Source organism: Odontesthes bonariensis, chromosome 3, assembly GCF_027942865.1.
Source record: "Odontesthes bonariensis isolate fOdoBon6 chromosome 3, fOdoBon6.hap1, whole genome shotgun sequence".
NCBI classification, from domain to species: Eukaryota; Metazoa; Chordata; class Actinopteri; order Atheriniformes; family Atherinopsidae; genus Odontesthes; species Odontesthes bonariensis.
Genome location: NC_134508.1, coordinates 27067715 through 27296034, shown reverse-complemented (window position 1 = coordinate 27296034; position 228320 = coordinate 27067715). Strand labels below are relative to the sequence as shown.

The 228320-nt window shown below is 41.2% G+C and overlaps 7 protein-coding genes across 14 annotated transcripts; 3 read left to right on the top strand and 4 right to left on the bottom strand.

Moving 5' to 3' along the window:
• The first annotated feature begins 3866 nt into the window (after nt 1-3866).
• On the top strand, nt 3867-12071 carry terf2ip (telomeric repeat binding factor 2, interacting protein). 2 transcript variants are annotated; one of them, XM_075462196.1, is made up of 9 exons: nt 3867-3929; nt 5933-6170; nt 7189-7334; nt 8225-8460; nt 9347-9442; nt 9565-10180; nt 10306-10406; nt 10828-11268; nt 11455-12071. In XM_075462196.1, exons 2-9 carry the CDS (start codon nt 5944-5946, stop codon nt 11674-11676), a joined length of 2085 nt encoding a protein of 694 aa, XP_075318311.1. In that variant the 5' UTR covers nt 3867-3929; nt 5933-5943; the 3' UTR covers nt 11677-12071. The 2 variants fall into 2 exon arrangements, with proteins under 2 accessions (XP_075318311.1, XP_075318312.1); XM_075462197.1 differs by lacking the exon at nt 3867-3929 and adding an exon at nt 3953-4295.
• Nucleotides 12072-13303: 1232 nt separating this feature from the next.
• On the bottom strand, nt 13304-40892 carry iffo2b (intermediate filament family orphan 2b). 2 transcript variants are annotated; one of them, XM_075461363.1, is made up of 8 exons: nt 39852-40892; nt 21984-22044; nt 20777-20872; nt 19182-19352; nt 18294-18442; nt 17804-18005; nt 17573-17671; nt 13304-16536 (listed from the first exon to the last, which is right to left on the bottom strand). In XM_075461363.1, exons 1-8 carry the CDS (start codon nt 40325-40327, stop codon nt 16303-16305), a joined length of 1488 nt encoding a protein of 495 aa, XP_075317478.1. In that variant the 5' UTR covers nt 40328-40892; the 3' UTR covers nt 13304-16302. The 2 variants fall into 2 exon arrangements, with proteins under 2 accessions (XP_075317478.1, XP_075317479.1); XM_075461364.1 differs by having other exon boundaries at nt 17804-17975; nt 39852-40890.
• Nucleotides 40893-42276: 1384 nt separating this feature from the next.
• On the top strand, nt 42277-44938 carry mrto4 (MRT4 homolog, ribosome maturation factor). The gene is made up of 8 exons (XM_075461362.1): nt 42277-42349; nt 42576-42634; nt 42718-42821; nt 43435-43516; nt 43615-43682; nt 43772-43923; nt 44281-44357; nt 44458-44938. The coding sequence occupies exons 1-8, from the start codon at nt 42322-42324 to the stop codon at nt 44602-44604; spliced, it is 717 nt and encodes a 238-aa protein (XP_075317477.1). The 5' UTR covers nt 42277-42321; the 3' UTR covers nt 44605-44938.
• Nucleotides 44939-44981: 43 nt separating this feature from the next.
• Nucleotides 44982-50732, bottom strand: akr7a3 (aldo-keto reductase family 7, member A3 (aflatoxin aldehyde reductase)). The gene is made up of 7 exons (XM_075461361.1): nt 50325-50732; nt 49108-49295; nt 48860-48964; nt 47852-47948; nt 47151-47250; nt 46926-47055; nt 44982-45390 (listed from the first exon to the last, which is right to left on the bottom strand). The coding sequence occupies exons 1-7, from the start codon at nt 50614-50616 to the stop codon at nt 45229-45231; spliced, it is 1074 nt and encodes a 357-aa protein (XP_075317476.1). The 5' UTR covers nt 50617-50732; the 3' UTR covers nt 44982-45228.
• A 1699-nt stretch (nt 50733-52431) lies between these two features.
• On the top strand, nt 52432-108398 carry megf6b (multiple EGF-like-domains 6b). Its single transcript, XM_075461353.1, has 38 exons — nt 52432-52885; nt 54199-54333; nt 55164-55273; nt 63056-63160; nt 81958-82080; nt 88640-88762; nt 90663-90788; nt 91494-91616; nt 91987-92109; nt 92230-92367; nt 93613-93735; nt 93877-93999; nt 95190-95360; nt 95792-95923; nt 96048-96176; nt 96291-96419; nt 96566-96700; nt 97493-97627; nt 97716-97841; nt 97971-98102; nt 98493-98621; nt 98727-98858; nt 99883-100011; nt 100101-100229; nt 100530-100658; nt 100748-100876; nt 102228-102356; nt 102481-102609; nt 103467-103595; nt 103744-103875; nt 103961-104089; nt 104180-104308; nt 104530-104658; nt 104757-104885; nt 105557-105685; nt 105771-105899; nt 106755-106883; nt 107171-108398. Exons 1-38 carry the CDS (start codon nt 52782-52784, stop codon nt 107233-107235), a joined length of 4809 nt encoding a protein of 1602 aa, XP_075317468.1. The 5' UTR covers nt 52432-52781; the 3' UTR covers nt 107236-108398.
• On the bottom strand, nt 108043-197438 carry kcnab2a (potassium voltage-gated channel subfamily A regulatory beta subunit 2a). 6 transcript variants are annotated; one of them, XM_075461356.1, is made up of 16 exons: nt 197355-197438; nt 157579-157746; nt 155036-155077; nt 126107-126150; nt 125836-125873; nt 125474-125553; nt 120840-120884; nt 120314-120358; nt 120053-120096; nt 119733-119819; nt 118211-118296; nt 117918-118038; nt 116997-117091; nt 115754-115874; nt 113691-113779; nt 108043-112426 (listed from the first exon to the last, which is right to left on the bottom strand). In XM_075461356.1, exons 2-16 carry the CDS (start codon nt 157653-157655, stop codon nt 112337-112339), a joined length of 1104 nt encoding a protein of 367 aa, XP_075317471.1. In that variant the 5' UTR covers nt 157656-157746; nt 197355-197438; the 3' UTR covers nt 108043-112336. The 6 variants fall into 6 exon arrangements, with proteins under 6 accessions (XP_075317471.1, XP_075317473.1, XP_075317472.1 ...); XM_075461358.1 differs by lacking the exon at nt 197355-197438 and adding an exon at nt 197227-197306; XM_075461357.1 differs by lacking the exon at nt 197355-197438 and adding an exon at nt 189444-189721.
• A 408-nt stretch (nt 197439-197846) lies between these two features.
• park7 (parkinson protein 7) lies at nt 197847-204302 on the bottom strand. The gene is made up of 6 exons (XM_075461352.1): nt 204107-204302; nt 203625-203726; nt 203335-203394; nt 201429-201498; nt 198472-198558; nt 197847-198146 (listed from the first exon to the last, which is right to left on the bottom strand). Exons 1-6 carry the CDS (start codon nt 204194-204196, stop codon nt 197986-197988), a joined length of 570 nt encoding a protein of 189 aa, XP_075317467.1. The 5' UTR covers nt 204197-204302; the 3' UTR covers nt 197847-197985.
• Nucleotides 204303-228320: the final 24018 nt, after the last annotated feature.

Below are 228320 nucleotides of genomic sequence, written 5' to 3'. Positions count from 1 at the left end.
AACTCATTCTGTAAGAAAAACACAAGGCATACGAATACGAATTGTACTCTACAGTACAGTAATACAGAGTTGTCCTTTGGATTCTATATCTAGGATTGCACGACAACCTCGCATGGGTGGCAGAGGAAAACTTCTCAGTGATCAACAAGAACAAGAGATCTGTAACATGGTGTTGGCAAATAATGCCATCATATTGAGACAGATCAGCACTGCCATTATTGAAGACAATGCCATATTCCACAATATCAACTCCACAAGCATCTCCACAATAGACCGGACATTGAAGAAGCATCACATGACCATGAAACAAATTTACAGGGTACCCTTTGAGAGGAACTCTGATAGAGTGAAAGAGCTACGGTACCAGTATGTAGAAGTAAGTCAGTTAGTGCTTGTCTATCATCATAACCTTAACTGTAAATACTGTAAGTAATGGTTCCTAAACTTTTTGGGCTTCTGTTCCCCCTTTACCTGATTTCAGATTTCCAAGTATTTACTTTACTGTATCTGACATCAACATTTTGGCTAAAAACTGCAGCAGAAAACTACAGTTTACTGTATGATACAATTATCATTATAATCCTTTTATTGAAAGGGTTCAAGGAGCTGCAATTACTGTAATGTCTCCCAAGTACAGTAGCCTACTGTAATACATACAACATTTCAGTACAGTAAATCTTCAGTATTTCCCTCTCCTTTCTGTCAAATACCCCCTGCAGTACCTCTGTGTAGGTCTATCCCTAGATACATATAGGATAGTCAAGGCAAGGCAAAATGTATTTACAGTATATAGCACATTTCATGCTTAGAAGCAGTTCACTGTGCTTTACAGAGTAAAAGAAGTAAATAAAAACAGTGTGTGAAAACAGCTAAAAAGCACATGATGGGTAGCCTGATTAACATAGACTTTCAAATCTCTTCGAGATTCTGGTCTGACCAAGACCATAACGAATATGATTCGAAATGGCCTGGTCAACCCGCCTCCCTCGGGTTGCTACTGGTTGTGGCCAGAAAAGGCTGTGCCTAAGCTTAAGCCAATCACACCCCTCTTTCCTCTGACGTATGATTTAGCTACCAGCGGGGCTAACTGGTAGATTAAACTCTTACCAAAGCCAGTATCAAGGCGAAACGTCTTTCCTGTCAAGAAATGATTCAAGGGCTGTTCTTTGCTCGATTTTTAACGAGAATCTCCCGTCGAACACTTTCATTACAGCATCTACAGCAGTGTCAAAAGCTTGACGCTGCTCCATGTTGATATTGAATGAAGCGCTTCCGTGGACAATCCATGGGTTGAGTGGCAGTTCAACCACGTCACTACCTTGAACACGCCTCTACCCTGGGCCGTTGGCGCTGCTCAAAGTTGATTGCTTCCCGACAAAGTGGGTGGAGTTCCCATTTTTTCGGGAACTCGAATCCACCTGAATGAGCAGTTTGCCTGAGTAAGTGTAGCAGAGCCGAAGGTGTTGCGTCACTGCGAGGGCGGAGCCTGGGTACATGATGGGTACATGTAATTTTTTTACTCTAACTATTGCAGAGAATAATGGGATTGGAAGCAAATGAGATCCCTCACATCCTCGTGTTTGTAGATGAAGCCGGCTTCAACCTGGCCAAGGGGCGAAGACGTGGCAGCAAAATTATTGGCCACCGTGCCATGGTGGGTGTTCCAGGCCAGCGAGGGGGCAATATAACTATGTGTGCTGCCATTTCTGAGAATGGTGTGGCCACTCACATCCCCACCCTTGGCCCATACAACACACAGAAGCTCCTCTTCTTCTTGGACCACCTTTATACTAATTTGGTCCCTGAATATGAGCGAGGTCTTCTTGAGTCTCACCTACCACGCTACGTGATTGTGTGGGACAATGTCAACTTCCATCGTGGTCCACTCATCAGGGCTTGGTTCACTATGCATCCAAGAATGATGATGGAGTTGCTCCCACCTTATTCCCCTTTCCTTAATCCTATTGAGGAGTTTTTCTCTGCTTGGAGGTGGAGAGTGTATGAGCATCCTGCTCAAGACCAAAGATCCCTGCTCCATGCAATGGACGCTGCATGTTTAGACATTACAGGAGATCAGTGTAGGGGATGGTTGCGGCATGCACGGCGTTTCTTCCCGCGTTGCATTGCAAGGGAAAATATACGTTGTGATGTTGATGAGAATCTGTGGCCAGACAGACAGCAACGTCTGGACGGCCAGGAGGGTGAGGACAGTGGTCATGAGGGAGGGGCGGGGGAGGGTGAGGGTGAGCGGGAGGGGGACGACAGCAACCAGTAAAGTGTTGCTATAGTGTTTTCTGTAAGCTGCAGATTTATTTACAGTACTGTAGGCCACATAATTTTGCTTGTTTTTTGTTTGTGTTTATATTACAGTATATGTGTGCTATGTATATTTTTCTTTTCCTTCTACAATACTATACTGTATGGAGGTTACGTACTTCACAGTATTTGTGTGAATAAAAATGGTTAGTATGAGTGTATTGTGTGTGCTTTGAGGCTACTCTTACTGTGAAACTTTTTTCCTTCAGTTTTATACACTATTGTATTCTGTTAGGTAGTCCTATGCCATAGTGACAAAACATCTAAACATTTTGACTTGTAGTGCTCACACAATGCCAAAAGGACAATGCTTTTTGGGGGCACTGACTATTTGAATGAGAAAGAAACTTCATTGTGACACATGGGTGAACTGTTTAGGGGGAGATATGAGCTTTTGCTGGTGAACCATGGTGTTTTGCTGAACCATTCAGTTTAGTTTTGCAAAAAGTACTAAAGAGTGTTGAAAACGTCCGGTCTGTTTCAAGAAATAAGCCTAGGCAATTGAGAAAGATCTTTGCAATTTGGGTGGCACTGACTCTTTACATGGGAAAGAAATCAGGTCTGAAGCATGGGTGAACAGTTTTGGGAGAGTTATGTGCTTTTGCAGGTTAGCTATGGTGTTGTGCTGAACTTTAAGAGTGTTATGCCAAATGATCTTAGAGTTTTGAGAATGTAATTTCTGTTTCAAGAAATGAGCCAAACGAATAGAGAAAAACTGTAATAAGATTAACACTCTCATTTGAGAAAAAAAATACATACCCAAACGCAATATTTTCAAAGGGTTTTTGGACTGGAATCAGAGTTACTCTTATTGATAACCAGATGGCCAAGTGATGAATTCAGAGCACTCTTCAAGTCAGGCTCTGTGGGAGAGCTACTGGTGTAAGCTGTTATCTGAGTAAGCTGAGGATGAGCTAGTTGGACCTTTCTGGGTTGAAGATGGCCAAAGAAAATCAACTCACAAATCTGCTGCCAGTTTCTGGAAGCTCTTCATGCAACAGGAAGATGGGCATGATCTTCATCAGCAGGACAATGCTGCATCACATTCATCTTAGTATTTAGCTGCATGACAAGCAGTGACGATATGTGTTTGATATCTAACATTTTGTGTTCCTCATTGTTACACTATCACCAAAGTTGGGAAAAACTAATGAAGATTTTTAAATTTAGAAGAAATTAAATATGTATAATGAGTTTTTTTCTAGGTGTAATGCAATGTTATGTGTTTCGTTTTCATCTATAGTGTCCATTTTTACTGATAACCACTGTTAAAAGCAAATTGATATTAATCCAATTATTTATTTAAAACACTATAAACGTCTTTTTTTTTTATAAGCTTATTTCTATTATTTTTATTTGTAATTGAGTCTTGACTCAGTGTAACCCCATTGCTGCTAAAGTAAAGTATATTTTATACTATGCTTATGCGTATTCTAATTAAATTTTATTTTTATTTTTTATTTTATTTTAATAATATAGATACACAACGTGGGGGCGGTATTGCGTCTCTAGCTGGAAAAAAAATCCCCAAGGAAGAAAATAATCCGGAAGTGAGCTTTGTTTTGGTTTTAACAGGGCGGGAAAGCTCGGCTGGGAAGTCTATATTCTATATAGTAAGTTTTCTGTCAAATTTATTGCAGAAGTTGTGTTTTAATGTAATGTCAACTAAGTCTAATTAGCCGGTAATCGTCTCCACAATCTGTTATTAATCGGACAACTCTGAACACAAAGACGTTACAGGGTTTGGTGACGTTGTTGCTAGCAACGGAAAGCGGTGCAAAAACTAGCAAACTGCTCTCTTTAGCTTCTTCTGTCAATCAACCACACTCGAAGCGATCCGACTTTGTTCCTCCCCTGATGAGAAGCACGGACAAGGCCAATTTGAGTTTTCTCAACCATATCCCTTTCATGTAAAAACAGACCAAAACACAACGAACTACATCATACGAAGCGATCGTTTAATGACGTTTTCAACTAAGGTTGGTATCAAACTGTGTTATAGTCGGGTAATGAAAAAGGAACTGAGCGATTTAAAATTGGTACGTTTGCTGATTTATTTTGTTTAGAAATACGACAACATCATTCTGTTGAACCCAAACCCAATGATGGCTAAATCAGTTCCAGGTCATTTTTCTCTTCATACTCTGACTGATTTTAGTGATATTTGTCACTGTCATCTGTTCTCATAGAGGGTTTCACCTCTGAGTATGTAGATTGCTGCTGCAAACACAAATGCTCTCGTTGATGCCAAAATTACAGCCATCTGATGGGAATCTGTTGTGTCCTATATATGCAAAATTCACTTTGTGTCAAATTTACAACACATCTATCTTCCTTGAACAAAAAGACTCACTTTATATATATATATATATATATATATATATATATATATGTGTATGTATATATATACTGTATAGGGTTTCTTATTACATATGTTTACAGTTTAATTATTACTTGACATAATTATAGTTAAAAAATACATTTTAAATACCTTGAAATTAAAATATACTAGTTCTTCCTAAAATATCTTTTTAAGTTCAAGTTTCAAACAGTCATGATTTTTTTTACAATAATGTATGGATTGTAATGTAGTGTACACATATCTTTACCTTGGCCTGATCTAAAGCTCATTACAGATAGACTGAGTTAGACTTTAGACTCGGCTTGATTATGTTGCAGGCATCTATAGTTCAGCATCAGAAACTACAGCATGAGGAGGCAAGAGGAACGATTTGGTATTCAAGCATGCTGTGGGACTGAAACAGAAAATACATGCATTTATTCATTCAATTTTTGTCACACCAGCTTATCCCAGCTACAATCGGGTGGCAGGGTATGGCCAGGACACATTGTCAGTCCATCACAGAAACTAAAAACTCTGCTTTGATTTACTAGAAGTGTTCCAGGGTTGATTTTATAAGGTGATGCAAATTTCTGCTAGATTCATTCCAAACTTTTGCAGAAGTGTTCCATTGACCTCCATAGTAAAATCTCTAGAAGATTTCCAAGTGAATGTGAATGTTGCAGTTGATCTTCAAAATTTACTGTGGACGATTGTGCGTGCTGGGATAAGTAGCTGGTTTTGACTCCTTCCTGTTGACCAGTACATTCGATTGCACTCTTCAGCAGTATCATAGATAGTTCACATACATGCAGCACTGATATCATGACAAAATAGTCATCAAGCAGCCTCATTTTGCATTCTCTGAACTCTACTTTGACACCGGTCCCTCACATTTGCATTTGAGAATAATTCTCCACCGCAGACTCTTCTGTTGTAAAGTGTATGCACGAACAGCCAGACTGTGGTGAAAGTCTGGACTGCGCTGTATTTACACTCTCAAGAGCAACATGGCAATGGCAGGACAATTGCCCTCCCAGTCAGTGCAACCTGAGTCTGAAGTTTGAGTTTGATGGGGTTTTAAAGCTCCAGCATGTATACAACAGGAGCTTCATGCAAGAAAAGTGGAGAAGCTCTTTCTGAGTGTCTTATCCACAACAACTGCTTCCCCTACCGTTACACTATGAGTGTTTTTTTTTTTTTTATCAGCTGCTGCTGCTTCAGGGCTTTTTGAAATTTGAATATGTTTTCCTGTAATTAAATGTCATCTTCCAGGTATCTTGACCATGCCATCGAAACGGCAAGATGTGTCCCAGTCAGTTTCCCCAGTCCTCTTCATGACTGTGGATGGTGAACCCATGTCTTTCTTCCTGCGCCCGGGTCCTGTCAAACGCAAGCTCCAGCCGCTCATCACAGCTGGAGGGGGATTGTTGTGCAACGTCCAGCAGCCAGGAGCAATACTGCTGATCGATCCTAAAGAAAGGAACTCTGTTCTTGGATCTTCCGTTCACTGGTAGGAGCCTCAGAAAGGACTTCTATGCTTGGCTACTTCTTTAAAGGGGAACTCCGGGGCATTTGAAGCGTGTTTCCATTGCTAGAGGTTGTCAAATAATGATAGTATGACACAGAGAGGTGCGTATCTGCGCTCCCTGTGTGAAGATCGCTCTGTCCGCACAGCATGTCATGCGAGGCTAATACGTGGTGGCTAAGGGGCAAGCGCTAACCCTTCCACGTAAAACAACAACTTGCACACTGCAGAAACGTCACACCACTTTATAACCCATCCGACAATAAAGTCACAAGCCTTACCATCAAAACCATATGCATGGTTCTCACATTACTGGCATGGGGACGTTACAAAACAACTTTATAAACAGCATGTCACTCACCGGCTGGTTGTAGGCTCGCGCATGTGAAAGCCCAGAAGAGTCGATGGAGAATAATCCCATATACAAAACAATTATCTTCTCTAGAAAAACTGCGTTCAAGTATTTAAAACATTACAAGAATATTACTGGGCAAGTATTGTTGTAATGTTTTAAATACTTGAACGCAGTTTTTCTAGAGAAGATAATTGTTTTGTATATGGGATTATTCTCCATCGACTCTTCTGGGCTTTCACATGCGCGAGCCTACAACCAGCCGGTGAGTGACATGCTGTTTATAAAGTTGTTTTGTAACGTCCCCATGCCAGTAATGTGAGAACCATGCATATGGTTTTGATGGTAAGGCTTGTGACTTTATTGTCGGATGGGTTATAAAGTGGTGTGACGTTTCTGCAGTGTGCAAGTTGTTGTTTTACGTGGAAGGGTTAGCGCTTGCCCCTTAGCCACCACGTATTAGCCTCGCATGACATGCTGTGCGGACAGAGCGATCTTCACACAGGGAGCGCAGATACGCACCTCTCTGTGTCATACTATCATTATTTGACAACCTCTAGCAATGGAAACACGCTTCAAATGCCCCGGAGTTCCCCTTTAAAGCCCGCTAACATTTACGAGTCAACATTTTTTTTTTTTTGTATTTTTTAGGTATGTGTCCACCCAGTATATTCATGACTGTATTGAGAAGGAGGAACAGCTGAATATAGAGGACTACAGGTTAAATCCCGAAGTGGCTCAGAGACACTCGCCTCGACCCAACAGCAGCAGAGACGGCTCTTCTGCGTTATCAGGAGGTACGATGTAAACAACAACAGCAGTGAACTTTGTAAGGAGCTTATTCTGGGTCATCAGATGTCACCTTCTGGGGTAAAGTTGCCGATAGCGTGTTTCTTTTGAGCCACACTCACCTCCCCTCTGCATTCTGCGTGTTGCTATTTTCAGTCCTCTTATCTCATTTTCCAATTTGCACATCCTCGACTCTTTTCCTCATGTCTAACCCTTCCCATCATTCACACATGCAAAGGAGACTAGGACAGAAATGAGGAGTTGAGATTGAAGGTACAGATCAAATTTAGACGGTCTTGCTTTGGAGCAACGTCGAAGCAAGACGTCAGTCAGACATGACGCGACACAGCTGTATAATCTAACCTTCTAGTTTTTTCACCCTCATCCATTAATGTTAAAACTTTGCAGCCAAACCATTTTCCAGCTCTGACAAAACTCTGTGATGTTAAGTCTGTCTGACAATAAAAGGACTGTGGCCTCACAACTTCATGTGTTGCCATAGCTACCACTGGGTGGCGCCAGTTTAAAGAAATATTACTACTCAAAGTATATCCATTTTTTTCAAGCATTATCATAAACATGAACACAAATGAAATGTAGTACTATACTGATGTAGAAATTCAGCTCTGTAATGTCTTCCCGGTGCACCCATAACAGTCACTAACAGCTTCCCATATGTCTGCTTTTAGCTGCTTTTGTAATTTTTGTAATTCTGTCTTAAACTAACTTGGGCAGTATTCGAACAAACTTTGATGCTGTCTAAATGTAGTTAAATTACAAACTGTTGACCACATTTTTTATTCTTGAGTTTGTTCTCAAATTAGGAAATTGTATAAATGTGGTAAAAGCTTGAATTTGGTCATGTATTTATATTTAGTCTTTCCTTAATTGTCATCAGGCAGGATTCCCTACACCCCTGAAGACGATGCTGCCATTTTGGAATATGTCAGGAAACGGAAGACAGAGACTGGGGGGAACCGTCTGTGGCAAGAGATGGAGAAGGGGCGTGTGACCGGGCACAGCTGGCAGTCGATGAAGTACCGTTACAAAGAACGATTGGCTAACAGAGGGTCAGGGGCTGTGGAGGTGGAAACCGCAGAAGATGACAGTAAAGCAGCAGAGGAGACGTCAGAGGTAACTAACTACCTGGAAGATATACAAAGGTTTTCTTTCAGGTACACTGGTTCAGCTCACGTATTTCCTTTTAGAAGAACGCAGGTTTTCAAGCTCAGTGCAGTGCAGTGCAGTGCACTTTAATGTAGTTTTCTACATCCAATTTCTTTGTTAGAATTTTCCAACGCCAGCTCGCTTTACAATAAATCCGTCCGCTGGGTATACCTGCGTTGTCTGGTGTGACTGAAGCATCACAGAGCTAACACAGTGAGACAACCTTGCACACACCCAAGGTCAATCTAGAGTCAACAGTTTATATGACGTGCATGTTTTTGGCTTATGGGAGGAAACGGAGCACAGGTACAGGGAGATGATGCAAACGCCACACAGACTGGCCCAAATCAACCAGCAGCTTCTAACAAAACCTTCTTGCTGTGAAGTGACGGTGACCCACTTTCCTTTCCGAACAATTGTTAAATGAACATATGATGTACCAAATGATCTTTTTATTAGTTGGTACACAGAGCTAACATTAAGCAACATTTATATGTTCCTATTTTGATGTTTCCTGGTGGCAGACAGAACTGTCAACCTCTTACTCTGTGGGGAGCAGATTAACTCTAAGCTCTGGAACCAAGCAACATTTTAAGGACATTGTTCTACAATTTATCAGAAGATACCTTTCTTTTTATTATACCTTTTTCACATGTGTTGCCATAGCTACCACTGGGTGGCGCCAGTTTAAATAGATATTACTACTCAAGGTATATCCATTTTTTTCAAGCATTATCATAAACATGAACACAAATGAAATGCAGTACTATACTGATGTATAAATTCAGCTCTGTAATGTCTTCCCGGTGCACCCATAACAGTCACTAACAGCTTCCCATATGTCTGCTTTTAGGTTGAAGCAAATCAGCAGCTGGATGCTCGAAAACCCTCAAGTGAAGGGAGTGACGCTCATCCTCACACACATGCAGCAGAGTCCGACTTAACACAGGTACTGCAGCGTCCAGAACTCACATGTTTCATGTATGGCTACGACAGCTGATGATGTGAAGATTTATGACGTTTGTGCTATTTCGTAATTAAGTTGACAGAAGTGGTTCGATGTCTTCACAGATCGATATCCAGTTCATACCGGCGGAAAATGTCGACACGCACACTTCCATCCCTTTGAAAGAAAAAGAGCAGCCTGTGAACCAACAGACAGCTGAAGAAAATGAAAGCACACAACCAGAAACTGAAAAGGCTCCCTCCCCCCAAACTGAAGCGTGCTGTGCAGACCTACAGACCGATACCCAACCCAGTACAGCTGACACCTCAGAACCAGACAGAGATGGACCTCAAACAGCTGCACAGAAACGAAGTTTGCCAGAAGACTCTCCTTCAGCCCAGCTCGAGTCGTCCCCCAAAGATACTTCTTCTAAAAAACAAAAGGAGAAGCAAAAGGCCTCTGACAGTCTGGAGCAACCAATGCGTCGAATAACACGCCGGCAGCTTGAGCTTGAGGCTCTGTCATCCCCTGAGCCTTACGGGAAAAAACTCAGATCGTCCTCAAGCAGTGGCACATCATCTCCCCAGTCCTTGAAAAAGAATAAATCAGCAGTGAAGTTTTCTCTTCAGAAAGACACGACGACCAACCAACCGCCTCGCAAGAGAGCAAGAGAAAAGATCGCGGCAGCCGAGGCAGAGAGTCAGCCGGAGCAGAGTGGGCAGGATGCTGCCTCTAAAACAGGTGTGTCACATGTGGTAGTGCGGGCAATATTGCAAACAACATGGATAGTGTTGTATTTTTTGACAAACTTTACACTACAGAGATTCAGGTAAGTGATGGCAGGCCTTCTCTTCTGTTTTTCCAAGATGAATCTAATTCAGCGCAGCAGAAAGCAGTGAAGAAAAAAGAGAAGAGACAGCTGGGGATTCTTGAACTGGCAACAAAGGAGTTTGAAGATGAATCCGAGGTAGGATTTTTGATACAGTCATCCCGATCAGTGCCTTGTTAACATTAAAGGTAACCTGTGTCGTATTTAACTACTAGCATAAAAAGCTCTATCATGGAAAGTCAAAAAGTAAGTATATCCCCATCTTAAAAATGCTTTGATCATCTTTGGTACAGTCCCTATAGATACTGGTGATATACTTAATGCCAGTCCTGACGTTAGCTTGATTTTGCAAACTGCACGATGTTTGAGGGTTTTCTTACATGACCGGCTGGTTTCAGATCCAAGCGTTACATTTTACTGGGATAACAGACTAAGCTAAATGCTGTACTGCGGATATTAAGTTTTCACTTCTCTTCAATACAAGTGCTTCTCACCTCCTCTGGTTAGAGGAAAGAAACTTTCATTTTATAGTGAACGATGTTGTATCTTTATGTCGTAGTCTGATGAAGATGAAGCTCCAGATCTCCAAAACAACGCTGAAACCGTAGTCACGCCGTCAGGACCCACCCCCCCTGATCCAGACACCGCTGCAGATCCCACCTCTACGCAGTCCAAACCTGAGACTGGACCCAGCCCGCAGGAGAATGTGCAGAAGTCTCAGGCCTGGAGGGACAACTGTGTGCCAGACACAGGCTCCCCCGATCCTGCAGCTGCTGAGCCGGCCGTCTCTGAGCCTGTCGGTGCAACCTCAAAGGCCCACCTGTTCATATTTGACAACGATTCTCAGGAAGAAGACTCTCAGTCTGTTATTGGCGAATGTTCAGCAGCTCCATCCAACCAACAGCCCAAAGTAAACAAAGACGCTGCACTTTCTCTGACTCAGTTGCAGTTAGAGGAGGACAAGCAGCGAGTCAGAGAGCTGATGAACCAAACAGGACAGGTGAGTCCGTAGCTTTTCATTTCAGGTTTACAGTGCAACTCATTTCAATGCACAATAGTACATCTATTGCGGTATTTCCTTATTGGATATTTTTCTTTATCAGACAGAAAAGAAGTAATGACACAAATCACATCACTGATAAGGTTGTACTTTCCCTCTGTTTCTTTCCTACTGTTTTCCCTGTAGGACTTGGTCAGCGTCACCAAAGCTTTGTTAAAGACCAGTGGAGACTTCTCTGCTGCACTGGACTTGCTTTTGAATCCCTCCACTGTTTCTTTAACTTTTTGGAATTGCCGTGACGACAGTCTGCTGAAGTCAGCTGATCCCGTTGGCCGTCAGCAACTGCAGGAGAAATATGGTGAGGAGAATGTGGCCAAGAGAATTGTGTTTCTTGAGGTGGAGGGATAAAAGTGGTACACAGTATTTTCACCCAAGACATCAACTTCCAAGAGAGGAATCTAAAAGCTCGCTGCTGATCATTAAAATTACAATTTCCACATGTTTTTATCTGTGGCCATCTCAACATTTTAGCAACAAGTTTCCTTTTCCTTCTTGACTACTCTTACCGACAAAATTTGAAGAAATGACGATAATTGGAACTGAAGAAACAGATGAACTCTTTTTATATAAATTATGGAGGCAATACTGGATCTGATGTATATTTTTGTTTGGTTACAGAATCGTTTGTGCATTTTAGCATGAAAATACCTAATTGTATGTGTTTTTTAATGTCTTTTATTTGTTTTCATTAAATTTCATAATAAATATGTGAATACTATTTAGTAAGTTGTTTTTTCTACATGCTGTATTAACAGGTAATATAGGGGATTAAGAAAATGTGCACTTTTCTCCAGTGGTTTTCCAGATTTAATTGTATTTGAGAAAATGTAAGACAAAATAAACTTAATTACTTTATTTGATTTGAAACCAGAGTCATTGTAAAAATAGTCGTGGTGTGGCAGAAATGCCCTCCTGTAATGTTCTTTGTTGCAGTGGAGCTGAAGAAGCCTCTGCCTGAACACACTTCCCTGTTTGATCACTAGTGTGTGTAGAGGGTGAGCAGTATTGTCCATTATTGTTGAGAAGCTTTTGCAGCATAATCAGGGGCTCCAGAGCAGTCTATAGCTCAGGCCCGGCCCTTCTTGATCAGTTTAGTTTCTTTGAATCTGGCTCTGATGCTGCTGATCCAACAGATGGAGTATTTTTGGAGATGATGGGACTATGAGTAGAACTGGAAAGTCTGAGGTGTAAAGAGCTAATAAAAACGGTGACCACCGTCTCAGACACACAACCCTTTGAGTCTGGTTTGCCAAATATATCTAAGTTTATATTAAAAGGTCTGATTTAAGTCCATGGGCCTAAACTGTGCAGTTAATGAATAACTTCATTAGCACTCTGAACAAAACCTGACATACATGCAAATGCAAATTACTACAGCCTGAAGCAAGTTTGAATAAAGTCCGTAACCAAAAAGGTTATTTGATATGTTCACCAAAAACTGACAAAGTAATAGTTGAAGCATAGTTAGTCACATTCACAGATATAACTGTTTAAACTATTTAAATTGATTGCACCTCAGTTTTGTAATTATGAATAAACTGAAAATTAGATACAAGTTATCCTGTTAGAAACCTAAAATGAACATATCCTTTACACAGGTTTTTAATATTCTTTAATACTTAAACTTAAGATTACTCTGCATAATCTGCATCACAGATATTGATAGATATGTTCCCTCTTCGTCAGGTTAGTGCTATCTAAGGCTTCAGCAGGATACCTTGTTACTCCCAGATTGACAGTTGTTCTCTTTAAGGTCTGTTAAATTAAGTTGATCTTTATGATCCCTCCCATCCACACATTTTCTGTACCTGCTTTCATTAGAAGCACCAAACTCCGAACAGGAAGGCCACAGCAGGCTCCTAAATACAAATACATATATATACATATATATATATATATATATATATATATATATATGTTTATATTTGAAAGAGGATGTACAAGGGAGACAAAACAGTTTTTTGAATGACTCCAGATAGCAATTTTTTTTTAACCAATCCACCACTTTATTTACTTTTACCCCAATATCAACTGAGTACATTCATAATTTTGAAACTATGTCTGCCCTACACCCACATGAATACATTGTATGAATAGTTTGAACCAAATATAATAAACTCACTAATCTAAGAAAGAAAATGTTTAAATAAATCAGCCAGTAAAATCAACCTGATGCTACCTGCAGGGGCAAACACACAGACCAGTCTCTAACACAGTTCAGCAGCTTTTACCCAAATATTGCTGCGACTTTTGCACCCCAGCATGTTTTCTGAAATTAAAAGTGACACTGACGTTAACAGTAGACGTGTATGCAGGTGAACATGTAAAACTGTATGTTGACACAACAGTTAACACAACCATATAATCCCAGTGCTTCACACATATAAACCGCTCATATAAAACCTAATTTGACTATGAAACATTCACATCCACCAGGACCTAGTTTACATACATGTCGATCACACACTCTAACTTGGTCAGGTTGAGAAATTATTTCGTAAAGCCAAACATACCAAGGTTTCCAATAGGTAACAGAACACCGTGTATCCCTGGGTTTTTAACAGTTTTCGCTCAGCTTTTACTTGGAAAGGTCTTCAGAGGAAGACTCCAGTCAGGCTGCACTGAACAGAGTTGCTACAGTATTTTCAACTAATATAAGTGGAACCTGCTTCAAGAGATGGGTGAGTGAAGATAATACACTTGACTTCAAATGATTGCTTTCGGAAAACGGCGACATTGTTCCAAATAATATAGAAGTCTGCAAACTAACACCTGTGTGGTAGGCATGTACACTGAGACTGAGAGTGCAAAACTCTAGAGTTAGCAGGATTCATAGCTTGATTTACATTTTTGTCACGTTACTGTACATGTTTGCTTTGGTCGGCTGGTTAGTGTGATGGTCAGAGTTGCGTGAAATGCAGCGCTTTGCTGCTCATGGATGTTGCAGCCACACAGTCATTAATTGTCACCCCGCTGCAAAGTGCAGTATCAATAAAAGAATGGCTCTTTGTGACTTATCAAGCTGGTTGTCAACTCAGATAAAAATTTGACATGTCCTCTTCGAGCGAGGCGCCTCCTACCTCTTGTCTGATTTTTTTGTTAGTTTTATTATGGCGGGTGATCTGTTAAGAGTCGATAAAATGACCAAATTAATAAAAGCTGAATATGGCGCCACAGTTTTTGGTTAACAGACTGACTACAAACAGTGAAAAATATGCTTTCTGCCACAAGTACAGTTATAGAATGATTAGAATAGACACTGTTTTGATTAAAAAGCATATCACACAGTCTGTATTGCAGCTTTTTAGTTCAAAATATAACCTTGGAAAAAAAAGAACAAATAAAAAAAAAAATGGTTGACCTCCACACAACATGCTTAAACAAAAGGCCGGTATTTTAATATTCTGCCTCTGAGAAACTTCAAGATTGAAGTAGCACTTAATCTTTGTTCCAGCAAACCGTACATACGTTATAATACAAAGACGTGATTAAAAAGATCTCCTCTGTCACCATGCGTCGATCAGTTTCTGCGCTGAACAGCAAAAGTGTTGGACGTCTCAATCTGTCACAAAAAGACAAATACAAACACAAAAGGCCTCTGGGGTATATACGATCGCATGCCTACAGCCCTCTATGTACAGTCTGACATTTCTAGACCCATTCGGAAGAAACAAAGCAGGAAGTGCAACCTGTCTGGAACAGAGTCCCCCTGCAGGACAGTCTACAATCAGATATATAGCCTTCCATACTAAAATCACACTTCAGAAAGCAAGTCATTACTTAAAATGAGTAAAAATGATAATATGTACGGTAAATGTGAAAGAGAAGCTTTATAAAATGTGTCCCTTTGGTTTTGTTTAAAAGGTTTAAGGGAGTTGTTTTGCTTTGATTACATTTAACATTCAGTTGATTCAGGTTATTTTAATGCAACTCCTGGACCTTATCCTTTTATATTGATATGAGCTGATGTGCAAAAATAAACTGTACAAGACAAGAGTAATTCATTGGAATCAGGGCAATGCACCGTCTTCTTCAATAGCAAGTAACACCTGCCAAACACTTAGGGTTACTGTCATAAATTAATAGATTATATTAGGGGGGCGCTGTTCCAGTCGACATTGAAGAAGAGTAGTCCCCAAACAAAAATTAATGTAAGACTATTAAACGTGTTAAAAAACAACAACAACAAAAATCTGCTTTGCTTGAAAGGCTGATGAAAAAAAAAAAGAAGGGACAGCCAGTCCAAAAAATACGGCCAGCTGAATTGCATAGAACTTCAGTAGTGCACCGATGCATTAAAAGGCTGTGCTGCTTTCCTCTGTCAACTTTGGCAAGTCTGCAGAGTTCCCTCAGAAACCAGCAGAACTCTCACACTATTTGTTTCCACTTTTTGTCTCACTGGCAGAAGACACTTAAACCCCATCAGTTTAATTTGGACTGTAAATACCCCACTTGGACTCATATAGCTCAAAAACAACACAGTGTGCCAATCAAGGGGAGACAATGTTTTGCTATCTTAAATTAATATGATCAAATTAAAAAGATGGATGTGTTTTATTAAGGTAAATAGAAGAGTACAATATGTACTGTATTCAATTCCTTTAGAAAAAAAGGACCATAACAGGGTAGAAAATACTTTTCAGCCAGTTAACAGAATTTTTTTTCTCCTCCTCACGACAATGACGTGAAGACCTGGACAAAGATCCAGCAAGGCAGCAGGAGGAGGAGAGCACAGCTTGGTTTCTGTATTCCCTCTTTTTTTTCGTTTTGAAGCAAAGACACCCCCATCACCACTTTCTAAACAACAGAAATAGTATAAAAGCACCAGTTCCGGGCCTGTGCCAGAACTCTAGTCAAACAGGCCCAGATTTAGGTTGTTCCACCTTCATTCAGGTGGAGCTCTATATGCATTTAAACCCCATGATTAAAAGGAGCAGTCAGGAGGTGATGGGACAGCATCCGGCTGTACAGCTATCAACTAACGGGGACTTCAGCCTCCGCGTCCTTGTCTGAGATCTCGTCCTGGATCTCGTCTGTGTTCCCTGAGTCGCTGCTGCCCACAGAGCTGAAAGAAGGAGAGTTCCTGCCACCTTTAATCATCCGCCGACAGGTCTCCATCTGCACGTCGAGGCCTCTCTTCATGCTGCACATCTCCATGTACTCGTGCAGATGTCGATTCATGTCACTCTTTGCTGTGGCCAGTTCCATCTGAAGAGATAAGTAAGGATTTAAAGGGCAGATGTTAAAATCATTACAAAGAGTCTACAGCAGCTCTGAGACACTTATAAGAAACTATCATGTTCGACCTGTTATATATACAGTATGAAATAGTATATGAATATATCCAAAATTCCAGTAAAACTGCTCTCATTTGGATATTTTTCTATTTCTTTAGTGAGCTGGCTAAATACGTCAGAATGTAATTGAAAATCAGACCATTAAGACTGCGTGTCAACTCTGCTCTGTTAAAATCCAGATTTAGTAACTGCAGAGTCATCAGACATAATCACCATTAATGTAACTCTTGACACTGATGATCTCCCACTAAGAAAGTTAGAAAAGGCAGAATGTCTTGAACATTTTCTCACACATTCCACAGCGTCGCTGCATCAGACATACTTTAGTCAAAGCTTCGCCTCCTGTGCATGTGTACTGGAACAAATTAGATTAATCCAATTAACTTGCACAGTCTAGCTGTAATCATGGCTCAACTTGACTGTGCGTGTGAAGGTACCGAATGTCTGGGGCTTCAAGTGAAGCAAGTAAATATCGGCATAAATTATATTCTAGCCAAGCCTTCATATGAATGCTGACATATTTGAAAAAAAGCTTATAAAAAGCTCAACTGTGAAACATTCTCAGTGATTTCATTTCTGTGTTTTTAAGGTGTTGCACCTTTTTTGCTCTCCAGGTGTTTACTTGCATGCAACCAAAAAAAACCATTGTGACTGGTCAATGCTACAGACCACAAATGAAAACCAGAAAGCTTCTAAAACTGCGATCTTTTCCCTTACCTACAAATTCAGTACCTTGAATTTGTGCAGACAAAAAAGTGTTGCAATCAAACAGATAGCTGCCACAAAACTTTGATCTGGACTGACAGACCAACTGTTCATTAACAAACAGTAATCAGCAAGCTGGCGTATTCCCTTGACTCTGTGTTTTGTTTTCATGCACTTTTGGTCTTCCAGTGTGCAAGCAGAATGTTTTCTTTCACTTCAAATTCACACACAGATCAGTCTACCTCGATCTGACCGATGGTCTCCTGGTACTCCTGCTCTCTGGTCTTAAATAGGGACTCTGTCTCATCAATGAGGCTGCCAAGACTTCCATCCTGGGAATCCTTAGAGAGCACAGACATAGGTCTCATTCATCATGCATGAGATGATGTCTTACACAGCGTTCACAGAAATGATATACACTCCGACTTGTATAAGTTTGAAAACCCTGTGCTACCGATGCTGACGGCACTCACAGGATCAGCAGCTTCAGCGCTGCTTTCGCAATGACCGGCGGTTGTGCAGGTTGCCGCGGTGATGGCGCACGGCACGTTGTAGTTCGTGAAGTCTTCCCACAGCAACAGAGTCTCCTCGTTTTCCTCCCACGTCAGGCTGTCGCAGTCATCGTCGATTTCAAATGTCTCGCGCCTGGCAACAAAGGAGTTATCTGAACAATGTCTGTGCGGGACAGAGGCAGAGAATGGAAAGGGACAAGAGAGAGAAAAAGGAAGGAAAGCAAGTATAACAGCCACCAGATTCAGCACAGGTCACATCCAAAGAGAAAGATGCACATATAAAGATGCTAGAAAAGGAAAGAAATGTAGAAAAGAGCAGGAAGGAAAAAGAGGGAACAGACAAAACTAAAAACTAGCTGTACTGGTATGCAGAGCACATTCAGCTTCATTCAGAGCACAGAGGACTTATTCCTGGTTGAAGTGCACAACTGGTGCATGAGAAGTCACTTACAGCTGGTTGAGCATGCGTTTCATCTCGTCTGTTATGTTGAGCGATCCGGGAACCTCCTCCTCCGAAGTGCTCGGCTCAGCATCCATCTCCGAACTCTCCTCATCAGACACAACTTTACGCTCTTTTCTCCTGCAACACGCCATGGCACCCTGCAAACACAGCCGAAGGCATACACTCACACTTTGCTCGAGTATCATCTGAGAACCTAAAGAACCTTGCAGCGAAACACAATTTTAGTTGCTCTGTTTCTCGGTTCATCCGCATCTCTGTTCAATTACACTAGAACAGGACAAACTGAATAAAGCTAAAGGGAAACTGCACCTTCAATGTAAAAACAACACAAAAGACAAAGCAGACTATAGTTCAGTGCACTGTGGTATGTGTGTGTCTGTGTGTATACATACACATCCTACTGTGACTTATATAGCCTGCTTCATAAATAGATCTAGATAGAGCTAAATGTAACAACAAATTACATGGGGTAGTTTCATTCACAGAGGATTCGTATACCTGGGCTTCAGCCAGTAATGTCGGCTCAATGTGATAACCTTGCGTGCAGCAAAAAGATGCCAAATCAGCATTTGACTTTTGTGTGTGTGTGTGTGCATAAGTAAGCTTTTGTACTGTTAGTGTCTTGCTCTACTATCTATTTATATGTTGGTGAGTATATTAGCGAACATGCACTCCTGCAGCTTCAGAGGGGTCACTAGGTGCACAATCAGCTGGGAATGAAAGTATCAGTCGCCACACAGTGAGTGACTGGTGGCTCTGATTTCATTTGCGCTGAATGTTTCCTCTAAAGAAGAATTAATATTTCGGCTGCATTGCTGTCAGTTTTTCTGCTAAACAGCAAAACGCCTTTAGGAGCCACAGTGGATATAAACTCGCCTTCTCTGGGAGAGACCTGGCGGGGCTGACGGTGAACATTTTAGACATGTCCTCTGAGTTGCGTTGCTGAGCCACATCACACAGCTTGGCCGTGATGTCGATCCGCCTGCAGATGTCCATGTCCACCCGCCTGGCTTTCTCCTGGATCTTCGAGTCCAGGTCAGACATTTGCTGCAAATGGATGGAGAGCTGTTAGATGAAATGAGCAATAATTTCCAGCATTGTTTATTAGATATTTCATAATGAATTCTACCTCCGATACGAGATGCGGTATTAAGAAGCACTCTGAGAATTCATAGGTTGGCTTACTGTACGACTTTTTCGTTTCGTTTAGTTTATTCCAAGCAAAAATAATATACAGAACAAGCGGCTAAGTACATTACAATTTTATTTTTTTTGTGCCTTTTTTGCCTTTTAAATGTTGCTTTGCCTGAAACTAATAACCCTGAAACTTCACATTTACACCTGAAACCATGTGTTACCAAACTTTATCTGAACTATCACATTACATTTTCCCTCATGAGTTCATTAAGTTTATAGAAGTGATGTAATAAAAATACTGACTACCCCTCAGAAGATGTCCAGAATTGATTCTTAAATGCAATTTTGATCAATTCTGGCAGTATTCTTATTGTACTTTTGTTTCACTGTGGTTTTAAAATCAGCGGAAATTTGTTTTTTTGCCGATTTTAGCTGTAAGCCTGTAATTCACTGTTGCTGCTTATTATGGCCAAACTTTCTCAGGCAATGAAACATCCACTTATGTGCTGTTCTAAAATTGTACTTGTGTATTCTTATTTTGTCCATATAACTTTGCAAAACACTGAATTCTGGTGAGGTTTGCGGGGGCAGATATGGAGCATTCAATTATGTCCCTTATACAGAGTTGGCTGTAACTGGAGGACCACAAGTATCCCTGTGTAATGACGTGAGGGTCACCACATCCAAAGACACATCCACCGCCACAATACACAAATCGGCTAACTTCTACAAGGCAATAAGCAATCTATGCCTCCTAAGCTATCCTCTAATTGTGTATCACTTACCAGTCTCTGTATTCACACATCGGTGATGAAATAAAGTAAAGAAAATAACATGAAAAATTGACAATGAACAGATGCCAGACTCGAGATAAGCAGGATAAACAACCGGGGTATCCAAAACAACGTCTGACTATATTTATCCATGAGCAAGCACCAGCTGTGACTGGGCCCACTGCAGTATATTACAGCTGTATATCACTCCAGAGCACCCCTGCCAAGGAACAATACAGGGTTGCACAGAACAGGAAGTGCTCTTGATCTATATGCTATATGAGCTATTTTCAATGAATGCTTGTCTTGGAGGCTTTATGGCATTGCATATTTTCATGAACCCGAATAAGGAAGAGAGGACGGGTGTGTATTACTATTTAGACCAATACAAATGACAGTGTTTATCCTGATAATTCTAAGGAAAACAGTCTGGTTGCTGTTGGAACGTATGCACAAACTGCTTTGAGTATGGGAATTAAACTCAAGACTTTTTGAAAGGAAAGCTTTGTCAGACTTAAGGAAAAGACGATAACATCAGCCTCGGGACGAAAAAAAACTTACGTCACTCATCAGGCTCTTGAAGACCACGAGTTCAGCCTTCAGTCTGTCCACCTTCTCGCTCAGCTCATCCTGGACCTCTGATGACTCCTGAGCGCTCTGAGTGGTGAAGGGATCAAACGAGACACAAAAGAAGTCAACAACATACTTTTAAGCACAGTGGTCGCTGCTATGAAATTCATTTGCATAATAAAGTTTGGTAACCATTCACATTGTTGAACATATTTATAGCAAACATTTGGGGAGGAATTTGAGGAGGAAAAAGTAAAGCTTTCATTCACCAAGGATGTCACATTCTGACTAGTGAGTGTACTGTTATGTTTATTGTCCAGTTTGGTGTACCTTTAGTTTACTGTTTAGTTCTCTAATTCAAAATTTTATTTTGTCTTTATTACATATTTTCTTAGGAGCTTAAAAGAATACACTTTTCCCATAATTTCTAACCAAAGAGAAGTTAAATAAACATGTAGTTTAAAGGTAAAATTATACATTAGGTAAAATAAGGAATAACACTGTTTAATTTCTCCCTAGAGGGCCCAGGTTATTCTCCTGTACATAGTATTAGTCTTCTGGCTCTGGTCCCTGGACAATAAATGGCTGCTTGCGCTGAATTTACTATCTTTGAGCAGATTTCTGCCTCTTCCACACACAGCTGCATCTGCCTGTGCGCTCAACAAGGTTAAAGCCCTCCGGGGGATGGCACTCCACCTCTCTATCTGGCGTTTTGCTGACCCAGAATCCAAGACAAACACACATGCTATCGCCAATCGATTTGTGCAAAAGCAGAAAAAGGGGAAGAATGCCAACTAGATGAGGTACTAGAACCAGCTGGTATAGCACTTTGCGAAGCGGTTATGGTATAGCCTTAAGGTGTGACACTTTAAATTGATTTTCCCTCTACATCTATTTCCTTTTTTCTGCTCTGAGCAGAAACACAATGCTAGACCGCTGTTGATAGTTGATGCTCATATCTATATCTAGGCCAGCAGGCTCCTCTTGATGGGTTTGTAATGTGGTTTTTCTGATCTGACACATGCTCCTGGCTGTTTCCAGTCCATGTTCATCAATGTTTTCAAAATGTATGTGAACATACTTTCCCTTGTGTTCTGTTTGTGCTCATCGTTTACACATAGTGAGAGGTCCTTAGCAAAATGTTTATTTGTGCATGTGTATGTTAGCAGGACATAATTAATTGTTTTTGTTCCCCAACCTGCTGCATGGATTCCACCGTTGACTCCAGCTGCTGTCTTTTGGCCACCTCCTCCTCCCATCTGCAACACAGGGCACAGAGGTGAGTTAGTTATTGCTCAACCCAGTCCCCCAGGGGCCCACCATACGGGGTAATGGTATCGTCTTTGATTACAAAACCGCCCTTTAAAGTATGGGTCACACCCACTACCACCCTCCTTTTTCACTCTTTTGTCTCCTTCCTCCTTTGTCGTCTTTGCAACCCCACTGTCTCAATAAAAACTACAAAGAAGAATGGAGCACTAGCCTTTTACAAACACAACAAAGATTGCTCATGAATAGTCTTTGAACCTTTGAGCTACTGCAGGGGGAGTGTCTCTGCTGTAGCCTGAATTCCTTCATGCAAGCACGCTCCGATGCTTACGAGTTTCAGGAGAGGGAAATCTGTTTCTAATATGGAAGACTTAAAAAAAAATTTAAAGTTTGACAGAGATAAAACCAAGCAACCAAAACTGCAAAGAAATGAAGTGAAGAAATCCCAATATTTATTGATAATAAAGTAGGCTGAATTATTAATTACATTACCAATTCTGCAGATAAGACACACCGAAACAAGCAGCGACATTACTGGCTATTCAGATTTAGAAGAATACAAAATTATACAAGGGTAGCGATGCTATAGTATCTGTGAGGCTACTTTTATCCTTTAAGGGAAACGGTAATCATCAGCGTGCTATTAAGATCCCTGAAAATGCTAACATGCTGTTTAGCTGTAAACAATTTAACAATGATAAGTTCTTTTCTCTTTTATGCAAGGAAGTAAATGACTAAGTCAAGTTCCAAGTCCTAAACTCAGTGCTTCCAGTAATACAAATGTTCAGTTTTTCTACACATAAAAACACATTTTAAAAAAGCTGATTTGTTTGACTTGAATATGTCAATTTTTCTCCAACCATGGATGTTATTATGGATGAGGAATTTGTTGTGAATTTGCAAAAAACAAAAATTTCTTGTGGCAGACAATTTTAATACACTACATTTAAATTTTGGCCTCGGCATTAGGTGTCAAGTATCTTTGAAGTCAAAGGCTCAAGCCTACCAAAGTCCCTCACAGTGGGTGTTAAAATACAAACTGAGCTGCAAAACCTTTTTTTGACTTAGTTAAAGTTGTCAAATTTATGAATTGAACTATAGAGACAACACATTATGTAATAACAATGTATTATACAATAACTTGATGGTTAATTTACTCTTCCATAAGAGTAGTTACATTTTATTATAAACAAGCCCAATGAAATGGATCATAAATTCCACTGCATTTTGTCATTTTGCTTGGGGGTTATTTTATTTAGGCCCTGCGATGCACTGCTGACCTGTCCAGTGTGTACTCTGCCTTTTGCTAAATAGCAGCTGGAATAGGCTCCTGTATCCCTGAATTGGATTACACAGGTTTAGAAAATGGATGAAAGGATGGCGTTTTGTTTAGCATCTTTGTGTAACTTGTTAGCATGCTAGCATGTGTAAACAATCACTTAATCACATCTCAATGGTGAAAAAACACCATCGTTAGCATTGTTTAGCTGCATTGTTTAATGCTAGCTGAAAATATATGGGAAACCACTAAAGTAAATACATTTTATTCTGAGGTTTATATAAATATGTGTAGCAAATTCAATCCAGCAACAAGTTTACATTTAATTTAAATGTCAACCTTATGGTTATAGGATTCCTCAGCTGTGGAACGTTAATATCTGTACAGTAGCTCATGACAGTCAGTAGATGGTTTACCCATAATCCTACTGACATTTGACATTCATAGTCACATCACTGGCATTACTAAAAATAAAGAGCAAGACCCTCCTATTTGCTGCAAGCTATGATTAGAGAGACAGTTCTTGTTTCCATCTCTCTTTCCCTCTCGTCATATGATTCTTTTGCACCACAGCAGTTATGTATAAACAAAATTAGGAGACGATTTAATTGTCTTGCTGCATGTGTTGCACACAAAGCCCAGAGGGATCAGTTTTCTGCATCAGTCCTGCTCCCAATATACACTTATCTTGTGGGAGAAAGCAGCCGTGCTGAGTCACAGATGCTTCCCAAAAGAGAGTTTGAAGTTCAGAATGAAGAAGAGAGTCATTCAGAAGTATGCAGTAACCACGCTGTAGCACACACCCATGGGACAATGAGCCACTGAGAGCCACATGGAGAGTAGAAAAACAAAAGTTGGTTTCTGTGTGTGTGAAAGCTGGAGGAAATCTGGCGAGCTGTGGGAGGATTTGTGTGCACCGGTGCAAGTAGCGCATGCCAGACCATTTATGTTGACTAGAAGAGAGAAAGTTGACATGTGAAGACCACTGGTGAATTTTGGGTTGTTAGCTTAACCATAGCCTTTTCCATGGAGAACCACAAATCTTAACTTTCACAACAAAACTTAGCCTTGTTTCCATTCAGAGCCTACTGAATATACACTGTCAAATTAGAGAGAAGTATTCCTTGGTGGGGCTTGGCAGCTCGCTCTGCGATTGAATACTTGTTCTAAAAATGCTGGCACTGGTACTTAACTGTGTCCACAACACTCAGCCTGTCTGCCGCAGGATTCTGGCTGAGGTCATGGGAGTTCACAACTGCACCACATCCTCTGCAGACGCACACTTGTCACGGCATCTGCATCACTAGCCTGATGCACAGGCCTTTCCTTTCAGACTGTGGGTGATAACTGGACAACACAATTAAATGCCCACGAGGTGAAAGCCTCTTATCAACAATATGTCAGAGCTAGCTATGTCATCTGTCAAAAAGGTAATGTAGTCACTTAAGTAGTAAGTACTTCCACTTTAGAAATCAGTAATCCATAAAAGTCAGAGCAAAAAAAACACCAAATATTCATCAGCAACCAGATGAAAACGGTTGATCTAAACGAAGGTGAGATTACAGCATAGCAAAGTTTTTCCATCCGGCCTCTGGCTTAGCAGTAGTTCTGGTCATCCTGTACTTTCGGCGTGACTGAGTCAAAACGAACACGCTGTGAGTCTCCTTACAAGGACAAAGGCAGCAGGAGGGTTGGAGCCTGTGTCACCTCATAGTCATTTGTTTGCTGCCAAACATATCCTCTGAAGTCTATCTCAAATAAATCAAAACTGTGATATTGAAGATGTGCTCCTTCAGCCTACAAAAACACCTAAAACTGCAACAAGAATTAAAGCTGTTTTTTTTTCACTTTTGGGGGTGTGAATGAAAATGTATTTCCCCAATTAGATAGTTTAAAGCCAACTTGTGTATTCTGTAGTCACTGTGCACTACTATGCTCCATCTAATCCAACATTGTAACTGAAACTTTAGGTAATAAGTTACTAGATGCTAGTTGCAACACTGGAATTGAATGTGATCATTTCTCATACATTTTTTTGTCTGTTTAACAATAACATACCTGCAACAGTTGCCAACAAACACTCCCTTCTTTGTTCAGTGTATATGGAAGTTATATTTGCATGCGAGCCGCCAGACAGTTTTCCCATTACCGTGCCTGAGGACACAGCACAGTCTCAAAACATCATACATGGATCAAGATGTGAAAAACTAATGATCTGGAACTTGATTCTATTTTGTGACCTGCCTCATGTAATCTTCTTCTAGCACTCATAGTGATTTAGACTGATGCTTGGATTTTCTGTGCCAGAACCAAAGGATTGGAGATGACAATCAAATCACTGAATATCACTTTAACCATCACACATTTGTGTGCTGTTCAGCTTGCACAGTTCCTGTGTGTGCGTCTGAATAATAATCTTATACAACAGGCAGTAAATACCAAAAGGAGTATTGGGAAAACTAGGTGTGGTGCGTATAATACCACAAAGCCTCTGTAGCTCATCGAGAATTAAATTCTTAACCATACAACACCCTGTTGAAACTATACTGTGCTGGAAAGAGTGAGTTCGAGGAAGATTTCAGTCACAAGGCATCAAATTTAAAGCTCAACCACAGATCCTATGTGTAAGACCAGATTGAGTCCCTTCTATTCCTGAAGCCATTTATCTGAAATTACTTTATGATGTCAAAACAATACCTTTGTTGTGATTTAGGATTTATTGTTTAACTTTTGGTATAGTTTAGAGTCATCTTAGTTTCATAATGATTTGTTGTAAGATCTGTGATGGATAGTGAAACCTTTGCACTTGTTTACCTTTGAGATCATTATTTCCCTATCTTTTTATAGTTTAAGTAGGCTTGATCAACTTCTATGCATATGTACAAAAACGGATCCATATTTTGTCCATCTATCAGATTAATGTCAGGTAGACTGAGACTTCACAGAGGTCAAAACAAAACATCAAAATCATTTATTTTCAGGGATATTCTAATGGTAATAAAAACATACGCAGTTTGAGTTTTGTGGAGGTTCATAATTCACTTTCCAGGTTGTTTGTTCATATAATATGCCTTAATGGTAAAAAAAAAAACAACAACATGTGAATAACATGTCAACAGGATGCTCCAAGAACTTTATTTTTTTATGTTTAGATTTATGTTCTGAAAGTCTATTCTATTCAAAGTAATTCTTGAAACTAATGTTCTCAAAGCAAGAAATCAATAGTAGCACTACAATGTCATATCTATTCATTTGAAATTATACCCTACTTACCCATATTGTCTCTTTTCAGAGTTAGAAGGTAAGTAATGACTTCTTAAAGGGGAAATATTGCTGTATTAAATTATAAAGTTTGTACAGTCTAGAAAGTTAAGTTTCTCTGCTGCATTAAGATACATATGCAGTCATATTTACTACACAATGACAGTAAAAATGTTATCATACAGAGTAAGGCTGAAAGTAGCCACAAATATTTGATTTGTAAAATAATATTAATGCACTTTACATCTTTGTTAGTAAAGACCTAATTCATTTTAAGTAGCAAACATATGTAAAGGCACAAATCATCATGTGCTTTTTCTGAAATGAGACACAAAGAGAATCTTACATTAATGACAATTAATCCTTATGAGAACAGGCATTAAAAAAGCAGGAAGGGCCGGATGATAACATTAGAAGGGATCGATACATCTGGCTACGGACAGCACAAACACTTCATGGAGCTAGGCAGCATGTATGCAATGAGGCAACTGACAGCAATGATAAATCACATCCGAGGGTCCAGAGCATACGTAATTTCTCCCATGGCTCTCTGTAGGTGTGTCTGAGCTGTCTTCTCCATGACAGCAGCATTCCCCATTAAATGTTACACAGAATATAAAAAATATTTTCTGCATATTTTTCCAGTGATCTTATCTTTTAAGGAGGGTACTGTGAATACATATCTGTTGTACAGAGACATGAAAAGAGGCAGCGACACATGTGTTACCTGACTACAACTTTAGTAGGTCATTGATTGAATGTCGGCATGCTCTGTAATCTATAGCCTCCCTAGACCCCACAGAGACACATATATGGCTGACCAATGAATCAGTTGTGTGAAATGGATCAGACTGGTACGTGGAGCAGCTCAGGATCCAACCATTTGGCTGCACGAGGATCTCTGCTGAGGACACAGTAACCCAAGGTCAAGACTCATTTCAATTCTCTGATTAAAATCCCTCTTTGACCTCAATGAATAACTATAACTACACCCACACACACAAACACATACATTTTGTAACCACATCTTCTTCCCATGGAAATCAGCATCTGATATGTATGCAGATGAATTCCTGGTCCACTCAGAAATGTAAGCTGTGCACACAGAAGATTAGATTTTACTGACAAACAATTCTTATGCTTTATGCTCCACAAGGATCAGCAGTCTTAAATATAACCCTCTTACCCCAGACAGGACACAGACACCAACAAGAGGCCTGTTGGTGTTGCTAAGTGACCATGGACTGAAGAGCTCTTACATGTCATCTGAAACATGTTGGCACTCCTACTTTGAAGGATATTGGTTCAAATATGGGCTTCAAGTATATTGCAATATATCCTGAAGATGCTGCAGCTGCACATTTAGATGATTTTATTACCTCATTTACATCAGCGCACAGTGTGGAGACTTTACCTTACAGGGACCAATACGTTTTTCTTCTGAAATAAAAACCACATAAATAACCAGTCTTCTTTTCCCACTTCCATATCTCTACGATTTATATAACTCACTTTAATCTAAGGCCTAGTAGCTGTGAGAGGTACTGTACTGAGAATTTTACCTTTGAGTGACATTTTATCCAGGAAGAAAATACCAACAAATACGATTCAAATCTAAGAGGTTCAAAGAGAAGTACATTGCACAAGGTTTTTCAAGTTCTAAATGACACTTAGTTTTATCTTTCATCTGTATTTTTTATTTGTATCTTATATGTGTCATATTTTTATGTAAATTTGCACTTATGGTATGTTGCTTTCAGACAGATATGACCAAAATATCATCCAGTCAGTCTGTGAACAAATGAAGACACAGAAATACACTCGAGATCATTAAAAACCAGAAGAACATCAGAAAGTCCTCAAGGATATCTGAAACAACATTCCTCATAAGTATGTCAGACAAGTGGAAAAGCTGCATGCAAGCGCAGCAATGAAAACTCATTCAACTGATTTATTAGATGTTTCAAGCTATCCATATGTGCTTAACACATCAACATGGACATGCAGATGGTCACATAACTGCACAACAGTGGGTGATCATGCGCAGAGATCAATATTTAGTAAATGCAGCAAATCAACCCCCACTTATTTGTAACTTTCTAATATTAATTTCTTTTTTATTTTGCACATTTCTTATGTGATTATAGCAGACAGAGTTGGATTTCTTTTTAATTGGAACGTAATTGAATTAGCCCCAGCTCATTTAATATCATTCAGAAAAAAAGCCACAGTATGTTGGGCTTTTATGCCTTTAATGGACAGGACAGTTCAAGAGAGACAGGAAGCAGAGAGAGAGGGGGAAAGACATGCAGCAAAGGGCCGTCCGATGCAGGACTCGAACTGGGGCCAGCTGCAGCGAGGAGTTTAGCCTCGGTACATGGGGCGCCTGCTTAACCCACTATGCCACCGACCACCCCATGTTGTTTTTTTTAACCACTTTCACCATGTGTTCAAAGGGACCTGAAGTGGTTTCTCACTATGAAAAATGCTCAATTGTCACTGCATGATGACTGTAACATGTTTACATCTAATAATTGGAAAGTGCAATGTCTTGAGGCAATAAAAACTTTGCACAGTATTATGTCATCTTGCAGTTGTTTGCATGAATGCAATTGTAGCAGCATTTGATTAAATTTAAAAAGGGGAATGCAAACTAGGGATATACTCTGTGTAGGGAAATTACCAATGGATACAGTATATACTGTATGTACAAATGCATGTGTGGTCTCTGAATATGATGGATGTTTTCTGTCTAAATGTTTAAGCAACAACAATATGTATGTGCAGAACAACGCCATGGGCTAGTTGTGGCACGACAGGGCAACATTAAGAAATCAAATGAATGACGGAATGATGTTCCTAATCTTCCGTGGAACAAAGCAAAGCCATAATAAAGTACTCATTGCTGATCCAAAGGTTTGGCTCAACACCTACAGATCCTCCCGGCATGATGACCTGGCAGCGTTAATGTTTCAACATGTCTGACCCCACAAAACTGACTTTCCCCAAAAACAAAGGTGTGTGAGCTTGACTTGTTTGCACAGAGAACCTGAATGATCTAATTGTCCTACCACCCTTTTCTTTGGCCTCAGGGCAGAAAGGTGTTCCCAAGTAATTACTAGCTGTTTGAAAGAAACAGGTCTGACTTTAGAATGCTCTGAAAAAAAAGAGGAGGATAATAACTTATTTAACTGATAGTGCTGGCAACAATTATTTTATCTGAAGGAACTTGCAAATGTGGTTACGCTGTGAACACACCCAAAGATAATACTTTTTCTGGCTTTGATAGCATGACAGCTGGCAGTTACATGTCTTTGTGGAAAGAACTGGCTGAGATGTAAATGATTTTGTGCCAACAAGAGTTTGATAATGATACCTGAAAGTGAGATTCTGTTTTGTACGCTCTGTTCTTGATAAAGTCACGTGAAAAAGTGCAACTTCTAATGACCAACAATAGATGGCATATTATAGCGTATCATTAATTATCTAACAAAAACTAAGCTAATTGCAGAAGCAGTGTGTGAAAAACTAAGTACACCCCATGACTCAAGAGTTTGTGGAAGCACCTTCAGCAGCTACGACTTGAAGTAATCATTTTCTGTGACACATCTGTCTCTCACATCAATGTGGAGGGGTTCTGGTTCACTTTACAGTGTAGCTTCAGTTCATTGATGTCTGTGGGTATCTGTTCATGTGTTTATTAAGAAACCTTTTGATCAGGTTAAGGACTGGGCCTTTTCAACACCTTGATTCTTTTCTTTTTCAGCCATTCTGTTGCAGATTTGCTGCGGTGCTTCATAATGTCCTTTTGTATGAGTCCAAAGGACATCATTCCAGAAGTCTCTTGATGTGCTCGGATATAACTTTGCAAATCATGAGTTGTGCTGTCATGTTCTTTTGTCAACTACTTTCTCGGTACGAAACAGATAATTTTTTAGTATGTCCTGAAACCATCGAATTAAAATAGTTTACATTGCTGTGTTCTCTCCCAGAATTGTTAAAAACAACTCATTACAAGGATCAATGTTTCTGTGCATCCCATTTGTGCCCTATGCAGGAGTAACAGAGCACTGTGACAGAAAATTAGCTTTCCCTGCAGATTTCACATCCCTCGCTGCAACCTCACCCAACCCTTCACCAACAGATCACACTACTATACTGATAAGCTGTGACATTCCCCTTGATTTAATTTACTCCTGCCCATGAAACAGCATGATCATAACAGCTCTAGGCTCTTGGGTACTGACTTAACATGTACAAAGATGTTTAATTGGACTGAAAAGAATAAAAAAAAAAAAACACTTCGCTGAAGGGGACAAACAACACTAGTGTGTTTAAAATCTGATAATGGGCTATGAGTTGGATGCTCTGTTTGACAAATGGCACAGATTTGCACGATTTCTTCTAAGTGCAAAAGAAAAAGCACACAAAGAAAAGTCTGCAAGCCTGGGCAACGATTGGGTGGAGCTGCACTGGGAGTGACGTCCCATTGAAAAAGAAAAGAGGATGAAGATGTTCTCTTCTGGCACAAAGCCTCACTGGTCAGGGTGTGTACGGCGAAGTTATGTGACACATAAAGGAGCTAGGAGACATCCCAACCAGAGCACACTAATGTCCTTTGTGCTTCCAGGTAAACACACCTGGTTCTTGATGTTTCAATTGATCATGTACAACTGACTGTAAAAGGTACTAAGGGTCAAATCCAGCCCATAAGATGGTTTCGTCATGTTGTTTAGGGATGATTTTGTGAATTTTGACACGTGAAAGATGGAGAGAATGCAGAGGATGGACCCAAATTGGTGTGATATGCATTTAAATTTTTCATTTGTTTTCGCCATATTAGTAACCATCGTTAAGTTGTTAGCGCCAAATTGTGCTCAGATGCTGGGAAAATGCCTGTTAGCCAACAGCTACAAGCTAACTAACAGTCATCTAAGGCGTTTGGCTGTTGTTTTGGGGGGACAAAGTAAGTGATGCTGTGACTTAGACACACTTGTTTCGACTGTCCCATTATGTGGTTTCAGAAAGCAAGAAAGGAGTTTTTCTTCGATGAAAAAATTATGTGACTTGGAATTATCCGTTCTAACAAAGAAGCATTCTTGACTTTGAGAAGCACCTCTCAGCAAACCTCAACAGTGTAGGGCAAAACAAACCCGAGCGCTTTCTGCAAAAGTACCATTCTAAATTGGCCTCCTTTCCTTAGCTATGACCAGGTCCACATTCTTCTCATTTTCCTCTTAGAAATCGTTTCCACATATAGCTCTGATACATAAATAGCACTACAACAAGGGCTTGTTTAGTTCTTGTTTTTATTGTTCATAACTGAACAGTGAAGCAAGATGGATAGCCCAGCCTAGTGACATGTGACACATGCTCGACTCAACTCACAGTCAACGGTCAATCAGCAGGTAATGTCATCCCACAGTATGCCTATATAAACCATTGTACAGTGTACAAAGAGAAGGAAACCTGTTGATTATTTTTTTACACAAGTCAAATGTGCAGAAATTAGACTTCTCTCGAAAAAACTTTTTTTTCCATTTTTTTCTCCCTACACAGAGTGTGAAAATGGAAAAAATAAAAAAGCCATGTAAATGTAATGGTCATAAAAAAAGTTCTGAGTTCAGTCCTTAGTTAGCTTCTCTAGGATCTGGCTTGACGATAACAATTGTTGGGACGCACATTTCAAAGCTCAAACCTTATCCCTTAAAGTAAAATAACTGATGCAGACAAAGCAGCAATTTATAAGAAAAGAGCAGAGCATAATTAGGTAGCTGTTTCTTCATTTTTCATTATTTCATAAAGAAGTGGCAGTTAACAGGAATCTTGAGGGTTCTCATCGCATCTTAACCACATTAATTATTAGAAGTTTACAAGTGAACACATAAAAACAGCCTGAGGCCTTATGGAAACCAGTTCTGAAGTTTTAACCACAGTGAGTTTTGAGACTGTTTGGGGACAAAATGGTGCAGAATTTCACGAAAGAAAACGCCCTTCCAACCCCACAAAAGATCCGTAAGACTCTTAGTGGCACAAAGTAGAGGTTAATAGGAGCTGAACATGCACTTTACTCTTTATCATTTTGAAACTAAAATAGATGACAAACCACTTTGACACCCTTTAACAAGGGTCTCCCAAAGTTTTGTATTCCACTGTATCTTTAGAGCAAAACAAACAAAAAATATCTCAATCGTATAATAAGATAAACAGATTCAATATTTCAAATGTTATTTTAGCTGGTTATGAATATAAATACATAACTAATCTAAATAAATCTCAGCAGAACCAGAAAAACATTACAGAATTACTCTCAGGCTCTTTTATTCATAAGGATTGGTTAACATTTAGCACCTTTAACAGATACTTCTAGTTTCTGTAAAAGCTTTAAATGAAATGCTGCCAAGGACAGATAAAGCATTTTATCTCTCAATACATTAGGATAAGACCGAAGAGCCCAGAGGAAAGACACATGTGGTCGGCTGTATTTTAAGGTCAAGTGTGTAGAAGACAGATTTAACACTGCTGTCAAGACTCTCGCACACCATCTTCCTATCACATGTGCAACGTTATATACTACCCAAAGACATGCATGTGACTTTATGTGCTTTTTCACTAAGGTGCCTGGCAAGCAAGCCTTTCCTCTGGATTAACAAGCTTTTGAAAGATAGAGGCAAATGAGTCTGCATACTGTATCACCATTCCATCTTTTGAAAAGGAGTAAGCTGTTAAAACTGATCAGGTCTGAACAAGAATGTGAGACATTTGGTAAATAATTAGGCTTAAGTAAGTGTTTGTACAGATCATTACGGACCTAACAAACTTTGCTTGCAAATGCTGCAAGACTTATCTGTGCTTGTCCAAAACAACTCCCAACTAAATTGCTTTACAGTCAGGTTTATCTCCCTCTGTGAGAGGTGCATACCTGCTCACTTAAATATGGCACTGCACCACTGTTCTCAGCTGCATCGATACCGATGAATAATCAAGCACAGATGCACAGAGGAGAGCTCCAGACACATGCACAGAGTGAACCAAAGCATCAGTTGCCATACTGTAGTCTTTTCCTTGTACTAATTATCATTTGAGTCCCTAAAAACTACTCTCCTTTCTCTTTGTGTAAACGTGTCCAATGAAAAGGCCGTATTCCATCATGTGATGGAAATGTTGGTAGCCATGTTGGTAGCTCTATAGTCTGCTGGAGATGCAGTCTTTGCTATTAAAGGCGGGGTAGGGGATCTTTTTCTGGCACATTTTTTTACATATTGCTTGAAATACTCTTCACACCCTCATTGCAACCAATTAATTAAAAGTTTTGACACAAATATGAAAAGTTTTAGTGGCCTCTAGAACGTACAATCTAGGAAAAACAGTATCCAATCATTGTGAACGGACCGTTCACAATGATTGGATACTGATGCCGTCTATCAAACTGCAATCTGCTCCTCCCTCCCCCTCCCCCTCCCCCTCCTTCCCCCTGTGCCCGTACCCTGCTCCGTGAACGAAGCTTGGCAGGAAGCTAAACAAGAGCCAGCTTGGCTAGCACCTAGCATTATTAAACGTATAGTTAGCATATACTAAATACTAAATACGGCAACGATCGATGCTTGCTGTCAGAACAGCGCTCATGCACCTTCGTGCTCGTGCGCGTTCATGTACTCTAGAGGCGTGCCTTCGGGGGGAAAGTGAAGAAAAGGGTTGGGACTTTTTACCTGTGTATTTTCAAAATGCAGCTTCGCAGGACTCAAAATCCAGGATCTCCTACCCTACCTTTAATGCTCTGTTTTCCACCCAAATTTAATAATGCTCTGCGCAGTTTTTAAAAAAAATTACTCAAGCAATGTACGTGGGGTGTTCTTTGGGGTCTGATTGACTTTTTTAAAGCAAAACACTTAAGATGCTCGCAATCCCACATCTCAAGCAGCATATGCGCAGACACACAGTATGTGTATAAGCTGTAAGTGGTTGACCCAGAAAAACTGGTCATTCTCAGATAGTTCTCAAGTGAAAAAAGATTTGGTTTATGAGTTCAAGTTTGCATTGAAGAAAAGTGCTTATTTTCTTTCCATCTAATGTTGTGCCATCTTAGAGCCTTTAATTAAACATAAACTTGTCTTAATGAAGACTTTGTCACTCCGTTCAAGCGTGGCTCATCAGCTTATTTTTAGATGACAATGGTGTATGGTTCAAGAGAGTTAGGCTTATCAACAACTTTGCCTTTTCAGTGGTTCCTCTAAGGGTACCCATATGATAATAATTCATTGAAATGATGAAGAATACCTATAATCTCACACACAGCTGTTTGCCTTGAAAATACAAAAACAAGTTGTGAGCTCAATAGAACGTAGCCCGCAGACAGGAAGAGAGAAACAATATAGACTCCTATCTGGAGCTCATTGTTGAAAGCTGAGCTCTGTCTCTCTCCGTCTCGCTGTATCTCAGCAGCAGGAAGTCTTCCACTTCAAGAGGCCCCAGTGCAGCGCAGCGGCTGCGTGCCAGGACACAGCGCAGGGCTGGTTGGGTGTTGTAGCCTCGATGCTAGGTGACGGCTTAGAGAAAATCCCTCTCCTGAATAGACGGCCTGGATTATCAGCAGGGCAGGTCAGCACCAGAGACACACAGACAGAAAGGCTGAAGTGCAGCACGATGCTCTTCATGAATAAATATGATATTTGAAACACAATGCTGCCTTAAACTTTGGAACCGCAGTCGACCTCAACTTATAATTAGTTCTTGTTCTTCAGGAAGGCAAGCTTGAATCCTGCCCTCAAAAGAGAGACTAAATTTTGCCTCTCAACCCTCAAAAACCAGGAACCAAGATCAAAGCCTCGGAAAAAGTGTCTCCACTGAAATCTCAATGCATTGATCCACACACAAGCTAAATTCAGCTGCATGTGAATTATTCATGTAGGAAGAACAGGCCCAGGAGGCTCAGAAACTGGTCTGGTTCACTGTATGTTCTGTATCACATACACACTGTGATCCAGCAAGACAGCTGTTTGGCCTCTAATCTGATGGAATAAACATCCAATTAGGGTTGGCCAGAGTAATCAAGGGGGATCTCCGGCTCAAATCCTAACTAGACCGCAGCTTTTCTCTGACGTGTCCTTTTACACAGATATAAAGTAGATCTAAAACACAGCAATTTTAGGCGCCTAAAGTAGGTTTTAATACTGTTAATTATTCTGCACCATGGCTTTCTCTTGCCTCAAAAGCTGCAGCCCACTCTTGCTCAGTTCAAGAAAAAGTCATGTGAACTACAGTAACATCAACTGTATAAAGTGCCCTTATATTCTTTATTATTTGTAAATTAACAAGGCAAGACTTATCTGTATTCACACCAGTATTTGAAACGTTTTAGCATACGTTTTTATCTATAATATAAAGCTGTCTGCAATAACATGCAAATTCTAAACAAATGTGCAATTTGCCTTTCTGGTCACATAAAGACAACTGTCAGCGACTGCTGGACTTACTATCTGTGTTCAGTCAACCTGCAGTGTGTTATCAGCTGTAAGATATGCTCATCAATGTCAGCTACTGTTTTCATGGACTTTAAACACTATTGCATGTTGATGATAATTACTCTTGGAGCCTCAATGATGATAAAGTGGGATAAAACAAGTGCGGATGAGGAAAACTGGCACTGACTGTACCCATCCTGCTTTGCTAGTCGTTTATCAGTGTGGGAAGAAGGTAACCCCAGTGTCCACTGTCACATAAGCTGGTGGTCTGATTTACGAAGATGGTGGTGGGACAATAGTGTACGTGAGCATATGTGAAAGACAAAAGGAAGCACTGTGTGAACACTAGTGAGCAGGAACACTTCTGCAGATGAGAGCTAATGTCAATGCTGTATTTTTCAATTTTCATGAAAGTGATCCCAGTATGACCTGAAATTCACTGTTTTCCTCTTTTGTCTATATTTCAGTTCTCGAGTAAGTTTTACAAAAATTGGATTAGCAGTTAATGCGTAAAATTGCTGACCAACCGACAAATCGCCACAATCACATAACCCCCGTTCGGCTCTTGCCTTAGAGCAGGAATAAGAGACGCGAATAAAAAGGAACAATGTTCTAAAAATGAAAAAGCCGAGTAATCCACAAATACATGCTGTAATTTTAAGAGAACAATAGAGTTCTGTGATCAGAAATTGAATTCAGGTCAGATCTTTTAAGAGCATTGAACTTTAAACAGTTGATCTCTGCTAAAAGTTTAAGAACTAATATGGAACCAGGCACCATAAAAGATCTGTAATTCTACGATTTAGTAAAGGTATGACTCATGACATAGCTCCGTCTAAAACTGCAGGTGTTATAGGATAAGGCTGTAGCTCTATGAAAAGTATTTCTACAAGATAAAGAGGGAAAAATTAAGTCAACTATATTCAGAAGCGTCTTTAAATCCTAACTTTCTTAAAACATTAAATAAATCCAAGCAAAAACTATTTACAATCAAGAAAATGTCAGATTAGAGATATATACAATTTCTTACTGAACTCATTCGATTTTTTTCAAATTTTCCTCATTTTCATTTCATTGTATATGTCATTTTGTATTAATATCTTCAGCAATTTTCAAAAAGCTTATTTTTCTGTCTCAGACTGTTGAAGATGAGCATTCAACACTGCTGATAGATTATAAAGCACTGTACTAACTTTCTAAACTATACATTCTATTTATGACAGATTTTGCAGCTACTAATTGGAGTGAATCATGTCTGCAAACAGCTTTGTGGTTGTTCACACCATTTCGACACCACCATAACAATGTATAGGGGTTCAATTCAAGTTGAAATAAGGTTAAAGAATTCCTCCAATGTAGAAAAGTGAAAATCGTGCCCTTTTTACTGTTCTTTGATCCATCTTCTCACCATTATCCTGGCACTTGCGTTTCCATAAAGCAGCCCCCCAGCTAAATTCAAAGTGCAACTTCCTAAGCATCTGTGTAATAAATTGTGCACTGTTTTGCCTCGGGTTTAGAAAAATAGTCTCTCAATCAGAGCGAGGCATACTACAAAATGACAGAAAATAAATATCTGAGTACTTCATGATACGAGCACAAGAGGTTGAATCAGAATCAGTCCAACTAGCCATCAATCTTCTTGTGTGTGTCCACACTTGTAATACTTTAATAAATCAACAGGGCTGTGTGGTTGCTCTGGGAGGGGGGCCCTCCAGGAGCAAGGACGCCTTACAAAGCAGTCCGTATGTGACAGAGAGAGAAGCAGAGGGGTGGGGGGCCTGTAGGAGGGTGGAGTGAAGGAATGGCTGAACACAAAGAGTACATAACAGAAAAGGCACAACAAGATGGGGCTCGGGGATTGAATGCTGAAACGTGACTGTAGTAAAGGGGATTTAGAAAGAAAGCAACTAGGCAGTGAACGCAGCGATGCAATTCCTGAGCTCAGAGCAAGGAGGGAAAAGAGAGGCAGGGAAACCGGAGAAAAGACCAGAGGAAAGGAGAAAAGAGCAAAAGAATGTGTCTTTGTCCTCTCTTTTCCACTTGGAAAAATAATTCAATAGTTTTATTGCAGAATTGTCACAATGATAGAAAACCACCTCACAGCAACTTAACAGCTACAATTTTGAGGAAATGTACGTTCAAGAAGTGGAACAATAACATATTTGAAATTCATTAGAACAGTCTGTTTGGATGATTTAGAAAGTCAAAAGCTTCTAGTTTTGCCTACAGATATCCAGACATGGAATTTTAGCTGTAGGAGGTTTCAATATGGCAGCTATCCCAGCCACTGCTGTTCATCTTGTCCGGCAGGAATGCACAAAAAAGGATATGCTGGGGTTATAGGGGATGACTGGACAGGATATTCAGTTTCCCAAAGGAGTGGGAGAGCACACACATTCTGTGTGGACTGACTCAGTGCTCTCACAGGGAAGTCAGTGGTCGTCATAGGCGACTTCGCCAAGCAGACAGAGGCCTGTTAAAATGCCTCTCTGCTTAAGTCATGACGGCGAACAGAAGCAGGCGGTTTGCTTGGCACATCTCCCTCCAGTAGTGAGCTAAGCCGGCCAGTAGTGACGTAGGGCAGGCTGGGACGCTGCGGTCAGTCCTCAAGGAAGCCTGATTAATATGATTCAGAGAAGAACAATTGGTGGGGACTGAGCCATGCAAAGGAATTTCCTCAGAAGCATGAGAGAAGCAGGACCAGCTCAACTCAAAATGCTGAGCAGCCCCTCACCTCTGACATCCTTCATGGGAAATAGCTCCAAGTGTAACTCTATCGCTGTGATGTCTGTCATTTTTCCACTGCACTGTCAGATGAGCCATGATGGCCATTAACGTTCAGACGGGAAGAAAAAAAAAGTCCCTGATAAGTGAGAAGTCATAAAGTGAGAGGTCGATTCATGCAGTTTCTTTAACTCATTACTATTCTCTGTCATAAAACTGCATTTTCATCCCTAATGATCCAATGATCTATTTCTATCAGAACGATTTGCTGTTTTGCAACAAAAATGTCTAAAAAAGCTAAAACAGATAAAAGTATTGCACACTCGCACAGGGAGATGTTATTTTAGAATGTCTCAAAATGAATTCAAAATAGTTTCTTAGTAAATTCCAGTGAACTTGTCATTTGAGCTTTAATGTGATCCACCTAACATGTGCAAAATGAGTCTATATTCAAAAAGCAATAGAGAATATAATCCCAGATGCATGTGCCACCACAGCAGAACAAGTCCGTGTGTTGCAAACAGACAGGTCGAAACGAAATGACTCAAACTTTGCGCATGAAGCAGTTGAACGACTGCAGTGTGGAATCAGTTTAATGAGAAATGACTAACGGCGCTGTAAATGACAGTATCTGGGGTGACTTTTTCTCCTTTTATTCAGACACAGACAGCAGATGTATTTGGGCCTAATCTGGGCCACTTCTGGCAATTAAATCTTTATGGCACATGACAGGTGTTGTAAGGGTCAGACATGGCCCAGAGGTCAGCAGGCTTATGTCTGGTAGACGTGTGGTTGAGTTAGGGTAGCCACAATGAGTCAATGCAGGCCATGAGAGAACTGCAGATGTGAAGGCTGTGATGGTAGCTTAAGGGCCCACAGACTTGTGAGTTGGATAGTGGTCTATTTAAAAAGAGACATGCCCCACTGTAACAAGCTGCTCCCCTGCAGATGACACATTCTAGATGTGGTCACATCCTGGCCTTGCAAATCAGGAAACCAGCTCTAAATGGACCGTTTGATGAAGAAATTATAACTGATTTAATCATTTTAAAATTATGCTCATTTTACTCACTTTCTCTTGTACTCATCCCTCTCTCTCTTGACTTTAGCCAGCACGTTATACAGTGCCCTCACTTCTGGGGTGATGGTGTCAATCTGGACCCCAACTCCGTCCGGGTGCGTCCACGTCACCCCGGGTCCGCGTAGGGTCTCCAAACGCTCCCCTTGCCTCCGGACGTGGGTGAAGCTCCAGATGGTGCCCGGCAGTTTGGACTCGGGACCGTCGGTCTGCACGGCGACCTCACGGGTAAAAGTGTGGCGGTATGGCGGTCTCTGCAGGGCTTGCTGCAGCTGGCTCTCCAGGAGTTTGTTTCTCCTCTCCAGCTCGTGAACTTTGGCAAGGAAGCAGCGGAATCGCAGGTTGAGGGTTTTCAGCACATGGATATTGGAGCCCAGGTCGTTTCGCAGGGCGCTGGTCACCGCGCCCGACCCGGTGGGGACGCTGCAGACCGGACCGGGCAGAGAGTCGGAGAAAAACAGCGAACTCATGTTGGCACACAAAAACAAACTAAGAAAAATAAGAAAAAAAACAACAAAGGTTCTGTCTTGTTTAATGACAACAACTTAACCTGTTGTTTTTTTTCCCTTTCAATGCATTTTCCTTCAAATTCCCACTCCCACAGGACGTCTCTCCTCAAAATGCAGATGCTGAAGATGGGGAAACCATTACTGTCCCTGCTTGATGGTTACCCCCGTGACACTAACATGGACCCCTGCAGCGTGGGTAGCAAACAACAACAACCCCAAAAAAGTCCTTTAAAAGGCACAGAGGGCATCATCTCCTGAAGGAACGGGAGTTTTGACGCAGACCGCAATAAGCACCAGCAGCCCTTCCCGTCACCCTCATGTCTCAGTGTGCCTCTGCTTCGTCAGGAGCTGCTGATGCTGTGCGGATTCATAAAGCCAGCCGACTGAGAAAAAAGATGGTCCACCTTCTTTCCTTTATCATTCCCCGCTTTACTGTGGCTCTATCCGGTCTCCATGTGGCGCGATGCAGCACCGCAGAGCCCGGCCTCTCCGTGGATCATGTTGCAAAGTGCTAAACTAGGCACTATCACCTATATCAACCCCTCCCACATCCCTCCCCCTGCCTCTCCCTGTTTCACACTCAGAAGAAAGGCATCACAAAAGTACCCTATAGCCAGACTGAAGCCATGCAGAGGGATTCGCAACATTTTAAAAGCTATTTTGATATATGTCAGTCTTTTACACGATTACTGGTTTGATAAGTACCATAATTTCCCTCTGAGTTCTGTGTGGAAGTTAATTCTGATACATTCCCGTCGTCATAATCTGTGTTTTAAATGCTAGAATATAGCCTAATTATACAGGATAGATCTGTAACAATATCTAATTTTCTCTACACACTTATGTGAGCCTTGTCAAAATAATTCGCAATATCATTTCAAAATCTACTGAAGTTTTGTTTGATATCTTTCTATTTTTATTAGACAAACCAATCTTTAACTTAAAAAAATACTTTTGTCTCTGCCTCAAAACAAAGATTGTTAGATAGTAAACAGTTTGCAACTATAACTGTACAAAAATGTGCAAAACAACATATATAGAATGGCAAATAGCTGCATTGTCTACAATAGGCTACCTACATCTGATAACATTACAATGTCAAGTCTGGAATAAAGACAATATCAAATAAAAAAATGTGTTTACTGTTATCACAATATCATCATTGAATTTTTTTCAGTATCAGGGTTACCATCAAACCCTGAAGACGTCTGTATTTGTGTCATTTTGTTCAGAAATATTCTTTCCCACTTTAAATCAAAATAAATCCTTATTCTAGAAATCTGAAAGTGACATAACGCGTATCATGCCTGCAGTACAAAGACATAACTGTGTCTACATTTTGTCATGTCCTGACCCAAAAAAGATTTTAAAAAATCCTGTGCCATGAAGATTAAAAAAGAATAAATTAAAGATGACCACAGATACAGCAAAAAGATGTCTCACCTTAAAAAAAGACTTAAAATTCAACAAACAGTTGAGTTATTTATTGGTGTCTTTACTGGTATAATCATAGACATAATATACTATATTATGTCTACGGGTATAATGCACCAGCATGCTGTTGTGTTGGCCCAGTTGCAGGTTACCGTTAATTCGTTCATTGCCTCAGACAGCCTCTGTTTTTCTGTCATGTTACACATACCGTTGAGGCAAAACATAAAAATATGAAAGAGGGTTGAAAAAGATCACTCAAAAAATTCCTCTGCTAACGTTTACACACTTTAAACGTGTCACATAAGTGACATAATCATAGATATCGGATTTCACGATTGAACCCTCTCATGAGTGTGTCTAAAAGGTCAATGCAGTTTGTACATTTTGAAATGAAGGTATTTTAGAAGTCGTGTTTTGATATTTTTTAATCAGGCACGACATGGCCAGCTTCAGCAAACAGAAACACTTGGGGTCCTTTTACTTCACGTGTGCGCCCACTGCTCTGCCATCGCGAGGTAACCATGCCGAAATCAAAGAGGGACAAGAAAAGTAAGTAAAAATAAGTTGAAATTGAGATATATACAACATAACAGATTTTTTTTTTAGCTTTTTAACAGGTTTTAGATTAGTTAGATTTGTTTTTGGCGGATGGACGGGAACACAGTGTGGGTTATAAGCAAAACTGTCTTCCGTATATCTGTAATTCAGCTGCTTCACCTCTGTCTAACTCAGGGGTATAAAACTAACCACTCTTTGCATGATTTCCCCCCTTCAGTTTCGTTAACGAAAACCACCAAGAAGGGTCTGCAGTCTAAGCAGAAGTTAATCGAAGAGGTGAGTGTTTTCTGTTGTCCACTGTCACCACACAACCCTCAGCTATGCCTGTGTGAAAATCTCCTCCTGACTTTCCTTCACAGTTACGAAAATGTGTGGACACCTACAGGCACTTGTTCATATTTTCTGTGGCGAATATGAGAAATAACAAGCTGAAAGACATCAGGACCGCATGGAAACACAGCAGGTAATGACACCTTTACGTGCAGATAACACTGGTCGCACGGAGTTGCCATCACCATAGTTAATCAGGTGCCCGTGTGAGTGTGGCGAATTTAATCACAGTGCTCATGTGCCTGGTAAGACTACAAGCTTGTGGGGTATAAGAAGAGGTCATTGGGACAGACTCTGGTCACTCCATGATCGGATGATTTATTAGAACCACAGTGTTGCAGGAACAGTCAGGTGACAGTATTTATAGATAAATTAATTAATTTAGGGACAAAGAAGAGAAAGTGAACTGATAAAGACATTAAGTTTACTTGGTGTTACCCCAAAAATGAGTAGGCTTGATTTACTTTTATAATATTATGAATATTACTCAAAAGACATAGCAGGACTAGGCATGATGATATTTTCCTTTTTATTTTTTTTGTGTTTTTACACAGTCAGTGTTGATTAACATCAGACTTATGTAAGAGAGCTCATTTTGTCTCGACACCCAACACAAACTTGCCAAAGTACACACTGAAGTTCTCGGGACCACTGAGTGTAGACATTACGACATCCCTTCAGTTTATTCCAATTTTTTTAACTCCTCTATGACGACGGTGTGACAAGTTTTAGCCTCTGCTCTACAGATTCTTCTTTGGCAAAAATAAAGTCATGACTGTTGCTTTGGGGAAAAGAGATACAGACGAATATAAAGATAATTTGCACAAGGTAAGCAATGTTTTGACAGCTCTGCCACACATGAAAATACAATAATAACCCCCCTGACCAATGACCAGACACTTATTCTTTATACTTTTGATGTCCAGGTCAGCAAGTATCTGCGAGGGGAAGTGGGTGTGCTGTTCACAAATAAAACAAAAGACGAAGTACAAGAGTGAGTAAGGTTTTGCTAAATTCACTGGTGTTTGGCTGATTCTCCAAATATTGTTCAGCAACAGACTAATTGTTGGGCTTTACCTGCAGATATTTCAATCATTTCAAAGAGATGGACTATGCTCGCGCAGGCAACCCAGCACAGATGGACCTAACGCTGGATGAGGGACCTCTTGAACAGTTCCCTCACTCGATGGAACCTCAGCTGAGGCAGTTGGGACTCCCCACTGCTCTAAAGAAAGGTATTAGAATAAAGGACAGGTCTGTGGATGCATATTATTTTCCAAGATGGGAAGAAAACCCTTGGGGAAAAAAAAAACAACAAAAAAAACAGAACAGCCCATTAGTTCTTACTGAAATTCCTCTAAGCTGCAGAAGATAGAGGAAAAAGGGGTCATTGCCATGTTCTACACAAAATTAGTTGTTTCAAAAGTAAGTTAATCTTTGTGCATTAAACACACATTTAAAAGCACATAAGAGCACTTTCCTTCTCCTTTAGCTACAAAAGATTAACTTGGCCTGTTTCTGTCTTGTACATGTCCCATTCCTTTTTAATCACCATTTGAATATGAAACACGTGTTTTTATCCTTTATTGTAGGAGTGGTAACGCTGCTCAAAGACCATGAAGTCTGTAAGGAGGGAGACTTGCTGACTCCTGAGCAGGCTCGGATTCTGGTGAGTTGTTGATCGTTTTACTTGATTTGAAAAAGGTTGACTTGCTGGTTCCGTTTTTCATTCGACTGGTGGCTGATATCGTTTCCCCTTTTCTCCACAGAAACTGTTTGCCGTCGAGATGGCAGAATTCAAAGTGCAGATTAAATGTATGTGGAACTCCGAAACAGGCGAGATTGAGAACGTGGCTGGTGAGGAAGAGCCTATGCAGGATAACGAAGATGACGAAGAAGATGACGATGCAGAGTGAAACTTCTGCGAGGGCAAGAGATTGCAAACACTCAGTTTTAAAGTCATTTTTACTTTTAACACCAGAGGAACATTTATTTGGAACCTTTCCTCCCGACTGCACGTACAGTGCTATCCTGCATCGTGTCCATATATATATTTTTTTTACCCTCTGAAACACAAGCTTCTGACCTTCATCTTTAATTTAATGTATGGACAAAGTGGTTATTCAGTAAACAGTTGGAACTGGAGTCAAAGGAAACAACCTTGTACGTGTCAACATGCCGATGCCATCTGTTTTTCAATATTTGTCTACATGAATGATTTCCATTAAAGGCAAATGCTTTTCCAAACAACCGACACCATTCATGTGTAAAACTAGCAATCTCATGGACAATGTTCATGTTAGAAAAATCATTTTATTAACGCGAGAATGTGTTTTTGTTGAAAATATTACATAATTTCTACATTTATACAATTAAGTGCTTTCACACGTCGACAGAAATCTCTGCAGCTGATTCACTCGAAATAGAATTAATCTTCTGTGTTATTTAAAGAAATAATTGCAAGAAGGCAGTTAAGAGAATCTGAGCTCAAGCAGATGTATATTTTGTCTCATGATGTTATTCGAATGGACAGGGATGAATCATCTGAAGTAGTTTGGACACTCGTGGGCTACGAGGTTCCAGGCATCCTTGAAGGCTTCGACCACTCTCTGATCCAGAGGACCTTCCTTTGCAGCAGCCAGGTTTTGCTGAAGCTGCTCCATGCTTGACATGCCGATGATGACTCCGTCTCCAAGATCACCCTGGAGACAGATGTTGGAGAAAACAAATGGTTCTGATTTAAAAAGGAGAAAAAAGGCTGCCTCGCGACCAGCAACAATTCCTAAACTGAGGATTTCAGGAGCAATGTAAGATTTAGTGATGACTAGTGGTGGAAATGAAAATTGCACACAGTTAAAAATGCCTGCCTCACCTCACCTCCAGTTACAGCAGTGAGGACACTAAAGAGGCCTCTACAAATGTAGAAGGACCTGTGTAGAGCCCAGGGATTGTTTCTTTTTAGCTCTGAGCCACTATCCACAGATAAAGCCACATCTTTTAAAGTCTTTACTTCTAGAAGACTTGGATGAACTTTAATTTGTTTTGTCGGTATACATGTAAATACAACTAAGGAAAAAAACCTGACTAACGTCATCACTGATAGTTTACAGTATTAAGTCTTATCTGAACACGAAATGTCGCATTTGGGATTTCTGTAAGAGCCCCCAAACAAATGACAGTAGCCTTTAAGATGATACCCGTCTATATATTATGTAATTAAACAAAGATTGTCCCTGCTCATGTTCTGATTTTTGAACTAATCTTTGCTCAGTAAATATTTGAAGTAATATACAAGGGTTAGACAATGAAACTGAAACACCTGTCATTTTAATGTGGGAGGTTTCATGGCTAAATTGGACCAGCCTGGTGGCCAATCTTCATTAATTGCACCAGTAAAAGCAGAGTGTGAAGGTTCAATTAGCAGGGTAAGAGCACAGTTTTGCTCAAAATATTGCAATGCACACAACATTATGGGTGACATACCAGAGTTCAAAAGAGGACAAATTGTTGGTGCACGTCTTGCTGGCGCATCTGTGACCAAGACAGCAAGTCTGTAATGTATCAAGAGCCACGGTATCCAGGGTAATGTCAGCATACCACCCAGACTGTTGCATGCCCAGAGTGAAGCATGGGGGTGGATCAGTGATGGTTTGGGCTGCCATATCATGGCATTCCCTTGGCCCAATACTTGTGCTAGATGGGCGCGTCACTGCCAAGGACTACCGAACCATTCTGGAGGACCATGTGCATCCAATGGTTCAAACATTGTATCCTGAAGGCGGTGCCGTGTATCAGGATGACAATGCACCAATACACACAGCAAGACTGGTGAAAGATTAGTTTGATTAACATGAAAGTGAAGTTGAACATCTCCAATGACCTGCACAGTCACCAGATCTAAATATTATTGAGCCACTTTGGGGTGTTTTGGAGGAGCGAGCCAGGAAACGTTTTCCTTCACCAGCATCACGAAGTGACCTGGCCACTATCCTGCAAGAAGAATGGCTTAAAATTCCTCTGACCACTGTGGAGGACTTGTATATGTCATTCCAAAGACGAATTGACGCTGTATTGGCCGCAAAAGGAGGCCCTACACCATACTAATAAATCATTTTGTGGTCTAAAACCAGGTGTTTCAGTTCCATTGTCTAACCCCTTTAAGTATGTATATTTTGTATTCCGTCTTTTCTTAAGTATATAATATGATAACTGTTTGCTATACAAGCACTTTGGGTACCTTAAGTTGGGAGTGGTGGTACATCCAACGCATGGCAGCTGAAGTCAAAGAGGGTTTCTCTGAGCCATACACCGTCTCTAAGGTCTTTAGGATCCCATCTATAGCCTGGAAATGACTCTGCTTCCAGTATCTTACAAAGAACAGGATAACAGTCATGGTCACTTTTGGTGTTGTAACATGGTGGCAAACAGACAAGTGGTAAAAAGCAAGCTGCTGCTCATTCACCTGTCCCTGTATGCGGCAGCCCAGCTGTTGCCAAAGAATCGTCCTTCGGGCTGAGAGCCCTCTTTGTCTTCATAGTGGTACTTTCCTGTCAGAAGGCCACCTGGGAGAGGAGGAGCCACGTCAGAGCTCAGGGTTGTCGGGAGTATGCATGCACGTATGTTACTAAGTGTTATGACTCAATACACAGTCTGACGCAGTACTTTTAATGCCAGAACTAGGATATGAAAACCCTAAGAAATGTTAGATGGCACACTGATAAGTAGCAGTTCACGTTTACCACAGTCGCTATAAATTTTGTGCTTCAGCATGCAAACATTTACTCTATAAAACACTATATGATGTACAATTGAGGCTGATGGAAATGTCATTGGTTTTCTATGTTGCTCCCATAAACCAAAATATCAGACAAATGAAAACTCAGAAGATGCCTCAAGATAAAAAAGGGATCACCAAAGTATACGACTGATGCTAAAAGGGGGCATCAATCCATATGTGGAACAAATTTGAACTGATAACACTCAATATCTGAGTGTACTGCGTGTTTCTTCAACACAGAGAAATCGTCCTCATAGTAAATCTGTAATCTGTAAATATGCAGCACTACTCCTCCACAGGAAGTGACTTATTCGTCACAATCGTGTCAACTTTTGAATGAATCATTTACAAACTGCAGAGTGCACCCCAGAAGACCGACACAGTACCTGCTAGAGGGTTGTAAGCATAGAATCTCATCCCATAGCATCTCAGACATGGCAGCAACTCTGTTTCCACCTGTCTCGTGGTGGCATTGTACATTCCCTGTGAAAAGTTGAGACTCTTAAGTTCCAATGCAAACAGTAGTGAAACAGGCCAAATCCAACGTGGAGTACATGAAGTAGAAACTTCTTGCATTTTCTGCATCAGTTGAGGATGAAAATGTCAAATGTAATTGCCAAAGTCAGGCTGTAGGTGGTAATTGTCGGCTCAAGGGCATCTTTTTATGAAAGATTAATTCATTCATTTCTTCCGTTGAACTAATTATGACCCGCAACACGGGTGTTGTTTTACTGTTTAAACCTAAAGCAAAGCACACATTGCGTCAACATATTCAAGACTTACAATTTAATCTTTGAAAAATGCCGATTAACTCGAGGGTTGGCAACGTAGAATAAAAACTGAAAGTCAAATCTGGGTTTGCTTTCATGTTGCTCCATGCTCTCCAGTAAGCGCTCAGCTTTTTAAAGAGCCGTTTTAAATAAAGCTTTAGACATGGAGTTGGGTAATATCACCACTAAATAAATGATCATGTTTTAATTTTATTCTCCTCTTTTTAGTGTTTTGTTTGGGGGAGTTACCTCTTAATATGTGCATGTGTCGCCTCTACATATTAATGAAACGGTCATTCACAAATCCCTGGACTGGAAGAGCTCATACTGTAGCACATATCTAACTTCTGCTCAAAACCTTCTGCGCATTCTAAACAGAACAGACTTATAAGTGTTTTGGGATAATTTTACAGACTTGTGTACATCTCAGCTATGTTATATAACCCAAAGTGCCTTAACATCATATTAAATTCACCCCTTTTCAACATAACCTCTCCAACTATAAGCATTATATAACCATTTAAGACTAAAAATGAACCCATAGGTGACATCATTCTTTTCCCTTCTTTTTTCCCCAACTACAGACGGATCATATTCCTTTTATCATAAGAAGGAAAATATTACCTGATACACCGTGGGAACAATCCAGTTGTTATGTCTGCAGATGCACACAATTTCTGCCACTTCCCACGAGGCATAGTTCGACAACCCAAGCTCCTTGAATTTTCCCTGAGGGTGTTATTTTAACATCAAATCAGACAGGAACGTGACAAGCAGAACATACGTCGGCATGGCTTTTAACGGAGACGTTTCATCAGTTTAGTCATTTACACACTTTTTTCTTCAAAATAAAGCGGATACTGTCAGCTCACCTCTTTGTGGAGCTCATTGCAAGCCATCAGAGTATCATGGATGGGGTTTTGGTGATCGGGGGCATGGAGGTAGAAGAGGTCTACGCAGCCAGTCTGCAGCCTCTTTAGGGAGGTTTCTAGCTGGGAGCGCACACTCTCTGGCTTCAGCGTCTTTCCATCCCACGGGTTGGCTTTGGTAGCTATGCTTACTGTGAATGAATATAAATTGTCACTAGCAGGTTGAGTTACAATTTCATTACAGCTCAGACTCTCTATGAGGTTGTGCTCAACGTGACTGTTACGTTATAATATCGAATTATAACAAATCATGTTTGATGGAAAAAGCAAAGCTTTACTGTTGTGGGTGGAGCTCATTTTGAACAGTTTTTCTAAAGTTGGAAGAGAATGCAAAGCTTTTAAAATAACTATGTTGAACTGGAAATTTATCAAAGACAACAAAATAAACAGACACTCAAAAATTTGATTGTTTTTTTGTAAAAAAAAACAATCAAATCAAATGCTCTACTAACATGGTGCATACTGTAGACAGACAGACTATGTTTTATTCAACGTCAGTGGCATCTTCATAGATGATCATATCACACATGCCATGTGCCATAATGCACCCCCAAACCACCACAGATGCTAAACCTTTTGTGGATGACAAGCTGAATGGTTTTTAACTTGCGTTTATAAACGCAGCAATAAACTTTGTTCACCAACAATGATTTTTAAAAAGGCTCCCTGGACCATGCATTGATTTCAACCACAGAGTCGAGCTGTTTTTAATGCTGTGCCACCCGAGTGCCTGGAAATCACGGCCAATCAGTACCGATTTTCCATGCCTTGATTGCAGGGATTTCTCTGGCTGCTGTAAATCTATTAGGAACGGTAGAAACATCAATGATATTTCATTGACAGACTCTCCCTAACATAAGAGGTTGAAAACGTTCCAGCTGCATTTTGTTGTCCCAGTTCCAACTTGTTACAAAACAATCAGACAAAAACTTTAATATTGTGACGTTTGAACGTATGAAATTATGCTCATTGCAGAATCTGCAAGTGGCATGAAAGACAGTAAAGAAAATGTACGTCAAAATCCAAATCTTTGCACGAGTAAATGTGTTGGGTCCCATGAACTGATCCCAGCTGACTGCTTGCAACAGTCAACTTAGGAACACATTTAGGTTACTTTGACATTTCAAGTATCAGTTTGTATTGGGAGCTGCTAATATTACCTGTATTCGGCAGAGTCATGTCTCCTATGATCGTCTCAGACTTTCCGTCCACGTACATGAACGCCGTGTCCAGGTGTTTGTGCCCACTGTCCAGGAAAGCCTTCACCATCACCCGACTCTGCTCGGCGTCAGCTCGCCCCCCAAACGCCATGGTTCCCAGTAAGGACACCGGCCGTTTAGCCTGGGACGACATGTTTCTACCAGCCACGAACTTTGGCAAGTGTACGAGCACGTCTTTAATTCTGTGAGCCTGTCGGAGTGTGCAGAGTCCGCCTGTCATTACCCACAGCATGCTACAGTACAGTTGCTAGCTTGTTACAAAGGTCAAAGGTCGATAATTAGGGAGCGTCGCGAAACTACTCAACCGATTTAAAACGGAAAGTGTTCAAGGTTATATTAGATAAACTATTCTGCTGCTTTGCAATGTTGTCTTTGAAACAGTTGCAAAGTGCGAAGTTCATTTTCTTTGTGACCACTTCCTGTTGTTTTAGACACATGTTAATATTTGTTCATGACTCCGTTGCATCACATTCAGGATGAGTGTGTGTAGTTATCATTTTTGACCACAAGGTGTCAGCAACTTACCATTTTACCAAAGAGGTTCACAACACTACTGCCTCAGCGCTCACTGTCCGATGTTGGGATTCATTTAACATCATTTTATCCCCTCCTTCCCACCCACACAAGCAAAGTCTGTTAATGAAATAAGATACAAATGAGTTATTTTAACATAAACACTATAATAATATAGTGCAGCAGTCGCAGAACAGGTGGGCTGCATATGGCAAATATATATATATATTTTTTTGCATAATACAACATATTCAATTACAGACTCAATACTGATCATCATAAACGAACATGTATTACTAATATGATGTATTTTTATGATTTGTTTTACTGAATTGGTTCTATGCTGCACAGAATGAGCTCAGTACCAACTTAATGTCCACAAGAAAAGAAAAAGGTTCCAATGCTGTTTAAAAGCATTTATCAGCAAATTAGCATCTCCCTTGTTTCTGTGAGCTAATGAACATTTGAAAACATAAAGCAACTTGGTGTCAATAAAGCTGCTTGTGTTGCAACAGTGTATATTCATTTTTTTTTTTTTTTTCATTTTTAGTATCTTAAGACTGGATTAGTTTAAATGCATTAGATATCGTGGGCTCTGGCAGGGGATGCAAGTTCAACATGTAATTTCTTTCCATCTGCTCATCAGCTTGATTAAAAAGCACCACCACCGTAATTCTTTCTGACAGGAGCTGGTCACATTTATGTGGTCGTCGTGGGTCACCATGGTTTGTGCGCTTATTTGTGAGATGGCCTCCTAACGGGTTTATCCGCTCGTCCACGTGTGTGGATGTAGCAGAGCAAAGAAACAAAGCAAATTCACCTGACGGTCAGCGGGCTAATTTAGGTGGTGGAGGTGAAAGAACAAGGCTTGTTGCTCTGCGGTCACTATTGGGAGCAGATGATCTGAGATGAGCTGTGATATGTCTGGGAGCTAATTAAAACAACATGCAGTGTGGCCGGTAGCCTCGGAGGCTGCACGGACATCACTGACCCGGGACTCTTTCGGGTCATGAACACACATGAGGGTAATGAAAGCTTTGTTTAGCCAGTAGCAGCGGTCACTTGTGGCTCCTGACCTTTGACCCTTCCCATCAGCTGTTTTGCCCCGCAGAGTGACCGCTGGCTGCTTCAGGCACCCCCCCTCCACCCCTACCCAAACCTCCAGATATCCACTGCTGGTGTATCACTCAGCTTACCTTCATATTCACCAGTGAGTTTCACATTCCCTCGTGCGAAAACTGGCAGCTCGCGCAGTATGCTGGCACAATCCTCGGCTGCGTCTCCACGCGTCAGGTGAAATAAATAAATCTGCGCAGATTAAAAGCGTCAAAGTCACAGGCTGAAACACGGAGAGCTTCCAGGATTTCTCACGACTGAGACGAGGTGAAAACTTCCTAATTCGGACTCTTTGCCGGCTGCGGGGCGTCTATCAGATGCTGCAGCAGCTTTGAATAATAGATGGATCCCTTTGCAGCCCCCACCCACCCCACCCCGCCCCGCTCCTACCCACCCCAAACCCCTGCCATCATTACCAAGTCAATGGACGCGCAGCACAGCCTCTTGGAGTTGTTGCCCGTCACTCCAACATCTGCCGTGACGACTCGTAGGTGAGCTGCGCTTTTCAGTCGGAGTCTCACCGCCTGGCAGAGTGGGAGCGACACGCGTGGGATGGCTGTGTCCTTCTCGGACAGTAATGGTCTTGTCCGCACCGAAGATATATTTCCACGCGTTTAAAGCTTCTTCCAAATTTGCCTCTCGGATTTTTTCTTTTTTTAAACATCAATTTGGCGCTTCAGATATGCCGGGAAGCAACGACACACACTCATGAATGAGTTTGTGAATGGTTCATGTTTATTTTTATTTTTTTAAACTAATGGTTAATCTATGAAGATGAGGATGGAGAGTGTTCTTTTTTCGTTTTTCCTAATATTTATTAAAGAGGCTCACGCTTTCACTTACAACATTGCCGGCAATCTCCAGCCCTATATGTAAGTAAAGTTTTGTTCTGTTCAAACAGTCTCTTTTACTTGTATTTAGTTGCACAGATTCTTTGAGGATGATACTCTTCATCTTCAGCTTCACATTGTCTTTGAAGTTTGAGGGTTCACCTGTTCATCCACAAACTTGTGGCCAAACTCAGAAGAAATCACAGGCGGGAAGGAGTATGAGTCAGATGTGTTTTGCTGCTGTGCTCTCTCATCATTTAGCCTTTAATGGCTGCATGGTGTCTCTGTAATTCACATGATTATGAAGCTGTATTGGCTCCTTATGGACGATCTGCATATAGTTATGAACTTTGTCGAAATCTGTTTGTTTTAAGCTCCTTAAATAAAGAGTCAGTTGGTTATAGCAGGCATCTTAAAATTCAAAATAATTGACAAAGAGTTTGAATTCTGCCAGAAGAGATCCCTTAACAATAAGGTCTTTCATCATGCAATTATGTGTACAGCTGGAGGTGATAGTGATTACTGTTCTTCATGAGACGAGCAGCTGGATGTTTCCTAAGGATTCCTGCTGATCTCCACACGTGGAGCTTTCCTGTCCCTCTTTGGAGAGTTTCCAAGAGTAAATGTTTCAAAGATCATGTTGCACTTTTCTCAACTGGACTCCTCTGTGCAGCGCAGGGAATGTTGTGAAGACGGATCTGATGGTTAACCCAGACAGACTCTGTGCACCGAGGACCTAACATCAGATTAGAGGGCTCACCATATTTTACCTGAGGGAGAAAATGTTACCAATCTTTTCTTTCTGCTGACGCTCAGCCTCATACCGACAAGTAAAAACATGAATGTTTGGGAAATGTTGGCTTTTTTTAAAAAAATTACTTATTACACTTTCCCTTTTTATGTGAAAAATCTGGCTCACATCTTTTTTGACGTCTTTATAATTTGAGGTTTTTTTTTCTTACTGTCAGAGTGGAAAGTTCTTGTCACTTTTATACTTATGCCCCCTGTTTACTGTCAGGTAACACATTTCAGATTCATTCTGAGTATATTCTGAAGAGTGGGTCTTGTATCCTCTGATTTGGCCCTCAGCATTCTGCAAGGTGATGTACTATATGAGGAATTCCCCTTGAGTCTTTAAAGAAATACCAAAAACCCAGACTCAGCACACGTAATGATCTAACGGGCATCATGTTGTTGACAACTGGAAAAATGGCTGACAGACGCTTCATCCATCTATCTTTGCCACGACGCTTCTTGAAGCCCTCATAAGTTGCCTCGCTGCCATCCGTACGTCTGTAAAAACACGGGAGAAGATTTTGACGTGTTAAGTATTTTCACTGCTGTTTTCCTTCCAGGCCCAACGTGTGTGTGGAGAAGGAGGTGACGCTGGTCGCCCAGAGGCAGCCGTGTGTGCAGGCCTTCACACGCATGGTTAAAGTGTGGAAGCAAGGCTGTGTGGGGCAGTCGTGGTGCATGGCCTATGAGAGGAGGTGAGTAACATACCTCATTTGTTGTCTGTCTGCTCCTCCCTTTCTGCTCTCAAAGCCTTTGAGTCTGTTCCTAAACAAACACTCCCAACCTCACCTGCAGGGGATGCAGTGTTTTGCTGATGAAGCTCTTTAAAGAGCCAAGAAACTATTGATGTTTTTTTTTTCTCTGTAGTCTCAATGACTCGTGCGAACCAAATAATTTATCCAAAAAGCCATGATCCATTATTGAACTCCCATCTTCAGATAGGTAGCTTCCTGATCACCTTCTTCCTCTTCATCGCTCACTTGTTTTGAAGCTGTTCTGCAGCTTTTAACCTGTCGCACAGTGCAGTCGTACAAGCCGTTTAACACGCAGCCACCTCTGCAGCCAACATTCCTTTGAGGGAGAGTCCTAATGTGAACCTTTTTCTTCCGTCTCACGGAGAATGTTACAGGAGTTCCTCACTTTGTTGCTCACGCTCCATTTCTTCACATTATTTACCGTGTCACAAAGTCAAAGGCTGCTTTGATGGCAACCAAGGCCACAATTACTTGCTTTAAACTCAATGCGTTTCCACGGTGTAATGAGAGCAGAGCAATGAGAGGGGTGCCAAAGTACAGGGACAGGCTTCCGATAGTGTCACTCTTTCACATCTCGGGAGCCTGGGAAATTTAGCTTAACTTCAAATGACATCTACTTCAAAGACTCTGAGCTGTTTGATCCAGTGCTACATGAAAAAAATAAAGATTGTAAAAAGTAAGCTACTCCTTAGCATGTATGTTTTCTCACATTCTACTGCTTTAACAGGTTTAATGAAAAGTTTTTAACTGGGTGTTTATCATATTAACAGGACGGCGTACTACACAGCGTACAGACAAGTATACCGACAGGATTATCAAAGTGTGTACAAGTGCTGCCAAGGATGGTCTCAACTAAATGGAGAGGCGGGTTGTTTGTATCGTGAGTATCTTCAGCTTTTATCCTCTGTGCTTAAAGGTTTTGATTTGATTGCATCCTTATTGTTCAAAGCAGAGCAAATTCAGGTCTTTTCCGGACTCAGCGAGAGGATGGTTGTCAAACATCACCTCACCATCGGCAGAGACCTCTGAGTGAAAATGTTTCAGAGAAAGGTCTAACAGGGTCAAGAGTCACTTTGCCCGTCCAGACTCCTAAACAGATGTTATCAGTTAGTGCCATGTCCAAAGCACTTGTGTTGTTGCAACACTCTTAACTAGATGCAGATGTGGATGCTGGGGAAAATCCTAATTATTGACAGAGTCAAAGTGTTGACATTTGGTTTCCAATTGGATTTGCATTGTTGTGTCTAGTTCTATACTTACTTCTATAAAAGAAAAAAACAAAACGTAAACAATCTGAGTGCTGACAGGGCTCTGCAGCGCTCTGTCTGGTGCTCAGCTACTGCTTGGCTGAATATGTTGTACAGTGTACAGACAAGTTGCTAATGGTCTAACGGCTAAATCTTTGTTCACATCCACGTAGCCATGTCCTTTTTTTCCTGCAGAGGTGTGACATGGCAGCACAGGTTGGATGATTGCATGCTGGATGGGAAAAATGGCCCCACGCAGTCACAGTTACTGCTTCCCAAAATGAAATTTGAATCTCCCCACTGGTTCCATGTATGGAGAAGTGGTTCTGCTGGTCACACTGAAGCTGCCAGCAGCTCATCTCTTTATGGATAAGCTTAGCTTCACACTGCCGAGACCAAGAAGCCTCCTTTGATGGGATTTTACAGCCAGTGATGCAGATCGCATAGCCTGCATACCATGGACCGACCCTTGGCAAAGCTTTTCCTGTAAACAGTTTGTACTTTGGCTGGTAGACTTGCAAGAAAGTTCACGCTTTGATGTCGAGCTCCCATCAAACGCTTAAGATTTTCGGTTCTTCTCTTATTGTTTTTTCAAAGTGGGGTTGTGTTGAAGTAGGCTACTTACGAATATTCAGTGAATTAGACAGCAGTCAGAGCCCTCTCAGTTTGTAGAGGCAGGGGGGGGTCTAATGGATAAGCCAAGTTCACAGCTGCTCACACAGAGGACAGGACAGGTGTGAATTTTCACCATCTAAAACAACTCAAACCTCATAAACGTCTAACAGTTTCATGGATTTTCACTCCACTTCACTTTGTCCTTAGACAAATTTTGAGATCGGCAGTATTTTTTTTTTTACGCCAGAGCATCCATGTTGTGTCGGTAGTGCACAGCTACTGTATAAGCAGTCATAGGCAGTGCAATACCTGTGCTACACTGATGATCCTTAGTTGACAAAATATAGTGCCAAAGAAAACAATCTGATGCAAAAGTGGAAAAAAAATCCACAATCTTGGCATCCGCTTGAACTCTGATGACAGTTTTGAGGTTGTTTCAAGAAGGTCAAAATTCCTCCTTAATTCTGCAAACTGAGAGCAATCCGACTGTTGTCCACTGCAGGTGAGACATTGACTGCTCATAAGTACTTCACACAATCCTATTTAAAAAAACAAACAAAAAAAAAAACCAGCCATGCCCAGCTGTCATACAAAGAACATCACCAGTTCAGGGGAATCACTTTTTGGGATCACCCTTTAATGGGGAGCGAGAGAAGATCTCCTGGATGCTCCTGTCATCACGGGTCTTATTATTGCCTCTATGCACTCTTCAAAGAGCTCTTTGTTTCTAAAGGGAAGATTACAGTATTAAATTATACAGCGAAGCAATACACTATCTGCACTCCAATGAGTCTGGTTTGTTTTAAAACACTCAAAAAGAAATCCTTTAAAGTGAGATTCCTCTGCGCTGCTCATTGCCTGCACTTAAGTTAGTCTGTTTGGCGCAACAATGGCTTCTCTCTTCAACATGAGGCACGGCTTTTATCCCTGTAACCAAAGACGTGGCAGCACTTTGAGATGGGACAAACTAATCACCCCTTTCTCTGAGCCATTGAACCTGGATAAAAGAAAGCTCACACCACAATCCTCCCACTCCTGCGCAGTTTGCTATGTGCTATCTGTACTGTACTTCAGTCAGCACAATGCAATCTGTGTGGTGTTTTCAACAGGACCCCCCAACATCCAAAAGAGAAAATCTGCTATACAAAACATACAGCTTTAGCAAATCCTTCGAAAACCTCAGAATGGGAAGAAGATGGGAATGCTTTGTATTGAGATAGTGATTTAGTGTCTTGTACATTTGAGATCCCTTTATGTGCCCTTTTCTCTTTCATTCCTGTTGTTCTCATTCTGTGTGCGTGTTCTTCACATGAAGCTGGTGTAAAGTAATTAGGGCAATGACCCCTATTCAGCTGAACAGAATTGAGGATGTAATGGTGTACGGGACCTGCTAGTTGAGTAGTTTGCTGGTCACTTCCCACTCAGCCCTGCTCTTTCTAAATGTATTTTTTAATGTAACGTCTCCTCCTAGATCCATAAGTCTTCTCACAGAATTGCAGTCTGTGGTTTCAGTTGTTGTCAGCTTTAGCAATCTTTGCAAGATATAATTAATCACATCTTTGGAGAGGCTTTACCACAACACAGCAAATGTCTGGTTATTTTCTGGTTTCAATCTGCTAACCCCCCCCCCCCCCTCTCTTGTTTTTCATATTTTTCTATTTCAGAATTCTATTTAATTATGAAGGTTTGTACATTTTCCGTTCTCACACCATGATTCATAATATTTGAGCAGTTTGCAAATATCTGAGATCTGGATTTTTTACTTTTTTCCCCCTAAATTTTGATATTTTCAAGCCTTATTGGACAACACTTTCACAAAGGGGAGAAAGTGCACAACTGAAACTCCTTTGAAAATATTTAATTATCATTATTATGTTTTTTTTTTTCCAAGCATTGTATTGCTCCTTTTCTGCATAAAGTCAGCCAGGTGGAGTGAGGAGTCAGAATGCTGTGTTGAACAGCAAAACAGTGGCGCCCTTTGTGTGTTTTGAAAATTCTTCAATTTGCTCAGTCACTTTCTCGTTCTAATACAAGCGAAGTGCTCTTAACTTTGTCATGGCGACTTCCTCCACTTATGCCTTTGGAGGGCCACTCAATCAGCGAGTTAAACCTTTTACTTTGCAAGCAGCCGAGGGATGGGTGACGATGGCCAGGGTGAGCCGGGATGTGGAAATGAGCAGTTATGTTGACTGAATGCAACAATAAGCTTTGTGACAGGGGCTGAGGGGCAGGGACAATAGCTTCTGCAGTTTGTCGTCCTCGTTAACTGCTCAATAGGAACTGGCCTCCTTTTGTGGTGGGACTGGAGAAGGTAGCTCCATGTGAAATGGACGCAGTAGCCAGAAGGGAGGAAATGGTCCCCTGTCTATCCATGGGTGGTCTTTTTTTGAGTGGATCATGGGGCAGTGGAACAATTACAGTATGTCAGTGGTGTATAGCTAAACATAAATAGACACAAACCCAAGACACATACAGTAAAATAGACTGCAAACAAGCAAGGCAAAACAGTGGTGTGGTTTAGATAGTTTGATACATTGAAATACTGTGCGTGGCTACACCGACATTCCCAGTGTTGTATTGAGTCATTTGCTGCAGAAACATTTTTTAAAGCCTGTGGAACTGCTCTCAAATACGAGGCTTGGAGCATCTTGAGGCCTGCTCAAAGTCGTCTTTGCCAGCTGGAAGAACTTGTCACAGGGGCACTTAATTGAATTACATTTAATCTTGTGTGCATCTGGTGAGCAAATACCAAGGCCTGAGACAAGAAGTAGACCGGAACCTGAACCATCACATGACATTGCTTGCCAGCTGTTGGTAAACATGGCTATGTGGAAGTTCGCCAAGCTATCGCTGGAGGTGGAACAGGATGCAAAAAAGATAAATAAATCAAGCTGCAGAATTTTGTTTACAGAATATCGAGAACTGAGGACAAAACTACCTTTGTATCCATGATCATTTTTTCTAATCTTGATATCTATACTATATATATATACTATACGTTTGAATGTATCTGCAATGAGTAGAAAGTAGAAATATGCAGACGAGCAGAGTAAAGTATAACACTTTCTGGACTTTGCTTGTGGGGTAAACAGGACAAAAGTCCTGCTTGTTTGGTACAGTTACATTATATGTGTTCTGAAACGCAGCCACTTGAAAATATGTTCAAACATTTCTGGGCTTCAGTGCATGTGTGAAAATTCAGGGTCTTCCATACAAAATGTTTTTTTTTTGCTTAACCATATTGTGCTGCTTTGTCAAGCCGACCTGATGTCTTGAACAAATAGTATTTAGTCTTTCAAAGAGGTATTCTTGCATAGCTGGCCTTGGTTTTCACAAGACCTATTTGAAGTGACACATTCCTCAGCGGAGCAAAACATGATTTGTTGCCTCAAAATACAGTGCTTGGCTCTGCACGTACCAATTATGGCACCACACCGAGACCCGAGTGCAGGCCTTTGTGTCTGTGAAGTGCCCCAAATGTGGTCTCCCAGCGGGTCTCACTCGGGGGGTTAAACAGATCTGCAGAGCCTAAGCAAACAGAGGGGTGCTTCTGTGTTGATGTGGTCATCCCTTTCAGAAGCTGTAAGGGTGACAGCAACTCCTCTGTTTTCAGGTTCTCTCCGCGAATCACTGACCCCTGCTCTGTCGGTCTGTTCTGTCAGTGGAGGCTGCTAATCCTCTCAGAAAAGGTGTCTGCAACAGAGCGGAGGCATTCACAGCAACAGATGAGAATGAGTTTTATGCCATGCTGTATGCCACATTATGGATTTATTTCAGTGGAGATTAAGCAGCGTAAGGGGCTCAGGAACAGGGGAGGCCCAAAAATGCCCTGGTTAGCTGCCAACAGTCTTGTGAGTCTCGCATCTCTGAGGAGGGAATGTACATTTCCTGTGTTGTCGCTTAGTCATGCTGCCCTGAAGTTACTCTGAGAGACACCTGACCTTTTACTGTGCCGCTGCTGATTTAGTTGATTAAAAACTTTTTAGGAATCTCTCATAAGTTTGATCTTTCACAGCTGGAGCCATTTGGATCTAGTTGTAACTGTGCAAGTAAACCTGAGCACTGGCTTTCGCCACATTAAAATTCCTTCACATTATGTAATCATAGAAGTAGGGAAAGATATGTTACCGTGTCATGGCCTCAGAAGCCACATAATCTTGAGGAGCAGGAAGTCATCGAGGAGTGATGAGCGGTGGCGACTTTTTGCAGTGGGATTTTAGCAGCTTCACGAGTGGAGCAAAATGCTACATTATGAGATATTAAGCATTACATAGTGTTTATTGAGATTCTGATGTCTGCTGGTGTGTTTACATAATGCACAGAAGACATAAAGAGATAAAGGTCGCTTCTTTTGGGGTTGTATGCAATATAGACTGTTGTGCATATACATCCGTGTATGTCTGCCGCTCTAAAGGATCCAACTGTTAAGCAGGTGTCTGAGGCCGGGGCCAGATGACAGGCGGATGTTTAGGCTACGGGTTGATCTCCGCAGAGCTGTCTGAATAAGCTGAGAGACATGCATGAAATTACTCTGGCTCATCTGTAATTATTAGAGAAGCCTTCTCTTCACATTCGCCTCCTTTGTCCGGAGATGTTATGCAATTCTACATGGTACAGCTTAAGCCTGATGGGAGATACACTTAAGTCATCTGAAACTTTCCCAGCCTGAAGCATCCTCTTGTTTCCTAACTAATCAGCAGTGTATTTTTAATTGTTCAAACCATCTGGGAATGTAAGGGGGTGAAACTAATACTTGTTTTCCTTGTCGGTTAATTAGTCATCAATTTTAAACTAAATCAGTTCATACCTAAAATGCTGGAATCGCCATCTTCCAGAATGAAAGGCTCTTTACAGCAAATCATTTCAACATCTTAGAGGAAGACCTCTAAGACCAAGAAAAATACTTTTTCTGACATGGAGATCAACGTGCTTACGGACCAGGACATTTTTGTGGTCCCTCGACGCTCATTCTCTCCTAATTCTTCCATCCATGCAGTCCTTTACAAGCACAAGGGAATCCATCAGGCAGCATTACGTGCAAGTATCAAGGCAGTGATCGGATGTAATGCTTCACAACAATCAGCGTCTCAAATACCTTATGTATCAAAGTCATAACTAGGATATGTAGTGTAACAATTGAGTCAGATTTGCCATTTGCTTTATATCTAGACTTTGTGCCAGTTTACACAGTCTCAATGTTAGGAAGCCACTGCAGTGTTTCCAGAGCACAAACTTCTGTCCATTCACTTTTCCCCTGATTTTACACATCTTACAATCTTACTTTACAATACATTCAGTTTCCAAAAATATCATTGGAAACCGTCAAAGCTCTGTTCTGCGATTCTTTGATGCTTTTCGGTTGTTATGTTGAATTTCTGCAACAACAGTGATAAGAATTTCTTTAGATAGCATGATTAAGTATTTATGGTAAACTGACTTCGGCATATTCACAGAGTTGAGAATGACGAGCCAGACTTTTCTCAGTCTTCTCACTGGTCACGTCCTAACATCCTTCGGCATTTCGGAAGCTGCTCATTACACGTTTGAAGATGAGTGTTAGTTACAACTTAAAGGCACTTGGGTAAAAGCTATGTCTCACTAGTGGCAGCACAAATAAATCTGTTGTTTTGAATGTTTATCATTAAGTGTATCTGTAATGTGTGATATAAACTGAAATAAATGTTTGAAAGGCTCTCACATGGAGTTTCTGCAGTGCAGTCTCAGTTCACCACCTCTCCTACCACTTTTTCCAAAATGTCTGCACAAATATGTGAGCGTTACACGTTCACCTGTCAGGTTTGTTTTAGTAGATTACAGCTTTTGTGGAAGAAATATGCCTTTTTTTTATGTATGCAATAGTTGTAAAGGTGGTTATTTAGGTCTTCAACGATAGGACATCAATTCTCTAGACTTGTCAGCAGTAAGCACTTCACTCTGCTCAGGAGAATGAAAAGTACAGGCTTGACTTAAACAGCTGTACCATACTTCACAGTTACTTCCCATGGATAATGGCCTTAACACAGATCAGATATACATACAGGCAGGGAGGCTCAGGCTTAATAAACACACAGCGTCGGCTGTCGTGAATAATGTGAGTGCTGTGCGGGTTCATGGAATGTGATGGTATACCTCTTAGATGAATTCACATGTTTTGAGCTACCTAATTGCCCTCACTGTTCGTGTGTCCTGGATTCTTTGAATGTCACGTTTTAACTAGTGAACAATTTGAGGTATGGGGATTTATGGACACGGGTTTTGGATGGTTTCAAGAGATGGATCAGCCACGCCCACCCCGTGGCAGCATGATTTTACGCTGCAACTCATCCAGACACATCTGAATTATCCCAGTTTGTGATAGTGATCAAGCGTTCGCTTAATCAATCTCTGTCATTCTCAGACAATGTTTTTTTTACTTTGTGTGGAGAAGAGGGAAGCTTCCTTTCAAACAGCCCTACAAAAACTAGTCTTACAAGCTGTTGCTGTCAATCCAATCACTACTCTGATTCTGTGAAAACAAGTTAGCAAATTTCTGTCAGTCTGCCAAAAGCATGCTTTTATTCTCCAAGCCAAGTGGTGGATTCCTCTTACATTGGTTAGTGTGAATAGAGCGGAGTCGGTGTCCATCTTTAGACAGGAGTTAACTGGCTGATGATAAATCTCTGATAGAAAGAGGTCAGTGTTTGAAACCACAGATGTTGTCATCTTATGAAAACAGCCAGGTGTCCCTACTTCACTCACACGCATTTGTTCCGTCTTTCCTTTTTTACCTTCTTGTCTGTCCACATCTGTGCAACATGCAGCCGTGTGTAGCTATGGAGTTTGCTTCAATGGGGGCCAGTGTCGGGAAGGATCCACACAGCTTTGTGACTGTCCTGCAGGTTTCAATGGACCCAGCTGCCAATATGGTAAGTAGAAACATCCTTGCAGTGCTTCATATTTGCATCCTCATCTTTTCCTCTCTTTTTGTGCTCCACATTATATTTTTTATCTACAACAGTTTTCATTTTTCAGAGTAAAAAAAATGTGGACATGTTTTATTTTGTGTCGTTAACAAATGTAATTGCAGGGACAGAAAATGTCACCATCAAGAGTTAAATGAAGCTGGTCTTAGCATTCCACTCGTCCAGTTTTCTTTGGATGTAGTATGCATTTTTAAAAGCTAAACTAAACTCTCTACAGACAGATTAAGACTGATCAGCTGCTTTCCTTTCAGTGAAAACCTTTCAGGCTACAGTCCTTATTCATTGCAGTAACTGACCTCAGTTTGAGTGCTAATGAGAATCTCCCCACATCAGCAGTTGGCTTACCCCCCAGAAGCCCAAGTATTTTATCAGCTACTCCATTGTTGAATTTGAGCTGTTGAAGTAAAACAGTGGAAGACTCTATTGTTTTTCAGATAACACCACACGACAGGAAATTCTTTTTAGTGTCAACTTTTTACCACAATGATCCAACTCACACTCAAGTTAGGCCCTTCTAGACACTACAGTCTTTATTGCACAAGTTCAAAGTGAGGAAACTGAATATTAAAGTCTCTTGTTAAGTTGCTCTCACATAATCATTCATTCTCTGGCTAACCGACGGGAGCTTTTACATTCATCTTTAAATTACCAACTTCATTATCGGCTGTCTCAAAAGTTCTCTGGTACAACTTACAGTATGTAGTTTCATGAGACCTCTTAGTACTTCTTCCATGGCTCTACACAGCTGACTTTCTTCATGTCTGATTTCTTTCCGCTTGAATGACATACTTAGTGGTTAGGAGAGATGATCCGTGAACACACTCTGTGATCTACTCAGCATAAGTTCATTAGGCAGTCTTATCCCAGCAGCGCTCCATTTTTCTCTAACATATAATGTAGACATTTTTTGGTCTGAATTACTTTCCTCCTCTTCTGTTGTTTTGATAAAAAAATTGAAATGAAAAAGTAATCTTGGGCTAGCGCAGAGACAAATGCGAAACACAAATGCTCACACCCACTCTGAGGGCATATTTAGAATCAACAATTGACCTAACAATCATGTTTTTGGATGGTGGGAGGAAGCCAGAGAGAACCCACACATACATGGAACATGCAGCCTCCACACAAAAAGGGCCCCAGCTGAGATTTGAACCAGGAACTCTTAGTGCAGATCAAAGAGATGTGATCCTTATTTTTTTCATCCTTTGGGAATCAGGTCCTCTTTTTATCTCTTCTCTATTCACACGAACAAAAACTATTCCAAAACTTTTGCATTACATTGGAACATATTGTTAGAGCTGCTGCATAGTATTTCTCTGTCTGTATCCAAATTGTGATACCAGGATGTTTACAAAACATTTTTGGAATAAACCGAGTATTGATTCCAAAATGAATATTTGAATTTAATCTAATGAAAACACTTCTCTGCACCTTTTGGCTTTAGAAAATTTTATGTGCGGTTTGGTTCACACTGCTCCCCTCTTGAAAACTGCTCTATATGTTGTTTTCTCATGCAGTACAAAATGACCTATAGTCACATTGATAGATTATGTGAACATTAGTGTTTGTAAGAACAAATTCATATGAAGTGTAAAAATAACATCCATGAGGGTGACCATGGTTGTTTTCTTTCTAAGTAGTTTGGATTTCTAATCGTAACCAAGTGATGTCATTGCCAAAATCCAACCAGGAAGGGACAAAGGTTTTTAGTAAGGTGCTGTTTTATTAATTGGACATTACTCGACTCAAATTGAATGAAAGTGCTGTATTTAACTGGGGTAATAATACAAGAGCTTGAATTAGGGCAACTGGACTTCTTCTTTTCCAGTTGCCCTTATTCGAGCTCTTAGAATTACCATGACCTGAATGACTGAGAATTTACACCAACATAACTGAGGGAATAAAGTATCTTAATAAAACCCTCTTTGCAAGTTGTGATGATGCCTGTCATGTTTTTATCTTGTTTGCTTCTGAGGTTGTTTTTTTAATACAAGAGCAGCCTTCACTACTCCTTGCATTTCCACGCATTAAGATCTAATGTTATTGTTCTGCTTTGTGGAGGGAAGTTATCAGCAATGGGTAACTTAGAGGCCCTTGCTGTTAGAGCAAAGTCACCTCTACTCCCTGATCCTCCTTCTACTGGAGCCTATTTGTATGTAAACACTGTGACAGTTGTATTGCCCTGTGACTGGACCTAAAAAAAGGCTGCTATATGATTGCGTGGGGCTGTCACCATACCAGAGGCAACACATGTGATGATTGAAGTCCAACACTGGCTGAACTAAACTCACAGCTGTGGTGTGGTCCCAAATGTGCCAAGTAAAGGTCACGTTAGAGTCCTGAGGACAAAGTGAATAACTGCTTGCAGAGTACAAAGTGGCCCACGGGAAAAAGAGCAGTGACATCACTTTAACTAATGACTGTTATTGAGTGACAGCTTAATATATTGCTCAGCCATTATGAGGATCTCTCCGGTGGTCAAACGCATACCATTTTTCTGTTTTTTATTGTCATATTCTAGAGCTTTGCGGTTCAATTACTTTAGCAGTTGCATAGCTTTTAGCACATTGCTCATACGCTGACGTTCTATTGGAGTTACCACTGTGGTCTGCATGTTTTACACAACTGCCAACTGTTGTCATCCGACATGTTTATGCTAAACCTGAAGCCACAGCAGAGGCTGAGCTTCAGTCCACTCAAAGATTCACTCATCTTTTTATCACTTCAGACTGTCCTCAGCAGCATTCCTCTGCAGTCGCATGTGGTGATATCCCCCCAAAACCCTTTTGATGTGGTTTGTCCTTGTTTGTGTATGTCAGCTGGGGTGTGTTTATGTCATTTAAAGGGGCCAATTAGTCTCCTACTCACAATAGTTCGCTGAAGTGCTCATCTGTTTTGCTATTTAGTAGCATTGTGTCTCAGTGATGTGTAAGACAATAATTACTATTTTGTTTTTGTGTTTAAACTATGTAGTAAAGTAAGAAATGCTGGCCAGCGGCATTAAATCTCATGTGACTGCTGAAGGCTTTTATGGATCAGATACTGTACTTTTGAAGATCATCATCATCTTCAGTAATGGGGTCATTGAGCACAGCATTATCTGAACGAAACAATAACTTGTATTGTTCTGCAAGAACGATTTTCTTTATCAGATTTTTGCAGGCTTTTAGCAGTAGTTGGAGGTGGTTTAGCTCAAAAGAGCTAATGCTAGATAATTTCATACCTCAGTCAGAATTTCTCTACATTTTAATCAAAATGTGACTATTTTCTAAGGAATGCTAGGAGTGCAACTAAAAAAAAAAAGAATGAATCGGGAAATAAAGAGAGAAATAGGATTTCATTGAAGACTCTTTCCTTTAGTTATTGGAGGTTATTCATTCAAAATTATAGGAGTGAAGGTATTATAGCTACACCTTTTGTAATAAACTGTCCAGGTTTATTTGTTAATGATTAATCAATTAAGTAGGTAAAAGATATTGGGTGCGTTGGCAGTGATGCATTTCCATCACTGTTGAAGCCGTTTCTGTAAACCTGTAACAAATAGGAGCTCTCACCACACATGAAACAAAGCATCCATTGGCTGCACACAACTGAATCCATGCAACACAAAAGATAACAAAGAGAAATGATTGGACAGATGAGGAAAAATTAGCTGTTGGAAGACTTGATACAATTTGTGATCCGAAACTAAACAATTTGATCCGTAAAAGTGTGATGGGAGTGTGAAAGCATGGGCACTTATTTAACATGTTTTACCGAGCAGCCAGCGTATTCATAAGAAGGTCTCTTCTTATGATAAAAAACAACTAAAGTCAGCTGCTGCAAAGGCCAGATGAACCATCAGACAAGGAGAAACCTGTGATTTTGTGCCCGTTGAGGCCATCGTTAGTGTAATAATTACTATATAATTACTATAACATAGACACGGACAACCTTCACATTACTTCCATATTCATTAAAGAACTCTATGTTGCTCAGAAAATGAATAATCTTGTTACTTCAGCTTAGCATTTTTTTTCTTATTAGTTTCTTATTTCATCAAAATATATATTTTTTTTACTTTTGTATCGAAGTGGCAGCCCTCTGAGCATGATGTTTTGTCTGCTTTATGCTGCAGTCCCTTTTAACATTCTTGCCTATATCCGATAGGATTTAGTAACTTGGTGCCTGATGTACTTTGTATCCAGCCTGTCATCAGCGGACAAGTGCTATCCTCTGAGATCAGCACCTTCCAGGCTTTCAGGCCACTGGCAGGGCAGATGTCTTCATACCAGCTGACATCTGGGCTCAACAGCAGACAAACAGAGTGGATGACCGAGAGTCTTTGTAACACAAAACTTTTCCTCTTAGTTTAAGAGTCTATAAATGTCTCGTCTCCTACGTTGTGTTTTTAGGTCAAACGTGAAACAAGACTTGAATCAGACGTTAGTTAAATCTTTAAAATTAGAGTGAAATATTTTTCAAACTGATTTTTCAAACAAAAAATACAGAAATGCTGCGCTGAAAAAGCTTTTTCTCTGACAGCAACTTCATCCTTTTTTTTTTTTTTTATTACTTCTAAACGATCAGCTCATACCTTGGGTCAGTTTTTGGTCACTGCAATGCCAGGAAGATAAGCTTGTTCTGGGCATGACTCATGACAGATCTAGTGCTCATGACTATGATTATTATTATAAAGATGTATCTGTCTCAACCTTGTTTTCTCATCCACAACCATGCATGTTGAACTTTTAGTTACTGCAAATGCTGCCATATCATTCAAAGTTGGTTACGTTCATCAATCAGAGTGAAGCTGAATAAAACAATTCTATTAAAATCTTTTTTTTTGTACTTTATTTTAATGCTTCAAGACTCTTATCAATAACTAAATATTTCCCAATACAGAGCACCTCTGTTTAAAACATGCCCTCTGAGTTTTAGGAAAGCATATTAACAGTTGAATGAAGCGATTGTTTTCATCGATGTTGATTAAGATGTCTGATGCCAGATTTTATGAGCCACAATTGAATCAGGAAAAAATGTACTATGTACCTATGTACTTAGGTACAACTTTAATGCTTTGGCTCTGAAATTTTTATAAACTTTCGGTATCACCTATTCATGTTACTACATCTACATGATTGTATTTAAGAGGAAATGTTTTCAGACAGATTTCTTCTCCAATAAACTGATAAAATAGTTTAAATCTGCTATATTTTTACTTAAAGGCTTGGATTTACAATATTTTGAGTGTTGGTATGACAACAAATGTATGAAGGCGGTATGGTGGTATTACAAGAGAGAATGTTCCCTTTCCCTCTGTGTGTGTTGTTGCCCAAACTTTCCATTCTATGTTGTGGCAGCGTATTTGGCAACATGTGCACAATAGTTTATGTGAATCCGCCCCTGGCTGTCCCAAACAGGCAAACATAAACCACATTCTTTGGCTAAAAATGCTTACTAATAGAGGGGGATAAGACCAGTGTCAATGTAGCTCAGAGTTTCACAGGTAAGCATATAAATGAACTGTGTAAATATAAGAGCTGTTGTAGGGCTTCAGACTCAAATCTGATGCTCTTTGAGTTTGGTATTGAGATTTATTCCTTCTTCTATGCTGATTAATCTGGTTGTGGCTACTTTGCAAAGTTGGATGCTTGTCTGGATGGTTTCAAGGCTAGGGCAGAAACCCTGGTGCTATTGTGGGAATTCATTGTCCCGTTAAAGGTCTCTTGCTGAGTTGCACACAGCCTTTTATGTACACAGACATAAACGAGGGTCATCTGGTCAAGGGACTAAATGTCTTGCTGTAATGTGACAGAAATAAAGAGCTGTATGAAATAATATGTCAACAAAACTGTAATAAAAACTTTTATTGGTGGTTTATAGTTGATATTAGTTTGATAGTTGCTTAAACTGTATTTTGACAGTTTTTCTTTGTGCATCCGTCTTGATCACTTGCATCTTCTGATTGATGCTCACCATATTCGTTGAGGTGAACAACTCTCGATAAAGGCACGTGTATTTGGATGTTATGTGCTTCCATTTATCTTCAAAGTTTGTGCGCATAACTGTTGTCAGCTGAGTGATTTCAGATGCTGCTCTTTGAGGTATCTTTTGTTCCTCCTTAAAAGCCGTCTTACTCTGCAATTACTTAAGGTCCAGCAGTGTTCTTTCCTGAGACTAATAGACCATCAGCCTGTTGTAACCTGCCTTTTTGACACTTCCCTCATACCTTTTAACAGTGTAGGCACCTTAAAAAAAAACCTTAAAGCAAGTCAAACGACTGACCAATACTGTTTGTTCTCATCTTTGACACACAGAAGCTTTATGTCTGTTTAGTTGTAGTAACCAGTTTAGCAAAAATACGGTCGAGTGTAACCAGAGATGTACTGGATCTATGCCAAATTCCAGTTAACACAAAAGTAGCAAATTACAATGTTGGACCACTTATAATTCAGTAATAATGTTTATACATTAAGGGTAAGAAGGTTTTCTATTAATGGTTGTTGGATTGTTATTTAAACAGCGACTTTTACTCGCTCCCTCTGTGATGAAAATTTCAAGGCAGCAGAGATGTCAAAGGTCAAGTCTCTGCCTTTTTAGCACAGGAGGAAGTTCTTAGCTGTAGTCACTTCTAATGAAGAGCAAAAATGCCACATGGCCTCTCACCATATTTGAAAATGCAGGGTCGTTGCTAGTTTGTTTTGCTCATCAAGCTGTTTGGAGACTGACGGTGATATGAGCGAGCAGCAGTGACACAGATGGCACCAGGTGGCCATCTTTTTGCAGATGCAGGGTCACATGGGTCATGTAAGACAGAGAACATCTCTTTACCTTATGGTAAAAGCTTTTCACACGGGATTCTTACCCACGCTAGGGTTCGAGGTTTTTCGGTGGAATGTGTTTTATCTATATAATCATGTTTTTCTGTACGTATATAGTACACGTGTTTTCTTTACGTGCAGAACCAATATGAAATGTGATGAGAAATCTGCTTTTGGTATGTCGACGCTCTGATCCTCCACATTGGAAAAATAAATCCTTCAACTCTAAGACCCGTTAAATGTTTTTTTACATGGCATAAAGAAAAACATTTGCACAGCCTTCATGCTGAGTTAGCTAAGCACTTAAGCAAGGAATAGCCCCAAGATTAAACTCATGTGCGCCCTGTGGTCTGTGGATAGGATAGCTTCATTGCTTGTGCACTGTTGCTGCCGAGTCGTTTGAGTTTGCCACTTAGCCTTCATTTAGCAACAACAGAGGGTTTAGGTACGTTTTTGAGTCTGTAAATCCACTGAAGGAGGAAGAGGTGGAAGACACCCAAATATGGTGATGATAGTGTTAGAAGATTTTAAGTTTTACAATAACTTTGAGATGCCTGATGACTTTTTAGATGCCTGAGCAACCAACTTTGATGAGACAGTTACTTCGATTATTAAAGAATATAGCAGTTTCACCATGAAATGGACTTCTGAACTGAGTGTGGATCAGAACTGGGAACAGTAAGTTGGGCTGAAAGGCTTTAACGCGGCCCCATAACTCACACGATTAACTGTCATTTTGTTCAATGTAAGCATGAAGGATTTTAAAGGCGTGAGATTGTGAAGGTGTGAGATGCCCAGCTGCGTCAGTTTGTCTCATGACTGGTATGTCCATCCTTCACTGAGATGATTTTTAACACTGGGGCTTTAAATCTACAGCATTTGATCTAAATATTCATCTAGCCCTGTGAAAGTGAATCATGGCACTGTAAATGTCTCCCAAATCACAGTCTGATGGGTTTAAGAGGCTACAGCTGAAGTTAGTGTGGAGAAAATTGATGTATTTTGTTCTAACCTTAAAAACACAAACCTAAGGAAAAATCATTTTGTTGTGGTCTGTGTTAGTAATAAGTTCATCGAATGGACTAATCATGCTCTTGATAACTTGTATTACAATGACATTATTCCTCTCAACATTAAATTTGAGTGTCAATGGTCCTTTCAGAGTCACTGGTATGTTTTGAAGGTTTAATCCTGTTCTTTCAGTATTGTTGGCAGCCAGAATAGTGAGAAGTTGAAATGAGGGAGACCCTGGTGATGCAACTACTGCGGAGCGCAGCAGAGACTGCTGGCTGAAGTTTTCTCACGCATTCTTCACCTCTTTGTCCTGAACTCCTTTGTCTCAGTCCCTTTTATTTCTTTACACCCTTCTCATTCCCCCTTTCTAACATTCATACTTCAGTCTCACAAACTAAACAACACAGATTGGTCTTAATGTTGGAGAGTCATCTTTTCTGTCCAAGGAAGCATTTGGTAGTTTGTTTTTTCAGTGCCCATAGATATGTTGATGATGTTGAGAGGGACGGATCGATCATGTGTTCTATAAATGGTCCCATCGCTATTTCTTAACCTTATTGAAACATTTTTTCATTTTAAATTGAATCAAAGAATCAAAGGTAAAAGAAGCCAATCCTAACACAAAAGCAACGGGGAACCATAAAATGTTTGGTATTTTTGTTTTAGAAATAACCAAAGTTTACTCCGGATCTCTTTTGATTGTCATCAAAGGAAAGAAAAAACTTTCCTGTTTTGTTGATGCACATGTTGACAGACATAATCAACACTGTCCTCTAAACTGGTTTCAGCTGGTTACTAATAGAGACGCAGTTATGTACCATCAAAGCCTTTGTTAGAGTAAACAAGGATTGTAAACAATATTCAGTGTAAAACAGTATTTTAGAAATAATTTATCTTTACAGACACTTTTTAAAGAACAAAATGCAATCAAGAGGTTTCTCAAGTCTCAGATCCAAAATATATTTTGGTGAGTACTGACAAACAGATAGCAAATGTTTTTTCTCTCTTTTAGACAAAAGTACAGGCCTGTTAAGTTACCGTGAGATATTTACATTGAGCCATAAGAGAGCAGCCATGCGCCTGTGAAGTCAGGAAAGGCGTCTCTAATTAGAGGGAGTGCGTTGCAGTCAAAGGGTGAGGCCCATCCTTGCCCATCTACCTGCCACTGCATCCTGCGCTGCAGCCTAATCTCTTGTAATTGTTCTGAGTCTGGGCTCCCACCCTGTCTCATTAGGCTCTTTACAGCATTCCTGATGAAAGGTCACTCCTGGTCACAGTTGGGTAAAGGCCACTGAGTCTGCGTAAATCAGATGTGACAAGTTTGTAAAATACAGTTGCAGGACTAATGATCCTTTTCATCAGCCAGTGTTGCACTGATTCTCCTGATATATGTTACATATTATACAAGTGAAATTTCCTTATCTTCCTCTATTTTTGTCCCGTTTGTTCTTCTTATCAGACCTCTCGGTAGTCAACTGCTTCTGCTCTGTATTTTGACTGTATTCCACTGTTGTGTATATTTTCCATATGGGAGCCACTTAACTGCAGAACATTTTGTCAGGAATGTTTTCTTTTCAAAGTGCTTTTACTGATGCTACTTTGGGTGTAAAAAGCAAATGCTGATTTGTGCAAAGATTGAATGAGACAGGATCAGTGGCCTTTCACAGACAAAGGCAATTTCTTGAAATCAGACTATTCTTTTAATCTTGCTCTGTTCCTTATCTTATCTCAGGAAAGACTAATTTACTGACATTCCTTCTATATAGTCGAGTTAAATGTCCTCTTTAGTGAGATAAACTGCGCAAAATTTTGCATTTGTAGTCAGATATGCAGTTGATCTTGGCACAGGGCTCTGCTTTTTGAGGGACTGTCAGCGATTCTGTAGGTAGGTCACTCTGCAATAAACACATGCTTGAACATAGATTCTGTCACCAAAACCAGATTGTAACATACAGGGGCAGGAACACGATAGACAGGGAAAACCATGAGTACAATGACAGAGGATCTAACCAAGAATGAAGAGAACTGGGAGTATAAATACTGTGGGGAGAGTGATTAGTGAGAAGGTACAGCTGAGGATAATTAACAGAGGTGAAGGAGTGGAGCCGACGACTGGCAGGAGGGAACTGAGGAAGGGTGAGGAAATGGCAAGGCTAAACGAACTGGAAACTAGAGACTAAACAGAAAAAAATACACAGATCGTGACAAATTCATGTTCATGCAGTGTATGTCAGTAAGGAAAAGCCCATGAGCAAGTCTGTCGCAAATGATATTGGTATCAGTGTATCATCATAGTAGTTTAGTGGTAAAAGAGAGTGTAAAAGTATCAATCAAACTATCACTGTATGTGAAAATGTGATGTTGCCTGTCAGCTATTAGTCAGGCTCTGATAAATGAGGCATTGATGAGTCAGATAACAGATTTAGCTAATGCTATGCTTTGTTTTATTGACCTAAATAGAGGAGGTCACAAGAAGACTCTGAAAGGTCATAAAATGATCAACAAGAGAAAAAAAAATTAAGAGTTCTCAATGATGATTATGCTTGGATTTTTTTTATTGTCATTTGTAAAATGAATGCTAATGGGCTACATTATACAAATGAAGCCATTTCTGCTTGGCATCTAGTTGTGTTTTGTGGTAGAAACTGCTGTCTGCTTCCAGCTGGAACTGGATATGAATTAAACCTGAGCATGATGTTAGAACCTCGTCAACCCCGTGTTTGACAGATGTTTCTCAACATGTTAGTTTGCACGGTGGCAAAATATCACGGATGTTAGAATTATTGGTTGTGTTGACATTAAATCATGACTTTTTGCTGTTGTTGGGTTTTTTTGGTTCCCATAATATTCTATGTTACTCTGGTATTATCATAAAATGTTTTGAAGACGCTGGATTTTTCAGTAGTATACGGCAATCAAAAATCTTACAAAAATATCCATGTTATTCTGTTGTCAGTCTTCTATTCAACCTAACATTGCCCGAACACTGAATCTTAGTAAGGTCAGCATGAAGTTCCCATTAAGTTGTGACTCTCCTCCCACCTTTTTTACTTTAGGCATAAAAATCACAAAAGACACTGGCAAAGCTTATTTCATAGTTGGGCAAATATCTGCTTTCATTGTTTTCTCAAGCTATTCTAGGAATATAGTTTATTGCTTTTCAACTACACATACCCCGGGGTTATGTGTTTTAGTGTTGTTCCTTTCAACTTTTACAGCAGTTCAAACATGTAATGTCACACTTGAGCAGGTGAAGCAATAATCAGGGGCCTTAACATTGATTCTCGTGGTATACCTTGAGTGTGACAGTCTGTCACGTGTCTCTCACCTTTTGCCTCGTAGGTAAACGGCTTTAGTGACGTTCTATCTGCTCAAGTCCTACACATACCTGTGTTGCATTTGGCATAAATGCGCCCGAGAAGGAGACAGGCTGGTATCACAACAAGTAATTTTTGGATTCCCGCAGGCTTCATGTCACGTTCCAGGCGTTCAAAACTCCTGGGTCAAAGCTAGAGAAGACGGGTCGCAACAGGAGGCGCACTGATGGAGCACACGCTAAGGGTCAGAAGGGCAAACGCCCTTAGGTCCATGAGATATTTGTTCCTCCTGTTCAGCTGGTTAGACCATAAAAAGTTGTCCTGGAGACACGAGTCGGTTCGTACAGCGTATGTAGTTTTTTCAGACTCTTTCTTTGATTTGTAAAACTTTGTAACCAATTGTGAAAATGATCGACAGAAGTCAGGAACTGTCTCGCTTGTTTTTTAAGGTAGAAAGTCAAGGTAAGGTTTTCTTAGCATTTTGCCCTTTCGGCTTCCATTGTACATCAAAACAGAGCTATGAAAGAACGTTGTGTTGTTCTTACTCAACTGGCAACTTTTATATTTCCAGTTTGAGGTGACTGGCCATTGGAGAAGCTTTTTGAGTCTCCCCAATGTGATTTGAGCTGTTTGTGTCGGGGAATGAAGGAGTCGTGATAGTGCGCTCAGCCTTTATCACAGAAAAGAAGTAAACTTGTGCAGTAAGAGGCAGCTGGCTCCAAAGAATGAGGTATCCTTTAACTCATAAACATACAGTACATGAGCACACATGTACACAAGAAACCTTTAAGCTTGCCTTGCAGCGCAGTGAAATGGATCATCAAAACAGGGATTAGTGGAGTTTAGGACTCAGCAGAGCAGAATGTTCACTAAACAAACTTAAACACTGGATTTTACTGTCTTTGATATCACATAGAATTCCTGTGTGGTCAAACATGAACAAGTAATACATCTGGAGGCTCAGTGATCAGTGAGGTGCACATACACTAATCAGTGGTTTAATTAAGTTTTGTATTTATATCCCAAAGTCATACTACGTTGTAGTGCCTCTGACAGCGGAACAGCTGCTTGTCGCTGGTGTCTTGTCAACACATTCCTTAGAAAGAAGAGCGCGATAAAAACAAAATACAAAAACTGAAATAGGACTTGCAGTTGAAGGGAAACAACAGAGCTCACTTTAATTAGACTGTCAAGAAGGCAAAAAAACCTTAGGACATAAAATAATTCTTTAAATATGTTATGTTTCCTTAATGTAGACCATATTTTTGAAGATATAGATCCAAAGTTTTGACTGAAGATGATTAATAATTGATTATGTAGTCATTTATATTTGGAGAAGAATGCTCACTTCACCATACCAGATTCTGCTTTTTGTTTATTTTCCAATAAAATTACGAATAAACTCATTATAACAGCTCCACAGAAGACCCTACATAATATGAGTAGGGTTTTGAATACAAATCATGATTATTAATTATTTGTTTATAAGGTCTTTTCTATAAATTCTAATGCCACTTTAATAAGTATAAGCCACCTAATAGTCACTCACTCAGTGAGTCAACTTTCATTATTATTATTATTATTATTATTATTATTATTATATAAGTATTATTATTCTGGAGTCCGAAGTCATTGTGTATTCCTAAAAAGACAAAAAGTGAACCTCACACAGGTGGCACTGATGTGTTTATTTATGATTTAGTTTAGTTGTGGTCACATGACAGAAACATTGCTGCTTATTGGTCTAAGGAATGTGTCTACCTTATGCCTCGGTTCCTTTTTAATTTTAACTGGTATAGACTGAATTTCTATTAAAAAGGTTGAAATATCTATTTTATGATATTTGGAGATGATGATGATTCTGCAGCCATGAACATGATTATCTGAAATTATTATGATAACACAATTAGTTATTGATTGTGACAGGCCTGCTTATGATGATTTAAAATTTCAACAGTTTAAGTTTTGTTTTGTTGGTGTTTTGTTGACCACAGTAGATAGTTATTCCAAAATATTCAAAACTATTCCAACACTTCCCCCAAATTGGAGACAGATTGTTAATTACCTCATGGAAGCGTGCTATTACGCGTCTTAAACGTCAATAAATATACATCACAGAGGTCTGTGTGTGGTTAGTCTTTTGTCATTACAGGGACATTTTTAACCTCATTGGTTCCTGGGGAAACCACATCACTTCCAGTTATACTGTCACTTAACAACTCTACTGCCATGTTGGCCACAATTACAGGCCCTCAGGAAGAAACTCTTGCTCAAAACTGGCACCAAGAATGCATCAAATGGTACTAATGATGGTAATTAAAGGCTACAACGTACGCAGCTCTCTGGTATAAGTCAGTTTGTTAAAACCAAAGTGAAAAATGTTTTACCAGAACAGAGACTTTGACAAGTGTGGTCCACTTTGATGGTGAAATATTATAGTGTGGCAGCTGTGTTTTAGTTACATGATGAATAAGAGCGGAGCAGAATCACATAATGTAAACTTTATAAACATTCAGCAGCACATCTGGGCTATTATTGAGGAGGTAGAGATTTAACAGCAGGGGGCAATGTTGAACTCGGACTGAGGGTTTCCAGGATGATTATGTTTTAATATTAAATAACCATCTGTCAAGTTGTTGTCTTTTGTAGTTTCAATAGTTTTTTTTAAGTATTGATCAGTTGTGGGTCATCATGGTCTTACTTGGAACTCATTTAAAGATCTGAGGCACCAGTTTCAGTCATCGGTATCATAATAAACACACTTGCTTTCTGAGGTAGTGGAAGCCGTTTACAAAACATGTCATAAAGTTTGCATTTCTGTGCATCTACATTTTTTTTCACTGAAACAAAGAACTTAACATCAAGTCGCTGACTCAGCAAATTATACATGTGAAAAGTGAGCCAGCTTTAGTTGATCTCTGCTTTGTTTCCATGTTGTCTGTCTTTAAATATTGCATCAGCAGTCAGTCAGTCAAGCCTTACATTGAAACCTATGTAAGTATGCAGTTGGGACACTTTTCACCTGAACTGCAGAGCGAACACTGGAATAAAACCTTGTAAATGGATTTAATTGTTTCTCATGATATCTGATTTCACTTAGAATTCTGTGGAAACACAGTTACAGGGCTCATAAGGAAACTTTTTTTTTTTTCATATTTATGAGCTTAAATGAGCGTATTTCTCCAGTTGTTGTCTGATCTATTTGAGAATCTAAGAGTCAGGTTTATGCTGCTGTCTGTCCAACGGGTAACAGATCATGGCTTTACAATAAACATTTTTAACAATCAGTTATACGACAGGTCAAAGGTGAGGATGAGTTTTTTGTGAAAAGGTGTGAAGTAAATTGTCAGTTCCAGTTCATAGATGATTAGTTTGTTGGTTGAACATGTTTCTAGATCATGTTTCGCTAGTTGCCACATGTGCAGGTCAGCAGCAAAGACATGCTCCTCTGACTCAGATATGTCTAACGGAACCCACAGGCAGTCCCCATCTTTATAGCACCTGGTAAATGAAACCAGCTGTGTGGACTGCAGGGAATGCAAGCAGGAATGAACATTAGAAAAGCACAATACTACACCAGAAGGCTTCTAGATCAGGGCACTAAAAGAAAACAGGTTGGAGCTGTGCACAGCATCCCAGCTCATGATCCTTGAATGAATGCTGTAATTCTCTGGCCCGTGCCCCCCCCCATGAGATAATATCAGTAATCTTGCAGTTTTCTTTGGCCCAGTAAAGCCCCTCATGGTCAGTCGAGACATCAGCTTCGTCGCCCTGGGAGCGGTGGTGGTCATCCTTATCAAAGGAAGTCACACAATACAGCAGAGGAATGTAAACCCAAAGATCTGCTGCAGCTGAACTTGCAGAAACATCGTCATAAGTTGTTGTGAAGATTTGATTATTTTTCATTCTTTTCCAGGTTACTTGGGAACAGAGCCCCATAGATTAGCATGTTTTTACCAAATTCTCCACATTTGTTTTACATTTATTTCACCAGAGGACATAACAACATAATTTGGCTCTCACAACACATCTTTATACGTACAGTATGTGTTGGTAACAGGATTTGGAAAACTCCAAGACATAGTTTAACTGGCTTTGGGACCCTTTAAGGTCCTTAGAATTTTGTCATCTTGTCATCAGTTTAGTAGAATTCAGTAAATTAAGGCTTAAACAACAGTCACACAGTAAATAAGTTGTGTTTGTTATGTAAAAATGCTCTCTTCTACACAAACTTTAAATGTTTTCATGTTATTCGATCTTTTCATTAGCCGAAGTTGTCTTGATTTCAGATAAGGCTGCCCACCTCTGCTGTAAATGTAACATAAAACCTTAAACTTTGCAATAAAATACAAATGATGCAGCAGTTCTTTGATAGAAAAATAAACCACTGCGTAAATCAAATAAATATTGCTTTCTGAATTGACATTTGCCTAAAACAGTTTACTGAAAGCTGTCACACTCAGAACTTTTTTTACTACTTGATTTTCTTGCATTTATGAAGGAAACAGCTCAACATTCTCTGAGCAAACTTGTCCATCTCAGGATACTTTATGAAGTAAAGTCAGACAAGGTAACTAATAGAAACCCCTCTCGTGAGTTTGATACTACTTTTATGTTGTTTGTTTACCAATTGATAGACTCGGGTCAACTTTTTTTTTCTATTCATTTCCATGCTCTATGCTACACTAAGCTAACTGATCATCTCATCTAAGTGCCAAATGTTAGCTCATTCTTTTTTAATACATCACCATGATTACTGACTAATCGGATTTGTCAGTCGCAGTCATATACTTAGATAGTACGTTTGACTGCTCAGATATTCCTAGTAAAAATTTCTCTCTGTGTATGATGTCTTGTTAAAAATATTTTCATAAAGTAATCCTCTGATTTTTGGATGGTGCAAATCCCTTAATGCTGCGAATGACCTGTGGTTGATTTTTCTCTTGCCAAATGGATACACGTGCCATATAATTTATATCTGAACATCTGCCGCATCTGCCTTGTGTGATTCTTCCTGAATGGGTTCAACTTGAGCGTTGCTCTTTGACTCTGACCAAGGACATAAATTGGACTGCAGACAGACCGCGATGCTCCAGGCATCTGACCTCTTTCTGGAGAACGTGCACTGAAACACCCCTCCATGGTGATTTAACGTTCATGGGAAGGAACTGATGTTTAAACACTTTTCTTCTGTAAAGTAGGTTACAAGTCTTGTTTCGCACCCGTAGATACGTCTGCTGGAGGTTCAACCAGGCGATAGATTGATGGATGGGTGGGAGCGAAATACTATCGACTGGAAAAAAGGACGTAGCATTTAAAGAGAATGTTGCCTCTGTTTCAGCCACCAGAGCCACCTCTGAGAATTGTATTTTTCGATAATTTTTTTTCCTTTTTTGTGCGTGTGTGTGTGTGTGTCTTATGCCATGTTTTTTTGGGGAGATATATTTCACATGTTTCAAATTTGCTCGTCACTTGCAAGTTTTTCAATGCTGTTTTTGACTTACAATCTAAAAGGTGTAAATAAGAAAAAGTGAATGGAAAAGGTAAAAACTGTCTGGGGAATGGAAACACAAATCGCATCTGACCTGGCAAAGATTTTGGGAAAAGAAAATGATCGTCTTCCCAGATATATTATCACAAATGAAAATATTTCCTGAGGAGGAACTCTCAATTTTCCTCTTGTAAATTACCACAGCAGTTTTTTTTCCCCGTCCTCGCTGTTTGTTACTACATAAAACAAGAACACCCACACAGCCAGGTTGGTTCAGTAACTGTTAAAGAAAACAAACAAAATAAATACATTGCAGTATTGGATATTTTTACAGCATGCCTTCTCAACATCATCTTGGTCTTACGAAACTGCTGACATGGTGTCAAAAATAAATACTCTGTCCGGTATTTAAAAGAATGAAGGTACCCAATTTGACATAGATATTCAGTTTTCCCCTGTTGCTTTGTGTCTTCTCCTGACCTGCAGCAGTTAAACATTCCTGCTCTCTTATTGGGCAGAAAGATGTTGAGAACGATGAGCATGACACTGACCCTGATCAGACCTCTGCTTAAGCTGCTACACAGGTGTGGGACCTCAGGGGGTAGAGGATGGCGGCGGGTGGGGTGTCATGCACACGCAACCCAAACACAGTTGTGGTCTAGCCGCAGGATCCTGTAAGGACTTTAAGTCCCATTCAGCTCTGTTACCAATGTATTTTCTTCAAATCTGCCATCGCAATGCTTATTTTACAACCTAAATAAACCGCACTAATGGGCGGGCAATCAGGACACAGACTCGTTAAATCGAACTCCTGTGATGAAGTGGTAAAATGAAAAATTAGTGAGCATCCAATTTTGAATTTTTGTAACCCACAAATTGTCTCATACTTCTAAGGAGTGGTGTAATAAATGACTTATATTGTTTGATTTATTGTCCAAAAAAAATGTGATCTTGATGTTGAACATGACACCTCCTTGATTATTGTGCTTCTTTCAGGGTTTTGCAGTTTTCAACCCTGTGACAATAGTAAGAGTGCAGTATTTTTCATGTGAGCATTTCCAGATGTTTTAAACGAAGAGGGAAATCGCTTAATTGGCCGGTAAAACACTGGTATTGCAATGTACCACCATTTGCTAGAAGGGGGAAAATGTTCCGTGGGGCTGTTTTTTTGCATTTCTTCTCTTCTATCCGCACAATAACTCATCTCTTTAATGAGCATTGAGAGATTATACAAGCTGATTTTGCCAATTTAATGTTCCTCCTTGATTTTCTTCACCACTTTCACCTCCAAAGATTATATCTGCTGGCATACTAAATAAAACAGCCAAATGTCATTAAGTATAAACTTTTCGGTGAGCATAATCTCTCCTGACAAAGCCCCATATGGGCAACATGAAATGTCAGTGAAGGGAATGTGTGTCTGTGTTCTGACAGTGCAACGCAAAACAGGATAAACCACCACACGTTCTTCCTTTCATTCTCAATTTTAATATCTCCTTATTCTTCAGAATCTCTGCAGCTCCAATTATGGTAGACAGAGCTGTCAGCACCTGTATATGACCCTGGTCATTATGTGTAGTTTGGGAACTGGAGGGAAACATTTTATCTGGTTTAGTTGATGACAGGTTTGGCAGCATATTTAACTAATGGAAATGAAATGGAAAGCTGCAACTTCGTGAAGATAGGTTTTGAATTTTCGGTATGATTAATGAAAACGAGTCTTGGTTCGTGTTGGATTAAGTTTAAAGGCAATCGGGTGAAAATGTCCCTGCTCCCCATGACCTTTTGTCCCACTTAATTTATCACTGGATACATTTTTATTCCATTTTGGCTGCATTGTAAATTTTTCACTTTTATTGAAGTTGCTACTCGGAGACCGATTAAAGGATGGAAACAGTATTCAGTGTCCCACAGCAATACTTGCAAACGTCACATTGAAATTTGAGACATTCAAGAATAAACATAGTAAAGATTTTCTTTTATTTCGGTTGTTCAGAAAAGCCAAAAAACAACACAGTTTTAGTAAACCCTTGAAAACACAGTTTCTTTGTTTTTCCTAATTTTTGTAGTTTTAACATCTGGATGACTAACTTTGTCATATTTTTTCCTCAACAGATGTGAATGAATGTGAAGAAACCAATGGAGGCTGTGAGGCTCTCTGCTGTAACACCATTGGAAGTTTCTACTGCAGGTGTCCTCCCGGGCAGAAACTAAATGAAGATGGAAAAACATGTCAAGGTTTGTTTTTTTTTTGTTGTTGTTTGGTTTCAGGTTGAAGGAGCACTCCACAAATGTTACACAGTTTATTACACTCATGTTAAGGGATATTCTTAAGTTTATTCAAGTTTTCTTGGTTATCTCTATGCTACAATTTGGGGTTTTAAAGACTTGGCTATTAACCAGTCAGAGAGAATCTTTAGAAACTCACAACAGGTTTGTTTATGGAAAGTCGAGGAATAAAGTCGATCAAAAATCTGGATATTCTGGCCTGAATTGCTTTGACAATTACTTTTTTTTTTTCTTTAACTTTCCTGAGTGCCTATGTGGGACATCAGTTGGCTTCTGACCTGAAACCTATTAATATGATTTCTGGATCAGTGGGATACATCTGAAATGGAAAAGTGAAATAGCAGTGCATGCTTTTCGCCCATTACCCATACTGAGTTGTCTTTGAGCAAGGCCTTTGTATGCTTTTTTGAGGGTAAACCGCGTAAGGTTCCAGTTATCATTATTGTTTATTCGTGATGGGAAAATAGGCTCGTATGAGGTACTGATCCTCACATGCAGTCGGTTTGTCACAGTTTGCATGTCTCATTTGAGAGGAGCACCAGAATAAGGTCACAACAGCAAAATGAGTCAACTAAAGCAGTTCTCACTCAAAAAAAATGAATTTACAAGGTTATTTCAAATCCAAATGGTTTATTTAAACCCTAAAATCTCAAAATAACACTAACAAACACAGAGATTGAGGCAGTGGGAGACAAACTAGTTCGGTATTTCAGGGAGTAAAGTGTATTGTTATTAGTATATTGTTTTTAAGTTTATTGTATTTAGAATGTATATTCTAAAAACAGCCAAAATGTGTCACTTAACCAGCCACAGTTGTCCTTTTTTAGATATGCCACACACCATAGACTGCATAATCACATGGAATAGCTTTACAAACCCTCTTTCAGCAATCCAAATCAACCCTTTAATATTAAGGTTTTCACATAAAAAAAAAATAAAATAAAATAAAATATATATATATATATATATATATATATATCTTGGCAAAAAACAAACAAACAAACAACAATTTAGTATTTTTTTTAGTCTTTTGTCAGAGTGGCCGAGAGCAATTTAGGAGAATCTTGTATTGCTTTCAAAAATCTCACCCCACTCTTAATATCTTTACTTTGATCAACTTCTGCAACACTACCCTTTATTTTGTATTTATTTTCTTATGTTTATGTGGCCCCTTCACTCAATTTTCACTCACATAATTTTGACTCAAATGTGCCTCAGCATCAGATGCTTTTAACTCTTCATACTGGAATTATTTTGGCTGCAGCTATTTCATGACTCAAGTATCTGTGGATGAAAGTATATCTATGTGTCTACTGTCAATCTCCGCTCACCAAAACAGAGCTTTTTCCCAGCATTTTCCCATGAGATTTTCTTTTGCTCCATCATAGTTTGATGTTTGTAATTGGGGAATCTCCGTGACTGGTTGGTTTAATCAGAGTAATGATTCCTCTGTGCAGAAGCCAAGTCTGGAGGAAAGATTGTAGCTGTCTGCGGGAGGAACCCAGTGAGAGATCTGATCCAGGTCATGGTTGTTAGGAGAGCTGATGTGAACGTTGCCACAGCTGGCTTTCATAGCTCCCTGCCCTTTGCCATTGGTGTGGTTGTTGGAGGAAACGGCTACCCGCGGTATTAATGCCCTAATTGTCTGTAATTGGCAGGAATATTAACAGTGGTAAAAGAAGCTGGCTGGAAGTTTTTGACGTTGTGGATGTTTAAGTTAGATGTGCATGTGTGGTGCTGTGTCTGCAGAAAGTGATCTGCTTTCTGCTTTTACATAGAGGGGTACAGAGCAGAGCTCTTTAGTGTAGTTGGGAGACAACTTCAATGCAGTTAGCTCAAAAGATAAATAAGTCTTAGTTGGACTCTACATAGGCACATTATGCACTATACTATGGGGAACCCTGTCCTTGGGGCTGTGTATATTTTTCCAATGTGGAACTTCAATGTGGGATGTTAGTATTTGGCAGGGAACAAATTGAACAAAAACAACTTTTGTTTTGTGCAAATAGAAAATATTTCAGATTTTACAATTTAATTCCCCGTGCTGACTTCCTCTGGGGCTCCCGGCAAAAATTCTTTTTAGTTATGGCTTTTGTTGGACTCATTTGAAGCATTGACACGAATGACGTCAGTCAAAACAGAAGAGGCCAACAGTAACAGCTGTCAAGCTGAGGGCAGTGTAGCAGTGTGAACATTTGCCGTCGTGTCAAACAGACTTTACAGCTCAGGCCATTACAAGCATGAAGCTCTGCCAGTGCCTGGCACGTGTCACGATAATGAGGAACCAAAATCAACAGGTATTTGTTTCTTCTTCACCCCTGAAAGGCAGACTGTGTGTGCGTGCAGGGCTGTAAATGCGCTCGTATGTGCTGTCACAAAAACTATTATTTTTGCTGCTGGTCTGAGTCTGAGCTTGAGTACGCCTGTGTGCTACGGAGGCTTTAAGAAAGAAAGAAAAGTCATAAATGTTGAGCTTTCGGTCATTGAATCTTGCAGAGGTCTCCGTGGGACATTTATCTACAGGCCATTTCTCTTCAGATGTTGAGCATGCATTTTACAGTTTTATAAGTTCAGTAAAGTGCTGCTGTAGTCCTGCTGCTGAGTTGAGTGTTGGCAACAGATGAGAGAGCATAGTGCTAAGCTCCTGAATAGATTATTTCACTGTAAAGCTCATTCCTTTCTCAGATGTTTGGATTAAAATATAGAATTTGTCTTCTGGCACTTATCAAATTTGGCATTCCTTTAGTGGCATTTTCTTTTTCTTTTTTTATTCATGTCAATATCAAAAGAAGAATATAGACAGCACATCCTTTAGTCTTTGTTCTTTAGCACCTTAGGTATGTGCCCTCATAAATCCTTACTTTGAATCCCATGATATTCTTTGAAGAAACAGTCAAATACAGTGGCCCAGTAAGGAAAATACATCTATTTGTAGTTCATACAGCACTTGACACTTCTTTTTTGTGAAAAAGAGAGTAAAGGCTGGCAGTGAGAGGGAAGTGTGAGGACAACCGGGAAAAAGAGAGACGAAAGAGGAGGATCTTTATATGTGAGGTACATTGGTGGATGGGAGGGTGAAACAGAAAAGGAGATGGAGGGAAGGAAGCACAGCAAATAAGAAGAACTCAACACTTTATTCCAGACCAGGAATCTTTACTGGAGAAGTGTTCATTGTTTTGTGTTTGAGTCGTACTTCGGCCATGGCTCTGGGATCATTATGGTGGATTTTCTCTCTCGTGGTCATTGAAGCATGTCTGGCTGCAAACTACCCACATATTTACTATAGAAGGATTTGCTATAGACCTCACTGTTACCATGGAAACCATGGCTACAATCTCGGCTACCTGGCACCAGGTAAGTGATGATATCACAGCCCAAAATGCTGCAGGATCAACAGCTGAGTCATAAGAGTTTATTAACGGTCATAATTTCACGCTGTGACTTTGACTCAAAGTTAATTCCTTCTGGGGACAAAGTAGGAACGAGTGTCTGCGTTGCGGTGTTCACTGTCGCTGCTCAGGTAACTATGTCAGGTTAGAGGAGGGGAGATTATCATTATTATTATTATGTTTGCACTATGAATCATGAAAGATGCTGTGCAATGCTAAACCCAAACAGGGCTTCATGCCAGATACTATCTCAGCCCATTATGTCAGTATTCTTACAACTGAATATTTATTTTCACATTTGGCAGGACTAAAGTTCTCAGGGATAAATGCGCATTATGAAACACATTTTACATTTTTTATTACCATATTGCTGACATTCCCCCTGGTCGTTTTTTTTTTTCTTTTTTGGAGATGGGGCAAGACTTTTCTGAAATGATTTATCTCCTGTGCACAATAAACAAATTGACTATTGTAAGCTGACATGAAATAGTTTTCCATGTAGACGAAGAGTGTGCTGTGGGCAGCAAATTAATGTACTCGCCACAAAAGCCAGCAGCTTCTGAGGCCTTGGCTCAAGTTTGCCAGGGATCATGTTCTGGATGTGGAAAGCAAGCTGGAGGGGATCCGCTGACTGTGAGCTGCAGTCAACAGAGCAACATCAGCTCAGCAGCGCTGGTCTCGTTAGATGAAAAACCAAACCAAGAGACGGCGTGCTGCATTGATGGAAAAATGAATGGATGGCTCCAGCCAGCTTTTCTGGATGAAGTGAAGCTTAAATTTGGCAGCAAGGAGACGAAGAGAAGGAAAGTTTAGAAGCTTGTTTCTGCTCCAAAGACTAAATCTGAAGATGCTGTGGGATAATACTGTGAGAAGATAGGTTTAGCCAAAGGTTTTACAGGAACCGTTATGCATGAAAATGTGCGTCTTTATTCTCATGCCCTGCATTTTTGTCCTCATCCTAATCCTGTCCTTTATTTTATTATAAAGTGCAGAATCTGTTTTTAATGTACCACATGAACTGCTAAGCTCTCATGCTTTACAACCCTACTTTTCCTCCATCATGTGCTATAATGTCAGGGGTGAGAGACTTTGGGCCTTGTAAAGACCTGATTTATCTGTAGATTGCAGGTCACATACTGTAGCCACATGAATGGACATGGATGTGATGATTTTTATTGTGCACAGTGGGGTTCAGATCCAGAAATAAGCCTCATCCCACAAAACGTGATACAGCCTCTTCGGGCGCCAAGATTCTTTCTTGAGGTTATACAGAGTCACAGATTCATTCTATTTCTCTTTAGACACCACAAAAAGTAATACTTGAGCTGCCATAATCAATATTTTCACTCTGTGAAATACATTTCGCTGTGGGAAATGTGAAAGGGGTCAGGTGTCGGGGTGAATCAGAACTTTTATAGCTGGCCTCTGCCACTTTTCTCAGGTCTTCAGGGTGTTACATTGTTTCGCAGCAAAAATAGAAAAGAGTGAATAGTAGACTCACTTTCACCTCATGACCAGTCACGTCAGTGTTACCGTTGTGCTCAGAGTACATTTTAGCCACTAAATGTCTAAGTATGTTACCAAGTTTGGTTTTAAATAAATTGGGTAAAAAAAGGACACTAAACTTGGCTTGTTTCTGATTTTCAAAGAAATTGATATTTATTTCAATATATATTTTCAAATCTCTGCATCACTCGTTGGAGTTTTTGTCTTCACCAGCAGGATACACAACTTTTAACTCGTAGCATTACCTTTTCATGAACATTTCACTTCAACTTTTCACGTTATATAACGCTATTGTGTTTGTCTACATTGCTAGAGACGAACAAGTAAGACTGTCAGTGACCAGAGTCGGTTAGCTTCAGCTCACTCTGTAGGGCGATTGTCCCCAAGGCTCATGCTTTAATTCCCTGTTGTCTCATCCAAATAATAAAATTGCCTTTGTCATGTTAAATCTAACATATTTAATAAAATCCAGCCTTCTTGTGTTCATCCATTGCTTAGTTTCCACACTCGCTGTCTCAGGATTCACACGGATGCAACGCTTGATGATGGGCAGTCGTAAGCGTTTATGATGAGACATTTGGTGTGGTAAAGATTTATCCTAATCATCACTGAGTGAATCATCAGTGAAAATAAATGATGAAATACAAGTTTTTTTTTTCTCTGTAGTTATGATGGCAATCAGGTTATTTATTGAGCAGGAATTTCAGTGAATTCTTGGAATAGTTTCTTGCAGAAAATAGCTGCCTGGGGTCAGGACTATACTCTGAACAACACATGTCTCAGTGAGGCAGTTAACTTGGGACTGACTAATAGTATTTTATGAAGTGTAAGCTATTTTTACAGAAATCTGCCCGCAGCCAAAACATTTTCACTCTCACCTTTATAATGCGTCACATCTCTTTCATTCAGTTACATTTCCACAAACTCCATTGTGATCATTTTAACATTGTTGAAACAAATTGGCGACTTGTTATCAGCGTGGAGGTGAGGTGGTTTGACTTAATGTCCTAATTATCTTGAATCACAGCAGACAGGCTGTTAGCAGGAGTCTAAACAGAGGCAGGCTTCATAAATCAGCTCAGATCTCACAGGGGGTCTGCTGTGAAACCCTCAAAACAATTTATTAGTCTTTGACCCTGAAATAAGCAGTGTCTCGGAACATGATTTGTTTCATTAGAAATCTGCCTTCAGTGAGGCGTCGTGTTTCACTCACCGCAACGTTTCTCAGATAAAGAACCCGCTTCTTTATTTGTTTACAGTGGACACACTCGGCTGAGTGGAATGTGTTTGGCATCCTCTGATTTAACTTTCCATATGTTTGCTCACCCAGGGGACTTTGACAAGGGGTGGAGGAAGTTAAATTGGGTTTTAAATGTTCAGTAGTTGTTACCACATGGGATATATTTTTTTTTGAGCTGTGATATACTTACTGTGTAATACTCTTTTCCCCTTCTCATCCATCATTTCCGCTTTTCTTTATCCTAAAGATTGCATAGTTTAATGACCCTTGCAGCTTGGTAGCTCTTGTACTAACGGTTCAGTTCGAGAGGAGTTTGTGAAATTGCACCAATTTTTTTTCCCCATTGTTTTTCTTTCTGCCTCCTTCCCCTCAGATATTGATGAATGCCAGGTCCATAATGGAGGCTGCCAGCACAAATGTGTTAACACCAGGGGCTCCAACTACTGTGAATGCCACCCTGGCTCTCGCCTTCATGTGGACGGCCGCACCTGCCTTGGTGAGTAAAGTGATAGTGATGTGGCAGGGCTCATTCTGCAGGAGCTGAAAAAAAAAAAAAAACATGCACTTATACACAAAATGTGTGTGTGTGTGTGTGTGTGTGTGTGTGTGTGGGGGGGGGGGGGGTGTGTGTTCATGGCACAGAGTTTGTAAAAATGGAATATTTGCTTGTTAATCAAAAGTGTGTGTGACAATAAAATGCATAAAAAAACTTACCAGCTGCTGTTTTACAGGAAAGGTATAGATTTGTTGAAGCATAAGGCACTCAATAAGCAGCTTCATTGGGGAAGAAGTACATATGGATGCATGTCTGATGTTTTGTGTACAAGATCTCCGCCTTCATGTTGTTATTTAATTGTATTGTATTTGGCATCAATCCCTTTTTGCTACAGGATTTGGCCAGATAAAAATAGGTTATCCATGAATATCTACAAATTGAGTGAATTATTATGTCTAAAGATCTAAAGATTTGATGAAAAAAAACACAGAAGGAACAGAAACTTACACTGACCCAAGTGGCTGCTGTTAATCTCCTATGTTACATTACGAACTCTAAAGTGCTTTTTGAAAGTCCACGACTCAGCAAAACTCTTCCGATGATATTTGACTGCTGTGATTGATTGCACCAGAACACAGAGTTAGAACTGGAGAGTGTTTTGTCCAGAGCACCTCAATCCAAATAGCATGTTTATTTTGCCGAGTTGTCATTTATAGCAAAGTACCCAATATTAGCAATTATAAAGTACAAAACTATAGTCTTTAAAAATAAATAGAGCCATCATCACATACTGCTCATGTGCTGAATCTCACATAAGCAAATGTAAGTGGTGTCCCATCACGTGAACTCTACAGCATTCACTCATTGCCTGTATGTAATTCCCGTCACAGCAGATGCATTTGCTTTGGGTTTATCACAAATGGCTGATTGAAGAAAAAGAGTTTAAAGCTGGCTCTGGTTTCTACGGACAGGAATGGATACAGAGAGTCCTGTCTGACACTGACAGTGTAAATCATCATGCTTGTCTTGGCTTCATAAAGAAAAGTTGTTCCATGTCTTCTAGAGTAGATATATTAGCAGGGACCCATCTGTCCCTGAGAGGCTTTTGCTTGACAGCTGTTGCATGAAGAATTGACTGATAAATATAACACTGTGCATGTAGACTCAGTCCAGGTGAAGCTCATGTTGATGCTAAATATGTGAATGCAGGAATCTTGCTTCTCCTATTTTTAACTAAAATGAGATTTTGTAGTTTGCTCTATGTTGCAACAGCTTGAATACATAAAGGACAACACACCAAGAAGCACAGAGTTGGATGTCCTCGTCTCAATTCTGTCTCAAATTTGCATATCTTATCCAGCTCGATCTGCCAGTTGAGGTCAGATGTATCCCACACACTTAGCATGAAGCTGCATAATATTTGAGCTTGAAAGTCCATTGTGGTTTGACATGCACTTGAGATGAATGGATCTTGATTCCAGTCTCTGAGAATGAATAACACCATCTTTGAGAGCACCAGGCTGTTTGGCCTCTACCTGTTATTTTCTCTGAAGAGATTCAAATCCATCTGTTGCTTCAAAGAGGAGAAACACTGGCTGGAAAGACTGCTGAGCTCAACTTCACTCAACCTCATCAGCACATGAGTGTATGTCCACCACAGGCACCCTGTCATTCAAGGCTCTCTGTGATTTTTGGCCATTTTATTGTGATGGATCTCTCAAGGCTCACAGCATAGCAATCCTCTGAGGTAGTCGGTGCGTCTGCAGGAATGTTAATATATCAGATATGGCCTCTCTAGATTTCTGTAGATGGGATATTTCAGTCTGTCACTTGATTTGTTCAGATGCCTTATTTTTCTCTTAGTGACCCTGTATCTCGTTAACTTTGTCCTTTTTTTCAGCTGTCCATACTTGTGCCATCAGCAATGGGGGATGTGAACACTATTGTGTGCAGCAGTCTGCTGCTCATTTCCGCTGCCGCTGCAAGCCAGATTATACGCTGGCAGAGGATGGCAAGCATTGTAAATGTGAGTATCCATGTTTCCAAATACACAAGAGCATGTAACAGAAGACAAAAAGGAGGAATAATTTGTGGATATCTTGCTGAGGAAAGGGCGCCTAGAAAGCTGAGAGCTCTGTGAGATGACAAAGGTGTGATTCTGAAGATTAGATCATACCATTAAAAACACATTTGCTGCATCTGCTGCCAAATGTAATTATCTTACAGGATGTCTGAGCTGGAATGTGATTAACTGTCATTCATCGGATAAAACATCAAGCTGAAATGAGTCACAGCCGTCCTCATTGTGTTTTTTTTCTTAATTTGTGTTTTGATGTCCTTGCTTCTTTTAATCTCTTCAAATCTCTGAGGCTGTGCAGTCAAGTACGGTTCTCCAGAGGTAGGGAATTATACATATATGTATTTTAAATTACTGTCTTGCAGAAGCTTTTACTTTGTAATTGTTGGCTGTGAACAGCCTCCTCTAATTTTTTTGCAGAGCTAAAGGTTCTCATCCCAGATGCCAGACAGGCTTACACAAGTTAAACACACACATACCTGTGCAGAGAGAGCGGTAAAGATGAGGTGGAGGTGAAGGGGAAGGGTGGATTTACAGCTCTCCACATGCTGTATATTAGGATGTTGAGCAGTCAAGTTTTACAGTTTACTGTTGTGCCTCAAGCACTCTTCGCCGTGTGGATTTGTTTTAAGTGTGTACTGTTTTGTGTTACAGTGCAGAATCCGTGTGCAGATCAGAATGGAGGCTGCATGCATGAGTGTCGAGTTGATGGTGGCAAGGCTCACTGCGACTGTAAGGTTGGCTACACGCTTGTTGAAGATGGGAAAACCTGTGAAGGTAAATTCATCAGTGATCAAACTTTAAATATTATTAGTGATATCAATGCATCTTGAAGTAAAACTAGGAGAAAACAGGAGAACACAAGTGTCAGTGGTTGAAAAAGACCATCTGAGGCTGTGAAAAGCTTCAGAACAGCCGCGCAATGGACCCAATGGACCCTGTTGTAACACGGTTCTGTCAACGCAAAGAAAATTGTAAATGCTTAATCCTCAGGATCAGCTATTTTTGTGAAAATAATAGATTTTTGGCACTGAAAGTGACTTGTTTAGTGAGAAACACATTACAAATGTCATTGAACCTGAACAGGCCAGATGCATGTCTTCCCACAGTTCAGTATTTATTCTTTTTGAAATACTTTGTTCCCCAGATATCGATGAGTGTGAGACTGAAGAGGCCAACTGTGCTCACGGCTGCCACAACACTCTGGGCTCTTACACTTGTGTTTGCAATGCAGCCTATGAGCTGGGAGCTGATGGAAAAAAGTGTTACAGTCAGTTTAAGTCCTCACCTCAGTATTGTTACTTGTTTAAAACCTCAAGCTGAGCTTATAAAATATACAGTATGTTAATGCTTATGCTGATACACATTTTGATCTCACTGTAAACTGAAGGAATTGAAATGGAGATAGTGAACAGCTGTGAGAACAACAACGGTGGATGTTCACATCACTGCCAGCATTCAACCAGCGGGCCTGTTTGCACCTGTAACCATGGTTACAGGCTAGATGATGACCTAAAAACCTGTGTTGGTAAGAGACTGATGCATCCACACTGACATAACGACACATTACTTTTTCACGCAGATTCTCCATAAACTACAGTACTAAATCAATTTTTAGTCAGTTTTCAGGGTTTTATGAAATAGTGCTTTGGCAAACTGGTGCTTGTTAACCAGCTTGTTTTCTATTTACAGTTTCAGCTTCTAAACTTGTAAAGCATCCATATGTTCTAAACTTCAAACAAGAGTTCAGTAAAAAACTGAAATAATTCTGATTGATGAACTTCATGCGTTCACCGTTAAAGTGTCTGGTTTTGGTTTGGTGCTCACAGCAGTGAAAAGTTTTATAATGTTTTATAGTTTTATGAACTAGAGAGTTATTTATAGCTTCTATTACATAAATGGTTTGGAGCCAAACTAGCACACCCTCACCAGTAACCAGTTTATTTGTAACAGCTGGATAAAACCAGACTGTTCGTCGGGGAGATGGCTCATTCAAGAATAATTTCCTGTGTTGTTATTTTCCAATGACTCGCCCCTTATGGAAGCCAGCAGCAGATTCTGTGTCTTAATGGATACAACTTAATTTGCTTCATTGTCTTTGATTGATTTTCTAAGTTGTTATCTCGATATCAAGTCTTGATAGATAATAGCTTAATTTATATCATTATCTCAAGAAATCAACCTTTTTCTTCATTAGAATGAGGTAAAATAACAGATCAACTTTGCAGAAGATAGGACGCTACACAGTGTCACAACTTTTTTGAGACTTGTTGTGGCCATCAAATTCAAAATGAGCTTACATTTTTCATGAAATCGCTTTCAACACTTTGTATATTTTCTATGTTCTTTTGATATATTGGTTTATGACATTTTCATTATTACAGCTGTAGTTGTGAAACTGCAGCTGTAATAATGCATGGTTCCTGAAGTACATAAAAAGGGTTTTAAGAGATGCTCACAAAAATCCTTTAGCACTTAAGGGATTTGTAGTGCTTAAGCTAAAATGTTTTTATGGTCAGGAGTCGAAGGATAATTGCTGAAGTTTATGTTGTCAGAAAACAAGTGAACATTTAAAGATTTAAGTCACTGTTTATTGGGGGAAGAGTAGAAGTTCAGCTCTACAGTATTGTTCTTTATATGTAACTTAACCTTAATTGGCTGTTAAATCAGCACAGTTTACATCATCTCAGAAAAAGTTTCAGTCAGTGAACCGTGAAGCGTATCGCTGCAGTTGGATCATAGTTTTTGTCGTCCTGCTTGTTGTGTTTGGCAGATGTTGATGAGTGTGGAGAACAGAGCTCCTGCTGTGAGCAGGACTGCACCAACTACCCCGGGGGTTATGAATGCTACTGCTTAGCAGGATACAGGCTCAACTCAGATGGTTGTAGCTGTGACGGTATGTTTAACCTTCATTTAAAACATATAAACAGTGTAGTGTTTGTTTTGTCGAGCACCATGTGGTTGTATTGACTTTTCTCAACTTCACCGCTTGATGTTGCAGAAGCCTGTGACTCAGGGTTGTGTTTGTGTTGTTTAGATGTGGATGAGTGTCTGGCAGCCAACGGTGGCTGTGATCACACCTGCCAGAACAATGCAGGCTCTTTCCAGTGTTTCTGCCGCCGAGGTTTTCGGCTGGACGAGGACCGGCAATCCTGCATCTGTGAGTGTCAGCAATCATGTTGAAAAATGTGTGCGATGGGAATTTACAGCAGAAATCTGGCAAATGTGTGCCAAAAAGTACAGCCAGCCAGCATCAAATTTATTTTTACACTGGAGAAAGAAGGTGGGTCAGGAGTAAGAAACGTAAGAGAATGTAGTTTCTCATGTGCACGCAGGGGATTGACAACTAATCAAAAGGTCGTTGTTCCCTGACTCCTCCAGTCTGCATGTTCAAGTGTCTTTTGGCAAGTTACTCAATCCTGATTGCTTCTGATGTGCTCATCTTTGTGTGAATGTGTATGTAAAATAAGCCCCTTTCCCACATGCACTGCTGATTCAGCACCGCCAACTGAAAAAGTGCATGTATGTTATCTAAAGAGTGCTACATGAATGTGTTTTGTAACTGTAAGTGAACAGGGATAATAAATAACACTTTAAAAACACATTTGCCAGTATTCCCTCTTTAAGGTTTCAGTGACCGATGACCAAAAATCAAACTAAAGGGTGACATTTTTTTCATCTGAGGAATTAAATATTATAATGATATTAGTAAAGCTAAAAGCCAAATGCTTATGTGACCCATCTTTACTATTTTGAAAAAGCTCTCAGAAGAAATGTTAGAATAGTAAACAGTATATTCGAAATTTAGTTTCAAAGCTTCCTGTTGAGTTTTGGTGTAAGCTCACCCCATACTGCTCTGTTGTGGTCTAAAACGATTTGTTGAATTAATTTCCTTTGTCAGAAAAAAATACTTCAAGTGCTGATTTTTCAAATAAGTTTGTCACCTCTATTGTGTTCGTCTTTGAATCCAAACGGGTGCGTTACTACGTCTCTTGAATATATCTTGATGCCAAGGTCAGTTTGATAATCTCCATGAATTGGAGTGATTGTGCGTCTTTGTGCTCATAAATAAGAAACACATATTGAGCATCCACTCATGTGAATTTAAATTTAAATTTGAATTTATTATGTCCATACAGTCAAACTTGTGGGCTGACTTTTTGCCAGTCAACATGTACACAGTTCACAGTCTTGCCTTCATCCAGAGTTGAAAAATGTATGAATTTGATTATTGAAGACATTTTTTTCACTTGTTTTGAAGAAAAAATTTGGAAATGTGTATCTGTGCAACAAATGATACATATACAGTCTGGGTAATATGTGACGTTTATATCTTTTCTCCCACTGCAGCACTTGAAGGTGCCATTGAGGCCCTCTCCAGCGGAGGGACCATTGAGCTGCCTCTTTCCCGCCCTCAGCTCACCTTGCTGCAGGACTATGGCCAGCCACTGGAGCGCTTTGATGACTACGAAGATGATGAGGGGGAGCTGAGGGCTGAGAGCAACCTGGCAGAGAAATTTGGTGGGTTCCCTCACAGCCATTAATGACTCATTATCATTAACAGGAAACCTGTATCTGATTACCTGTCTCCAGTGAAGCAGTCTGACAGACTCATTTAGTGAAAGCAGAAGCAGACCACACGTTGGGGGTTAATCACTTTGCTTCATGCTCCCAGACTGTTCGTACATACCAATAAACCACAACAGTTTTTCTGGCACGCTGAGGCTTATGTGGCCTGGCAAATGGTTTGAGTCTGAAGCAGGGAGTCAAGGCTCTGCTTTGTGGTACTCAAACTTGATGGAAGCACTTGTTGAACATGCAAAATATTATGTCTGTGAGAGTTAAATGTCACAGTAAGGACAACTATAAGAAAATCTAAGCTTAAATTTGACTAGTTATGAATGTGATTGTAGTCAGTTACTTGAGCCATGTGATTATTCTTTTGTCTTCAGTGTGTTTGGATGACACTTTTGGCAGCGACTGCAGCCTGACGTGCGACGACTGCACCAATGGGGGAAAATGCAATATTTGGAAAAGTGGCTGTGATTGCCCTGATGGATGGACAGGCTTCATCTGCAACCAGAGTGAGGAGTGACCGAGCACACACTCCTTACACACAAATACCAGCCTACACCTGTGTGTTACTTTCATTCCAGGTTCTCTTCAGAGTTACATGTGTTAACTGTGATTTATTTTTCTATCTTACAGCGTGCCCTGAGGGTTATTTTGGTAAAAACTGCTCCCTCCCCTGTAAGTGTAAAAACGGTGCCAGCTGTGATACCGTAAATGGAAGCTGCCGCTGCCCTCCTGGTGTGAGTGGAGACATGTGCCAGGATGGTGAGAAGCCTCCCTTTTTACAGACAGCGGTTCAATAATTTTCATTGAAAGTATCTAAGATACGACTGAGTCATTGCAGGGTTGAAGCGGTTATTATGTTTTCTCTTTGTCCAGGTTGTCCTAAAGGCTTTTATGGGAAACAGTGCAACAAGAAGTGCATCTGTGCCAATAACGGCCGCTGCCACCGGACCTACGGAGCCTGTCTGTGTGATCCTGGACTCTATGGACGCTTCTGTCACCTCCGTGAGTACATTAGTAGCTTCTCAACTCTCATGTCAGACGCTACAAATTATAAGAACAATTTTAACTTGATGATGTCATATCAGATGGTTTCTCTGCACCATGACATGAAATCTTCCACATCTCATCCTCTTCTTTTCCATCTTCAGCATGTCCGAAGTGGACTTTCGGACCCGGCTGCTCCAAGGAATGTCAGTGTGACCAGAAAAACACTCAGGAATGTCACCGTCGTCATGGCACCTGTGTCTGTAAACCTGGTTATCGGGGCAACACCTGCAACGAAGGTGAGAACATGTACCTTTCATTCTGCTTTGAGATAGTATTTAGTTTTCAACTTTCAAAGATTATGTAAAATATCATCCTGAAAACAGACTAAATCTGGTGACACCTGACACATGCATAAGGTTATGCATCCACAGGCAAAAGAAAAAAAGCTAAAATATCAAATAGTTTTTAATGCTCTTTTAATGTCCATGGGCACTGCAATGCAAATATCTACATAAATGGCACTTGAAAAAAGTCAAATGTGTGTAATGAATAAATAATACAAGAAAATTGAACAAACATTTGAAAACATTCAAAACAAACACATGCAACAGTACAAAGGGTTGGATGCTTGATCCCACTTTATGGAGGGGTGCATTTTCAGCCTCTCCTGGGTGGCATTCAGGCTGTTGCTACGTTAACATGAGAAGTGTCAGAAATAGTGTTAAGAATGTAAAAAAAAAAAAAAGTGACATTCAAATGTTCTCCTCCACACACCTTGGCAATCGTGGTGTGAAGTGGGTGTAGAAGTTGGAGAAGTTGAAGGAACAGACAAACACATACTTCACAAATGTGACAATGGAAAATCTGGGCCTTCCACAGCAATTTGGCCACCCAAAATACGGTTATACGGAGAATAACGTCCCCTGAAATCGCAGCCATTTTCACATATTTACAAAGTGGGTAAGACGGATTGATACAGTGTTTTTGTCTATTTTGTTTCTAACAAGGGTAAGGAGGAGAGTTTTGTGCCCAGGCTCTCATGACACTATTCTATAGGTGGTAATTGGAGTGCTCCGTTCTGTCTCTAGAATGCAGACCTGGTAATTATGGAGCCGGCTGTGAGAAGAAGTGTGCCTGTCCACCAGGGGTGTCCTGTGATCATGTGAGCGGACAGTGCCAAAGAAAATGCTCTCCTGGTCGTCATGGCGAGAACTGTGACCAAGGTAGATGAGTGGATAGGTGGGCTTATTTGTGTTCCCTCATTGGCATCCTGTGTTGATGAATATTTGCCCTGGGTGTGTCCTCTGTCAGAGTGTCCAGAAGGAAGGTTTGGAGAAGGCTGCGTCCAGCCTTGTAACTGCACCGGTGCCCCATGTGACAAAGTGACAGGACAGTGCCGTTGTCCGGCTGGCACTTTTGGACAAAACTGTGAGAACGGTGAGTGCAGACATATATATATATATATATATATATATATATATATATATATATATATATATATTTTTTTTAAGCTTTTACATGATAGTTTTACATGATAACAGCTGTAAAGAATTATCAATCTTTCAGTGTGTCCCGAGGGCTTCTGGGGTCCCGGCTGCACAGCAACCTGCCCGGCTTGTGAGAATGGCGGCGTGTGTGATAAACACAACGGATCGTGTAAATGTCCTCCAGGATTCATGGGAAGACTCTGTCAAAACTGTGAGTAAAAGGAGTGGGCAATTTTTTTTACAAGGTTTCCATAGCAACATGCATTAAACAGTCCACCAGATGAGAAGGATGTCAGCACTGTGGAATATTGAGGTGATGCAGTTTGGATGTGAAATGAAGCAGCATGTTGGAAGACAGAGGAGAAGTTTTTCTCAGAGGTAATTAATTAAAATCCTTCAGCTGCCTCCAATGTTAATTTTTTTCATTTAATTGGAAAAGAAGCTCTTATTCCATATCACCCGAATGCTCTTCAAGGCTTTACTCGACGGATGAATCACAGAGCAGAAACTGTCATGGGAAATTGTTGTGCTTCACATGCAGTCTGGTGGAGTTTGTCACGATAGATTAATTTTGATGTTTGTGGGTTTTTTTCGTTTATAGCGTGCCCGATTGGACGTTTTGGTCAAAGATGCCAGATGAAATGTGTTTGTGAGAACAATGCTCGCTGTGACCCAGTGAGCGGGCGGTGTAGCTGTGCTCCTGGCTGGACTGGTCACAGCTGCAGGAAAGGTAAAAAAAATGCTGCAAACAGGAGTCACCCCTGCAGATGTAAACATGTGCAGTTACAGCTGATTTTCTTTGATGTGTCTGATACTTGCACACTTCGTGTTGCAGCCTGTGATGCAGGACACTGGGGAGCTGACTGTGCAGAAACCTGCAACTGCAGAAATGGAGACAGCAGCTGTGACCCTGTGACGGGCCTGTGCAACTGTGAGGCTGGTTTCACTGGGCCGCACTGCCATCAGAGTATGTTATGTGTTGGTGATATGGCATTGAACACCAGCAGGACTCATTCTGCTGTGATGTTAAGATCTTGAAAAATGGATCACATCATAACTTAACTTCTGTTCATATTCATTGACAGTTGTGGCAATTCAATTCTGTGACTGTAAAATAATCATATAAGGTTATACTCTATCAGACTCACTTTAATAACACTGTTTAGCTCAGAGATGAAGGTCTGTGGACTATAATGCCATTAAAGAATACAAGTCTTAAGGATCAAGAAATAGCTCTAAATGTACAGTTTAGAGTATTTCCCCGAAATTTGAAACTTTAAATGTTTCCTGTAACAGGGAATTAATGCCGATCATGTCAACGCATTCTTTCACATGTATTTTTGGTAAACCCCTTGAACTAAATCTGAAAGTTTACACTGCAATCACATCTTTATTACAGTCTAATTTCAAATCCATTGTGGTGGCATACCGAAGCCAAATTACACAATATTTATCCCCGTCCAAGTACTTCTAGATCTGACTCTATATTGACTTTACAGAGTCACCTGGCTGCTCTGCCCCCCTTCTCCTAGTGACCTTTACTCACTTCTTAGTTGGGCCATAGTTATTTTTTAATTAAAAACGTTATTGCATCTTGCACAGTTGTGATGCTGTCCTGTTGACAAAATGTGAACACAGGCATTCAAGGAGATAGTGAAAGTTCTCATTGCAGTGCAAGTCTCTAGTGTCTATATTTTTCTACTGATGACAAATTGACTGACTGAAAAGGGGAAAACCGAACCAGCGACGTGTTTGCTTTCCACCAAAAATTGGTGGAAAGCGAATGTTTTTTTCTTTCAGCTCCTCCTGTCATTGTGTGCCGCTGATATTCTAAAATCTGCCACCAGAGGGCACCACAAATATTCAAATGCCCCACAGAATGTTTTTGCTGTTCAGCTTAATATTTGTTGTTGCAAAATGTTGGAATTTTTCACTTTTTCACTTTGATTATTTTTATCAACTGTGTTCTGATGTGTGTGATATTCCCTCAGAGTGCCCAGCAGGTAGGTTTGGTCTCGGTTGTCGCCATCAGTGTCAGTGTGAAAACAAAGCGTTGTGTGACCATGTGAGTGGAGCTTGTACGTGCCAGCTGGGATGGACAGGCACCTTCTGTGAAAAACGTAAGAGAAGCTGCTTGATTTTTATGCCAAAATTCACTGAACGTACAGTAAAACATGGAGCTTCTCATGTGTGTGCGCGTGTGTTTCAGCGTGTCCTCAAGGTTTCCACGGTTTAGACTGCCAGGACAAATGTTTGTGTCAGAACGGTGGGAGCTGCGATCACGTCAGCGGTGCTTGCGCCTGTCCTGCCGGCTGGATCGGCCCATTCTGCAACCTGAGTGAGTGACACGTGTTGAAAGAAGGTGTCATTAGGGGCTCAGATGGTTTGTATCAGGACGTTTCTGTAGCAGCTTCACATCAGAGAGAGCATCTGTCAAAGTCTCACTCAAAGTAGAACAAAATAAAGGTTCTAGGTTTCAGGATTATTTGGGAAAGCCCAAACCAGTCACACATGAGAAAGTACCAACTAGATGTTCCCCATGCTGCGGCCTGTATTACTTACCAAACACTGGAATTCCCACTTTTGATCAGCAGAGTTCATCAGGAGGTAATGATATTGTTTGTCTGTCTCCTGGCAGCATGCCCAGCTGATTTCTACGGGGGGGGATGTAACCAAACCTGTAGTTGCCGTAACAGCGGCATCTGCCACCCGGCCAGCGGGCAGTGTGTGTGCACGCCAGGTTGGACCGGGCCCAACTGCACAGAGGGTGAGTTTACACCACAGAGACAAGTGATCGCCTATGCTACAGGTAAAGAGGAGGTCACAAAAAGGGGTTTGTCTGTGTTTTTCTCCCAGAATGCCCTGCTGGGTTTTATGGTGCAGACTGTCGGCAGCGCTGCTTGTGCCAGAATGGAGCCACCTGTAACAAGACTGATGGGAAATGTACATGCGTCAGCGGATGGACGGGCACAGGCTGCGAACAGGGTAGGAATCAGAGTCTTATATACAAAAAAGGTCCTATTTTAGTACTTGGCTGTCATTTATAATAACGTTGAACTCTGGATACTAATCTAAACTAAATCTGGAAAATGCTGACCAAAACATGAAGCTCAATGAGGTTCAACCACTTCATGTAAACCATTTATTGTGACGGTAAAATGAATGTAGCCAAAATGCTGCAAATAATTTGTCATGGAACAGGAAACAGTGCACATGCCCAAAAACGAATGTCTGCAGCTGCAGATGGTTGCTTTGTTTTCCCTCAGAGACCGTTAACTGAACTGGGACACCTTTTAAAAACTATCACTATCCTACTATATGTGCTCTTTTTTTGTGTTTTTTGTTAGCTCTATTTTCCTATTCTCAGCTGGAATTGGCTCCAGCTGCCGCCGACCCTGAATTGGACTAAGCGGGTATAGAAAATGGATGGACGTCATATTTGCAGACAGATCTAATTTTCTTTGTTCCAATGAGAATAAAGAGCAGAACTACAGTAATCAGACCCAGTTTGTGTGAAGCTTTAAACAAGATTCAACATTAGGAATTAATATTTTAGTAAGTTTCTTTAAACTGACACAAGCTACAACCACTGCAGGCATCTAACCAGAAGATAAACCAACCAATCAATCAGCCAGCACACCCATATCTTGAATGGGAAACACTGTAATTTGAATTAAATTCAGTCATGCTGAATTAATCCTCATCTCCTTCAAAACCATCCTGTAAAACACAAAGACGTCTCATTTTGTGATGCCATGATGATGGTGGTTTTTTTGGAGACAAGAGCAGAGAAACAGCATCACCTGAACCCAGAAGTCAACTTTTAAAGCAGCAGCCTGTGGTTTATTTTCCCTGTACTCTGGAAAAAAATCAGTCTGAGTTTAATTTGCAGCCTGAGCTCATTTGTTTTTGCCTCAAGTCTGGTTATTTTCTGGAAGTGCGTGCGTTTCTGCACCACAACAGTCTGCTCAGCAAAAGTCGACAGGCATTGACATTTCAGCTTCTTCTCACACTATCCTCCCTCTGTGCCTGTAACAACATTTCCCCCTTGAGCTCTGTCCGGCCCCGCCCCCTTCCATTCTCAGGAAACCTCTAATTTCGTCACAGGAATATCTTTACTACCAAACGCTGTGGCTCCTAACCCTAATTTTCAGTCTGGTTCTTGGCTTGATTATAAAGTATTTGGAAAAAGAAAGATATGCTGCGCACCTCAGCAGAACAGTGATGGAGCAAGTTTCCCTGTTGTCCGGGGGCCACATCATCATGTTCCTGTGTTCTTTCTCTCCTCTCATACTGTCATGTGTGCGTTTGTGTATGCTGCTGCATGTTTCCACAGAGTGTGTCGTGGGTCGATTCGGGGCGGACTGCCAGCAGCAGTGCGAATGTGAAAACGGCGGCCAGTGTGAAAGAAAGACGGGACGCTGCAGCTGCAGTACCGGCTGGATCGGACAGCGCTGCGAGAGAGGTGAGCCGCTGAGTCTGAATGATGACCTTGTGTGAACTGCTGCACTGTGGAAACGAAGCTGCCGCGATGGCAGTTCTGTGTTTTTGTCAACCATAAATTTTAATGTCCACCTTCCTGCGAGCAGCTTGTCAAGCAGGCCTGTTTGGTGTCGGCTGCGAGGAGCGATGTCGGTGTGTGCACGGGGCTTCGTGTCATCATGTGACCGGAGAGTGTCAGTGTCCGCCAGGATGGAGAGGGAAACTCTGTGACAAAGGTACCAACCTGCTGTTGAGGAGGACTTTAGATTTTCACACCAAAGAACGTTATTTTCTCAGCTGTCAGACTGCAGCAAACGCTTTGTCAGAGTTAAGCAGGTGGATTTGTTGCTAAAATGGCAAAATGATGTTGTGATGTATTTTTATTTAATAATTATAATTCCATTGTGATGTTATGATGTTAAACTGTAATTACGATACAATACACACAGAACTTGTATCTAACTAACTCCATTAAAAACACAATAAAAGCTTGGCACACCTGAGTCCTTTTCAGATTATTAACTAATGAAGGAAAATCTAAAATGATTATTTTGGAACTGTAACTTGCTAACCAAACAGATGTAAACCACACGGAGAAAGTCACTTCTGCTAAAGGCAGCCATATCGTACTTCTGTGCACAAAGTAATAATGTCATTTAGAGATAAAATAAGCACATTATTGTATTGAACAGAAAGAGACAGGGAGCCAAAAGAGAACATTTGAGGGAAAAGCATGGAAACGATGTAATTTTGTCCAGTTATTTTAATAATGACTGTTTTATTTACAAAAACCCACATGCATGTGCAGGATTAAAAGAAAACCATAAAATTTTTATACAGATTTTTGACTTATTACCTATCAACCTTACAAGATGTTGTAATTATTTTCCCACAAAATTGTACCCGTTGCCATCTGTAGTACAATAGGGAAGCATGAATTTCATATCTGGCCTGGATGAGTGATCCCTCCTTTGTTGGTCCTCTTTAGGATCTATGAGAAAAGGTTTGACTGCAGTCAATGTCAGATTAAAGGTGAGAATAATTCATTAACTCATTGACTTGTATCTGGCATTGTTCTGCCTCTATCCTCCAGCATGTTTGCCGGGTACATATGGAGAGGGCTGCATGCAGCGCTGCAGCTGCGCACAGGGAACGTCCTGCCACCACATCTCTGGAGAGTGCGGCTGTCGTCCTGGATTCACCGGTGGCAGCTGTGAACAGAGTGAGTCCGCTGCCTCATTCAGCTCTCAATAAGAAGCAGCTTTTATTAGTATCACCAGCTCATTTAAGTGTCAATAAAATACAAACTCTTGAGTCAGAAAAGAAAAACACCTCCAGCGCACTGCTAAGGCTGAACCTCTCTCTGTCAGCTTGTCTCCCAGGAACATTTGGACAGAACTGTAACCAGGTCTGCCAGTGCTCGGAGACTAACCAGCTCTGCCACCCGGTGTCTGGATCATGTTACTGCGCTCCTGGTTTCCACGGCCCCAAATGTGACCAAGGTGAGCCCAAACAGCCGTGTCATACACAAACAAGACAACAAGGGAGTGAGTTAGAGCAACGGGAATTTTCTGACTCTGTTTTCAGTTTGTGAGGAGGGTCGTTATGGTCCCAACTGTGAACGAGAGTGTCAGTGTGACAACGGAGGGAAGTGCGTTCCTTCAACCGGAGCCTGCGAATGTCCAGCAGGATTTATCGGGCCGTGCTGCAACATCAGTGGGTCCATCTCAGACTTTGATGAATAAATGATTTGACTGTTACGGCATTAGGTGAGAGCTGTGTGTGTGTGTGTTTCTGTGGTGTCAGCGTGTCCAGCCGGGCGTTATGGCGTGGACTGTGTCCAGATGTCGCTGTGTGGAGACGGAGCACAGAATGACCCGGTCACAGGTCGGTGTGGGTGCTTTCCGGGACGCACAGGAGAGGACTGTAGAAAAGGTGAGCTCTCGTTACCGTGGCGTCTTTAGAGCTCTGAACTCCTGAACAGGACACAACAACTGTGTGAGTTATGGTGACCTGTTCACTTGCAAATTTGTTAGTGAACTTGTGATATTATAAGACCTTTTTTTTTGTCTTTTACCTTTTCAACTATCATGCACCTTTTACTTCTGTGGAAGTTTTCCTCGGTTTAGTTTGAGTGTGTGCGTGTTCCACCTCAGGCTGCCCGGCAGGCTGGTTCGGGGCAGATTGCGCCCGACGCTGTAACTGCAGTAATGGAGGAGTGTGTGACTCTGAGACCGGAAACTGCACCTGTGCTCTGGGCTGGACTGGTGAACACTGCAACACAGGTGACGACATTTTATTACTGGGATCTGCTGTGGAGTGTTGAGTCTAAATATGGGACGTCATGAGGTTGATATTTTTGTCTTCCTGTCTTGTATGTCAGAGTGTCCTGCGGGTGGATTTGGTGCCAACTGTCAGCTGAGATGTAACTGTCAAAATAACGGCTCTTGTGACAGAGTGATGGGAACGTGTCGCTGCGGTCCGGGCTTCTACGGACATCTGTGTGAACACGGTGAGAAGTGAACAGACAAGCACACAAACAGCGATTTGATATCATGTCTGAGCAAACATACCCTGCTGCCATGCGCTCCTGTGTGCCGCAGGCCTCCACTTTTGTACACATCAGTGAGTCAGAAATTGAACTGGCTGACGCGTTCTTTGATTATGATGAACATGGACCCTACAGCAACATCCTGTCGCTGCAAATACTTTTCATGCTCCTCTGTTGTTGTGTCGCCACAGCTACATGACTCAGCTTTGCATAAAGTAAAGTTAGCTCAAGAAAACCCGAAAGATGTCGTGGAATGTACAAGACACCAAAAAGCACCAGAAGCACGAGCAGACAACACACCACCACCCCCACAGTCTCACCATACGTTACCACACACACACACATCTGTAGTTCCAGTGGACACTTCTGGCCCTCAGAGATCTGATTCAACTTTTGGAAATGAAAGTTTTCCTCTCATCATGATTGATGTTAGATAAAATGTGTGAAATCAGACATCTGAGCAGACATCAAAAACGTATCGAGGCTCAGTATCCAGTTATGTTCCACGTGTCCCCGTCTGAACAGGAGAGAACTCTTTTCGAGGAGTCACAGTTAAACTCTCGGGTTATAGCCGTTTACTAATTGAGCTTTTTACAAGCTTAAAGGTCAACTTTAAATCTCCTCCCTACCAGCTTGCCCTCCTGGACTGTACGGCCCGCTGTGTCAGCTGCAGTGCGACTGTATGAATGGCGCCTCGTGTCACCCCGTGTCGGGCCAGTGCATCTGTCCGCCAGGATATCATGGAGCCCGCTGCCACAGAGGTTAGTCAAATCTGTTTAACCCCCCACAATATAATGGCAGAATACCGGGATTACTGACGTTTTTTTTTCCTCCTCTGCCTCTCAGTATGTGAACAGGGCAGCTACGGTCAAGGCTGCGCCGAGGTGTGCGACTGCGAAGAAGACGCTGCGTGTGATCCTGTGACGGGAAAATGCCTCTGCCCCTCAGGGAAGACCGGAGCCAGATGTGACACTGGTAGTTCTCTATCCTTTTTACTGCACACTGCAGTCACTGAATTTAAAAAGGGAAGAAAAGAACTACTGGATATGATTTCCAAAAGGTTTTCCTGTCAGTTATCGGACATCAGTGGTGTATGCCAGCATGCAGAAACAGCAGCTTAACAACTGAGTAAATATGAAAATGTCAGATAGCCAACAGAGAGTGCCTCATGTCTTAAGCTGTAATGTCTGCTGTTAGGTTTTATCTGAGCGGCTGCCAGCTGAAGCAGATGTGGGAGCCGTTCTTCTGTGCTGGTTACAAGATGTTTTCTGTTCTAATGACTAAAGCAAACATAGATGACACATTAATACCTTATAAATCCTCCCCATCATCCTTTTACTGTCATCTTGAGATGTGATCAAATGAACAAAGACACAAATTTTCAGATTATCCTGATGTATCCCATGATTTCAAGAAAAAATCTGCACCGTCATCTCAACAACAATCTGTTATTTTTCTGACTACGAAATAATCAAGCCGTGAACTTGGGATAACTCACAGATAAGTCACAGCTTTTCTTGGCTTAATTTGATTTTTTTTTTTTTATAAATTTGCATTTAAGTGCTGTTTCTCAAGCGGTGTGTCTATTCGAATGTGCATCAGAAATGAAAGGGTGTGGTTTGTATTTAAACTCTGAATCTGTAATGCAATCTGTAAGGACAGCAGTAATATGTAAGTAATATGTTATCATTATCGAGTCAATGCACTTTGTTACTGCCATCATATTCAGTCACATGACTAATCAGTGGCGTGTTTACAAAGAAGCTAGAAAAAGGTAAAGATCAAACTGTGTATTTGTATTAAACTGTGTACTTGTGTGTTTGGTGTCAGACTGCAGAGCCGGTCGTTTCGGTCCTGACTGCACAGAGACCTGCGAGTGTGAGAACGGGGCGCAGTGCGACCGGCGCAGCGGCCGCTGTCGCTGCCTCCACAGCTGGATGGGACTGTCCTGTCAGGAAGGTAAAGAGGAGCCCACACAAACACACACACACACACTGTGGCAACACTCACCTCATGACTCCATCCACGCTAATGGCAGGTGACCTCCTTTGGTCCCTCGAGTCAGAAGCAAGCAGGCGTTCATGCTGACTTGGTGAAATGAGAGTAAGTGCTGACAGTGTTGGGTTACCGTCTGGGTGGGGCAGAACTGCAGCTGCTGCGCTTCTTTATCGCTGCGACTTTTGTTCTGCTCAAATATGAGTGTTGTGTTTTTGCTGAGCTGGACTCACAGCTCGGTTTCTCTTCAGGTGGACCTCCACGTTACGTCTCTGGGAGCAGCAGAGGGGACTCGCAACACGACAACTCTTTGTAGCAGCTCTGTGTAGCTGGAAAACTCAAACTGGGACGGGACGATTTTCACTAAAGTGACTCATGCGAGAGAACACTGCTGACATGAAGCTGCAGCAGCTGGAAGATCCAGGGACACAGACTCTGATGAGAACCGCAGCTCCAAATGAATGTCCGAGCAGGATTTTAAATGAGTATATAGATAGGTGTGCCAGAGAGTTTGAGCTGGTGCCATCAGCCTCGTGGGAACATGAAATCTTCAGGATAAGAATGTCGACATTTCCTCATCCAGAGTGCAGCATCAACAGACCGTGGTTGTTTTTACTGCACTTTTACTACTTGATTAAATACTTTTGTCCTCAAAATACCTTTTTGTAGGTACTGTATATAAATATATATATATAAAAAAATCCAACAGTTTTATGCAGTTGGTAAAATTAATCCAACTGACACTGAAGCCGTTTTGAGAATGACATTTTTTCACTTTGAATTTATTTTTCCGTCGACAAAATGAAGTTTTACCTTCAAATTAATGGTGCCCTCCTCTCAGATTATCATAGCTGTTTGTTCCTCTTGTCAAAAGAAAATATGTAAAGCTCGAATTTTCTTACAAGTCGCCTGCATTCATGTGCACATTCTGGCACCGTCGTTTTTTTTTCTTTTTCTAGATTTTCTGTATAAATTGCTTCGTATTTATATTTCGCATGGTTGTTTATGTTTGAACGTACCCTGAGTTTGAGCTTAACTGTTTTTCCACTGATAAACCCACTAAAAATAATAATAATAATAATAATAAAAAAAAAAATCCCAAATAAAGACAGACACATCCAGGTTTGGTTTACCATTCTTATTTTTATCATTATTTCATTGAAGATCGAAGCTGTACATCCTGTCTAAAGTTCTGATTCAAGCACAGTGCAGATAGCAACGCCTGCAAAAGAAAAATCAAATGAAAAGAAAAAAAAAGGCAGAGGTGATAACAACTAGAAATATGTACAAAGGACAGTATGTACAGGCTCTCACTAAGTCATCTTCAGAGTGAATTCAGTACACTGCTGCATTCGAGCATTCCTCATAATGCATACACAGCACAAAAAAATTGCTTCTTTTTGTCAGTCTTAAAGTTGATACCATACTGACAGGATAATGCAGCATGATGGAAAAAAAAATAACAGTTCTTTTAACTCTCTACAGCATTAAAGGCTAAAACATAAAAATATATTCTCTGTATCACCGAATCTCTGTCTGTGGGTCTGTTCCATGTCATCAGAATGTCACAGGAGCAAACATCATGAAACCAGGACCTCTTAAAGCATTAATTATACCTGCACAGGTAAGGGCAACACACACACACACACACACACACACACACACACACACACACACAGGCCTCCAACGTGAAGGTTTTCCTAAAGAGTGAGAATCTTTGTGGAGCAGGACAGCACGGTGATGAATAACACTGACGGCCTCACAGCGTAACAGTTCAAAGAAAGAGAGTCGGTTTAGGACTTTTTTGTTTTTTGTTTTTTTTTTGTTTAAATCAAATTTCTTGCCAGATGAGAGGTTTGATAGCACTATCATGCCCGGCTGCTAAGTATGACGTTACACTCAGAAGTCTGCTGGATTAGATAAGCATAAAGACTGGAACCATGCAGCAAAAAGAACCACAACCTGTCAAACAGCTCACTTTGAAATGCATCCCGGGAGTTTATGAACAGGTCACGTTGTCGGGAGCGAGAGAAACTGTAGAGATGAAATATTTAAAAAAAAAAGGCAATTATGATGATTTTCACATCATAAGCACAGATGAACAGAAATTCACAGAACAATTTAGTTTTTTTTTCCATATTTTACAAGGCGATAGAGTGAGAAAATGAGCAGGAAGCTGTGGGATTTGTTTGCTACCAGTGTGTCATCACTGTTCAGGTTCAGGCCATGTTTAGCTGTGGCAGCATTTGAGTTGCTGCCGATGAGACGTTGGTTCATTATCGCCACTCGAAAGGTACAGCCCCATTTACTCATATCGCTTTAGATCGAGGCTTGATCCAAAGTTTATCTCAGATTTTTTTAAACCACTCACCCTTCTGTGGTGTTTGAAACACCAGCTCTGATCCGAGCTAATGTGTTAAAACACTGAAGCAACTCCCAAGTTGCTAAAGGTCAGCTGTTTTTGTGAAAGGACTCTATAGGTCAAAGGCTGTCTGAAAGATTTTTTTTGCTTTAATGACTTCAGTCACATTGTTTTATTGCTTTGTATCAGTTTAATCGTCTGCTTTATTCAGAATACCTTTAACTTGGACCTTCTTACTCTCTCCTGAGGTTCCAGTTATGGCAGCTGACCTCAGAGTAAAAACAGCACATTCTGAAATCTTTCATCTGTTACCTATGAGAGCGGCTTGAGGAGAGAAGTGTGAGGTGCAGCTGCTGGACTCAGCACAGCTCATTATTACTTGGAATCATTCTTATATAATTTTTTATTTTTGAGTAGAGCATTTTTAAGGAGACAAATCTCAAACCTCTGGTTGCATAGTGATAATTACATTAATCTTAAATAACACTTCAAATGTCAAACTGCAAATGATCGATTTTTACACTTTCTTTATGTATGACTAAACAAGATCTGACGCGTTAATTAGTGAGCTTTAGAGATGCTGACAGGTGGATTTAGTTGCTGTTGGACAGCGTCAGAGCAGCTGTTTCCAGTGTTTCCAGCTGAGCTACATTAGGCTCATCATTAGCAGACAGATATGAACGTGATATCAGACTCCCTTTAAGTTTCAGCAAGAAAGAAAACAACCGTTTTTGTTTTTTTTCCCCCAATATGTTATGTTTCTTTTAAGTCTCAGACTTCTTCTCCGCTTCCTGCAGGGGAAAACATCAAGAACACGCAAACTCTACAGACAAATTAACTAAATGTTCTTTGCACATTTTTTTCTTCTCCTCTTCTGAGAAAACAGCATCTGCTTGTGCCGGTTTTGTTCACTCAAGACTTTACACAAGAGGTCAAATCAAACTCAAACAGGGATCAACTAACACGACAGACTAAAGCGTGGGATTAGTTTAGTTGTCCCCAGTATCCACAACACGCACACAACGACACACACAAGATCAACAGCAGACACCTTAAATGACTTTAAAAATAACCTACGAGCAGAAGCAGACTGTTAACCTCATCCACACAAATCACTTTGATTATCCCCTCCACTTTAGCTGAGAAACTCCTACATCTCAGTCATTTGCACTCGACAGTTTGCTCAATCTGCACTTGTTTTTTTCAGCTAAGAATCCACAGTTTATCAGCTGTTAGTAAAGACTTATTATCTACACGTGTTAGTAAGCTGAGAAGCTGCACCTCTCTTGTCCTTTAGGTACCGTAGGCTGGGTGAAGAAGGTCCATGCTGAGAGGATGTGTCACATGCTATCCACTTGTGCTTTGATCACAGTAAGAGAGCACCCAAAAGGACAAAGAATGATACAGGGCGGCGTCATTATGTCTGTAATAATACTTCTGATACGTGTCAGGCCGTGTGCTGCCTGAAACAAACCTTACCAATACTAAAGCACTTAGTCGTACTATGCATTCTGTATATGAGGGACATATTTGCTAACTAGTATAACAGCTTGGTCAGGTATAAAGATATATACTGTATGGCGTACAGTCCATACCATAAATAGATAACAAGCTGCACATGCTTCAAGATGACTTCTATAATCTTGCGGAAAGTGAGAGTGAAACACTGGAGTGTGTCGGCTAACGGAGAAGATGATGAAGAAGATCTTTGGCTCAAGCCACGCTAAAAAGTCACTGGTCCTCCCCAGTGTCCACGCATCAAAGAGACAAAAGACGACAAAATACAACCTGACCGCAAACACACCTGAAACCATCTGCTCCGTTCCCTGAGCTGCTGCCACCGGCTAATTTAACTGACACACAACTCCTCCGTCCAACAAACACCTCCACCAGTCAGCGTTCACTGGGGACATGTGACCAGCTGGCCAAAGAAGCAGCTGTCGAGCTGCTCACCTAAGCACAGTTTGACAAAACTGCAAATAAGGCAAAGTACACCAATGAAACTTGATTGAGGAGCGGTTTCTGTGAGATATGATCACTCCCCGTGCAGCTGAGCCTCAGCCTCAAGGCCGAGGACGGCGGCAGGGGAACACAGTGAAGCATGGGGGCGACGACTGCAGCTCCTTGTTAGGGAGGAAAGAACAGCTCATCTGTTCAGCGGCAGACAAGCTGACCGAACACATCAGCCTACGCTCCTTTCACTGGTCAGGATGGAGAGGTTTCTCCTGCAGAGGGCAGTCGTTTCTGTTGAGTTCTGGACTTCAGGCTGGACAAACACACTGCCAGTGAAGACACAGAGGGAGGACGAAAGAGAGGGAATTTTCAAGAGGCGACGCAATTCTATAGTGCAATGGCTGTGAGATAAGACTATGTTAATACCCATCCTCTCCCTTGCTTAAAACTACCCTCCAACACCTTTACAGATAGTACTAAAGTGCTGATTGTTGAAGCCCACGAAAGGGCCGGTAATGTCGAACACACAAACTTTCCTTCAGAGAAACCTCGACAGACTTTTACAGTACACAAGTGTTTGTAAACAGAACGTCTCGGGAACAAATGCATGGCTATGGTACATGTGCAACAGCAGTTCTCATATATTCATACAGTATGAACTTCATCTACCTTTTAATTGCATTCAGTTTTAGAAAAAAAGAGCAAAAGAAAAAAAAAGAAAAGAAATTAGAAATCTGGCTGCCAAGCAAGCGTGTGCTTTATTTTTTTAAAAAGATATTTTTGTAATTTTTCTCTACGGTTTTAAAATGCATTGAGCTGAATTGATGTATAACTGATTTTTACGTATGAGCACATATCCCACTTCTGTCTTTGTTAATCTCATCCTGTACTGTAGAGGTGACTCCCCCCTCCCCCCCTCTTTTCTTATCTTATCCCTGTAACTCTAAATGAGGTGCCCTGCGTGGCCTTGGTGTGGCCAGACTCATGCGTCAGGGTCTCACTCAGTAAAAGCTCAAGCAAACAGAGGATCAGGCAAAGGTGGGGCCGCTGCAGCAGCAGGCCGGGTGCAGCCCTGCCGGGCGGGGCCGCTCCACACCACGCGTTAGGAGCGGTAGTCTTTTTTACTGTACGGCTTGTTCCCCAGGATGCTGTCCACTTCATGTGTGATTGACGACGACAACTTTGGAAGAACCTGTGAACACACAAGATGAACATACAGTTTGTGTTTATAGTCACTGTTTCGCCAGGATAAAAATCATTACAAATCATCAGTCAAAAATGCATTTAGGTGATTTTAACCCGAACTTTCTTTTATTTTCTTCAGAGTGGCAAAAAAAATACCATATACAACTTCAATTGGCATTTCAAGTAATATTAACATAAAATGATGTGAATTATTTTTATTAAAACTTCTTATCATGTAGCAGGAAGCTCCGAGTGTGTTATGTTTCTATATAAAAGATTCTGATTCTCTTCTTTACTATTTGGTGATTCACTCTATAGCCACACATCGCACTTTACAAGCTGTTAAGCTTTTCTACGACGGATGAGTATAAAGTAAGCAAGTTTCAAGTTGGATTATTTAGTATATTTCTGTTTATAAAGAACAATTATCACATGTGCATAAACTTTATATGTTTGTTTTAATGTCACATCGAGGTATCAGGACCAATGACTCACATCTACCTCATATTTGATCATTTTCCTACTAGCTTTACCTTTAGCTTTATACCGTATTTTTATTGTGTGTTTAACGTAAATGGCTGCTCCAACAATCTAATTTCCCTCTGGGGATCAATAAAATCGATCTATGACTGCAAAAAGCCATTTCGTCAGTACAATATAGACAATAAAACAACAAATGAATGCTGAATCAAAAATGAACTCAATGTCTTTGGACTTCCTGAGAAAAAAAAAACAAAACTAATTTGCATCAGAGACTGTGGTCTATTTCAGGGTGTGTGATTCAAATTTTGGCATAAGGAAAACTGCAGAGCCCTTGGGAAATGTGAGCATAACATTTGGAAACTGAAATATCACATGTACAGAAGGAGAGGAGCCTTATAGAGCACACACACACACAAAGCATCAGAATGCAGGAGAGGTGGATGCTCTTTACTGCAGGTTACACATGGTGTGAAGAGGGGACGTAAGCCCCTGCCAGTCTGAGAACCCCATTAAAGAGTGCATCTTATCAGCAGTGGCCACGAGCTCGCCTCCAATCCCCCGTGGCAACTGATACTTCGCTGACCTTATTAACACGATACAGTAAAGCAGCCGAGTGTGCGGCGGCAAACTGCCCAAAAGGCCGAGCTGTACTCACGAGTAGAAGCGGCTGTTACGCGCCGGAAGGCACGAACAGGGGCCCGATTAAACGGGCCCGGTCACATTTTTCACAAATGAAGTTTCTCATTTGAACGCACACACAAACACGCGGTCACATTCTGTGGCCTCACCTGAATCGCTCCTATGTTCTCCATCAGCTGGTCGGTGCTGGACGCCCCTAAAAGGACAGAGCTCACCCCCTCGTTCCGAAGGCACCACGCTGCAGGAGATCAGTAAACAGCGATGACACCCCCACCACGGCTTAACACACACACATTCACGCTGGCAACATCCACGATTCAAACAGAAATATAGGCTGCACAACATGCCACACAATAAGCTGTTTTTTTTTTTTTTTAAACATGAAGAACAATTATCCCTTCAAGACTAAACCACCCTCATAAAACAAATTCATAGATGAAATATGACATCATATCCGGCTAAAAACCTCATCACACACAGTGCTGCTCATTTACGTTTCAAAATGCATGAACTCCTGAATTCAATTTCACTCAAGCACAGAAATACATTACCCCTCAGAGTGCAGCAGAATATCTGTTTGCTTTGCATTGTAGTGCAACTTAGGAATATTCTGAAAGCAGCAGCATTTAATGTTCAGTGGATTTAAAACCACAACGTAATCGATAGGTTTCTGTGGAATATTTCCTTAAAGGTTAAGACGTAACTTGAGCTGTGAGACTAGCATCATAATCAAATCAAATCAACTCCCTGCATGGAGTTCATTGGATACACGTTTCCTGTAGGTAATGGGAGGCAGGAGCGTTGCTGGGTCTCACCTGGACTGAATAAACGTAACCAAGAGAAGAACGATCATTTCAACGTAATGTTAGCGAACAAACGTTTGGTCTTGATTTGCTCCTTATCAGAGTGATGCTTGTTCGATACGTGCAGTGAAGGAGCAGCAGAAATTGGAACAGAGGATGAAAGATACTTCAGAGTAAGTACCTCAAAACTATCCCACAAACAAAAGCTGCGGAAACGTACGTTGTTGGGTTCCAGCGCTGCACTCTGCTGAGGACATGAAGGAAACCTGCCTTTCTGTAAACACTCTGAACAAACTGACACAAAAATAACACATCCCTGCTCGATGTGCTATTATATTTGTGGGCTGTATTATGCAATACAACAGCTTGCTCTTGCAATTGAGGAAGATACCACTTCTAAGAAGATTACAGTATAAAGGGAATGATAATATTGCTGTAAAAATAGCGGGATTATGATTCTACACAAATCTTTCACCAAATGAGAAAAATGAAGAAAAAAAATGGGACACTTGAAGGTTTCCTGGATTTGACACAGCAGTAAACTGTCCCTCATGTCACTGACACCCACACCATCTATTAACTCTGTTCTCCGGCCACAGCCACAGTCTGAATCCTGGATTTAACACCAGCTCCTGCAGCACCAGCCTCGAGCAAAAGCCAGGAAGGAGTCCGTCATTGTTATCTACCTCTTATTCAATATTGGAGTGCCACCGTGATTTAGAGGACTGCACGGTACACATAAATCTCCCGCGCTGCCTTCAGGAGCACTGAAAGGATTTATGGAAATTGGGATAGTTGAGGCTGTCCACTAATGGGCCGTGAAACCTAATCCGTGACAGTATATTACTGTGAGGATGAAAAATCTGCTGTGATCTGCACTGAGATCTGAGCCCGAGCTCCAGATTTATTCTCTACGTCCCTCATGTCAGTCGCTTTAACAGCACTCACAGAACTGCGCATCTTTGGGGATTGCACATTCTCACTTGGCTGCCTGGCAGTGAATCGATATCCGTCACCCACGACATTTATATGTGGGATGCTATTCTAATGCCAACACCTTAAACTGTCAAATACATGTAAACACCAAGGAGAGCCTCACACCTGCATCTACAAAGCGTGTTTGCATTCCATGTGTTGATATTTTGTAGGAATGAGTCAGATACGAGCTTGGAGCCGTTCCTGTATTTATGTCCCTTTCTTGCACACCGTTTGCCTTTTGCATTTTCTTTATTTATTTTTTTACAACCAAGTCTTTGACAATGCACCGACTGCAACACAGACACACACACGTGACAGCACGACAGTCGAACCAGACGGCTGTGATGAGCGCCGCTGACCCCGGCCCGTCCGAGGCAGAGGGACGAACAGACAGACAGAAAGAGAGAGAGCGGCAGAGTGTATCTGCGTACCGATGGCAAGTTGGGGCAGAGTGCAGCCCAGCCGCTCCGCGATTGCCTGCAGCTCTTTCAACTTCGCCTGCTGACGCCGGCCCTCCTCGCTCAAGATCTTGTCCTTCAACCACTGGTAGCCCTGTTGAAAACACAGCACACCTGCTCAAAAACACAGCCCTGCTCACACCGCTGCGCTGCAGCTCCTGTGTCACCAGGGCCTGTTTTTAAACATGTGACTCTGTCTCCTGCTGTCAACGCCTCAGCCAAGATGGTTATGTCATAACTGCAAATTTACAAATATTACAGAAATTCTGTATGAAAACAGACGACCGCTAAACTGAAAGCGTACAGGAAGCAATGTGTATTCTAACAGGAATGTAGAGCGTGAAGGATGCTATTAGTAACACATTAGGACCAGTGAGAATAATCAGTTAGTTAAAGAGCCAAAACCACAAACATCCACAGGCAACACTGAGCCAAACAGGTACAACACCAACACAAGGAGCAAGCAAGTTTCATGAACCAGAGAGGGTCTGACCGACAGTCACTGACACACAATCCACAGAAACACAACATGCCACTTCACCACAGTGGGACACAACACTGCATGAAGTCAGGTGGTAGCTTATAGTTTATAGCTGAAGCTTAATTCAACAACACAATACAGCAGCAATGTATGATCTGTCTCTCTACAGCAGAATATTTCACGGAGTTTCTGAATGTTTACTCATTTAAATCCTGACAACTGCTTCCTCTCTTCATTCATGTTCAGTTAAAACTGGCTTTTTGTTTCCTCACTTTGAAATCAAAGCAAGTTTCTCGCATACGAGTCGCCTGAAATAACAGAACAAGGTGGGTTCATGATTCAGTTTGCTCATTTAGTTTCAGCTAATGCTCGCATCGTTGCGTTAAATTAAAGCAATTTGTAAGTGTGCACACATGCTGTGCTGCTGTCGTTCTGTGTGTTCGGGTTGGATCGTGTGCGCTTTAGTGCGTGCGCTAAAAACGCATTAAGCCGACACCAGCTGACAAACAGGGTCGAACAGCACTGCTTGTGAAGAGGTGCCCAGTGCATGGCGTCAGCATGGCACTGTAAACACACAGGTACACAGTATGTGGTGCGCTGTTACAGAACCTGAAAGACACAAAGGCACAATGAAACAAACAACCAGCAACCAGAGGGAGAAACACAAAACAGTGAGAGCGCCACCGATGATCGGAGTGGGGTGAAGGCGGGAAACAGCGCGCGGCGTTTGTCTACCTTCAGAGATGCTCGAGAGTAGGGAGGCACCCTGCCGTCGTATTTCCCTGAGATGATCCCGCAGGCCAGCGGAGACCACGTCATGGCCCCGACACCTGAGAACAGAGACGAGTGGTCGCGGATCATTGACTGAATTATGCCGGATGCTGCAGGACTGAACTGTGTAGGAAAACATTCTGTCGCCTGTAAGCAGGTACAGTCGAACTGCACAGATGTCTTTAGGTTACTTAAATGGTGATTTATTTTTTTTGACAATGCGGTTATAAAAATCTGGATTTTATTAGAGCAGAGCGACAGTCTAAATGCTTTAATGCTTAATGGGACGGCTTTCACTCACAAAAGATGCACACTATGCCTTGTGGTTATTCTCTGTCGTGAATATATAACTATATTCACTTGCATTTTAGTCTGACGAACACAATGTTTCTTTGCTACACTTATATGGTCATATTGTACCGATAAGGAACTCCCAACTTGTGATGTGATGTGATAAATGTGATGGTGCGCTGACGACAAGAAGGAAATATTCAATTCGTGTTTCTCGTAGGCTGAACTGTAGGTTTGTTCATGAGTCAAAAATCTTCCCACAGAATTCTTGAGGATGAGTTTGAAAAACTTTGTTACTACTTTGCTTGGAGGCAGCCGTGGCTCAGATCAGAAGGTCTGAGGTTTGATCCACAACTCCTCCATCTGTTAAGTGATGCTAAACCCTGCACTGCTCTTGAGTTTCTCATCACTGTGTGTGTGTGTGTGTGTGTCCACAATAGGAAAAGAGAGCAGCGCACTTACAGAAATAGAAACACTGTATGAATGAGTAACACATTGTAAAGCTCTTTGAAGAACCCACCCAAGGTTTAAAGGCGCTGTATGAGTGAGGCACATATACCATTTGGAGGGATCGATTCTTGCATCGCAGCTTACCAATCTTATGGAAGAGTTCGGGCAGCTGCACCTCCACTTTCTCCCTCTGAAACATGTGATACTCAGCCTGCTCACAGATGGGAGGAATCTGGTTGAACTGTCGTGCAACCGAGTACGCTTCCTGAAGGAAAACGGATTATTAACACGGTCAGGCTTTTGATATGATACATATGAGGACTGAGGGGAATTGTGCAGCACAAAACACCCCCACACAGCGTTACTGCTACAACTCTGCCTTGTGAATAACTGATTTTATGATATACAGTCGTCTACACGGGCACAATTTGTCTCACCATTATTTCCATCGGGCTCCAGCGGGATGTTCCCCAGTACATGGCCATGCCTTGATTTATCACATGGGTCATTGCTCGAACCGTTTCTGTAAATAAACATATGCAAAAACGCTAAAAACACCACCAGCGCTGGCAGGATCTTGCGTTTTCTTCAGTGTATGTTGCAATAAATGCCCTCTGAGACTACTGTATGTGTATCCGTTTGTTCTTTAATCCTTAAAAAAAAAAAAAAAAAAAGAGAAATATGTTATCATTTGCAATCCAAATTGCCTGGGCCATTCAGGATGGAGGTGGAAAAGCTGATTATGTTAATCAGAAAGCTGAGCGTACTGATGAGGATGACATCTTTTCTTAAAAAAGGCACACTTGAATGACATTCATGTTCAAAATTCACAAGAATCCGCCTATTTTTTTGGTTTTGTTTTCTGATCTTCAACATGCTGCATAAAGAAGCAACCCGGTGAAATAAATAAGAGATGACAGCCATATGTACACCAGTTCAAATCTTTAATCACACACAAAGTGGGTTGACACACTGAATGACAGCTTATGTATTTTAAGCACTGAGGGCTGAAAATATGTTGAGATGATTTTTTTTTTTTTCCCACTTTAGTATACAGGGTGAATGTTAAAGAGACTTATCTCACGGCATTGTGTTTACACGTAACTATCATTTAAAGGTGTGGATTTCATTTAACAGCCACATCTGACCTGCGTGTGCAACGGCAGAACAAAACACGTTAGAGAACGTTCGGGATGAGAGTGTAATAAAACGAGGTTGCATCCACTCTTTGCAATCTTTCATCCATTTATTAACTTTACTGATGCCTCTCTGCTTCTAACACATCAACCCTCTACATCATAGAGCGGGCGCTTGGCTTCAGAGTTTTTCATAATTGACAAAGAAGCAGTTTGCCACCTTTTTCACCGTGCTTACCCCTTTAGCTGCAGCCAAGACTAAATACACCAGATGGCTTAACCACCGAAGATTCGCAGAGGCATTCCCAAAGCTGTCTATGTGAGCTGCGTGCAGTCGCTAAAGGGCAGATGGGCAAAAGAATCGCCTCGACTTCTCCATCAAACACCATCAGCTACTTCTGCCAAAAGAGACACTGAAGTATTGTGAAAGAGCCCAAGCCAATGGAGCATCACAACGGAGGCAGCAGAAAGACGACCTCTGATTCAACTCTAACCTGAGGAGGAACTCTACTACTGCAGCAGGTGGATACTGTGCGACCAGCTGAGCCCACACACGGTTAGCGCTCTGCCATTTAAAGGTCTCCAGCATCAGTAGCTATCATCATTCGGACTGTGGAGGTGGAAGCAACCCGGACAACATGCAGCTTTTTAAAAATAGATGTTTCAGTTACAAAGGGTTTGTAAATCCCAGTCTTCTCACAGCAGTAGTCATAGAGACGAAAAAGGGTGTTTATAAAAATGACAAAACACAGCAAAAACGTGAAAGAACAGAGAAAGATTTCTTTATTTTATTTTTGTTTAAATAAAGAGACTTTACAGTTACCTTCCATGGGTGTGTTGGGGTCCGGTCTGTTCGCAAAAACCACATCGACGTAGTCTAATTGCAGTCTTTCTAAGGAGGCTTTTAAACCTAAAAACAAGCACCACACATTAAAATGCGTGACCAAAAATGAATGCAGAAGATTCCCAGCTTAACTGGGTTATGGTTCCCAAAAGTTTTCTTTGCAACTGCAATAACCTCGAGAGGAATTTGTCTAATAAGATGCAGCTTTGATTCCCTCGACCCCAAAGCAACTAATTAGGAAGTCATTTGTTGTTGCAGCAGCAACCTTTAATCCATTAACACGTTGTGCTGCTACCTACCTTCTATAATGTGCTTTCGGGATAAACCTCTTTCGGTCTCCGCTCTACGAAAGAAACAAAACACAGACCTTGCGTTATGGACAACGTTTAAAGTCCCTCACTGCTGGCATACCATCATCGTTGTGAAATGTCTGAGATTTTCTATCAGAGTGTTTCTGGAAGAACCTGACAACACATCCCATGATCAAAGATATCAGAAACACACAACTCAGGGGATTCACACAGGATAGTCTTTCATTTGGCCACCGGATGAATACTTACTTCCCACCCCAGAAGATCTTTGTCGTTATCACCAGACTTGAACGTCTAAAAATGGAGAAGCACTTCTGTAAGAAGACCTGCCAAACAGATCCACTCAATAACAGCAAAAAAAGTCTGAAGTATTAAAGTCGGTGATCTCAGCAGCCCACTTTAGACACGGGGTTTATATTCTAATAAACACTGTCACCCACATCCTGCAATAAGTGTGACTGCCATTGACTGAGCATTGTGAATGAGTGTATAACCTGGTCTCATATAACACACAAAGGCCACTCCAGGAGTGATAAGATAGAAGACAAGGCACTAGAAGTTAATCCATTATTCAGCATCTTTGAGGAGGGACACTCGACTGAGGGCACAGCACGGCTGCCCACATTAATATCGCGTGTTGTGAACTGGAACAGTAAGTTTCCAGCTCACAACACACAGCTTCCTGATATGAGCAAGATGATACAAGACTAAGCAGGCTGGCAGGGACAGACGGAAATGAAAAAAACACCAAGCTCAATCAAAGGGTGGCCCGTACCTCCAACCTTTCTTCTTTATGATGTTTCCGAGCACCACCTCTGCCCTGCGGAGCAGACGGAGAGAAAGATCAAATAGCACAGGAATGAAACCAGCATTCACACGAGACTGACCGGTGACTGATTTCTAAATTAAAGGAAGTGGTCAGACTCGGCACACGCGCTGTATAATGCAACAGGGGAGCTTTTAGGAGAAAGAGCACCTGTTTAGGCGATGGTGGGTGTGAATGAGCTGCCAGGACAGAGTCAGCTGTGTTGTCCACCAACCCCTACGTGGCTCATTAACAGTCGAAGGGGTGCTAATGAGCGACATTACGTTCAACATGGGGCTCATTAGGGCTGGACAGACAGCTGTCAGTAGGATATCTCTGTGGTCCTCTCACTGACAAATAATGTGACGCCCCCTGCAGCCCAGTTTATTTTTTTTATTTTTTTGTGAAAAGCTTTAAGATACTAAAGAAAAAGGAAAAAAAGGAAACAACCAAGACATGTTTGGTATTTATTTCAGGTGCAATGATGAATAAAGCTACGTTTTGCTGGCAAGTATCAAAACTGTGATGACAGCAGCATGGACCACTGAGTAATGCACCTCACCTACAACGCAGTGCACTCCTGCTCCAGGCAGTGTGTGTGTGTGTGTGTGTGTGTGTGAGCGATGAGGCAGCCCGACATGTTATAATCAGTCAAGATGTTCAGTGCCGTGCAAAACTTTACATGCATAGATTCTTATTGATCACAAGCTAACTTCAGGGTGGTGTTCGATCGATCATCTGCAAATTTACTCTGCAGGAGGACGAAGATTCTAAACATGAAGCTAAAGTCACAGAGAAATTTGTTCAGTCACAAGAAGAATAAGGAGTCCTGATTAATGCACCTTTTGACTTCCCGTGTCACAGGAGGAGGCAGTGAGAGGAAAGTCTCCCTCCTCTTACTGTGAGGGTATCTCTGGACCCGGAGCTGCGTGTTTCTGATCTGTGCTTTCTAGCCGAACATCCTGTCCAGCGTTTATTCACTGTGTTGTCGTTTCTCGGTCTTACTCTCCACTCACCCGCACTGGGTGAGACAGACGGCTGCCCTGCCTCAGTCTGTATCTGATGGAGCTTTTTTTGTTGTTTCTTTTTCCTGTCCTCAGTGTGCCAAGTGTATCAGAGAGAAGGTCTTTTGGTTATACAAAGATGTTGTGAGGTGTTGCTACATACTGATAACACTGAGTTAAGAACTGTTCAACGCACATTTATTACTTGGAGGTTAATTGGGAAAAAAGCTACAGCTTGCCAGGGAGCATAAAGACTGGACTCGAGACAAAGGTTATGTTGTCTGATAAGTCCAGATTTACCTTGATCCAGAGTGATGGGTGCATCAGGGTAAGAAGAGTTGCAGATGAAGTGCTGCATCCATCATTCTTAGTGTCTACTGTACAAGCCTGTGGGGCAGAGTTATGATTTGGAGGTTGCTTCACTTGGTCAGGTCTAGTGCCCAAAAAAAACGCCTGACCGCCTAGTGACTGACATCAGTGGATTCTTCCTCTTCCCTAATGGCATATTTCAAGAAGATGACAAAGCCAGGATTCATCACACTCAAACTGTGACACAGCGGTTCAGGGAGACATCGGATTCACACATGGATTTGGCACCACTGAGTTCTGACCTTAACCAAATTCATTATCTTTGGGATGTGCTGATGAAGACCTTATGCAATGGTCCAATCACCGATACAAGATCTTGGTGAAAAATGAATGCAAAATATGACAGTGAGGGACTTTTTGTTGTGTTTATACAACTTGTGTGACAAAGACAACACAGCAGATTCTTATATATCAATACATGCGTTATTACGTTAGCTAGGAAGCTAAAATGTGAAACATTTGATGGCTGATATTACTTTCTCATCGAGAGGACCTCTGTGATAAACTAATAATTCTCAATATTGTTTCTTTTCAGTTTCTCTGGTTTTTGTTTCCATCAAACGCTCCTGCATAAGAGATTTTAATTATTTGTAGAATTTCATCTTGTTTCTTATACAATTCAATTAAATATTTATACACCAGCCCGATAAAAACCCACTGACTCGTGTGTTCATGCCTGGTACGCCCTGCAGATCCACACTGTACAGCAGTTGCTTCTCTGCGACCAGCAAATGCAGATCCTGCCAGCTGGACGCACATATTTTAGAACAACAAGCGCTGAAGCGCTCCCCTGAGAGCAAAAACATGTTTGTGAGCTCACAGTAGCGACATGCGCGTGTCCTCTTCAAAGACCCACAAAGAGCAGGAGTGTTGACCTTCTGAAATAATTCGAGTGCCCAAACGGAAGGTTCGGGGTGCCTTGGGCAGGCCGATTTTCTTCATCCACTCATTAATTAGGTCTATATGCTGCAGAGTTGACGCTATGACTTGTGGCAGAAGCTGTGATGTAACGGTACATTATTCATGCATTAATAAGACTGTATTGCTTTCATATTTCTCAGTAATTGTGCTGCTGGTTTCACATGATGTCAGAGCATTGAGAGTAAAATGCAGAATGATACTCTGTTTCATATTCCAGTTTCTTGCTGATAACTGCGGCTTCTTGGCATGGGAGGAGCAGGGCATGTTTATTTGTGCGTATTTATTCATACTTCTGAGAAATGGTGGCCTGCACATTGGTACGGAAATGCTAGACAACCAATGTTTAATTATTCTTGTGTGTTGATTTTTTCTTTTTTTTTTCTCTGTGACTGCTTTCTATGGCGAAGCTACAACAAACAGCTTAAACATCTTGTTTATCTGTCCACGCTCACCAAGCAAAATCAACATTACAGCAGCTGCCTGCACAGCGACCCACATCGTGACGCATTCTCGGAGGCTGGCTGATTAAAGAAACAAAAGCCCGACCAAGGATTTCACGTGAAAGTGCGTGTGTATGCAAGAAATATCAGCTCCTTGGTGGCTGTCAGGCTTAACACCTGTGCAGCTCTGTGACGTGCTGCCACACAAACACTCACACTGGGTAGATTTGCCTGTTTAGCTGGGGTTTGTTTTAAATAAGCTGGTCAAAGACTGTGGTGTTTATACTTCTGTGTCAAAGATTGAACTTTACTGGCTTCCGACATAAAACAAGAGCAGTGACGTATGCAGTTATGACGTGTCAGACAGCATCTGCAGAGGCATGAGAGGAAGATAACCATCGAGACCTACAGCTTATGTCCTCGTTGTTTTCTACCGAGACACTCTAATGCATCTCTAAAAACATAATGACAAAAGTAGAATATTCCCGGGAGGATTTAAAAAGGACCCGCTGCAGTTAATCAGATATACTGTTTGCAAAAATAATCCCTTAGATTATTTTGAAGCACCCAAATTGCTACCAAGCCAGATTAATCCACAAAGGAATTAAAACCATCATTACATCCGGATGTAAGGCAGCACGCACGGGGCTGCTTTCTGAGGTTAGAATATCATCCATAAACATCCACCAAATTAACCACAATTGGATCTTCGTGGACACAAATCTATTGAAGTGTCAGTTTTATGCAAGTAGACCTGATTAAAAAACTGTCAAACCTCAAATCAACTAAAAACAGAGTTTATTTATGTAGGTGTCGGAGTTTCATGTGCCAGAATTTTTCATCTCTCCACTGAAGGTTAAATTTATTGGATATGCAAGTCCCATGCTGTGTGCCCATCCAAATTCCTTTAACAAATCTGTTTTCAGTGCACTCTGAAATTGAATTGATGAATTTCTCCACCTTTTTCCCCGAAAAATTTCCAGCATTTCTACTTCTATTAGTTGGAATAAATTGAAGAAGCGCTTAAAAAGAGGCAATAAAATCCTAAACAGGGCTCGCTTACATTGAGCTTTAGCATGTGTTTTAATGAACGCGTGTTCATTATGGCTGATCATATTCAGAGGTGGTCGAGCATATGGCGATATTCTTTCAGCAGTGTGAACACGTCCTCCGACACACCGAAACACCATCTACTCAAGTCACGTGCCTCGAGCCAATAAAGGGACAACGACACATTTGGCAGCGTCGTGTCAGGTACCAGCAGCTATTTTTAGTCATTCCTTTTGAAAAAAAGCGAAAAAGGTGTTGGCCAGTTTTCTCACGTAAATATAAAACATTTGAAAATGAGTGACACTTGACTTGAGAGACAGATGTTTGCATCTGTACATCTGCTCTTTTTAAACTGAAAAATTTTAAACATTTATTTATAGATATAAGGCAAAAAAGGGTCTTTACATCTTTACTGGCTGCTTCAAGTGCATGTGAAGATGCTTTCTAATAGCAGCTGCAAACTGGCAGCTGTCTGCTTGTGATAGGCTCACTCGGGACAGGTGTTAAAGCCAGGAGAGAGCAGGTGATATTTTTACTGCTTTGAGCTGCTTCAAAGAAAATTCCATCCAACCTCAACATACTAAGATTGTTGTGGAGGTTTTCGAAGCTTCTGCACATTTATCAGAAAAAAACAAAAACAAACATGTGATTATACTGACTTTACGTGTATCAACAGTGGGCTTACCACGAGTATGCCAATAGTTTGATTTCCTGGATTTAGGAATGTAGAATTTACACCCATAGTGCCAGTAAATATTCGATCAGATATTTCGTAATGCTTGTAGTTATTGTTGGCCGATTAAAAGAGCAGGGTACTCACTTCCCAGCAGCGTAGACCTCTGCTGTGTCAAATAGATTGATGCCATTTTCATAGGCCAGAGTCATCAGCTGTTCTGCCATCTGTTGAGAGAACGGGGGGTAAGGAACAAGGAGAAGGCGGGGGTGAGAGCACTGATGTGAGGTGTTAGGTCTTTTCAATTATTTATCTGCCCTCGCAGGACCAAAGAAGGCCACAGTAGCTTCCTATACAGTTCATTCTGACTGTTGGCTCTCTCCTGCACTGTGTTTTCAACTACAGGTAAATATAGGCGTCTGAGAAACTTCCGATATGCCAGATCATACGGAGGGTTTCCATTCCCGTGCTTTGATTGATGGAGGATGACAAAATCCACCTGCTCTCACCTCATCCGTTATTTGTCCACCGAACGTCACCCATGTTCCTACAGAAGATGACAGGGAGGCTGGGTCAGGGTACAAGTACACACGCTATGTTCACGCAGATTAGCAGCTGAGCAGTGATGCCATGTGTTGGGCACAAGTGGCACAAGCATGTCATCTACAAGAAACCAGATCTGGCTTTAAAAGAAAAAAAAAAAAAAGAAGGCATTTTACACTTTCTGCTGACTCAGTTTTCCGGATGCAGCAAAGTTCTCAGTTTGTCTCATGTTCTTACCTAATCCAAGGCAGGACACCCGCAGGCCAGACTTCCCGAGGTTTCTGTCAAAACAGAGAAACACATTTACATTAATGCAGCACTGAGTTGGCAGTGATTTGTGGTGCTTTAGCTGAAACAAGCAGGCCACCACCGCAAGCCTCATTTTTTTTTGTTATTTTACAATGACAAATGAAAATAGTAACATTAGCCTCTCTGTTCATCAGGTTGCTCTTTTATTTATTTATTTTTCCTTCCTTCCGCAGTGGAGGCTTTACAGTCATAGAAGCTGAGAAGAAAGAACAGGGCTTTGTGTGGATTTGGAGTCAGCACTGACACATGTAGAGTGGATTGGTGAGGAAAAGACAGGAACGCATGAGCTGATGATGAGAATGTGTGTGTACGTGTGCGCAGTAAAATGTCAGGGAAAATCACAGACAGGACGTGGGTCTTAAGCAAGCCCACCATGACATCCACTGAAATTTCTCACAGCACACCAGGATCCCTCCGCCTCCCTCTGACTAAAATCCCCTGCAGCAATGCGGGAGCTTGACTACTCACAACAACTTGCTTCTAAAGCTGGCGTCTCAGAGCCAATCGCAGGCCAGACCTCCTCCTTACGGCTTTGCTCTGCTCTTTGATTTGTGCAAACTTTTAAATATTCCTACAAAGCCTGTGGTTCTTTGTTAAAACGCAGTGTCTTAGCAGAGTTGTTGAGCACTGAAATAACCCTTCTGTTAAAAATTGTTTCAAAAGGGACTCAAACCCTGTCGTCACATCTGCAAAAAACTTCAAATGTCTGCGATTAAATGTGCAAAATTAAGTGTGCTACTTCTCGTCAACTTTCCTCATGAGATAATCTGGCTGTGTATTAAACATAAAATGTGCCATCAGTGGTGATGTAACATGTGCAGAGTCAAAGTGTGCATGTGGGAGGAAATCTAATATATTTTTACAAGACCTGGTTGTATAGAACAGTTCAAATGAAAAGGAGTAGAGAAGGAGACAGAAGTGCGTGCAGATGTGTGTGTGTGTGTGTGTGTGTGTGTGCTATGTGACGGCATGTTTGAGTGGGACTGTGTGCGTTTATGAGCGTGGGTGAGTTAGGAAGCCGTGAAAACGTTGCTGAGTTACCGCAGCGACAAGCTAAACACATTCAATGTAACATTGTAGACCATTTCACATCTCAACAGCATCTCTCTGGACGGGCTGCATATATAAGAATAAACAAACAACAAAAATAAAAACAGAAAAACAACAACAACAAAAAAGGTGTTGTTTGTTTTTTTGTGCCCATGTGCAACGATCACCGTGTTGTCCAACATTAACAATTCCACAACACTTGCCTAAACCAACAACAATGCTTCTCGTTCCCTCCATTCACTTTTATTCTTTGTTTTCGAACGCGAGCAGCATATGAAAACAAAAATGTACCGGTGTCTGATTTACGGGAAATAAAACAATATCGAACAATCAGTTTGTAGAAATAAGCTGAACGCAAAGAGTTTACTGACAAAATGCACAAAGAGCCTCATTAAAAAGATCTTTTTTTTTTTGGTCAGTGATGTTCGTAATCGTGTTACAACGGAGCAGATCAACAATTAACTGCCTCTTAATTGCATGAGTGAAACAGCCCCTCGGGGTGCTGGCTGCTGTACAGCTTCACAGACATCACTGAAACCAAAGGCAGCTTTCTGGCCAAAACTGTTAGTGGAGCATTTTTGCTCAAGTGTTTTAATGATGGACCAAGACATCTGTCAAATGTTCAAGCAAAGTTTCTCAGATTCTGCTTTCTTTAAATAGGTTGTAATCTCCAGATTCTTCCAAAACTCTGCTGCGTGGTAGAGCAGAATCTTTGTCAGAGATGGGATTCTTCTAGTCCCGTTTTAAAACATGGTAACGGCACACAAGCATGGTGAAAAACTGAGATGTGCAGTAAAAACCTGGCTGTTACTGGGGGTGCAGCATTTTCATCAGCGTGTATTAAGGCTCATGAAAGTGACACAAAGCAAACTCACTGCACAGCATTTGAAAAAGCAGGCTTTAACCGTGAAAACTGCCATGGATGTCCAACAACGATATCAGAACACACAGCTCTGCCCTTGCCATTGCTCCCATTGTAAGGATGTCCCATTGTCAGCACATTGTTCTCTTCAATATTTTACTAGCCTGGCCTTGGATGCTGCTTTGTGCTTTGCTGCAGCGACCCTCTGCCAGGGGCTGTGAGCAGGCAGGCTCGGGTTGCAGCTGAGCCTCAGCAGACATGAAGCCCCACAGTAAAGTCATCCCTCTCACACCCTGCTCAATAATGAAGGAGAGGGTACGGTACAGCACAGTGACCCACTGCAGCTGCACGGACAAAGGGAGCATCCTGTTAACAGCACACGCAGAGACCATAGCACACGTTTTCTCTAAAAGACTCAATCTGCTAACGTCAACTCTCCTATCCAAACGGCGCAAAGCCCAACAGAAATGCAGCGTGTTTATTCTTAATATTGTCATCAGTTAATCACTTAATTCTCACTTATTCTGCAGCCAGACAACGACCCCGGCGCACGGGCAAGGAATCAAACAACTTTCCTCAACAAAAACCTGAGGGTCATAAATACTTTATATTTTCTTCCACAGGTATTTCTATCTGCACTCGCGACACATTTTCTGAGTCTACCAGCTTCATAAGTAAGTTGATACAACACTCACGACTGTCCTGAGATACTGAGCAGGACACACAGCCGGCCTGTGATGGTTCTAATGATAATAAATATGCTAACATTACATCACTGATGATCTATTAGTGCCCCTAGGAGTCCTACCTTACAAAGGGTATCGACAAAATGCCCAATCCACCGTAAAAATGGGCTTTAGAGTTATTGTTGAGTGCATTGAGTGGGACTGATATCTTAATTAATCACAGATTAAACTGCTCTGCATGAGAGCGCGTGCACCGGTTGGAAGGCATGAAGGCTGAGTGGCAGGAGGCCGTGCTGTCAGCGAACAGGACAGGACAGGATGATGAACGAGGGAACAAGGTCACAGACCTGGAACGTGTTGAGAGATATGTTCACCGAGCAGAACTATTAATACAACCTCACCCGTGGCTTTAACTGCAGAAAAACACACATAGCGAATGCCACTTGCACCTGGTTTCCTCCTCCATTCAGGTTTACGTAACATCGGCTCCACTTGGAGGGACGGCGGAATGGACTTGAGACACCGTTTTAAAATTGTATAGTTATAGTGATCAGATAGAGGACAGGAAGAGTCCAGCAAAATATTCACATTCCACCATCATTTGCTCTTTTTTGTATTAAAAAGCATACAGCTCGCTAGCCCCAATTATCCAGTAACCTCACCGGTATGAAACATGAATCACTGATCTCTCTGTTGTTCACAGCCTACAGATTTCCTTCTTGAAGTTTTATTAATTTTCCGCCAGCTGGATGACCTTCTTTTATAACTCCGGACAAAAAGCCTCTGTTCTTCTTCAGATGAAAGCCACGGACGGATTTGTGAGGACACAGTTATGAGGAGGGGTGAGCGAATAAAGAGATTTTTCTGGAGTTGAATTGAGAGGAATAATTTGACATTTTTGGGTATATGCTCATCCGTCTTTGTGTTCAGTGTTAGATTGATACCCATCTCATGTTTGTATGCAGAGTATGAAGCTACAGAGAGGACACAATAAGCTTCACTTGACAAAAAGTCTGACAGGAAGGCAAAACAGCTCGTCTGGTTCTGCCAAAGATATCTACAACTCATTATATAATACAGTAGACCACGCATATTTAACCCATCTAAAGTGAAAAAAATTAGAAGCTGGGATTTTCCCAATTTTACACTTTAAAATCAACAACAGCAGCAGCATCTGTCTCAACTAACTTTCAGCAAGAAATGAAGGACATGTTAAGGACAAATGTCGAACAGCTAATTATAAATGTTTTTCTTCCATGAGGCAAATGCATTTTTTTGTTGTTTTATCATAAAATATATAAACATCATATCCAGTAAGCATGTTAATGTGACAGAACAAAGAAAAAGAAGAAACAATTCTGTTAATCAGATAAAAATCGGTCTTTTAAAATGCATGCAAAGATGCTGATCTGACAAAAATCATACTCAATCCTCAGAACCAGGACGAACAAACTCAGAATGTGGTTGGGATTTGAATCCCTCCTGTATGTTATAGGCTACACTAGACTGAAACGGGCAGAGGTGCTGCACACAGGCTCCAAAGTTTGGTCCTCACACATCTTTCTTTTACAAAAGCGTAACTGAATATTAATGCAGCTGAATTTCCAATAAAGCTGCTCTCAGCCACAATTTTCTTTTCTGCCACTTTTGTCAGACGACTAAAACACATCAAAAACTGTTGCGGATGCTGCCATTTTGTTAACATGGAAGCCAAAATAAAAGATCATCACGTTCTGCACATGTCGCTCTTCCAGTGCGAAGCAGGCGTGACGTGGACGATGATCTCTCACAGAAAGTCAGAAGTGGTCCAGCTGGAACTAACCATAGCTCATCTCAGCTGTGATAATGCTCAACATGCTTCCACACAATCTCCTCAGACCTCAAGATTCTCACGAACAACTTTAAAGACTTTTAAAAACAGCCACTCCTGTTTTATTGAAGAGTTTCTTTCAGCTAAATCATTTTATGTTATGCATTTAGAACCGACTTTTTTGTTTGTTTTCTTTTGCAGAATTGAAGTTTTCAGATATTATATCATTAAAGACTGCAACACACTGCGTTTTGCTATTTGCTTACAGTGCCAGCTCTGCCAGCCTGAGAAAATGTCAGATGTGATTTAATTTTCTGAATGGAAACAGCTTCAAAAGCCAGATACATAGATAGAGCCACAGGCATTAAAGCATTTCAAGACAGCTGTCAATGGCAGTTTATTCTATTTTTTTCTTTTTCTTTTTATGCTCTGGCATTAACAGATTGCAGACTCAGAGGTTTTTCCTCAGGCTGAATTTGTTTTTCATCAAACTCATGCATTTCCAAAGGCACTTGTTAGGGAATAAATCTGCCAGTGCCCACAGAGACGGAAAATCATTTGCTATATGGTGCAGAGGAGAAAGCTGGGGACTTCCAAGTCTATACGATGGTTTTTATACTCTCTTTAATGCGACATTTGACTGTGCTCTAACGTGATATCAAATCACAGCCAAACAATACTGATGTTTTGTTCATGGACAATGTATTCAATGATCCTAATTTATTAGAAAAATGGATTAAACGTCTCTAAAAAGGTGCCAAACTATCCGGTCTATCCATCCATCTGAACAATCTTGGCTCTTTTCCCTTGAATGTGGGTGTAAATCATGGATTCACACACAGCCGGTAAACATATGCCGGTATGCTTATTACGTTGCAGCTGCAGTGTTTGCCTGATCTAAATGTGCATTTACGTCAAAGCACTAAGTAAACATGCTTTGCAAACCTCTATCCTCGGAGGAGTGAAGATGGGACTCGTTGTGCTGTTTGTACACTGCGCCTTGCAAAACACGGTTTTTGCAGTAAACATTTTGATGAGGTTGACTAAGAACAGCCCAATGAGAGAAGAAATCTCTTATCGGAGCATTTTTTCCTGAATAAAAATGCTCCTCCAAGAGCAGAGAAGCCTTCTGAGGAGCCAGAGGAGGTCATTTTAGTAGCTCAAGTTCACTCCCCTCTGGCTGTTACTCTCCCCCTCCTCATGCATTGTTTTCGGCTCTTCTTCTGTATAATCCAACTTAAATAAATATAGGGCAGAAAATCTGATTCAAACCTCACCTTGACCAAATAGTTGAAAATCAGCTAAATATATGAGCCACTAAATCTGCGTCTGGGGCTGTGATGGCACGAGCAAAAGTTTAGGCCTGATTAGAACTGATGTCTTAAGAAAATCATCACATTAGACGATGCCCCCCTGCACAAATAACACAGGCTCTGAGGGGGATGACGCAGCTGTGACCACGAGATGAAAAGCAGAACAAAAACTCTTTTCTCTGTAGGCATCCTGTCCAAAGCATTGTCAGACACTATCCAAATCTGGTACAGATGCAAATGCAATTAAGTTGGGTTTGCGTCGGGGTTAAAGGAAAAAAATGGAAACGAATTTAAATATGGTTGCAAATGAAATATCTCATCAAGAACACAACCGTGGGAGTTGTCCTGGGATGAGAGGCACTTCGATGGATCCTTTTTCATCGTTGTCTCTTAGTATTTTAGAAAGCAAACAATCAATCAAGAAAAGCAAAAAAGAAATATGATTAAATAGAAATGAAAATTCATAGAAGCCCTAATCACACATCTTTATAAATTATTCGCTGATAAAAAAATGACACTGGGTACTGCCAGTGTAGAGATTTGCCTACATATATATAAATAAAAGGTTTATGTTCGTGCATTTGGCAGATCCAAAGCGACCCCAACATTTGGGGTTGAGTATTCACAATGCACATGACTAAGCACGATGTCGTGTCGGCCTGCTGATACAGTACAGCCTCACGCCAGTGTGTGCTGCATTTCTTCTTCAGTCACTGGCTTACACATTATGTGACGAGCACTTTAAAGGTCTGTCATGCAGAAAATAAAGCTAAAGCTTTTACACCGAAACACAAATCAGCATTAGCAGAATAACAGTCAAGTGCCACAGTTTTTTAGAAGCTTGTAACAAAGCCTGTACATATATACAGTGATATATAGAAATCACACTTTATTCGTCATCCTCTCCTCGTGTAACAGTGAGACTAATCTGAATAATTCACCACACAAATGGAAGACATTTGCGTTTTGATATAAAGCATTTATGTAAAAAAACAAAGAAAAAAAAAAAAAAAAAAAAAAAAAAAAAAACATTTGGCTATATATATATATATATATATATATTGTTTTGATTGAATCTGTATAACAGTATAATGAAGGGAAATATGACTCGGACACAGATTTGACATGAAACAAGAACGTTCTTCGTCTTGGGAGTGTACAACAAAATTAATAAATCCAAGCCAATTCTGGAGTATTAATGAAAGAAACATGCAGAGAATTCGCTGGTGTAACACACACACACACACACACACACACACAGAGGCTCTAATTAAACCTTATCAGTGAGGCGAAAAAAGAACAGCTGTCTTGTTTTTTGTTCTTCAACACAACACAAGTGTGTCTTACACGCAGACAAGCTTATGAATGCATACGCAACATATTCGACAAAGACGAGACCTTTTCTTGTGTTCAGTGCAACACACTCGGCAAGACTGACCATTCCACTGTTTGGCAGGGTCTCCCAACATGCCCAGAGCAAAAAGATGCCAAATGCGTGCGCGCTAAAGTTGGTACCAAAGTGGCTCCTGTGGCCTGAAATCCCAGCAGCGGCTGAGTCTTATTGAGTCGTATTGCCTTCAGAGAGGCTGGAGTGTATTGCAGTATGTGTGTTCTGTGCAGCTATCACTGCCTATTTATGATTCATATTTCAAGAGGGAGTGCAGGCAGTGGAAAGTTGGCTCCCTGATGATGAGAGCCCTCAGAATGCAGGAAAACGTCCCAGCGTGCACCCACACTCATGACGCCCCAAATCTCACACCCACAGCTTTTAGTCACTTGAGCCAGAGCGATGGCAAGGTTTTCCATTGGTGCAACAAAACAGCGATTGTTAGCTATTCTTAAGAATTCCTTGAAGCTAAAGGCGTTCCAGTAATTGAGCTCCATCACTTCAGCTTTCGCAGCCAATAACATTAAGGCCATACAGTGATAATTGATCTGAATGTGTCAAAGTTTGCAAGAATATGCAAATGTTGCCACTCTCACATTTATGCAATCTTTTTGTTTTTTTCTACCATCTGTTTGTACATGTGACTTCAAGGTGTGCTTTAGACAGCCATTGCGGGACAGGATTTGAGAAATTGTTGCGATAATGATACAGGACAACTTGCCAAAACGCAATGGTGGGATTTCAATGCTGTACGCTTATACATGCTGCCAGTGGCCATCCACTGAGTGAACTTCCAGACATGAGAGGAATGCTAAGGCAAGTTACTTGTAGATTTACACCTGGGGGGGGGGTGGGGGTGGTCGTGAGTCAGCTCTGACTTGCTTGGCCTTTGCAATAAACAACACTGAGTGCAACACAGCAGATGTGCGTTGCAACTGATGCGCACTGTGCTGAAGATACTTTGCTTTCAAGTGCATTTAAGTACAATTGTTAAATGCTGCAGTTTCGGGGGAATTCTTACGTTTTTGTCAGCACAAAGCACATAAGTGGTGGTCCAAATGAAAAGTGATCCTGAGGCTCCACTACATCAGCAGTACTTTACATATTTGCTAAACCTTAGAGAATAAAACTCTCAATCAGCAGGGTTTGGCTGACTGAAAGAGGAGCTAATACCAGAATAAACTGCAGGGGACCGGTGCCTCACCTGTGCTGCTCGCCCAAACTCACAGACATTCTTCCATTCTCTGAGAAAGACTACTTTACATAACCACAAGCCGTTTAGTGTGCATCATTAATTCAGTCTCGACTGAAAGCACTTAATCACTCCTTGGAAGAGGTGCGGGCTCAAAGTCAGGCTTGATGATTTCAACCAGTCGTATCAGTCAGAGGCAGAGTCCCATTAAAGGACAGGCAGCCCAATAAAGCTGCTGCAATCTCTCCGTTCTTTGAAAGACTTTCACTTTGATGGTTTCCGCGGCCTTGTGGAGAGAGAGGTCACTCCCTACCTCACCCGCATCCTTGCTCATGGATGCAGACAGACTTGATTCAAGTCTCACATTCAAGGATGCGGTGAGTACCACATGCAAATGAGCCTGATCTGAATTTCACACGGCGACTCCGCAGTGCGGAGAATCGAGGGGAAGTTTTGTTTGGTGGATGAGAAGGTGTTTAGCTCGATTCATTCGGGGCAGTTATAAAACCATGAACCTCTTTAGCTGTCAAAATGTCAAAATGAAAAATTCTCTCCATCTTTAGCGGAGAGAAAAAAAAAAATGCTCATGGATGAAAAGAGAAAGGGACAGCCATGCTAAAGAGTTTCCCAGCCTCAGCTCCAAGAGGCATGTTTGAGAAATCCACAGTGACATGAGGACAGATCACTCCAGCCCAGTGTACTTCCTCTTGGGCATAGTGCATGCACCGGTATTAACCTTAGTTATTCTCCTTCCTTTCTTCCGCTCTCTTCTTCCTTCCCTTTCATTCCCCTCTCTTCAAAGCAAAACCACAAACAATATGTGATGCCCTTAGCGCATGAATTTCTGAGCTTTACGCTGCAACAAAGCGTGCATTACCTTCGGTTTGCATCACAAACAAGCCTAGCTAACAAACACACATCCCGTTATGTACTTTACGCAACACTGCAAGAGCAAAGAACACAAACAGCCGCTGGCCCCTTGAGATGAAAATGATTTTTTTTCTCAATCAATATCATTAGCCTCAATAATGACAGAGTGCCAACATGATGAAGCTGCCGCTAGCAAATCAGACACAAAGGATTGTGATGCGACTTCAGACAACAGCACTGAGGACGGGTAATGTTGTTCCTCTAATCACGTCTCAGATCAACAGATGAACACAAGTACAGCAGGACAATCGTTTGGAGGGATTGTACAAATATAGAAAATAAAATCTTCTAATTGCATGTGCTGAAAGACTACATAAATTACAGAGAGATTAAAAAAAAAAAAATTAACACATTTTGATTGAGTTCATTTGTCGACTTCTATATTCTGAGCTTTTGGGTGCAGATTTAATACCAGTGCAGTAACAAATACCTGGCATTTCATATCTGACCTCACACATGTGTGATGATTGTAATCTTCACTAATAACAGCAAGAAACACCTTTTAGCAGATAAACAGTTCTTTGGTATCATTTAACTACTGATAGCAAGGCCAGAGACGTGAAATAATAGAACAATATCAGTCAATATTTTCATATATCAGACATTATTGGCCTGCTGTGTAGAGAGTGGCTGAAAACATAATGAAATACTCGTACTGTTCTGCTGTTTTTGATTTTCATTTGAATAAGTGCTTCGTATCAAACCATCAGACGGCATCAGGGTCACATGCGGGAAAAATATACACTGGGAAATAAAACGACAGCACTACATCAGGGGTGATGCAAAGCAGAAACGCCGCAGCATTACTGGCCAGCTTGCTGCAGATCATAATGTACGGTACCTGACTGTGCTGATTCTGCACTGACTTTTAGATCTGTGCCACTGCTCAATCTGCCACTCACTCCCCAAGCCTCAGTGCTGTATTCAAGGTAAAGGAGTGTCAAAAGATATCACACTTTATTCGTCTTCCACTCCTCGTGTAACAGTGAGACTAATCTGAATAATTCACCACACAAATGGAAGACATTTGCGTTTTGATATAAAGCATTTATGTAAAATAAATAAAAAATAAAAACATTTGGTTAAATGCTTTAAAAAAAAAAGGGGGGGGGGGGGTGAGATGGATAAAACTCAGGCTTTATGTCCCCCAGAGGTTACTGCAGACAAAACAGCTTAGTCATTTCTCATGAATAAAATAAGAAGCTATTTAACCACCAGATCAGAATGAAAGCAACTGAACTGTAAATACTACAACTACTGACTGAAAGGTAGGATAAAAATTCTGTGTTACATCATACTCTGCATACAAGCTCCTGCTGTATTTCCATGACACTCATTACGCAATGTTTGTTTTCAATTACATGCCGAGGATAATCTTTAACGCCGAGGATAACACCAAAAATATGTCATGTTGCGTAGCTTTTGACTGAACAAGTGGGAGAGAAACCTAATCATTTAAAGGATGTATCTAAACTAACAATTTAGAGGAAAAAAAATAAAAAATAAATAAATAAATAAAATAAAAAATCACAGGACAAGAAATTTAAATTTAAGCAGTGCGAGGTGTAAAAAAAAAAAAAAGGTAGATAATAAATAAATTGTAAAGTATTCTTGAACTAAGCAGAGCAATCTATGAAAATAGTAATTGGTTCCCCTTTAAATCTGAACAAAAGCAGCTTACTGAGCTTTCTTCGCAGGGTTTGTCACTATAACATAGAGCAGATTAGACACCAATGAACTGAATGAACTGCCAACTGAACTGGAATTACATGCCAAACACTTAAATGGCAACTTATGCATAAATAAAATGTGATCGAATTAAAGGTCAGCTATTTCCTCATCACAGATGTTTAGGGGAAGTTAGAATATCTGGATTCTGTTGTTAGGAGGAACTGGTGGGCTGGTTTTTGCAGATTTGACAAAAAAAGGAACAAGGCTGACAAACTAGTAGTGCACAGTGGTAATACACATCATTCTCTGTCCTTTAATATAGCCTCAACCAAAGGCAGTTTTAATGCTGAATGTCTTAAAGCTGTGGAGCCAGATTTCAAGGCAGCCAGTTAACATTTCAGACGTGCCCTACCTATACTTCATGCCCGTCTTGATACTTTGCTCACTGGACAAAGGCACACTTTGAACAGAGAGTTGCCCAAGACTGCGAGCCACCATTGCCACTGCTCTGAACTTGCTGCGGGTGCCTGTGTTGGGGCTGTTTGCATTCTGTCGGTTTAGCCGGTCCTCCGTGGTGCGGCTCACCCCCCCACGATGGTCCGTGCACACTAATGACACCTGCATACTGGCTTCTGGGCGACAGTCCCAGTTAGGGGATCTTTTTATTTAGGTTCTCCTCTGGATAAATCAGACAGAGAAAACTCCGCGAGGTGGGAAGTCTGAGGATCTTCTCAAAAGTCTGCGGCAGTTTAGTCCGAAGGATGCGGCTGCTCCGAATCGAACCTCACACTGTTAGAAATCACTGCCCAGTCTCTAAAAGTGACTAACAAGCTCAGAGATGTTCATTTAAAAAAAACAGAGGAAGGGTAACAGGGGTGTGAGAGCAGATGAGAATGTGTGCAAAGAGTGATGGTGAGGTGAAAGTCTCGTTAAAGGAGGTCCAAATCCAGGAGCTACATTATAGCCTTCTCTTCCTCAGCTGGTGTGAGAAATAAATCTGTAATCACTGCAGCCTTCAAAGACATAAAAAGTCCAAAAATCCAAAACAGGTTGTGTGAATTTCCCTCCAAGTTTTTCCTCGATTCATTTGCTCGTCCTCTTGCTTTTTCCACCTTATCAGAGGCTGACGGGCAGATTCACGTCCTGCAGTTTCCTTTGAAAATTGAGCTCAGAATGCCGGAGATAACACCTCTCACAGCCAAGCTTTAAGAGTGGCAACGAATAGATCCACACAAAGAGATGGAGAGAATAAAACACGGCACACAGTTCCAGTAGGTTTTCATCTCCTCCTCCAAGTCCGCCTTGACAGTTGCACCGACTGCTGCACGTTATGCAGACTACTGCTGCACGTTAGTAAAAGAGCAACCTCATATTCACTTCCCAGCTTTGACCGTTGCCTGGATTAAACTTACATCTGCATGCCTTGTGCTCAGCATAAAACAGAACTGAGCACACAGGCGAGAGATGGGAGGAGAGAGGGGGAGAGAGGGAGGGAGGGAATGTGGTGGGAGGGATATGAAGAGAAGCTATGAGGAGGAATATTCAAAGAGCCAAAGCAGCGTGAGAGCAAGGCACAGAAATCTGCTGTGTTTACAGCACCTCTGTAAGGAAAGAGTAGAGCATTTTTATGCAAATCTTTGTCCATTTGCTGCCCTGCAGTGGGGTTTAATTTAGCTCATTCTGTCTGGAGAAAATACAGAGGCTGAGTGCTCCGTGGTCAGGACTTTGCAACAGTCTATGACCCCAGAGAAGGGGACGCTCACGTGGGTTTGTTCAACTGCCCATGAAATATTCATTATGTAACTTTATCTGTTACAATATAAGTCACATAAATAAAATCAGCTGTATCGTATTATAATGATCAATTAGAAATGATTGCATTATGAATAATAGCTAATCCTTGTTGAACATGATACTCACAGTTAAGAGTGAACTGAAAAAAAGAAAAATGTAAAAGTATCTATGAAAGCAAACACACGGAGGCTGGATTCAATGCAACACTGACTGCAGATTGATGAGACAATAGATGAGGCACTCACAGTAATATAATACTGAAGCTTATCTGAGTGGACCAGCTTGTGTGCTTAAGAGATAATTAAAAGAGATGCCATCAGGAGCAGACATGTATGGTGTAGTAAACCAGTCAAAGAAGTGACCTGCATCAACGGAATACAGCAAAAGGGCTGCTGCTAACTGACAGGCCTATTCTTGGAGCAACAACCTTTTGGTCTCCTGGCCTTAAATAGAACCCTGAGGGGAAAGGTGGTTTAATTGAACTGGGACTCTGATTTCTGTCTGACAGTGAGTGCAAACAGTGGACAATCCAAACTCTAAAACTACCATGTGAATGATCCTTCCTGAGACAAAAACAGAGAAAAGAGTTTAAAGCCTAATGCTGTGCAGGTTGATGGTTTGGGTTTTGTTGCTCATTTTGACAGAACAACTGAGAATGAAAGCAGAAATCGGAACGGCCGTCTCTTTAACAAAGGATATGCCACATGCGCTTGCATGCCACAGTTCATCCTGCTCTGCTGCAGGGCCCCCAGGACTTGTGACATGGGGGGAATACTTAGAAGTGGGAGAGGCCAGTGACAGGAGCTCAGGCCATTCAGATACAGTGACAGCCTTGTGATCTATGCAACCTCCATACATATGCAAGGCAGAGTAAAATAAAAAACAGCAGCTAGCAATGGGAATATATTACCAACATCCAGCTTTAACATGCGTTTAAGTCCTACAGCATATCTCTGTCACAAATGTGCGTTTACAGACGCCATAATTTTTTTATCAGTACCACACCATCAAAGGTCTCTGTTGACCCTCGATCCACCCACATCTGAAATCTGCACATTTATTGACTGCTGTGCAATGCAAGGTACTGCAATCAATATAAGCCTGCATCATCTGACTGGAAAGTGATCCATCAACTAAATGACTCAACAGAGCTTCTATCTTTTTTTTTTTATAGCAGCTTGCTTCTTCTGGCATTTTCTAAAGCTGACCCACTCCCTCCGTCAAATGCAAACTGTATTGCAACAGTTCACTTTAATGGTCCTGGAAAAAGTCTAAAAAATGACAAGACACCACATGCGCCAATGCCCTGCAATTAACAAATACAACAGGAGCTATTAACTGCCACAAAAACATGCCAACACTGTGAGCAAAAAATATGCTCAATCCAATAAGCCTGCCTGTCACACTTACTATGATTTAATAATTCCCAACTGGCACATCTGCCAGCTCAGCCTGACAGCATGTGTTTCTTTCCTTTTTCACTACATCTAGAAAACAAAAAATGAACCAAAAGAGCAGATACACAGAAGAGACGATCATTAAACATGATTGACACCTCATCACCGCACGATGACACGTGCGGCTCTCTGGAGGAAATCACAGTGTTAGCGGGCCTCACTGTGAGCAAGTCGGACAGACGAAAAGGTCCACACCAACAGCTGTCAAGTGAAACGATGAGCAGTAAAAACCTATGCCTTTGTTTTAAGGAATCAACGTATAACACTCGAGAGCCTGCTGAAAGGGATTAGCTTCATCCAAGTGCTAACCCATTAACATCTGTGTGTTTGATGATTTCTTAAGCTTTCAATTTGAGGACACATCAGATTAGTCCGCACAAGGTAAGCCAGAATCAAAGTCAATTTGGAAAAATACTTACACTTTAATGATCCTCTTCCGTCATCCAATGAAAACATTAATGGATAATTCTTTTCCTGACACCGTTATCGAGTGAATGCTGGTCTGAGCTATGATCTGCTCTGTGGTCATTCATCAAAGCGCACCAGAGAGCACACAGGATTAATTTCTACTCATTGTTTGTCACAAGAAAGAAATCGGATGCTGAAGTGGAAATAACCACTGTAGGTGCCACTGTTAAACTGCTCGTTTGCAACTTTGCGGTTAAGGTGTATGAATAGGGCAACTCAGATTGATCTAAAGCCAATCGTCAACTGCTCTTTGACGAGAACGTTTATCTTTGTATTAATGTAGACGAAAACAACTGAACAATACCTGGAAACCAAATCCTATTAGTTTCCATTGTTGGACTCAGAAGATGGTTGTTAGATAGCAGAGCTGAACAAATCCCCACCCACTCCACTTATTACGACAATGTCCTCCCATGTGTCGGGGTCTTCACCCACTTGCTTTGATTGAATGCCCGATTTATGGCGATCTAAAAATCTAAGCTTCTAAAATCCTTTAGACACTCAATCACCATGAGTGAACACAGCGGGCTGGTGGAGCCCTTTACCTTGCTCGATGTGCCGAGGAGGAAGGGGAGAGAAAAGCTGAAGATTTCCCTGATCACGACTGAGTTAAATTAACCAGAACAAACGGCACTCTTTTTCAGGAGAGTGCAGAGAAAGAAGCAAAGGACTGAAGCAGAAAAAGATTCAGACTCAAAGGAATTTAATGGCTATTAAAAAGGATGGCTTTGGAAATACGTCCAACCGATCCTTTATTAATTATACTGAAAAAGAAAGTTGCCAGACACACCCTCAGAAAATCTAAAATATTGGTTTTGTTCAGCTCGTCTTTGAAGCCCTGGTCAGAAAGAGGCTTAGGCCATCGATGATGCCATGCCCTAATGAGGCCTCGAGAGTCTGTCCTGCTTAGACAGGAGTGTCAGCACAGACAACTGACCTCTGCCAAACCATAACCCACTTACTGTACCTAAGAAGCCCAGAGGAGCAGAGGAGAAAACAACTACTTCAATCAGAAACTACTCTGACCACTGAAGTCCTGTTGTGTACTGTCACAAGCAGAGATCCTTCCCCACAATCACACGATCAGCTCCTAAAAGAAACTTTTTTCAAGCCCTTCAACTGTATACTCAGTATTACTTCAGACAGTTCAAGTACTTCATTTCACTCCTATTCAGCTATCCACTGCGTACAAACCTGACCAACAGCGCTTATCCAGGGGCTTTGAGTCAGGATGATATACGGCAGGTGACAACTGTTAGTGAAGCATCTCACCAGCCACAAAAAATAACCACATCTGTATCATTTCTAACTATCCGCCAGCTGTTCAATAACTATTTAAATGCCCCTTAGTGAGAGTCTTAGAGGAGTGAGTGTGTACGGGCATGTGTGAGTGAATTAAGGGGCTGAACTGAGTGAATGAAAAGAGTTGCGAGACAGACAGACAAACATTTGAATACTGCTGTTTATAAGGCATCTTAGCTCCTGTAATATGATCACACACCTCCAGCAATTACTGATCTGAATGATGTCAACTGGCAACAAAAGCGACAGAAGGTTTCCAATAACAGCCGCAGAAATATAAAGACATTCAGACAATTAGGTGCAGCTCTTCAGAGATTCTGGGAGTTCCTCATGAAATAGAACAGAGATGAGAGACACAGGTCACATCTGTGAGCAGCGAGTGCTGCAATTCTTAACTCTCCAGTGAACATGACAGATTCCCCGCAGACTGCAGAGCTCAGGAGGAGTTGTCAGTTCAGCTGTCCCCACTGAAACATCCAACTGAGCAAGAGAGCTGAGACAGTCAAAAAAGAGAGGACAGGAAACCCCTGTACTTATGTAACATAAAGTCACAATAATAATTATTGGCTTGGGATTAAGCCACTCTGTTATAAAACAAAGTATTCTGTGTCAAATGTGGAAAAATGATGCTGATAAAATTGCATTCATAATGTTCAATCCACATTTACACAAGTATCCATACAAGGGTTTTCTAATATACCATATGTTGAGCAGTAAATAGACCATGCAAGCGGATATGCTGACTATTACAGTACAGCAGCGATCTCAGATTCATGTAGGCATGTTAGCATCATGACCTGAACAACAAGGTATGTTTAAACCACACAGGGCGGATTTGCACAGCCAGATGGAGCACCTTCACTAATCTGAAGAAAGAAAGAACGAGAGGAGGAAACAGAATAATGCGTCCTGTTCAGAGGCAGAACCTCCCGCCTGCCTGCGTGCATTTATCATAGCTGAAGAAACGCTCACACGGAGGAGCCTTGTAAGGCAGAAACGCCTTCTACTGCAGCATTACAGAGGAAGGATGAGGGGAATTGCTTGTGGTGCCCTGACACACTGTGTCCATAATATTGGTTTCAAACTTTTAACAAATAATATTTACATTGAAAAAAATAATAATCACAAAATCCACAGAGATCCAGCGTTCCAAAGGCCAAAAAGGACTTCTTACAATGACCCCATCACCTTTTACCAAATGCCATTTGAACTACGCTTTTGAGGGTCCCGTGCACATGAAAAGAAAGGGGTTAAACTGAGCCTTATAGAACAGATGGTTCCCATTTTATTCTTAGCTGCTGATTCTGTGACCTTTAATGGCCTCAACCTGTAGAGCACAGAAACAAGGCAACTATAATGTGGTCAGATGTCTGTTATTAAATCCCTGATCTCCCCAGTGAGAGGAAAACCTTTTTTCCTGCCTGAGGTATCAGGCTGTACAAATACAAGCAACCGATGCCTTAAAAATAGAAGAGTAACTCAGAGAAAACTCAGCAAAACGGATTACAATATGAACAAATGTTAGGCATTACCAACAGCAAGCAGTAGGAGATGTAAGAAAGCGCAAGCTTGCTCATACAACAGCAGCACTGGATTCAGCAGGATCTGTTCCACCGTGTTCCCAATGATAAAACTAGCAGTGAGTGTTCGGTCGCAATAAAATTAAATGTGCTTTCAAGTGTTGCTGAAAGCAAAAATAAAGCCGACTACAAATTTAAACAATTTCAGGCTTTTAGTACAACTGTGTCAAAACGAAGACCTTTTTTTTCTGCTTTTTTTCTGAAAAGTCAGTCATGTGTGAAACAGAATATTTCCCTCCGAATTAAATTTGCATCCCCCACAAAACCATAGAAGTGCAGAAAAATATTCAGCAGACTCACGACAAACACTTCAGCAAAGTATACGCTTACCACAGAGCCACAGTAAGGCAAACGTCATTCTTATTGAATCATATTTTCGGCTGCCTGAGGACCCATTGTGATTCATTACTGAAACCCATTATGACAATTATCGCCAATGCTGCATCTTAACTGAAGCGAGAAATTCAATAAATACGGAGATGCGTAGTCAGAGCCCTGTGACTATTAAACAAATGTAAGTTCTCATTTTATTCAGATATGAAATACGGACACAGTACGCACCGACTGTGAAGTAGAAACGTTTATGGGATGCAGAATTACAACAGCACAAATGCAAAGCCTCTAAAAGGCTACGGACAGCCTATGGTCACAAACACACACGTATGCACAAACATACATCAAGAATAAAATGAAAGTAGGTGAGGAAAACAGCATTAACACAGGAGTGAAGCTTGTGGCTCAGTGGTTAGAGCGGGTCATCCAATAACGGTGGTTCGATTCCCACTCTCGCCACTCAAAAGTTTGGTGGAACTGACAGGGAGGGGTGGCAGTCCAACTCCTTGCCACAGCCAAGGTGCCCTTGAGCAAGGCACCATGCCCCCATGCTCCCCGGGCGCTGTGAATGGCTGCCCACCACTCCACTGTATGGCATCTATCTCCATGAGTGTGTGACCCTGTGCATGTGTGTGTTCAACAGGTGCCGACCCGGATGGGTTAAATGCGGAGGACAAATTTCATGTATTTCCCTTTACATGACAATAAATCTGATCTTAATCTTAAGTAAGGAGCTGTACTTGACAAACCTATGATGATACAGTATTACAATTAGATAGATATATCTGCCAATTATTACAACTCACCAGTATTCAGCTTGTTGACCATATAAAGAATGTTTTAATGTAAAAGGTTGCTATAAAGGCTTTTTGATACATTCACAGATAGCAATGAAGGATTGAAATTCTGTGACACCATTCAGACTTTTTCCCTATAATGCATATTTGATTGTTTTCCTGACATTGAAAAAATAAATAAATAAAAAAATCTGTATGGACAATCTGCCACCAGCCACAATATCCTTTGGTATCAGTCCAAAATTTCCCAATCGGGGCAACAGTAACAGTCAATCATAAAATGATTAAATTATAGTACAGCACACTATCATGTCACACTCGTGGCACAATCCAAGTTAGGAATTATTATACACCGTCAAATATTTTTATTTTTTTAAATACAAAAGCAAGAGAAAAAAAAACCAACAAATGATAACTTAGGATAATTTATTTGAACTGTCATGAACAACTGCTGAAGTAAAAACACAGCAATCAAAGAAAAACTAGAACACAATTGTGTAATCAGCGGCATTTTCACCTCTGTGTGCCCACACTACAGATCTAACTAGAACATTTTGACAAGCTGTCAGACCAACTAGCCCGAGTTAGCTCGAAGAGGAGCTGGAGATGTCACCACAAGGAGCCAAATCTGTATCACCCTAGATACTTGAACATCATCTCCTACACTTGAGATAAAGATAAAGATATAACAAAGGTGAACAGAGTCACAAGACTATGAGGCAGTTGAGGAAAAAAAATAGTGGATGAACAGGTTAATGTGCAGACCACTCATCTGTATCTAGCTACAGCTGTGGATACGGGGTTAGTTGCTAAATTAAGCCTCTGAGTAGGGGATTGCCTGAGGATAAACGTCACCGCAGCCCAGACTGAAACACATGCTGCAGTAATACTGAGATAAAGAAAAGGATAATAACAGCCTTGAGTGTCTCAGTGCAGACTTGTCTTTCATCATCAAAAAGGTTTGTGTGTGTAGATAAGAGAAACATAAGTGGAGAAAAAGAAGACGGGTGCAGTCGATGAGAGAATAAGAGACAAAACATGTCTGAATGATGCTCCGGGGAAAAGGCCAAAAACTTAAAAGCAGAAGCATTCCTTCACACTGCCACCTTATGACTGGCTGCTATTTTAAATGGCTTCACTTCTTGTTCATATTTCAACAAGAAACTGATACACATTAGTTGACAGAATTTTCAACAGTGTAGGAGTGCAAAGAACGACGCTCTCACTGAATTCAGACACTGCACTGAGAGGTGGGAGGTGTTTCCATTATGAGCCTCTTTTTCTGCTGAAGTGGTGCACTGAAGTGGTCCACCTGCACCACCCAGTGGGGACGCAGCATCAGCTCATCTCCACAAAGCCCCTAAAAGGCTGATCAGAGGACTACAGAAGAGGGCTGATAAGAGTGACTAAATGAAATGGTCTGTATGTAAAATGTCTCAAAAAAGTGAAAAGTGGGTGTGGGTGTTTCTCGCAGCTTCATGTGAAGTCATTAAATGTAGCTTTGTCTCACCATCATGCAGAAATATTCAACACTCCAAAGCTAAAAACACGAACAGTTCGGTGTATTTTCTCCCACAAAATTAAATGGTTTCGAGAAAATATTGTTGCAGATCTGCAGCGATTCGGCTGATAAGTTCATACAATAATTATGGCAGCCATATCTGTCAGCTATGTACAATCACACTGCAGAATCTGAGAAAAGTCTGTCTTCAATTTGCTCAAGATGAACTTACGTGTCCATGTTTTTTAAACTTGCATTAGAGCTGAAACTAGTAGACAAATAAGAAAATCAGCAGAAAGCTCATTTGAAACTAAATAAATTGTTTTTCCCAGCAAAAAATGTCTGTCAAACTCTAAATGTGTAAATTCAATGTTTTCTCTTTTTTTTTTTTTTTTTTTTAAAGACAGTTTTATCATTTAATTAACAAATAGGAGCATAGATCATCATCATCTAACCACATCTTTTAGGATGGAGAATCAAATCATTGAACTGCACATAGGTTAGCTCCAAGCTCTAAAACTCTAAAAAGCTTTTAGGTCCCCCATTAAATGTTTCAAAAGCACAAACCAATGCCCACTGGCAAGATAGTATCTAAAGACATTTTCTCAGAAAAGATATGATTCATCAACAGACCATAAAGAACTCGGAGTCCAAATGAATGCCAATGGTCCTTTAGAAAGCGAAAGCATTGAACTATTTGGAACAATATGAACCACAATGACTACAAACCAGTGTTTTGATGTGTATGTGCCAGCTTTTATGTTCTTCTGCCCCCTAGTGGAGGTTTATTTTTACTGCGTTGAGGAGAGAAAAACCAGAGCTACACAAAAGTCTCAATTTAAACGAGGGGATCTAACAGCCTCTACAACAAGGTGGGATTAAGAATATTTCATTCCAGAAAGGTGAAGAAAAGCTGTGCGTCAAAGCTTCTCACAACGATAAGGAAAGCTTTCCTGTACATAAACACACTTATAGTCAAACATAGCTTTCCATCTATGAACACCCAAATGGACGTCATTACCACATCCATTAGTGTTAAGTCACTCAAGAAATCTATACTCACTCAGTCCTCCTCTATATAGTCCAGGAGAGACTGGGCTTCCTGTCTGGCCTCCCTGAACAGAAGCTGGCTCCGTTTACCCACAGTCTGGCTCTTTCAGTTGGAAGACATGAACACAAGTTTACTGCTGTTCAGATGGACTTGCTCTGTGGTAGAGTTTCGTTTTAAGGGGAATATAAGGGCAATAAAGTAAGGCTTTTCATCAATTTGACCTGCCTGGTTTTCATAACATTAAAAAAATATCCCTAACTCAGATCAGAGAAATGTAACTTAGGATAAATGTGGGTCAGCAATCATTTATATCTAAGCATTAGTATGAAAGCTGCTCATCATGTCTGATACACATTGGTTCTGTACAGCTATAAATATTACTCCCATTTTTTTTTCTGCGGGTGAAATCAGCCCCTTCATAGCACTGAGCATTCATCCCCATGAGTAAGATCTAAGTGGATATTTACCTTTAAAGGTTTTCACACACATGTAATTGTGGGGAAATGTGATGTGCTAATAAAAGCAGTTACAGTAAAGAGGACCTAGTGGCAATGCTGGCCTGCCTTCCTGACTGTTGGAGCCATTTTCTATGTTTAAGTAATATATACATTCATGTGGTTAGATTTTATATTTAGGATTAATATTCTATTTAGTCAAATAGAAGTTTACCTAGATACTAGGTACTGTGGTGCATTTTGATTGGTTGCTGATTTAATATGAAAGCGTCAAGACGCATGAAGAACGTGAGTGGAGAAGCCGCGAGCCATAGGAGCATCACAGTCTTTTGACCGTCTCGTAACAGCAAATTATTTGGATATGAGTTAAGAATTCATCCTTTGTTTTGTATGACTTTAAGTTTCACTAAAGAAAGACATCAAACTGGACTATTAGATTCCGGACTTTTATTTCTGTTATGGTCGCGTCCGAAAGTACTTCGAGGTTCAAAGCTAGTGAGTCACCTGCACTCACACTGACCACACACCTGAAATAATGATGAGTTTGAGTCAGGGGTTGCATACACTTACTGACCCAGTTTCAGCCCTAATTACAGTACTGAAGGAGATTACAGGAAAGGGATCCTGGCAGGAGATGAGCCAATACTCATGCGGTAACCAATACTAGCAGTTAAATACAGCAACAGAAAAAAAAACAAAAAAAACCAAAACATAATTCTTACTTAGTTTCGTTGCTAGAAAATAATTTACAATTTTATTTTAGGAGACTTTCTAATAATAAATAAGTAGAGAGCTTTATATTCTATCAATAACTGTTTAAGCACACTCACAGAGCTGCATCAAAGCTTGTCACGGGCCGGTGACTGAGCTTTACACAGTGGTGACACACAACACTGCCTGCAGACCACAGGTATACTTGGTTTAAAAAAAAAAATTAGCCAGCGTTCTAGTCAGTGGTCCGAGTGAAAGACAACAGCAGCCATGCCTGTGTGTGATGAAAGCTATCTGTGTCAGCGACAATAACAACATCAGCCCAGCAGGCCGTATCAGCCAACACAGCAGACGCTGAGCCTGCTGCTCTGTCAGCTCAACAGTCCATAAGATAACTTGTTTGGATGCCTGTCATGGATGGAAGAGGCAAACATTTCAATTTGTGTCTGCCTTGCTGTTGCACGTCATACACATTTGAAAATTGCAAGTACCAGTGCCGTGTAGAAAAAGTAAATCAACACAAAGTTGTTTTTTTTAAGTCTTTATATTCCACTTCTGCCCTGTGATGGACTGGCGACCCATCCAGGATGTACCTCTGTACCTCTCACCCAGTGGCAGCTGGGATAAACCCCAGCCCGGTCATAGATAACGAATGGATAGATGGACATTCCACTTATGAATTAAAGCTCAGCATTCTCCCAGTGTTTCTGACATAAATCTTCCAAAAAAAGTATAGATAATACTTCCAATATACAGCAAAGTACTGTAAAAACAGCTCATCTTCAAATCATCGTGTATCAAAAGCTGCAGCCTTGAAGAAGTTGAACGAGAAAACGTTGATGCTTCAGATAATCAGAAAAATAGAAAACAACCATGTTTGGAGGTATATGATTTTCACCTGCCATGAAGGCATTTATCACTTAGAAAACAGAAATAAGTTCAGAAAATGGTATGCTTCTAAAGATATTATGACAACATTATGAACAGTCAAAACTATGCAAAATATCCAACCTAATACTATCTTAATAACTAATAACTACTGTGAACACTTTGGTTTTGAGGCTGAACAAGAAAGTAAAGCTCAACATGAAAGTAAGACTGAGATCAAGAGGAGAAGGAGTAGACAGACTGTGTGAATTTAAGGGGCCAGATAACTCCTTATGGAGCACTCCGTCCTTCCCATGTAGTTGTGCAAATAAGCCACCGACCTAGATGATTAAAATAAAACCTTGGCCCCAGTACCTTTGCATGAGTGCAGTCTGACCAGTGGGCAGAACAAGGCTGAGGTGATGCTCACAAAGAAAGGGCAGATAAATACTAATCTGCTGCTATGTAATGTTTAATAAAATTATCAGTACAAAACCGACCAGTTTGAGACAGACCGAACCTACGACAGAAACACAGACAACTCCGCACACCTGTTCAGGACACCGTTTTTCCTCCAAAAAACTGATTTCACCTGCTGCCTCTCAGCATCCTCCCATGTCTCGGTCTGGGGAGTAACTTTAGTCCCTGTCCAGCACTGCCTCTCTCTTACCTGTACTTCATGCCTGTCTGAAAAGACACACACTCCTCCAGGGCCAAGCCATTCATCTTCAGGAAGTCTTCCATGTTTTTAATCTGAGCAGCGATCCTCTGCTCTCGCAGTCTCTGGAGCTCAGCCTGGTCAGTGGGCCTGGCCGGAGGCTGATTCAGCCCCTGGTCCGAGTGGTAGCGGTTGATCCCGCTCCGGATGCTGTCGCTATACGACATAGACAGCATCTTGCCGCTGCCGCTGCTGCTGCTCTTCCGAACACCGCTGCTTGGCGCTGGAGTTTTGGGGATCTGCAGATTTTCAGGAGGACAATGACTGGACCTGCGCCTGCCGGGAGGCCCCAGGGAGCCGCTAGTGTACCCTCCCGTAAACATGCCCCCCCTCTGCTCCTTCTCCTCCTCGTGATGCTGGGTTGACCCGTGCAGTGAAACATAAAGTAGCGACACGGAACAAGCGAGAAGCCGGCAGGGCACAGCCACCTCCTTAAATAGCACCTGGCCCCATGAAAAAAAAAGCTCTCCTGCTTGGGGCAGCACACGGCCATGCATCCTGTAATCAGAGTCGCACAACATAGCCCAGCACCGCCCTCCCCTTACAGGTACATAATGGCAGGGTTACAATGATAGGGCGCATCCGGGTGACTTGCCGGTGATTAAGGAACAGGACAAAGAAAGGGCACATGCCATATGCAAAGGGGAGACATTCAAACATGCACCAAGCAACAGGAGGGGACACATTCCTTCCATCACTTCTGATCCAAGTAGAATAATGTTCAGAGCAGAGGCACAAACTTGCTGAGAGTAGTCAGCGATGCAATTTGAGTGTACCCAACACATAGGTGCAACAAACACATCTGGATTGAAAAGTAAAAATCATTACAACAAGGAGCAGAAAAAGCCACAATTCCTTAATCCAAAGTTAGACTCATTGTCAAGTTCAGAGTTTAAAGTGCTTCAGGCAGCTGAGTTTCCCCTACAAAGCAGTATTCAAATGTTAAGCTGTTCCCTCTTTTCCTCAAAGATACAAGCGTCGCACACTAACACGGTATCCGATTCCTCCATGATTTGGACCTTAAAAAAAAGTATTTTGCTAAAATGAATCAACAGAGGGCAGCACCGCGTCAGCTCCATCGTCACTGAAAGAATGAAACTTAATACCAAAAGTACCAGTGAGCACTGACCACAAGAGCTCTTTTCAGTACAGGCAGTGTGACACATTAGGACTGCAGCTATACGTTAATACACAACTGGTGCACAAAGACTCAAATATATAAAACAACATTATTTGAGTATTCAGTATTTGCATAATAAGTTCTTTTGAATTTAACTTCTAAAAAAGATGCATAGGAATGGATCTAAAATGGATGCAGCTGTTGAAAATCATATATATATTTAAAAAAAGGCCTGCTGAAATAAATCACTTATAAACACATAATCTCTTTCGCTGCTATATCTAATACCACACAACTTCCTTGTTGAATCTAAAATTACTCGAGGTAACCTTCTACAAAACCTAATTTTAACAGGAACTTAAATAAAATTGTAATGCCGCGATACTTCTTATGGTCTGCAGCCTGAACATCAAATCACAACGCTGCTGGATGCTGGTCTGAAAGGCAGCTTTAGCTCCAGACTATATTGATCCTTCAAACACGAAAAAAAACAAACAAAAAAAAACAACACATGAACAGCACTTTTTTTGCATCTGAGCAACGCTTCAAAGCAGAGTTACAGCAAGACTGAAACTAAACCTCCATCCAAATTAAGATTTTTAGTGATGGCTAACAAACATCAAATTTCACATTATGGACTCAAGTTAAAAAAGAACCACTGCTACTGGTTTGCGATAATATGAAAAAAGAATTAGACATATCACTGATGCCATGGCGACGTGAAGAAAGTCCCAATTAACAACAAACCTCATTCAGATTTTCTTAAACAACAATATTCCCGGCCCGTGGAAAAAAGACAATAGAGATAAGAGATAAATGCAAAAGGAGACTTCAGGCGAGGCTGCATGCAGACTACTCACACACACACACACACACACACACACACAAAAACATACATCCACATAGAGTCTCCTCACATTCAGCTGTTCACACACAAACAAACACACTCCCGACACGTTCTTGAGTGCAAATCATTCCTCGAACTCACCCGATTTCTGTGAGGTCGGCTCATGAGCGAGGTTGTGGGGTGACAGTTCGCTCTTATAAACACACACTGCGGACAGTCGTGAAGCAGGTCCACCCAAACTGGGAGTGTCTTACAAGGAAATGTCTAAACCAATTAGTGAATGAGAGAGTGCATCCCTCCCCTCGCCACTAAGACCGTACTCTATCGCCACGACCAACACCTCTCCTCCTCCCCTCCCGATGAGACCTCATGGAAGAAATCCATTTATGCCGTTTAGTGGCCCTTCTTGTTTTTGCTAACCGCAGCAAATAATATCAGCCCTGAATTATTCACAAAAGCTTTTTGCACTAAAAGCCTCTGATTGTTGTTCCACAGGAAAGAATGCTAAGAGCCGGACAGTAATGAGTGTTGTGTGGACACGTAGCACAAACACACACGGATTGTATGTTTATACACATGCAGAAAAATAAAAATCCCCAAGCAGCTCCGAAGATTCTTTATCCAAAAAATTAGAAGTTACACCGGTTCGTATGCGTCTGGCATCTCTTCACATATCAGTGGCTTTATGCTGAGGTAAATACTAATATCAGAGAATTCTGCATCATAATGACACATTCATAATATACAGAACTACGATCAGGTACAAAGCAGCACACAAGCATAATTTTTCTGCCGATTATGGCGGCACGCGAGACTCCAACTGATCAATATCACAGTGAGAAAACATAAAAGACACAGAGTCCTCGCGGAGAGCTTTCTCTGGCTGGCACTGTTATTTGAAAGCTATAAAACCTTTTTAACACAAAGACCCAGGAGTTTGGTTGAGATTTACTCACATCTCAGCTCTTATCGTCTTAAAAAGTTATTGAAATTGAATGAGATACAAGCAAGCAACTAATCATTTCTTCAGAGGTTTGACTATTTGAAATGATTCTGTTCTAATGTCACGTGACATTATAAAGAATCAGGGTAAAATTAAAGATTTTGTTCATTTTTTTTGTGTGCGTTTGGCATGTTTGGAATTCAAAGCTGAAGGCATCGGGCGACACATTAATTTATCAACCGAGTGCTTTTCCAGTTGTTCACGAGGGTGAGACACGTAGATCCATCAGATAACAGCCAAGTCCATGTTATATACCCCCATAAACAATAGAAAGCTGAGTTCTGTCCCACCTGGAAACCAGAAATAATTCCATTAACTGAATTTAAACAATCAATATCTGAAAAGCGTGCCTCTGGTCTTTGTGGGTCCATAATTTCAATATTTACTTTAAATTAAAAAAACTAAATACAGTGGCAGCCATCCCTGCCATAAACACACAGTGACATCTGCTAAGCACGGTTAAAGCTTTCAACAAAGCACCTTGTTCACATTATCTGTTTTTTTTTTCTCTATTTGGTCAACTATACATTAAAGTCACAGGTCCTAAGTCCACCTCCTTTACTTTAGGAGAACTTGCAAAGAAGAAAAACATGGCTCCAGACTGGTACAGTTATAAAGTAGACACAAAACAGTGCAACTAGTGCAAGTTTCTGTGTACATTTTGAGTCATCCAGGTAATGATGATAATCGATGCTCTGGAATGCAGATACTACATTGTAAACTCTAAATCAGATACATAAGATGCAGCTCTGAACATCCCTCCCCAGGGCTGTTTCACCACCAGCCACACTTACTTTATCCGACTACAACTTCTTGCATGACGGACTGGTAAGTAAACAACCCGCAAGTGACAGTGGCCCTCAATAAAAGAGGAATATTGCATCAATGTACAGCATCCAGTGTATTCAGATGATGACAAAGCGGGGCTGGGACTCTGTCACAGTAGGATAAAACCTGCAGAGTGTAATGTGAAAATGATTCCAGTTTGTGTGTTAAGAACGATAATGATAAGAAAACAGAGAAGAATCAAACTCCCCTTCCCAGCATCATCCCACTTGACTGTTTGAGTGATAGACAGACGGGGTTATGAAACTTAATCGATACCCCTCACACAGGCCGGGGGAGCTGCTAGCAGGTTTGCACTTTAAAAAGGACAGAAATGTGCCAGGCGCCAAGATAAAAATCCGATAGTGTGCTCATTACAAGCACATCCACATAGTCAGGGTTTTTTTATAACTGGATCAGCAGAATATGGCCTGATATTAAGACCATAAAATATGATCCCTTCTCTGAGGCAGCTGAAAGACTGACCATTTAAATGCTCACTATTGGATGAGTGTGTGGCGTACTCTACGAGAGCATCTTCTCATCTCCAGACAGGTTCAAAACGGTTTCTCTGGTTTCAAGAACGAGACACATGAGATTCAAAACTCAAAAGCATGCGATTTAGAAGAGAAATGACGTCTGAAGTAACGGACTATTTGCTGAGTTGTGCCAAAAAGGGTTTTAAAAATACAGTTTGGTAGAACATGAGAGGCTTCATCAGAAAAATAGTCCGACAAACACAACAGTGCGAGTCTATAATGTCACGACAGAAAAAAAATAAATATCAAACTCAGACTTATATTGTTGATTCAAAGGTTTAGTGAGCAACCTTGCAACAACATCCACCCCTATCAGGTTTAAGCTGGATGTGCATTGGTAGCTAAATAGTAGATGATAAGTGTTTTTCTATGCTGCAGAGGGTGGATGAATGGTTTTAAATAACAGAACAGCAAGTCTTTACCGCAAGGTTACAATATTTAAATACAACAGAAAAAGAAATGCTAAATGTACACAAACACTCACAAACACACAAAATAATACACGCTTCACAGTCTGACAAACAAAAGAAATGCTCAACTTAGACTGAGACACAACAGTAACCGTCAGATACAGAGACAGACAGGTACCTGTAGAACTGCAGCTGTCGTTTGGGGCTCCCATAACGAGCGCTGAAGGCATCAAGGGAAAGGAGCAGAAGGGAAAGCTTTCATTAACAACGGCAGTAAGGAGGAAGAGTTAGTGGCCAAAAGTTCGACACAGACACAAAGAGAATTCACAAAGCAGTGCGTTCAATGATAAAGTTACTGATGCTGACAAACCTTCACAAGAATTGTTCCAACTGTCCACACGCCTCCTAACTTGAGTTGCTAAAATCTGCATTTCATGGACATGGATTTATAAAAAAGAAATAAAACGTTGATATAAAAAATGTTAGGTGCATAAAATAGATCACATTTCGGCTCTGAGGCCTTATTCAAGTTTGGGAAACGCAGAAAGACAAAAGTACAAGAAGTACTTTGTGGGCCACATCTTAACAGCACATCTGGGGGTGATTGTATAACCATCCCACAGCGCTGGGGTGGGGAACTAAAACAAACATGAAAACCAAGAGGCCTTCAGCCAATTAAAAAATAAATTAATTAATTAAACTAAAGATCATTCGTTTAACTCAAGCAAAGTCACAAAACCATTTCCCATCAAAAGTGGTTTGATTTTCATCAAATATCGTCCAAAAACAAGAAAAACTAAATAAAAATTGAAATAGCCAACATGCTGCAGAAAAGAACAACTAAAACAACTGTCCAGCCTTAAGTTAGCTGCATGCTGAGGTCTCTGAGAGCGTTTTACTTTCTTATTTTCTTTCTCTGAAGAACATCCAAACACACAAAAGAACGACTGAAACACAGGTCGAGTATCGATGATTTATATGAATCTACAGCTAATATTGTCCTGATATCAACTGTTTGAGTAAAATTTTAATATTCTTCACTGGCATATAGATTGTGTTTTGTATGGAGCGCTAATCTTAAATGTCCTGAATCAGTGTATACATCATGACAATAATTATTAACTTTGTGTCTACCACCACATAGAAAGGAGCACCGCACATCATCTGATGCCTGATGCAGCATTTTGAAAAGGTACCGGTCCATTTTAAGCCTTTAGATTGGCTGAATACAGTAATCAGGCAGGAGTTTGTGTGAACAAACGTCAAACTGTGGATCTGAGCTATAAAACGCTAAGTAGTAGTGGGATTTGCTTCTGCTCTGTCCTTTTGGGTTGTATTTTTGTTTGAAAAGACCCACATAAATGAAAACAAAGTTGCAGCTGACGTCTGTTCATAAGAGATCTCCGTAGCGCTTGGAAATTACACTGCCATGCTAAAAATAGTTTTAATGCTCAAACTCATAAAACTAATAGTGGTCAGCAGCAGCCCAGTAGCTCTGGTGATCTATCACTAAACACCACGAACAGAGCACCAGTGATGAGAGTAGCCATAGAGATTATTGAGAAAATGAACAGATATAAGAGGACGGGTCTCTGGCACCATATGCTGGTGATGCATCAAATCGCAGGACAAAGTCCAAAAAACTGGGGTCCAACTGCATCGTCATTTTAGCTTCCGAGTGAAATGACCCCAAAAGTATCTAAATGGCAGCCACGAAACTAAGAAAGGAGCTTCCTTTGTCAACTCCTTAAGCTTCATAAAAAGCAGATCGTCCTTTTTGAGAGGAAAGCTGTTCACTCCGTCCCACAACTCCTTATAAACTGCAACGTTCAAAGGCCCTCATTTATTTCCATACAGAGTTACAATGGTTCATGTTAATACATCCATGAGGAGAGCAGCGGGGGTGTGAGGAACCTATGAATACACGTAAGATCTTTCACTTTTGTGGCTTTTTCTTTCCTTTTTTTGAATTACTAACCACGATAATCAGCGTTTCATATCTTATTATAGTAAAATAAAATAGCGCCACAGTTAAACTTCACAATAAGAATATATCGGGTCAAGTACGTGATGCTTTTATCTGTAGTTTTACCACAACAGACACATAACAGCTTATCTTACCATTTAGATTCTCACTGAGTGAGGTTGTCTTTCTTAAAGTTCTTACAAATTCCTCCAACCATCCCTCCTTGATCTCATTATGTTTTTTCCAACCAGGCCAATAAAATGTCATTAGGAAAAGACCATCAGACATTGTTTTTCTGAGAGTTAATACTTTAGCTTAATATTGTTAACCGGATGGAGCAACACATAAATAAAGAGCACATTAGGCGACACCATGTTTACATGTTTTTATATATTCTATCCTGCTTTGTATGTCACTCGTACTCCGGCCCTACAATAACAAAAGTAGCTTCATAGAAATTCCTTAGATCAGAAATTTTCTGAAAAACTGCTTAAACATGTTGATGACTGTCCTATGTGGGAGGGGCTTGATTAGACCACTGAAGCTAACCAATCAAAGCAGACGCTAGGGGATGGGCTCATTCACAGGAAACAAGTAAGTTTATGTTAGAAATTAGCTGTAAGCTTTTATCATGAACTTTAAATCATCTCCTCAAAAGCTTTTACGAGCAATACGTTTGAATCCAAGTAAGACCTCAATCAACAGTAGCTGACACATGAACAAAAATGTGTTTGGATCTTAGTCCACCAGCTCACCTGTAGATCATGGCAGGTGAGCCAGTCTGTCGGAGGGAGGGGCGGGCAGGGGAGTCTGTGGTAGATTCAGGATACATGGAGGCAGGTGGGAGGGGGTGAGGCCAGCCTGCCGGGGATGTTGTTCTTTGTTTGGGACCGCAGAGTACAGTCAGTCACTGATCAGGGACTCTGGAAAGAAAGAACACACATGAGTCAGGAGATGATTATGTTTTTCTCGCCATCAAAAGTAAAATAAGAACCGTTTTATCTGAAACTGTTCAACACTATTCTCATAGCTCCTCCAGAAAGGAAAAACAAGCGGGAAAAAAAGTTTCCTTAGTTTACAATGCTAAAGCTATTCGAAGCCAAAGGTGGGGCAGACTAAGATACAGAGGTGGACAACAACTGGACCGTTTAGGATATCTATAAACTGATTTTCTAACACAGCAAGAATACAGAAACTTTATCAAAGAGGCTTTTTCCCCCCCTATTTCCCACATTTGTACTTTTATAAAACATAAAGCCCAACATCCAGACCTCAAAGGGAGTTATTCTTTGCAACAAAAGACTCTTTAAACAGTCAGAAATAACTTGCTTGTAGGTCAGACTACAAATAGTTCTCAATCACTAACGAGATTACAATGTAATACTTCTGCTTAATATCCTGCTTGTGATTATTCTGGCAAACAAAGAATGAACAGTTGCTTCACACTTCACATAAAAAGACCTTAAACACTTTGTAATATATATAAAAAATATTGAGATCACATCAAAGTTTATTTGGATTCATCCTCCTCTCCTGACATTTATTTACAATCCTGCAAACTTGACTTGACCGTATGAAAATAATTAAGCTCTGCTTTGGATGTTGCAGACGCCAGAAGCTGCAGCATTAGCCTACCTCTTCTTCTAAGGTTTGTTCTAATTTCTTCTCATAAAGTTAACAGAATATATACAGCTCTTATCGTGGCTGCAACTAAACTTCCTTCAGAGCGCAACTGAACACAAATAATGTTTTTATTACATTAGAAAGTATGAACCTGTGCCACCCGCGCTCCAAAGTAGATAAATGAGCACGGTATCGTCTCTTTAAAGTTTCCAGCCAGTACCAGACCTGCAACAATGCATATAATTACCAATGAAAATATCAGTCACGGGGTTGGTTTACATGTACACCTAACGAGACAAACAGGTAAAACTTAAGGCCACAACATGTTATCGGGGCTCCTGACATTTACTGCAACATTTGATCATCACAAAGAAGCATGTGATAGTGTAGCCAGTTATATTTGTCTGATTATTCACATTAAAGACCACTTAAGACTGAGGCAGATTTTATTCCCGATTCTTTAGTGCAAATTGAGGGTATGAAAAGAATAATTAAACAATAGTGCAGAAGCACATTCACAGCAGACAGAGTTTCGGGATGATTCTGCCTTGAATGACCCAATCAGCCACCCAGTTGACCAGCAGCACATCAGACTGCTGATAGATACAAATGTGCCTGTTGCGAGTTAATCTCATTTGTTTGGACATTGGTGGGCTGAACCTGAGCAGTTAAACAGGGTGAACTGCCTCGACTATGTTTCATAGGACTGATACATGCCTGCACCACTAGATGGAGTCATTTCCTCATTCTGAAGACATGAGCTGATATTAAACCATTAGACCAATTCAACCTTTCCAGGTTTTCTACGACTTCCAGATCAAATTAGATCAATAAAAACATATTTTATGATAAATAAATAAACATAAGTGGATAAATAAATGTACTCCTGCTATAAAAGCCAGTCGAACAGAAATGAGGAGACAAAAAAAAAGAAAAGAAGCAACAAACAGTCATAAATGCAGAGAAGTCAGTCCTTACTTCATCTAGTATGGCTGCTAAGTCGTGCACCTATGTGCACTTTCACTACAGCAAACCACAGCTGATGCAGTGCTTTGAGCAACTTCATTCTATGAATAATTCAACATGTCTACCCAAGAAGCAGGCCACTGCTGTAGTGAGGTCTCTAGAAGAGAGCTGGTTAAGGGTTGGTGGGCGGTTAGGTGTGTACATACATGCCATTAACACAAATGTCAGACAAACCTCATGAAAACATTTCCCCCCACACAACAGCCCCAATGAGCGAGGAGAGCAGTACTGACGTTTTTGTTGTTTTTTTTTAGCCCAGTTAATGGCTGTGGATAAATAACAGCTCAAGACAGAGAGGAATCTATGCCGCCCTGACCAAGCAATAAGCTGAGAACATCACGCTACTCTATTTCACCAGTGGCTGCACTCACGTAAGTCATGGCTCATAACCGACATCGTAATGATAACGTGAAGGTGACTTTCTCCTCCCATCAATTTCCCAGGCAGTGAATACGCGTGTCCCATGTTCCCAAGGACGCCATTTAACGCTCCCTGCCCACGCGTTTAAAATCACTATGGATCACAGGTCATTCCTGCTATCAGATGATGATGATGATGGCATGACCCCGATGGGCAAAAGGCATGATAGTAGATGCACTACGCAGCACAGCAGAGTCCTTGTGCATCATTTGTCACCGATGAGGATCAAAGGACGCTGTGGGATGGATGGGCGGCTTTTAAAGCACACGTCCTTGCATATCTGCAAAACAGCTGTTCCTCGTAAGAATGAAGAGAAAAGCTAATAAAATCTGTGCAAACGCATCGTTAATATCCGTATTTCATGTAGTCAAGGTCAAGAATGGCATCTAAATGCCTTCAGAGAGTGTAATTAGGAAATATCTGTTTGTGAAATATCCTTCCCGAGCTACCATGGGTTAACTATGGTAGAATTTTCCGATGTGTTTAAGTGATCATCTTTCAATTCCCAACTATTGGTCACATGAGATAGACAATGTGAGATGGGTCATGTTGGACTTTTTGGATGCGTTTTTAACATATTTAGATAAAAATCATCAATCCAATTTTTTTGTCCCTAAGCTGTCAAAAATATAACCTGCCATTGATACAAACAACTGACCAGATGTTAGAAATCACCATGAGCATGTGACTGCATTTGGTTTTTATAACAGCGCACAGATTTTTAGAACATGGGTAAGAAAGTTCAGTTTAAAGTAGGTTAATATGGTTCCTAACCTACTTTAACAACCATATTTATCAAAAGCAGCTCAGATCCAGAGTGAAATTGAACATTAAACATTCTTTGAAAGGGTTATAAATAATCATCAGGGCATAAATGTTAGACAAACTTCAAGATTTGATATACAAATACAGTTTTGGGGGCTTTCGCGTCTCATATGTCATGAAAGTTAAATCACTCACATTCTGGCAGAGACTCAAGAAAAAAAACACAGCAAAAACTCACAAATGTCAGCCACGAGGTCTGTGTAATTATAAGAAATATATATATATATATATATATATATATATATATATATATATCTCTGGTAAGACAGGTGTAATGTATTAGAAATTCAAATGAACAATTATAAAACAATGGTTTATTGCACAAATTTATGGTAGCTTGTTATCTTTCAATCAAAGTTAATGGCCTAGAAATCCTGTTTTATCACATTTCCGGGGGGGGGGGGGCTGTAACCAACTGGAGGTTATATTCAGTGTGCATAAGAACTGCAGTGTCCACCTGTGACAGCCCCAACAGGCATGAAGAAACATCCACTGGTAACTATCACAAGTTGTAAAAAACTTGTCCACAACTCTTCCAATACAAAAAGAGAGGAAGAGTGGATCCTGGTTACTACATAAATGCGCACGAGAAAATGAGGCAAACGATGCTTTAGCCCTCTTCAGAGTCTAAATGTAGACAGTTATCAGTTGTTTCAATCTGTTTAGATACCTCTCGAAAAAATACCAGCGTGTACATCAGACCTGACTGTACCAGATTGTAGAGCAATGCACCAATCTCACAAAGATGCATGTAGAGAGCTGCAGTTGGAGAGGATGCTGCTGCTGACTGCAGCAATGCGGTACACTACAGACCCATCCTGGCTCAAGTTAGAGGGCTCAGATTTACTGTGCTAATGGGCAAAGGTGCACTTTGCAGATTAAAACTGCAGACAGAGAGAGAAAGGATATAAAAAGAGGCTGATGCTGAAGAACAGATGTCCTGTTTCTAAAGAGTCCTGTCCACCCATGTGGAGTCTGATTTAAAAGAAAAACTAAAACAACTGATGTTCAAACAAACATTTTAGACGGAGATGCTGTGAAATGCACCCAAGTCTGATAAGTATACAGCATAGTTGATGTTAAAAAAAAATAACTATTCGCTAATTAAAACGCTCTTCTTCTCTGGTTAAATATATCTTCCTTATCTTAACTACAGTGCAATGTTTCTTGTTTGCACGGTTTTTGTCAGAAACAGAGGAATCAATTGGCATCTAGATTTACAATCAGCGTTCACTTTGACTTTTAAGTGTCAAGCAACACACCCACTTCAACACAACCCCTTGGGTTTTAAGGCAGTGTTGCTGCTCATCTCCACATGGCCTGAAGCGTCACGAATTATCTGATTCCACATCTTTCGATGCCATTTCAAACTATTTTAAGTGCAACACAGCACACACCGGTCTATGAGCAGTTTATTTCACTCACCCACAGAAAAAGAAATTAAAAACCTGTTCTTACATGTTAGCACTTGGTATCCACCACTTATTGAGGTGCATCTTTGCCACTTATTAAACACAAAGAAGGGTCCCAGTTGAGAAGAGTTAATCCGTTGTCTTAAATTTTAATGCTCGCATGCACATTAGTTGAAGGAATCAATACATACTGTGCTATACATATATAGCACCACAGTGACTTAATACACTCCAAATGGATATGCAGAGAGGTGGTGGTCAGAGAGGAGCAACAGTAAGGGAGAGAAGGTAATGGTTAAGAAAGACATCCATCTTCAGTGCTTAACTGAAGCTTTTTTTCATACACCTTCCACACGAAATACAAAAGTGAGTCAGAAAAGGTTGCTGTTCATGCTTTCCATCCATAAATCCACCTACACCCGGCCTGAGTGAATTCCCTCTTGAGACAGGGCTTACGTGAGCATGGCAAACAGGCAAGCATTGCTGGCCTGGAAGCACAACACGGTGCTGTGTAGTGTGTTGGCAGCTGCGGAAGACACACACAGATCCGAGCAGATGGCTGCAGGAGAGGGAGACGGGCTAACAGGCGAGAACTGCCGGGGATATCCTACATGGGAGTTCAGTGAAGCTGAGAGAGAAAAGCTAACCTTTACTCATTTTCAGGCAACAAAGACGATTCAGATGGAATCTCTTCTTCATCTGCAGTGACACTCAAAGGATGCGAGTCAAACACATGCAACAGCATCGTCTCTTTTATCCGTGACAGTTTCTTCTTCTTTTTTTATTTCTTATGACACTCTCTCTTTGAAGCCGCAAAGGGCTCTTGATTACAGAAACTGCAGGTCACGGACTGCCAACTGAGAAAAAAAAAGAAAGAAAAAAAGCTAACAGTAATTTGCACAAATAGCTTATTTATACAGCAAACTTCTGATACAAATCCTCCTTCCCCCCAGCTAAAAGACATTAAAAGCGCAACTGAGAGCAGTGCTGTCAGGAATCATCAAAACCTATGACAGCTGAAGCTGTTGTGCACACAAGATGTGAGCGACATATTATGTTCAAACTTTAAGCCAAGCCCATCACGAGCTGCAGTGACTGGGCCCCACATAGATTAGAGTTCAGCTATAAATGTGTCATGTAGGGATTCATACACTGACATTCTAATCCTCAGCATCTTCAGTACACCAAAGCTAATTTTCTAATACCATTCGTGCTCTGTGTTCTTTGTTTTCAGCCAAACTCATTCATTTTTGATTCTTTAATTGCATTTCTTCATACCATCCTCTGCACACGTCTTAACTCAACATTTTCTTTGCACTCTCATGTTGACTTGTAGGTAATCCCCAGCATTAAAGCATAGTGCTACAAAAGCTGCTGCATGAATGCTATTTACAACAAGCATAACTTAGACACACAGACTGCCTGTAAATATGAAAAGTTGGCAAGGGACTGCACACTAACTTGGGCCTGTGAAGCTGAAATGAAGCATTTGTTACCACTACAAGGAGAAATCGTACTGCAGTGCACGAGGAGCACAGAGGAGGACACTGCAGTGGAAATATGAAACCATCTTTATCGTGTTTTGGCTCCATCAAAGCCGTCTCTGTAAACGGAAAGCAAATAAAAATAATCAAAATTGGACCTGGACAGACGAGTGTGATGTGAGGAAGTGGAATCATCTCGTGCCACCTTCAACATTGCAGTAAATGGCATCCATCCATCCATTATCTGCCGCTTGTCCGGGGATCGGGTCGCGGGGGCAGCAGCTTGAGCAGAGAAACCCAGACGTCCCTGTCCCCGGCCACTTCCTCCAGCTCTTCTGGGGGGACCCCGAGGCGTTCCCAGGCGAGCCGAGAAACATAGCCCTCTCCCAGTGGGACGGGCCCAGAACACCTCACCAAGGAGGCGTCCAGGAGGCATCCTAACCAGATGCCGGAGCCACCTCATCTGACTCCTCTTGATGCGGAGGAGCAGCGGTTCTACTCTGAGCCCCTCCCGGATGACCGAGCTTCTCACCCTATCTCTAAGGGAGAGCCCAGACACCCTGCGGAGGAAACTCATTTCGGCCGCTTGTATTCGCGATCTCGTTCTTTCGGTCACTACCCACAGCTCATGACCATCGGTGAGGGTAGGAACATAGATGGACCGGTAAATCGAGAGCTTCGCCTTCTGGCTCAGCTCCTTCTTCACCACGACGGGCCGGTGCAGAGCCCGCATCACTGCAGACGCCGCACCGATCCGCCTGTCAATCTCCTGCTCCATTCGTCCCTCACTCGTGAACAAGACCCCGAGATACTTGAACTCCTCCACTTGGGGAAGGATCTCATTCCCGACCCGGAGAGGGCATTCCACCCTTTTCTGGCTGAGGACCATGACCACCTCAGATTTGGAGGTGCTGATTCTCATCCCAGCCGCTTCACACTCGGCTGCGAACCTCTCCAGTGAGAGCTGAAGGTCACGGCCCGACGACGCCAACAGAACCGCATCGTCCGCAAAAAGCAGAGACCCGATTCTGAGGTCGCCAAAACGGACCCCCTCAACGCCCTGGCTGCGCCTAGAAATTCTGTTCATAAAAATTATGAACAAAATCGGTGACAAAGGGCAGCCCTGACGGAGTCCAACCCTCACAGGAAACATGTCCGACTTACTGCCGGCAATGCGGACCAAACTCTGACACCGGTCATACAGAGACCGAACAGCCCATATCAAGGAGTCCGGCACTCCATACTCCTGGAGCACCCCCCACAAGAGTCCCCGAGGGACACGGTCGAACGCCTTCTCCAAGTCCACAAAACACATGTAGACCGGTTGGGCGAACTCCCATGCACCCTCCAGGATCTTGCCGAGGGTATAGAGCTGGTCCACTGTTCCACGGCCAGATCTGCCAGTCCAGAGGCACTGCCCCCGATGTCCACGCGATGCTGCAGAGGCGTGTCAACCAAGACAGCCCTACAACATCCAGAGCCTTGAGGAACTCAGGACGGACCTCATCCACCCCCGGGCCCTTGCCACCGAGGAGTATTTTGACCACCTCGGCAACCTCAGCCCCAGAGATGGGAGGCCCCACGTCCGAGCTCCCCAACTCTGCTTCCTCATCGGAAGGCGTGTCGGTAGGATTGAGGAGGCCCTCGAAGTATTCCCCCCACCGACTCACGATGTCCCTAGTTGAGGTCAGCAGAGCCCCGCCCTCACCATACACGGTGTTGACGGTACACCGCTTCCCCCCCCTGAGCTGCCGGATGGTGGACCAGAAACTCTTCGAGGCCGTCCGGAAGTCGTTCTCCATGGCCTCCCCGAACTCCTCCCAAGCCCGAGTTTCTGCCTCAGCAACCGCCGAGGCCGCGTTCCGCTTGGCCTGTCGGTACCCATCAGCTGCTTCCAGAGTCCCACTGGCCAAAAAGGCCCGATAGGACTCCTTCTTCAGCTTGACGGCTTCCCTCACCACTGGTGTCCACCAGCGGGTTCGGGGGTTGCCGCCACGACAGGCACCGACCACCTTACGGCCACAGCTCCGGTCGGCCGCCTCAACAATGGAGGCACGGAACATGGCCAATTGGGGCTCAATGTCCCCCACCTCCCCCGGGACATGGTTGAAGCTCTGCCGGAGGTGTGAGTTGAAACTCCTCCTTACAGGGGATTCCGCCAGCCGTTCCCAACAGACCCTCACAATACGTTTGGGCCTGCCAGGTCTGACCGGCTTCCTCCCCCACCAGCGGAACCAACTCACCACCAGGTGGTGATCAGTTGACAGCTCCGCCCCTCTCTTCACCCGAGTGTCCAGGACATACGGCCACAAGTCCGACGATACAACCACAAAGAGCTGCGGCCTAGGGTGTCCTGTTGCCAAGTGCACATATGGACACCTTTATGCCTGAACATGGTGTTCATTATGGATAGTCCGTGATGAGCACAGAAGTCCAACAACAAAACACCACTCTGATTCAGATCGGGGGGGCCGTTCCTCCCAATCACGCCCCTCCAGGTCTCACTGTCATTGCCCACGTGAGCATTGAAGTCCCCCAGCAGGACGAGGGAGTCTCCCGGAGGAGCACTCTCCAGTGCCTCCTCCAGGGACTCCAAAAAGGGTGGGTACTCTGAACTGCTGTTCGGTGCATAAGCACAAACAACAGTCAGGACCCGTCCCCCCACCCTAAGGCGGAGGGAGGCTTTTCTCTCGTCTACCGGGGTAAACCCCAATGTACAGGCGCACAGCCGGGGGGCAATAAGTATGCCCACACCTGCTCTACGCCTCTCACCGCGGGCAACTCCAGAATGGAAGAGAGTCCAACCCCTCTCGAGGAGGCTGGTTCCGGAGCCCAAGCCATGCGTCGAGGTGAGTCCAACTATATCTAGCCGGAACCGCTCAGCCTCGTGCACCAGCTCAGGCTCCTTCCCCAGCAGAGAGGTGACGTTCCACGTACCAAGAGCCAGCTTCAATAGCCGAGGATCAGACCACCAAGGTCTCTGCCTTCGGCTGCCGCCCAGCTCACACTGCACCCGACCCCCATGGCCCCTCCCACGGGTGGTGAGCCCGTCAGAAGGGGGACCCGTGTAATTTCTTCGGGCTGTGCCCGACCGAGCCCCACGGACACAGACCCGGCCACCAGGCGCTCGCTGGCGGGCCCCACTCCTGGGCCTGGCTCCAGGAGGAGGTCCCGGTGACCCACGTCCGGGCAAGGGCACACGGTGTCCAACATTGTCCATCATCATAGGGGTTTTATGAGCTGTTCTTTGTCTGGTCCCTCATCTAGGATCTGTTTGCCATGGGTGACCCTACCAGGGGCTTAAAGCCCCAGACAACATAGCTCCCACACTCATTGGGGCACGCAAACCCCCCCACCACGATAAGGTGACAGCTCCCCACTATATGACAGCAAATGGCATATTTGAACTTAAAATAGTATCCAGTGAGGCTGATCCTTTTAGCATGTGCTCAGACCTGTTGAGTGGACTGGTCAGATCACACCTCACATACACTTTAATGAAACAATAAGAGCCAGAAATCTTTGCTTGGCTCACAATTTGAATACGATTTACACGTTAACGCTTCGATGCCTCTAAAGCTGCATCTCGTTTTCCTTTTATGAGCGTGCAAAGATACCTTCTTCTTGTTTGATTTGAGCCTTTTCTTTTTGTAAATACTAGATTTTTAATGAAGACAGCAACTATATCGTTCGCTTTTGGGAAAAATTCGTAGTATTCGATCAATTTGAATCTCAGTGTCTTGCATCTCTAAACAACTATATGACTGCTTATAGCAGCATTTCCATGCACTAATAAAAGCAGTCAGATCAGTCTGAATTCCCTTTTCATTTAGTTCTTTAAAAAGAATCAGATAACTTTCTTTAATATTAAAAACTGTATTAACTGTATTAAAATCTTTCTAGGGCCAGTGCCTGAGTAACTAACCTTCCTCAGCACTGTACATACTTTATACCCATAAAATCTCATATTTGACTGGGTTCACCCAATTAAATCTTTCCCTGGACTTTAACTCGACTGTATAGTTCAGGTCGAGTCATTTCTGTACTGAACGGCCTGCACGCGCTCCAAGAACGTCGACAGCTGGCGAAACCCAGGCTTCTCTAAAAAAAAGTCTTTCAATAGATCTCCATTTCTAAAAGCTGCTGCAGATTCTCTTCTGAGTTGGACCACAACGTTGGCAGCGCTTCGTTATTCCTCAACTTATTAGTCTGTGCTGGCTGTTCCTTGAGGTTGCAGACGTTGGGTCATTGGTCAGGGCAAACACAGCTAACAGGGTTCCTAATATTAGCCATTTCAATCAAAATGATACATTTTTACAAGGCAAATCCTGCACACCATGTGAGTTTTGTCTTGTTCATGCTTTCAGGCAAATAAACAACATCCAAAATGAGTCAAGATGTCTGCTTTCAAATGTTTTTTGTATGCATATTCTTCTGCTGCTTGTATTTTTTTGGCGTTTTTAATGGCAGTTGAACATAATGTAACAGGTCCAACTTTAATAATTCACGAGGCCAGAAAATAATCAAATATTGATCGTCTACCATCATTTTGTGCTGGCTTTAAATTCCCAGTTAAGTTTCTTCATTTGATCGCTGCATTAACGTTCATATCCACATTGAGATGCCTCTTATAGTTAAGAAATGTCCTAATTTCTTGTACCAATATGTTTAATTTAACTGCACGTCCTTTTGCCTCCTTTTGGAAACCTGTGAAAGTCACAACTATAAGCATTCAACGGAGGTATGAGAATTGCAATTTTACTGCCAGCATGTACACCGTTTACTTTCTCTGTGCCTTACCTCTCAAAGCTGCAAAGTCCACTGGTTTCCTTACATTATCCATTTATTTATAGTTTTTACACTATGCAGTGACCTGTTTTTCATCTTTGTTCAACTATCACATATCAGAGCTAAATGCATCACTGCACAATAAAATAACACGTGGGTATGAGATGGCTGTACTAAGAAATTCAATATTTCGTTCTGCATAGGTGAGCAGAAAGCATTAAGAAGATAAAAGAAAATTAACAATAGCTGGGAAGAGGGACACAGGGGGGATCGATACAAAATCCAATATCATTAGGAAGGACAATGAGGATCAGTGAAAACTATATTATTACTAACAGGCTCAATTTGGACAACACATACAGTAACTAAATGCAGTGTGTAACAGCAGTTTGTGCCCAAACTAAACAACATGCTTAACGGCCAAGTTGTGCAGCCAAAGGAAGCATCCGTAATGTTTCTACTAATTACTGCGTCAGCTTTGTACAAGCAGAGCACAAGATTCAATGAATGACTTTTTTTTTTTTTTAAAAAGGAGAAAGAAAGCTGTGGGCTTGTGCTGGTTGTAAGAAAAAAAAATTTAAAACTAGTTGAGACCGACCGATCCAATCCACAAACACATTGGGCTCAGAAACTGATGTCATTTATGGATCAGATGTTGGTTTGATGTCACCGATTTAAATATGGACTCAGACTCTATAATCTGATGCCGTTGCTGATTCTATCACATGTCGGCTACATCGGCCGATGCTATAATAGTTTAAGCTTGCAAACAAAATGCCGTCTGTTAATAAAGACACAAGTTGCCACATGTCTAATGAAAACATTCAGAGGACTGGAAACGGCGTTGCATCGGACACCGTTAACAGCAGAAACTGGTGATGCTTTCCAGAGCGGCCTTGAACTCCAGCCGACAACACAAAGGCTAAACAGTTTACAGAGAAGTTGTTCTATTTTGACATACTAAACAATCAACCACCATCTGTATGGAAAATGTTGGATTCCATAGCCTGTTAAAGGAAAACATCCCGCCAAGGTAGGTTATATTTACTATTTGGGAAATACAAAGAGACCGCCGTACCCGCACACCAAGTGAGTGTCAAACACCCTTAAAGCATGTCACACATAGATTAAAACTCTTAAACACACACAAGGGATGAATATATGCTCATGCAAGAGAGGAAGCAACCTTTTTTTTTTCCCCCCCCAAGAATCCAACAAAACGCATGTCAACGTTTTGAATGGCGCGCAGACTCTTTCTGTGGCTCCCCGTCGCACTTTAACCCCCCACTGCCTCGCTGCTGCAGGCAAACAGAAGAAATACCTCTGCAGTCTGCTTTACAGCATTGAAACGATATCCTTATTTACATTTATACATTTATTTACACCTAATCAAACTTTACGCTGTGATCTCGGTATGCTCGGAGTGGCAGAAAGGACAGAGCAGCTCTGCAGCCGACAAGGACATAAATGTGAGTGTGAGAAAGGCGCCGTCTGTCACCTTCCATGTGATGGAAATATAAATACAGGCGAAAATGATGGCGGCTTAGTCGACAGCGCTGTGTGATTAATTGCACAGCTTCAAGCAAACTTACACAATACCGCGAACATCACCACCAACAATAACCACAAAAACATGAGTTCAGGTATCAGAATGTACTGATATAGACAGTGATCCAAATTCAGGCATTGGAATCAGAACAGAACCCATTTTCTAACTATCAGAGAAAACGGAGCGAGAACCTGAAACTAATTCTGGCCGAAATGCAGAAAGTGGCTGGCAGCTTTTTGAACAGACTGAGTGAGAGAAGAAGGCCCACAGTAAGTATGGCTACATGTACAGTTAAGTTTGACCTGGTCATTTAACTGGACCATTGTCCCTGTCCCAGCATACATGCACGGGAAGGGGAGTCCAGTTACAGACCCAACGATGTCTGTTGCTGCCAAATCCGCTGCAGAGACGTTATCTGTAAGTTACTTTGGTGGCGATTTTGTCAGATTACACTAGGGTTAAAACCTGTTTAGTTATTTTTTTTTTATTTTAAAAATCAGAGGAGAGAGAAAGTTTCAAAATTTTTACAGTTAGTGCGAGCAAATTTCAGGAAAACAACGTGAGGAATATGTGGTCAGGGATGAAAAAAGACCACAGGTTTTAAGGAAAGGGGGGGGGGGTCACACTGATGAAAGTCTGAACAAAACTAATGAACTAACTGAACATGTTTTTAAATCAGCATTCTCCTCCCTTGGCTCCAGCTACAAAATTCCCTTTTATTCCCTGGACCCACAGCTTCCCTGTCGCACCTCCATAGGTGTCATCCTGCACCCCAGTCATCGATCTTAACACAGCCTCACTGACATTTCACCCTCAAATCAGGACGCACTGAGACATCCTCTGCCTCCCCTTACACCCCATCTGTCTGAAGCGGTCAGGTGAAGAGGCAGCTGGACAGACTAAACCAGAATAATGCTGCAGGTCCAGATGGTGTCAGTTCCAACGTCCCGAAGGCCTGTGCAGAACTGCTATGTAGGACTTTACAGCACCTCTGTTGTTCCGGTACCTAAAAAAGTCTCATCCATCTACCCTGCCCTAACATCCCACATCATGAACTTCCTAGAGAGTCTGTTACCAGCCAACATAAGAAAGTAGGTGGACACCTTTCAGGACCTTATGGCCTTGGGGTTGGTGTTAAAGGTGCCATTATTTATCTGCTTCAATGAGCCAACTCATCTGGACAAAACAGACAGTAATGTGAGGATCATGTTGATTTCTCTAGAGTTCGTTACAATGCAGCCTGCAATGAATTTAATTAAAAGTGATGGAGAAGCTATAGAAAATATGGATGGAGGCCTCAACAACCGCCTTCATTATTGACTACCTGAGAAATGGACCAGTTTGTGAGACTGAAGCTCTGTGCACTTGTGAGGGTGGTCAGCAATAGAGGGGCACCACTTAGACTTTACTGTTTTACAAAAAGATGCAGGAATAGGGAACTTTGGAGCATTTGAAGAGTTTCTAGGCCCATCTGAGCCTAGCTAAGCGTACATGTACTGTACACGAGTGATTCAATCCCCAGCCGTATTATCAAAGTGTGTTAGTTTTGTTTTGATCACTTCCATTTCTAACGACTTTGATTGAACTACCATGCTTACGTTCATTTTAAAAGTCTGGTTTTGGTCTGACTCAGACAATGATTCCTTTTTTTTTTTTTTTCTAGCATCACATGAACATTGTAAGTGATGAGCAAGCAGCACACATCTTTTGGGAAGTAAAATAAAGAGCCTGTCTGGTTATAAGGAATGGGAGATGAACACGGAGAAAATAGAGAGAAGAAAACTGCAGCCGAGTAGAAACTGTGAGGAAAAGAGCTGAGTAGGTAGTTCAAAGCAAGCTGGTCTAGTGAGGCATGATACTGCAAAACAGCAGTGCTATGCATCACCCGCACTATAGCCTCCCTCCCACTCACTCCTTCCCTTCCCTCCTTGTATATCCCGAGTGATCCAAGTTTGAGTTGCACCTATCCTATGGATTTAACAACTTAACAAAACTTCTTGGGAAGGAATGACTCATGCAAGAATTTCAAATAATTCCCGATTAGACTGAGCAGGAGGAATTTTGGACTGTTCTTCCAAATAAAACTGCTTTAGTTCAGCCATAGTCTCAAGGTTTTTCCGGTGTGAGCAGCTCTCGTTAGATCACTCCACAGCGTTCCCACTGGCTTTAAGCAAAGACCAACACTGTGACCTTCAGCTGATGACTTTTCTTTTCCTCTGTCGGTCATTAGTGACTGAAGAACTGAGGGAGGTGATGCATCTGTGGCGTTATCTTGCACTAACCAGCATTTCAAACACTGGTAAATGTGCTTTCACACACTTCCAAGTTCTGCTGTGGTGTCAATGTGACTGAGCTGTGCACAAGAAGGAAAGCCCCTTACACCTCTAACCCGAACTATCACCACGCTACTGTGTGCATGCTTGTGTTTCGGGTTTTAGGTGTCAAATGAAAGCTGGTAATGTCGTCTCCTGTTACACTGGTGGAAATCACTAAACCAACTAATCTTCCCATATGGCTGGGAACCTTTGAGTATAACTGAAAATGAAGAAATTCACTTAAGTGAGTTGCCTGTGGTATGAAATGCGCTATATAAATAAAGATGCCTTGCCTTGCCTTAAGAATCCCAGATTCTTCTCTGACAGAGCCAGAGCTTTTGTTAAGAGCTGTTAGGAAAATATCAAACCTTGAATACAAAGAATAAACACCAACAACCATCGTTTCCCTACAAGGATTTTCTTTTTTCATGTGAACAGGAAAATGCAGGACAACAGATGCAGCTAAAATAAGCAAATATCGGTCAGACTTGTCTACAGTCACAGCCTCAACCTGAGCTAATGTGTTCGTAGAAATTTCAATTCAATTCAATTCAATTCATTTTTATTTATATAGCGCCAAATACAACAAATGTCATCTCAAGGCACTTAGATAGTAAGTCCAATTCAAGCCAATTGGAATTCAATTAATTAATAATAATCATAATTCATAAAATAATCCAATTCGTTCATATAGAGCCAATTCAAAAACAATTTCCTAGCTAAGAAAACCAACAGATTGCACTGAAAACTTTTTGTTTTTTCGGTCCAATCTCCCGGCCTGAGCGGCGTGCCTGAGGCGACTGTGGAGAGAAACGACTCCCTTTTAACAGGAAGAAACCTCTGGCAGAACCAGACTCAGGAAGGGTGGCCATCCGCCTCGACCAGCTGGGGTTTGAGAAGACAGAAAGGGGGGGGGGGCGGGGGGGCGCGGCGGCGGCACTGTAACACCATTCAAAGGATATCTGTTGGAACAGAGAAACACGAGTTAATGACCACAATAATATCACATATACATAAAGAGAGTAAAGTGAGGAAAGGTGTGACAGATGAGGCCCCCCAGCAGTCTAGGCCTATAGCAGCTTAACTATGGGATGTTCCAGGATCACCTGAGCCATCCCTATTCAAGGTAAACACAAGAAACTTGTGCTAACGAAAATAAATAAATAAATAAATAAAGGACCAGACTCAGTGAGTAATTCCCTATACTCCCTATATAGATCTGCTCCTCACACCACAACAACCATCTTTTTACAGCCACAAGCTACCTCAGCCTCTCACCAACTGCACACCAGTCACAGCGGGGTGGGGATGCAAACCCTGGTTCGGGTAGGGGGAGAAATAAAAGAGGTAAGATAAGCGGGAATGGGATTCAAACCCTGGTTCGGGTAGGGGGTAATGAAAGTATAGAGGGTGCCAGAGGTGGAGGCAGGACAAGACACACTAGCAGACACACTATCAGATTCAACAGACCCAACTATAAGCTTTATAAAAAAGGAAAGTTTTAAGCCTGGTCTTAAAAGTGGAAAGGGTGTCTGCTTCCCGGACATTTACTGGCAGCTTATTCCACAATAGAGGGGCCTGATAACTGAAGGCTCTACCTCCCATTCTACTTTTAGAAACTCTGGGAACCTCAAGTAAACCTGCAGTTTGGGAGCGAAGTGCTCTGTTAGGAAAATATCTTACAATGAGATCTTTAAGATATGATGGAGCTCGGTCATTAAGAGCTTTATATGTAAGGAGAAGAATCTTAAATTCTATTCTGAATTTAACAGGGAGCCAATGAAGAGAAGCTAAAACTGGAGAAATATGATCTCTCCTGTTAGTTCTCATCAGAACTCTGGCTGCAGCATTTTGGATCAGCTGGAGGCTTTTCAGAGAATATGTGGGACAGCCCAATAATAAAGAATTACAGTAGTCCAATCTTGAAGTAACAAATGCATGAATTAGTTTTTCTGCATCACTCTGAGACAAGATGTTCCTGATTTTAACAATATTACGAAGATGAAAGAAGGCAGTCCTAGAAACCTGTTTTATATGCGAGTCAAATGATAAGTTCTGGTCAAAAATAACTCCAAGGTTCCTCACTGTAGAACTAGAAGCCAAGGAAATACCATCTAGAGTAACTATATAGCTAGACAATTTCTCCCTGAAACGCTCAGGTCCAAAGATAACGACTTCAGTTTTGTCTGAATTTAGAAGCAGACAGTTCTGAGTCATCCAGGTCTTTATGTCTTTAAGACATGCTTGTAGTCTGACCAACCTATTGGGTTCATCTGGTTTTATAGATAAGTACAGCTGAGTATCATCAGCATAGCAATGGAAATTTATGCCATGCTGTCTAATAATGTTACCTAATGGAAGCATGTATAAAGTGAAAAGAATCGGTCCAAGCACAGAACCCTGGGGAACTCCATGACTTACTCTGGTGTGTGAGGAAGATTCTTCATTTACAAGAACACACTGAAATCTATCAGATAAATATGACTTAAACCAGCCTAATGCAGTTCCTTTAATCCCAATAACATGTTCAAGTCTGTGTAATAAGATACTGTGATCGACCGTATCAAATGCAGCACTGAGATCCAACAGGACAAGCACAGACACAAGTCCGCTATCAGAGGCTAAGAGGAGATCATTGGTAACTTTCAGCAGTGCAGTTTCTGTGCTATGATGCACTCTGAATCCTGACTGAAACTCTTCAAACAGATTATTTCTGTGTAAGTGATCACAAAGCTGAGCTGCAACTATTTTTTCAAGAACTTTAGACATAAAAGGGAGATTGGATATAGGTCTATAATGAGCCAACACTTCTGAATCAAGAGTAGGTTTTTTAAGTAAAGGTTTAATTACAGCAACCTTAAAAGTCTGAGGTACATATCCTGTCAACAAAGACAGATTGATCAAATCCAATATGGAAGTGTCAATTAAGGGGAAAACCTCCTTGAACAGTCTGGTTGGGATTGGGTCTAAAACACAAGTTGATGGTTTAGAAGAGACTATTGCTGTTGTTAGTTCAGATAGATCAACTGGGCAGAAGCCGTCTAAATATAAATCAGGTTCTAAAGATCCTTCTAAAGCTGCTGTACTTGATGATACATCAGTGATAATAGTGGGAAGGACTCCATCAATCTTCTCTCTGATAGAAACAATTTTATTAATAAAAAAGCTCATGAAATCATCACTGCTGAGAGTTAAAGGAATAACTGGCTCAGCAGAGCTCGGACTCTTAGTCAGACTGGCTACAGTGCTGAAAAGAAACCTGGGATTATTCTTATTCTCTTCTATCAATGATGAATAATAAGCAGTTCTAGCTTTACGAAGGGCTTTCTTATACGTTATTAAACTATCTTTCCAGACTAACTGAGACTCTTCTAAATTAGAGGAACGCCAATTTCATCCTGAAAATTCCTCAAGTCCTCTCTCCGCGACCACAGTGCTGTCAACATATCACAGTATTGTGCCAAACAAGTTACACGTACAGTCTAACCACCCACTCACCAACATTCCTCACTCGCAGAGTTCATGATAATTTGTCCGCTTAGTGTGGTAATACTGACGAGGACAATCTGTACACTCAGATCATTCTGTGCATGTTACAAATTCCTAACAAGCACAGTTTCCCGTTCATGGATTATATTAAAAAGAAACAGTATGGGTGCGGGCAAATTCACAGGTTTGCTTTTCATTTAAGTTTAGTGTAACGTGCCCAAAACCTACAACTTGGCATGGTACCTCAGTTTTGGGGTAATGGCTTGGAACACCATAAAAAATAAAGGAAAAGCCCAATTTTCATGGGCTTATTTCCTCCCCTCATTTCATTTCCCCTGAAAAATGTAAACAGTGGCTCAGTGGCTATTATCATAACTCTAACAATTGAGACACTCGAACATAGTCATAGTGTAAATTAGAAAAAATAAAACCCCAGAAATCAATAGCACTCCTTCGCAAGGTTCTGACCAGCATATCCCTGTTTAAAAAATAAAAAAAATAAAAAAAATCATTAAAAAAGCCCTTTGAGAAGAGTATATTAATACTCAGAGTATTCATAATGAGCTTAAAGAAACTAGTTTCATTTCAGCTTGACAATAAAATCTGCCCTTTGCCAACAGTGAGGATACAGTCATCTATTGTTCAATACACTTTGTTGGAACTTTTCATAACGAAACTGACCAGAGGTGACGAGTTTAAAATGAGTGGTGAAATTTCTGAATTTCTGTAGAAGACCACAGTGCAGGCAGGCGATTCATCTTCATCAGATCACACTTTTTGTTTGATTTGCCAAGAAAACTAATCATTTAATGGCACCAGCCTATGGTTTATAAATGGTGCTTTAACAGCAGTTGTTTTTGAAGGCTCTCTAGAATGCCGGCCGACACTATCGGGTGCTTATGAACAGCAATACATATAGGATTTATACATACCTTTTCCAGCTGAGTCTATGAAAGCAACCTAACTTCATTAAAACACCCGACAATGGTAATAAAAACGTAGCCGCGAACTCGGCTTCAAAATGTGAGCGCAAACGATGATTGGGAATCCCACTCTATGTGGAAAACTAGGTGGCGTTCACAGATACGAGTGGCGATAAAAAAAACACTGAAATGGAAACTGAGAGGACCACTGAGCTTATGTTCTTCCACCGCAGCTTCCACTTCATATCCACACGGAAACTTGGGTTTATACTGTTCTCACCTGAATTGAGCAGCCTGGACGCTAGCACTTTGGAGCACTGCTCCATAACTGGTGCACTGCCCAAACCTTAGAGGTGTGTACTGTAGATATACTGGCACATGCTTCAAGAAAAATGCTCTGAGCACTTATGACCAGATATCACAGCTGTGTCATGATAACGTAGCACTGCTTATGTAAATGAAAAAGCATTTAAAAACACCTGCAAAACACTGGGTGTTCCCACAGCAAGGCATAAAGGGGTTTACCAGACGTTAAATATTTAGTATATGCATGACAGCAGTTTGTTTAAATGATTCATTTAATCTTCACTTTAATGCTTTTGCTTTAGACTTTGAAGCTGCAGCGCAGCACATGAGAACATGTAGGCTGGACAGTCAACAGTCATGGTTTCCATTTGTATCGGTGTCTGTCTGGTTTCATATCATGATTAGAGAAAAGCACAATCTTTCATGTCAAGTGAAATGCATTGTTACTGTGCTGTGCTCAAAACTGGATACAGAGCTGACATCAAATCCAATTCCTAACAGAGTAGTCTACAGCTCAGGGGCAAGAAGCCTTGCTTTACCAGGGATATTTTGTATTGTACGTAGCGCAGTCACTCGTGAAAAGGTGAAGAATTACTTCAGGACAGAGCATTTACTTCATCACTGAGCTCATCTGTTCCACTTTTCTTCTTGCCAATGTCCGAGTCCACAAGGGGTGTAACGGTTGGTAAACTATAACTGAATTCTGCGATACAGACGTCCACAGTCTTGTGTTGTGGGTCAGCTTTCCCCATTTTTTTCTCATCCCCAACCCAACAACGCTACGCTGATGAAAATACAACCAGTATTTTATTTATTTATTTATTTTATTTTTTAAACAGTTAAACCGAAAAACAATATTAAGTTTGGCCCCTAAAATTAAAATTCTTCCAACAATCTTCAAGGTCACTCTTAAGTGACCTTGAAGATGATCTTTATTGTGTGACGGGGTGCAAAAAAAACCAAAAACAATAATAGCTGCTAACGTGGAGAACAGTGAAGCTCGGTACCCACGCAGCTCCTGTAGCAGGTGAGATGGTGTTCGGGACATCCCTTGTGTCAACAAAAACACAAAAATTAACAGAATCATGTCAACACAGCGGACCTGCAAAAAAGCTGTTGGTAGACACACTGAATTAAAATGATTCACGTCCAGCTGGGCTCTGTGACATTGTGCCTCTGACACAGCACTTAAAGCCGGAAGATTTCTGAACACAGACAATCTGCCCGTCTGGCATAATGTGTGTGATTCAAACATGCTTTAAATGCCAGCTGAGGGAGGTCGTGACCTCTTCTGTGGCTATCAGCTGTGAGACGGAAACAGTCTGCATTATTACGCTCCCTCTTAGCCATCATTAGAGCTCCAGCATCAGACGTGGACTGTCCAATCCTCCTGCATATCAGCTTTGAGTGCGTGGCTTCCATCCCACTGATAACATGCATGTGTACAGATCCGACTTGGCAAGGTCACTTTCCATAAACACAGTCCACCTCAGGACATGTAGGCAGCCGCCCTTTGATGACATACTACTCCTTATTGTGGGAGTGGGAACGTCACTCACTTTAGGACTAAAGGAATTGAATTCCAAAAGGCCCTACAGCTAATTACCTAAACAAAAATTAAAAAAAATACCTAAACATGCTAAATAAAATATTATTTTAAAGCACAGCATACACGGCTTACACGGCCAGTTGCCATCTTCTTTTTCTTTGTAGTACGGAAGTAGACTATTGCTCTGAGTGCCAACATGGGACCTGCAGTGCAGCACGCACATTAAATACTCAGCCTTCTGCTGAAAGTAGGACAAACTTAATGGCCATACACAAGTGCCTGCACAATGAGAGTGTATTAGTGTATGTATCCAACTGTTCATGGTTTCACATTAGAGCTATACGAGTTTCTATAGAGGGATGTCCGATACCATTGTCAATCTTCGCTCTGTTTCTGTACAAACAAATCCATGGTGCTTGCGTGGTCAAGCATAAGCTTATCCCCTGGTTTCCTGAAGCATAAAGGGTTAACGTCATGCTTATTCAGGTCCACATGTATGCCATTGGCAGGCCCACAGTCTGTGTCACAGACAATGATTGTTTAAGTTCAAATGTTGGTTCACGGAGCCCCCGAGGCAACAGCATCCACACTCTACAAAGAGAACGCTTCTATCTGTATGAATGTAAAAATGAATGTTTTGATCCCATGTGTCAGTACTATGTGTACAGGTGTGATGGTGAATCAATGTGCCATCTGCACCGTTACATTAACCTTAGTAAACTGTGAGACGAACAGCTCCCATGAAGATGTGAAAAAACAGCTTAGAGCAACATTGAATGTGTGCATTTGCCCAGGGTCAGTCATTACTAATCTGCTCAGGACTCTTAAGGGTGAGTGCTTTCTTTAAGATGCTTCGATGATCATGTTCTATAGGGTTACTGCTTCTATGCCACATCAGTTTATGGCTCATCAAATGAGGCAAGATTTTAAAATTTGTTTGTGAAATCAGGAGCTTTATTTGCAAATCATTTCGTTAGACTCAAACTGAAAGCACTTGTCTGCATAAATGCAGCAAATAGTGTGCACAAATCAACAGACACTGTTAAATGTATTAAAAAACGCATTACGGTAGTGTTCCCTCTGCAACGTTCAACTATAATTTGTTCAAGGCATCAGTGGTACTTTGGGGCTAGTCGTGGAACAATTGAAATGAGGATTAAGAAAAAGACAAAAACTGTATTCCTCTTTATCTGGATAATCTTAATTAACTTTTACAACTCTTCTATTCTTGTACTCCTCTTGCAACACAAGCGCATCCATAAAGCAGCAGAGCAGTACACAAGTGTTAGAGCATCATTCGCAAATGACAGCGATCAAACCGACACATGCCTTACCAAAATCCCTGCAACAATCAGTTGTGACCCCCTACTCTTTGACAACTTTTGAAAATTGGATATTGATAGACAAGCACCATTTATCCATCTATCTTGGTTAACTAGGTTAATTAACTAGTTAACTACCTTTTATTATGAAGACGCAAATTGTGGAAGAGTTGCCAAAAGCTTTATTTGTAGACTTTACTAATTCAATGAGAGAAGGGAGTGTGGCAGCCAGAGCAGTGTGCAGTCTGTTTACTTAGCCATTACCTATAAATTCTATACAAAAAAAAAACTGCAACTGGCAGTATAGGGAAAATATTTGAAGACATTTTTTTTTTAAACCGCCAATAATCTGTTGAGAAATTCTTAGATGGTATTTAATGACATGCTGGATTTGTACAACAGATGATGATAATGATTAGAAGACAAACTTTCCAGAATCCTGCTACCTGTATAAAGCATTACGCATTTCAATGCTAACATTGCATTGTGTGTATTATGAGAAATACTCTGAATTAAAATTTGGATAGACGTCCATTTGGATAGCTCAAAATCTGTGTTGCTAATATCCCCGCATGTATGTTTTTCCATGCGTATGTCCAGTCAGCTCTTGTTTTTTTTCTTTTAGGTTAGAATTAGCATTCATTACAGTCATAAACGAGGCCAATAGATCGCAGTGACAAACTGTTCGCACTGTCATTTGGAAATGACCAAAAATTTGATTTGTGCATCCAGCCATCACCAACCTATCAGCTTTGGTTGCTGTGGTAACAACATTGGCATCATTAACTCCTTAGCCGGGCTGGTGACACGGCACCCAACTACCACATGGAGAACCCAGTGCATGTTTATCAGTGTGTGAGTGGCTGAGAAAAAGCGCTGCGTGGGCTAGAAAAACTACACACCCGAAGAGGTGATCTATGGACCTGTGTGTGAATGGATTCTGGCTTGTAGTGTAAAACACATCGAGTGGTCAATAACACTAGAAAAGCACTATATCAATGTGGTCCATTCAACATTCATTTCCCCCCAATCGACCTCCCTTCCATTTTTATAATTGTTTAAAAACACTAAAAGGAGGTAATATTGGATCAAAGAGCTCCATATTGTGATGTCTATTACCTACCTGATATCTGTATCTGTTTCGGTGCCTCTGCCTCCCACGGTGCTTTCCATCTGTCTCTCAACCTGTTTTATGTACATCTGAAATGTTACTAATTATGAATATAGTATGTGTTTAATTAGCCACAAAGATGGCCCTTTTGTTTGTCTCGTTAGTGACCATTGAAATTCGGTTGCACAAAAATGACTATTTTTGTTAGATGCCCCCTGCTGCCAGGGATCAAGTAAACTGAGCGTGTTCTGCTGTTTTTCTCTTGCACAGCAGAGGCCCTTTGTAGCATTATAAACACATACGTTTGGTTGGTACATGGATGCACAGTCTCTGATGACAAAAGCTGCATCATTTGGACCATAGCAGAACCAAACCTACCCTTAATTCCTACATTTCTGTTGGGCTAGATCTGATAAGTTTTGAATCGTAGGTATCAATAGAAATGGTTTCTGCTGTGATACAGAGCCGTGTGATTCAGTTAATAGCAAGTGTCAGTGAATTGGAATGATCACACTTCTGTTCATCTTTTATACATAAATTATGACACTTGTACAAAGTAGTAGTAGTAATGCTCTCCTGGATGGAGATGTCCTCCTTTCATTTCTTGGCTTAAGAAAAAAGAAATAAATAAGATTTTTTTTTTTTTAAAATGCCTAAATTACTCTGGCACATTGATCATTACACCGTCGATGGTGGGAATGTGACGAAAATGATGAAAATGGGTACGGCAGAGAATTCTGTGCTCAGATTTAGAACAAAAATCATCAAAACTCATGGGATATAATTTCATCATTCACCAGGACGGTGATCCTAAACATACCGATCAAAGCGAACACAAATCTCGTCGATGGTTGAGTGAATTTTCTAAGTGAGGCTGTGTGTCGTACCTATAAGTAGTCAGTAGCCCCTTTCACACTGAGGAATAACCCGCGTTTAATCCGCGAATTTAGCGTGTCCGCTGTTGCGTTCACACTGCCGACCCGGGCTGCCGCGTCAACTCGACTCGCTTTTCGACCCGCGTCAGACCCTAGTCTTTTTGCCGAGCCTAGTTTGATGTGAACGCAATTGACGCGGGTCGGACGTGGGCGTGGCGTGACGTGAGGAGTTTAAAAGACAGAATGGACAGCTGATTCAGAACAACAGCGACAGGTGAGGACAAGTTTTACTCTGTTTTAGCCTACATCAAGTTCGAGACATTTTTGAAGATGGCCAACTGGGGAGACAAGGAGGTCCGCAAGCTCCTCAGCCTCCGAGCAGAGGACGTTATTTACCGCCACATTTCGGGGACTATAGTGCTCTTGTATTATCCGCATATGTTCTTCGGCGGCATCCCACGTTGTAACCATCCACACCCCGTAAAATAACATCTCCATGAACTGCATATACAATTGCAAATGGAGGTCCTCAAGGTGTATTTAATGCATGGCTTGTGCCTACGTCATTGTACACGCCCAGCTTTTTAAGTGTTTCGTGTGACGCTCTGCCACTAGGCAACGCCCCCTGAACTCGGCTTCAGGCGACACGGGTCACCCTGACACGCCAAGCGTTCACATTGCTCGACGCGGGTCGAAGGTGCAATTTGGACCCGCTAAGGTAGCGGGTCGCAGTGTGAAAGGGGCTAGTGTCTTATGTGCAGTGGGCGTCAGTCACAGCATTCTCAGAGGGATTTCTGATGGAGGTAAAAACTACTCAGAAGAACAACTTTTTCACCATTTAAAAACAAGTCAAACCTTAAAAGATTGCAGACGTTTAAATGAGAACTTTAATGTGAATTTCTGCACCATGTAACTTCATCATCAGAGAGTCGTTTGCTTCGTCGCCACACTCTCACAACCACAGAACATCCGTGTTGCAACCAGTACCCGGTTCGTTCGAAGAGGGTTCGAGTTGCTCGACTGACAGTAGCTCGCTTCATTTAAACATACTGCATTTACCACTTTACATTAAATCTTAATGTAAAAAGGGCCTGATTCATCCTGGTCTTGTAAATCCACCTTCTAATGGGTGAATATGAAGCACTAAATAAACTTATTGGAAGGTTTGTTTCCTCTCTCAGTATTGGTTTTCTCTGCATTTCCCATCTCCTCCTCCCCTTTGTCTGGGAATTATGTGCCAGGTTAGCCAGCCCTCTACTTTCATTACAGCACACACACACTGGGACTGACAACCCTCCGACTGAGGGATGGCATTTCATTTATTTGGTTTTGTTTGCATTAACACACTTCTACTCATTCCTACTCCCAATCATCATCTTGTGTGAGCACAACTGAATGAAATTAAGACTCCTCCAATCTTATTTAGCAATATGAAAAGGTAGCCAACATAGGCATTTTAAGCCAGCAGCTGGTCCTAAACAAATGTGCCGGAGAACTGGCAGACCCTGGAGCAGACAGTGTCGGTGAGGGAAACTTGGAGAAGAGTGAATGGGCTGCGACACCATCTAAGGCATCGGCTCTCTCTAAACACTTCCCCTAATGTCCGAAAGAATTCACAATGATGTCTACACACGAAGCTAAAACAATGTTAGTTTGCCTAAGGTGGATTTTGTTACCATAAAAAAAAAAAAAAATAAACACATCAATGTAGGGTAAATCAGGGATCCTTATGCTAGGCAGGCAATAGAGTGCTGAGGGTTTATTAAAGTAGCCACCAACAACGAGCACAAAAATCCCACAGTGTTCCAGCCGAGACAAATCAATCTCGTAGGTTTACAGCAAAATATAGACATGACCCCAATAACTCAGCCATCACAAACAGCACGATGTCTCATAAGTCACACGCACATGTCAACCCCAACAGTAAGCGCTAAGCTATTATTCACACCTGCTAGACTGTTCCCATAATTCACATGGACTGTGCACACATAGTTGCAGGGTATCATAAGGAATGGGGTTTTGTCTTTGTCAATTGGATCTATGCTCACAAATCACATGTGATGCACTTTACTTAAACCTCCACAATACATAGCACAATAACTCATCGTGATGCCACTAAATCTGGGTAAGATCAGGAATTAGGAGAAAATCTAAAGGAAAAAAGCCCCGCTGCACATCAACACTGACGAGTATCGTCTAAAAGTAGGTCGCATGCGTGAAAATGTGTTTCGCCATGCAGGAGGTTCAGTGCTAAAAAGGAAACATCATGAAGACAGCAAGTCAACTTATTCCTACTTGTATGATAATTCATTTCTTGTCATATAGCAGAGGCATGCCTCTCCAGAAAGAAGAAGTTACTAATAAACCTAAATTAAATAAAACCCAGTGGAAACGTGGATCTTATGTCACATGATGAATGAGAGTATTTCTAGATTATTTGCAAGTCGCTAAACTGCTCACAAACCATGATAAAAAAAAAAATATGATGGCAATTTTATTACAGAACATGTTTGTTTTGCAGCTGTCAACTAAACTAATGTTGCAATGTTGCAATATTGGGTAAAACTGCAAAACAATCTAATTTTTTACTTTAAAGTGGGGAAATTCTTTACTTCAGGTTAGGAGTGGTTGAGTAAAACTGAGTCCCACTCCTGCAGATATAAAGAAATTACTTCAACCCGCATTTTCATGCTTTCTGCCGAGTCGTACTTTTTCAGGTAATTCGACAAATTAGTCACGTTTCCCGTTTAGTGGGACCTTATTGGTTAGCTATTTCGACAGCATGAGAAGAGCTCAGTCACTTTCATGGTTCTTTTTGGCTGCTCTCACTCTCACCTACATTTCTGCCCAGTTTCCTTCCTTAGTCCGCCAGAAGGTCATTGAATTCTATTTTTCACTTTGGGTTTTCTTGGTGGTTAGCAACCAGCTAAGAGGCAGATTACTACTGGACTGGAGTCTTCTGAGGATCGACTGAAGATTGACATAAATTTAATCATGATCAAATTATTGCCCTGAACAGCAAGCCCGAGATGGAAAAAAATGTCATTTACAATAATTGAATACCACAACAGTAGAAACCTAGTAGAAATCTTAACTATATAACTAAATTGTTTATCAATTTGGTCAACTGCAACTCATTTCTAAATATGAAACGTGTGAAAATAATATTGAACAATTGAAAAACCGCCAACAAACCAACCATCTCAACAACAAAACATCCCTCATGGAGGTGCCAGACAACCATTATAATGACAAACCATTTCACTTAAGGTTTGGCATTCTGTCAGTGATTCAACACACAGTCCAGCACTGTATGGAAATACTTCTGGGGGAATCCTCTCCATCACAAAAATCTTTCAAGTCTCAAGAACAAGTATTAGACATCCAATACCTGCTACACAGCAAGTAGGCCTACATGCAATAATAGTCAGCACTAGCCATTAACAGCACATGTATCATACATAACTACCCTTCAAAGAGAGATTCAGATCTGACACCGTGATTAAAGGGAAACTGAAAACAATGAAAGACCAAAGTACCAGTAAAACTGAATCTTGAAAGGCAACTTTCATCCGATGGATGATTAGCCTCTTTGGAAAGTTGCATTTCATATGAATGACCAACTGAATAGTCGAGAAAGCGGCATCCATCCGATTTTATCTGTGACGTAGAAAGCAGATCTTTTAATGCCAACGTTGTCAAGACTACAGGCGGTAAAAACAGAAAAAGTTCCAACAGAAAAAGTAATTATCATTACTGTTGTTGAGGTAAATCTGAGCTTGAATTTAGAACTAATGAGGTAGTAAAACAAATAACTGAAAAATGATACACAGAGGTCACTAAATAAGAGGAAAAGTTACCCCGGTTTCTAGGCAACAGCAGAAGGAAGGAAGTTATGAGACTGTGTGAGCAGCTTTACAACAGGAGAGAAATCTATGAAAATATGCGCGAGTCAGTGGTTCACAGCGATGCAGCCGAAGTCAAGTTGAATATTAAACTGCAATAGTTCTCAGCAGTGAAAACGACCAGAGTCACAGTTGGTGAATTACTGACAGACATTTCGGGGGGGGGGGACTACTGCATAACTGTATACAGGTATGTTTACCGAGTTTAGCTATCCGAGTGTTATTTCAGTCATTTATTCTTTAAGAGCACTGTTTTATGATGATGTAAAGGGCGCTTATGTAAATTCGAAATTGAGAAAAAAATAATATTGGTGGCGCTCATCTACAATTTCCTGTTAAATCGCTCGGTATGTCAGGTTTCCAAGCATGTTAGCCCACTAAAAGCAGTCGTGTTTAAGAACTGAAATCCTCGACAGTCAGTGACATCATCTAGACTTCATGTATGAACCCTCCATGTAAAACTGTCATGTTGGTCTATGTGGTACTTGCAGAGGATCTACAACAATCTACCACAAATTCCACAGATCGTGATAGTAAAGCGTCGAATCACCACTCATTAATAATCCAAACCGATGACTTACTCAACCTCTCGTTAATTCAGTGGAGGAAATTTTAAAGTCTACCCATTCCTGACTGCAAAGGATTGCTGCCACAACACCGAACAGAAGAGCTTAAATTACAACACTCAGAGAAAGCGAAATCTTTCTCTGAAAAGGCCATTATGCTGCTGTGTCTTCTGTACCGATGTCTGATATAAATATTCAAGCCTTAAAAACTATGGTTTGTAGTGTTCTCATTTCTCCAAGCGTTTGTAATCTGCTAACTTCCTAATATATATATAAACATATACAAAAAATGCCATTTTCACACCCCACCTTTGGGATAAACATAAATAAACAATATTGTTAGTTTGGAGCCATTATATAATGACAATATTACACAGTATTGTTGCATACAAATGCAAGTACACCCTTTCAAAGATCTATTATTTTTTTTATTACCAATTTTAAAAGATTGGAATTGAAATGTAATACAAGAATATAGAAGCGGTGCAAACAGAAACAATAGCAACAAATGTCACAGTGAAGCTTTTTATATGTTCGGTGTGCTAAGGCAATGCACCGAACCGGTGGCATCATTACAGCAATATTCTTCCCAAAACACTTGTAAACACAACAAGCAATATTGATGTCAACCATTTATTGTATGATAAGTCAATAAGATTAATTGAAATCGACTTATCAAGCATTACATAAGTAGTTACTGTGGTATTATGGCATTGTGAAATGTTAAATACTGTTACACCCCATTGTGGGGTGTAACAAAATGAGACCTACATGGCTAACAACAGTCATCGTCATAAACAGCTAAAGTCGGTGGCTTCTAGATCTATCCGCACAGTTTTTTTCACGTTAACATTTGATTAAAAAAATAAATAAAAAAAATAAAAAAATAAAAAAAATCAGCAATAGCTGAATCACAGCTTCTACAATTGGCAAACTGCACCCTTCAAATAATGATGGCAATTTTTGATTCAGTTTAGACACTCAAAGTGAATATAACAGGAGTCTTCAGACTACGTTACAAATATGGGACTGGAAAGGGGACCAACGCACCTGCCTCAAAAATTGCATCTTGTAACTTTACAGCATCATGCAGTTCCTGTGTGCATGTGAGGTTCTACACGTGTCTATGTGCAGCCCCTTGGGAGTCCCAAAACAGGCCTAATGATGCTAGACAGGCTGCTAAATCTCAACAGCAAAATGATTACTGGGCTCAGTTTACGAAACACCCCCATCGCAGCATCCAGAATCTAAGCTGTGAAAACTGTAGAGTCAGGATGCACGTTATGGATCAGGCTCTCTTCAATCAGTGGCAGATTATACACATTTGCATAAGGTTTGCTTTGAACAGTTTGATAATTGTCCATCTAATGAATCTAAACCCACACAATTCCACGTCGACCACTGCAGTCAACACTGGCTGCAGGGAGTTTAACTTAACTTGAGCATTCAGTACGTCACTGGCCAAAATCAAGTTGTACATAAACTTTGCTGTTAGGGCTGCAGCTGATAGCCAAGCTCTGTCAAAAGTGCCTTCAAAATAATTCTAGGGGTGTACTTTTACAAATGACACCTTGTTTATCAAAGACGACAGACACTGCAGTTCGGGATGCAGCTGGTAACGTATATACTGACATCAGCTACTATGAGTTAACAGATCTTTTCTATTCCATTGGAATTTCTTTGCGCAGTAACTGCTCAAAACAGTTTACCTGTACAGCAGCAAGTTGCAGGCCCAGCATAACTGAAGCATCATCAGAGAAGGAGCACTTTGTTTCTAGCATAACAAGTATTCGGCATGACACCCAACTAAAGCATTTCTGCAGATTAATCAGCAGGCTCTTTTGCAACTGGGTGTTGTGTTGCATTCATTTCGAGGGATTTAGTTTGAAGTGACATCAGAAGTATTGTTTCTTGCTCCCAATCTGTGCCTTCTTGTGAAGAACAACACAAAAAAAAAAAAAAAAAAGGAATAACCAACCTGACTACTGCTCAGTCGAGAGTAAAGCTGCATAATGAAAACTGAAATTTTAGATGAGTTAATAATAGAAAGCTACAAGGATTTCCTACCCAAGGATATAGTGACTGCAGACGTTTCAGAAATGCGTTTCCGCAGTACAGATGTACCAGCCCAGTGGAAGGACACCAGCACATGGGTCTGTCTCTTTTTTGCTTGTTACAGAGCATTCAACAGCTTACTGCACCAAACCCAAGCCCTGCAGCATGCCTCTCCTGTGCTTTCTTCTTGGACCAGAGCCCATTGGCACGGAAGCACGCACACTGTATATAACAATGCAAACGCACACACCTGCACACATGTACGAGCATACACACACAAGCATGCAGAGAGACTAGCCCATTGCAATCAGCCTCAGCATGAACACCCACACACAAATACACGGGAGCATGTTTGGCCAGCCACTGATGACTGTCGCAACCTCTCAGCAACACCCATCCCAACAGTAGGAGAACAGTTAAAGCCTCGCTTTGCGGTGTTGCTCACTGTGGCAACTGCAACAGATGGAACTGCAGCAGCAGGGCAGGTAAGGTGAAACGGAGCCAAACCTGCTGTGTAAAAGACTTGTGTGTGTGTGTGTGTGAGTATTTTAGCACAAGCCTGCACCCATGTCCATCACCCTGACTATTCAAAGGTAGATCTTTAAAAATTCTGGGGCATAACCAAGTCTTAGGGAAGAATTCAAAAGGACGGAGCATGCATAAAACATGACGGACACTCAGACAAAAGGGAGTAACGGAGTAAAGACTGAGGAGAGGAAAATACAAGCCAGTATAATAAGGTATGCAAAGACGGTTTTCGGTGCAGCAGCAGCAGCGCTATCAACCGCACTGACAGCTCTCAGACAGTCAAAGAGATCTGGAGAGGTAGATATGCTGCCTCACTAGCATACTGTGTGACAATGTTAAATGCTGCTGCATAAAGATAGTACGGCACTTGCTCCCCTGTAGGAACAGACAGGCACGATCATCCCGACTCACACTGACACAACAAAGTGAGAGCAGAGGAGAGAAGAGGGGAGAGCGTGAAGAGAGAAAGACACCGAAGACATGTAGAAGACACAAGACGATGATGCTCTTAAAAAAATAAAAAAAATAAAAATAAATAAAAACACCCACCTCAGTCTGTAGCCGATTCCTGACGCAGCGAAGAGAAACGGGGTAAACAGTAAAAGCAGCAGCTAAAATCCAAGAGACTGAGCAGGAAAACAGAGAGCGGAGAGGAAAGAGGAATGATACAAGAGTGGACAATGGGAGGTCCAGTGCAACCAAGATTATGAGCATGTACCTATGTCTGACATTAGATCATGAGACAGAACTAAAGTGACACTGGGATGAGAACAGGGACGGAAAGAAAAAAGACAGAATAAATGTGAAAGCTTGGAGTCACTGAGCAGAGCAGATGCGATATAGGAAACGCCCCTCCCTCCTTCCTCTTCTCAGTCCCTCACACACACACACACACACACACACACACACACACACACACACACCTCTCTTTGCGCCATCAGCATTTCTGAAAGCTTGCATTCAGTGAGTCAAAGTGCCCTGTAAATGGTAGGCAAAAAAACAAGGATGGGCAGGACGAATGCAAACAAACAAAAATGTGTGTTAACTCTAAATTCAATGGCAAGATATACTGGATGGTTTCCAGGTAAACTGGCTCACCTTTAGTTGGCTTGCAAAAAGCTTTCTGGTTCAGAAAGCTGACTCTTGCTCAGAGAGAAAGGTTTGCAAGGTGTCAGCAAGCTCCATCAAGATAAAGAAAGACAAGCTAATCCTTTATATGCCCGATTTTTACCGTGAGTTGACAGATATCTGACCTACAAGCAAACATCCACAAAGTACCACCCTTCATGCTGAAATGTCTTTAAGCCATCGAATCTATTTCAGGTTCAATGCCCTTTTCATGGCTGCGCACTCATACAGACATCAACATGTGAGATGATTACTTCCCTAAAAGGATCAATAAAATAAGCTGTAATATATACTTCACATCGAATACATTTATTCTCCAAGACATAGTCTGAATTTTAAAGACAACCCTAAAGATGGCAACTTCTGAGAAAGTGACCCCATCTTTGTTGATAGCGTTTGCAAGTAATGCAAGCACAAATCGATGGGCTATAAACCCACAGCTCTCAAAGAGCTGATGGAGGTTTAACTTAATGTTATTGATGTTTAAACAACATTTATGAAAGCGACTACCTCACAACTCTTAAGAAAAATAAATAAAGAGTGAGTGCGGCAGGGAAGAAGGTATTTCTGGCATCGAGGTTACTTGCATCAGTAAACTGGAATACCAGATTTGCTCAAACTGTTTTTTTTTTTTTTTTTTGAGTACAGGTTGTTTTCCATAACGAGTAAGTGAGTTAAGAGATAAAACCTTGGCCCTATCATTAGCCTCCAACTACTCTGTTTTAAATAAATCTTTAGCAGTATGCTATCGGTGTATAAATTAATTAGTGCTAAGGCAAGAAAACTTGGAAAAGGAGATGGATTTTCTTTATTTTTTTCCTCAATGGATCTTATTTTTCTATTGTATTATGGTACAATATTGATTGTCACACACGCACAAAGATCTTTACAAATAGAAACATACGGAGCAAGAATGCCATGACCACCAGAGGCTAAACAACTTCAGTTTAGTAACACTTTGTATAGCAACCGATAGACTTAGATAATCATTGTGTCCGATTATTCTTTTACAAAGTGTGCATAGTGTAACATGCAGTACTTAAAAAAGACACTGACATTTATGACATTCACTCACTGAATGTTATATACCCCCATCGTTCGTTGGTCTTCAGAGGTCTACTTAGACCAGCTTCCTTTCAATTTGTGTTAAAGATCGGCCTCGGTCTGTGTGTCTGTACATATAAATATATATGTTTGTGCTGCTCAGAGCCTAAGGGGAACGGCTACAGCTTCATTGTTGCGCACCACTGTCTCTGGCCTCTTACTGTGCGCTCAAGCCCATTCACAGCATCAACGTCTTCTTCCAGCCAGACTCCGGCTCCACGGATTGCTCCTCTGCAGTAATGACACCAACCATGGTGGGTCTGCCAGATAATCGGATGATGGCACTCCATCGTTTTGCATTTGCCTCCTAATGGCAGCTCTCAAATAATACTGTACCCATTAAAACCATTCATTTTTGCTCTCTGTGAAATGGATCTAATCTTTTCAGCGATTGTTTGTAAACCATCTCCAAATCCTCCACCTTAATACTTTTTTTTTTTTTAAATACAAAATTCACTTATTTCTACAGCTCCTCAGACAACTTGCAAAACAAATCTCAAAAAGCTGTCTTCCAAAGCGTATGACTTACAGCTCTTTCCAGCGGGCATGTACTCTGCGTGTGATGCTCTGGAGCTTTGCCAGGCAGCTGCATAAGGGAAGGCAAACTCTCTTGCGATCATGCCAGATGCCTGCATGTTTGCCCCCTTCTTCCAACCAGCAAAAAATACAAAAAAAAGCATTCGGGCCATTAATGTGAACCCACAACTTTGCCACTGCTATCAAGGGAAGAGGGTTGATGCTCTGAAAGCTGTCTGCAAGCATAACAAAAATATCTTTACAGAAAAACACAACAAACATCCATCTTTCCCTTCTCTACCCTCCACGAGGTCTGATCGCAGTTTGTTTGGAGTGTAGAAACACAAATCTCCAGGCCAGTTATCGAGGCAGGTTGAGACATTCTTCAAAGAGCACCAATTCAGATACCATCCTTGAGTGTAACTCACCACGACCCTGGTGTAAGGGCTGCATTAACATAAGCCTTCAGTTCAATTAATGTGTCCATATAAAGAGCAAGCATCGTCTATGGGGCCGTCGCAGTGAAAATTTAAATATTTAGATTAAAATAAGGGGGGAAAAAAAATCTTTCTTCCTTCTGTTTTATGCAGTGTTGGTGCAGCGAATGAGGACGAGCTGTTAAAATCCAGCCCAAGTGGCACATCCCTTCTGATGCATGTATTAAAAGCATGGGACACCACAGGCCATAAAACACCATCGTAAAAAACACAGTTAAGTTGTGAGGCAGGGTATATATTGATAATATAAGGAATAAATAACAAAAAGAAAAAAATGATTATATAACCATTTTTATATAGGACTACATTAGTTACTGTAGAAGTCCACTACTACCAGTTCAAGATCTTGCAGATTCTAGGAAATGTGAAAGGATTAAATGGGTCAAAACATGAGACATGAGGGAAAAAAAATAATCATTCATACATCAAATCACTGCTATGAAAATTAAAAGTACCAAGACTTTTAAGGAACAGTTCCAAAAATTATGTTCTTAATATAACAAAGTTTCCCACATGATGTTAATATGTTAATACCCACTCACTCACATATCTTTATTTTTAACAATCTAAAGTAGAAAACTCTATTACCATAAGGCTAATCGCACAGTTTTAAAAAAAAAAAAAGAGTTGTTCTGTAATGCATTGTTTGGGGTCCCAGCCCTGCACGGTCATGACGTAAGGTGGCCTTGGATTGTAAGAGCAAAAACATACATATAAAGACCACCAACAGTCACAGCAATTAAGTGGACGGGAACATGAAACATGGAAACCATCATCGTCTAAAAGACTTTTTACATAAGGTTGGTTATTCTTTCAGCTCTACGCTGAGCTGAATCCAGTGTCCTTTGGGTGTTTCTGAGGAGGCCATTAGGCTTTTATTACTCCAGTCTCTGCCTGGTCTCGCTGGGACTACAACACAGAGAGCAGCACAAGTGACGGGCATTAAGTAAACAAAATTACAGACTGAGGAAATGGTGGCAGTTTCTGGTCTCTCACCAGCTCTTACCATGTGCTCTGGCACAGAGGAAAACTACCACCACTGAATGAACATGACGACATGTAAAGATGAAGACATTTCTACTTTTCTTTGCTGCGGTGTGGACATCTCTGCATCTATTGAAAGTTTGCAGCCGATAGTTTAATCGTGCCGGCCTCAGGCAACAATAAAGTTGAGTAGTCACACCATTAAGTTCAGATGACGCTAAAGCCTCAAAGAGAAAAATTTAACTTCTGTAGCTCCCATGCTATGCTAACATTCCTGTGATGGGTGATTAATTAGAGAAATACAAACCTCTGCAACAAGTGATAAACTTGTGTCTTGAGGGAGGACATCTGGACACGCTTTTGATCTTATTCATTAACAGAAAGTACAAACCGAATAAAGCGGACGAGGTGTGTAAATTCTGCCTCGCAAGGATGAGGAACAATGCTAACCGTGCTCACTCTCACTTGTATGTCTGCAGCCTCAAGGTACACAGTCAGCCTTACTAATCGGCCAAGAATTAGTGAGGCTCTGTCAATGTTATCGTCTGACTCAGTTAGGGAAGAGAATCACCAAGTCTGTAGAAATGTATTGATCTGGTTGTAAAGAACCCTGGGTACGATCGTACCTACACTCAACAACCAAACTAAAACCCATGCAAAGCACTCATCGAGTAGCCCTTACATGGGATTTGTGGACTTGGGCTGACTCGTTTACAACATACATACGGTGCTGATGTAGGCCATTGACACTAAAAACATGCAGTAATTCATGTAAATTATGCCCGATTTTTTTATTTTATATAAAAAACACATTAAAATGATCTTAGTGCTTGTAATTATTGATGAGTGGGTAAACAGGAATTTGAATTTAAATAATGTCCAAGGGTGAAAAGACAGAGGAGGGACAATGCCCAGCCAATTTAAAATTTCTGAATTCCTCAAAAATAAGATGTGTACGGATGAAAGCTTCTTAGAAGTATCAGAATATTTCAGACAAGACTTCATAGCATCAGTTTCAATAAAGCACAAATGGATCCACAAAGTAATTGTTTTTTCTTGATGACAGAACGCATGCGGATGCGATTATGTACCAATTATTCCAACCAGAAACGTTGGAAGCCATGCGACCATGAAACTGCACAGCATCAGCACTTTTACTCACATTTACATACAGCACAGAAAGAAATACAATTATTCCATTCAGCAAACACACTGAGGAAGTTAATGATCTTCCTGTTGGATTCAGGATCCTCTTTGGTACATTAGGTCAGACCTATTCACTTCTGCTAATTGTAGCTGACCTGTGGACAAACAATAAAATGCAGAAAGCAGGGAATATGTTGAAAACACCATTACTTAAATCAAATCTCACCATTATACGAAAACTTCCACGTTCATTTATTCAGATTTAAAGCTAGCGTGTTTGTCCCCACAGAAGTGTGGAACTTAACGTGTATGTGGAAAAACCAATTACAACCGGGTGATAAGTGAGAGTCTGGACTGCTGAGTTCAGTGTGTCTCATTAACCTTTGCATTTGTAAATGTTCTCGATTTAAAGGGGGGAAAAAAGTCTTGAGTATCTGTGCAATTACCTCGTCATGGTCTGTTCTGAGAATGCATGAAAACAACGCTGTACTTACGAGAGTTTTTTTTTTTTTTTTTTTTTTTTTTTAAACCATGTCACTGGAAACAAAGTTCCCAAGAGTATTTAATAGGGGGGAAAAGGTTACTAAAAAAACACCTTCTTCTGTCCCACTTAAAGCATGTAATCTACAGTCTGATTAGATGCTTTATATCAGTATCTGAGTATTTTGCTGTGTCATATGTGCCAATATGACCTCTTTTTTTCTTTCAACAGAATCTAATGGAGAAGAAAAAGACAATTGGGGTCATTTACAAATGGTGTCATCAGCTGATGTCCATTTTTAACTCTCTTGTGTGGTGACACTCGCTGGCATTACGACAGCTCACGTAGCAACACTAAATATCTCTGTGCAGCAGTTAATTCTGGATTGTAACGTACCAGTTTTGTGAAGATTCTCACTCGTTTAATACCTCAAGTTTACTTACATTGCAATTTTCAGGTTTGCTAAATAAGCAGTTGGCAATGATTCATCTTCCTTGGCTCCAGTAATCTCCCTCTTACTCAGAATCTGAGATATTTGTGTTCCTTTCAATGCCTCCTTTAATCAACAATCATACATGTAATAAATCCAGTGAAGGGGAAGCCACCGAACCCCACAAGCTAGCTACTCCTACAAAGGCTGGTTTGATGGGGGAATCTCCAGCCTAATCCTTAAGTGTCATACTTGGTACAAACTGTACCAACCAAATAATTTCCTTTGGTTAATATATTAGGTTCATGGTGGTTTCATGGGGTACAAAGCTATGCGAATGGAAAATGTTAATAAAGCTGGACACAATTTAACACAAAATGTTCATTCTATTCAAAAGCTTCTGTGATTCCAAATTGTAAAACAAACAGGAACTATCCATTAGATTCTTCATGAAACAAATCCATCCATTTGTTGCTGCTGACAGGGGAAAAAAAAAAAAAAAAAAAATTGTTGATGCCTGATAAACTCCAACTGCTTGAAAACAGTCTTGTACCGTTTTTCAATTCATCTTCGGAAAAAAAAAATAGGAACTTAGGCGAGCAATTTACGTCGTCATTGTCTGCAGGCCAAAGCGAGTAAGGGATCTAATCAGGAGATGCAAAGTGCAGCAGTCTAATTGCATAATTAGCTAAACCAGTGACTCAGAGACTTCAGCCTCACCCTACCCCCACCCCACCCCACTCTCCTCTGCCCCATCCAGAAATAGGGAGTCAAGCCTCGAGCTCTTTACTGTACAGCTGCTCAAGCAGAATAGTTCTAACATGTTATGTGCAACAGCAAAAAAATGTGAACGTTCCAGAAATATCTCAAAAACACAGCTTTAACGAGACTGTGCAGTTGTCATCTAGACACTATTTAAACGGTGGTTTCTGTGGTGATGATACCTCAAAATGGCAGGCATAGCCCCATCTAAAATGTAGAAGACTGTTATACTGCAAAACAGCAAGCCTGGACTTATCAAACTGTACCCAAAGGCAATTGGAATAAGCAGGTGCACCGTGATTTTGACTTTGTGCGACTTTAACAGTGACACATCTCTCTTCACACACTGCAACAGCAACCGAGCCTGATTCTTTTATGGCTCATCTCTGTTTGGCTGTATGGTGGTTGAAAAAGCCACTTGAGTTGCCATTTAATTTGGATGACCCCTGACTTCTTTGTGCTGGTTCTGCATGCTTTGCTAACCATAACTGCTGTCTGGCAGTGGAATAAGAGGCAGTTTCCCAGCAATTGGACATGCAGTCTACCAGAAGAGAACTCGCTTTGCATTTCCTGCCTGTGTAAATGAGAGAGGCACAGATAGCACCTCTAGTTCTTCCTGTTTTAAGTGCCAAAGTGAGAGATGAGAGCGTCAACTTGACTGTCGATGAGGATCTCTGAGTGACGCAAAGACATTTTGCAAAAATCCTGCAGCAGGGTAGCATTTCACTGACTGACCATCAGAGATTTTACCATTTCCAGTGGTCACGGTAAGTGAGATCGCAAGACAATGGCTTTTCAGATCATGATATTTTTGAATCTCCTCGTCATCACGGTCTGATGGAGGACTTAACCTGGCCTCTGCCGCACCGTGCAACCACAGTCGGTGCATGCAGCAGTCTGACAGCGGCTGCTGCTGAGGATGGAGAGCCTCTGGAGCTGACGTCTGCATGTCGGCTCACATCTGCAGAGGGATCTCTCAGCGTTAAGATGCGATGTTCCGCTGGCTTCGCTGGCTCCTGTGCGCTCAGTGTAAACACATCTCTTAACAACGAGCATGGAGTTAACCTTGGTATGCCGGGCCAATTTGAGACGCTGATATCAGTCCATTATGTCCACGGATTGCAGCGAACTTAGGGCTCACCACTCAGCAAGCTAATCACGGCTAATGCAGTGAGTCTTACTCGCAAACACCCACTCTTTAAATGATATAACACCTCTCCGGGCTGTTCTAGGGTTAGGAACGTTTTAGTTTTGTTCATTTCAATAGCGTTTATAGCCACTTACCGTGATCAACGCTGCGTTGAAATGAAATGGCAGGCATGACAAATTTCCCAGCGCAGTTAAACGAAGCCTAAGCGTTTATAAGTCCAAAGACACGTGCACCGCTTTAACTTAAAGTCCAATGTTCTTACCTTTAGAGAAACCCTTCTCTTCCTTCTCGACTGTGGTGAAGACCTCTCCGGATTTTGTTGCTCTGACACAGCCACCACGCGTTACATCTAAGCCCCGCCCACTCGCCGTGAACGAGCTGCCATTCGTCAGTTAGAACACAACTGCAGCCAAGCCGACGCTTCTAATTCGCCAGGCTACTTGCCAATCTATTCGTATTCTTCTTCCCGCGTTCCGAGCAGCGCTTAGAAATACATTACATTATGCAGACTATATTTAGGTGTCAACAACCGCCTGCGGGCATGTTAAAACGAGTCAGTGACCTCAAGTATTAATAAACCAGAGTAAGAGAAACATATTTGTTACACAAAAATAATTAGTGTAATAAAGCACAATGAAACTAAATCAATTAGTCTAATTTAAAAACCCTGTGTACAAACGTCTTATAGCGAATCTCAGAGACCTTTGACAACGACAAAAGAAGACGGTAATTCATCAGAACAGAAACAGGTGTGTTTACGGGAGGAAATGGTTTATTTCATACTCTGTCCAACCTGCATATATTTGCCTTCTCAGTCATTTCAGAACTTTAGAGCAGGCAGTAGTGCTTGCTGCTTTGCTGCTTGCAGGATTGTAAAGTCAATGCAGCTACAGTCAGTCTTTCATGACAAGTGGAGCCTTGACTTGAGCTGCAACCTCAGCTCCCATGAGTTCCTCTACGATCGTCAGGGCAAACTCGAAACTGGTTCCTGGGCCACGACTGGTGATGTAATGTCCATCTTTCTGTACTCGAGCCTCTGAATATTTATAGTGGTCTAAAAAAAAAAAAAAAAAAGACAAAGTGCAATTCCATAAGGTTAATGACTATGAGAGCCTAAAACTACAAACTAGGAGCCACACATTAGACATCAGGGTACTGCGAGCGCCTACACTCAGATTATCCATCAACATTTCCATTGACCCAGTTCCAGTGTGTTCTGTCAAATTCCTGCAACCACTTTCACCTCTGAGTGGTGTGCTCTGTTACTGCAGAGTGGCATCATTTTCTAAAGGCAAAGAAGGAGCTAGTACAGCACCATCTGCTGCCTTTCGCAAACAATTACAACAGCACAAACTGTACGTGTAGTCTACTTTCTTTACCTCCTGCCATCATCTTCTCCTTCGTGCCGGGATGCGAGGTGACTGTGCTGCCGTAGCCGATGCCGTGTGCCAGAAGAGCAGTAGGACCTGCAGAGGGGCAAAGCTGTTTAAGGTTCGTTTAACAGCTTCCTGTTGTGAAGTGACATTGACAAACATGATTTGTTGCTTGTGTCAGTCCCGGTTGTCATCTTTATGGAGTTGTCAAGGGTAAAATAAGACAGAAAGCTGCATACTGGAATCCCTGCATTCATGTTCAGCACAAACAAAAAAAAAATACACAATTTGAAGCACTTTACATTATGAATTTCAGTTGATAATAAATGAATGACTCATGTATAAAATATTTGATAACACGGTGTCCTAAAGATGTCCTCATTGTGTCTAAGAATACACTCGGACAGTGTACGGTTTCAGTTTCTCTCCAAAGACTCTGCACCACGTTGGAAAGGGAGGAAAAAAAAAAAAAAAAAAGGAGAGGCTGAGGACACCGACTGCTGCTGCATTAACTTTGGTAATGTCCTAGCACTGCAGTGAGCTCATCCAAAAACTGTTAATAAATAGAAAGTTATTGATCATGGTCCTTTGGCTGGCTTCCCGTGCAGTCTAAAGATTACACTTTCCCCCGGCAGAGCAGCAGACTGCCGGTTAAAGCCAAGCTACTCCAGTTACGAGTCCCCACCCAGAGGACGCCAGTGTGGGAGAGTCGAGCAGCGAGGCAGCTGCAGAGAGGAGGGCAAAGATGACCACTTTTCTATCATCCGAGGAATGAGAGACACATTTGAAATACAATTTTCAGTACTGAAGTTTTTTTTTTTCTTTTTCAATTAACCTTATTCATGTCACGATAATAAATTCCATGTTACGGCAGAATAATAAGTCTTGCTACGAGTCCTCGTGTTGGCAGGTTCATTAAAGTGTATATTCCTGTGAGGATTGCAGTCATTTCTAGGACAGTCTTCAATCCAATTTGCTGCAATGGTCCCCTGCCCCTATTCAGAGTGTCCTTCCTGTGTCCTTTCTCTGCTTTCTCTGCTCATCAGATAAAATCTCAGTGGTTTTTGGATTCCGCAGGGACACAATAAAACAACCTTTCACTTAATATGCCAAAGGTGTTGACAACTGAATTCACTGTTACAAATTAAGTATGGAATTTATTCATGTTTATATGAAATGCGGTTGTATCCAGTTACCAAAATACCAGAAAGTGGTCTGAATCGACAGCCATGCACAGCGAGTCCAGGGTTGCTTTCTCAGTACGTTTTGGGTCATCGTCCATCTGCCCAGTAAAGAGCTGTCTAATCAACCCTTCAGTATTAGGCTGAATATGAGCAGACAGTATTTCCCTGTACACTTTACGATTCACTGGACTGCTTCCATCACATCTCCGCAGAACACAAGTGATCCAGGGCCACTGGAAGCCATGCATGCTAATGCCATCATACTGTCTCCATGTGTTATACAGATGATGTTTCTTTTGATCATGAGCCATTTGAAGTCCGCCATACTTCTTCGTTCTGGCATTACTGTGCAGTTTGATCTAAATGTAATCTGTCCAGAGAACGCAGTTCCACAACGCGTCTGCCTTTTTAAGATATTTTATCGTCAGGCTTTCATTTTCTTTGCACCTTGCAGTGAACCCTTTCGTTTTGCTCCTTTAAAGTCTCCTCTGATGGTAAACTTGGATAACGATATTTCAGCCTCCTGGAGATTGCTCTTTACTTGGTATTCTTTACAGTTTTTTTTTGGTCCACCAAGTAAACACATACTCTTGAATGTAGAATCGCAGTTCAAAGCCAAGACGACCAGCCCTTTCACATGACAATTGTGCTTTGTACACTTTTCTTAGATACGTATTGTATTTCTAAAATAAGTTATCTGTAAAAAAAAATTTAAAAAAAATCAGTTATTAAGAGCTGGAGTGTAACAGGTGATCAACAGAGTCGAGGAAGCTGAAAGATTCTTAAGATTCTTGGAGAAAATGTTTCTAATCTGCTGCAGTGCCCATAGTTTTCACTCAGAGTTTTTTTTCAGAGTGTAAGAACACTGTCTTCTTCCTCACAATCTACCGCTCTAAGCCAACAGGCTTACATTCTTTTTGCTAGAAGTCTCCAACTCACGGGGCTGCCGACCAGTCCCACAGACTCAGATACAAAATTAGAGAAGGCTTTCTAAAGAAAACCAAAACCGCCTTTGTATTCAACTGCTGTAGGTCTCCGTTTTGTTTTTTTTACAACCGAAACATATTTGTCACACCGATGTGACCAGGAAAACCAAACAGTGTTCAGACTGGCAAACCTTGACAACAGGAGTTAAAGTTTTTCCTTAAAGAGCAAAAGTTTAAACAAAATTTGTGAGTTTTTAGTCCGAGTCAGACTGTTGCGCTTAAGCTCACCTGATGGATATTTATTAAACAGCTTCCTCCATTCAGCTCTATTTGCACACACTGAAAGATTAAGCTTAAACTTTTCAGGAGTTAGTAAGTAACAAGGGCTAGGCAATTTCAGCAACAGTTACCAAATGCTAATGTCGCCTCAACGCTTTACCTGTTTAACTACAAAAAAAAAAAAAAAAAAAAAATGTCCCATAACTGATTATCAAACAGCTTGTGAGTCAAATTACTTTTCAACTCTTACGGAAAAAAAAAAAAAAAAAAAAGGGATCTAAATAATGAAGAGTTGTGCTGTAACACCTAAACTGTTCCTCCATTTTGGATGTAAATACCCTAAAATTAAAGCTGCGTCAACCCGTGTTTTGATTTACGTAGCCTTGACTAGAATATGCTCTTAAAAAGATGTGCGCAGAAATATTTGGACCGTCTACATAATCATATTCTAATCAAAAACATGATGGTCGCCTTAAAGGTCACAACGCATTCAAGCTTTTTAGCCCATAGAGAGACACCACAGTTAGAGGTTGGCGGTGTAGAATCAAGACTGGTCTGTTTTCACAAACTGTACCTGCACAGATGGCTGCAATCAGGCCTTTTCTGCCATCTTGATCCTTTAACACCTCCTTCACAGCAGGAGACTGCGAGAGAGAGTGGAAACCAGATGCAGTGAGTCATTTGCAGGTCATGCGATTCCACTGTGTATATGCTGACTGTACGATGATAACACAAACAAACTGGCCAACTCATCCATCCCACACAGCTTCTCTGCAAAAATATCACATCTCAGCACAAACACTGGTTTATTAAACTAAATAATTTCATTTCTATTATGCATGCTCTCCACAGGACGACTTTAGTATTGAATTTCATAATGATTTTAACGCAAAGAAAATTCTAATAGAATTACGCTCTCTTTAGCACACCTCAAGTGTCGTGGGATAAAGAATAAATATATGAAACAACTACATGAATGTTTACACATTCTCGTATTGCCGATATGATCGTTTACGTTCGAGTTCCTCCCTGCTTCATTCAGGCAAACCCACAACAGAGACAGAGAGGGCAACAACACGTGTGCACACTGGGCAGTTCATGTTATTTCATATTTAGTCCAAGTAGCACAATGTGGTTGTGTGACACGTACTCGCTGTGAACGGAAGCAGTTCAAAATGCATTCCTATCCATTAATGGGACTGCATAAAGGTCAGACTTGAGCTGTGTTGCAAGAAACAAACGTTAAAACCTGCAAAGACCAAGGGGTGGAAGAACTCATCGAATTTTAAATGCATCAAGATGCACTCGGACAATATTCTGAATCAATTAAAAGATGTCAAAAATTATTTTTTCTATATGTAATTGATAAGGTAACGTTGACGGAACAACAAAAGGAGGAACTTGGAGGAGCAGAGGTGAAGCGCCCGGATAGTCTGTGTAGTGCTATATAAATAAATTTCACTTTACTTCATTTTAAAACTAGAAAACGGAGGCACTTTGGTTTCGATTGAGGTGAAATAAGATATTTGGGGGAAACACAATAAACGTGAGAAATCACATTATACCTTTTTAGCCGGGAAAGAATGAGACACGTGGCTGTGGTTGCGACAAGCTCGGGGGAACCATTGAGCAAATGAGGTCATATTCCATCAGAACTCAGAAAGGGGCAAAGCAAATTACAAACCATCGCAACTTTGATCGTCAAGGATTTGTGTCTGCAGTCTCAGAACCAGGGCTTCTATATCATGTTGCGCACTTTAGAGCCGAGGTAGTCAACACAGAGTCGTATGTCACCGTAACTGCACACTTCACCATGAATGAGCAGCAGGTAGCATCCCATGTGCTCCAAACAAAAGCAACAAATGAGTCATCGCTTTGCACTTTCTTTTTTTACTCATATCAGTGATTCAGAATGAGCTGATGTCTGTGTCAATTCATCACAAGTACGCCCCCCTACAGGCACACTTTTCTTTTCTTGCTGGTTCTTTTTCAATGGTCGGAAATTGCAGAATGTTGGCGAATGTCACCTTCCAGCTAAGTGGCCACATCTCTTCTATCCGTTTTGTCATCGCAGCCCTCTGAACCAAACTGAAGCGTCTCATTCAGACAAGTTCCGCTGACATAAGATGAATGGAAAGAGTGGATGAGAGAAGTGAGGTTTGTATCGTCACTGACATGCTTGGTGTTGGTAAGGTTAAGATTTAGACATGTTACAGTCCCTGGAAATATATTTGTTTAATCAGCTCCTCTACATGAGCAACGGTGTCTCACTTTAATCTGAAATTTACCGTTCAAACTTCAAAGGTTGGGACAAATTGTGTGTTTTGTGCATTTTTATTTTGTGCCTTCTACTGACTTGAAGCACCAACAGCGCACTCCGATGCTACTAAATAATAAACGGGGAAAACAAAAAAAAAAAAACATGCAGAGTAGCTTTTTGTCACTGGAAAAACACGTTTGCATGTGTCAGTATTTCTCACCTCTGCCAGATTCTGGGCCCCTGGCATCCCTCCTGGCAGAAGCACCACATCATATGGTCCCTTGAACACAAAACCAAAAAAAAAGCAGAAGCAGGAAAGCTTTGATATTACGGAACACCTGTCATCTCTAGTGAGCATCAACCAAAATGTAAAGATAAAACACTGAACATCATTATGACACTTAAAGACGAGTTATTAGAGGCTTGCAGGGTCAATCTTAAGATGCGCTTTAAGATCCGTGTCAGCGAGTCGTGGCCCAAGACCGCTTGTTGGTAGATTTTGAGCCCCACCTGTTTGCTGGCTTCCTCTAGACTCGCATCGGGACAGATGACGACGTTTCTGCTGCACTGGACTGGCTCTTTTCCCGTTAGACCTGCAACTGTCACTGCAATCTACAGATATAACAAAAAGAGTATCATCACTGGGGCATGACTAACGCTTATAAGACCGTGTGCAGTCAGCAAAGCAAAGTCTGGACAAACGCTTTGCTGATAGAATAATAAAAGCACGAGGACAAATCTGCTCGTTAGTCGAGTAAATGCTAGCACTCAGTGTAACTTTAGCACACTGCAAAGACCTCGTATTTTTTCCTACACGGCTGCCTTCTGTGATAAATACATCTCCAATGAGGCCCTTTTCCTCACAAAGTCACAATAATAACACTGTCGTGATCCAAGGGCAAACGGTGCGACCAACTTTATTTGAAGCTAGCAGGCTTCGGTGCTAGCTATTAGCATACAACGTCTCATCGAGCCTGCAAACGAATACAAACCCCGGCTCTGCGCATGATGTCCACAGGAATAACAGTTTCCATCTCCTCTGCACCTTTGGACAAGATCACTAACGCTCTCTTTCCTGCCATGGTTGGCTTGCAGTTTAGCTTCAGCAGGTGCAGAGACGAGACAACTTAAGTGCGCAACTCCAGGCACTGACAGGCATGCCTGGCAATGGGGAGGAGGGTTGCCAGATGCGTCGCTCCATCCCCCTTTTATGGAAACAGCGCTTCTTTCACATTTTTACATCACATCCTCAAAAAGCATGTCAATTAAGCTGTCATCTTCCCTCTGCAGTCAACACAGGAATCGCAGCTATTCACCGTTTTTTTCTTCCTTTGTAGCAAATTTGAAGTGTTGAAACAAATTTCAAACATCATCCAAAATCCTGCTGCTCTGACCACTGTCAGCATTATTTGTCTCCTGAACAAATGATAATATACAAACAGCTCCACTCGTTTTTTTTTTAAGAGCACTGGTGCCCCTTCATGGAAAGTAATAAGAGAGCAGTTAACTTAGGGCCCTGAAATAACACTCATGCATCTAAGTTTTATGTGCCTGCACCCTTTGATAACTTAACTTAAGACAGGACTATACTTGGAATACTAATCCTATCCCAGCTGACGTTGGGGGACAGGCAGGGTACATCTTGGACAAGTTTCTCAGGGTTAAGAGAGACAAAAAGACGATCAGTCAAGCTCAACTGAATGTCTCTAAATCAAGCTAATAGTGTTTAGTTACTTTGAAACCATGACAAGCATGAATCTAAAACGGCTGTACCAGTGTGTAAAAAGTTATAATAGAATGCATTGATTTTCAAATCATTGCAACCCTCTCTGTATTTGAAAAATAGGATAAAGTCAGCACAACACCTGCTGACAGTAAAATTAAGAATTGTTTTTGGAAAGACAGGACAAGAAATGCAATGCAATAAAAAGTTACTGGGCATTGGTCAGCAGCATGATGAAGGATAAAAGGAGCATCCCAGACTATGAGATGGGAAGGGGTTCATCTCTCCTGAGACTCTCTGTGAGACTCTGTGTGGGCGAATACGTCAACATTTTGAAAATAAATAGTCTCTCACTTCACAGAATTTGAAGATTTCATCTTCTGTAATATATATAAAGAATTCTGACAAACCTTGAGAAATCTTGGCTCTGAAAACTAATGAAGAATCGCTGTGAATCTGCTTCCTAAAGAATTTGTACTGAAAATCTCTGCAGTGTTTTCAGGAAAACCTCTGAAAATCACAGTCGCCAAACACATTTCGTAGCTGCAAGATACAACTATCATACAAATAAACTGATTCAGAAACACCACCTGCTTCTCGGTTCATTTCAGACAGTCTGAGGTGAAGTGGTAATCCTTCCTGTGGTCTGATTAATTTAAATGAGAAATTCTCTGTGGACATCATGGACGCTGCATTCCTTATCCAGCTTATCCAGCTTATTCAGCACTCACTTCAAAAGCCAGCACCTGTTATGGTATTGTGTGCATAACTGCACATGGCATGAGTGACTCATGCATCTGTGAATGCTCCATTAATGATGAACGTTATATCTGGTCTTTTGTGGCATGCAGAGAACATTTATTTTTCAGTGACAGTGTTGATGCAAGTTGGAAGAGTTTGGATGCTAAACGGCACAAACTGCAGTGCAGCGCTTATAACAACTGAAAAGATTCTAAGTGGAAAATGATCACAGTGGGCTAAAACTTACACATTTTACTCTTTAAAGTCACAGAAGCTGACAGAGTATTTATAGCAGATGTGACATAACGCTCTGTTTTTACTCACATTTTACACAGTTTTAAACCTTTTGGGATACAGGGTCGTAACTTTATAGAATTTAAATGATAACACTACTGTTTCAGCTTTACTGTACTAAACGTGCACAGTAAGAGATGCAACATTAAAATGTTTCAGAATGTGTGTGTGAGCTAAAGTTAAATAATCTGCACTCGTACAAATTAGACATTTAGCAATATGAAAGGGGAACAACTTTTGGTGCTGTTCCTACTCTCTCATAAAACAATGACATTACCATTGTTGGTCAGCGCAGGACTAGAAATAAAAGGTTTTTGTTCCGGGAACAAAAGCTGCAAGCACACATTTAACCAAAGAGCTTGACTATTCTGACTACAAGCAATGCGCTCTTTCCTCCAGTAGGTGGAGGCATTAACATTAAGATTCAGTGGAGAGCTTCGTGTGAAGCTTGAGGAGGATATTTGCCTCTGAGAGTTATTTTCACCACCTTCTTGAATTTAGAGACAAACATGTAACTTTGATTTGGTTCCAAAGGCAAAACCAAACATTTTCTTGATGAAAACATTCATCAGTCTCCAGTTTGCTGAGGCTTTGGCTTATCATATTTTATATGGAGCAATTTTACATGGGCTGTATTCTAAATTGATGTGATTTTGAAAACAGGTCTCCAAGATCACCAGGTTCTTCAAGCTTTGTCTGGTGCAGAGAACTTCTGCACCAGTCATTAGAAAGAGTTTGGAACACATATTTCAGACTTGATGGTTGGGGCTTTAGTGTGCAGGCGTACCCTTAGTTAATGTACCCCCGTACACTCTGCAATGGAGATTCACTGTTATATCTGTGCAACAAACTAGTGCCCAGTGAAATGGAAGATTAGACAAAAGCGTAGGGGGTGCTGGCACCAGGTTGTTTATTGCGTGCCTGTGAGTGAATTCAAAAAGCAGCGGTGATTACCAAAATACGCAGCTGGGGATCAACAGAACCAGACCTGCGATGGCACTCAAGCTAATTTCCATACATTAATTCACTTATGTACATTTGCTAATTCCCTTCGGTGTGTTATCATCAAGTGCATGATTAGACTGGGAAAATGTTTCCAAGTGACTTGTGATGCAGAACTAAGGATGAAACATGGGGAAAAGCTGATCTAACAACTGACAGATAACTTTCTACAAGGGTTTTATCATCTCATATGAAAGTCCAAGTTTGATTAAAATGATTAAAACACCAGAAAATGATTAAGACACCTTGCAGAAGATGGTTGTCCACTTTTCTTTATTTTTGTCATTTGATGGGTTTGCAACTCATTTAAACTCCCAAATTCTCAAAGTCAAATTCTCGTTTTCTCTGCTCAGATTGTGATTTAAAAAAAAAAAACAATTCCAATCTGACACATTTATTATGATATCCAATTTTTTTTTTTTTTGTCGCATTCACCCTCCTACTACCACTGTATATTGACCATAACCTGTTAGTCTATGGCTGAATAGAGTTTCCAGCTAAAGCCAAAAACAGCAGTGCCCACCAGCTGTATCAGATTTTTTTTTATTGATTTAGCAACATATCTAATTCTTAGAATTTAACTCTTGTGTAAGAATAAAAGGAATTTTGGAAAGGGCAGAGAAACAAAAGATTTACACACTTTTCTTTTATTTCCAGTTGGCAGTATAGTAAGCACACATAAACTACATGGTCTTACAGTCTATTTGGAAATTGGTCTGACATGGTAGCAAATTATTATCATGAGCGTGCAGAGCATGTGAGTATTGTATGTTTTTTATGTTTAGAAATACGAATAGCCTGTGGAGTATAAGTGTCTTCATCAATGGATTCCTTGGCATGTTATTATTTCTCCTGCGCTCTCCCTCATGCCTGCATCATGAGGCCTGTCTCTGCTCTACTTTATCTGGGCCCTCACAGAGGTCTGCTCAAAAACCTGAAGGGCTTCTGGAATCAAATCTCAGGGGGGACAAGAATATGGAAACATTTTTTTATTTTTTATATTAGACGGGCACAGAGCAAAAAGAAAATCCTCACACTGAAATGGGGGAATTCCACAAATTACTGTTTGTCACAAAGTAATCCTGTTACTATTGCAAAGAATTATGAAATGGTGTAAACATAGAAATAAACTGCTAATACGGCTGTAGCTTACAAGCACGGGCTCTGCTCATTTGAGATATATGATGTCGAACCCTGTTTCAGAGCCCCAGCAATTCAAAGTGGTTATACATTGAAATTTGCTTCTACAGGGAGAGAATAACAAATTCAGATGTTTTTCTTTATTTACTCTCTGCAATACTTAATTTCAGATCCTTTTGGTCGTTACACTTTTCGAACCAGTTTCCCCTCTTAGGGATCTAATGGCAGCATTCAGGGTTTGCATTTCTGCAGTCAGAAAATTGATGAATATTTAGGAGCAGTTTATCTTCCCATCTGTGCACAGGCTTTATCTTGTGTCTGTTTCACACACTGTAAGCCACCGAGTGCATGGAATGAGTGACAAGCATATAATCTTGATTGCATCTTGATGCTATTACCTTATGCTGCCAAGCGCTCAGGTGACAGCTGGGAGACAGTGAGGAGATCTGGGGGAAAAGGTGACATTGAATTTTATGCACCTGTGCCAGCAGTCCGCTGCAGCACTCAGACACAAGATGGCGCCAGTTGAGTGAGGTCCAACTGTGAGAGGGTATTTTCAGCAGCAGAATCAGAAGGAAAAATGACACAGTTGTTGTGTTTGTATTGTGAATCTTCTTCGAATCTTCAGAAGTTTTTAGATGTATAATCTACTGCTAACCAAACATAAACGACTAAATACATACGTTTGTGTGTACAGTGTGTCTCAACGTTCATTAAACAATTTGTGTTAAATGCTTTAGAATATCCAAAATGAGATTCTTGCAAATCCAGTCCATGACAAATTGTTTTCAACCGCAGAGGCTGTATTATAAATTAAGGCAGTACATTAATGTGTTGTTTAGCTTACTGAGTATGTGTAACAACATGGACCAGAATTGCCTCACAGTCATTTCTGGTTGCAATAATCTGCCTCCCCTCAAATTATGCCCCCCACCCAAGGAGGAAGAGGAGGAGGAGGTATATATTTGAGCATTCTCCTTTTTCTTTCTTCTCCCTCTCTGTCTCACAGAGTATCAGTTTGTTTTGCTCTCAGCTTGCCTCTATTAGATGTCTTAATGCTGTACAGTGTGGCCTATCTTCAAACAGGAGCGCTGATGATAGTGGCCCTGCAGCGGTGCTTCCCCCCAGCCTCAGCCCCGGCCTGCTCCTCTGCACAGAGGGCAATAAAGACACAAGGAGGATTAGTGTTGTGTGCCTAACAAAGTGGTTGCCAGAGAGTGAGAGGGCCATGCCCATGGGCGCAACCACAACCCTACTCAGCTTCACTCGGCTCTGTCGAGGTCCCCCTCCCCTGCCTGGGCTTCCCTGAGGTCCGCTCTCTCTCAGGGAGCTCTGTGGATGTGTGATAGACTTTGAGTGGGTGAATTCATGTTGATGCTAAAGAGGCAGAGGACGCAGACAGATAATCCATGGCTTAAGCAGTGCTGTCGTAACTTTCCCCCTTAAACAAGGGAACATATGTGCAAACAGTTAAATGTAATTCAAGCACATATTCATGGTGACTTTTTTTCCCGCTAAAGACAGTAAAGTCAGACAAAAAAGTTCCAACTTTGGACAAGAAGGTGCTTGAAAAAAACACAGTCGTGTAGTTTATCCTACACAGCAACCCCATGGTTCAAGACAGGGATAATGCACAACTTGTAATACGTCTTTCTGTGTTGATTTATCCCACTCACCATCCAGTGGAAAAACACACAGAGCTCAGGCTTGCTAAAGGCCCTATGGATATCGTCTCCACTAAAACCAGGGTGCTTATACAAATGGAACACCATATAATTGTACAAGTGTGATAAACAGAGGAGCTGTGGTCTTGTAAATGTTGTCACATTAGATAGTAGTGTTACAACTGTCATTACTGTGGAAGAATGTGTGTTGGTGCAGGCCAGCGAGGACAGTAGCCTCTGGTTTGATGGAGAGCCGTGTACAGGACAGGACAGGTGAACTAAACAGCTGCTACCCCCATTTTTCCTCTTAAAAAACCCCAGCGTGACAGATCGGGCCAGGACTCTCACACATAATTGCGTGCTTTTCACACGGTAGCTGTCTCAGGCCACGTTACACACGTCCTTTAGATGGTCCATTTTGTGCGATGGGTAATGAAATTTAGGCGGGAGACTCCAGAATATGCAGACATATGGTGTCTATTAATGCTACTTTCTCCCTTTTCTGCTGAAGCTCAATAGTGTGGTCTGCTCCTGCCTGTCTGGTTTGGGTCCTCTTCATTCCTCAAACTGGTTGCCTTTTTACTTTTGTCACGCCGGCCAGGATCTGAACAGCGGCATGAACCGCTGTGTATAAGAAAAGCCAAGTTCTGTTAATACCTGGCTAAGTTTACATGTTCATTCACACTTGATTATTGGGGAAGCCTTGAGTTCTGAATTGTTTCAGTATGTCAGAATATGGAAGAGTAAGAAGCACAGTCAGGAAACAACAGATACACAATATAAATCCAATGTATGACAAAAAAATATTGTAGCATAGTTTAGGCTGTATACGTAAACATCATACCAATAATAACTTCTATGCAGAACATGTGTTTTAAGAGTTTAAGTTTAAGTTTGTTTAGACTGGTTTAAGAACAATAGTGTAGCTTCATCCCTATAAAATTATTAGTCCATTATTTAGTAACAAATTTTGCAAAAAAAAGTTCCCAATCTGTTCCAGGTCAGGGCTCTGAAAGAATGGCAGCTGCATTGTTCGAGTATGGAAGCCACCCTGAAAACTAATGGCAAAATATCCTTTTTCCATTCCTTGGTATTGGAATGGCAAGTATTATGGTGGTAAAAAGGCATGCAGGTGTGGTTTATTTTTACCTGTGTAAGCCTTTATAGATTAACACAGTTTACCAGTCCCAGCTCAGCTTCTGGTTTACTATCCTAACTCTGAAATTAACTGGATTCCACCCACTTAATCCCCTACTTTTTTATATAAATGCATACTACATTATCTGACTTAATGTCTGAGACGTTTCCAGACAATTTTCCATTAAAATTCCCTGGAATTGGTATGAAAACATTCCCACAAAAATGATGGGTTCTTTATTGTTGTTGAAAGGGATGTTTGCTGCAAGGAGTGTAATTTTTTCTGGGTTTTTGGAGGAGACAAACCACCTATAAATAAATCCTAAGAGATCTCAATTATGTATTTCCTTTCTTTTTTTCTCCCCTCTCAATATTCCCGAAACGTTTGATTTCCACTTTAAAAGGAGAGTGATATATCCCTATGATTGGAAATGTTCAATGCACTTCTGGAAGTGGGTGCACTGTCCTGTGCAGATAAGGTTGCGAATGCAAGATCTGTCTCTCTGAAATAGAAGCCTGACAAACAGTGCTGTCTCTCCCAGACACAGTGGGAGAGGAGTGTGCTCAAATGGAAGTCTTTGAGACCAGCCTTTTTAATATCGGCGCCGCTGTAACATCAGTAAGGTGACATTTCGGCAGCACCATCAAGATCCAACAGTAGCCATGCTGCTTCGACAATCAATTATCCATGCATAACATCCCACCAGTGTGTGCGACATGAATCAGTCGTGGACCAGGCTTCTCCTCTGCCTTGATTCTCAAGAAAAGAGAGACCTTTCATTCGACCCTTAAGAAAGAGAGAAATGCTCTGTGTACTGATAAGGGAGTGAAGAGAGGAAAGTTGGGGAAAAAAACAGGCAAATCAGGGCTGATATTTATTTGCATTATCTTGAAAGGAGCTCAAATTGGTTTCATTCCAGTGGCTGTGAATTGTGATCCAGTGAGCACAATGACCATCCCCAAGCGGATGCCAGTGTTATGATTGAGCAGGCAGAATATATTCTTTGTATTGCTCGCTGGACTACAGGGAAGAATGCACGCTATCTGTTGCCCAAGGAGAGGGAAATACGTTTCACAGTACATATTGCTCATATCAAGTTTTGAGACTAGTTTAGTTGTTACATGATTGTTATCAAGGCAGTGGCTGTACGTAATTTATTTCCTCAAATACCTGACATGAATGACAACTTCTCAGGAGATTTTATTTTGGCTCAGAATAGGTTTTTTAGAAAAGTGAATTCCGGAGCAATAGCAGGCTCTTTGGGCTGTATAAACACCCATAGTGAAGCGTTGAAAATCTGTGTTTGTGAAATATAAAATCTACTATACAACATATACTTCATCTAGCTGTAATCAGATCAGATTAAGTCTTAAATTGGGCCAACATACAAAATGTATGATGTTAAGTGTAAGATTTCCCATGCTCAAACCTCACACTAAGTGAAGTCAGAAGACCCAGTCTGGCGCAACAGACTACTCCCTGAACCCAGAAGCTTTTCTCCAATGTTTGACAAACAACACCATTCCTCCCTGCTCGCCTTCATTTCCATCTGTATGCTATCACTTGGCTGTCAGCGTCCGGATTGGCCTGTAGTTTCCAGGATGAAAGGCAGAGAGAGATCCTGTTGAGTGAATAATCTTGCCAGTTTACAGAAGAGACTGGATGTCAACTTGACAGACTGTGAGTAGCACACAGATTTTGGGATTCACTGGCAATCCCATAGTCCCCTTAAGTCTGGACGTGTGAATGTGAAATCAATACTACATCCATACAACAGTTTGTTTGCTGGACCCAGGAAAGCTTTGTTATGAAAATAAGAGTCATGGATCTTTACCTTGTGGATTGAGGACACAGAAAAGGGGGTCCATAAACATGGGATTTAAGCATGAAAATCGGGAAACATTTATTTTTACAGTCAATGAAGGCATGCACTATTCAAATACACCTATTTATGAATTTAAAAACATGAAACCAGTCAGTGTTAATATGAAATCTCTCTTGTGTAAAATTGCTAATTATACTCTCCGTGAATGGATTGCTTTTAATTACTATATTCACCTGTGATGCTTCAAATCAAAAATGTCACATCCGTTAGGTAAATCTCAACGTTTGAGACGTCTCCTCAGAGCTCTATACACTCCACATACAAACACTTCATCCTCAGACACTGTATCACCATGACCTGCACCATTGGAGGTATTCAATAGACTTTGGAGGCACCTTTACAGACACATGCATGTGCATCAGCGTGCACATGCAACATTGCCGTCTGGCTTGGCACTGCCATCGCGCTCTGCTGTTTATTTGATATGCAAAGGAGCGCTGTGGAGCAGCTCCACGGTGTTTGCTAAAGTACTTTACTCCTCACATAACCCAAAGTGGCAGCAGCAGCATCAGGATGAGCTCCAAGAGCGAGGTGGCTCCCTCTCTGTAATTTATAATGCACTTAACTCCTCTACCCTGTTGATTGTTTGCATTACCAAGAATCAAACAGGAGGCAAGACAAATAAAAAAATGCCACTTTTTATTCAGGTTTAACACTGTCAAGAGCACAAGTCTTTTATTATTCCTGTTCGTTTACACCAGGGGCTGCGTGGAACAGAAACCAGGGATTATAGTGGCAAAGGAAAACCGCTTCAAACTGCTTTCATTAACACCTTCAAAGAACAGCGGCTTGAAAAAGAGAAGAAAAACATAAAATGCGTCAGCTTAAGTGTTGTCGCAATTGAAGAAAGTTTGGAAAAACGCCCGAAATATAATTCATGAAAACACTATGGTGAAGTTAGGAACAGAAGCAGACACTTCAGGGACCCCAACCACACCCTTTATGCCATTCTGACAACCAACAGCGTTCTGAAATGCTGCTGCTCCAGTCCTGTACAGACTGCCCGTTGCTTTTGGAGAGGGGGGGCATTATTAAATGTGCTCTGTGGAGGTCCAGCAGGTAGCTCCCAGGATCAGACACAGGGAGAGCGAGAGGGGGTTGTTTGGCTTAAGTGTTTTTTATTAGGCTAGATGGAGACCTAAACTCCAGAACAGAGCTTCAGCCCTTTCTCCCAGACAGGGGCCCTCTTTCCCTTCTCACTCCAAACAGGCTCATATCAAAACAACGGCCCCTCGCAGACATGCCATGCCAAAATGGCGTGCTCTCTTTATTTTTTTCCACGTGGCTCAGATTTCTCCCCATCAAAATGCACCACAATTTTCTTTATCAACTGCAACAAGCCTATTTCTCAACTTGTAAACCTGCAATTATTGTTGCTGAAAACAAAGGAGAATCGACAGTGGGCTTGAATGTGCATGAAGAGACTGTAAAATTGATGACATACGTAGATAACTTGTACAAACTCTGCTGCGGATGCCTTTTGTCTGTCTGCACCCTAAACCCAAAGCAAGAAATATTGTAAGCAACTCAGCCAAGTTTGACTTTTGGCTCCACCTCTGCTCCATATTTTTTCACACAATGCTGCAGCTCATATTAGAGCCAGCTGGCTCGATGACATAACTTCCTCCTCTAGTTGTAACGATATGGTGACATGAACATGTGTAAGCCTGCTTTTACACTGCCCATCACTGATACTAGAACTCCCTGAACATCTGCTCTGAACAAGGACAGCAAGTTGGAGAAGGAGACCGCCCTCTGAGGCCTCGCGTTAACTGACGAGCAGGACCAGTTGTGAAAAATCTCTTTGATGGAATAACCTAATACAAACTTTACAGTAGCTGTTTTATGTAATCTAATGTATTCCTCTACCCATGAAGTGTTACGAAAAGTATGAAGAAATATTTCTCCCTGACGTGATGATCGAAGACTTTACCTTATCTCGACCCAGCTGCTCTCATTAATGGACTGCTGCGAACTCAGAAAAAAAACCTTTCCCATCTGGTTTGCCATCACTCCAACTGCTGCTGTTATGTGAGTGGGAACTACAATGGTCTCCACCGGGCACAGAGGACGGAGAAAGGAGGAGGAATAATTGAGGAGAGGGACGGATCCAGTTGAAAGATCCAGCTGTTAGGCCATCTGAACCCTGGGAAAGTCTGATACTGTTTTTAATGTATGTGTGATCACCTCGCCAGCACATCAGCCTGACTTATAAAGCCTCCACAAAAAATGTGGAGAACAGGTGGAGGGGGAAGTTTGGCAAAGGGTGAAAAAAGGCTGAGTGCCAGGTCACTTCTTACTGCCAACATTATGTGGTACTTTGAACCCAAGTTTTTGTCCTTCCAAAGCAGTAAATCATTTTTATCTTGCTAATTTTCCCACAGTCTAATTCCTAAAGGTTTTCTTTTCAGAGCTGCTTCTCTACCTCGTTGCCTCTGTATGTTGCATGTGTTAGTTTGTGAACAGATTGAAAGATAGGGAATGAAAAAAAAAATGTTCCCAAGTATTAATGTGGTGCAATGCGGGTGCAGACTGTACATCATTGTGCCTACTGACTCCTCTGTTTTTGTAATGTTTCATTGAACAAAACAAACAGCCAGCCCCTCAATCCAGTTTTATCCATAACCTCTGAAATGAGACTTTATGTTTCATACAAACGGCATCTCGGTTACATCAATAATCCTGCAAATGAAATCGATTTCCCCTCCCGCTCGTCCAATTCTGATCACAGCTGGGTTCCCCATATGGAGTATTAATGGGGTGGAGCACCCTGAGCCTGATCTAAAGCTGGAGAATTCTGGGCACACCACAACATCAAATCCCACTGTAATTACCTTCATGCAAACACAGGGGCCCTCTCCAACACAATATGGGTTGAATAAATGGGATTTATGTGCATTGTTTTTGACGCTGGAATTGATCTTGAAAATTGTTTGGTGCAATTTAACAAGATGCTTAGGAAAACTGAGGAGAACTGACTGTGTGCCATACAAATGTCTCGTTGTGACGAGCTCAGGATATCAGCGCTGTGTGGCTTATCTACATTTTTGACAGCAATGACTTTCTTGTACAATACAACAATCAGCTAATCATTGTGTTTTCTATAAATTCAAATTACAGTGATCATGGATCTTGACAATCGTCACTCATCGTTTTCCTCAAGCAGAAATTCTCCAATTAAAGATGAAACCAATTTTAGCCAAGCAGACTGCTAAGCGGCTGGTTCTTGTCAATTAGCTTACACATGTATTCCAGCTCTATTTTGGCACAGCAAATAAAATGCCATTTTGTCACTAGATTATACCATTTGCATTAAGGCTATTGTCTTTATTCCCCTAGGCTGCAGTGTTGAGAAATCACTAAACATACACAGGGCCAGGCTGTATCCTGTCTTACAGACATCCCTATCCCATCATGCACACCCCAGCCTTCTCTCTCCAGCAGGTGGGGGTGGTCATGCACCACGCAACACGGTTATGGGTTTAAGTCTGAAATCTACATACTGAAATGACTTCAGCTCTCTCTTACAATGCCAAACTTGCTGGAAGTCTGATGAGTTTATTTCATCAATTCCAGAAATGCTGCAGAGAGGAAGTGGGTGGGAGGCAGACACGCAGAGAACCAGAGATGGTCAGAGGTAGAGAAGAGAGTCAATTTTTACATACAGTGGCCTGTGTCCATCATCCTCGAGAGTGTATGTGTGCACCTAAAGCTGTCCCCCTCTTCACTGGATATATATACATAAATAGATGTGTGGAAGTTAGTTTGATGTGAGTCCTCTCTGCCCTCTGAGTAGCACGAGGACTGCTGTCCATCTGCTCCAGGGTCTCAGGTGTGTGTTATCGCTTTCTCTACCCCTGGGAACCTCCAACAGATATGCCAGTCAGCCTGGGCTGAACTGCTCTTGTAAATTGCTCACTAAACAGCCCTGCCCTGGATTCTGCATTCGGGGGAAAATCAATTATTTGACCCCCCTTTGCATTTCACAGTCCATTTTCAGCATGCTGGGGCCAATTACACCCAGCAGAAAGACTACTCTTTATGTCATTCCCACGATGACCTCCATCTTGCTGCTCCACACGGAGCACTGTTAATGCAGCAACTACAAGCACTTGTGCCACGATGGAGCGTGCTAATGCACTGGTTACTCACACTTTAGCCACACCAAGCACACCAATACAGCAACTGAGAGGCTGCACCACTTCTGCACACATTCAGCTGCAGTGTCTCTCAACTGGGAGGTGATCATCCCGTGTCCAGTGCACTGAGCGAATGCCACTGACGGCTTGACAGCCCTAATGAAAGCTGATTACCAGGAGGCATCTATTAATTTGCCCTTAATCATGACAAAGAGAGTCTGTGGCTAACAGCTGTGAAATGGCAGCCGCCGCGCGGAAATGAGGCTCAGGGAAAGGCCGGGGACAAGGGGTTAGGCCCTGCTCTGTCATTAACTGCCTGCCATTGTGTGCGCTCGCTCAGAGCTTAGCTACAGGTAACTCAATAAGATAACACAGGGCGCACTTGGCCCTGCTCTTTGTGAAAACCTACTGCTGTGAATCCTGGGTGGCTGTGCGAAGAATAGGGGGATATTGGTTTGCATGCTCCAAGCAGGAGCTCTTATGATCCAGGTGAGAAGCTGACAGTAACAGGTTTAAGCTCTGTTCCTTCATCTGCTGCAGGGTGCTGAGAGAGAAGTCAATCACGGACTGAAGAGGTTGCTGAATAAGGAGCCGAGCCAGCTTTTCAAACAGACAGTGCAACAAATGTACGCTCAGTCAAGCCCTGAATTTAGACTTTTAAAATGTGAAATCCTTAGCCTTCCTTGTGATTTCGATTGAAATTTTAAAAATGAAGGAAAACAACCCACTCCGGCAATTTTCATGCAGTAAAGGCAGATCATAATGAAATCATCATATTTGAATATTTACATCTGTGTCTAATCCTGGTTGTACCTTCTTTTACAGTTTGGTGTGCTGATGCTGAGAGCGGGAGGCCCGTACAGAAGTCTGAATGATCTGTCTGGCTGCAGTGTCTAATGTGGTTTATGGGACCCTTGGGAAACATTGGGAGGGGAGGTAATTACAGGGGCTGTCACAAGGTCTGTGATATAACAGCACCACTGAGTATTTAACCCTTACAATGATCTGTCATGAGACTAATGATCTTTGAGTTTCTGTTATGTTAAGATCACAAACAAATGCTTTTCGGTGTAAAATCACACCCATGTGTAGACAGTGACAAATGATTTTAGAGATTAAAACTCATGCTGAGAAAACCTTCTCCATCCAGACTTCAGCTACCAGTACTGCCCATGCCACAACTTAACGGTGACACATTTTCTTTACCATGGTACTGGGAAAATTCATTGAGCAATTCATCACTTTTTTTCCCTATGGGTCAGTTCCAAGTTGATTTTTTTTTTTGTGCCAACTTGCCTGTTGTTAAATCAGGGTTTTCACATGTATTCCCACTTTTAACCATCCAAAGAACATCCATCTAAAGCAAACAGTCCACATCTGATCCGCTGTCTAACAAAGCATCATCTTGGGTATTAGACTGGACACGAAAGTGTTATTTTATCTTAATAGTGGGACAGATTAATTGTGGTTATTCTGCAGTAATTAGAAACTGTGAACAGTCTTGAATTATAATTGTTATATGTCAGGATCTGTTTCTGAGCGCTCAGCTTGACCACATCTCCTCTTCTATAACATTAAATAATCTAATTTATCCATTTGATATTGTGACAAAGACAGATATACACATTGATGTTAAATCTGTCCAGCTTCAGAGGACATGTAGCATTAAATGATATTTTCTTTGTTGTTGTTGTGATTTGCTTACTAGCTAAAGAGGCACAACAATGAGATGTCAACCTGATCTCATGACAGAATGTATAGTGGCCAGAACGTTGCACTTTCACATTAAAGACTCTAAAGTTTTGCCAGGACTACATTTTCCACACCAGTTTATTCTCTCTACACAGGGCTCATCTTGCGTGATGACCTATGTTTTGACTGTCCACCGAAGTTCTCTCTATCATGACGTTCAACAGCCAGGTTCTGCTGCATGGCGATGTCTTTCACTTGCAATGTTTTGCTACCTGACAACAAACTGTTGCACACTGTTGATTTTCCTCACTTCTTCTCAATGTTCTTATTTTTTCTTCACTCTCACCTGCACATATTTTGGGTTAGGGACTTTAATAATCATGGTTAAAGTTAGAAAAAATATAAATGACAAAGGTTTACACATTTAAAATTTCGGCATCAGAATCACACCGATGTGTCATGAAATCATCTCTATCCAAAACAAGCTGTCAAGTGAACAAATGTACCTTTTATACTTTTAACTGGGGATGCAGCCAAGATACACCTGTACTGCAAAAAAGAGATGAGATGTGACACCACTGCACAAATGTGTAGAATAGTTTGAGTCAGACAGGTCTGACCTAAGCTTTGTGATATTTTCTGGGATGTTTATCTCCTGATTTTCAACTTAAATACACAGTGAGCACTACTTAATGATTACACGTGTATTTAAGTATTTCACTTCCGCAGATTTGTTCATTTGTTGCACAATTTACACGGGGTATGTGAAATAATGAATATGGATGACTTGGGTTGTCTTGCACAACAATGGGACAACTACATTTAAGTTGTGTGTGTATATGGTGTGACTGTAAACCCACCTGCCTCATCAGATGTCTCCTCCATACAAACACTTTGTTAACACAAAATTAAAAAATGCCCACACGTGCACATTAGCAGTCGATCACAATGATTGGACAAGATGCAACAAATCACAAATAAAACAAAAACAGAAAGAAAAAAAACACACTGATAGCGACAAAACAGAAGACACAACCCATCATTAAGAACGTCACAAGAGAAACACTTCACTAAACTCATTTCAGAAAAATTGCAAAACACAAAATATAACATAACAGGAAAAATATTCACAAGATTCAGAGACACAAAACATAACAAAACAAACTTTTTCTAAACATAGAACTCAATTTTTCAGGGCTACCGTAGTTAATCACTGAAAAAAAAAATCTAAATGGTATTTTCTAGAATACAAATGCGTCAGTGACTAAATTATGCCTTTCCATATGAACTCCCCTCTTGAGTTTCTGTCGGTTCGCTTAAAATCGAAATGAAAAAAACTATTATTCTCATTAGGACCTGACTGGAGGAGGACTGCAGGGCTTGGATGTGACATGACGAACAAGGCAGAACATTTCGTTTGGCTTCGTATGAATTAATCAATGGAAATGGGCAGACGTGTTGAGCAAACAGTCATTTGAAGACTCTGCTGAGACACTGATGGGAGCTGTGATTCAATTAGATACCGAGCTCCTAAAGACGCAACAAGTATTTTAGCTGGGGGGGGGGGGGGCACAGCTGATTGATACTCACTCACACAACAGTAACAGGGACAGATTTTGGTAGATATGACAATAAAATATTTCTTGAAAAATGGTAGAATTGTTGCTTTGTAATCAATTAAATTAAATCAAATTCAGTTTTATTTATATAGCTCCAGATTGCAACAAATGTCGTCTCAAGGAACTAATCCTATGCTTATGATGCAGGTGATGGACACAATCCACCTGAGTGAAACAAAGCTATGCTTTATTTATTTAGCTTTTTTCATCCGGTAATCTGAGGTTGTGGCAATTTCCACACGGCATTAAAAAATCAGCATGAAAGCTGCATCATCATATTTTCGAACAACATCCGTCCAGCTACAATATGGCAATTGTACAGAAGTGTAGTGAGTCTGCCTTTCACAACATAAAATCACAAACTGAACTCACAGCCACTGAAGTTTTTAGTGATTCTTCAAGTAGCCCAGCAACCATAAGTTTGATATTTGTGTTTGTATATGTTATTGTACTTAACTTTTTAAAATTGTGCCTGCATCATTAAAAATATTCTGCTTGTGGTACAGAGGACACAAGGGAACTTACTCCCCTTAGATATAAGCGTTAGTCAACAAAACAAGACATCCATTAAAATTGGACTCTACCGGAAAGTTGTTATAGCTTAAATACAATTCTAGCTAAATAATCTGGCATTCTGTTCTCATGTTAACAAAAACCACATAAGTATCTGATTTAAATAGTATAACATCATGAAACGGTCAGGATTTCAGAGAAATTGATTGGTATTGGTTTAAGCAGCCGTAGTACGGAAGTGTGTCATCAAAGACATGAAGTGTTGTTACTGTGTGAGTGTTTGAAGCTTTTTCAACCAGCCCGTCTCCTGTCAGTCAAGCTTTGTGCCTGTGTTTGGATGTATCAGTCAGACGATTACAAAAGCATTCTTTCTAGTTACTGGTTAAGTGCTACTGTCAAGCTTATTTGCATAAATCAGTGGCTGAATATACGCAACACATTTTAGTGGGAAAAGAGATCTCCCATCGCAATCAGTGTATGGCTACCAGTGTAGCCACATTGTAAAGCTTGATATTCACAGACTATATTAACGTTTCGTTTGTATTTAGTCACTACAGACATTAAAGCGAGGGGATTGGATGATGGAATGCCGCATTGTGAGACTCTCTGTATTTATTGCTCGGCATGTTTTGGGTGTTGTCAGTTTGGAGTTGGGGCGGCGGGAAGTTGAGAGGCACCCCATGCCTCATGCTGAGCCCCCTGGTGTTGCCCCCCTCTCATCTATGAGAAGAGTCTGCTTTCTCCTGCTAAGTTCGCAAAGTCCAATTTTCAGCTAATATGGAGGTCGCAACAGCAGGCGCAGAGGGCGTAGTAGGACATAATGGCTATGGGATTGTAAATATTGGTTTTAGAGGGACACAATTGGAGGGCAAGCGGAGAGAAATTTCCATAGAGTATGCGCTAGCACCATTGGAGGCCCCGGTGCAGTAGAATAGATTTTCCATTCTAGTGTGTCACATTAAATTTTCGGAGGTGCTCAGTGGCAGGTACATGTCATTAGTAACACTTTAGCACAGTAATGAACCTTTTTATTTATCCGGTGCTTCTCTCATGAATGAATAAGGAGGCGCTCTCCAACTGTGCCCAGCCGTGAGAAGCAGACAGAAGAGGCAGAGACGCAGAGAGCCTGCAGCACTGTGAATTCGAAAAGGGGGACGAGGAGCCCTGGGGAATGCTGAGCAGGGTTAAATGATCATTATTGTGACACTCATGTGCACACCGGCTCACACACACATGTGCACACGTATGCATCAGTGAACAAAATAAGCACACAAACACACACACACACACACACACGCGTACACTACCCACCTCCTCTCCCTGGGGTCCTGATCTGACACTCTATTTACACACACATTTACACAGTCTACTCCCTCCTTTATAAAGCTGACAGGTACTTAAGCAGTACATTAGTCTGAGGAGCTCAAGCCTCATGGCGGTGTAACCAAACTGTCCATTCACTGCGAGCCTTGTCTCACTGTTCATTCAATGATGGCTTCTGAGAAATGCACGAGTAACGAGTGGGTTGTAAGTGGGCAGGCAGACGCCGAGCATCAGGGCACTTTTAAAATGGCCCCAGCTCATTGGTGAAAAAGAATAATCTTTCAGGGTTCAGTAGCTCGTGTTACCGTGACACCTACAGTTAAAGCTCCACAAACCTGCAGATGCTACTAGAGCGGCTTGATGTGTGTCCGCTTCTACTGGCATCTCTACTTCCTGTGTGGTGCTGCAAAGTTTATTTGAGCTTCATCATGAATGAATAATTAGTTACATGTGATGGAGTGACGTGAATTCATAAAGTTTTAGTGAGCTACAATTAAGGAAAGGAAATATACACTTAAATCCCATGTGGTCATGAGAAAACTCACATGTGGATAAACATTTAATCTATTACTTTGCATTTTTCCACCATACACAAAAGCTGTCTTTCTGCATGTTTCCAGACAACTTGGATGAGTGATTAGCAAAGCTATAAAACTTAACAGCAACACCATCAACTATAGGATGGCTTACAAAGATCCATTTATTTTTTTGTATGTGCTCAGGTTTTAAGTGTTTTTTCAGATTGCTGCTCTTATTTGAATTTGCCCACCTTTCATCCGCCAATTCCAGTAAATCTGAGCTCCTACACCTATGACCAGCAGGTGGAATAATTTATGGGTGTGGTGACCCAGATGACATTTTGAAATCTGGAGCTCAGTTGAGTTTACCACAGTCAGAATTGTATTTCTTGTGTGTAAGCAGAGGTATAAAAAGAGAACCATTTTGTGTTAGATTGTGCTATAGAAAAATGCATTCAGCCCTTACTTCACACATTTTCATTCATTGCAATCTTATATGGAACTGTTCCAACATACCACAGTATAGAGAGTAAAATGAACTTTCTTTTAAAAAGGTGTACGTGTGAAACAAAGTTGAATATAAAAGCCGTTAGTCTCTAGTTTTATGATCAATAGATATTCTCTTATTCATATTGCTTTGAGCTGTAGGGCTGATATCATGGCACTTTTATTAAATCCCTCATCTCCAGAGTTGTTTTATTCTGCACATTTTGCTTGTGGCAGGAGTCAATATATGGATCAATATCTTTACATTTGAGTGTATTTTGCTGTATCAAATAATATGATCTTCCAATTCGTGATGGTGACATGGTTGTGTTTGGTTCTGGTTCACAAAAAGTATTCAAAGCCTCTCTGTGAAAAATGCCCCTCCCCCTAATACATTTGAAAGAAAAATTTGCCCCTAAATCCAGCCGCACCCACCAAGGCAGCTGACCATCGGACAAGTGCACAAAACATGTTCCATGCCGGTAAATTCAATGTAATTTTCTTTTTGAAATCATAAGAGGCCCAAACATGACTCTGCAGTGCAAATCTGGTTTAACGTTTAAATGGTGTCACTAAGGAAGATCAAACCTGGAGAAGCATTGAAAGCCTGTTGTGGATGTTTCGGCTTTAATACCCAGTTAAAAAAAAAAAAAAAAGATCAAATATAATAAAAGTAAGTTACATTACTTTGATTAATTAAACTTGCAAAACGATTTATTATGTTTTTACTGGGTTACGGATGTATTACATTGCAAATATAAAATACAACCTCCCTGGCATTAGCAATCAGGACATATCTGTCGTAGGTCAGTGACTTTATCCAAACCTAAATCTTCAGACCTCCTCTTGAGCTCACCTCAGATCCCAGCCTGGTGCAGTGAAGCGGTTAGAGTGGCAATGGCTGGTGTGGTCAGGGCCCCATGTCACTCCCAGCGTCCTCAGTGTTCATTTCCCTTTCATCTTGAGTGTGAAATCGTTGCCGGTGCAGCACTGACCTCAGCATTAAGAGGTCAACTATTGAAATCTGATGTGCGCCTCTCTGGCTGAGGGACTTCAACAGATGGAGGGAAAGAGAGGGGAGGTAGATGGAGGGAGAAAAGAGGCGCTTTAGATTAACAAGTTGTCCATGATAGATGCTTTGATTCAAATCTGTGAGTCTGTAAGAGAGGCGAAGGGCTTTTTCTTTTCTTTTTTTTTAAGGAAAATCATCAATGATTTATTTAGACCTTGTAAATAGATATTAGTCTGATAATAGTTTGATGATTTTTAGACTGAAGTGGACATAAGTAAAAAAAAAAAAATAAGATTCGCTTATGATTTTGTATATATATTGAAAATGAGGGCTGGTACTTGATCATACCTGTTTTGACCCCAAACCGTTTCTACTGCCACATTGGATACTTTTATAAATACATTTGTAAACCAGAGAATATTATATTTAACTTATTATGTTTCATCACATTTAAGGCCACTAATATCTTTGAGAAGAGAAACTCCCCCCAATAAATCTTCCAAACTTTGCAGCTCTTGGCAGCTTTCTGTAAAGTACATGTCCAAACTTCCTGTCTCTGTGTGTCTCAAATGCAGAGTTGAACATTTAAAGTCAATTCGACACCTCATCTCAGTGTGAATCCCTTCTGAAAGCATATGTGATATGAAGCGTCAGAGAAGTTTGAGGTCTTGTCTCATATTTCCCATCGGCTACACTTTCATCCCTCTCTCTGCAACAGACCACCCCCAGCAACCTTGCCCAAATAAGGTGTTCTGCCTTCAATACCCTCTTCTCTGAAGAATCTGAAGAGTTCAGAATCCGTCGAAACTTTGGATCTCAAACACAAACATCTTTTATTCAAAGGGTATCTGTAATCACAAATAAATAGCTTTTCTGGCGATGAGCACAAGGCACAAGAGAGAGAGGAGCCATTCTCAGGAGCAGATAACTGGTAGATATGATTCCTTAGATAAGGAGCAGTAATTTGGCTTTTAGAGATAGCTCCGGGGGCTGCTGTGCGGAGCTGTGCCGATTTACTGTGTGTATGGGAGGTTGTTTTTTTTCCTCACATTTTTATCTCTCCTGTTGAAGGGCTTTTCATCTCTGATGATTTTCTCTCTTTTTTTTATGTGTTTCCCCCAGAAGGTGAGATCACAAACCCACAGAAGGCAGAGTGGCATGTTTTAAAGCGATGGACAAAATACAAATATTTGAAAATGTATTTCATGGTAATTATGTCAGGTTTCATGGCCTTGGCACAGTACTGAGGCACAGCCTGGATGCCTTAATTTGTATAGAAATTGTAATCATTTGTTCATTTCAAGGTGAAAATTGCATTTTTTAATTTAAATTGTATCCTGCGTGATAGGCTATTATCTAGAAAAATTGTCTCTGTGTATGGCGGTCTATGCCCTGCCGTCACGCCTGTTTAGAGCCCACTTCTCCTGAGAAAGGGCTTGTATATGAATCTCCTGACTGAATGCACCCAGCTTGTTCTTCACTTAGGTCTGCCGCTGCACTCATTTCCATTTTTGTTATTAATATTAATTAGTTTGAGAACGAAGCTCAGATTTTAAATGTAAATCGAGCTCAGCTTCACAGTGATTTTTATCTTGCTCAGATTTCTTAGATTTACAACTTTACTTTGACTTTTTTTTCTGTTTCTTTTTGTCTTTTAAAAACTGCTTTAAGGGAGGTGTGCAGATGTGCCTTGGATATAAATATCTAGAGTGATCTTATAAAGTCTTAGTTAACTAATGGAATGATACATATGTGAAGGATTTCATGACACTGATGTCTGATAAATCAGGCTACCTCAATCTAGGACAATACGTATTTGAGCTTCTGCTTTTTACTTATACATGAGTTATTATCTGTCTATAATACCTGAGAGGGGTAACCATGAAATTCAAAATACCTGAAATATTCTGAAAATAAGATTCCCTCCCAATGCAAAATACGCAGTTGGGAAGGAGATATATGCACAGCAAGCTGTGTGTCTGTGTCAGGGGGATCCTTGAGGTGAGGAGCACAAAGCTGAGGCTCAGGTACACAGCGTATGCTGGCATAATTACAGGATTTGGGGGATTATTATACTGTAAGTACTTTCATGGCGACAGCTGGGAGCTTTTTTACTTCTTGTGACACATAATCTTAAAGAATAAAACCAGGACCCCCAAAGCATCTCTTAATCATTTCTTAGCATACCTACACACGGTTCTGAACTCTTTCTGAAGACAAATTTGTAAAATTTGAATAAAATCAACATATCTGGTTAAAATCGTTCAAAAGTTATGTTTTCAAACCTCAACGTTTTTGACCTGTTTTTCTCTCTCGTGGGCTGTTTATGTTCTACCCTCTTCCTCTCCATGGCTTTCCTCACTCTTCGACAGCAGGTTATTTATCACAGCATGCTCAGGTTCAGGAGCCTGGTCCCAAATTAGATCTGAATCAGAGCCTCTATTCCATGGCTCATTGTGAAAGTAAGTATGACCAGGCTGAGGCTGAGCGACTCCTCTATCGCTGCCTCCTGAGCGACAGGGCCTCCTGGTCTCTACAGCAAGGCTCAGGAGTTTCATTTCCATCCCTGTGATCTAAACAAACCCATTACTGCCAGCCATTTATGCTCAGGGGCAGTATGGAAGCCCTAGGCCTGAGGACACAGCCTACAGCTAAGCCACCATGGCACAGCACCACCTTCAATGGCCATATGACCATTTAGAGGAGGGAGAGGAGAAACGGAGAGCTCGGGCCTCTACACTTTATCTAAACCACTCCAGAGGGGCGAGTGGAATCGGCTCTTGTGGGCTCTGTTTATCCTCTGCTCCTGTAGTCAATCAATTAGGGGATCAAAGAAGGAGATGAGGGAAGTGTCACAAAGCTCTCCCATACACCAGCGCCTGAGCCGCCACCTCGTCCAGTCCCGGTGACAGCAGACTCGAGAGAGAGACAAAACTTCCGGGCCAGCACCTCTGGAGACAAGCTGGAGCAAAGCGGACAACCATAGCACATGCCAAGGTCTAATCTGGACAACCAGAAGACAAACTTTTGGAGGAATATATGAGGGATGACACGTAGCAGGCAGAGAGCCTCCTAACAATACATATTTAATGTGTTGAGAAGATTAACTGAAATCTGTCAGTCACCCCTCAATTAACTCACAGAGACAACTTGCTTTGGAATTTGAAGATTGACATGCCAAAAATGAAAGTGTTGTAATCAGACACTGAAGAGAACTCTCATTTGCATTAAACTTAAATGAACCCTGATGATATGAAGTGGTGTTAAGATTACAGTTTGTAGCTTATTTCATTCTGCAAATCTAAAAATAAAACAAAATATTCTGCAACTGTTTATTGTGACTAAATATCAATGACCTTTCCCTCGCCATTACAAACTCTGAATAGAAGTTTGTTCAGATGAGGACAGACTTTCTTTTAGCATCTGATTTATCTCCCAAAACAATTTGATCATAATGAGAATAATTCTGATTTATGACGCTTTGAATTTGTTTTGTTTAAATGCAGATAAACTAGTACCGATTATTATTTTGTCATACATAAATTATCTCTCATAGTGCAACTTGGCACTATTTGCTGTTTGTACCAATTTACACAAGATTATGTATCATCATTTCATAGATGCTGTGACTGCAGAACCATCAAACATGTTTGAAATGTGCTTAATGCTCTCAGTCAGGACTGAGAGAACATACCTAAGTCGTGTTTGACACATCTCCAGCAGTGCTGTTGGTAAAAAAGTGAATGAGCTTCACTGTTCTGACGTGTAATATAAAACACAGCGGATGCTGCCATACGGCACCGGTTAGTTCCCCTACATTCACACCATACCGCAAAGATTTGCAGGCTACATTCCCCGGCCAGTGGCAGGAGAGCCGAGCGTTGTTGGTCAGCGGGCAGAATGAATTACTTCCTACAGCTGGAGCTCGACACACTCTCTGTCTGTGTCTCAGTCTTGGACGTCTGAGCTCTCATCACTCGCTAATCACATCACTAGTGCTGGAACAGTGAGTGGCCCAGCGACCCCACAAATGCAGTTGAACACACAAGGAGTAAAGACACTCACGTACACACACTTACAAAGCTACTGTGGATATGGTTAGGTGTAGATGGATATAGTATGTTGTTGAATCATTGCTATTAATCTTTACATGCCGTTGTCTTGTGTGACTTTTTTTAGTTTTGCTTTTTTGCTCTATTGAATCTCAGCAGTGTCACATTTGAAGACACCTACAACAACATACACCAAAAGATTTTTAGTTTTGAATTCATATAAATAAGATAAAAGTTTCAAATTAAAGAAATTCAAAACAGAGAG

Coding starts and splice junctions, on each gene's coding strand:
- terf2ip (XM_075462196.1), top strand. CDS start 5,944: ATGCCATCGAAACGGCAAGATGTGTCCCAGTCAGTTTCCCCAGTCCTC. Junction 7,335..8,224: donor CTCTTCTGCGTTATCAGGAG/GTACGATGTAAA, acceptor AATTGTCATCAG/GCAGGATTCCCTACACCCCT. Junction 9,443..9,564: donor CAGAGTCCGACTTAACACAG/GTACTGCAGCGT, acceptor ATGTCTTCACAG/ATCGATATCCAGTTCATACC.
- iffo2b (XM_075461363.1), bottom strand. CDS start 40,327: ATGAGTTCGCTGTTTTTCTCCGACTCTCTGCCCGGTCCGGTCTGCAGC. Junction 20,873..21,983: donor CGGTGGAATCCATGCAGCAG/GTTGGGGAACAA, acceptor TTCACCACTCAG/AGCGCTCAGGAGTCATCAGA. Junction 16,537..17,572: donor AGACCATCGGTCAGATCGAG/GTAGACTGATCT, acceptor TTATCTCTTCAG/ATGGAACTGGCCACAGCAAA.
- mrto4 (XM_075461362.1), top strand. CDS start 42,322: ATGCCGAAATCAAAGAGGGACAAGAAAA. Junction 43,517..43,614: donor ATAAAGATAATTTGCACAAG/GTAAGCAATGTT, acceptor TTTGATGTCCAG/GTCAGCAAGTATCTGCGAGG. Junction 44,358..44,457: donor CTGAGCAGGCTCGGATTCTG/GTGAGTTGTTGA, acceptor TTTTCTCCACAG/AAACTGTTTGCCGTCGAGAT.
- akr7a3 (XM_075461361.1), bottom strand. CDS start 50,616: ATGCTGTGGGTAATGACAGGCGGACTCTGCACACTCCGACAGGCTCAC. Junction 49,296..50,324: donor CATGACTCTGCCGAATACAG/GTAATATTAGCA, acceptor ATTCATTCACAG/TAAGCATAGCTACCAAAGCC. Junction 47,949..48,859: donor TTGTTCCCACGGTGTATCAG/GTAATATTTTCC, acceptor AACTTTTCACAG/GGAATGTACAATGCCACCAC.
- megf6b (XM_075461353.1), top strand. CDS start 52,782: ATGAAGATGAGGATGGAGAGTGTTCTTTTTTCGTTTTTCCTAATATTT. Junction 55,274..63,055: donor AGAGGCGGGTTGTTTGTATC/GTGAGTATCTTC, acceptor TGCAACATGCAG/CCGTGTGTAGCTATGGAGTT. Junction 100,012..100,100: donor AGGCACCTTCTGTGAAAAAC/GTAAGAGAAGCT, acceptor CGTGTGTTTCAG/CGTGTCCTCAAGGTTTCCAC.
- kcnab2a (XM_075461354.1), bottom strand. CDS start 150,436: ATGTTTACGGGAGGGTACACTAGCGGCTCCCTGGGGCCTCCCGGCAGG. Junction 120,885..125,473: donor GAGGTCTACGCTGCTGGGAA/GTGAGTACCCTG, acceptor TCTGCTCCGCAG/GGCAGAGGTGGTGCTCGGAA. Junction 113,780..115,753: donor TCTGCCCCAACTTGCCATCG/GTACGCAGATAC, acceptor GATCTCCTGCAG/CGTGGTGCCTTCGGAACGAG.
- park7 (XM_075461352.1), bottom strand. CDS start 204,196: ATGGCAGGAAAGAGAGCGTTAGTGATCTTGTCCAAAGGTGCAGAGGAG. Junction 203,727..204,106: donor ACATCATGCGCAGAGCCGGG/GTTTGTATTCGT, acceptor TTATATCTGTAG/ATTGCAGTGACAGTTGCAGG. Junction 198,559..201,428: donor GATTGCAGCCATCTGTGCAG/GTACAGTTTGTG, acceptor GCCCCTCTGCAG/GTCCTACTGCTCTTCTGGCA.